This window comes from Canis lupus, chromosome 26, assembly GCF_003254725.2.
Source record: "Canis lupus dingo isolate Sandy chromosome 26, ASM325472v2, whole genome shotgun sequence".
NCBI lineage: Eukaryota > Metazoa > Chordata > Mammalia > Carnivora > Canidae > Canis > Canis lupus.
In genome coordinates, this window is record NC_064268.1 from 15,433,317 (window position 1) to 15,677,109 (window position 243,793).

Consider the following 243,793-nt stretch of genomic DNA (forward strand, 5'->3'; position numbering starts at 1 on the left):
CCTACAGACGTGTGCAAAGTACCAGCTTCACCTCCGTCTGCACCATCTCTCCTCTGTGTGTAATTCAGCACGGTGGAGACAGTGGTTGTTAAGACCTCAAGCAGTTTCTAATTTTGTTTCATTATGAGTATGAATGCAGCCCTCAGGACCCATCCCTATGGCCTTAACTAAACTTGGTCTTTCAAGCTAGGAATTGACAAGATAAAGATCTGAATGGAGACTCCAGTTGGCGGAGGGCTGGGCTGACTCAGCCCCGATAAACCTGCAGTCAAGAAATCAATAGAGCTTTTTCAGACTTGCCATTATCCAACAAGGAAAAAAATTTCAAAAATAAATTGCGGCCTGGCATAAAATCAGATTAAGCAGATAACGGGTTTTGCTGACTTCGGGCCGTGTTGGGGATGGCACAGGAGGGAGTGAATTAGCGATTTAATGAGCTGGAGTTCTCTGCCGGCTTGTGCTATGCAAGTGTTTACTCTGAACAGGAGAGGGAGGACAAAGGTGAGAAAACAAATTCCAGCTGCTGTTTGAATTTCACCCCAAAGCTGACCCAGCCCTGCAATCTAGGGCTCGCTCACCAGTTTTGGTGGTGGACTTGCAGAGCGGTTAACAGCTGCAGCCTTGAAGTGATGAGTTTTAGCCAGGCTTCGCCATGCGCTATGGCCTTGGGCTAGTTGGTTCACCTGCTCACGAGCCTTGGTCTACTTGACTTGAACTGGGCTGCCCACGGGTTGAGGCTGGGGCAGAGATGTTCCACCAGGGAAATTGTTATGATGCTCAGGAAACAGAGAATGGAGGTTGGTTAGGAACAAACCTCAAGGGGGCACCAGTTACAAATCCAACTCTTTCTGTCTCAACACTGGCATTTCCAGGACCCTTAAAAATGGCCCCGCAGAGGTCCTCTGGGGGTAAAGTTAAGGTAGGTACACCCAGAGCCAGGTGGCCTCATCGAGGCAGGAGAACAAAGATAGGAGCTTATCCTCAGGGGGTACTCACCTGCCTCTCTGCTCCTTCAGGCTCTACTCTCTACCTGCTTTCAGAGCCAGGTGCTTCTTCCTACCTGTCTTAAGTCACCTCTTTGGACTTCTTATACTGCCATTATTTCCCAGACCCACCTGCCTGTCCCCTCACTTCTGGTTAGTCCAGTCTTGTTAATGGTATTCTAATTGTTGGCCAAGATATGGCTGCCCTCCCAATCAATATAGGATGGGAATCTAAGATATGCTCCTCCTTGTCACCAGCTGAAGATCTTGTGGGTAGGTGTGGCTGCTTTTCATGGAGGGCCCCACTCAGTGGGACACCATTCACATCATAATCCCTGTGAATATCACACTCTAGAATTGTGCAGTGCACAACCCCACTGACCACATGCAGTGGCTCTGCCTTTAGCAGCTGAGAATGAAGAAGCTGCTTTTTACAATCTTTGTCAGTCATGGTGAGACATTTCCAAATACAAGGAGTCCTGAGGGCAAGTCTTGTCCAATTCTGGTGTTTTATAAATGCAAGAACCCTTCACTACTGTGGTGGCTTTGTAAAGTGTTAACTTGGCCAAGCTGAACCACATTTCCCAGAATGCCCTCCCCACTGTTTTCAGAGCCACAAGTGAGATTTATGTGAGGAATTTGAAAGGTGGTAGTGAGGCTGTAGCCATTTTGTGTTTTGTTCTGTAGGGCAGGTAACGCACTTTGTAGCTCACACCTATAGTCTTGGGTTCACATCGTTGATATGGGGCTATGCTTCTATGGGTCCTCCTTCAGCTTCTTTAACACCTGGGCCAGGTGTATGTTTGGTGCCTTGATGAAGGGTGCCAACTTTTCTTTGAAGACATGCATACCATCAAAGTCAAAGGCAGAAAAAACTGGCATGGGCTCAAGTCTGTGTCCTTGTGGATTCCAGCGTGTGCTCGTGGATCCCAGCTTGTCTTTGCTCTTCCCCACTTCACATTTTCTACCCTTCTGGACTGCCTGACCTGCACATTTCAAACTTGAGCATTGAAGGCAAAGATCACAACCTTACAGAGACTGTTTAATCAATCCTCGCTGAGTAAGGGCATGTGCCTGGGACAAATTCTTTAATGCACATATACTTCCCAGGGGGCTGCTGCTTTGATTGAACCTTGACTGGTGGTACAGCTGCCATGGAAATTACATTCCTGAAAGATAAATAGGCTTGGGGTCTTACTTGAGATTCCCCTGCAAATCAAAACTCAAAGTACCTGGGGGTAGATAGTTTATTTGGGAACTGATCCCAGGAAACACAAGTAAAAAAGCAGGAGGAGTGAAACCAGGAACCAGTGAAAAACCTATAGGCAGTCGGGCTCAACTCCCGTATGGCATCTGAGAAGCGTGCAGATGGCCTACCAGAAGTCTCTGTGCAAAGCATGGGAGTGCAGGAAATCTGAGGTGGTTATCTATTGGCTCTGTCACGCATTCGAGGGTTGCCTGAGGGTGTGAGCTACCCCATGCTTTTGGGATTCACCTGCCTGAAGTTGAGCAGGTTCTTACAGCATCAGAGGAAACGTTGAGGCAGAGAAGGTTCTGGGGTCCGGGGCAGGTGCTTAAAGCTGAATGGTGTTAAGGTGCTTGGGCTGCTCAGGCCACCATCAAGGATGAGCTATTGTACTGTGGCTTGGGCACCAGAAGCATCTTTTGTTGCTGGCAGAGCCACTGTCTGAGTGATCAAGTCTCCTAGATGTTACTGGGTCGGGAGGAAATGATTAAAATGTCATTAAAGGTATATTTAAAAGCCAAAATAAAAGCCCTAGAGCTTTCTAATGTTAAACACCTGTTATGAGAACACACACACGCTTCCTCAACTCTTACTCTACTACCTCTTTACCTCCTAAATTATTTTCTTCTCTTGTCAGGGGGAAAAATTGTTTTTCGGTAGCCCTGTTCTCTGCTGAAGTGGATGCTTTGCAAGCTTTCCAAGAAGCCCTTACTAGCAACCCAAGTGAGGCCTATAAAAGAGCTCATCCACAGCTCTTTTAAAATGAAAATAAAGGGTGGCAGGGCACTGAGGGGGCACTTGACAGGATGAGTTGGACTATATGTTGGCAAATCGAACTCCAATGAGAAATATTTTAAAAATAAATAAATAAAAATAAAATAAAATAAAATAAAATAAAATAAAATAAAATAAAAATAAATTTAGGGTGCCTGGCCAGCTCAGCCAGTAGAGCAGCTGACACTTGATCTTAGGGTCATGAGTTCAAGCTCTACATTGGGCATGGAGCCTATTTTTAAAAAATAAATAAAATAAAAATAATAAGAAAATAACCCTTTGTGTTTAAAGAAAATTAAAAACTTGGTATACACAAGTGAAAATATGTTAGCTTAGCACTGGGGGGCCATTTTGTGACCAGCAAAGGGTTATTGAGGGTCTTCATGGGGATGGGTCAGAGGCCTGATGGTTTGGGTCATGCCTGCTATTTAATGCCTACACCTGGCTATCACCAAGTCAACTGCAATACCTCATTTTCATTTTCCCACCCCTTTGGGCTCCACATTTGCTGTCTACTGCAGCATCAGTGACACTCAAAGATTCTGTTCTCATCACAGCTCGAAACTGCGATGCCCATCTGTGTCAGGATTGCACTGCCTGCTAGGCATGACGGCATTCCCTGTGGGGAAGACGCAAGGAGGGATAACTTCTTAGTCACACAGACTTTCCATTTTCCAAATGACTTGGATATCCAAATGGTTATCGGTGAATATCACTGGATACTCAGAACCTCCCTCCTACATACATCAGCACTAACCCTGCAGCAGGTGGATGAAAAGCTGAGACCCTGAGAGAAGAAACAAATTACCCAAATCCCAACAAAGAGTTCATGGCCTGGCACATGGTAGGCTCTTGAAAATCATATGGTTATTGTGAGAGGTAGTTAAGCATGGTGGTTAAGCACACAGGCATCTCAGTCAGACAGATGGGGTCCCACCCTGACTCTGCTGTTCACTGGGTCAGTGCTGTCAGGCAGGTGACTTCACCTCTCTGAGCCTCCTGTTCCTGACTGTAAAATGGGAATAATAGCAGCATTCATGTGTCTGTTGTTGAGAGGATGCACTAAGACAATGAGTCATGGAGAAGCTTTGGCAGATAATAGAAGTAACTGACGATGATGAAGTGGCCCAACTTGGGCACCTGTGAGCTTAGGTCATTCTTCAGCTACCTGATTTCTGACAGTTTAGTGACTTTCTTACCCACTGGCGCATAGACAGGAGCAGAGGGCTTCCAATGCTGTTTTTCTGGCTTGCTGATAATTGTTTCTTATACAAGCCAGAGTTGTATTGATTCACCATTGATCTTTGCATGGGGCCAGGGAAATTCTCAGGCCATGAAGACAGAAGCAGCCTTTTCCAGCCCAGGGGTCCCTGGTGAGTGTCAGGGGCACCACCTGCGGGCTTGAATGACTGGCCTCTGCCCTGTTTGGGACAACATCTTAATCAGAGCCAGCCCCCTCCCCCTGCCCGTGCCCCTTGATTGCTTCCATCTGCCCTCCCCCACTGGCTCCATTTGACCTTTAATAAAGCGGTGAGTCTGTGCAGAGCTGTGGATGACTTACGGCTGCCTGAGCAGCTCCCCAAGGCAGGCTACCTCCCCAGCCCCTGGCCTCACCGCAGCTTGTAAGGGGAAATTACATTTTGATCTACATTCCCCATTTTCATTCTCTGTCACCTGGCTTCAGAGACAAAAGGAAGAAAACAATGTTTTCACCACCACCCACCCGCACCCTCACCCTCGTCTCCTCCTAGATCATGCCTGTGTGTCCCCGATTCTGTTCTAATAGTCGGCGGGGGAGGATAAATAAGCCAGACCAGGAGTGCTCTCCGAGGTCATCCACCTCTGGACCCATGAGTCATCAAAGCCCCAGAGGTCAGGGCAAGGTAGCACCTGAAAGTCAGCAGATGGGGTTCAAGAACAATGAAAGAAAGCCATTCTTCCTCAAGCCTTCCATGACTGTTCCAGACATGGCAAGGCCCTCCTAAAAATTCTTCTCACCACGTGCTGTACCTCTTCTTTCTCCTCTCCCTTTTTCAATTGAGATAAAATTCACATAGCAGGAAACTCATTCTTTTTACCATTTTAAAAGTATGCAATTCAGTGGTTTTTAGGATATTTGCAATGTTGTGTAACCATTTTCAGTATCCAGTTCCAGAACATTCTCATGACCCCAAAAAGAAACTGTGCCCAGTAACCAGTCACTACCCATTCTCTTCTCCTCTTTGGCAAACACTGTTCTACTTTCTGTCTCTATGGATCCTGGCATTTCATGTAAATGGAATCATGTTCTATATGGTCTTTTGAAACTGACTTCTTTCATTTAGCATAATGTTTTCGAGGTTCACCCACATTGTAACAAGTGTCAGCACTTTATTCTTTTTTATGGCCAAATAATATTCCGTTGTATGGAAATACCACATTTTGTTTATCCATTCATCCACTGATGGACATTTGGGTTGTTTTCACTTTTAGGAAAATATTAATCGTGCTGCTGTGGACATTTGTATACACACTTTAGTTTGAATGCATGTTTTTCAGTTTTCTTGGGTATAAAGCTAGGAACGGAATTGCTGAGTCATATGGTAGTTCTTTAACTTTTAAGGAATAGCCAAATTGTGTTCTATAATGGCTGCACCATCTTACATTCTCATCAGCAATGTACAGGGTGCCAGTTTTTCTACTTCCTTTCCAATACTTGATAATTTCCATTTTTTTATATCCTAGTGGTATCTCTTCTGGTTTTGATTTGCATTTTTCCCAAAAGACTAATGATGCTGAGCATTTTTTCATGTGCTTATTGGCCAGTTGTATATATTCTTTGGAGAAATGTCTAAGTGATTCCTCTGGTCACTTTTAAATTGGTGCTTTTGTTTTTGTTGGTATTGTTGAGTTGTAGAAGTTCTTTATATATTTAGATACTAGACCCTTATGAGATTTGCAGATGATCATTTGCAGATATTTTCTACCATTCTATGGGTTTTGGTCACTGTAACTTGTTGGTAAGTTTTGAAATCAAGAAGTGGGAAGCCTTCAACTTTGTTCTTCTTTTTCCAGATTGTTTTTACCAATCTTTGTTCCAAAGTCTCCCGTTGGGCTTATAGAGATTTGTTAGATCTGTGCTGGAATCTAATGACTCTTCCTGCCCAATCTAGCTTCCAACTTTCCCCTTCATCTGTGAACTCTCCAGTAACCTGTTTGCATTCTTTACTTTGTGTCTGATTCCTGGGGAACCCCACTTGCAGAAACTCCTAGTGTCTGGGACATTGGTCAGCACATTGTTGGAGTCCTAGGAACATTTCCAAACAAATGAGGAAAAGAAACACATTCTTGATTTGGGGACACAAGGAGATTCCAATCTTATTGTTGCCATCAAGGTATAACTTCTTATCACTAGTCCATGTAGCATAATGGCTAAGGAGAAATTAATGAGGCATCATCCTTTTAAGAAGTTTAGGTCAAATGGAACCTGTTGATAGTGGGTCATTCAGAGTGGTATAAGAGCCTAGAATTATGTTGTCTTCAGAGAAAGAATGTTACTTTGGAGAATAGAACTCCACAGGGTGGACCAGAATGGCCGGAGAAGTGTGAGAAAATAGGTACGTAATAGGAAGTGAGGTCAGAGAGCTGGCTTCAAATATTTGAAAAGTACAAACCTTTTCTCTGCTGTTCTTCCAGGAAAAACTAGAAGGCTAACTCCTTCTCATCCTCTAGGTCTCAGCTTAAATGTCACTTTTTTCAGGAAGCCTTGTCTGAACCTCCTCCACTTTACCTCCGAGAATGGATAAAGTCATCACATATTCTGGGCTCACTGTGCCCTTCTCCTTTAGAACCTTTTGTGGAGGCACATTCTGGTCTGATTCAGTTCCTGTCGTCTCCTCAGCACCAAAAAGAGCTGCAGGGTCATGGGAGGTGCCTGGTATACTTTTGCTGAATCAAAGAGGAAACAAATGAGCCAGTAGGTAGAAGTTTAAGAAAGAGATGTGGATTCCATTAAATCATTACATACTATTGAACCATGTCCAGCAGGGCTGGCTTCACAGATTAGGGACACAAATCCAAGTCCTTTGCCGTGAATTTTCATGACACCAAAGCTTTCTTGAGCCTAGGACTTCAACACTCCTGCATTCCTTTTGCTTCTTTCTGGATATTCCTCTACTAAAAGGGACTTGACTTGTTCTCTGAAGGGGAACATCACAGAGTAGAACTGGTCTTCCATCTGCTATGAAAACAAATACAAGTTGGAATATTTTGGAGACACCCAGAAGAATAATAGATTTTTGGCTCCTCTCAAGTGCTCAGGTATCTGTCAACTTATTAACACTTACCATTTCTTGATCACATACTAAGCACATGACGCTGGATTACACACATGGCGTATAAATTGCAAATTCTCAAAACAACTCTAGCTAGATGAGAATTGTTATCTCTCAAACATGAAAACTCCCTAGTTTTCTCAACCACCTTGGAATTCAGAGCTACTATCCAGCTTCTAAGGGAGTCAATCTAGGCATATAACCAGTTTGGTGCAGGTGGAATCAGCAGACTGACCCCAGACAAAAAAGCTGAGTATCTTCTCACATCAGTCATGGTGACACAAATGATTCTGATAAACAGCCCAAGAAACCAGATGTGACATTTATGTTTGACTTAGTCCTGCAACCATGTAATACCTGGAAATCTCCAACAAGCAAAGGTAAGGGTTTAATTTTATTATCCAGATTTTTTTAGTGGTCTTGAATAAAGGGGAGTGGCATTCAGAAGTACCTTCTAAATCATTGGAGAGAGATTCAATTATGTTTGCTGTCATTTGTGTTAACTGTACTTTGAAGAATGCTAATTTTCAAAAAATTAGTTACCTATGATTTAAAAAAAAAAAGTCTCCTTAATAAAGCAAGCATTAGTTCCCTGCAAGTTTAAGTGGTGGGAAAATTCAAGCCCTTGAAGTTTAGGATCTTTTCTGGGAAATTGGGTTATGTTGTCACAAGTATCAGGTCACAAGTGAAAGTGTGGGAGTTCTGGTAAAATTTCTTTTACATAAAATTAAGCAAAGGTGGCATCTAAATAGGGAAACCATCATGGACAGGGTATGCATATTAAATTTTGATAATGGATTAAATATAATTAATCTTCATGCATCCTCCTTAGCTCCTTGAAAAATGTGTGAACCCACCTTTTCAAATTTCCAGGCAATCGATCAGAATGATGGGCATGTGCATTGTTCTTAAGGAAATCCAATTCCTGGCCAGAGGGACATTTAAATCACAGGTAAGGCCAGGGGCTTCAGTTAGGTTCCCTTTGGAGTCAAGAGAAACCTACTCCAGACAACTCAGGGGCAACTGTGGCTTTGCAGTAAGATGCAGAAAGGTCTCATGGGATTCGAGAGAAAGCAGCCCAGTGGGGCCTCAGGAAAGGCAAGAAGAATATGAACAACTAAGAGGATGATGGTGGTGAACAGATTTCTCCAGTTGCTTGCTGGAGATGGTCGGCTGAGTGACTTCTCTTCTCTCTGCCTCAGTCTTAACAGGGGCTGAAGCTGCCTGTAGGTCTGTGCCAAGTATTCAATGGGTTAATGATTGTGCCAGGCTTAGCACATGCTCTCTGCTCAAGAACTGTTAGCTCTTGTTATTGTTACCATTATTAATATGTTATTATTGTATTTTTTACATTGCTTTTGTGCAACTCTGCCATCTTCCTTTTGTTGCCATATGGCTTCAGTCTTTTTTCTTTTTTTCAGATTTTATTTGAGAGAGACAGAAAGAGAAGAGTGAGTGCACAAGTTGGGGGGAAGGGCAGGAAGAGAGGAAGAAGCAGACTTCCCGCTGATCAGGGAGCCTGAATGACCTGGGGCCCAGGACTCTGAGATAATGACCTGAACCACCCAGGTGCTCTTGGCTTCAGTCTTCACAGTGGCCCATGAGTCACCATGATTTTCTAAGTTCTAGTGCCCGCAACTCCCTAGAAACTATCTTCTTCTCTTGGTTCAAATTGCTAAGAGGGAGAATCTGATTGTCTAATCCCACTCACATCATTTCACATGTGAAAGGCTGTCTCCTGCCAGCCCATGGCTGGGATCCGTCTGGGACATTTAAAATCTGAGACTTTAAGAGTAACAGCTAGATTAGGGGATGGTGCCAGTCGCTGCAACATTGGGTGTCTTGGGCACCTGGGGGAACGGAGCCATCCCAGTATGAGGTAGAGGAAGAGATTTTAGCAGGGTGTCGGGCTGGGGCAAAGTGTGCTCCCTTGGCTCAGAAGGAATTAGCTGTTTGCAAACTACACAGTGGCTAAGAGAGGGAAGGAGACCCCAGGCTGCAGAGAGCTGGAGGAATGGACACTGGATTTGGGGCCCGTGTCCCTGAGCTGGACGGAGGAGGTGTGGAGGGTGTGGGCACAGGGGCACATACTTGGGTGGGCCCCCAGGCATAATTGGACCGGGTTCCACTGGCATCTAAACATGCCAGTGCTGTTATAATCTGAAGCTTCTTATCCTCCCACCGATGCCTCAGCGTCCTTCATAGTAAGTTTGGTAAATGTTTGTTTAAGTCACAGATGGATAGATGGACATGTGGGGGCGAATGGATTCAATGGATGAATAGAAGCATGAACTATGAGAGAATGAGAAAATCACTGAAAAATGAAGAAATAAATGGATGAATATTTATTTCCCCCCACCTTTATTGAGATATAGTTGACATAATATTGGCATCACAGTGTGATGATTTGATACATCAATATATTATAAAATGATCATCACAATAAGGTTAGCACATCCTTCATTTTATATTATTACCTTTTGTTGTTGTTGTTGTTGTGATGGTGATGAGGACATTTAAGATGTACTCTCTTAGCAACTTTCAAGTATATAATATATCACTCGTTACAATCAGCATGCTGTGCATTGGATTCCCTAGAACTTACATACCTTATAGTTGGAAGTTTGTATCCTTTGACCAACGTCTCCCCATTTTCTCCACCCCCAACTCCTGGCAACTATCAATCTGGTCTTTGTTTCTGCCTTCGGCTTGCTTAGATTCACATAAAAGTGACATCATCTTGTATTTGTCTTTTTCTGTCTGACTTATGTCACTTAGTATAATGCCCTCAAGATCCATCCATTGTTATGAATGGCTGGATTTCCTTTTTTTGTGGCTGAATAATTTTCCATCCTATATTTATACTACATTTTCTTCTTTCTTTCTTTCTTTCTTTCTTTCTTTCTTTCTTTCTTTCTTTCTTTCTTTCTTTCTTTCTTTCGGAAGAGGGAAATTGAGCAGGGGAGTAGGGTAGGGGCAGAGGTAAAAGAACAGAGAAAACCTCAAGCAGTCTCCACACCCAGTGTGGAGCCCATAACGGGCCCAATCCCATGATCCTGGGATCATGGTCTGAGCCAAAATCAAGGGTCAGATGCTCAACCATCTGACCCACCTGAGCCCCCCAGGCACCCCTACATTTTCTTTATCCATTTATCCATCAACAGACCTGTAGAGAGTTTCCATATCTTGGCTGTTATGAATAATGCTGGAGTGAACATGAGGGGTACAGATATCTCTTCAAGATTTATTTCCTTGAGATAGATATCCAGAAATGGGATTGCTAGAACATACGGTAGTTCTATTTTTAATTTTTCGAGGAACCTCCATATTGTTTTCCCCAGTGGCTGAACCAATTTCCATTGCCACCAACAGTGCACAAGGGTTCCCTTTTCTCTAATTCTTGCCAGCATTTGTTATCTCTTGTCTTTTTGATAATAATAGCCGTTGTAACAGGTGTGAAGTGACATCTCATTGTAGTTTTGATTTCTATTTCCCTGAATGATTAGTGGTGTTGAGCACATTTTCATGTACTTGTTGGACATTTGTATGTCTTTTTTGTATAAATGTCTATCCAGGTCATCTGCCCATTTTAATCAGATTATTATTATTATTATTATTATTATTATTTGCCATTGAGTCATATGAGTTCCTTATATATTTTGGATATTAACCCCTTAACAGATCTATGGTTTGCAAATATTTTCTTCCATTCTGAAAGTTGCCTTTTCATTTTGTTGGTTATTGTTCTTGCTGTGAGAATCTTTTAAGTTTGATGTGTCCCACTTACTGATTTTTGCTTTTGTTGCTGTGCTTTTGGTGTCCTATCCAAAAAAACTCTTGCCAAGACTAATGTCAAAGGATTTTTCTCTTATGTTTTCTCCTGAGAGTTTTATGATTCCAATTCCTTTACATTTAAGTCCTTAATCCATTTTGAGTTAATTTTTTGTTAGTGGTTTAGCTTAGGGGTCCAGTTCCATTCTTTTGCATGTGAATATGCAATTTTCCCAGCACCATTTACTGAAGAGACTATCCTTTCCTCACTGAGTATTTTTGGCTCCCTTGTCAAATATTAGTTAACTGTGTTGGTTTATTTCTGGGCTCTTCATTCTGTTCCATTGGCTTATGTCTGTTTTTATGCCAGTACCATGCTGTTTTGATTACTATACCTTTGTAATTACAGTTTGAAATCAGGAAATGTGAAGCTTTGTTCTTTTTCAAGATTGTTTTGCCTATTTGGAGTCTGCTGTGGTTCTGTATAAATTTTAGGATTGTTTTTTTCTGCATCTGTGAAAAAAATGCTATTGGAATTTTCCATAGGAGTTGCATTGAATCTATAGATGGCTTTTGGTAGATGGACATTTTCATAATATTAGCTCTGTAGGTGAATATTTGAATGAATAGATGACTGAAAGACCTAAGAGAGAGAATGACTTAATGAATTAATTGATGAATAATAAGAAACAACTTTCCTTGAGGGCTTAAGTACCAGACACTCTGCTAAGCAACTTACTTACACTTAATTCTAATATGATTCTTACAGCAACCTATAAGGTCAGTGTCACAGTCATTTTCATTTTATATATGAGAGATTGAGGCATACAGAGGTCATATAATTTCCCCAAGGTCCCAAAGCCAAGAAGTGATGTATGTAGCCAGCATACCAACAAATGCTTCAATCTCTGCCTTTAACTATTCTGGTATATTGAGGACCAGAAATGTGTCAACTTATTTTACTTTATAGACAATGTTGGTCCCGGGACCTTAAGCCAGTTTAGACATTCATTCATTCATTCTAAAGATAAATAATGAGCACCAACTCTGTTGCAGGCACTGTTCTAGACACCAGGAATACTTAATGAACAAGAAGCCCCTGCTCCACCATACATAGCTTATGCTTCAGTAGGAAAGACTGACAATAAACAAAAGCATGTATACTTCCATGTAGAATGAAATATAGAAGAAAACAGAACATGAAAGGGGTTTTAGAGTGATGGAGTGGTGGTGGTACAGAGGGGAGCTCTTTGAGATGGGGTGGACAGGGAAGACCTTTCAGAGGAGGGTACAGTGACCTTCCTCATGAATAGTGTATTATGCAAAGATCTGGGGGAGAGTATTCCAGGCAGAAGCAACAGCAAGTGCAAAGATCCTCAGGCAGGATTGAGCATTGCAATTTTGAAGACTAGCAAGGAACCCAGCATGGTCAGACTAGCGTGAGCAAAGGGGGGAGAGTGATAAGAGAGATAATCAGAGGAGACAGACGCCAGGTTTTCATCCTGGACTTTGGAGGTGAAGATAAAGGGAATGGATTTGTTTTAAGGGAGAAAGTATGTCTGAGTTATATTTTACAGGATCACTCTAGCTGCTGTGGGCTGTTCCATCACTCTTTGTCTCCAATCCAGTGAAACAATTAGGTCAGTTAGTGTAAAAATGAGAAAGAGTTGTTTGTCCTCCTTTGAATGGTCCCACCTGTCCTCCCCACTTCTCCTCTTCCTTCCTTCTTGGGAACTCACGTGTCATTGGCACTGCCACCGTTGGCAGCAGGACATTTTCTGGAAGTATACATTCTTCTTGTGCTCTCTTTTCTCCTGGGGACCCTTGCATGGCTACTTATCCCCAAACCCCACCCAACAGAAAAGAAAAATAACAACAGTGTATATGTCCAACAGTAGGGGATTGGGTAAACAAATCCATTCACTTTAACACTTTTGGCCATCAGACATGATGTTGGGTAGAAGTACTTGCTGATGTTATACCAATAATAATGATAGCAAGTCAAACATCTATTATGCAACAGGCTCGGTGTTAATAACTTACATATTTTACTTGATTTAATTTTCTCGACACAGAGATCTATTCCACTCCCCACCCCCAGTTTGTAAATGAGGAAATTAAGGTTTAAGCATTTTGCCAAAAGAACAAAATACTATGTGGTTCAGCAAGAGTAAAATGCGGGTCTCTCTGATTACAAAGTCTATGTTTTTAACCAATGCCATCTGCCTCCCATTGGAATATAATCGTGTTGCATTGCTAAGTGAAGAAGGCTGGCTATTAAATATAAGTGCAGCCTCCAGCCCATCTTTCAGTACCAAAAGGGCATGCAGCTAAATATTAAAAGTTGTTATCTCTGGGTGGTTAATTATGGGAGATTTTTGCATGTGTTTATGATTTTTGTAATTGGAGTTAAACAAAAGCAATAAAAGGTCTCCATGTGTTTTTCTCCCCTACTCAGCTCCTCCCCTCCTCCCCTGTGGTTTCCAGACCTGCTCTGGATTCTCCATAGATATAAAGTGAGCATGGCCTCTTCCCCTTGGCCCCTTCTCCTTGGCCTCCCACTTGCAATTTCAGCACAATTCTCTAGATTGCTTCAAATTTTGCTAGCTGAGTTAGTTGCAATTTTTTTCACCTTAGCTAGAGGCTTAAATAATACATTTGCAAAAGATCCAGGTCTCTAATGTCTTCGCCATTTATGGTGTGGACTTGGTAATGACCTCAACTGGTAGGGTGATCTTTGGTAATCCAAAGGATATTAATCTGCACAGTGAGGGGCTGGACCTGGAGAAGGCAATGAGTGAGGCTCTGCTGCCAACACTGAGACTGGAAATCATCCATGGGTCCTCAAACACCATCTCAGGGGATGGAGATGTCTGTTTGTCTTGTGTTTGGAAGTAATTGCAGTAGGAGATAACTCCCGGGCTCTGCTATTCATGTGTGCATGCATTCACTCATAAAGCCAATATTTATTGAGCACTGACTCCTGAAGTGTGCTAAATGCTGGGAACTCTGATGTCAGGATCAGAGACCATCCCCGCCTTGGTGGAGTTCACGAAGTGGAGTCTACAAGGAAGACAAACACTGAACAAATGTTCAAATGTTTACATGTGGCAGAAGGTGGAAAGACAGGATGCTATGGAGAAATGTAGGAAAGGAAGCTAGCTGAGCCTGAGAATTCAGGAAAGGCCACCCCAGGAAGTAATGTGCAAGCTGAGAGGGGAAGCATGCCCAGAAACTAACCCGTCAAGGAAGGAGGAAGGAAAAGGGGTTTCAGGATGAGAGGGTGCATATAGAAAGAACCGAAAGTGGGGGGAAGCAGACACTACTGTCCCCCTAAAGAATGTATGATATGCAAATGCATGACAGAAAGGGGCACTGGATGGTCCAGAGTGGGGAGCTTGGCCAAAACCACCTCACAACATTTATGTGTTATTCTAGGGATGATGAGAAAAAAAAAGCTTTTGAGAATTTTAACTAGAAACAAAGGTTTTATTTTTAAGTGATATCACCAAGCAAAGGCAGTTAGAACTGAGAGTGAAGTTGCTCCTCAGAGTTAGAGGACACTTTTGTGCCAACATATTGTTCTTTGACCCAACAATTATGCAGTGCCTACAGTGTGGCAGGCACAACCCTGGATTTTGGGAAATGGAGAACAAAGGTGTCTAGCCTCGTAGAGCTTATAGTCTAGTGGAGAGAGAAAGGCAATAAACAAAAGAACAAATAGGGAGATAGTATTATATTGGGTATCACTGAGTCATGAAAAAAGACAAAGGCAAAGGAAAGGAAGGAGGTGTAGAAGCCCAGGAAGGAAGGATGAGGCCATGCCATTCCCAGTGGGTGGTGAGAGAAGTCCTTCAAAAGTTGACATGAGATCAGGGAGTAAGAGGAAAAGAGGGAGCAGGCTGGACTTCCGAATCACCAAATCTGAGGAGGTCTCCCCTCCATGGATTTTTCGGGTGGCTAGATAGGGTTGGAAGGCAAGTGAGGCTTTCAAACAGTAAGGAAGGTTGGCTCCCTTGGTCAGTTGGACCCATGGCCTTGGACCTTTGACCTCAGATGTTTTAACCTTCCCTGTCTAGCTGACCTAAATGAAATGCCCAGCTGCACAGTTTACATTCCAGTGCTGAGCTAAACACCAATAATTATGTAACATTTGCTTTAACTTCATCTTCCCATCTCTGATTTCTTTACTGGATGCATGTACTTTTTGACCTTTTTATTTAAAAACAGAGATGAGGCTGATCAAATGCAGGGCTGCCTGAGCACACTGTAGCATTGTGTTGCTGAGATGGAAATCTCCTGGTGATATAACAGGCATCTATTAGGAAGCAGGGTCCAGTGCTTTGCTCATTAATCAGAGCCTCCTGATAAAGTCTGCTGCAGCCAGAGTGGTGGTGTGTTCTCTCATTCTTTTAAGAGATATAAAACAGTATCATTGTCTTTATCGATCTCTACTACTATTATTATCAGAATAAAGTCACTTCCTATAGCCACCTGCCACACACCTTGTCCTGTAGTCTTGCATTCAAAGGGGCTGTGGCTAATGGTGGGTAAGACTGAAGGTTCAATGTCTTACGTTCTGTGTTTGAATTGTAACTCTTTGACCTATGGGCTGAGTGACATCAGGCAAGTCACATCACCTCCCTGAACCTCAATATCCCTAGTTATAAATTGAAAATTTAACCTACCTGTTTTTATAGTTGAGAGGATGAAATGAAATGGTGAGCTTGGTGCTTCTGGAAATTGTTTCCAAAATGTAGCTCATAAGAATAACATAGAGAGTCTGTTAGAATTTAGATTCCTCATTCTTACCAACAGAGATCCTGAAGCAGTAGGCTAGGGATGGTGATTCCCAGGTGGTTTTGTGTAAATGGTTCCTTAGGATACATTTGGAGAAACACTTCTCTTTATTTGTGTTTTGCTGAAATTTTTCTCTTGTTGTTTCTTCAGACTGGATTTTGCAATGTCCTGGCAGTCTAGATTCTGGCTTTGCTTTAAGACTGTGTTAGATGTCTCCTCTTTCATAAATCCTTCCTAATTTCCCCAGGTCTGAAGGCATTTCTCTGTCTTCTTATTGCCCATACAATGTTATCTCCTCTGCATTATGGTATCTAGTGCATAGATTATAGACTAAATAATACAGATGAAATGTTGTCTTCTAGAACCATGGAAGTAATGCAGATCAGATACACAACATGTAAATTATATACTGTTTCTTTCTTGACAATGAAGGTAACATGTTACATCCTAATAGAGATAGGTAATATGCTTTATAGATGTCTTCATTCATCCACTCAACTATATTTTGAGTATCCTCCATGTGCCAAGCACTGTGCTAGCTAGTGGAGATAGTCAGTGAGAAAGACCAACAGGACCTCTAGGTGCTGAGCCTAGATTCTTTTTATCTCCCCTTCTAAAGACTAAACCAGCCCCACAATAATCCTGCCACCCCTGAGAAGAATGACATCAAGGTTTCTGAAGCACAAAGGCCATCCTCACCATCTCTGCATGATCCAACTTATACCTGTGGCTGATTATCAAACACTTTCTCCTTGAAACTGAGCTAAGTCTGTGGATTTCCTTCTCTGGCATCCAAGTCATTACGCCCTCCCCCTGGGTTTGTGCATTTGTCACATTTGCAACAGCTGGACTAACATCTTTGGGGTTTTGCCATATATTATCTCTTCTAGCTAATTTCCTTTGCGTTTGATTGCTTTTTGAAAATTCAGTTTCCCAAAGAGGAAGCATCATGGATTTGCAGTATACAGACTTCCATTAATCCATCCATTCATTCATCCAACAATAATTTATTTCACCTACTCATGCACTAGGAGATATGCTGGCTTAAGCTTCATCCCTGTAGGTGCTCAATAAATGTTGGTGGAATTGGTGTTGTATTGGCATATACTCTCTATTTCTGGTTCTGGGACTTTTCTCTGTCCTTGCTGGGTAGTGGGTGTCTGAGTGTCGTTAATCCAGTCATTTCTGTCATCCAAGTCGATGCCAGTGGTGCATTGACTGGCTTTGATGCAGAGCCATCAAGCACATTAGAGCTCTATTATCATCAGTGCTCCAGGACGTGTTGTGCAAGACCAAAACATTGATGTGCCAAAGCAGGAAGAAAGGAATGCAGATTTTTATATTTGCAGTAAAACTCCCATCAATCACACCACCAAGACTCGGAGCAACTGAACTAATATCTGAGCTGTAGGATTGCACTTTCTCTGACTTTCCTGTCAATAGGAAATGTTTGTGCATAGCAAATTACCAGCTGATAAAAATACTAAAAGACAAGGGGGAAGGAACATAAACAGGGACACAGAAACACCCTGTCAGCCTGCCCAAAGGATGCTAATTATGTTTAAGTCAGTATTGGATATTAGATATATACTGGGTCCATATCCATTCTTCATCTTGTTTGGACTATTTCCCAGGCAATCAACACTCTCCAAGAATGGAACAGGTGAAGTATCATTGTATCATTTATGATGCCATCTTCAATGTGATCATTATCCTTATCATCATAGCAAGCACTCATATAGGTCTACCATATACCTCAAAAACTGTATATGTATATTTTTTTCTTTAATTCTTTACAGCTACCCTGTAGAGGAGGTGCTATTATTATCCCCATGTTATAGATGAAAAACTGAAACATAAAAGATAAGTAACTTTGCCAAATAAGTTACAGCACTGAGATTTGATACCCATTCTATTCTTGGATACCTAAGGCAGATGAACTGCCAGTGGGGTCATATGCTCACTAGAAAATATACAAGCTGATGGAGTCAAGGGCCATTTGCTTCAGTAAATTGAATTGGTGAGACCAAAGCTGGTAATTGATGGATCTGGGGATGCTGGTCTGAACCAAACTGGTGGTGAGATCCTCTCTTGTTGCTTAGCTCTAGGGAAGCTGACCCATGAGTGTGGGCCTGACTCATAGGTTAACATTTCCATAAGTTCTGAGGACCAGCAAATACTGATGTGAATAAGACATGACCCATGCCCTCAAGAAGCTCATAGACTGATAGTGAGGAGAGGGAATAGAAAAAGACTGTGGGGTCTGCCTCTACCCTCCACAAGGTCTGTGGGGGATAGAGGAGGAACCTCAAACCTATTCTTAGCAGGATTAAAAAAATCTATGCTAGGGGTAAACTTACTCAACTGGTTGGATTACCTGTCTTCTTGTCAGTTGTCATTCACTAGTTGCTTCTTTTTATTAAGCAGTCAGGGAAAGCTTCACAACTCCAAGAAAAAGAAATCAACCAGTACAACCTTTTCCCCCCCAAGAAATGTCTTTACTGTCTACTCAAGGTACCATAAAGAAATAATCGGATTTTACCCCATTGGTTTTTCAACTCTCTGCTCATGAGGCTCTTCCTTAGTGATTTCAAAGATCTAACTGAAACGAAAGCACGTCCATCTCCCTTCTCCTGCCTCAGTCTTAGGGAAAGAGGACAGAACAAGATTCATCCTTGACTACTGCCTGGTCACTACTTCATTATTCCTTCCTTAGGAGGAGTGACCTGCCCTCCACTGTGTAGCCAGAGCGATTGACAGTGATGACATCCAATTATAATTTTTATTTACATTTGGTCACTGAGGAACAGGCTTCCTATATACTGTGATAGTAAGCATATAATTTATTTTATGACCTAAAGCAAGATGAATTTAAGGGTCATGGTTTTGTTTCTTCCCTTGTTGTAACTCATAGAAATTATGTCATGGGCATGAAATGGCCCAAGCCTTATGGTACTATGATCCCCAAGTGACAATTTATCCAGTTTTGTGTCTTCAAGGAAAGGAAGCAATGGCGCATATAAAATGCCCAGGAATTCTCCACCTGCTGAAACATGACCACCTAAGGGTCCCTTGACACAAGTTCTAGGAGAAGAGAACATCTCAGCTGAGACATGAAGGATGAGGAGGAGTTATCTAGGAAGGATGAGTAAAAGAATTAGTTATCTAAGAAGACAGAAGGAACAAGAAGGTCCCAGATCGAGACAAGGTATCTGTACGAACCCAGAGAGAGGAATTAACCCACTTCACCATGGTGGAATAATGGCTGGAAGGTAAGGTGTAGAAAGGGAGTATTAGGAAACAGGGTTGGTGAGAGTAAGCAGGGGCCAAAATATGGAGAAATGGCCTTGTAATAATAATTCTGACAATGTTAAGAGTTGGGGAATTAGAGGTGGATTTGAGGAGAAAAGATTTATGTTTAGGGATACAATTTTAGCATTTTCCCTTATGTTTTCAGATCCCCATTTTATGATCAGTTTATGACTGATAATCTTCATGTCAAAGACAGCCCTATCTCAGACACTCTTGTTACATCCTAGTTTTCCATGGGAATACTAAAAAAATGCAGTTTCATCTACAACTCCAAGCCTTCTACATCGCTGATGCCCTTTCCATCTTTCCTATCATTAGTGTCATGTCATCAGTAGCCCATTCTACTTTAGTTTCTTTTGAGTCAAGAACTTCTCATACACTCCTTTCCTTATCCTTCCACGGAATCTCAGTCATGTTTGTCCTCTGGGAGAGACATTTCCTCAATGGAGGAAATGGAGTTGGAGCAGGTGTGGAAGGGGTATATTAAAAGCATATATGCCATTAGGAGAACATGTGGATCCTACTCTCAAACTACCATTTATACTCTTATGTGCTGGAGCCCATGTGGATAATTTCCTTCCCCATTCTAGACCAGCATAGAGAGCCTTTCCTCTGGGTTTCACTTTCATTCTCCCTTGGATTCCAAGGGGATGTGGGAAGTGTCCCTCCTTAAGAAGGAGAAAGTAGTATCTTCTCTCCAATTTCATGAAAAAAAAAAAGAGTGGGTGGAAGGGCAGCTTGCTAATGTTGGCCTGGCTAATCCAGATCAACCCTCCCCATCTTTGGTGATCAAGTGAGGGAAAGGAAAGCTTGGAGAATGGTGAACATGACTAAAATATACTTTTTGTTCTTTCTCTTATTACCCCAAATTTCTTATCAATCAACCATATTACAATCACTGCGAGAAGAAACCAGTTTAGTAAATTGTGCCTTGACTGAGATAATAGGAGCCCCATGGATCGTGCTCAGGTGGCTTTGGTGGGACAAGGGCTTATCTCTTTATTGGTCCCTGAGTAACTGAAAACTTTAGCTTGTTTAAGAAAGAATTGCTGTTGTCTGAGCCCAGAGGGAGGGCTTTTCACATTAACCAAGGTTCTTACCATATTCTACAAACAACAACACCCTTTTCAATTTTGGGGCCTGATTAGTTCAAATTACTTCTGGAGCAGTTGGGGAGACACATGTTATGAAGATGATCATGGCATGTCACAACACATATGGACTTCATATCAGTTAGTTTTACTGCACAACAAACCACCTCAAAGATCAGTGACTTCAAATGATAAATATTTATTTTTGCTAGTCTGTGGGTCAGCTGGGCAGTTCTACTGATCTAGGACAAGAAACGTTGATCTCAGCTGGGTTTATTCATCAATCTGTGACTGGATGGTGTTTGGCTGTAGGCTTACTAGTTGGTCTAGGATGGCCTTATTCACATATCTAGAAGTTAGCTGGTTATTGGATGGAGTGACTGATGGGTGGTACCTGGGTCATGTATCTTGAATCACCCAGTAGAGTAACCTAAACTTGTTACAAGAGAGAAAATGAAGTGTGCAAGATCTCTTGAGCTCTAACCTTGGAACCAGTACATGCTAATTTCTGTTGCATTCAGTTAGCCAAAGCAAGTCACAAGACCATGCCATATCAAAGTTTGGGAAGAATCTCTGCCTCTCAGTGAGAGGAATTGCAAAGCCATATTGCAAAGGGGCATGGATTCAGGGAGGGGTGAAGAATTGTGGGTGATTTTGCAATTGATCTACCACATAGAGACCTTAAGGAAGCAAGAGGTTTCTGAGAGATATAAAAGCTGTGAAGTGAGTTTTATAACCTGTGTAACTGACCTCATGGATTTTTGACAGATCTATCACATTTCTGAAAGTTGCAAGAGATTTTTTCACCTCGGAGAAGGCAGAGTAGGAGAGTAGAGCATGTACTCCCTCCCTACCTCTTCCACCTTCCCAATGCCATGGTAATACCCATCCCTGCCCCAAACATATTTAATCCCTGATTAGCTATACCTCTGTGTGTGTGTGTGTGTATTTAATTTTCCTTGGAAATTTATTTGTGAGTCTTCACCGAAGCCTAGGATGAAGGCAGTTTTTCTAGTTGGAATTTTCACTGGCTTCTAGCATGTGCTGGGGGTGGGGGACTTAGAACACAAGTAGCTGTACCTGTGTTTGACTAGCCAATGGGATGAAGTCAACCAGATAGAAGAAGATGTGTGGATGTGTGTAAGGCAGCAGAGAAAAAACCCAGACTCTTCCTCTGCTTCCTGATGCTGCCAGCTGCTCACCACCCCCTCCCCCCCAGATGGATGAATCAAAGCCTTTTCAGAGAGCTCAGCTCAGGCCTGCCATTGCCACGCAGGTATTTAATATGGGAAAATTTTAATCACGTTTGTTTTCCCATGTTTCGCCCTAACGACAAATCATTTTTAATGGGAGACTAGGGGGCGGAAAAAAAGATGTAGCAAATCTTGGCTGACGGTTTTATCACCAGTCTCAGATCTCTGGTCCCAGGGCTGAATTTGCCACCAACTGCAAATCATGCTGAGTGAGTGAGATGCACAGGAAATGGGGAGAGGGATGGATCTAAGGTTCTTCTGGAGGGCCAGTAGTCCTCCCTGCCTCCTATTTGGCCACCACCCCCCAGTTAGAATTTGGAGCTGTCTACCATGTTTCAGATGTTTCCACATTTCAATCTACTCCATAACCCTGCAGGGTAAGGAATTGATCTTCTATTTTGGAATATATAGAGATTGACTCAGAAGCTCCCCATAACTTGTCAAAGTTCACCTAGCTAGTAGTCATGGAGCAGGGGACTGACTTACTCAAGTCACTGCCTTTTTTTACAAATAACAAAACATCAGATTTCTTGATAGTTATAATTTCTAAGCTTTGAGAAATCCAAACTTGATTTCCCTTGGGAAAGTCTATTTTTCTAAAGTATGTTTACGTATATGGTAAGACTCACCTTGGCATGGATCAATATGCCATTCAGGGTCCTACAAATGGATCCTGGCAGGGTCAAACGTTGAACTCAGGTCTCCTGGCAACATGTTCATGTTACATGTTTCCTCTATCAGAACATACACACCATGACCCCTTGTCCCCCTTATGTAAGGCAGAAAACACTATGAACCTTTGGTCAGACCAAGACCATCACCTGAAGTATGTTGATCTTTGTGGTAAGAAAGACCTTTGGTTTTAGGACTCCAAAGGGGTCTTCATAAAATGGAATCATGGTGGTGAATCATATAACTATTTTATTTTTTATTTATACTTACCTCTTTAATTACACTAATAATATTTGATTACATCTATAGTATTTTATTTTTTAAAAGATTTTATTTATTTATTCATGAGAGACGTAGAGAGAGGCAGAAACACAGGCAGAGGGAGAAGCAGGCTCCTCGCAGGGAGCCCTATGCAGGACTCAATCCCAGACCGAGATCATGCCCTGAGCTGAAGGCAGAGACTCTCAACTGCTGACCACCCAGGCATCCCACATATGTAGTATTTTAAAGCAGTTCCAAGATAGGACATTATTTCACTCAAAAGTACTTTACTGTCTCCAACAGATGAAGACTTGTTCATGATCACATGGCTTATTGTATGTTTAGTTTATTCATCTGTGAAATGGCATGAAAACCCCTGAAATTCACTAAAGGATAATAAATGAAAAATCACAGCCAATGTTGTAAGTGACGAGCCGGGAAATGTTACCGTAAAAATCAAGGAATAGGAGATTTTCAAGCAGAAGGCAGGTAGTTCAACAGCATCAAATATTGCTGAGGTGTCAAATAGAACAAAAGCTAAACACTGACCACTGAACTTGGCATTGGGAGGTCTCCAAGGCTCTCTAGAGCTATCTTGGTGGAACTGTAGGAATGGCAGCTAGATGGTAAAGGAATTAAGGTGTGAGGAATAGAAAGAGTGTGTAGGCTATATTTTCTAGAAGCTTGACTGAACAGTAGAAACTTATGGGAAGGTTCTACCCTTGGGAAAAGCTAGGTTTGAATGAAGGTGCTCTTTAGGATGGGGAATTTCTTATAAGCAAGGATCTAGTTAAGAGGGTGAGCTTGAATATATACAAGAAAGAAGAAACAATTGATAAACAAGATCTTGCTGAAGTAGCAAGCATTAGGATTGACAGCATGAGGGGAGGGGTTGGCATTAGAAAGAAAGGAGAGCTCTTCAATCACCCGACACATATTTATTGAGTTCTTCTTGTGTGCCAGACATTGTACAGGATCCTGAAGGATGTAGTGGGAAACAAGGCCTCATCTTCTCTTTGAGGTTTTTCCAGTCTACTGATTGCTAAGATCCAACTAAGCAGGCTGTTATGGGTATTGTGATACCTGATCTCTAAGCAAGTTGTTTAGAGAGGGTCAGAGAATAATTCTCAAAGGAAAAACTGAGCAAAGATGTGGAAACTGAATACAAGGTAGCTGGATGAAGGGGATGGGGACAGTGTATTCTTGGAAGAAGGAACAATGTGTGCAAAAGTCTGGAAGCCAAAGCAAATGTGCCTAACTTTTATCCACTGGAGGATGGACATAGGTAAGGATGGGGTAAAGATGCAGGCAAGTTTGGAAGCAGAAGTCAGAGTTGCCTAAATGTGTATTGAAGGGTTTGCTTTCATGAAATCTGGGAATGAAAGTGGTGGAGTCATTGAGCAAAGGCTATGAGACAGGAGATGAGATAAGCTGATTTATTATGTGTTTGAAGGGCAGGCATTGACTTCTACCCTGTAGAAGGTGTGTCTGCTTTGCACCTCCACTGTCCTCACTGAGTCTAGGTTATCCTTCCCTTTCCCCTGGACCACAGACACAGCCCCTTCCTTGGTCTCTGCCCATCCACTCTTGTTTCCCCATTCCCTTCTTTGTGCATCAGCCTTTTGAATGGATCATATAATGTCTCTGCTTAAGCATGCTGGTAGCTTCCTATTGCACGTAGAAAAAGAAGTCTAGGTCCTTTGGTGACATCTTACAAAGTCCTGTGTGACTTTTCTAAAGGCTCATCTTGAGTCTCCTCCCCTCTCTGCTCGAGCTGCTCTCCCTTCCTTCAACCCCTTCCTCAGATATGTCATGCTTCCTCTTCCTCCCAGCCTTTGTATGGCCTCCTGTGACTGGATCATTATTCTCTCTGTCCTTGCTCCCAACTCCTCTATCTGCCCCCAGCCTAGTGAACCCCACATGACTCACTCTTTAGACCTCACTCTTTAGCTCAATCATCACCACCTCCAGGAAGCTCTCTCAGACCTCATGGAATAGGTCGCATTTCCCTCTTTGTAGCACTCAGAACATTGTAAGCTTCTTAATGTAGGCACTTAATATGGGAGCAGTTTTACTTTTAATTGCCTAATTTTTTGATTGACATTCTGCTTAACCATTACCGTAAGCTCCGTGAGAGCAGAAAAGGTGTCTGTTTCTCCCCCTCACCATTATGACCCCAGGATCCAGCACAGGGTCTGACATACCATAGGCACGCAATAAGTACTTTATGAATGAATGAATGAATGAATGAATACATGGATATTAGTGCTCCTTAAAAAACCATTGCACCTGAACAAATCCTTATAGAGCTGTTGACTCAATCCAGTTTCATCTGAGCATGAACAACCTTTTCATCATGTCCATATGATTATTTTCATCTTTTTTACAACGTCAACTCCCTGCATGCTCACGCATGTATATTGGTGTGCGCAACCTCAGTAAACACAGCATTTAGACAAGAGACAGCAAACACGCTGTCATCAAATCCATGCCTGTGACCAGGAGGTGAAGCAACCCTCATCGCTTTAGCACACATGTTTATTGATGATGCAGATTAAACTTTAATCATATTGCACAGTTTCAATTTCCAATTGAAATTGAAAGTCTGAGCCACGTATGGGTTTTTATTACTTTCCACTTACACTGCTGATGGAAGCGATCGGAGGGGAGCCATCTTCTCAGGCCTCGGGTGGGGTGTCTGGGCCATAAATCAAATTAATGCTGCAATGTAGTGGAAGTGGTAATGCACAATAGAAGATGACAAGGGTTAGGAGCAATTTAGCAGGTCTGGGGTTCATCATTAGAGCTGAATGGTACCTGATGTGAGGGGGCTCCAAAATTGAGAGAGGGGCTTCTGCTTCCTGTTATCTTTCTAGCATGTGCCAGAGGCAGGTGTGTTTATAAGCAATGGAAACGCTATTCAACTATGCTACTAAAAACAGCCACTGTAGCAAAAGCTCCTCTTGAGTAAGGATATGGCTTTTGCACGTGAGTGTTTTAACATGTGAATCCCTAAGGGCAGCAGACACTGCGGAAAGGGATGACAGTCAGCATTTATCTCACATTAGACCAGAAGGAATTTTTGTAAATGTATTTAGAATTGCTGTAATAACACCTGTTGCTAAGAATGTGGGTCCCAATATCCTCACAAGTGCAGAACACTAATGCCCATGATTTGTGGTTGAGCTTTTATTCTCTACTGGAAAGATCATCCACCTATTTGGGATAGATGGCAGTGGCTGGGAAGTTGTCTTAGGTATGAGGCTTAAACAAGTCTTCAAGCCCCAGTGGGAGAGTAATAACAGCAATAAGTAGCATTTATTGAGCAAATGACTGTGTGCTGCTCTCTATGCTGAGCACTGACCTAGTTTGCATATCAGCTGTATGAAGTAGGTACCATTGATAATGAATATGTGTAAAGTACTCATTCAGCACATGGCATATGGTAAGTACCCAATATATATTAGCTATTTGTTATTATTCCTTTGTACACTTGGGGAAATGAAAATCCAGAGACCTGAAATGACATAGCCAAGGTCACAGAGCTAAGAAGTGGCACAGCTGTGATTTAACATTGAGATGTCTGACTTTGGTGCCTGGATTATTAGCCTCTATGTACAGCTACCCCTCATCTACATGCCCCTCTCTGAAGAACAGATCTGTGGAAAAACCCACCTGTGTTGTGTGTGGTTGGGGTTGGGAGTCCAAGTTTGAGTCCATAACTGGGGAATTTCGTGTATGTGAAATCAGTTGAAGAATTTCAGAGCTCACAAGAAAGCAGAGGGCTGGGTAAATAGCTGGCTGGCCGGATCAACGATTTGATAACTATTTATGACATGTGCTTAGTGGTAGCTTTTGAGATGCAAGAATGAAAAGATGTAGCCCTGTCCTCCAGAGTCTTAGCCTATAGGAAAATACACTGTTTCAGTTGAGTTTTGCCTGGCACCAAAGCTTGCTCCACTACAAACCCTTGGCTTACTCAGATTTCTTTCCCAACAGGGGAACTTCCATGAGGAAGGCATCCTGGCTTCCTGAAATGTGTCCTTTGTTCTATATAGCTTCAGTTTTGCTCAGCTGCATGAAAAACATTGTGGGGGAGGCTGCCTGAGTTCCGTCTCGCACATCTTTAAAGACCTTGGCTCTCTTCCTTCACCTAAGATAAATGCTTAACAACTCAGTACTGGATGATCCCCATACCACTAGCAGGTAGAGGAGGGAAAATCTGAGCTAAACTATCTAAAATACCAACAGGATAAAAAGAGATAATAGCTCCACTGACTTGCATTATTGAGATCATAGCTCCTATTGTGTGCTGGGTACTTCACTGGGTACATCACATGTAGTAAGTACCACAACAACCCTTCAAAGGAAGTGGTATAATGCCCTGTTACAGGAAGAAAAAAAAACCGGCTCTGAGAGGTTAAGACACCTACCCATAATCACACAGCTAGAATCTCTAGGCACAGATACACATGTTTGATTCCAAATTGTATGCTGTTCTAACTCTGCAACATTTCCCCCCAATCCCGTTATTACTGATTTTAATTTCTTCTCCAAAGGTGCAGCAGTGTACAGAGCAAAGCTCCTTTCCACCTCTGTCTCCTGGTCCCAAAATTTGACAGTGAACATTCCCCAGAGAGGAAGAGATGAGAGGTCCATGGACCTTGCCCTTAAGGAATTCCCAGGCAAGCAGAGTGGTGGAAAGACAGCTCAGATGCAAACCTACTGGACAAAGCAAAACAGCGGGAGAACGGCTGGAATATTTCCAGGTACTAGAAAGAAAAAAATATTGGACGCCTGCATGGGTGAGGTGGTATTTGACCTGTGGTGTATTTGATTTGCCATTTGATGTATGGGGTGTAAGAGAATAGAGATTATAGAGGGAGATTTGGGGAAAATGTCATCAAGTTTATGGGTTTTCTGCCCCAGGGTCTTCCCAAAGGCTATTCTAAGTTCCTGGAACATGATTCCCCTCTTCTCCAAGCAGTTCCTTTTTATCCTTTAAGTTCCAGTTGGTCTGTCACAACCTTAAGGAAACTTTTCTTGGTAAGCCATACTTAGGTTAGACAGCCCTCTTACTTGGATGTCCATCCTCCTCCAGACCGGATGTCCAATGTTGGCAGGGACTGTGTCTGTCTTGGTCAATGCTGCATCTCAAAGCACACAGATGAAAATTAGTGAATATAGTCTGGATTCAGTCCTTACTTTGGCCCTCACTAGCTGAATGACTTTGGGCAGGTGACTTAAACTCCCAGTGTTATAGTTATTCTTTATAATAATACCCAACATTTCTATATGCCATGCTTCAATCTAAGAGCTTTTGCAAGTAATAACTCATCTAATATACATAACAGCCTTACCAAGTAGGTACTAGTGTCCCCATTTTACAGTTGAAGATATTGAGACCAGTCTAGAAGGCCAACTTCTAAGGTAGCCTTCGGTGATCCCGATCTCCTGGATTTCATGCCTTTGTGTTATTCCCCTCCCCCTGAGAGCGGACTAGATTAATGACTTGCGTATAACTAGTAGAATATGGCAAAGATGATGGGATGCCTTTTCCCTGGTTGCGTTACAAAAAATTGAGACTTCAGTTTGCTAGAAGACTGCTCCAATTGCCTTCTCAGTTTGCAGGCTTTGGTGAAGCAAGCTGTCATATTAAAACTGAGACCAACAGTCCAACAAGCACTCAAGGAATTGAATCTTGCCAGGCTTGAATGAATTTGGAAGCAGATAGTGCCCCAGTCATAACTGAGATGACCGAAGCCCTGGCTGACACTTTGATTATAGCCTAGTAAGAGACCCTGACTAAGAAGACCCAGTTAGGCCATGCCCCAAACTGTGCGATCATAAATGAGTATTGTTTTAAGCCAATAAGTAGTGGGGTTATTTGTTATGCAGCAATAGATGACTTACACAACCAGAAAGTTTGTCACTTGCCCAAGATTACACAGCTAGTAAGTAGAGGACCTGGATCTGAACTCAGGAAATCAGGTTCCGGAGTTCATGCTCTTTAAGCACCATAATCTACTGCCTTACTATAATATGAGGATACTTCTTATCCTACTTCAAAAGTGTTCTTGAGATTAAATGCTACCATTGACTGTAAAATGCTTAGTTGAGCACATGGCACACAGTAAGGGCTTAATAAATGTCAGATATAATTATCTTTATTGTTATTTGGTACCTTCCAGACATGAGCAAGGAAAAGGGTCAGTCCCATAAACATGAAGCTTGAAAAGATGCTCATAGTAGCCTTAAAGAGAGTAGCTCTTTGCCTTCATTAAGAACTATTCCAAGGAGGGTATTTAATAAAACATTCATGAGCCACCACTGCTGGGGAGCTTGAAATGGCAGCCCCCAGGTGACCCACGACTACAGGTAGAGCAAAAACGAAGCCATTGTTATAGTTGGACAGGAACAGCTTTGAGAATTCTAAACAACAGTTCCAGGAAACCATTTTCCTCAGGAGTCAGGACACTGTGGGCAGAATTTGTCTGAGCTTTGAAAGGAAGCTACCCTCCTCATTTTTCAGGGAGCCACAGGGCAGAAGATATTTTCTGGAGGCTTCATCCTGAGCAAGCAGCCACCATCATTCCATGCCCTTCAGCCCCTCCTACAGTTCAGGGAATTGCGTGGGCTTATATAGAAGATAAGGGCATAATGTGCTGATATCCATGACTTGGGGACCCAGCAGAAGTGGAGAGGATATGTGTCTAATTCAGAAGTCTGTCTTTCATCCCCCTAATCATTGTGGACTCTGTTAATAGAAAAGTTTTAACATTCTCAACAAGAAGGCTTAATATTCAAACAATTGGAATGCATTCTTCGGAAAGGCAGAAAAATGTGAAATAAATTCTGGCTTTCTCTTTATCTACCTCACCAGCAATTTGTATAAAACTAAATTGTCTATATTTACACAACAGCCTTTATGAGCTTTCCTCAGTTAATTTTTAGCATATCTATCATCTCTGATTCTGTATTTTTGCTTCTTCTGATACAGACGGAGTTTTCTTCTTGGTATGTATATATACTCTAAATAATTTAAGATTCTTGATATGTGACTACTGGCCTTTAGAAAAACACAAATACATTTACTATAGCATGTGGATCCAAGAAATTCAGGATATTTGAAGACACTGATGACTAGTCTGTTAGTAGCATAACTTGAAATGTCAAAACTTATATCCAAAAAAGTCAAAGCCTGAATTCATTCTCCCTTATTTGTTATTGCTTCCACTTTTTCATTATAGAATGTGGGTTGTTATGGTGATGGGCAGCTGGGATGTTGAGAGGCTCTTGGAGAAAATATATTACCTATGTGAAATGATCCATTTCTAAGTCGGGTTAGGGATGGCAAATTATCTCCTCCTGTGGTCCAATCAGTCAAGCATCATAAGGTTAATAAAATATCTAAATGTTACTTGACTCACACAGCTTTGTCTTCTTTAAGCTCTTGGGACTCTTAACAAGTCATAGCTATGGGAGGTGAAGGGGTCTTCAAGCACACAGGATTTAGTAGGGGTTGGCAGACTATGGCCCACAGGCCAAACCCAGTCAACCACTTTCCTTGTAAATAAAGTTTTATTGGAACACAGTCATGCCTGTTTTTGTGTGGAGTGCCTAAGGTTGCTCTTGTGCTTTAACAGCACAGTTGAGTAGTCATAATAGAGACCGAACATGACTGACAAAGCCTAAAATACTTACTCTCTGGCTCTTGAAGGAAAAGTTTGCCAACCCTTTGTGGGGTCATGAGAGTGAGAGAAACAGGATCCTATTGCAATAGAAGTCTAGAGAGATGATGATTTCAGGAGACCTAAGCTAATATCTCATCCCCTTGACTAACTAGCTGGGTGAACTTGAATACACCTACCCCCTAACTTGGTCTGTCTCCTCCTTTGTAAGTTGCGGATATCTCTGTCCACAGCTGGCATCCTCATGTAGGGCAGGGGCCTTCATTCTTTGGCCTTTCTTTCCTTTCTCCATTCACTCCCAGAAGAGTGCTGGTGATATATGCAGCAGGAGCTAAACAAATGTTTGTTGAATGAATGTGTGTCCAACATTATTATCTCAGAGAGTTGTCATAAGGCTCAAATGGGATAATAGTGCACACAGTCTGAGAAATATAACATGCTCCAGACACAAGACATTATTTTAGACAGATCCATTTCTGGCTATATAGCTTGGGCCAGAGAAAATTAGAATTGGCTCATGTGTTCTTCACCTCTGTCTTTGTGTACTGGATTCCCTTTGTTTCAGTTTGGTTCTTTCAGTTGCAGGAAACAGACTACTCTGAGTTACCTCCAAAACAGAGGTATATTGTTAGGATAGCCTTGAACCGTAATTAGAACCAGAAAGCTGTCAGGATCCGTGGCTGTTCTAGGAACTAGTCTCTCTGATTTTCTCTCTCTCTTTCTTCCTCTCTCTGTTCTCTGATCATTTGTTCAGTCTCCTTTCTCTCCATTTGCTAGCTTCTTCACACCCTTCATCTTTTCTGCTCACGCAGAAGTTTGGATTATTGATGGTTTGTCTTTTGTATCTCAAGGTGTATTTTCATCCTCAAACGCTGTGCCGTCTTAGTCTTCCCAGCTTTATAATTTTCAACATTTTAGAGCAATCTGATTGGCGAGATGTATCTTTTTATCCCAGGCCATGGGTATCATGAATCATTTACCATATTTTGGATCCATTGTTCTTGGGTCTTAGAGCACACATGAGCCAATTAGCTGGCAGGTGAGAGGAGGTCAATGGAAGGAAATGATGGAGGATGTGGGGGCAGACACTGAATGACATTCAAATGTGACCCTCTTTTTGCTTTTCCTTCCTTGTAGAGACTCTACCTAATACTCAATTCTATAATATAACTTAATACACTCTTGTGGCACATGACTGGTAGCAGTTAAAGGAGGAAGCCAATTTCACAAGTCTCTAGTTTTTTACTGACATATGGACTGCTGGAAAGCTATGCTATTTTCAGATATGGTGTCCCCACAATGTATATTCTTGAGATTTTCCTTCTGTAAAGCCTGTGAAGTTGGACCATTATGTGGAGATAAGGTGAGGATCCCATGGCTGAATACCTGGACCCTCTGGGAAATGAGACTGAGAAACTGGGATCAAGGAGGTCTTAAATCAGGAAAGCCTTTTGAGTCATCCAGAATCCCCATCTCCCTACCTGAGGCTAAATTGATTAGGATCTGTTAATTTGGGATGCCTGAGTGGCTCAGTGGTTGAGCATCTGCCTTTAGTGCAGGTTGTGATCCCTGGGTCCTGGGATTGAGTCCCACATCAGGCTTTCCAAGGGAAACCTGCTTCTCCCTCTGCCTATGTTTCTGCCTCTGTCTCTCTCTCTCTCTCGAATAAATAAATACAATCTTAAAAAAAAAAAAGGATCTGTTAATTTACCAAGGATTGAAGCCAAACACAATAGGAAAAAAAAAAAAACCAAACCAAAACAAAACAAAACAAAAGATTGTCTTAGAAGACTTCTCCTATTGGCTTCTTACCACCACTAGGACTTGTTATCCTCATGATTCTACCCCATTATATCTCCTCCTCTTTTCTTTCACTAGACATTGAATTCATTAGGGTTATTTTCCTTGGAAGAAGCTAACTAATAAATGTGATAAATTATCTGTAACCAGAAGAGTGCGTGTAACTGGATGAAAGCCCTCATCTGAGCTTCCTCTTACCCTCAGCACTTGTTCTTCAGCCCAAAAATGCTAGTTAGAGATCTTGGATTATAAGATATTAAAACAGACTCAGGCTAATTTAAGCAGAAAACAAATTTATTAAGACTGTTGGATCCCAGAATCAATGAGAAGGCTGAAGAACTTAGTTCAGAAAGGGAAAGGAATGCCTTGGTATTTGGGTGGGATGAAGTGGACGACAGACCTGAAAATGTGTCACTCTGGAAGAAGTGATGTCATCTACTTTGTCTCTTTATGGCTTTCTACTCAAGGTTTAAAGTAGTAGCAGGAAAGGGCTGCTTTGCCATAGTTGAGTCATATACCCTTGGGTGGGAGGTAAAGTGCCTTGGCTTTTGGTGTCATTGACTACACACAATGAGTGAGAGGAAAATATCCCAGAGGATAATAAGGAGCTCTTAATGCTACAGGGAATAGATCCTGGGCTACCAAAAGCCCACAAATGTCCTTTACTCCAAAGCAGAGACTATGACAGTGGGGATCTTTAAAAATGGAGGGGAGGAGGACCCTCTGGGCAGGAGGCTGCCTCATTCAGCTCACATCTTATCAGAATCAGATCGTATTTTGTCAGACACTTCACACATTGTGAGAACAGAGTGGTGTTCTTTGCTCCTAAGACAGTTTCTGTTCACTGAAGCCAGACCAGCATGTAATCAGAGCAAATAGACATCTACAAGCTGCAATTTGATGAGTTCTTGGAAGCTTCCCCTCCCAACACTATCCCTTTAGCCCCTAGCCACTTCTTGATGTCTGAAATCATACCAAGTTTGAGCTTTCTCTTTGGATTCAGGATCACTATCTCCAATCCCCCTATTCATCAGGCAAACAGCTCTAGAAAGGGCAGCATTTTGAATCCTTAACATCTGAGATTGAACAAATTTTTCGTTCATTAACACTAAATCCATTCGACAACAAATGCTGAGCACCTGTTGTATGAAGACAGAAGCAATCACTAAACTCATGCACCTTACGGACCATGGGGAAGGACAGATACATAAAAATTCAATGACAAAGTGATTTTGAGAGCAGTAAGGCTCCAGAGGAAGAGGAGGAAACAGGTATGGAACAAGGAGGGTGTGGGAAGAAAAGGTGAGCTTCTTTGACTTGTGATTTCTTTGGAGTATGGACAGTTCTTCCCGGATCCATCTTCTGCTGTTGGCTCTCCAGGTCATGTGGGCTGCTTTTCACCTTCCCCGTCTGTCAAAGCTAAGTGCAGAAATCCCAAAAGAGAGTGTGGACCTAAGACCTGCAATTAGCACTCCTGGCAGATCCACGTGTTTGAAAACAAGGTAAGAAAATCCTTGGTCTCTCCTGAGGCCACCAACCACACAGGGTGAGATGACCCAGACTACTTTGCCAAGCTGTTTGCTCCATATATATTACAATAAAATATTATGTTAGTGTTCTTTGCCTTTCTACCAGGTCATTAATTCTCATTACTTTGTCATCTAAACATTTTTGCATGAATATCAAACAACTGAGTTTTGGGGCGAGTAGCTTCAAAGAATGAATCTGTCAAGACTGTGATATATGAGTTTAAATCTTTTATTGCCTGTAATTTTCCTTTTATTTTAAAGGGTCTACTTCCCTTTTTTATATTCCTCCAAGTATGATGCTAATGTGGTTACAATAACGAAATTAGCTCATCACTTACTAACTGTTAATTTAATTTTTAATTGTCCATTAAATCAGGCGCTGGGCTGTTTATATTTTAATTTTTAATGTCAGAGAGTTAAATTGCTTTCCAAATGAAGGTTAACAAGGGAGGGCTTTTCCTAACTCTGGAAACAAGCGAAATCATGTGGCATCACAAACATGATGCTGCTGTGTGGAGTATGGACAGAACCTGAAAAATTGAGATAGTTATAAGTATTTATTGAGTACTCCCTATGTGCTAGACTCTGTGCTAAGTGGTTAGGTGCATTGTTTCACTGATTCCATGAAAAATTCTATGGTGTGGTTCTATTCTTACTTCCATTTTACCTCTGACAGAGTTGAGGCTCAGAGAGGGCAAGACATGAGTTTAAGCCTCCATAGCTTGTAAGTGGCTGAGCCTAGGATTGAACCAAAGTCCCCTCTAGCATCATCCTAGCACTCTGAACAGAAATGCTACACTGCCTTGTTTGACGATGTTGCTCCAAGGAAGTAATAGGGAAAGATGTGAGAGTAGAAAGACAGTGTAGTATAATGAAAAGGGTCAGGCCATGGAGGGACATACTAACAGATCCCCAAAATTAAGATTCAGAATTCTCAGACAGGGTGATGTAACAGGTCCCTCTAGACTCTTGCATTCTCAGATGTTGTGACATTTCACAGCTAGTTGCTATTAGTAGCTAAGATTCTCATGGCCAGAAAAGAGGTTGGAGCTCTGGACATTCCTTCTGCCAAAAGCATGGAGATGTCAGAGTGATGCCCCTTCTTGGGTCCTTTCTCTGTTCTTTATAGACAGGAAAGAATAATAGAGTATGAAGTCCCATGTCTTAGCTAGTTGGGTAAACAGTGTTCTGTTGGTGTGTGTGTGCGAATGCATGCATGTACATGTGTGTAGTGTATGCATGCATGTAGTTGTATGTGTACGTACATGTGTATTGCATTGATGAGTATGAGTGTGCATCCATGTACGTGTGTGTAGAATGGTATACATGTGTGTACAGTGCTTTGTGAGTATGTATGCATGTATTTGTGTGTGTACGTGTGTATGCATATACTTGTGTGTGCATGCATATACATGTGTGCATGTATGTATATACTCATGTGTTTGTATGTGTACATGTATATGTGTGTGCATGCATGTGCTTGTGTGCATATGTTGTTCAGCAGTAACTAAGGGATCTGGAAAGCCAGGGAGAATATACTGCAGAAGAAAGAACCAGAGGGGACACAAGTCATGGCAATTGCTGAAATTACTTATTTTGAGAATATCTCTAAACATCCATCTCAGGAGCGACACTTGAGGCTCTCCCCAGCTAACTGGTAACTGGAGATAAGATGATAGGTAACTGAGAACTAAATAGTTTCCTCCCTCCCTTCCTGTCCCCCTCCGCACTTCCTCCCTTCCCTCTGATAAATACTTACTGGCATTCTCTGATTCAGACACTGCATTAGGTGCTATGGAGACAGTACTACAAAGAGTGGCTCTCTTCCTGCATATTGAGAGTTCATAGTTAGAAATTTCCCAGGGACATGAAATATGAAGAAAGTGTCTTTTTTAAAAAAAATTTTATTTATTTATTCATGAGAGACAGAGAGACGCAGAGACACAGGCAGAGACAGGAGCAGGCTCCACGCAGGGAGCCCGACGTGGGACTTGATCCTGGGTCTCCAGGATCACCCCCCAGGCCAAAGGCAGCGTTAAACCACTGAGCCACCAGGGCTGCCCTGGAGAAAGTGTCTTGCATTCACCTTCTACCTTGGAAAGTGAGATCTCCCCCATCTCATTCTGAGTGCAAACTGGAAGAGAAACTATGGCATTGCCAGAGTTTGAATTCATTTCAATGTGTGCCAGAGTCTACTTCTTCCATGACACCTGGAAGCATCATCACATAGAGGTAAAGAGTATGGACTCTGGAGGCAGACTTCTGGGTCCAAATCCTGCCTTCTCTGCATCTAGTTTCTAGACCTTGGATAAATCACCTAACCCCTGTATGCCTCAGTCTCCTCATCTTTAAAATAGGGATAATAAGAGTTTCTACCTCAGAGAGAATTGTTGCCAGCATTAAATAAGAATATTTACAAAGTGCTTAGGAAAGTGTTCGGCCTATAGTAAGTGCTAGGTAAAGGTTTGTTTGTTATGTAGATGAAACTTCCAATGCATATTGCTACATAGCTCCTGGACTAATAACCAGGCCCATACTTAGCTGATTTCCTCTTGGGCTTTGTTGTATATGATCCTGGGGCTCTAATAGTAAGGTAGAGAAACATCCAAGTTAACTGCAACCTTTCTCTCCTCCCTCCTCATGAGCAGATTCCAGGTACCGCCAACCTTTACTTTGTATCAGGAGGGTCCAAGGACATTTGTTTTGTAGAATTCTTGGAAACCTTGCTAGATAGTCAGGTTGCCTGGGTGACATGGACAATTTCTTTATATGCTTGATACCTCTAGCCCAGATTTTAACTCTTGAGAATGAAATGTTTATGCACTGAACTGTGTCCCCTAAGGAACAAATTGTATGTGTATAGAATGTACATGTTTAGAAATATTAGCCTGGTAGTAAGCCGGCCTGGGTCCCCAGATATCCTTCTCTTTCCTAAGAAGAATATCAGGCAAGATCCCAAAGAATGAAAGGCCTAAGTAAAGCTAACCTTCTGATCCTGTGCCCCCAGAGCACTTCCAGATCCATCTAAGAGCTTCTGAAAAACAATTGAGTCCTAAAAAGAAACAAGAGGAACAGTCAATGGGGCTTGGTGGTACTGGATCAATTCCCACTGTGATTAAATTTCATATTTTACCCTGGACTGGGATCATGTCCAGAGAGCAGTTTATGAAAACAGCTATATGGAGCCAACTCTGTTTTCCTAAATAACTGTGAAATTTAGAACCCTTTTCTGACTTGGCAGGGGCTCAGAGAGGAAAGGGCTCTCATCAGTGAAAGACATACCAGCTTGGAGTCTGGTACTACCCAGTTTCCCAGATTACTCTAGGAGATGTGCAGAAGCAGACATTGTTTTTAAACAGAATGATATAGTAGAATGACATGGTTTGGGGAGTGAGACATCCTGAGATTTAGTCTTGGTTCTGCTACTTATTAGGTGAGTGCCTTAGGAAAAGGCACAGATCTTATTAAGACTTAGATTCTTCATCTGTGAAATGGGTGTGTTAGTTATGCTGTGGTAGCAAATAGTCCCCCAAATCTTGGTGACTTACAGCAACAGAGGTTTATTTTTCATTCATATTTCTGTTTTGGCCAGCTCTCAGCTATAGTTCTGTGGATCCTCTCCATATAGATTTTTCATTCTGAGATCAAAATGAAGAACCATCCACTTCCTATCTTGGTTTGGTACCTAAGGGATAGAGAGTGATGATATAGAGTAATGGAATTTCTCCTAAGTTTTTGCTCAGATGTCCTCTATATTCACAATTTTTTAAAAAAAGATTTTATTTATTTACTTGATAGAGAAAGAGCACGAGCAGGAGGAGGGGCAGTGGGAGAGGGAAAAGCAGACTCCCCACTGAGCAGGGAGCTTGATGCAGGGCTCAATCCCACAGCCCTGAGATAATGATGTAAGTTAAACGCAGATGCTTAACCAACTGAGCCACCCAGACACCCTCCCCCCCCCAAATTCACTTTTGTTCTCACATTTCATTTGCCATGGGGGCATGATGTTATACTTCTCCCACAGAGAGGCAGTGCAAACCACATAATGGTTAGCAGGGTCATATAACCCTCTTACAGGCAGGACAGCAAATAATTTGGAACCAGAATAGCCTGGGATAATAATATTCTCTTCTTCATAGGGTAGTTAGGAAGCCCAAATGAAATTATACAAATGAAAGTTTATTACAAACTATTAAGTTCTGTGTTCATGCTAATTATTACTCTTTAATGTCAAATTCTCTATGGGTCTCATAGAGGTTGAGTGGAGACATATTTTGTGCATATCTCTATTTGTTTGGAAATCTATTTGCCTTCAGATGTATTCCCCATGTTCTTTGAGGGCTATCCTGATGATTTCAATATCAATTTCTCTCCATCAGCCCTTCTTATGGAACCCCAGAATCCGAAGAGTTTAGTTAGTTTTATGTGCACATGAATGTCCAGCCCAATATTTTGGAAACTCATGATAAAGAATTGTGGCATTACCTCACTCTGTGTCACTAGGAATGATAGATTCTCCTGAATGGAGCTGGGCTTTGTCAGATGAGATATGACCCTTCATTGTCAACTACTCATTGATTGACTCTGTTCTTACTGCTGGAGAAGACATTTACAGAATCACATCAGAGACTGGCAACAATCTCCATGGGCAATTGATTAGGTAACTGGAGACCTGGAATCTTGAGAAGGGAATTGAGAAACATGAAAATGCCATGAAAAAAGCTCTTTTAGACTTATCAGAAGCCTTCCCTAGTTAATTAATTTACTCAATAAATTATATTGAGTGCCTACTATATGCTAAGCACTTGGTTTCAAATAATTTGCTCATTCATTTGTTTATTCATTTATTTGATGACTATTCATTGGACATCTACTACATGCCACACACTGTTTTAGTCACTAGGAATATATATTTGAGAACAGAACACTTAAAAGTCCTTTTCAATAAGGAGCTTATCTTTTAGGGATGGGGATCTACTCAGGAGACACATAATAAATTAAATAAGCAAGTAAAATAGATGGTATAATGGTACAGAATTAAGAAAATAAATAAAGAGGATAGAGAGTGTTGAAGAAGGGGGATATTTTAAACAGGGTATCTGGGAAGGCCTGATTGAGATAGTGACATCAGAGAAAAGACCGGAATGTGGGTGAGGGAGCAAAACTTGTGCAAAAATAGTCCAGGCAGAGGAATAATAAATGTATGCTCCATGAGGCGGAAGCATGGCTGGTGTGCTTGACGGATTGCAAGAAGACCACTTGGAGCTGATGTGGCATGAGGTGGGAGGAAAATAATCTAAGATGATGTCAGATAGGAACAGAGACCAAATCATGTAGGATCTTGTAAGCCATTGTAGGGATTTAATTTTTTTTCTAAGTGAATGAGAAGTTTAATTTAAGGTTTTAAGCAGAGGACCAAGAGGAACTGAGTGATAGTTGTTCAAGGTTCATTGTGACTGCAGTCTTGACAATGGACAACCACCTATAAGGTGGTTAGGACAGAATTAAGGAAGACCGGTAGATAGAAGGCTTATGTAATAATGATGCATTATGTAACATGTAAATGAGAAATGGTAAGGGCTCAGACCTAGGTAGTATTTGGTAGTGATAACAGATGATTGGATTTAGAATATATTAATATATTTTAAAGGTAGAGCTGACAATATTTGCATATGATTTGGATATGAGATATGAGAGAAAGAAGAAGACCAGACCCTTTGCTCTCCTGGGATAACAGACACCCAAGCATACAATTATAAAGCCGATAGAACTGTGGTGATAGGGGTACACAAGAGTCCTTCTAGGATACCTGGCATAGAAGTAATGAGATATCTTAGTTGAATTTTAAAGGATGGATGGTATTTTTGAAGAACAAAAAGAGGCTCTAAAAATGCTATACTCTGAGAAAGAGAAGCTATCCAATGTTGATAGAGGGCAAATTATGAGGAGTGGTGAGAGATGAGACTGGAACCTTGTCAGGAATCAAGCTTTGGAGGATCTTGCAGGTTAACTTGAGGAAGTGGAGCCTTTTAATTTTTTCCCCATCGATACACCTTGGTTTCTGTAACAAGTGACACTGTCAGATATGAGCTCATCCATGCAGGGTACTGCATGCAGTGTGAAGAGTACATTAGAGGTGGAGGCCGACTTGGAGTCAGGTATTTAAGTTAGATAGATCTTGAAAGGAGAGGGGGAGGAGGTGCAATTCATGGAAGCAGAATTAGGTTGACAGACTCTGACCTCCATATCATGATCACAGTCCTGAGAAGCATGATATTTATTCAGCATTGCTCCTAAGACTACCTAGTGGCTATACCACTTCTTTCCGTATGGTAAAGACTTTCTCCCCTTTTCCAGAACCTACAGGGAGGTTTTGCAGCATTTCAGTAAATTTGGAGAAAAGTGACCATTTTTGAAGACAAGGGACAGAAATCCAATTTAAGTTGCAAATGCATGTAGCATAGAAGAATACTGGGGCAACCCTAGATTTATATTTTCCCCTGGTTACCCACAGTAGGAAAAAAAAAAAATCAACCATCTTTAAATATGTCGCTCCAAAAAACAAGATACAACATGACTGGCTGTATCTGGGTCACATGACCACTCCTAGGCCAATCACAGTGAACAGATAATACAAAACCTGATTGGCTCAGCCTGGTTCATATGAAAACCCCTGAGGACCTGAGAAAGTGGTTGAGGAACTTCACTGAGCAGACGCAGAGCAACAGTATTCATCTTCCATTGTTTTATGCAGAAAACTCTCTGGAGAAGTGTTGGAAAAGAGATGGCATGCAAGTCAGCACTCCAACCTAGCACCAGTGTTCTTCAACTCCATCTCTTGCCTGACCAAAGGGGCTGTTTTTGAATTACACAACTATCATTTGCTTCCAGATTAAGCCATGTGCTCTCAAGCAGAAGAATTTTCTTGGGCAGTTCTCAGTGTCAGGATAACCTGACCTTCTCAAACTTGGCCTCTTCCCAAACTCAACATGAAAGTCTCCTATCTCCTCCTCTGTGAAGTGTTTTTGTCATGACCAAGGAAGAATGATCCAGCCTCTCTGTGTTCCTGTGGCAGTTTATTCATGCCTCTGTTATAATATCTAGAATATTGCCCAGTTCTTACTGTCTGCCTCAGATCTTTGTTTGCCTGACTGTGAACTTCCGGAAGACAATGACAGGATCTCATTCATCTTTGTATCCAAATTTCCTGAACAGTAACAGGCACATAATTGATACCCAAAAATAGTATCCCAAAATGGTAATTTCTTTTTCCTCTGATGAGACTGAGTTTGTCAGCATTTCTTAAAAAATACTAGCCCAGTAAGGTGAAATGCTAAATATTCAGAGTGGATATATCATCTTTGACTTTATTGCAACTCTTCTTTTGGGAAAATGCTTTTCCCCTCTCCCATGCTTAGTTTATTTCCACCTGTCCATTCAGACTACTTCATACCCCAGGTCATGGCAACAGAATAAGACGTGGGTCCTGACCCAAGAAAGGCAGACTGTGGAAAAATATTTTTTTCCTCTGTAAGTTTGAGACTTCCATGGAGCAATATTGATATCATATGCAAAAGACTAAGAATGAAACCAAACAGAGAAGAAAAGTTCAAATCGATAAACAGAAAATATAGGAGAAAGAAAAAGGGAGAAAGGAACTGAAGGAGGGAGGAGGGGGGAAGATAAAGGGCAGAGAGAGGGAGAGAGAGGGAGAGGGAGATTAAGTGGCGTAATTTGAACCCCTGGATCCAGTTATCCTAAAGTATATACAATCCTAATATTTAGAGTTATATGAACCAATAAATTCTCTTTGTACTTAAGCTAAATTCATTGGGCCTCTACCATTTGCAGCCCAAACTGTCAAGATTAATACAGTATTATATCTGCCTTTTAGAAAGACACAAATCCCTTTGGAACACAAAAGACTCTGACAAGTCCTGCAGGAAAGAAATGTTTGCCTTTGTTTAACTAAGTTCCCAATCTTATTTGATCCTTATTTCTAGGAACAAATATTAATATCGGTATGCCTACTGTTTTCTACACTTTGTGAAATATAGGACTGAAACATTTGCTAATTAAGCTAAGAGAGCATACATTTAATAAGGCAAAATGAATTAATTAGTGTTCACAGGGATTGGATCCATGACTTAGGTCAGACTCATAGGGAGAAAGCTAATACACTGAGTTGGCGGATTTCTCTGGCCCCAGAAGTCTTTGCAGTACTTGAGTTAGTAATACTAGAAGTAGAATAATAGTAGTATTAGCACTACTATTACTAGTGATTAAGACAACTAATTTTGGTCAAGCACTTACCGTGTGCCAGGAACATTGTAGAAGCTCAGAGAAGTTGAATTAACTGATCCATGGTAACAAAGCCAGGAGGTAGAAGGATCAGTATTTGAACCCAGGTCTGGCTGACATTGAGACCCATGCTCTTTGCCACTAAATGTTCATCTTTGAAGACCTGAAAATAAATCATCTAACTAGATCCACTGGATATTGCTGATAACTACTAGCATATTTACATTTCACCAAGGAATCCCGTCAAAGAACCTTCTCACGTTTTAACAAGCACATTTTCCCCTACACCTTGGCTGCAGCCACTCATGTGGATTATAAATATGGGCTATTATCATTATATTGTCATTTGTCTCAGTGCTCTTTTAATGGGCCCAGTGTTTGCAATTCCATAGAGGTATAGTCCAAACTAGAAATTTTGAAAAAAAATCTAGTACCATCTGTATACTGCTATTTGGAAGGTATGATGATGTGAACACAGGAACAGATAGAGCTGCATTTCTTGTCTTAGGTGAATGCTGACCATTTTAACCCAACTTGGAGCAACTCTGGAGGGCCATTCTAGCTTCAGAGCACCCCATGGGATTAGCCATGACCATCTTAGGGTATGTCTCACCCAATCCTGCTTTGGTTTCCCCCTTCCCTAAGTGTTGATCCCCAGGTGCCCCTAAAAAGCATCCTGCACATGGATATCTATCTCTCTTAGAGTTGGCTTCCCAGAGAACCTAACCTGTGACATACACTAATGCATTTTAAATATCAAAATCTCAGATTTAGATCTTCAATCTCCCCTAGAAAGGCTTGACTGACTACCTCACACCATCATATTATACCCACTCTGCTCCCTTGAGTTCTTGTATATAACTCAGAGCATGTGTCACATTGTATTAGATTATGTACTTTTTTGTTTGTCTGTCTTTCACTAGACTGTGGGCAGCTTAAGGGCAAGGATGTGTTTTATTTATATTTATTCCTCCAGCCCCATTCATAGTTCAGGGTCTGGCACATAATAGTTGCACAGTAAATGTTTGCTAGGTGATTCAGACCTCTTAAACTATATAAATGCTTTAATAGAAGGGGTTTTTTTTAAATGACTGAAACCAGCTTAAGGGGATAAAAAATGTATTAACTCACAGAAATTAAAAATTTAGGTGAAAAGAACTCTAAGAATGTCTGGATCGAGAAGTCCAAGTGAAATATGTACTCAGTTTTTCCATCCCTCAGTCCTGTCTTGCCCTCTGTTGTCTTCTTTCTCAGCTGAGCTCTCCAAGATGGCTGCTCCAAGTGTACCTCCCACCAGATAAGCAAACCCAAGGGAAAGAAAATGAATTTCCCTTGCTGTTCTCAGTAAAATCCCAAGGCTGAATCTCACTGGACCAGCCTTTCTCATGTGCCCACGTCTGAACCAATTATCGTGGCCTGAAGACTCACGACACATGTGTCTTGTGTTCATCCTTTTCCCCCACCAGATTCCTTATCCAGGAACATGACACTAAATTCCTTTGCAATCCCACTGCAGCCTCATTAAATTCCTATCTCCTTTCAATCATCCTTTCAATCTCAGGCCACTGGGGCTTCCATTTTTTGTACTTTTCATGCCTGTTCTTGCCTCCAGGCTTTTGCACTGGCAGTCTCCTCTGCCTGAAGTACCCTCCTCTGCAGCCTCTTATATGGCATCCAATTGTCTACTGTTTGTTAGGCTCTCCTCCCCAACACTGGGTCCTATTTGCCAAATTATAGTTGTGTTTTGGAAGTCACAGCTATTGGGAAGAGAAGAAGAATATCAAGCTCTATGCGTGTGTGCGTGCGTTATGTGTGTGTGTTGAGAGGGTCAGTGTTTGGGACAGTGGTAGGGAAGTCCAATTGTAGAAAGGTCATGGAGGAGATGTTCATGGGGTCCTCCTCTGTGGTCTGGGGACCCACTGAAACAGCTTGGAAAAGCAAGGAGCTATAAGGAGAATGAGCAGGGAGCTTTGGAGAACTCAGGTCTTATTCCTCTTTTGCCACTACTTGGATCTGTGATTTTGGGTGAATTGCTTTCCTCTCTGTGCCTCAGTTTCTTCCTCACTAAAATGAGAGGATTGGGATAGATTGACTTATTGTTCCCATATCTCTCCAATCACTGGAGTCACATGAAAAGCTGGTTAAAAACATTTTTCTGGACTCCAGTCCCTGGAGAAAGGTTTACAGCTTTGGGTGATGCCTAGGAATATGAATTTTAGCAAGCTTATCCAAGTGTGGGAAACACTGGCCTAGATTATTTCTAGACCTTTTTCCAAAACAAAGGATTGATAATATTCTACCCTTCTTGGAATAGTGAAAGTCTCTCTCCACACCCTCCCTACCTCTGTGGTTCTGATGAGCTGTCAATCTCAGGACTCCATCCAAGACTCAGGTCTATCTAATCATAGGACCACAGCCATCAGGTCACTGAGAAGGACCTGTGGAAGTCATGTGACCAAGCCAAGCCAATCAGAGCTCTTTCCTAGGACATTTTGCTTAGAGCTGGGGGAGAAATAGCCTATTCTCTTGGGTCATGGAACTTGGAAGGACCTTTCCATGACTGTGAGGTTGTGAGGTGCCATATGCTCTGCCCTATAGAGAAGACCTGTCTGTTACAGGATAGTGTGATGCTGGTCAGAAAAAAAGCTGGAGTGAGATGGACAGAGTCAGACAATGCCACTGGCTTCCAATTTCTGAGGTTTCAGAAGCTGCCCTCATTACCTCTGTTTCTTCTCTGAACTAACCCATCCTCCCTCTGTGAACCAAGCAATACCCCTTTGGCATAAGCCCACTGAAGTCGGTCTTTGTCACTTTCAACTGAGAGAATCCTATATGGTAAATTCAGGATTCAAACCTAGGTCTGTCTCCAGAGTCTGTGTTTCTTCTAACCTCTGTTCAACCTTGTCTTCTTCAATGTGGAGCAAACATAGCTTTTTTTCATTAGTGCTCCTCTGCTCCCTGCAGAAAATCCCTGCTCCCCCACCAGCTCTAGCAGTTTTTAAAGCTTAACCCTCCTGAATGAATGCAACATGAGTCTCACTCTGCTATTTTCTTCCTCTTTTCTGTTCTGGTGCTTCTTTTTGCACAACTCATTTACTATTGATCATTTATTGCCATGGACCATAATTTTTCATATCTGTGTTAAGCCTCTGTAACTTTTTTGTTCCATCTCCTCAATTAAATTATAAGCTCCTGGAGGGCAGAGGACATAGGTCATATTTTTCAACACAGATTCTTCACCACTATGGGCATGGGGGTGATCAAGGAGCAACTCCAGTCTTGTTAATATGTAAGTAGAGGAACTAGGATTCGAACCCAGGAAAGGTGGCAGAAGCCATGCTTTTAGGTACTATGTCATCCAAAGCCACAGATGTGATGGACTAGAACTCCAAGGAGAGGACACTCAGAGGAACCTGCCTGTTCATTTGGGTTGATTTGGAGGAAGTCCCTTCCCTCTGCAAAAGCAGCCACATCTGCCCAGTAGCAGGCAGGATTCCCAAAGAAAACAGAAGCTTCCTTTGTAAATCTAGCAGACATGATGTAAGTGTAAATCATTAACCTTGATTCCTTTGCCTCACTTACTTAGAATGCTGGGAATGATGGAAGCTGTCCTCCCAAAAATCCAGAGCTCAGACTCCCAAGTGATGTGAAAGACTCAGAGCTCTCCAGAGCCACTGCCTGGGGAAAATCATTCAGCCTCTGACCTAACTATGGATGATCCCTCACCCTAAGGGGCTATACCTCCTGCAGGGAGAGTCAGAAACAGAAACCCATGGGAAATGTAGGACCTGGTTCCTGCCCCCTGGTTCCTGACCTCAGAGAGTCTGGAATTGATTTGAGGACACGGCTCACATTCACACATGAAAACCAGTTTGGAATATTTATGAGACTGTCCAGCATTCTGTGTAAACAAACAGTGCATGCTGAGCACTGATGAAGACAGGCTGTCTGGGAACAGGAAGGGACCTTGCAAATTATCTAGTCCAGGGGTCACTGAACGGTGGCTCATGAGCTGAACTGGCTTGTAGGTATGTGTGCTTGACTCAGACAATGTTTTGTGTACTTTTATTTCATTGGAGCTAACTTTTAAACTTGGGGATAATTCATATGAAATACAGGTCTGGGCTTCTCTTCAAGAAATAGGTGATCTGGAGCCCTGGACTTTTATTCCTACGTGGCAACACACCTGGATAGAGCTAAGGAAAAGACCCTCTCAAGAATGGACATATGGTTTTCATTTTGTCAGAGTCCTTCCCAGGTCCCGTGGCCCCCACTCCAAGCATGTGTGCTCTTGTTTTCCTTGTAGTGGAAAATTCACTCTTTATTGACTTGTTCTTCTCATTTAAATAATCCGGCCTTGTACATTAAGCTTCTGAACATGTGATTTCTGGTTTCTTCCAAACTCTACATTTAATGAAATGGAGACTCAGAGAGAAGAAAAGATTGAAGACTGGCAGCACAGAACCATCACTGGGCTTAGTCCTAGGGAGGACTGGGGGCCTGGGTCTCAAACCCATCACTAGCACCTGTTAACTATATATTCCTTGGAAGGTTGTGTCTTCTGAGCCTCAGTTGGCCCATCCTTAAAATAGATACAAGAATAACCATCCTGTGGGCTTATTGCAAGCTTGAAAAGAGATAACTCCAGCACTTTGTAGACTTTATAAGTGCAGGAAACTATAATAACATGTCTGTTTATACAGTACTCTGAACATTCCAGCCTTCATAGTTTGTATTTAATCTTCATAGTTTGTATTTCCTGGGCATTACAGCCCCTGCCGTTAGCTTACTTAAATCTTTGCAATGCTGGAAAGAACCTTCAGCCCTTTAGACTTTTATTTCCCCCATCTCTACCCCCCTGTTTAGCTTGGGTAACAGAAAGATTATTTTCTTTTTCTTTCTTTCTTTCTTTCTTTCTTTCTTTCTTTCTTTCTTTCTTTCTTTCTTTTTCTTTCTTTCTTTCTTCTTTAATTCTTTCTTCTTTAATTCTTTCTTTCTTTCTTTCTTTCTTCTTTAATTCTTTCTTCTTTAATTCTTTCTTTCTTTCTTTCTTTCTTTCTTTCTTTCTTCTTTCTTTTTTTTTTTTAAGAGAGAGAGATTGAGAGCACACAGGCAGTCAGGGAGGGGCAGAGGAAGAAGGAGAGAGATAGAATCCCAAGCAGGCTCCATGCCTAGCACAGAGCCCAACACAGGGCTCGATTCCATGACCCTGAGATCATGACCTGAGCCAAAGAGTTGGATTCTTAACCAACTGAGCCACCCAGGTGCCCCAAAAGGTTATATTCTTGGCCCTGGATCATCTGTGCTTTAAGTAATTTATTGATATATCTTCCAGTACATATTTTTACATACATAACCCCCTGAGTCTGAATCAGAGCAAAGAGCAAATAATTCTTTTTATGGCCAAAAATAGCAAGAACAAGTGATATTTCCTGAGCTATAATTTTGGGCCAGGCACTGTGCGAGGCAGATCTTTCACATGCATTTAAAGTTCATAGGGGCCCACTCTAAGGTGAGTATACTGGGTGTCCATTGCTGTGTAACAAACCACCCCAAAACTTTACATCTCAAAATAGCAGTAAACATTTGCTACCTCATGCATTGCATCCAATGTCAGGAATTTGAGAGTGATTTAGCTTAGTGGTTCCAGTTCAAGGTGTCCCATTAGGTTGCAGTCTTATTTGAAGATTTGATTGGGGCAGAGGATCCTCTGCAAAAGTGTTTCACTCACATGGCTGGTAAGTTTGTGCTGGTTACTGGCAGGAAGCCTTGTTCCTTACCATGAGGACCTCTGTTCATACAGCTGCTTGAATATCCTTGAGACCTGATGGCTGACTTCCCCCAGACTGGCTGATCCAAGAAAGAGCAAGTCTCCGAGGCAGAGGCTGAAGTGTCCTTTATGTATGCCATCATCTCAGCGATAACTTATTGGTTGCATGGATCAGCCGTATTAATATTCAGTGGGGGCTATATATGAACTTAAATATCAGAAGCAAGGATGATTGGAAGCCATCTTGGAGGCTGGCTAGCACAGCAAGGAGTCTTATCGTCCTCATAATTAAAAACAGCAACCAAGGCTTAGAAGAATGCACAACTTGTCTAAGATTTACATGGACAGTATTGGCAGATCTGGGATTCATACTGAGATTTGTTTATTTATAAATATGCAAAAATATATTCTGAACCAACAGCCATACTTCATCCCAAGTATTTTCAAACTGCAAAGCTCTCTGCAAACTCATTCTATTAGCTGATAGGTTGTTCCAGGAATAGGTATAATTTTGCTGATGAGAAAGAGATCGTTCATTCATCTATTCATTCGTTCATTTATCTATTTAATAAATATCTGTGGAATATTTGCCGGATTGCTTCATGGATGTCTGTTAAATAGATAATGAATAACTTGGCCAAAATCACACAGCTAATAAATGCAGAGCAGGATACAAACCCAGATCTGTATGACTCTTAGTGCAGTGATCTTTCCACCATCTGTAAGGTTGTTTTGAATTTATTCTGTGTGTCTTCAGAGCATCTTGATGAGGCCCAGAGAAATGACGTGACTTTCCACAGCTGGAGAAGGCACCAGCTTCCTCCTCTCTAAATAGCTCTGAGCCTTGCAGCAGAGAAGCATTCAGGCCTGCAAGAAAGATTCAGCTGGAGTCATGATGTATATTTTACAGTTTGTAATTATGGGCATCAGGTCTCCACCCCCAACATGTTCCAGGCACTAATCAAAAATATTGCTGTAGATGGCCAACAAGCATATGAAAAGATGCTCAACATCACTCATCACTAGGAAAATCTAAGTCAAAAATCACAATGAGATACCACTTCACATCCGTTGGGATAGCTACTATAAGAAACCAAAATAACAAGTGTTGATGAAGATGTAGGGAAATTGGAACCCTTGTGCACTATTTATGGGAATATGAAATAGTGCAGCTGCTAATGAGAACAGTAAGGCAGTTCCTCAAAAAAATAAAAAATAAAATTACCATGCGATTCAGCAATTCTACTCCTAGATATATACTTCAAAGAATTGAAAACAGAACTCAAAGAGCTATTTGTACAACCATGTTCATAGCATTATTTGTAAGAGTTAAAATGGAGAAGAAACCCAAGTGTCAATCAATGGATGAATGTATAAACAAATGTGTGGTGAATACATACAATTTACATTGTATGTATTACTCAGCCTTGAAGATGAAGGAAATTCTGGTACCAGCTACAAGATAATAAAACTGACAGACATTATTCTAAGTGAAATAAGCCTATCACAAAAGGATACATACTGTATGACTCCACTTATATGAAGTGCCTACTTCATAGTCAAATTTGTAGAGACAAGTTAGAGTGGTGGTTAAAGGGTAGCAGGGAGTTGTTTAATGGGGACAGAGTTTCAGGTGTGCAAAGAGAAAAGAATTCTGGAGAGGGTTGGTGTGATGGTTGTACCACACCGTGAATATTGGGCACCTGGGTGGCTCAGTGGTTGAGCATCTGCCTTTGGCTCAGGTTGTGATCCTGGGGTCCTGGGATTGAGTCCTGCATTGGGCTCCCTGCAGGGAACCTGCTTCTCCCTCTGCCTGTGTACCTGCCTCTCCCTCTGTGTCTCTCATGAATAAATAGAAAAAAAAAATCTTAAAAAAAAAAACAGTGTGAATGTATGTAATGCCACTGAACAGTACATTTAAAAATGGTTATGCTGATGAATCTTATGTTATATATTTATTTTACTACAATTTTTAAAATATTGTCCTGTTATGTAGTTACACCTTGAAGACAACCCTAATGACAGCTCATCTTATGGAAGAAAAAACAGAGATTCCAAGATGCTCAGTCACTCGCTCAGAATCACATAGCTGAGAAGAGACAGAACTGGAGGATTTCAACCCAAATCCTTTCCATTAAAATACTCAGCCTCTTTTTTTTTTTCCTACTCCTGGATTTGCTGCCCTAGGGAGGTCTGGTAACCATTTCTACGTTGCTGGGCAGCAATTTGTCAGTCAGTGAGTGCCTTGGGCAGGCAGTTGGCTTTCATGGTCTGATATCAGGCTGGAGAGAATTAAGAGGCACTGGGTGCCTTGACTGGGGACAACTGGAATCAGAGCAGTGCTTCTGCTATGAGCTCGTTCCTTCAAAACATTTTGAGTGGGCCTTGGCTGCACAGCTGGGATAATTGGCTAGCCCAGGAATACCATGAAAGACATTTACAGGTCCAACTGCTGTCATTGGATATTTTCCTGCACCAGCTGGACTCAATACCCTCAGTTTTTGAAAATCTTCAACATACTGGGATTTGTTTTTTGTTTAACTTGCAGGTGGGAGGGGCTGCTGAGCATCACTGTGGCTCGAAGAAAGGGAGTAGAAACTAACTGGGCGCTGTCCCCTCTTCCCTCTCTTGCCTTCCAAGCTTTGGGCTTATATTTTCCACCTGAAGCTCCTTGCTGGGGAAAGTGACACTTTGATTCAGAACAAGTGAAAAGGAGGCTACGCTTGGCTTAATGAGAAGTGACCTGGGAACACGCTGGATTAACCAAGGGAGACTGTAAAGTGCTGTGTAAATATCAGCTGCTGGACCGCTGAGGTGGGAAGGCATTTGAGCCAGTCTGGAAACAGCCACAGCTCCCAGAGGTGAGGCTAAGTGAGCAGCTTTGCAACCCACTGAAACATGGGACTTGCTGGGTGCTCTGAGAAAGGCATGCGAGTTCTGAAAAGAGCTTCCAGGCCTTTCTGGGCCTGGCAAGAGTTTCTTAATGGTTACAATTCTGACACCAATTCCAACATGTAGGTTTTTCCATCACCACACCAAGCAATTCTCTGACACCATCTGGGTGACTGAGAATTCAACTCAATTCTGGCACTTTCTCCCTGGAGATAGCACCAGACCCCAAGGGTTAAGGGCTCAGTAATATAAGACTGTCCCCACCACCAACCTCAGATTCCAGTTGCAAGTCTAGGTTGTCACCTGTGTTTCTTTCTGGCCAACTGGCTATAGATGGGAAGTTCCAAGGACCCCCTTCCTCGTGTTCAATTAAATTGCTAGAGCAGATCACAGAACTCAGAGAAACATTTTACTTACTGTATTACCAGTTTATTATCAGAGGACATAACTCCAGAACAGCCAGATGGAAGAGATGCATATGAGTTTCCATGTTTCCTCTTAGGCAAGCCACTCTTCCCCAAATCCATATGTTCACCAACCTGGAAGCTCCTAGAACCTGTCCTTTTGGGTTTTCATGGAGGCCTCATTACATAGGCATAATTGATGAACTCATTAGCCACTGGTGATTGGACTCAGCCCCCATCCCCTGCACCCTCCCCAGAGGTCATGGAGGTGGGACTGGAAGTTTCAACCCTCCAACCGCATGGTTTGCTCTCCTGGCCACTAGTCCCTATCCTTGGGTTAGCTAGGGCCTTTCCAAACATTCCCAAAATGTTTCCTCATTAACATAACCAGACACCATCATCCTCTCATAGCTTAGGCAATTCCAAGGGTTTTACGAGCTCTGTGCCAGGAATGGGGACAAAGACCAAATATATTTATTTTTTATTATAAATCCCAATATCTTACTCATCATCTCTTATCATCAGGGAAATACAAATCAAAACTACAATGAGGTTATCACCTCATACCTGTCAGAATGACTAAAATCAACAGTATGAGAAATAGTAGGTAATGGTGAAGATATGGAGAAAAAGGAACCGTGGTGCACTGTTGGTGGGAACGCAAACTGGTGTAGCCACTGTGGAAAACAGTATGGAGTGTCCTCAAAATGTTAAACAGAACTACCTTATGATCCAGCAATCACACAACTGGGTATTTACCCAAAGACACTAACAACAGCACTAATTCAAAGGGATACATGTACCCCTATGTTTATAGCAGCATCATTTGCAATAGCCAAGATTTGGCAGCAGCCCAAGTGTCCATTGACTGACGAATGGATAAAGATGATGTGGTCTATAGATACAATGGAATATTATCCAGCCATGAAAGAGAATGAAATCTTGCCATTTGCAATGCATGGACAGAGCTCGAGAGTATAATGTTAAGTGAAATAAGTCATTCAGAGGAAGATGAATACCATATGATTTCAATCATACAAAGAATTTAAGAAACAACACAAGCAATGGGGGAAAAATAAGATATAGAAAAAGCAAGAAACAGACTCTCATTTATAGAGAACAAACTGATGTTTACCAGAGGGGTGGGTGAGGAATGGGTTAAATAAGTGATGGGGATGAAGGAGTGCACTTGTCATGATGAGCATTGGGTAATATATGGAACTGTTTTATTACTATATTGTACACCTGAAACTAATGTAGCACAATATGTTAACTACCCGGAATTAAAAACCTTTTAAAAAATCCTGGTATCACACTGGTTTACAAGGGTGGGAGCCCTGGTCAAGGAAGAAAAAAAAAGGAAAACTTTATGGTAAACATATCAGAGTTTTCTGACTCAGCAGAGCCAGGACTCATGCTGAGTGATTTCACATGCAGGTGGCTAAAAGCACTGGAGCTGTACATGTCCACCTTCAGACCCTGCTTCTGTCTCTTGATAGCTAATTGAACTTGCATTTGCCTCTTGACCTTTCTGAGCTTCATGTTCATCATGTATAAAAGAGATTAATGATACCTATCTGATGGGTTTGTTGGGGGAACTGGAGAGGATTAGGCCTGTGTCTGGCACACAGTCAGCACCCAGTTCATGGATTCGTTAATGTCATTGCTGCTACAGCCATCTCCAGGGATAATCATCCCAATGTTTATGAGGAACAATCAATCACTGATGGATCTAGAGAGAAGCACAAAGGGTGGGTAACTTTTAGTACTGGTTATCTTTCTTTCCTTCTACAGCAGGGGCCCCCCACATTTTTTCTATAAAGGGCCACATAGTAAATATTTTTTGCTTTGCCAGCCAGGTAGTCTCTGTAGCAACTGCTTAACTCAAAAGCATCCACAGTCACTGTATCAATAAGTGGGCATGACTATATGCCATAGGCTGGATTTGGACCCTCGCCATAGTTTGCCAACTCCTGTGTGACAACACTTTACTCTTCTTTATGAATCAATCACTTTTCATCTTGTGTAAAATAGCTCGTAGTGAATGTGCTTGATCTTTCCATCTGAATGTAAGCTCCTTGAAGTCAAGATGCATATAAGAATTGCTCTTGTATATCCTCAATCTCTTTGAAATGGGGAACTCATTGAATAAGCGTCATGGGCTGCTTATCCTGGCATGCAGTGCAGTGGTTAAGAGCACATTGTTCAAAATCATAAATGCCTGGGTTCAAATTCTGATGACTTTAGTCGAATGATTTCACTTCTCTGAATCTCAGTTTAGCAACTGTAAAAATAGAGGTATGCAGAGTGCCCATTTCATTAAGTTGCTTAGAAGGATTGAATAATGACAGTGCCTGGCAGGTAGAAAACACCGAATAAATGTTGGCAGAAGGGTCAGATCCCTTACCTAGAACCAAGATATACCAGGTACTCAATGAATATTTGTACCTGAATGCATGAATGCCATTCATGAAGCCTGAGGGAAAATAAAAATCTCTTTCTCTGGGCCTCAGTTTCCTTATCGGCATAATGGCAATAAGAAGATGTGTTTCAGGGACCTCATGAAGTTCCAGTGCACGGTGTGGTTGAGAAACCCTTGGTTAAATCACGCAGTTTCTCTAATAATCAAGCTGTTTTTTACAAGTTGCATCTTAAATATGCTTCTTCTTCTTATCTCTCTAGTAACCCCCAGCTCTCAACTCTTCTTCCTCTAATCCTTTCAGACGAGGGTTTATCAACTTTGGCACTACTGGCATTTAGTTATGCCTCTGTTATGAGGGGCTTGTCCTGCGCATTCCAGGGTGTTTAGTAGCATCCCTGGCTCCTACCCATTTGATGCCAGATGCTCCCCTCACCCCCCAACAGTTGTGACAACCCAAAATGCCTAGAGACAGTGTCACATGTCCCCTGGGGGGCAAAGTTGCCCCCTGATTAAAAGCCATTGCATTGGAATAAGCCTAACACATTGCATTGGAACAAGCCTAACACATATAGCAAGGCAAAATTTGGGATGAGAATGAAGTCTTTGACAGTGACTAGGGCATTCTGTGCTGAGGGAGGTGCATGGGGAAATGATTACTCCCTCTGCAGAGATTCCAGCATCATGAAGTGTGACCTTGGATGAGTGACTTAGCCTCTATGAATCTCTGTTTCCTCCTAAGCAAGGTTAAAATTCCTACACCCCCCAGGATTGCAGGGAAGACTCAATGGAGTAATATAAACAAATTACTAAGCACACAGTAAGCACTAAACAAATCATAACTATTCTTTTTACTGTGTTTTTTTTGTGGTAATTGATAATATATTAAAATTCCCTTCTGCCTGTGGAATTTCGAGTTTCTCTTCAACAATCATAGCACAGTTTGCAAACTGGAACCAATAGGCTAGATCTGATCTTCAGACATGTTCTATTAGACCTGCAATGTGATTTAAAAATGTTCGAGCGAAAAAAAAATGTTTGAACACATAGCTTACAGGTAAATGTCAGGAGATTTCACCTCAAGTTCCAGATTTGGGACTTTTCCTAGAGAAGTGGATAATCACCTGGGGCCGGAGGCCCATGTGGCAGCCAGTAGTTGGAGCTGGTGGCCACTGCCCCCCTCAGGTGTGGAGCATACTCTTCTGTCTCCCTAACATATTGCCAAGCTCATTTCCACTTACTTAATGGTATTTTCCTCTTGGTACCTGCAGGTGTTTGAGTTTGCAACTCCTATATCTGGAATTCTTTTTCAAAGCCATAGGAGTTGATGATTCGTATCCAGGTGTTTCAATTCCTTACTTAACACCCAGTCTCCTTCCAACCTGAGAGGGTGAGCCATTTACGACTCACCCCGTCTAATCTCACTGTCCCTTTGACTGTCTCACTCTTGACAAGGAGTCAGGCAGGACTGTCTCCAAACTGTCATCTCACTTTGGGGTGCTGTGTGGGTCTGAGGCTCCAGGACCCCCATCCTGTCATCTTTTCCCATTCCTCTGACCCATGTCCTCCCCGAGTCCAATCTCCCCCAGCGAAACCAGAACTGGCAGCTTCTCGACAACCATTTATCAGAAGCGAGGAAATAACAGCTTTTAAACACAGTTCTTATGCTTGAAGACTGTGATCAGATTCCGAACCATTTCCAGAAGTGCCCCTTGGGGCCCAGGGGAAGACGTGGTTTCCATGATAACAACTCCTTGCTGGCTCCTGTCCCTAGTCCCTCAGAAGGGAAGGCGGATCTTACCTCCCAATGGCTCTGGAGGAAAATTTAAATTAAAAAAAAAACCCCACCAGGAATGACATCTGTAGAAACACCAATACCTCCTTAATGGGGATGTGTAATCAAATGTGTTGGTGGTGAATGCAGCTATAACTGAGAGCCTTGGGGCCCTGTCACCTCCAGATGCCCCTTCCGGTTTGCCCAGGCCAGGGGGCCAATTGAAGAGACAGGGGGAGCTATGAATGAGGAGAAAGAGACAGTGCTTTCCTGACAGAGTATAAGCCTCTGCCTCAGACTATCTTGGGCCTTAAGTGCTTTCCTGGAAGTGATAAAACACTAAGTAGACAAAAGAGAAACCAGAAAATTAAACTAGGAAAGGCTGGGGTGGTGGGGAAGATGCTTCATAGATATACAATTATAATAAATGCAAATTACTTAGAGTTCTCTGGTATCAAGAAAGCACTCCATATTAGTGATAATATTTATTATTATCTGATTGGCTCTGCTTCAGAGGCAGCAGTGATAAAGCTGAAGCAAACATCTATGGAGTACTTATTCTGATTTATGTCCATGCTCTTAATTCTCACAACAACCTTATTGCCTTTTAGAGATAAACTGAGGCTCTGACCAGTTAAATAGTTTGCCCCAGGCCACACAGCCCACTAATGGTAGAGTGTGGACCCAAACCCAGATCTGTCTGACTCCACAATCTGTGATCGTATCTACCACACAACACTGCATTCCCTTATTTGAATCTGGGTAGAGAACAGTGTTTAGGTCTCTAGGGAGGGGCATAGGAACTGTGAACTTCTAGAGTGTGGCTGCTACTACTTGTCTCCATCTGTATGTTTTCAGGTGAGGTCTTCCGATTTCTCAAGAGAAGCTGGAAATCCAAATCTTGATATAGCTACCTTATCTATCATTTTATTCCCAGTGTCTAGTGTAGCCCCAGAAATTTAGTAGGCACTCAACAAATATTTGTTGGACTAATGAGAGAGCAAAGATTAATGCAAATGGATATATATCGGTAGACTTCTGGGCAAAGCAAAGAGGTATGTTTGTATTATAATTGTTTAATTTTCCTTCTCTGTCTCTGAATTCTGAGCACCTACTTATATGATGGTGTCTGTGTTAGTTTGCCAGAGTTGCTGTAGCAGAATACCACAGACTGGGTGGCTTACACAACAGAACATTTTTTTCCCAGTTCTGGAGGCTTGGTCTGAGACCAAGGTCAGCAAGTTTGGTTTCTTCTAAGGCCTTTCTCTTTGGCTTGCAGGAGACCACCGTCTCATACTGTATCCACATGGTCATCTCTCTGTGCGTGTATGTCATAATTTCCTCTTCTTATAAGGATACCAGTCATATTGGATTAGGGCCTGCCCAAATGACCCCATTGTATCCTAATCTCCTTTCTAAAAGTGCCATCTCTAAATACAGTGGCATTCTGAGGCCCTGGGGGTTAGAATTTCAATATACGAATTTGAAAGAAGACATAATTCATTCCATAACGGTGTCTGTTTTGTTTATTTTCATTATCTGCAGAACTTCACGGGAGGTCTAGCACATAGCTAAGTAGATTGGATAAATGAAGGAAGGAAAGAATAGAATATGGAAGGATGGGTAATGGGATGGATAGGTGGATGAAGGGATGCATGATGGTTTAGTGGATGACTAAATGCATGGATGGATAGATGGAGGATGGATGGATGGATGGATGGATGGATGGATGGATGGATGGAATGAGTAGGTGGTTGGCTAAATGGGTGGTTGAGTGAGTGGGTGGATGAATGATGCATGGGTGGATGGCTAAATGGGTGTATAGGTGGATGGATGGGTGGTTGATGGGTGGGTAGATGGCTAAATAGGTGTATAGGTGGATAGATGGGTGTGTGATGGGTGGATATATGGCTAAATGGGTGGATGGATGAATGGATGGATGGATAAATCTGGGGTGTGATGCTTTACTATGATGGAAGGCCTCCTGCCAATATCTGATCACTAGACAGGGACTCATGCCTGTATAATATAACCTCACATCCAAATTTGTTTTTTTTATAATTTAAAAAAATTTTTTTTAATTTATTTTTTATTGGTGTTCAATTTACCAACATACAGAATAATCCCCAGTGCCCGTCACCCATTCACTCCCACCCCCCGCCCTCCTCCCCTTCTACCACCCCTAGTTCGTTTCCCAGAGTTAGCAGTCTTTACGTTCTGTCTCCCTTTCTGATATTTCCCACACATTTCTTCTCCCTTCCCTTATATTCCCTTTCACTATTATTTATATTCCCCAAATGAATGAGAACATATAATGTTTGTCCTTCTCCGACTGACTTACTTCACTCAGCTTACATCCAAATTTGAATCATGTTTCTACCAAAGGTCTCTGCTTTGCTTCTCTCCTCAGTACTTATCACCATCTTACAAGCTAAGTATTTTGCTTATACATTTTGTTTATTGCCTGCCTCTCCTAACTAGACCCATGAGAACAGAATGCTTTCTCTGTCTTGTTTACTGCTCTGTTCTTGGCACCGAGAACAAAACTGGCACATGGTAGGTGTTCAGGAAACATGTGTTGAATGAATAAATAAATGAGTGAATCTCGTCCCTTGGCTTCTGTCTAGATACCTTAAGATCCAGTAGAAGGCCAGCTCTCTTCCTCTGAGAAACCTTCCCTGACCATTCAATTTTTCAGTGATCTTCATGCTTCGCTAGAGGTGGGAGGTGTGTTGGGCTATTCTCACCAGCTGCAAACCATGCTTCCTAGTATTAATATGCCTTGATTAAGAGAATCATAGAAAGTAAATGAGCTTGTAGCTCTAATGAAATATGGATTCCCTAGCCCCACCCCCAAATGAACTGAATTCAAGGGTCTGGGTGTGTGGCCCAGGAATCAGCATTTCAGCAACCCTCATCCAGCATATTCTGAATTGCAATGGTCCTTGAATCAACTTTGAGAAACTGGGCAAAGTTAAACACTAGGAACCTGAGGTCATAACTGCTTGGGAATGTAGTCCAGTGCTCTACTTTTCTTCATTTCTTGCAGACAGCTAGCTGTACATTTTCCCTCCATCTGTCTTCAAGGGGCTTGCTTTTATTCTGACAGATGTGTACAAACTATGCCACATGGAGACCTTTTCTGATTATAGATGCTGGACATAGGGGAGGGACATGAACTCCAGCAAGTGTGATGAAACCGAACCCTTTGGTGTTTCTGTCACAAGGTCCTGAGTGTTCCCAAGAAGTGGGCAGGAGAACTGGTTCTCAGGGCAAAGGTGGCAGATCCAAGGGCAAAGGTCCCAGCGGCCAACTGATTTATTTCCTTGCTTTTATTCACACATCCCTTCTTAACCTCTCAACTCCCACCCTGTGTCCATGGGTTTGCAAAGTGGGTGGTCATGGTATTATGTTGGAGGGAAGCTAAAGCTATAGGGAGTTAAGGAAAGAGGTCTCCCCCCACCCCTTGTTAGGTCTTAGATGTGTTTGGAAACTGACTAGGACCTCTTATCTCCCTCCTGCCCCTCCTCCTTCCTCTCTTTCTCTTCTGTCTCCTCTTCCTCCATTTCCCCATCTTTCCCCATTTCCTTCCAACAGCTACCATCTATTGGGCACTTACTGTAAGCCTGATATCAAGAGTCTTTTTTTTTTAAGGTGTTATTTGTTTATTCATGAGAGACACACAGAGAGAGGCAGAGACATAGGCAGAGGGAGAAGCAGGCTTCTCGATGTGGGACTTGATCCCAGGACCTTAAGATCACAACCTGAGTTGAAGGCAGACACTCAACCACTGAGCCACCCAGGTGCCCCCTATATCAAGAGTCTTAACAAGTATTGTTCTACTGAGTCCTTACCACAACACTCTGGGGCCCATTCTATTACCTTCTCTACATAGGAGGAAACTGAGGCTCTCAGAGGTAAAGTCACTTGCTCAAGGTCACACAGCTTGTTACAAGGCAGACATGGGATTCAAACTCAGGTTGTCTGATGCCGTACAAAGCCCATGCCTAGAACCATGACACAAGGACAAACAAACCCAAATGCCTGCCTGGGATGTTTAGACCATAGAGAATAGTGGGAGTTTGGCAAATTGAAAAGCCCTTGTGCTGAATAAAGGAGGCTGCTGCTACTCATCTCCATCTGAATGTTGTCAGGTGAGGTCTTCCAATTTCTCAAGAGAAGCTGGAAATCCAAATCTTGATGTGAAATCTTTTGATTTTTAAATGTCAGCAACTAATTAGTTTTTTTAAGATTTTTTTTATTTATTTGAGGGAGAATGAACAAAAGAGAGAGAGAGAGAGCACATACAAGTAGGGGGAGAGGCAAAGAGAGAGAGAGAGAGAGAGGCAGACTCCCCACTGAGCAGGGAGCCCAACATGGGGCTCGATCTCAGGACCCTGAGATCATGACCTGAGCCAAAGGCAGACGCTTAACCTACTGGGCCACCCAGGTGCCCCAGCAACTAATTATTTTTAATTGTGTGAGTGAAACATGCCTTCAGGTTGACTTTAACCTGTAGATCACCAACCTGTGACCTCTGTTTGAAACATCTACTAGAGTGTAGCTCCTGTGGACATGGAGCATTATGACATCCATTCACTGACCCTGGATACTGAGTCAGATGGATCTTTGTCTTCTTGTGTATTATTCCATGATTTCAAGGAACTATGGCTACTATGAAAGGGGAAGTTCTAGATAACCCCAAATGCCATGATATTCAGTCTAGTAGCCACAAGTCATGTGTGGCTGTTTAGATTGATTTTTTTTTAGATTATTTATTTATTTGAGACAGAATGAACAAGAGAGAGTGAGTATGAGTGGGGGAAGGAACAGAGGGAGAGAGAGAAGCAGACTCTCTGCAAAGCAGGGAGCCTGACTTGGGGATCCCAGGATCATGACTTGAGCTGAAGGCAGACACTTAACTGACTGGGCCACCCAGGTGCCCCTGTGGCTGTTTATATTTAATTTATTAAAGTTAGATAAACTTAAAAATTCAGTTCCCCGTCACAGGGGCCACATTTTATAGAAGTTTGATAGCTACTATATCAGAGAGCACAGATATAGAACATTCCATCATCACAGAGCATTCTACAGGACAGCACTACTAATAATCAAACTCTGAGCCTGCCTTTTTTCTCTGTCCCCTTCCTCTTTCGGTTCCCTAATCCCTTTAGGGAAATTCCCACTGGTGATAAGAGAGCCTCTGGACAGAGAAAAGAAAATCATTTTGTACTTGTTAATGGGAGAAAGCTATTTGATCAGCTCACCTTCCTCTCAATAAACATGTACATTATTAATGTCCTTCTAGAAACTTTTGCCTACCTCTGATTAGTTCAGAAAAAGTGATTCTTGGAAAGTATTTCAGAATAGACAGAGAGCAGCAAGCCCCGGGAAGAGATATTTTGAGGACTCACAGTGCCAGCAGTCTATAGCTGGGAACCCCCTCTGCCCCCATCCTGATTCAGTCTGCTGCTGCTTCTGTGGGGACATTATTGGAACATGTTAGTCCAAACTAGTCCTCGCTCAGTAATGGGAAAGAAAATTAAATGGGGGCTTTCAAATGGATCAAGGAGGAAGGAGTTCTCGGTGGGAATATAGGACAGCTAATAAAAGAAGACAAGCTTGAAATTAATGATGATTCAAAAATGCCAGAGTTACCAAGCTTTTTTTTTAAGGATTCAATGAGAAAGACAAAGTAGAGAAATTGAAACATTTACCAGACATGAAGGGATTGCTAGAATAGTTATCAGCCAAGGAGTAATTAGAAAAGACTTGGATATGTCTAAGCATCTGCAGGGTTGGCAGAGGGGAAGGCATGGATATAAAGTGAATCTGCCAAATTGCTCCATGATTCAGGACCTGGGTGAGTGGGGAACGAGAATATCAGTGAGAAGAAAGCCAAAGCAAGAGTTGTCTTTGCAGAAAGGATAGCCATCTGGAATTGTGACAAGGAAACTTAATGAAGGATTGGAATAAGTAACATCAGGAGAGAGGAGTGAACATTTTCAAGGTGGTATCAGACTAATTGCAAGAGACAGGGAAGAGTCAGTGCCAGCTTTATTACTGACTTTAAAAACTCTTGGGAGAACATCGCTTACTAATACTCTTTTGAATTGAACTTACCCCCAACCCTAACATAAGACAAACTCATAGAACAAAGCCTGTTCTGCTAAGTTCAGAATGTATTTTCTGTAGGTAAGCAGATCCCAAAAGAGAATACTGAGCTAAGCATGCACCAGTCAGGTGGGGCAGGAGCCCGGAGTGTTACTTTACTAGAGGTCCCCCTATAGGAAAACATGAAAAGTAGGGAATACATGTTCCCTCTTCCATACCCCCAACAATATCAATTGTCTGAAGAAATGAAGAAAATGGCATATTGGTTTTAAGGAGATAAGATACTCAGCATTGCAAAGTTATCAAAATCTGAGCAAAATATATACGGCCACCTGGCTCTCTCCCACTCAATTTTTCAGGTCCTTCATTACTGGATTTTTACACGGAGAGATTTACTAAGAACTGTCAACTTCATTGAATCCTTTCTCCTTCACCGTTTCTGCTTTCCATGGGTTATCACATTGATTCTATGAAGGAGGTGCTATTATCATCTCTCCATTTTACTAAAGTGAAAACTGATTCTCAGAGGTTGTTCAATACCATGCCCAAGGTCACTTAGCTAGTAGGTGGGGAAGCCAGGGTTTGGACCTAGGCCTGTGCCTTTACCCACTGCCCTCCATGACTATCCCAGTTTTTTCTCTTTGTTTGCATCCCAGGCTGTGAGAGGAGTGTGTGGGTCCACAGGCATTTAGAGACTTGTCCTATCCAGCAGAAACTGAAGCCTCTCCCTCTTGAGGCGCCTGTTAGAAATGTGACACAGGCAATGGATGGTCTCTAGAGTCAGGCACATCAGCATCAAATCCACTGACTTGCTTCTTGACCTTGAGCAACACACTAATACTCTCTGAGCCTCAGTTTCCTCACATGTCAATGGACATTTTCCATTTCATAGACTGTGACAAGAATTCAATGAGATACTGAGTGTTAAAACTAACAGAGTGAACACTGAATAAAGGTATATTGTTCTTTTTGTTATAGAGGCATCAAAATAGGAAATGCTGAACTTCTCATTTTTTTTTACCCACCATGACAAGCTCCCTCAATTTGGTGACCTCCCACTTGTGCTCCATGACCTGGCTCAACATTCACCTTTTTGGAGCCTTCTCAGATTTAAGCAGAATGAGCTGCTGACTCTACAAATCTCTACTAAATCTCTACTTCCTTTCTCTATTAGAACTCTTAAAAATGATATGATATGACTATTCTGATGACTGTCTCTCTCCCCAACTCCCAGCAAGGATAGAGATTTTTAAAACTAGAGAACCATTCCTGAGTCATCAAAATGTCCCCTCATTTAACAAGAATATCATATTAAATGTCCAACAAATGTTGGAGCAAATGAATAGTTAGTATATTTGTTATCTATTGCTGCTTAACAATTCACCCTCTTGAAACAACTTACTCTCTCACAGTTTCTGTGGATCAGGAGTCTGGGCATGGTTTAGCTGGGTCTTCTGGCCCTGGGTCTATCACAGGGCTGCAATCAAGGTATGGCCCAGGGCTGCAGTTATCTCAAGGCTCAGCTGGGAAGGATTCACCTCCAAGATTGCTCATATTGTTGTTGGCAGGATTCAGTTCCTTGTGGATTGTTGGACCTCACTTCTTTATGAACTGTTGGCTAGAGACCTTCTTTGATTCTCTGCCATATGGGCCTCTCCATAAAGCATCTCACAACATGGAACTGCCTTTATCTGAGTGAGCAAGAGAGAGGACAAGAAAGAATGCCAGCAAGAGAGCACTAACAAGAGATAGTCGGAGTCCCCTGTAATCTAATCATAGAAGTGACATACCATTGCCCTTGCTGTGTGGTGTTCATTAGAAGGAAGTCACTAGGCACAGCCCACACCAAGGAGAGGGAATTACAAAAGGCTGTGGATATCAGAAGGCAGAGATCATTGGGAGCCATGTCAGCAGCTGCTTACCACACTTAAAAATGCAGAGAGGATGCGGGGGGGGCGGGGGGGGGGGGTACAAAAGGGAGGAAATGCCAAAACAGAGAATGAGGAGGAGATAGGAAAGAATGAATAAGAAGAGAAAGGAAAAGGAGAGAAGGGGATCAGTCATCAAACACTGATTGGACATTTACTTGTTCCCAGTAAGGTAATACAAAAGGCATGTGTGCCGTAACATGGTACACCCTGTGGGTGTCGGTCAAACTGGCAAGATGAAACTCCTATGTGAGGGATGAATAGCTAGCAACTTGGCATCATCTGTGGCATGAGCTGTATTATGCAGCAGACCCCAGGTGTTAAGAGATTGAGATGAAGGTGAGCTCACTGGGTCTGGTGTCCTGGGAAAGGTGACATTGGATGTGGGCTTGCAATATGGTGGATTCGGGAAGAGGAAATAGCACACTATGGGGTGAGGAACAGTATGGGGGGATAGGCTCAGAGGTGGGAGACTTTTTAAGTAAAAGGAACTCCAAAATTCTGGGAGGGCCTTAGCAGGAGATGAGGTTGTAGAAACAGACGATGACCAGGCATTAGAAGGTCCTGAGAGCCCACAGGAACATTTTGGGTCCCATCTGGTGAACCACTAGAAGTCCCTGAAGTTGGTTGGGTGGAGGCAGTATTATGTAAAGTTACACACAGAAGTCTGAAACCAGAAACACTGGCTTTCCAGTTCCTCTTTACCAGCTGGGAGACACTCCTTGGGTAAATGATTTAAGTTCTCAGAGCCTCAGTTTCTTCATCTGTAACATGACTCTATTTAAATGGAATAACACTAGAAAGTACTCAGCACAATTCCTGTCATTGGATGAGCTTTCAACAAGTAGTTAAATAGTTGCTATTATTATTATTATTATTATTATTATTATTATTATTTCTAAGTTGGGTTGGGGGACACGATGGCCCTGAGAAATGGAGGAATTAAAAGTGTCAAAGTCTTCCTTTTAGTGGCAGAACATTCCTCTGGCCTTTTCCCTTGTACTTCCTGGTTGTGGAGCATGACAGATGAGCAATGGGGACTTAAAAGTGACAGATGTGTCCATCTAGGATAAGACAAAAAGGGGAGGGATGGGGGGAGGCAGGACTGAGAAGTGACCTAACAATGCCTGGAATCATGGTCAATGGCGCTAAGAGATTTAAGGAACTATCTTTGCAGAAACGTAACTCTGAGGCCAAGGCAAGGGCAAGTTCCCAGAGTTTGCCTGGGGCACTGGCACAGCTGGTCTCTTTTAGAGGGAGGGGTCAAACTCGGGGTCCAAAGACAGGAGGGTCCTTGGAGGTCAATGGGATGGACATCCTTCCTTGTTGTCATTCTTCAAAGGAGTTTGCTGACTTGAGCAATTGGGGGAGGGGTGATTGGGAGGCCTCCGACTCAAATTCATGAAGATCTTGAACTCTGGGATGGTGGGGTTTTGTCCTAGGGAAGTAGGGGAAGTTTGTTTGCTTCTTTTTTCCCCACCTGTCATATTCCTCTCCCAGACTCTGTAACATTTTTATTCAGATAAAATGCACCTCCCTGGCCATCTCCTGCTACAGTCTTTCTTTTCCCACTTCTTCCCATCAAAGCTCACCAGTCATGAGTTGCAGTCCTTCGAGTTCCTTTTACTCTCTTATCTCATTGAAGTGGTGGTACTCAGAATTTGAATTCCAAGTACTAGTACATTTTCAGTGTTGAAACTTCCTTGTTGAGATAGAGATCCAGATAGAGATCCAGAGATATGAACGTATCTCACCATGGAAGTTGCTAACTCTCTATTTTGTCAAATACCTTTTAAAACTTATTTTATAAATGACAAGTCGTGGGGGTTTTTTTCTCCAAAGGAGAAAAGATAGCCTCAACTAAAAGGCAGTTCCTAAATGGAATCATTTTAGCTTTTTGAGAAAATCCCCTCTACTGATTTTGTGTATGTGTCTGTGCATGTACTATATTACCATTTGTAAACTGAAGTCATAGGCAATTTATGCTAAGATGTTAATGGTTTGATAACATGTTCATTCAGGAAGTATCAAGTTCCTCCTATATGTTAAGCCCTGTACTAAATGCTAGACCTGCGGAGATGAAGAAAACTTGGTATCTGAGCCAGAAAATTCAATCTTGATGAGGAGAACATTTGTGAACAGTGAAGATGATTCCAATATAATATCTCAGAACAACAGGGACATTTCTAGAAGCTTAGACAAAATATGGGTGTGCTAAGGAGAAATATGGAGAAAGTTTCCCAAGGGAGGAGGGAATGGAGGAAAGTCATTCCAGGCAGAAGGAACTGCTGCTGAGGAGAGGTAGAAAGGCAAGATGGTAAGAGCTGCATTTATGGATCTACAGGGGGCTAGGTGCTTTACTGTCACCTCATTTTAATCTCCACAATTTGTATGGTGGATATTATATTCGCATTTTGCCTTAAAGAAAAGAGGCTCAGTTGGGAAAGTCACTTGCCAGAGATCACTTAAGAGTCAGGCATAGGGTTTGAATCAAGCCCTGCCTGACTCTAAACCCATGGATATAACCACCCTAGAAACTTCCTCAGGAAGCCTTCACTGTCTCCCTGCTCTTGTCCATATTCCCGATACCACTTATAAGGAAATGAAACAGGAAATGCCTGCTGGGGTTACCTTGTCAATAGGCGAGCTAGCCAAATAAAATACAAGATGCCCTGTTATATTTGAATTTCAAATAGACAGAGAAAATTTTTTAGTATAAGTATGTCCCCAACATTACATGGGACATACTTATACTAAAATAATTCATTGTTCATTTGAAATTCAAATTTCACTAGGTGTTCTGTATTTTTATTTGTACATCTGTCCACCTTATCAACAAACCAACACTTTCCCATTTATCTTCCAACTAGAACTTTGAGTTCTCTAAGAGTGATTTGAGTAAATAGTTCTTGCCTCTCGTGAAAACTCAAGTTCTCCCATTGCCACATTGAAATTGGATTTCGGTGAAGCAAGATGGATTTAGGTTAGCTCTCTTCAACCCCCAGATCTTTCCTGACAGTCTATTTATTTCACTCAAGGATATGATTTGTTGTATGGAGATGTCCTGGAATAGACTGGTTTCAAATGATGTGATGTCCCTAAAAAGAAAGCAGGAGCAGAAGAGTTCTAGACCTTTCAATTTGAGGAATCCACAATCCTATGGGGGCTTTATAGGGCCTCCCACCCCATCCTCATTTTCTCTCCTATTCTAGGCAACCGCTTTTGCCTCATCTCAAGAATCTCTTTGTAGGCTTTGGTGCGCCTAACTGGTGGGAGCTGGGAGGGGAGTACACTTTCAGAGCACTTAACAGCAACAAGAGCTTTCCTTTCTTCTCTTCTCCCTGCTATTTGACAAACAAGAGGGTTGTTTAATCACAGAAAGCAGACTGAAGTGGAGTTTTTATCTTGAGCCATTCACTAAAGGGATCAAATTTGGGTTGCCTTTGAAGAAATGAAAAAAGAGTGGCTTCTTTCCCTTCTTCTTTTCCTGTTCCATCAACTTAAAAAAAAAAAAAAAAAAAAGACAGAAGGGAAATGCTTACTACATGGAAAAGGCAGAGAAAGTTCCTTGTTGGTTAAAGATGCATAATCAAACCTTTTGGGCTAATGAAACCTAATGCTGTCCTACAGAGTTTCTTTCTTTTTTGTCTTTTACCATTTATCTTCAAACACTCTGACCTAGAACTTCACATTTTTGCCCTCTGTAATGTTAGGGCTGTGTAGAATTTAGAGTCTGATAGTTACATTAATCCTAAGATTGGTAGGAAGTAGGGGTTGGTATATGGGGAGAAGGCAATATAGAGGCAAACACTTTGCATACATTATCTCATTTAATGCTCCCAACCATCCTATCAGATAAATACTGTTCTGTCCACTTTACAGATATGGAAACTGAGACTCATGGAAGCTCTGACTAGATGATACAAGATGAAGGTTTGGGGAGTCATGGTCATCGGGTAGGAGTTAGAACATAGAGGTTCATGCTGCTAATCTGACACCCACTGAAAAACTTTGTTGACTCACCTTCATTTCTCTTTGCCTTCAGGATTACTCACCCAAATTAATATTAAACCCAAAGCTGCTATTGTAATGTAGGTATTTTTCTTCTCCTCTTCTCTTCACATGGGATGATGTAGAACAAGTGAAAGCCTTCCCACCTTCCTGAAAACTCATAAGGGATAAGCCAAATAAGGGCAACTTGCTCATTAGGAAACAGATACAGGATTTTCCAAATACAGGCATGAGTGACATGTTGGTGCTAGTCAATGATGGCGTTTGCCTGACCACTTTGGAAAGGTCTCTGGATTCTAGCCCATAGACTACATCTGTTCACTAAGTGATTAAAAGCATCTATATGAAGCCACTAGGGCAAGCTTCAGGAATCTGGCTGGTTTGGTCAATTCCCTGCTACAATATTTTCCCACCAAGTAACATGCAGTGATCTGGTTCTCAAGGGTCAGAGCTTAAAATGCACAGTGCAGAGTTGGAGGGGGGTTAGTGTTAGGGCTGAGAAGGGAAAGAATTCAGGCAGTAATCATCAGGCAAGTCAATCCACTCATTCACTCATTCAAATATTTATGCCATCATTCAGTAATATTTATTGAGTCCCCACTATGTGCCAAGACCTGTTGAGAGTGTTGACATTATAGCTGTGAACACAACAGGTAATATCTTCCAACAAAAGTGTGTATTTTAGTAGATGGGAGGGATGCAGACAGCTTTGAGTGATGAATTACATTATTCATTATGTAACTAAACATGTGGCAACTGTTTCAAAGGAATTATGAGTGTGTATTATGGGAGGGGGCTGACCTCATGGGGGAAGTCAAGCTAGTCTTGTCCAAAAAGGGGAGATTTCAAGTTCAAATCTGAAGGATAAATAAGAATTAACAAGGTGAGCTGTGGGTGGCAGCAGAGGTGAGAAAGAGTGTCCCAGGCAGAGAGAGTTGATGTGCAAAGACTAAAGTGGGAAAAAAAGGACAGGGTGGTAGGCTCTTCCTCTATCACCAAATTCTCCATCCCAGGGTTTGTGACATTCCCTTGCCTGCACAGAGCAAGCACTAACCAACAGGATGTTTAGATCCCATCTACAGCTCCTAGGATTTTTACCTATCTGGGGATCTGGAATCCATTGGACAGTCTGATGGAAACCCAATAGTTTTATCCTAGGTAATATACACAGACACATAAACACAAACTTTGCAGAGAGCTTCAGGGGCTTCATTGACCTCATAGATCTCTGACTTCAGAAAGAAGTACACATACCTTAGTGTGACATTCAAGTCTTCTCTATAGCTCTAGGCTTTTCTCTGGCTGCATCCTCAGCCCCAGTATCCATAAACTGAGCTACTTCTGGGAAGAGGCTCTGTTCTCCCCTATCCACCTGCTTTAGCCTAGGCTCTCCCCTCTGCCTGGGACCATCTCTGCTCCCACCTCCTCTCCTGGATAACTCTTATTTATCTTTCACAACTCAGCCATTGCTTCCTTTAGGAATCTTTCTGTAACTCCCTTGGGCTGAGCCAAGGATCCCTCTCAAAATTTCTCCAATGGAATGTCAGTCATTCTGAATTTTGGAGTTGTTTGGTTAGTGGTTTGGCCTCCTCCTACTGGATTGTGAGCTCCTTGAGGTCAGGAACTGTGGTTATAGTTAGACCCCCCAGTGCCTACTACAGTACTGTGCATTAGTAGATGCTCAGTAAATATTTCCTGAATAAAGTACTGGAGTACTCTAACTTGTCCCCGAAATTTCACTTCCTTGCCTTGTAGCTTTGATTCCTGCTTGACCTGAATCTCCATGCATAAACATAGACTCCAGCCTGACTTCCAGGCAAGATTCACAATTATCATGACACTCAGGACTTCCAACTCCCATCTCCATAAGCAACAGAAGCCACTCTAAAGATTTACTTACTTCAAATAAACTCCACACTGAAGCTTCTTCTAGGAGACTTCAGATTTGCTGAAGTCCCCATAACTCCCCATAACTCTAGAACCCACTAAATATCATTATTACTTCTGAGCTGACACATACTAAAGTACTTACTGTGGGTGAGGCCAGGACTAGACTAAGCATTTTTTAAAAAAAGATTTTATTTATTTATTCACGACAGACTTGGGGGGGGGGGTGTGGGACAGAGACACAGACAGAGGGAGAAACAGGCTCCAAGCAGAGAGCCTGATGTGGGACTCGATCCCAGGTCTCCAGGATCACACACCAGGCTGAAGGCAGACTAAACCACTGGGCCACCAGGGCTGCCCTAGACTAGGCATTTTTAAATCTTGCTAGTCAAAGGTCTGTAGACCAGCATCCATGACATCACTGGGGGCTGGTTAGAAATGCAGTATCTCTGGACCTACCTCAGACCTACTAAATAAAAACCTGAATTTTAATAATATTCCTAGGTGATTCTTGAAAAGCACTGGATCCAGCCCACCATTCTTAAATTTTGGATTAGAATCATCTGGGGAGCTTAAAATAAAAAGGACTGGACATCATCATAGATTAATTGAATCAGAATCTTTGGGAGTGGGGCCCAAGCATCAGGAATTTTAAGAAATATCTTAGGTGATTCTAATTGCAGCCAGGGTCCACCATCACTCGGGTTAGAGTCATCATAACAATTTCCTATGAAGTAGGTACTATTATCACCCCTACTCTATAGACATATAAACTGAGGCTTAGAAAGGGGTTATCTCTTACAGAAGTCACAAAGTTGATAAGTGGAAGAGCCAGGAATTTATATCCAGGTCTTTAGGCTCTTTCCCCAACCTGTATTCAACAAAGAAGTTTTTCTTTTTCTTGCTGTACTAATGTGTGAGTTTGTCTCATGGGTGGGGATATTTTCCACCCAAATTTGACTTTTAATTTAGGAGTGAACCTTTCTTCTATAGAACTAGCCTAGAGTTCTAAAGCCAAAATGTTTTCCCATCAATTCTCTTTGCTTCCTAACTCTTCCTAAAATGTAGGAACTTTCCCCTGAGCACTTGAGCAAAACTGTTTTGAATTTTTCTTCATTCTTGCCCTTCTTTTTTACATAACGTACTGCTTACTCAGCCTCTTCGGCTTATAGTTGTAGATGCTTGACTGTATGTGCCTTTGGCCCAGTAACAGAAAAACAGACTGCCAATGGGTGAACTCTTCTGTCCAGGAGACGCCCAACCCCTGTCAGTCTCTTTGATGTTGGCCCTGCGGTTTTTCCCCTGCCTTGGCTTATGCCCAGTATCTGGGGTTGGTAGAGAGTTTGGGAGTCTAGTTACTACTCTTAACACCTCCTCAATGCTATATGTCCTTAGGCAGATCCTGAACCCATTCTAGCCTTCAGTTGCTTGACATATAAAATGAGGGGGTAGGTCCTTAAAAAAAATCAAACGTAGAATCACCATATGATCTTAGCAGTCCCAGCAACTCCCTGGACTCTGTTTCTAGGCATATACCCAAAATAACTCAAACAGGGTTTTAGCAGATGTGTGTATACCAACATTCATAGTGGCATCATTCACGGTAGCCAAAAGGTAGAAACAACCCAAGCATCCATTGACCAGTGAATTGATAAACAAAAGCTAATCTATACATACAATGGAATATTATTCTGTCTTAAATGAATTCTGACACATGCTACCACATGGATGAACTTCAAAAATATTATGCTAAGTGAAATAAGCCAGGCAGAAAAAGAAATAGTGTATAATTCCACTTATATGAGGTACCGAGAATAGGCAAATTCATACAGACAGAATGGAGAAAATAGGTTATCAGGGGCTGGGTGAATGGGAGAGAGGGAGGTAGTGTTTAATGGGTACAGAATTTCTGTTCAGGATGATGAAAATGTTCTGGAGATGGCTATTGGTGATGATTATACAACATTGTGAATGTACTTAATGCCACTGAGTTGTATACACCAAAATGATTAAAATGGTAAATTTGGAGTTATTTATATTTTATCACAATACAAAATGCAAAAAAACAAAAGTGGGAGAAGGGGGATTGGACAGAGGGATCCGTAAGGTTAATGATTCAATGAACTTGACTTTGAGTTTCCAAGCTGGGTAAGAAGCCACTGTTTTTACTATTTATTTTAAATATACACATTTAATCCACATTCCAACCTCCTTTGGGGCTAGCTGTATTGCATCTAGGGCAGTGTTCTGGGTACTTAATCCTGGTCAGATGTGGGTCTTTTCCACCAGTCTGGCAAAAAAAGTAAAAAAAAAAAAACTACTATGGATGATATTCTGTGTTTTTCAACAAGTGAGATTTATCAATTTAGGAGTAAATTCTTTATTCTGAGATCATGTTTTCCTCTCTCCTGCATTTTGGGTGTAAAGTATACTTGATTTCGTGAAATGATCATAATTATTTACACCTAACAAAAAAACTTGGCACCCTCTACTTTATTTATATTTTAAAAGTTGTATTTGTTTGCAGAAACTCAACATCTAGAAACACTCACTTCTAACCTAGAAGAGGTCAGTAGTCTGGGTGGGATGGATGGACAGAGGGACAGATGGCTCCATGATGCCTCGAGCAGTGGTTGAAAAGGGATGCTGATCTGTGGTCTTAGAGTTCATGAGGATCCCCTCCATCCCTCACCCCTGCCTTCGGGCTCCCACCCACCTTCTTCATCACTCCCCTTCTCTGCTTTTTTCTAGCACACTTAACCCACCTGGGCTCCTTGCCTTCAACTGGCTTCTTTTGGCTTCTGACTTCATTCTGGGTTTTTCTTCTATATTGCTTCCTTGCTTCTCCTCTTTACCATACCTTAGGGTCCTGAAGAAAATTAAAAGCCCCGCCTCTTTCTGGAAGCTGTCTCAGTCGAATCCAGTGTTCCTCTCTTCTGAGCTCCCTCAGTGTCTGTATATTTTAATGACCATTGGGGGAATTTCACTGTGGGAGTTGTTTTGGGCTTCCTGTGTCTTTCATTCTCTGAGTTTATTATTTTTTTAAAATTTCATATGTGTATTTTTTATTGAAGTTCGATTTGCCAACATATAGCATAACACCCAGTACTCATCCTGTCAAGTGCCCCCCTCAGTGCCTGTCACCCGGTCACCCCATCCCCCTGCCCGCCTCCCCTTCCACTACCCCTTGTTTGTTTCCCAGTTAGGAGTCTCTCATGTTTTGTCATTCTTTCTGATTTTTTCATTCTCCAAGTTTAGTTATTGAAAACACCTGCTGTGTGCTGGGTACCACCTGCCCTGGGTGTGTGTGTGTGTGTGTGTGTGTGTGTGCAGGGATCATAGGAGTGAGCAAGGCAGACTGGTTTCCTCCTTTATGGAACTATGTTTTAGTAGAGGGAGACAGGGGAAAAAAACACATCATAAACAAGATGATTGCAGGTGGAGATAAGAGCTGTAAGAAAATAAAACAAGCTGATTGGGGAAATGAGAACAGGAGAACTGTTTACTGTGTGGTCAGAGGAAACTAGCATTCGAACTGAGATCTGAATAAGGAGTTAGTTATTTCAAAAAACCTTGGGGTAGAATGTTCCAGGCAAATGGAACAGCAAATGCAATGGCTTAGAACCAGATCAGTTTTGAGGAACACTTAGGAAGGTAAAGTCATATCCTGCTTTTCTTAAAGTTTCTCAAAAGCTCCTTATTACCCACAAGATAAAACCTCAATCATACAAGACTTCTTGGGACCTGGCCTCACCCTCCTCTCCAGGCATACTCTGATCACTCTTGAGCAAAAATTCCAGTCTCAGTGTTTCTCAAAGGTGAACTTGAATCAGTCACTTGAGGGGCTTGTCAAAACATAGCTCTCTGGGTCCTACTTCTTAGGATGTGAAATTCAGTAAGATTAAGGCAGGGCCCAAGAATTTGCATTTCTATCAAGTTCCCAGGAAATGCCACTGCTGCTGGTCTGCACTTCACTTTGAGAACCACTGCTATACTCTAAGCTCTGTCTGGTTTCTGAGTCTTCCTATGGAAGAGCTCTCTCCCTGGAGCGCTCTTTTTGTCTCCCTGCCTCCTTGGTCTGGATATCTCAAACTTCAGGTCTCATTTTGCCCTGATTGCCCCAACACAGAGAAGAGGGCTCCTTCTCTGCATCTTCAGACCTCTGAGTCTAGCCTGAAATATCACTGATCACACCACAAAGTCACAGCCAGTTTACTAGTCTATCCCCAACCTGGGATTGCGAACCTATCAAAGGCAGAGATTTTCTTACTTCTTGTTGACCTCAGCATTTGGTACAATCTCTGGCACGTAGCCTGTGCCCAATAAGTTTTATAAATGTGTGATAACAATTAGAAGGGTCACATGACTTGAATCACTTTGCAGAGAGTCAGCCACACTCTCCGTGGTTTGGAGCCAGAGCTGCATTAAATGGTCCATTTAATATTAACTCTGGCTTCCTTCAGCTCGTGTAGAAACCCACAGAACTGGTCAATACCATCTCCCTTCCTTATTTCTAGGTTTCTGAAAGCAGGGAGTCTGGCTTTTGTTTCTGAGTTTCCCCACCTCCCCATCTCTCAGGAGACCCTGTCCACCCCTAAAATCACCTGGCATTGGTCTGGTCAGCACTGTGTTCTTTGTGTCTCTTGAACACTGGCTCTACAGATTCCTCAGGGCCTCTGACTCAGCAAGACATTAGCGAGCGAAATGGTTAGGAGCAGTCCTGTCATTCAGCCAGAAAGCACATTTACAGCCACATCAGACATTTAATATTGAAGTATGTTTATTCACCTCAATAGAGGCTTCTCCTCTGATCCCTCTCCAGGGCCCCCTGTCTGCACTGTCCTGGTCACCAGAGGCATATTTTTGGTACCCAGGCTGCCCTGAACCTAACATCCATCTGATTAGTCAGCCCCTGCTGTACCAGTAAAGTGTATTGAAGATCACCCCTGGTTAAGAGCATGAGCTTTGGGGATTACAAAAACCTAGATCTAAATCCCAGCCCTTCTACTTACCATCACCTGTGTATCCTTTCGAGCCTTACTTCCATACACAAAAGGTGGATTGCAACAATAGCTTCTCTCTTGGATTGCTATGAGGAGAGAATGAGATGATGTATAAATTAATTGATTAATTAATTAATGCTTAATCCCCAGCAAGGCAGATAGTAATTGCTCAATAAATGCTAATTCTGCTGTTATTAAAATTATTGTTATGAATAGTCTAAGAAAAAAAAACATAAAGAGACTATAGGAGGCCACCCCTCAGGGGTGGAGGGGGGTGCTGCACTGAACATCTCAAGCCCAGGAGCTTCCACAGAGTTCTAGTGGAAATGTGTGTGCATAAAGAAGACTGGATGAGATGCAATTAGGAGCGGTGGGATCTGGGGCAAAAAATGAGCACATTTGCCTTTGACCTGTAGTTATTCAAACTCTATTTCTACATGCCTTGTGGATATCAAAGAGAACACAGACTCATTCTGTGGGCTGCCAGTTTGAGACCTCCAAGAGCCCAACCCCTAAACTTCACAGATGGGAGAGATGAGGCTGGAATTAGGCATAGAGATGCTCAGGTTCAGGGAGGCCAGGCATCCTGGCCCTCCAAGCCCTCTGTGGCTTGCCCAACCTCACATAAAGATCCCTTGAAGGATATGAAAGGGGCTGGGAGTGATAAGCCTGTCCCCAAATAATAAACCTAGGGAATTCTCCAGGAAGTCTAGTTGGGAGGGATTTAAAAATATATAGCAGCATTTATCAGTTTTCTAAAAACAAAATTCTAGGACATGTCCATTTAATCAGCCTCCCTTCCCCCCAGAAAAAGAGTAAAAGAGAAATGTACCATCGCCATTCTGGCTATGGACTCTCAGACCAGTCCCATCGCTTCCTACAGAGCCTGCTTCAGAGTGTCACTGCAAGAGGTAAATGTGAAAATGTTCATACAGTGCTTGTCCAGGGAGAAAAGATTAAATAGTCCAGAAGTTATTCTGGGCTTTTGGGTTGTCAGGAGCTTGTGTAGAATCTGGCCTGCCTGTAAGGCAAACTAAGTTTTCAGGAGGAAAATGATGCATTAGCAACTGTGATCACATCACTACACTAACTATCGATTTGTCTGGTAATTATTTCTGCAACATCCAATCCAGGGGCAAAGTGGGAGGCAGGGTGCTGCTGCAGAGAGGTATCCCCAAAGCCCCTGGCTGCAGAAGATGCCTGGCTTCGGCTCTGCCTCCAGATCTGCAGTGTACAGGGGCGTATGAACAGACTTACTTTTCTCTTTCTTGTTCTGTCTTTTTTCCCCCAAACTAAAGGTCAGTTGCCTTTGTCTTCTGCTTCAAAACATTCCAAGAGAGAATTCTGTATTCCTTTCAGGAGAAAAGAAGTAACAGACAAAACAAAGTGAGCCACATTTAGAAGTTGCATCCTATCATTTAAAAGCAGAAAGCACTAGAAGCAATATAACATACCACACACACACACACACACACACACACACACACACACACACACTAAGGTGAGCCATGGCAGATGGAAGGCTGCTTTTAGATGCAAAACTGGATTCTCTTAGGCAAGTTCTCTTTTTTAGCTCTCTGTTTAGAAGAGCATGGATTTATATGTCCACGTACGTATCTAAATATTATACCAGCTTAGTGTAGTAGATGTGAGGCCTGTATTGTGTACATGACAAATACATGTTGCTTTTAAGTAAAGGAGCTATGCTACACATTTGTGCACAAAAGGCTGCTGAATCCCACCCTGGCAGCGTCCCTGGCCTGGCCTGGAAAAGTCAGGGTCATGCTGTTGCACAGAGAAATAATACAACATCCCCTGAATGTTAGCAATTTAAATACAGCTTTAGAATATCTGTAGCAACTTTGCCTCACCTATGCTCTTACTATTTGCACTATTTGAAATGAAATGACTTTGATTGAGAAATACTATCTTTAGTGGAAGGATAAAGCATAAAATGTTTTAAAATTATATATGGAGAGGGAGAAGAGGGGGGTACATAGGACAGAGTGTCTAGACTTGTCTAAATATATCATTTGGGCACTTTTGACTTTAGAACCAGGTAAATATTTGACATATTTTTTTAAAAATGAAGTTATATTAAGAAGTAATCCATAAAAATCAGAAGTAGGGATCCCTGGGTGGCGCAGCAGTTTGGCGCCTGCCTTTGGCCCAGGGCGCGATCCTGGAAACCCAGGATCGAATCCCACATCGGGGTCCTGGTGCATGGAGCCTGCTTCTCCCTCTGCCTGTGTCTCTGCCTCTCTCTCTCTCTCTCTCTCTCTCTCTCTCTCTGTGACTATCATAAATAAAAAATAAAAAATAAAAAAAAATCAAAAGTAAAAGTAAATATATAAAAATTAATGTGATTTTATTCCAATTAGTTTTAATATTCAGTAAGTTGAGGTTAAAAAAAATCTTAAACTGATTTCAGTAATCCTATTATAGGTGGTAGTATAAGTCTGGGTGTTCTGAAATAGGCACGTGTGGTATTGTGGGATAAAGGAAATGAGTAATGTTGGTGTTGCTAAACTTGGATTTTTGGCATGTCAACAAGAAAATACAAATGTAAGATTTATGATTTATAAGAAAAACCTTCAGCTCTTATTTGAGCTAGAAATGTCAGTAGAACCTTAATATATTTTTTGTCTAAAAATAAAATTTCCTAGGGCACTATGCTAAAAAGTCCTAGAAACAGTGACTGACTAACCCAGTAAGGCTGAGTAACTCTGGTATCTACCAAAGGAACCAGTTCTATTTGGAGAAATGGATAATTCTAGGTCTGCACAGTTTAGCTTGAAACATCTTAATGTATCAGAAAGCAACAAAGCTATCAAAGGCTTCTAGGATCATAACAAAGAACTCTCCTGACTAAAGGTGGGACAATTATAGCATCATTAAGGATAATAATAGCAACTAATTGAAACATACTAACTATATTTAAATCTTAAGTTCATCTTCAGGATTAAAAAAAAATCACTCAGTAATACCTTGTAAAGATGTTAGTACACCAACCCATTATTTTTGAACTAGTAAACAAAGAAAAAGGATCAAGTATTTATTATGCCTTTCCTATACAATGGTATCCTGAGTTGTCCAACTAGTTAATGAGGGGATACTTCTCTATAGAACTATTTTATAGCTAATACATGAAAAATAAATGCTAGAACCACCACCATTTTGCAACGTCTAATAAATTAATAAATTAGGCAAAGATCTTTAGTGTCGGCATGACAAGAAAAGAAGAAATCGCACAGTAGTAACCTGGTGGAATTTCTTTTTTACATAAATCTGATTAAACTTCTAGGTCTTACCATCACCTAAAAGGAAATAGAGGGCACAGAGAAATGCTATCAGTGCTACAGGTATGCAATCAGGAACATACAGATTATAAGAAAGTTTGCTAGACAAAGACCCAAGTTTCTTATCAAAAATAAAGAAGAAAAGCTGATGGGATGGGATTGGATTTACAGGTGAAAGGATACTTAGGGAGGACACATCAACTAACCACAATGAATGGGCCTTATTTGAATCTCAATTTCAACAAAGCAATAAACAAACACTGAAGGATGATTGTGGGGAGGGGGGGAGTGGACATTGACTGGATATTTGCAAAATTAAGGAATTATTGTTAATTTTGTCTAATGTGATGATGATATTACAATTATGCTTTTAAAAAAAGACAGTTTCTATCTTTTAGAAATACATCCTGTAGTAGTTCCAACTGGAATAATATAATGTCTTGGATTTGCTTCAAAATGATTTAGAAGTGTGGAAAGTGGGTCAGAGTAAGATAAAAAAATATCAACTATGTACTGATAATCTTTGAAATTAGAAATGGATACAGGGGCTAATTATGGCTAGCATCTTTACTTTTGTATATGTTTGAAGTTTTTCTATAATGAAAGTTTTTTTTGAAAAGTGACTTACCTCTCTACCTAACAAATTTACTTAAAAAGGACATTTTAGAAAATGAAAAACCAGTATCACATGTTCACAGTAGAAAATAACTATAAAATAAATTCAATGAAAGCAAAGCTATTAATAAATTCTCATTGTCCAAGCTTCTGTATCTGGTCATTTTTTTCAATGTTGAAGAGTATGAACTCAGAGATGTGTTCAAGACATTTCAAGAAAATCAAGGTATGGAGCTTTACTTCTGGAAGTAACCTAATGGCTAGGAAGAAAAGTGATAAAAAGGGAATACTTTCTCACCGTATATGACCACACACTCCAATGTTATTTAATGTTCTCTCTGCCTGGGTGCCAGGGTGCCACCTAAAACACTTTGGACAGTACCACCGGGGTTCCAAGAAACACCACTTTAAGAAATAACAGTATAATATCATTGGCTTTTAAAACTGGGCAGAATAATTGCATAGAGCACACTCTCCCATCACTAATTATGTTCTCTGGTCTTTGGCCTCTTCCTTGAATATACTCAACTCTTTTTCAATGTGAAGTCATTGCATATACCGAGAATCCTCTCACCATTTTAAGATTCAGTTTCCAAATCTGCAAAATTCAGACTATGGTTCGTTGCTCATAGAGTTTTGCAAGGATTAAATGAGATAATGTATATCGAAGGTTTAGTACAAGTGGCATCTAACATCAAGCATATACATGATAAGCACAACTGTTATTAGTATCAGAGACAGCAATGAGTGTATTCATCTTATAGATTCTTGGGAACTACATTGCCAGGGAAAAAGGATTCCTGGTTTATCTGTGTTAGTTCAGGGGCTATGGAAGCAGCGTATATCTATGTACCAGAAGAGAGACAAACAATTAACATCTAAAGGGAGGATTCAGATTAGACTTTCTTTCAAGGGGTGAAGATTAGTGAACCCTAGTAGTGCAATCATTTTTTCCTCCCCAAAAGTCTATATGAAGAAATACAGAATATTGTAATTTGAATAGTTTAGCACAAAGTCTAAAGGCACAAGGATGGATGAATTGGTCTCATTATCACATTCCCCATTACCAGAAATTATTTGAGTCATTCACTGTTCACTGGACATCTGGAAATGGGTACAGACTGTCAAGTACCCTTATGCCCCTTGATACTGGGGGATAATGATTAGTTTCATTATACTCAGAGAAGTCATGGGCACAGAGAGAATAACGATTTTACCCAACGTAACACAGTAACATCAGTGAGGTGGGATTTGAACTGCTTTAGGGTGAGGGGTAACTATTTCTCTGAGCTGGAGGTGCAGCCTCCTTGGATCACTAAAAGGAAGGATGCATAAGAATCTCTTTAGCTCATGCTCTAGAGTGCCTGGATTTGCAACTCTCCCTGGTCTCTCCTTTTTCTAATGAAAGAACAATATTAATCAAGTAAAGAAGCACCCTCTAGATGTGGATGGCAAATTGATTTTATCTGGAATACCAACTTCAGCCAATTAGGGAAAGCTCTTTAAAGAATGTGTTGAGAAAGAGTCTGAGGTCTCGTCCCAGAGAGAGTGCTGCGATGCACTAATGGACGGCTGTGGATGTCTGCCACCAGCTGACCACAGAGGATAGGCAGCAATTGTGCCACATATTTGTATTCACTAACCAGCATATTGATAGGTCTCAATTTATGAGGTGGACTTCCTGCCCCTGGGAAAACAGACAATTCCCCGAGGGAATGAGAACAAGCTGGTTATATTTTGCTAAACTGATAGAAGAACTGAGGTTTATGTTATATCGGAGAAGCCAGACCTACAGTCTAAGTCACACGTGGCATAATCACTGCCTATCTCTGTAGTGGCAAATATCACTAATCCATCATAGCACTCTTTCTGGGACATGACTTCAGAATCTTTCTCAACACATTCTTTAGATAGCTACTAATTGGTTGGTGTTGGCATTCCAGACTTGATAAGGTGGAAAGGGGACAAATATTAGGCAATGGGTTCCCAGAAGGTGAATTAGACCGTGTACTCCATCAGGGAAGGGCCCATGCCCTGTGTATCATTGAACCCTCCGTGCCTAGGATTGTATCTAACTAAGTTTAGGCATTGATGAATGCTCATTGAACCAAATGAGGACTTACAATGCCAGTAGGGGATGATTCCAACGGCAGCAGCAACAACACCTAGCATTTAATGGGCATTTGCTATAAATCAGACACCAAGCTAAATTCTTTACAGGAAATATTTCATCTAATCTTCACAACTACCATGAAATGTTCATTAATATCGTCATTTTGCAGATGGGGAAACTGAGGCAGAGATTTGTAACTAGCCTAAGGCCATCCAGCTGAAAAGTGGCAGTGCCGGGATTTGAACCCAAGTAGTCTGACTTTGATTCCTGGAATTTATCACCCAAGACTTCCCATTTAGAAGCCTCACCAGGGATCCCTGGGTGGCGCAGCAGTTTAGCGCCTGCCTTTGGCTCAGGGCGCGATCCTGGAGACCCGGGATCGAATCCCACGTCGGGCTCCCGGTGCATGGAGCCTGCTTCTCCCTCTGCCTATGTTTCTGCCTTTCTCTCTCTCTCTCTGTGACTATCATAAAAAATTAAAAAAAAAAAAAAAAAAAAAAAGAAGAAGCCTCACCACCATGACTCTATACATAGTTTTTTGCTGTCTGATCTTTTTTACCCAGTTCTACTCAGGATTGCCTGGTGTCCCAAGGACAGCCCTCCACCCCCAGCAAAAACAGAAACTAGTTTTCTTCGCAGACATCCTTTGATCCCTACAGCACCACCTTGGGTAAGTCACTTGACCATCCCACACATCACCTTCCTCACCTTTAAAAGGGAATAAGAGCAACTACCGCCCCCCCGCCCCCCCCCCACACACACCTCTTGCTACAGTTCCCAGGTCAAAAGAGGCAATGTGATGCAAATGGAACTTTATCAACACTCTGGGAACTTAGAACAGGAACAGGCTGAGAAATGTTGATTGCTCTTGTGGGGGTAGGATTCCAGCTACATCTCCCCTGCAAGTGACTCAGTTCAGACCCTAAATGTCATGACTAAAGATGCTTTTAAATATCCCAGGCTACTTAAGGGGCCAGCTTTCAATGGCATTTAAAATTTCGGTCAACTTCAGGGTGGGCATTTGGACCTGAGAGTGAGAGCAGAGGAATTTGGGCTGGAGGGTGGGCAGGAGACACGTAGAACCTCCCCTCCACTTCCCTCCTCCTCTGAGCTCCCAGCCCCAACCCCACCTCCCGGCTGCTGCAGCCCACTTCCAGAAGCCGGCAAATGCATCTCTAGTTGTCAACCAGAAGGGGTCGCTGCAGAGCGAGCAGTGCTTTCAGTCACCCTCCAGAGCGGGCGCACAAATACCCAAATGCGTATCCAAAGCTACGAACGTTTCTGGATCCATACTCTGTATCTCCAGGGTTCTTTCTGCCCCCCCCCCATCTTATTTCTTTGCCTTACTTCTCCCCCTTTCTCTCCCATCCCCCCACCGACACACACCTTCCTTTTGCAAGAATTTCTGAAGTTCATATTGGTGCCTAAGTCTCTTGGTCCCTGTCCCTATCAGCATCAGCAAGAAGCAAGGGTTTATTCTGGCTGTAGCCCAGACCTGGTGCTTGGAGGCCTTTAAGAGTTGGCAAGGCCTCCTTCCAGGAATTTACAATCTGGGGAGTGGGAGTAGTAACTGGAGATGCAAGGGCCCTGAGGGAGAGATGCTGGGTGGGGTCCTGCTACTGTCTCTTTTTCTTAATGAAAACCCTGGGGGTGAAACTAGAGAAATTCTCCCCAGACCCTCTGCCTCTAAGGATTTATTTGTGATTCTGAACTCTCACTTTCTGGGATTAGGGTTCAAGTGGGGGTGGGGGGGAGAGGGAAGAAGTTGGGAAGAGATCTAAAAGTAACTTATTCCTCCTGGAATCCTAACACCCCCCCCCCGGCTCCCCCCAAAATCCCTCTCCCTAAGCACTTTACTTTTCTGAAAGGGACTCCACTCCTGAGACAAGCTGTTAATTTCTTAACCACTTTTCAGTGGTTGCGCCTGAATTCCCCAGGAGTGGATGGGATGGGCTGGGGTGGGGTGGGGTGGGGTGGGAGCACTCTTTTCCTTTGGACGAGTTTGGCAGCGGGGACATCAGGCTGGCTGACTGTGAGGCACAAAAGAAATCTTCCTTAGAGCGCCGCATGCACAGATGTAATGCTGCGCCCCTCCGCGGGCGGGGACCTGGCTTGGCAGATGGCGAAAAGCCGAATTGGTGATGGATTGTCCATCAAATGGCACTTTCTGGGTGGTGGGGATCTCGCGGCGCCCAGGCGCAAAGAGAAATGCAAGGGACCCCCTTTGCTGGCCTAGGCGGTCCCTCCCAGAAGTGAGGGGGTCAGATTGACTTGGGCGGGTAGGTTAAGTATTTTTTTACTCTCCCCCCAACCCCCCAGAAGATCCGCTACAAGACTTGCAAACGGGCTGAGAAGGGAGGTGGCGGGGCCCAGGGGGCACGCCAGAAGCGATGGGGGCAGGGGGAAGGCCTGCCATGGCTGGGAAGGAGAACAGTGTGGGAAGCAGGATCTCCTGCCCGGTTCAGTTCGGGGTGCCGGGATTGCTCCTCGGAGGGGTCAGCGCTGCAACTCCGTCGCCGCGGGGCCCTGGTGACAGGCACTCGCCCCGCCCTTTCTCCTCCCAAGACCTGCGGGCTTTTGTTATGCAGATGGCGGCAGGAGGCTGTGCCGGAGGAGGAGGGAGTTGGTGGGGAGGAGGAGAGACGGAGCGGGGGGAGGAAAGTGCAGCTCGCGCGACCAGCCTCCTCTTCCAACGTCACATTGTGCGAGAGACAAAACCCGGGCGCGCCTGAGCTCACACGCGCACGCACACACAGACGACCCCGTCGCCTCCTCTCTCCTGGCGCTGCCGAGGAAGCCAGCCCTCCCTCCCTTCCTGGGGCGCGGAGGCTCAGCAAGCTCAGAGCTCAGCCCAGAGGCAACACGGAAGGCGAAGAAAGACGGTAGAGCAACCTCTTGTCTCCCCTGCCTGCCCGGGCTGAGGCGCCCCATCCCCCGCCCTGAACCCCGATCTCTTCCACCCCACCCCTCTGGGTTTCACGCGGACCGAGCCCGCAGCCGGGTGTGCCCCCATTGGAATCCACGTTTCAGCACTTCGGACAGCGCCCGGGAGCCCCGGCCCCCTTGGGTTGGCTATGGCGAGCGTTCAGCAAGGCGAGAAGCAGCTTTTCGAGAAGTTCTGGCGAGGAACCTTTAAAGCTGTGGCCACCCCGCGTCCCGAGAGCATCATTGTCGCCAGTATCACGGCCCGCAAGCCGCTGCCAAGGTAATGACCTCCTTCTTCACAGGGGAGAGAGCCTGATGGTCCTTCTTTCCTGGCCTGTGTGCCCCAGAGCCCTGAGGGGTGAATGCAGGCAGCTGGGCCAGGGCGCTTGTCTTTTCCCGTCACTACTCGGTGTCTCCCGCTGGAACATGGGAACTAATTGCCTGTGCGAGGTGGAAGCTGGTGAGAAGGGACAGGGATTCTTTAGGGGGAGCAGCACTCAATGGCCTGCTGACCTGGCAGCTGCTATTTGAGAGATTTTGCTTTCTTTAGGGTGGGCGGTGTAGGTGAGCTAGGACTTAACTAAGAAACTTTTCTTGGTATCAGAGCTCAGAGGACGGGGAGGGGGGGTGCCAAAGGAATGGTGGATTTGGGGTGGTTGGGGCTGTTGTACAAGAAGAGAAGATGAGGGTTGAACCAGCTCAAGCAGCGTTCAGAGGTAACGGCACATTTCTATACTCAGCTCAAAAACTAGCGAGCTCTGAACATTTTGACAAAAGCCCCATATGCTGTTCCTTCAAATACACCCTAAACAGCACCCTCCTCCACGCCTTTCTGGCTGCCACTGCTGCTGAATTCTCTCCTCTCCAGCATCCAAAACCAGTACTCTGAGCTCAAGAGTCAGGGAGGAGCCTTCCAAGATCGTGAAGATGATCTTGGAAGAGTTTTATTTGGGCTTTCAAATAGGATCTGATTGCTTTGAACTCAAGGAGAACAGACCTGTAGATGGTGAAAATAGTGTGATGGGGAGGACTAAGGGAAGAAAAGAAAGAAAGGCAGAAAGAAGGAGAGAAGAGGATGTGGGGTAAAATGGAGAGGAGGTTGGGGAGAACATTCCAAGACCGAGAAAACCCAATTCTTTTCATAAAGCATTCAATTTAGAGGAGTTTGAAATGAAAGGAAGGCGGCTCTGCCCTCTTTCAGGGAAAATCAAGGCAATATGAAAACTCATCTTTTGCTGGTGTTGGATGAGTGGTTCAGTGGGAGAAAAAGAAAGAAGTGGACTAGAGGAGACCACTTGGAGGATTTATTAATCCTGGCTGGCTACATCAGAGAGTGGATTGAAAACATGTCTGTGAAAGTGCTTCAGACCAGAAAGCCTTTTCTGGCACAACTGGTTCTGAACTTTCCAGTGGGTATGGGGTGGGTGATGGGGAATCCTATCTAAAGAATCAAACTCAGGCTGGACAACTTTTCATAGTCTGATAGGAACCTCGCTCACACAAGTCTTTAGAAAAATGGGTTCCCCATGTTGGGAATGTGTGGACTAGAAGCAAGATGTGGTAGGCTGCAAGCAGCAGCAGCCACCAGTATTTGCAGATGGGAGGGAGGGGACATCTTGTGACACAGTCTGGAGAAGGGGAATCAGAACACCAAATGCCGTCCGAAACTGATGTCTGTCTGCTTGGAAAAAGGTTCTTTGTAGAGAGTTTTGACGTCAGCAGTTTTATCTTCCTGGGTTTCAGCCATCCATTCCACCTTTGGAGTGCACCTCCTGTTGGCAAATCAGGTGCTGGGTTGGCCAAAGAATATGCCCTTGTAGAAGAAACTAAAGACAATTTCATTGAAAACTACTAGTGTGACATTTGGTCCAGAGTCTGCCATATATTTCAGGGCTACAGGAAGAGAAGAGCGGATTCCTGATGATATTTTAATACAGAAAATGCCTAAGTCCACCTGACTTGGTACCTTCACCGCTTGCCTGTCTGTTACTGTCATGCCCTTTTCTTAGTCATATTCTCAATCATATGAATTGCCCAAAGTCACCTAACCCTCATGCTTTCTGTAGCACTGTACAAATCTCAACATAATGCATCTGAGACTCTTAACAATAGCCAGCCCTCCTCCCCCTGTTGTCATTTCCCTCTAGGTGTCTTTTAACGTCCTGGGTCTCCTTTCTCTTGGAAACCACTCCTGGGGTGAAAGTCTGAGTCATAAGCTCCTAATTTATGTCATATGGGAAGGACCCTCTTCAGTACTTCTGTAACAGGTGTAGCCTCTCTGTAGGATAGATTCCAGTTTTATAGCTGGATAGGATAGATTCCAGTTTTATAGTTTGGGTGGGAAGTGAGTGGGGAACATTTGTATTCAAGTCTTTAGGGAAGGGTGGGTTTGAGTCGTCTTTCAACAGACTGTCTATAAAACCCAAATCATCCCCATCCTCATCCAAGCCACATCCAGTGAGGTCAGTTTCCACCTCCCTTCTAATGTTGTATGTTTACTTAACAGTGAAAGTACCACCATGTTTCCAAAGCTGAGTTCTCAGGAAGGAAAGAGACAGAGACACTGGTATAACATCAGCTAAGCCCCAGTGGCTTCCTCTGGAGGCAGTCTAGGGACCTGATCTCATCAGAAATGTCATTTAGTTCCATGAGTCAAGACCAGCATACAGGCAGCAGATCTGTAGGAAGATGGGGGAGGGGTTGGATGAAACACCAACCAGTTCCCTTGGTTACACATTTAATATGTGTTTATAGACGAGGGCTACCCCTCATCTGAATGAACTTCCCCAGGATATTTTAAGTCTATCTCTGAAGATAATTTAGTACCAGGATAGAAGCTTCCATTCAATTGGTTGATTTCTTAGCACTATGCATATATCATACAATCACACTCCAAGGAAAACCTCCCATAGTACCCCCCCCGCCTTCCTCTCCCCCTCCATGAGGCATACTTGATGAGGCAATAGCTTTATGTGTATCAAATTGCAAGCAGATGTCTGACTCAAATGTCAGAACAGTATAGCAGAGTGGGAGGCAGTATATCATAGTGGTTAAGAGCTCAGACTTGAGTTTCAGACAAAGCTGGATTCCTGCTCCAGTTCTACCATTTAGCTGAGTGTCCTAGACAAGAAGCTTTACCTTGCTGAACCTGTTTTGTCATCTTGAAATAGAAATAATAATCGTAGCCATCTCAGGCATTGAATTATGAGGACTGAGTCAGGTAAAACACCTCCTACATTGTGTGGCGCATAGTGATTGCTTAATAGACATTGCTTCTAAAACAAACAGCTCAGTTTATAATGGCCAAAGGAAATCCACATTTCCTTCCAGTATTGTGTTCTTTGTGCCTACCCATTGCTCTCCCAAATGATGCTGGCAGTAAACATTGTGGGATTTCAGCTCCTGACAGGCAATGCATTGAGATGGAATTAATACACAGGAGGTGGGGTGGGAGTGGTCCCATAATTTTCTTCCCTGAGGGAAGGTTAGCTGCTTTCTGATGTGACTTTTTTAGTGAGGAGGTGTAGAGCTGGTGAAGAATTACCTAGATTCAGAATGTATTGATATAACAGCCTCGTGGAGTATTCGTTTCATTTGTGTAGAGATGACCAGGTACTGCCAGTCCAAAGAAGGCTCAAACTCCTTGAAAATTACTTTGAATCCCTAGTTCCATCAAATCTAGAGTGACTATATAATTTATTATTCCTATCAAGAGTGACAGGATTGCTGTGATTAGTTATTCCAGGTTGGAAGATCTAACGGGAACCCATCTCAGGCAAACGAGGGTGTAGGGTGGCCATACTGAAGCCTCGCCCTATATGGGCTGGAAGACAGTCAGCATGAATCCGGAAGATAGGTAGTTGGAGAGTAAGAGATCCTTCTTTTGTCCCCATCAAAGATATACAGTCATTTTTCCTGACATTAATTAATTTTATCTTTTGTTTGCTCCAGAAAGTTTGTACCCAAAAAGTTTATGCTCAAAGTGGAAAACTTAAGTGTCTGAGGCTAGACCTAAGTATAATAATCATATCACCGAATAGTAGTAGCTAAAGACCTAATGAACATGTAAAAGCCATTTGAAATTAGCATATCAATTGTTTGTGGATGCAGGAGTGTTTGTAAAGGTCTAGAAAGGCAGCCCTCTTAAATAGAATAAGCAATTGCCTTTACAATTCTTTTGGCAAGCTATTAATTTTCTTCGAAAATCCTTTCTATGCAGAATAGTCCAGAAGCAGACTTCGGCCCCAGGTCTGTCCAAAGGATCATAAATTCCAAACTATTGGGAGATTTTACTGCATAAAGGGAAAGATGGCCAAATTGTAAGGCAGGAAAAATGCCTTTGAATCATTTAATTCCAGACTCCGCTTTGTGCCAAGGGATCAGTTAGCACATTTGTGCTGACTCTGTCCTCGGGAGCAGAGTGAGGGGCAGCTGGGAGGTGATTTCTTGACAGCCTGTGGTTAAAAACCAAGGTACGGAGGGGTCATGGAGAATGCTTGCCCTGGCGATGAATGATCGTTTTTGGTTTTTGTTTTTGTTTTTTGTTTTTTTTCCCCCCGCAGGAAAGAGAGAGTTATTGTTAGGGGCAAACCTTTCTCCTTCTGAAAGGTGAAATTTGCTGAATGGTGTACAGGGGTCAGTGGGGGGCATTATTTCTGACACGGCTGTTTTCACTTGGCAACCGTGCTGTCTTAGAGACTCTCGGGCTGCAGCAGACACTGAATGAAAGTTGGATGCATTAATTGAATGAGTACACGCGGTCCAAATCCAGTATCAGATTCGCTCTCTCCCAGCCCCACCTCCATTCCTGACAGGCTGGGGATTCTGCTCAACACAGCCTAAGAGACACACACTCTGCAGAGAGATTTAAGTCGCACCCGTGTCAGAATGAAGCTGTCTGGGTATAGATGTCCGTCTGGCTGGGCGAGTAGACACGTCAGCTGGTATGGATACAGGAGGTTGGACCAAATGCCACCTGGAAGTGCTTTCCAGGCCTGTGCGAGCCTCTATGAACTCTACCCCCACTCCTGAAAAAAAAAATGCCGGGGGCTGGGGAACACCCCTAAAAGCCTAACTCCTGTGATGCAGAAGGAAGCCTGGGTCACCCGCCTCCTGCTCTTGTGAGCACCTCAGGCATGCTGCAGGGGCACAATAAATTTTTAAAAATATCCTTTCTTCCCGATTGGCTGGCTTTACCTTCCTGTGAGGTAGAAGTGCTTGCAGGGGCTTAGCAAAATCAGAGTTGTTTAATTGCTTGTTACTAAGATTTCTCTGAGGTGTGAGGGCACACTTTTGAGGGGGAGAGAGTGGAATGGCGAAGAACCTAGGCTCTGAAGTCAGATCGGCTCAGGTCAGGTGAAATCCTGCTGTGCTACTTCTTGCCTCTGGACTCTGCTAATCCCTTTGCCTCTCCATGCCTCAGTTTGCCTACCTGTGAGACACTGATGTCACAGGATTGCAGTGAGGAGTGGACCAGATCGTTCATAGAAAGAACATGGCACAGTGCCTGGCACAGAGGGAGATGTCCATAAACAGTGCTCCTGTTACCACGACCTGATGAGATCCCTGGAGAGAGTGCCACGCCCCTCGGCACCGGGACTGGACGGGTTGCTTGGTGGTGATGGTTGGGGTTCCTTGGCCTCCCCACTTGACCACTCCAGTGCTCTGTATTCATTTCTAAGCGTGGTTTTGGCATTCCCTAAAGAGCCACCGAGATGTGGAGATCTGTTGAAAAAAATCTGACGGACCCTGAAGGCACACTAATCAAAATACATGTTTCCTTTTACTATTTCCAGACACTTCACCATTTGCAGATGTGGTGTGACTTTTGGCAAGAACTTGACCTTCTCCATCTTGGTTTCTTCATCCATAAAATGGGGCTGATAGTAGCAGCCCCCTCCAAGAGCTGTTGAGAATACTGAATGGGCTAATTTATAGAAAGTGCTGTTTGGCACAGAGCAAGGGCTCCATCAATGTTAGCTCTTACTATTAATAAAAAATTATAGTTTTTATTATTACTACATGCCAGGCCCATCAAGGAGAAAAGGGTGAATGAAATGCAGTCTCTCCCTGGGAGGGCTGCAGAATTTAGTGGCAAAGGTGGGCACAGACACCAGTACCAACAACATGAGGCAGACTGTCTTAAGTACTATAATGTGGGTGGGAATAGGGAAAAGGGGATGTGGAAAACCAGAGGAGGGAGGCACCCTCCATGAGGCTTGGAGTCCCTTGCTTATAGTCACATAGTTCTCCTTAGTGGTCTGATCTGTGAAATGGGAATGATTCATTTATTTCATCAATTTTACCTACAAATGCAAGGAATGAGCAGAATGAATAAGGCCTTTGTTGCTAGTAGAGTCTCAAAAGACACTTTTTTTTTCTCTCCAGAAGAAAAAGCAATTTAAACTTTCAGGAGGGGCGGTCACCTATTGGGGAGTCAGAGTGAGTGCTAATAAAGGGCGATTGTGGAAAGGAACTGCCTTTCTTGTATAAAATTTCCAACTCCTCTGTCATTGGCTCAAGGATGCAGACTCTGGTGTGGACCATTAGGTTTCTCGTCCTTCATGGTCCAGCTCTGGCTAGAACAAAATCCAGTTTGCATTCCTTGAGCAGCCACCAATTGGGGGATTAGAGTGAGCCCACAGGTCAAACAGAAAATAAACTACTGGGAATGAATCACAAAAAGGAAGGAGCCACATGTGGCTAAAAAATAAAATTATGCTTTCATTCATTGAACAATTTTATTGAGCTCCTACTTGATATAGCAGTGAATGACACTAAGCCCCTGCTCTCGTGAGGGAGAAAGGTGATAAATGAAGACATCATATACAGTCAGGTTATAGTAAGTGTTATAAAGAAGAATAAAGCAGGGGGAACGTGATAAAGGATGAGGATGGGGGCTTCTTTGTTGGATGGAGTGGTCAGGGACCTGGATGTAAGGAGGGAAAAAGCCATGAGGATCACCAAGGGGGAAAGGTTTTTGAGACAGAGCGAATAGCAAGTGCAAAGGCCCTGAGGTGGAAGCCACCTCAGGGCCTTTGGTGTATTAAAAGATTAAAAGATGGCAGGGAAGTCAGTATGGTTGGAGCAGAGTGAGTGAGGGGAAGACTAACAGGGGTGATTCCCTAGATGTAGGCAGGAAACATTTCAAGCAATTAACATCCTAAGCCTGTTAAGGACTTCCCAGGTCCTTGACTCCTAGGCTGGGAGCAGGAAGGGGGATCACAGGGGGGCTCCTTCCCTCTCAGTCAGGGTCCTGTGTCTGATCTGCTTCTATTTGGCTCTTCTGTCTGACTCAAATACAGCCAGGATGACTTCGAATAGCAGTGTTAGAAGCTTAGCTTGGTCCCTGCATGTGTTATGGACAAGCATGAAATTTACAATCTCTCTGATTGTGATCAATCAGATTAGGAAATTGAAAAACACACTGTTTAGACTTCCAAATAGCAGTGGAAAATCTTGTTCCCATGACGGTGCGGGTTTGGTCTATCTCATATCCATGCGTGCAAATCTAGACTATCCCTCTCACCCAGCCGCCCCCCTTCACTGCACACCTTTGAAGCTACAGTCTGCTTACTCTTGGTGTCCCTCTCTCTCTCCCTACCCCCCCTTCCCCCCATCTTCATTTGAGATTTTGCTGAGGGAGTTCCCATATGCCACAGCCTGTGTGCGCAGCTCCGTGAAATAAAACACGAATTAAGATGTCATAGAGACAAAGCCAAACCAAATACAGAACAATGCCGAACCCTAAAACAGTCATTAAGTAATTCACGTCTACATGTGTCTGTTCAAAACAAATATTAAGATCCTCTGGACGCAAATGCTTCTCACATCGGGAGAATCCCCTCGTTGCCGGATTCCCTGGGCTTACCTCCCGCTGACAGCTTCGCTGAGCAGAAACACCAGTGGATCACTGTTCTCTGGCTTCATTAAAAGTTAAGCTTATGCAAGTGAGCTGGAATTTTACAAGACAAGTCACCACTCCTCTGAGGTGAGAGGTGCCATCTGGGCCTGAAGAGTGTGGATTCATGGTGTGTGTGCACACTCGCTCACAGTAGAAAGTGGATGCCAAGCTCCTTATGTCATTATATGCCCAGCCCTGTGCTAATAAGCAATCATGTTTTATCTGTTGCCTGATTCCATCTTCACAGTAACTCTGGGAGAGAAGTATTTTAAAGGTTGTTTTATAGGTGAGAAACCGAGGCTCAGAGAGCAGAAGTAACCTGCTCAAGGACCGCTGGCTGGTAAGAGTCAGAGTTGGGATAAGAACCCAGAGCTCTCAACTGATGTGTGTATAGTCTAGTCCACTTTGCAGAGGAGGAACAGCTGAGACCAGGGAGGTGGTGGGGTGCGTCATGTCCAAGGTCACCCAGTTTGTAAGAGGTGAAGCTAGGATCTAAACTCGGGTCTGCGTGATTGCAACTACATTCTTCTCTACCTCTTGTCACTATGGTTTAGCTTTTAAGTTTGTGGGTGTATTTGTTTCATTTTACTCATCTTATTTTATGCCCAACCCACTTAGGCAATAGCTATTGTTATAATCCCAACTCACACCATTCTCTGTAATGTTGTCTTTCTCTGTCCTGACCCTCCTTACCCATTCTCCCCATCAAACCAGAAGAACCTTTTTGAAAGGCAAGTCAGACCATACACACACCCTCCACTCATCTAAAACCCTCCATCACTGTCCTTTGGTTTGTAGAATACAGAGCTACCCCCGCTCCTAAGGCCTAAAGACTCTCTAGTTCAGCATCTGTCTGCCTACCCCCCAATATTGTTTCTGAAGTGTTGCCCCCCTCTCCCTCCCTCTGTTTGGCCACACCCCTGTCCTTTCAGTCACTCAAATTTTCCATTCCCTTTCTGCCACCGGACCTTTGCACATGATGCCAGGAAGGCTCTCCCTCTCTCCTGGTGCCTAATTTATACCTACTGCACTTTCAGATCTCAGCTCAAATGTCATTTCATTAGGGATTCCTTCCACAGTGCTCTAGACTACATCATACCTTGAATTACAGACTTTCTTATGGCAGTACCTCTCTTGGTTCTCAACATGCTTGTGATTTTATATTGATTTGTGAGATCATTATTAAAGTGTACCTCTAAGAGACTGAAAGCATCATGGGGATGGAGACTATGTCTGTGTGCTCACTGGTGAATCTCTTTCACCTGATACACAGCAGGGGGCCAAACAAGTGTTGGCTGGATGCATGAATTGTAACACTTTCCCCCGTCAAGTCACTTGCACACCTAATAGTCTAAAGCATATGGAAATGCCAATATTAAAAGACAGCAATGTTAATTCCTTTGATTTGCAAGAGAAACATTTGAACTGCTGGCAGGGGTAGGGTGGGGAACCATGTCTGTCTTGTTCCTTATTCTATCTCAACACCTGGGACAGTGGTCCATGGTTGAGGATCTTTACATGTTTGTTGAATGAATAAATAATGAGGGTATGTAGTAATACGAGCATAGTACTGATGAGGAAACTAGGAGACTTATGGAGGTACAGCATTAGAATCTTAGAGCTCAAGGGGTTTTCGAGATCATCCAATTTCATTGTACATGTAGAGGTCTGAGGGATATGTTTTATACTATGCATAATATATTGGAACCACAGTGTGTATGTGTAATTCACAAATAAATACACATATATGTGGGTTTCATTTTCAAAATTTCTTACTTAGAGAGACATAAGATTGAAAGATCTTTAGGATGCACTGCTGTAATTCAGATCCCCATTTTGCAGAGGGGGAGACTGAGACTTACAAAGGAGGAGGGATTTGCCCAAATTCATAGACTGAGTCAGCCTGGGTCAGCTCTGGGTTCAGTGAAGTGGTGTTTGCCCAATGTCATGTTTGTGTTTGAACTTCCCTGCTGTGATCAGGTGACCAGACGTGGCTCTCTCTGGCCACCCTACCCCCTGCAGTAAGATATGGCATCCTGCCCCATAGAGACCTCCTGTGGCATATGCTGCCTGAAGCCTGGTCTGGGGATCCTGATGAGATGTCCATCTGTACCCAGCCTGTGCCTAGCAGAACAGGTGAGCAGCTCTGGCTGTTTCTGGGATCATGTTTCAGAGCTTCCAGCTGATAAGGAGGCTTTTGTTTAGCCAGCCTCCCTCCCACAGCCAGGTGGCAGGTGATTCTGGGGCTCAGCCCACTTCCATAAGGGTAGGTATCTGGGCAGTGGTGCAAGGATGGGCTCAGGGCCGTTGTTAATCATGTGGATAGTTGTCTCCCGCAGGAACCCATCATTGTAAGAGCACCTTCCATTGGTCAGCTCCTTACAAACCAGCATCACCTCACTGGGACGTTTGGCCTGCAGTCAGGATGGGAGGGCGAGAGGGGACCTTTGAAGAACTCATATTCAGCCTTTCATTTTATAGTGGGGAGACACTAAGGCACAGAAAAAGCAAAGGACACTCCATGCAGTATCAGGAGGCTAATGCCAGAGTGATAGCTGAAATGTGGGCCCACTTGACACCTAGTCTTCAAATACCACACTACTCAGAGTTCTTTGGGGGTAGAAGGCAGGATAACTAATGTATCCCCATTTATCAAACAGGATGAGTGAGTCTCAGATGTGAAATGACTTGCCTGAAGTCACAGCATGAAATAATGTTACATCGTCATCCTTGTTTATTCTCATTTGGTCCTCACAACTGCAAGTGGCAGTTTTGTGTCCATCTGGCAGATGAAGAAACCGAGGCTCAAGGTCTTATAAAGATACAGAATAAACCCCGGGTCTCTTGACACCATCCCACAGTGGGAAAACTTCTCTGACCTCAAGAACTTGTGCTAACATGGATCTAAATTCATTCCTATCAGAAACAAAGAACCACAATTGCCAGGACCCCTTTTTGAATCTGTGCAAAGGGATTTTATATTTCCTTTTTGATCGTTCATTCATACCTTCATTTAGCACAGAACTTCTACTATAGGCAAAGCATAATAATGAATGCAATTTTCTCTTACTGTCAAGTTGTTTACATTTTAGCAGGGGAGACATGTCTATAAATAACCAGCAATTAGCAGGCAGGGCAGGAGTTAATATCATCAAAAAATGAATCAGAGTCTGAACAAGCGACTTGCCCAAGGTCATACAAGTTAGTTGTGATGCCTTGCAGTTTTAGATCTCTCTGCCTATTTATAAATCAAGCTCTATGCTAGGCAGTTTGTAGATATTATTCACTATATCCTCACCCCAACCCTATGTAGGAGATACATATCCATTGTCCCCATTTTGTAGGTGGTAGAAGTAAGGCTCAGAGGATTTAAGCAACTCAGAGTTAGGATGACAGCCCAGGTATGCTGCTCCAGACTTCTCTCTTACCCAACACTTTCTTCCCCAGAGGCAAGATACGCAGCACAAAATGTCACTGGTGAGGCCTAGCTATTCTCCTACTTTTAAATTTCTAGATGATGACTCCACACTAGGCTTACTCCAAGACTGGGCTCAGGTAGAGGGGGGAGGGACTGCGCAGCAGTGAGGCCAACCTCACCTCATGGGGCTCTGGGCTCAGTGAGGGCTTGCCCTGGGGTATTGATGGTCTCCTCCCACACTGGGCAATCACTCAGAAGGAGAATCAGCCAGCGGGAAGTGCCTTTCATGCTAGAAGTGCTCTTCCCAGCAAGAGGATTATCGAACCATCCATGAAGAGGGATAACCCTTCAAGACAAAGAGACAAGAGATATTGGTAGTTAACCATATGTTTTCTTGACCAGAGCTAAACTCAGAGATGGCAATGCAGAGGACCACAAGCTGAATCACTGGTGTTGAGGAAGAGTAGAATAATAGTTATTTGTTAAGCACCAATTTTATACTTTTTTGCCCTAACTTGGAGAGTGATTAAAAACAGCCTTCCAGAGAGGTTATTTTACTTGTCCACATTTGCCCAGCTTGGCAGAGCTCAGACCATTGGCCGTCAGTTCACGCGTGTTACCATGGAGACATCCAACCTTCCTGCATCTTTCTGGTCTTGTGGATACCCCCCCCACACACACACTGTCTCTCTATCCCTAGCCTGGGGGCAATCTCTTTCTACTCTGGAGAAATCTTTCTTCCTTTGTGTTTCTTCAAGACTCTCTCCTAAACCCATAAATCCCCTTCCCCTGCAGGCTTTGACTTTTCCAAAATGCAAAAGCTGAAAACACTCATATTCTTCCTGTTTTTAGCCCTGACACATGCCTCCCCTGAGGTGATGAGGGTAGAACCCATGATCTGCTTAAATGGTAAAAACAAAAACAAAAACAAAACAAAACAAAAAACACAAGGGGAATATCCAGGGAGGGAAAAAAACCACATGGGTCAATATCTCAAACTATTACCCCACTTCACATCTCCTTAAACCCCATAAGTTTTTGAGATGGTACTATTAGTATCTCCAATTAATAAGTAAGAAAGCTAAAGTTCAGGAGGATAATGTGACTTCTCCAAGGTAACATAGCCAGAAAGTAGATCCAGGATTCAAACACCAGATTATAAGCCTCCCATAGTCAGGATCTTAACCAACATGTCCTACTAACACACTACCTGTGAGAGAAAAAAAAAATGCATACATCAAGATTGTCCGGAGACGAAGAGTAATTTCCCCAAGATCATGCAGCAAGTGAGCAGAATGGGAACTCAACTGGCTAACTGCAGGCACATCAATGTGTACCTACATTTAGTGAGCAACCCTTGCACACATATGACCTGTGCTCATGCTCTTCAGTCTCTAAGGAGGTTATACTCAACTGAACCCAGAATAAAGTTCCAGAGAGGAAAGAGACATTTCTTAGAGGAAAAAGATATTCCTCCAAACTATAGACCTATACACCTGAGTCGGTAAGGACAGGATGGTGGAAAAGGTTCCATAGGAAATGTCAACAGCTTCAACTAATTGGAAATAGCTGCCTGAAGCACTGTGTTGAGATGGCTTCTGGGGATGTATCTGAGATCAGTAGCAAAGAGTGTTTCCATCGATTAGTGGTGTCTGTCATTGGTGCAGGAGAGGGAGGTGGCAATATGCCTGCTATGTATTTATCTTTCCCAGGATGGGAATGCTACAGCTCTTGGAAGGAGCAAAACAGGCACCAACCATTGAACACTTGCTATGCTGTTGGTGCAGTGCTTTTTGCATTCATTGTTTCAATTACTGTTGATCGCAGGACTCTGCCTCACCCCCATTTTACAAATGAGAAAAGAGAACCTCAGAAAGGTCAGGTCAGTTTCCCAAGGTTCAAAAAGCTAGTCAGTGGCTAACCAGCTCTGATAACTACTGGTAAATACATAAACCATTAGGTTGATGAATAGAATATCAATAGATGGGCAATCCCAGAATGTGTTAATTAGCGTGTAAATGTATATATTTGACCAGAGGGCTTTGTCTTGTTTATCTCCATACACTCAGCATCTAGCATGGGGCCCAGGTCACAGCTGACACCTAGTGCATATTTACCTGGAACTATGAACAGTGCCTGTGCTAGACACCCTAAGAGGGGTAGTTCGGAGAGGAAAGAGATTTGGCCGTACATATAATGACAGGGAAGACAGGCTTCCCTGCCCACTGCTGATTTTCAAGATGCCAAGCTAAGCAGACACATTTCATGATGTCCCCAGGCAAGTCAGGGAGCTGAAGCAGGACGAGGAGGAGGACACGGGTGTCCTGCACCAAGGGAGTTATTTCTGGCTTTGTGTTCACCAGCAGGAGACTGGGAGGCTGCAGGATCCGGATCTGCTGCTGGGGCTTACTCAGAGTCAGGACAATGCCAGCTTCATCTTGCCTGGAGCACCTGAATGCCCTGCAGGAGGGGGAAGGCAGTGGGAAGGGGTGTCCTCATGGAGCCCAGTCTTCTCCTGCCACACCTTTTCTCAGCTTTGTCCAGCCTCTGTTAAATTTGGGGTTGACTTATCTTATCTGCAGAGTTGGCATGCTTCCCATTATGAAAGCGTCGTGAGATGGGTAGAATGATTTCTGTTTCACAGATAAGAAAACTAAGTCTAATCGAGTTATTTGTAATAATTGCAGTAACAACTGTAACAATCTAAGTCAGACGTTAGGCTAAGCATTTCATATGTGCTAACTCACTAAAGCTTCATGATGGCCTATGAGATGGGGACTCTTCATGTCTCTGTTTTGCAGATGAAGAGACTTGTGGTTCAGAGGGGTCCTAAGTTCGTCAGACCCCGTCCCATATGATTCCAGAGCCTGTGCACTTATCTCCATGCTCTACTGCCTGCCTCTGGATCAACTCACTCACTTATTAGTTAAACTTGCATTTATATAGTTTTATGTTTTCCAAATCCTCTATGGCTATTCGTGCTTTTGTAGAAGAGGTATTCTTTCTGCTTCCCATCCTTTGACACGTCAGAAATGGTGCCAGGGTTGGAAAGGTGCTTCGGCTCTGCTCTGTACCATGCTTTGTACAGTACATATGGCATAGATGATACTTTGAATAGTACAACAAAGTAACCCCTGCACTGCACTGCATGTCTCTTCCCCGAGCCTCCGTTTTATCATCTCTAAAATGGGGGAAAAAACTTTCTTCCAAGGTTACTGTGACCATTGGAGCTGGTAAACTGGGAGAGCCTAACATACCTGGCACATCAAAGAAGATGTACCACTTCCATCATGGAGCCCACCATTTTATCAGAGTGAGCAAATACTTCCTTTGCTGGTTCTCTTTAAGGACGGGGATGAACAAGTACAAAGTGACTGGCCAGAGTTAGCCTAGTCATCTGTAACTGAGAAGTCATGCCATGTTTATTCTTAGCATCTTCTTCTCTTCCCTGTATAACTGGTCACTGGAAAGAAAGGGACTCCGACCCAGGAGCCATGAAATCTCTATTCTATTTAACCCTGGTGGACCCTGCATTTCTGGTGACAGGTCCCGTATTCAAGACCTTGGTGGTAGTGGTTTCCACTTGGGAAAAGCCAGACCACAGCTTTAGTCAGCATTGGGTTAAACTGTTTCTAGGTGTAAGAGGCATCTCTGAAAAAGTAAAGGCAAAAAGAACACAGAAAATGTATTTACCATTGGAACATAGATTTTGTGATTACAAGTCATCTAGCCGTGCACAGCCCTATCCTTGGGCTGTAATTATGCTTGTTCTGAGTTTTCTCAAGAAACAGCTAGAGATGGAGGCATTTCACCAGAGCCTAACCTAAGTGAAAGCTTAGCACTGTCTGCATTTGTGGGATTGTTTGACCATTGGAACCTAGGAGGCAGTGTCACTGGAGAGATGGGGACTTCCGTCAACACACTCCCCTTCTTTCTTATGAATCCCTCACACCACTGCAATCAATTCCTAGCACTCCTTTTTCCAAAGAACATATTCTCTGATGAGGAGATAATATATACTGGCTGCTGATACTACTTGAACTCAAAGAATAAGCAGAATAGATGTCACCTTGGATGTTTCAAGGTCATTAAATGAGAAAAATATAGTTAGGGTAGGCAAGAATGACAGCTATAACAGATAAATCCTAGGATCTCAGTGGCTTAATATGATCCAGTCATGTCCTGCTCATATCTTAGTCCCATGTAGGCTGAAGAAGGACTTTGCTTCATGTAGTTATACAGGGACCCACCTCCATGACATGGCTTCAAGGTTATATGGCATGAGAGATGAAGAAAATGAACCAAGGTAAAGAAGTCCCAACTTGCTCTTGACTGCTTCAACCTGGAAGTGACCCAATACATCTATTTACATTCCATTGCTGAAAGCTAGTTACAGGATCCCATCTAGGTGCCAAGAGAACTGGGAAGTATAACCTAGTAGCATCTGGGTAGAAAGGAAGGGGGGTCTGGTGCCATCCTCTCCCATATATTGCAATTGCCTATAATTCCTAGAATCACACTTCTAGTGTGAGCATCGAGGACTATCTGCAAAGGGTTTTTTTCTCCATACGAGAGGAAGAGGGAAGGAAAAATAAATTACTGTTCAACGATCATTTACTATGGTCCAGGCACTATGCTAAACTCTTCATATGCATTAGCATGTTTAACGTATTAACTCTGTCAAGTATATATTGTTCTCATTTTATAGACAAAGAGAGCCCCCAAAGAAAGAAAGTAATTGTTTATGATCACACAGCTAGAAACTTCTGGTGCTAGGATTTGAATATAGTTCTTTTTTTTTTTTTAAAGATTTTATTTATTTATTCATGATAGTCACAGAGAGAGAGAGAGAGAGAGAGAGAGAGGCAGAGACACAGGCAGAGGGAGAAGCGGGCTCCATGCAGGGAGCCCAATGTGGGACTCGATCCCGGGTCTCCAGGATCGCGCCCTGGGCCAAAGGCAGGCGCCAAACCGCTGCGCCACCCAGGGATCCCCGAATATAGTTCTTAACCATCAGACTGAACTGCCTATGTGAAGTGCAATATTCAAAGAGTTTTGGGGAGAGGATTTGACGTGATGATAGATAAAGCGATGAACCGGGGCATGGCACACCATTAACATTTATTTAACATTGGTTACAAAAAAGAAAACAGGAAAATAACTTAGTTGCCAGAAAGTTCCTCTTTGATCTTCAGGAAGTAATCTCCCCTGATAGTTTTTCCTTTTGCAAATTAGCCTCCCATTTATTCACTCAAACATTCAGTAACTTATTAAGTATATTTTATGTGACTGACCTGGTGCTGGATGCTTGGGAAGTGACAATGAAGTAAACAGGGTCTCTGCTCTCAAGGAGCAGAGCTGGGGGTTGGGATGGAATACAAGGGTGGGGACTCTCACTGGGCTCTGGCGGTGAGAAAGGCCGAGCTGGACAGGAGTAGTTAATAGTAACATTCAGCACTTATTGTTTACTCCAGTGCCAGGTACTGTGCCAAGCATTGTATATGAACTATGTTACTTATTCCTCAAAAATACCTCATAAAGTGAATATGTTTTCATTCTCCTTTTACAGTTGAGAAGCCTGGAGCTCAGAGAAGTGAAGGCACTCATTCAGGGTCACACAGCTAATAACTGATAAGAAATGAAGTAGGGTTTTGAGCCCCAGGCCCTGTGCTCATAACCACTATACCATATTGCTGCATTATTTCTGTGTAGTTATATTTGGGCCCTAGGGAGGAAGGGCATGTGGGAAAGCTTTGTTAGGCTTGGGGTGCAGCCTAGTCAAGGAGCAGGGGTAAGTGGATTGAACCCATTCACTGGGGCTGCACTTCCCTACCTCCCCTTATTCCCAGGAACAGTGTCATCCAATCAAATCACTGAAACACAGGGCTCTTTACCCTCATTGTCTCCAGCTGTCTTGAGCCCTGGTCCCCGGGGTTCTGTGGCATCCTTGACTCCCGAAGGTCTCAGGGACATGCTGCAAAAGATTGAAGTCAGCAATTGTGTAGATCACAGACTATCAAAAATGAGAGCAATTTTATATACATTTTCGGTTCCTATTTCCTCTACTTGCTTTCTCCCAAGGGTTCGAGATTGTTAAGCAGGAGAGCTGGTAGAGGTTATGAGGGGAGGTCACCAACTAGAAGTGAGGTATCTTCAGTGCATAGATATCTAGATGAGACTAAGACACCACTCCCAGCATGGCTCTGGAAGGAAGTCCTTTTAATGGGCAGGAGAAAGATCAGAGGGACACAGGAAGGTACCTGTCCTCCCATATCTCAGTGGGACCTTTGGACCTTATCACCCACATACCCCAAAGTCCTCCTAAACAAGCCATCCTGGAAAAAAATGCAGAATTATTTTTCTATTCTCTCTATAAATGACAGTATTACAAACCTGGCATATGAAGAGGCGATCAGAATATATAGTCCAAAAAGTCTAAGGAATAAAATATGGTAGAGGTATTTCAGAATATTAATTAATAAAAAATTGTGTTATATTCTGGATTGAGGATGTTGGTGGGTTTTCCTGGCTTTTAAATTTTTGTCATATGTTCTCCTCTCATTCCAAATAAATATTCGCTTGAGGACCTAACTTTATTTTTCAGATTTCATATTCTTTTTCTTAAAAAGGAGCTCCCAAACTGTGTAAGCTTCAAGTCCCGCACATCTGATTATGCCCCTGGTTCTAAGATTCCAAAACCATGATTTTTATGCTCCACGGATCTGCCGTTTGTCACCAGCTGAGCTGGTGGGGTTATTTCTGCCTCCTAGGAGACAGAGTCCTGTAGGACCTTTGATTCCTACACTTCACCATCCTCAAAGTCCCCCCTCCCCATGTGCCTCAGATATTTGCAGACCAGGCTGGTGAGTTCAGGGGGTTCAGCAAAGCACTGCAGTTTCAAGGGCAGCTGCTCTTGGTGGAGGAGGGGCAAATGAGCAGAGAGCTCTCTCAGGAGGCCTGCTTTTCTTTGAATTTCTATATTCATTAGGGTTTCTCTATTTTCCATCCTGCGGCTGACAGATCTGTCGAGAGAACTAGGTAGGTCAGGGTCAGGAGGGGCTCCAGCCGCCTCATTTACAGGCCAGGAAATGGGCCGGAGCATGGCAGTCTACTCAGAAGTCAGCCAACAGTCAGGACTTGAACCTAGGGAAGAGATTCCTTCTCTCCACACTCTGCTTCCCCAGACTCTGAAAGGAGAACAAATGTAGAGAAGGCTCCTTTGCTTCCTGCTGGGGAAGAAGTGGAGACAATTTCCAGAGCCTGGACAATCGGAGCATCCCGGTTCCCACCAAGCCACAGGCTCTTCTTGGGAAGTTCTTTCCTTTGTTCCGTTGGCAGCACCCCGGATCCTCCTTCCATTATGATTTCACTGTATTTCGGGGGCATCTAACTGGTTTGCCCAGAGAAGACAGCGAAGCAGCCTCACAGTCCCTGTGGTTGCAGATTCCAGCATCTGCTGCGGCACAAAAGCCTAACTTGAGATAAACAGAATAAAAGCTATACAGCAGGCTTGGTTCTGGGTGCAGACTCCCCAAACCCTAGCTGACTGAGGGAGAGGGAAGGGACAGCTGGGATCAGTCTGCCTTCTGGAGCTTTCAGCACAAAGCTCAGAGCGTGCAGGGGGGGTGGACAGGGGGGATGTTTGATGCTTTCCTGGACTGAGCCTAGAGAGGCTGCATCCTAGTCTCTCAAAGCTGAGGGGGCTCCATTGTACAGATGCAGAAAGAGAGGCACTCGGGAGCCCTTGTGAGATGAGATGTGGAATAATCCCTAGGAGACTGTAGTACGGTGGTTGCCAAACTTGGCAGCATAATGGAATCCTCTGGGGCTCTTTTTTTTTTTCTTTAAGATTTTATTTATTTATTTGACTGAGAGAGTGAGTACAAGCAGTGGGGAGGTACAGAGGGAGCGGGAGAGGCAGATTCCCCACTGAGCTGGGAGCCCAATGTGGGGCTGGATCCTAGGACCCCAGGGTCATGACCTGAGCTGAAGGCAATTGGTTAACCGAGTCACCCAGGCACACCCCCCCTCCCCCCGCCCCTTTAAAGATTTTATTTATTTATTTGGCAAAGAGAAAGAGCGCAAGCAGGGGGCAGGGACAGAGGGAAAGGAAGAAGCAGACTCCCCACTGAGCAGGGAGCCTGTCCTGGGGCTCTTTAAAAAGTATGGACGCCTGGGCCCCATGTCCAGAGTTTCTGATTTAATTGATTCTAGGTGATATCTGGGCATCAGGAATTTTTTTTTTTTTTTTTTTTTTTTTTTTTTTTTTTTATGATAGTCACACAAAGAGAGAGAGAGAGAGGCAGAGACACAGGCAGAGGGAGAAGCAGGCTCCATGCACCGGGAGCCTGATGTGGGATTCGATCCCGGGTCTCCAGGATCGCGCCCTGGGCCAAAGGCAGGCGCCAAACCGCTGCGCCACCCAGGGATCCCGGCATCAGGAATTTTTAAACAGCCTTTAGGGGATTCTAATATGCAATGATGATTGGGACCTGCCAGTGCAGTTGTGAAGGAGCAGAGAGATCTATATTTGAATCTTAGCTCCATTATTTTACACTTGTGTCCTTGAGCAAGTGATTTCACTCATGTGCACCTAAGTGTCCGTTATCTGTGAATTGGAGCTAATAGTAATATCTACCCCGTATAGGGTCAGAGTGGGAATTAAATAAGGTAAGATACACTAAGTGCTTAATGCATTGCCAATCACATTGTAAGTGATCAATACTTGTTGGTTTTATTATTGTCATTATTGTTGGGATTGTATTACTAATATATCTCATCATTCGAAGCCCCCACATTGGGAAATGGAAGATTGGATTGCTAGTCCATTGATGGATAAATTGGAATTCAAGAGACCTGATTCTCTTGTTCTGACAGCAAATGAGCTGTGTGACCTTGGACAGATCTCTTAACCTCTCTGAGTTTAGTTGCCTCATCTTGCCAGATGGATCTCACAGCCCCTGGCCATCTACTGTCCAGAGGAGTTGTGAGATTCCAATAAGATAATGGATTTGAATGAGCTTTGGAAACAGGAATGCACCAGAGGAATTTGAGATATTATGATTATGACGGCCATTTCATCCCCCTCGTGCCCTGGCTGGCCCATCTGTTCTGGGAGCTTTTGGGTCTCTCTCTGCCTCCTTTGGCCGCCAGTCCTGAACTGCTCAGTCTGACATTTGGGCAGGTTCCAGGGAGGCTTCTGTCCCTCCTCCATCTGCCCCTCAAGTTAACTCTTTTCTCTCCCCTCTTCTGGTCTATGAGGCCCAACATCTGACTCCAGAGTGTGTGGTGATGGTGTGTGAAGAGAGGTGCTCGTCTTAGTCCCTCCTCAGGGCTAGGAAATAGCCAGAGATCTTGGGTTTCATCCAGCGGAGGAGTTGGAAGGTCCCTGAGACCATCTAGATGGAGCAGCAGATGAGGCAGACTGGAGAGGTAGAGCAGGGATTCAAATCCAGTGTCCTGGCCCCCCACCTAGAGCTCTTCTCCCCCACCATCCTCACCTCCCTGAGCTCTTGGTGACAGGCTTTGGAACACAGGCCTCATCTAGTCCCTGGACTTCTCTTGGAAGAGTTAGCACCTGTGAGAGAATATCAGATCAGGGGGGTTTGCTGCTCACCCCTGGAGGCCTGTGCTGGCTCCCAAAGAGAATTCATGATCTTGGCCAAGTCATTTAACTCCTCTGAGACTCAGAGTCCTTAGCTAGGCAATGGGAAAACCAACGCTTCATTATCTTGGTCACTAGGTCAAATGAGACCACAAGTGAGAAATTTTGTAACCTCTGTCACCTCCAATGCTAGTGCTACTGTTGGGGATGAGGGAGTTGTGACAGGCCAGATCCCCTGGCTGGAGAACAGGGCCCAGGCAGAGGCATGGGGGCTGCTCCGAGCTGTGTGGGCTGGGAGGAGCCTGGAAGAAGGCAGAGCCTGCTTGGGATTGGCAGCTGCAGGCCTACTGGCAGATGGTCTCCTAAGTGGGCCACCCCAGGGTCAGCTTTATGGATTTGCACATTAACCCTTCCCTCTCCAGTGGCCCTCAGACATGGTTCGTTTTGACTTTGACCTGACCCACGGAAGTTGCCAGGTCTCTAACTGAGCTGTAAACTAGACCTTGGCCCATATCTTACCACTGTCCTCCCCAGCCCAAGAGACAAACCATTTCTTGTGTGGGGGGGCACTTAACAGTATGCAGAGCCAGACTCTGGATTCTCATAATCCTCAGAACTGACCAAGACTGATGATTGAACATACTAGTTTTTTAAAAAGATTTTATTTATTTATTCATGAGACACACACACACACAGAGAGAGAGAGAGAGAGAGAAAAAGAGAGAGAGAGGCAGAGACACAGGCAGAGGGAGAAGCAGACTCCATGCAGGGAGCCTGACGTGGGACTCGATCTCAGGACTCTGGGACCACGCCCTGAGCCAAAGGCAGATGCTCAACCACGGAGCCACTCAGGCATCCCTCAACATACTTTTAATATTTGTCACTTGTATGACTACTAATTTTTGGAAACATTAAGGTACAGAAAAGAAAATACAACTGCATAGGATAACTACCATGAATATTTTGGAGTTTGGCCTTCTAGACTCTTACTCTTTTTCTCTCTCATTTTCTTTTTTTTTTTTTTAAGATTTTATTTATTTATTCATGAGAGACACAGAGAGAGAGAGGCAGAGATGTAGGCAGAGGAAGAAGCAGATTCCATGCTGGGGCCCCTATGTGGGACTCAATCCTGGGACGACTGGATCATGCCCTGAGTCAAGGGCAGGTACTCAACCGCTGAGCCACCCAGGTGTCCCTATCTCTCATTTTCTTATCTTACCACTTCTTTTGCTATGTCTTAATCAGTATGTAATAATAATAGGTTGTTTTTTTTGTTTGTTTGTTTGTTTTTTTTACTTCGGGTTTTTTCCTAATTTAACAATATAGTCTGGGTATCCTCCTATGCCAGGAAATATCCATCCACCTCATCATTTTTAATGCCTACATAGTGTTCCACGGCATACATTTATCAAAAGCAATTTACTCATCTTCTGTTGGTGGGTAATGTCATAGGATAGAAGAGGAAACAAATTCAGAGAGGCTCAGTAACTTGCCCAAGTTCACACAGCTTGTAAATAAGATCTTGAACTTGAATTTCAGTCTTGGGACTTAAAATACAGTCATCTTTTTTAGGGTATAAGAAGTGAGGGTTTAAGAGTGCTAATACTCTACACCAGCATGGACCCAGTCACACTCCAAGACAGAGTCCAGAGAAGCCTTGTTTATTAATTTTTTGGTTTGCTCAACTCTGGGTTAGAATCCCAGCCCCATCTTTGACTGTGTGACTGTGTGACTTTGGGCAGCCTCACTCCCCTCTCTGAGCATCAATTTCTTCATCCATAAAATAAGACCATTAAGATCTAGCTTATTAGGCCATGGGGGGGTTAAAATAGATAAGAAATTGTCTGCCAAGTATGTGGCACATAGTGGGTACCTGACAGTGAGGCTAATACTATTCCATTGCTGCTAGAATTTTTGGTATTCTAACTTACAAGAATATGAATAATAACATTATTATCTAATATCTATTAGCTTTTTCTAATATTATCTCATGCCATGTAATATCTGATAATAGAGCTCCAATTGCAGTATTAGCCCCAGTCCAGGGGCTGTTAAGACTTCCAACAAGTCCTTTTGCCTCCTCTGGCCTCAGTTTACCCATCTGGAAGCAGGATGCTGCCTTGAAGATTTCTGAGGGTGATTCCATTCTCACTCCCAGCTCCCTGTGAGGATGCACATTAACCCCTGCAGGCCTGGTTTTGGCTCCCCTCCTCTTTCAGTGCTTTTTCTCCCCTCCCCCACCTGCCAGAGCCAACGGGCTACCCCTCCCCCATCAGCTCTCCGGCCTTTGACACTAATTGATACGGAGTATTCCCTCTAATCCTGCCTCTGCCTCAGGGGCCCTTGTTCCTAGGGCATCTGCTTGGTGAGAGGAGGGGGAGGCAGGCCCGACCGCCACCCGCCTGTCTGCCATCTGGTCCCCTTCCCCTCCCTCTTCTCAGAGCCACCAAGAAAAATCTGTAATGAATCTGTGGCCCCCGCCCAAGGGGGTGGGGTGAGACCAGACGCATGCTGGCCTTGTACACGAGTGTGAGCGCGCACGCGCGCGCGCGCACACACACACACATGCAGCTTGTAGACACAATTATTAGCAAAGCTTTTGTGCAGCTCTCCCTGGCCTGCTCCGACTGAACAGCTGCTAGGAGGGCTCAGGAGCAAGATGCTAACAGGAGGGGAACTTTAATTATCCTACCGAATGGCATCTTTGGCAGCCCCTAGGGACTGGACGAAATGGGGAAGAGGGAGGGCAGGGGAGAGAAAGACAATTAAATAAGAGAATCCATTCCGGGGCAAGAAAGGGTGGAATGCATTAGCGAAAGGAGAGGAGTGACGGGAGATTCACGTGGCTCCCAGGCTCAAAGAGCCAAACCTTCTCAAATCCAAGGGTTGAAGAAAAGATCTGGAAAAGTTGCAAGTTTTCCTCTTTTCCTGGGTCCTGTACCCTACATGACTTCCTCTCACTTAAGCAGTGGGACCGCCTTCCAGAGCTTGGTGTCAAGGGCAGGACTTTGGACTCTACATCTGGGTTCTAATTCACTGCTGCTCCTTGCTGGCTGTGCGATCTTGAGCCAACTACTTCATGTCTCTGAGCCTTGGGGTGTAAAATGGAGAAAACACGAATACCTACTCAGGGTTGTCAATCAGATAAGATCATTCATTCAAAGGGTAAATGTTTATTGAGGGCCCGCTGTATATCCGGCCCTATGCTAGGAGTCAGAGATACTGAGAGAGAACATAAGACAGATTGGGGTGGAGAGAGGTGAAAACAGTGAACAAGGAAACCAACTAGTAAAAAATAAATAAATTGTGAATAGGGCCCCAATGCCAATTGCTTCAAGCAACTTTCCCACATGCTTTCTCTTCCACTGGTGTCAGTCAGAACAATTTTCTCCCATTTCTTTTTGAGTTCCTGAGCTGGTGTGTGGCACTACCATAAGTAGATGCTCTAATATTTCATGACTATTTGCCAATGGGAATATAGTCTCCCTGTATGGAACAGCTTCAAGCTCAGGGCCCAGCACATAGCAGGTGCTCAGAAAATGTTTTCAGACACCCTGTGTATATTAAGTGGTTGGGGGTGAAAAGGACCAGCCCTTACATGGGAGGCCAAGAGGGGATTAACCACTTCAAAAATTCTCTTTGTTCTTCTAGAGTTAAAAACTAGACATTTTTCACCCTACAGACTGATACAAACTAAAATGTGTGATAATAGCATATTTTGATGAAGACGTGGGAACACAGGTACACCTGTACATTGCTGGTGGGAGTATAAACTTGTAGATAGTTTAGCATCTGTCAAAGAAAAAATTTGAAAAAGGTTGCTGACTCCGTGTCCAGCTTTTGATATCATTTCTAGAGGAAAAATGAAGTGAATTCGAGAGTGTTCATTGCAGCTGGGTTCATTGTGGAAGAAAGACTATCAATAGCCCAAATACCCTTCAGCGGGGGAAATGGTAAAATAAACTATGCATCACTGCAGAATAGAAACCAACAACTGAAAAGAATGTGGGAGATCCAAGTGTATTAACATAAATTGCAAAGAGATTGTGAGAGAAAAAATCAATTTGCAGGATGATGATAACATCTTATGTGGTATGCATACACCAAAGCATTCTGGGTGTCTGTACAAATAACATACAAAAGAACGTCATATACTGTATATAAATATGTATGTATAGAAAAATGTCTCAAAGGATGTACACCAAATGGCAGATGATGATGTTGCTGCCGCAGAAGGGAGGCTGAGCAGATATTTAGCTTTATCTCTGTGGCTTATGTATTTAATGAGAATGTTTTCATAAATGACAAGATTTTTCTTTGTTTTAGTTATGTACACAAACATTAATTTTAAAAAAGAATAGGTAGAGGACACATAAATAGCAAAAAAAAAAACCCAAATTAACAAAAAGTCCTATAAAAAAGCTTGGGATTTTCATAGGTTTTTTCAGCGCTGGTACTATTGACATTTGAGGCCAGATCATTCTTTGTTGTGGGGACTGTCCCCACCGGATCCTTGGTCTCTACCCACTAGATGTCAGTAGAATCTCTCCCTGCCTCCTAGAGTGACAACTAGAAATATCTCCAGAGATTCTCAAATGTCCCCTGAGGGCCAAAATTGCCACTGGTTGACACCCACTGACCCAGTCCTGGAAGCCCAAATTGGCTGGACAGTCAGGACTTTAAGACAGCTTATTTACAAATCAAGAGATGTCTGAAAGTTTTGGAAACTAAAAACAAAACCACACACTGAGTGGTCTCCAGCCTCCCTTTGGGATCATGGAGAAACAGTTGCTTAGTGGAAGGAGCCTGATTGGAATCTGAAAGTCTGGATGTCAGCTCCCTGGGTGACTGTCTTCACATTTATAAAACGGAGACTGGCATCTCCTCCATGTGGGCCACTGCAGGTCTCGGGCATCTTGATACAAATGGCTTGGGCAGAAATAAACATATCTAGTTTCAAATTCCAACTGGGTAACCTTGGGCAGGCCACTCCACCGTCCTAAGTCTTTCCTCATCTGGGGGGGTGGAGGGGAATGATGACGTAATCCATCTTGGAGGTTGGGTTTGAGAATTACATGAGACAATGTCTGCAAGCACTTAGCAGTGTCCTGATACGGTTGAGTACTCAGTAAATGGTAGCCATGATGCTGTGGGGCAATGTTTGTAAATTGAATATTAGCCAATGTCCTGATAGAAGCCAGTAATATTTCCAGGGAGAAGGGTATCAGAGTTTCTTTTGCTCCTCCCCAAGAGGCCAGATGTCTGCCCCAAAGTAAATGGGCATCGTTCATTCTTTGTGCAGTAAGAGTTTACCATATGCTCACTATGGGCCACTTCCTTTGCACAGAGATGAATCCGACACAGAGTCCTGCCCATGAGGAGCTCCAACACTCCATTATAACCTAGCATCTGAGCTGGGACCCACGTGGGTATCTTTCTAGTCAAAGTTCCCATGACATCTAATCAAGGTTCCCAGGAGGACATCCTCTGACTTAGCAATATTGCTTGGAGACAAAACTTTCTGTGAAACATTCTCTGCCACACATCTTCCCTGCCTCCATAGTCAGCCTGTTCCACCTGTCTTCTTTCCTCACTTTGGAACTGGGGCAAATTGATAACAATCTCAAGAATACAATTTTCTCTGATTTTTCCTGTTCTTTGACCTGTTCCCCTCCCCACTCTTTTCTCAATCAACCAGTGAACTCCCCCAAGATGGTCTTTGTCTGCCACAGTGGCCCTACCTCTTGTTTCAACTGCACTCTTGCTTACTCAACCAATTTCTTCCTTCGATCCCATGTGGCCATCTTTGCTCTTTAAAACATGATTTTTTGCCATTTTTCTGCAAAGACCCTGCACATTTCTTTTATTATTTTGTCAGTTACCCCCCCTTACCTAAGCATCACTAGTTTTCCTGTCCCTATTGATAATATCTCCCCTGCTTAGTGCTTTCTCTGTCAACATTTCTTATGTCTCTGTTTGCTCCTATCCAAGACAGTCTGACCCAATTACCTTCTCAACTTCAGGGAAGGCAGGAGAGAAAAATCTCACCAGGTGTTTTACATCAACCTGGGAGGTAATGCTATTTACTCCCAGCATGCACTAGGTTACAGGTGGAATTAACAGAAGGATAGGTGAAAATTGGATCACCCTCTAACATCTCCAGATATGCCTTCACGGTGGGGAAGCATCATTATTATTTCTTTAACTAAGTGACGTGATCTCCAAGAATATCAGATCGATGTTTGCACATGAGTAACAAACAAAACAATTTTTGAAGCCAAACAATTAAGCTGCTTACTTGTCTGTACCAGTGTATCCCTCCGGCAGCATAAAGAAGAACATCAACAATGACAACACCACCAACAAACTCCTAGCATCTCCAGTTCAGTGAACAGAAAATCAGGCCCAGAGAGGTTGAGCAATTAACTCAATATAACACAGGTCTAAATAGAACATGAACTGATGAATAGAACACGAATAGAACATGAACTCAGAAACACTGATTTCAAGCACAGTCCTGAACCATCAGCTTTCTGCTAAATATTTTTTAAATAAGTTTAATCATAAAAGTAACACATGGTAATAGTTTATTGAAAGCAAAACAGAAGTATACAAAAGTGAAAGGCCTTTCACTGCTGCTATCTGCTAGAGGCAGTTACTATTGTGCTTTCTTATATATTTTTCCAGAAATGTTTCCTTTAAGAATACTATATATTGTACTAGAAAACTTGTCTCTTCTTAACTTATTTCTTGGGATTTTTGTTGGCTTGGTTTTTTTTTTAGAGAGAGAATGAGAGAGAGAGAGAGAGTATGTGTGTGTGCACGAATGGGAAAGGGTAGAGGGAGAAGGAGAGAATCTCAAGCAGGCTCCACACTCAGCACCGAGTCCGACATGGGGCTTGATCTCATGGTCCTGAGATCGTGACCTGAGCCGAAATCAAGAATGGAACACTTAACTGACTGAGCCACTCAGATGTCCTTGTATCTTGGGTTTTAAAATATATTGCTACATTTGGAGCTTCTCTGTTCTTTGTTAGTAGTAGCTGTATTGTATTCTATTGTATAGATGTGCCATTTTTTATTTAATCAGTGTCCTGTGACTCACAATCAGGACTGTTTTCAGAATTTTTGCAACAACAAAAAATATTACAGTGAGCATTTTGGTACATCTTTATCCACTTTGGGGTGTGTATATATGCCATATATTCATAGAAAAGGGATTATTAGAAATTCCTAGGAGATATTGCCCAATTGCTCTACCCAAAGTCTGCATCCTCCCCTCCCAAGAGGAAAAAGAGTCTTTTTCCTAGACCTTTGCAAGATGAGATTATCAAGCTCCTTCTTCCACACCCTTCTGCGAGTTCGAAGTAGTGTCTGCCTGCTTAAGTTCTCATACTTTAATAATGAATATTTCCATATTTGTTGGCCATTTTATAATTTTCTATGATTGCTTTACCTCTTTGTGTCCTTCATCTACTTAATGGAATTGAGTTGGGTTTTTTCTTCTTTAATTTGTAAGAGCTCTTTGCATATTAAGGAAATTATTCTTCTGTCATGTGTGTTGCCTCAAATTTTATTTTGTTGCTGATGAGGACAGAGATTCAGAACAGACCAAAAAAATCATAGGTAGCTTTCAGAGAAAGGATAGAGAATGAAGCTGGATTCTGTCTCCCTCCATGAGTCAGAACAGGTATGAGGGTTAAATCTCCTCTTCTCCTGCTGGACCTGGGTTCAAATGAAGGCCTATATTAGGAGAAAAAAGAAATGTGTGCAAAAAGAACCCTACTATTTCCCAGATCCAAACTATAGTTGGCAGCCTGGTCCCCATTGCCAAAATGCCACTCGATGTTTTTAAAGACCAGACATAAGGTAGCATATGGCCTACAGAAACTCCATAGTTTTTAATTTTAGGGAGGCATAGGAATTAGAGGGTTCCTCTGGGACTATTTGGCTTCAGAAGGTGGGGAAGAGATGGGCTTTCTCTGTTCAGTGAGTTCAATAGCTACCAAACCCATGTGTATGTATTTTGGCAAAAACCTAAATCCCATTAGAATGAGAGAATTCTACCACCCAGCTATACCCCTTCTAGCCTACACCCTCAGACAGGTGTCCAAATTCTGCTCAAGAAATTGGTTGAAGACATGAGTGATTGGGCTAATGTTTTTTTTTTTATTATATTATTGATGTAACTGTGGGAAACTAGAAACAACCTAAGTGTCCAACAAGAGGAGAATTTAGAAATTATAAATTGCGATCTACTCAGGCTATGGAATACAATGAAGCAGTTAAAAGGACTGGAGCTGAAATCTAAGTTTGGGCATGGAAAGAGGACCAAGGTGTTTGTTGAGTGAAAAATGCCAGCTGCAGGTGGACAGATGTATGGTACAATAATTAGGACCACAGGATCATCCTTTGCTTCCCTAACATAAAATTGATTCATTGGCAAGTCTATCAGTTACACATATAGCCTGAATCCCTTCTTCTCCATCCCCGCAGCTACTGAACTAGTTAGAGTTGCCATCATCTCTCACCTGGACTCACAGGGACAGTCTTCCAAATCTCTGTGGCTGTTTACACTGTTTTCTCCCTCCAAGCCATGCTGCATGCAGCCACCAGAGTGATCATTTAGAAGCCAAACCAGTTCACATCACTCCTCTCCTCAAAACCTGTACTCCTGTGCTATAATAAAATCCCAAGCTCCTGGAAAATGGCCTCAGTCCCTTTCTGCCCTTCCTCCCTGCCCCCAGTTGCCCCCAACTTCCCTCCTTCCCATGCTGCTACAGCCACAGGGATCTCTTTGCTGGTCCTCCTACACACCACATTCATCCCACACTTAGAACCTTCACAATTTACCTTGGACTGTTCCTCCTTCCCCCAGATTTGTGCATGGCCAGAGCCTCCTCATTCTTTAGAGCTTAGCAAAAACATTATTTGCTCAGGGAAGCCCTCTCTGACTGTCTGTTGTAGGCTGAAAAATGTCTCCCCCCAAGTTCATGTCTACCCAGAACCTCCGAGTGTCACATTTTTTGGGGAAATAGTTATTGCAATTGTGATTTAAGATCATACTAGAGGTCATACTAGAATAGGGTTGACCCTTAATTCAACATGACTGGTGTCCTTATAAGAATAGAAGAGTCACAGACATACAGGGGAGAACCATATGAAGACAGAGGCAGAGATTGGAGTGATGTGGCCATAAGCCAGGGAACACCCAGGCCACTAGAAGCTGGAAGAGGCAAGGAAAGACTCTCCCCCAGAGTCTTTGGAGGGAGCATGGTTCTGACAACACCTTGATTTTGGACTTCTGGCCTCCAGAACTGTGACAGAATACACACTTATGGTTTTAAGCCACCCAATTCATGGTACATTGTTAAGGCAGCCCTAGGAAATGAATACATCCCTCCCCCAAATAACCTCCACATTGCTCTATCAGAGGATCCTTCAGAGAGATGCATAGGATGTGGTCTTTGCTCTCAAGAATTCAGGGGTCAGTAATATATGACTTTTCTTGTGTATTTTTTTATTTGGAGTTCGATTTGCCAACATATAGTTGGCAACACCCAGGGCTCATTCCGTCAAGTGCCCCCCTCAGTGCCCATCAAGAAAAAATAAACAGACTATTGCACTTCTCCAAAAGAACTAGTTTTCTAATCAAGAATTATGAAAATACTGGAACTCAGACTTTGTAATTTTTCTCTTTGTCTGCCAGGAGACTCATACCCCAATTGTGGTCGAACACTCATGACCCTAGGCAAGATGATACCTTGCAACTCCATGTTTTGTTTTCCCCTTCATCACACTTGACTTCTGAGTGTCATTTATTTTTCTGAATTCTGATTTTTGCATTCTTTATTTGTATGTTTTACCTGTGGTTTGAAGAGCATGTTGGTAGGTTTTCTCTTTGTTTTTACAACATCATGCCATGAAAGTGCTTGGGAAAGGCAAGGAGGCATAATGCAGCCAGGCAGCCCGAGCCTGAATCCCAGCTCCACCTCTTACCAGCTGGGTGGGCTTTGCCTTTGTATCTCAATTTTCTCATCTGCAAAATGGGTATAAAATAGTACCTACCTTATAAGGCTGTGGTGAGGACTGATTGAGATTATAATTGTAAATACTAGGAGGTATAGAACATGGTAAATACTCTTATGCTTGTTATATAACCAACTTTAATATCTTCATGAAATAAAGCATCCTCTAAGATGGGAGCTATACCATCAAGATGGACTATAAGCTCCTTGAGGTTGTTTTATTCCATTTTGCATTTCTAGTTCCTATGTCTGGTGCATGATAGCTACTTGAGAAATCTTGGATAGATGGATAGATGGATGAAACTAACCTAGTTCTGCCACCCATTAGGTGCATGATGGTAGATAAGTCATTCTCCTCTTCTGGACTTCACTTTCTTTATCCTGAAACTATACACCTTTTAGGTTTCTTCCAGTTTTAAGGTTTCCTTGATTCTGTGTCTGAAATGGACATTAACACCCCACGTTCTTGGGTGAGACATTGCTCTGGATACTTTCTTCTAGAGGAGAACACTTCAGACTCTGGACCTTAGTGTCTGGGCTGCAGATTCAACACCTGCTCAGTGGACAGGCAGCTGCTGGAGAAGCCAGGAGGGAAGCAGGAGGAGGTGAGGGTGGCAGGAATGGAAGGGTCTTGAGAAGCAGGGGCAGAGACATGCATGGGGGAGTGTGACCATGCGGAGGACACTGGGAGACTAGAATCTTGGGGACTTAGAGATTCTTAAAAGCAGCCAAAAACAAGTGGCATCCATTGAAGGGGGTGAAGAGTGAGTGAAAGAGATCTAAAGTGAGGGTTTCCAGCATCTTCCAGGGAGGGGTCCATCTCATCTTCAGTCTAGCATAGACCCTCCTTCAACCCCCTCTTTCCTGCTTTCAACAAGCTCAGCTCTCTCTAACTCCTCCCAGCTCTCTGCTCCCACCTGCTAGCTCCTCTCTGTCTCATCCTCTGGACTCAGGCTGCCCTGCCTGAGTCCTGCCTCTGCCACTTAGCAGTTGTGTGACATGCAAGTTTCTCAACCCATGGGAACCTCAGTTTCCTAATCATTGACACAGGGGAGAATAACCTAGCAGGGTTGCTGTGAGTGTTAGTTGAAATAATGTCAACAAAAGGCTCAACACAGCATTAGGACATAGTATGTATGAGCCCACAACATAATAGGCGTTGTAATTGTCGGAAGAAAAAGAAAAACAGAGAGAGAGATGGGTAGGGAGGTGCATTTGTTTAGGCACCTGAAGAAGGAGAACTGGAATGAATGGGTTTAATTGAAAATACTGGATAGGGGCGCCTGGGTGGGTCAGTCAGCAAAGCATCTGACTCTTGATTTCGGCTCAGGTCATGATCTCAGGGTCGTGGGATTGAGCACTGGCTGGGCATGGAGCCTGCTTAAGATTCTCTCTTTCCCTCTCCCCCTCCCTCCTCTCTAAAAATAAATAAATACATCTTTAAACAAAAACAATTACTCTATCCAATATGCTTTCTTGTAAATTGGAATTTTATATCTAGGGTTTATTTAAAGTGGGGCATAACCCGCTCCCAAGCCCCCTAGGAGACATGAGGACCCCCCTGAAGACTCTAGAGCATCCATCCTATCATCACCCCCAGTGGTGGCTGAAGTTTGTGTCTCCTTTAGGATGGTTTGGTTGCAAGAATCCCAGACTCGCTCAATGACCCTCAGGTGGAAAGGGGTTTATCACAGAGAAATTACTCCAGAATGCAACTGCTTCAGATTGCTAGATTCAGCCTTTGGCTCTATATAACCTTCCAGGTCTGCTCCCCACAACAGGCAGACTGAGTCTCCTTGTCCCCAGTTCCACATTCTCTGAAAAGAGGACCTGATTGGCAAAGGTGATGTGCAAAGCAATTTGACGTAAATCAAATCCTAATTTAAATGCTCGAGAGACCAGTTCCTTAAATATTTAATAGAGGCTTAAAAAAAGAAAGTTGAATACAAAATCCTTTGTGCAATTTGAATGATCAAGCCCTAATCCAAGACATGTCAACCATCCCTGGGTTGAAGTCACAGACTTTCTGCAGGTGGGGGCTACCTGCAGATCCAAGCCTGCTGTCTCCTTTCCCGCAGAAGGCATGGGTAAAACAGAGATGTCAGGCAGTCCCTGAAGATTCCTGTTCCCCCAGGCATTTTCCCACCACCCACCCATCTCAGCCACATTTGTTTTATTTTTTTTACTCAGCCTGAAACCCCAAACAAGAGCAGCTTCTTTGCTTCACTGACAGCAGCTGTCTCTTCACCCTGTTACCCCACCTCCACCCCAGATAACAGGTTATTCATCTTTTTACCTCACACTTCATAAATGTCCCTTCCTCTCTCCATGGACATCCTGCCTCAGTCTCCCTGGAGTATTGCCTCCTATGGAAGGGGAAGCAAGGGGTTCAAGAGACTATGCAAACTAATGGTTTGGAATCCTTCAGACTAGGATGCTTTGAGAAGCTGGAAAGGCATTTTTTTTTTTTTTCCGCAGAAAAATCACACACATATCACAGCACCAGAGTTGCTGCTTAGCCACAAGTCACCTTTGGGAATTAGGAAAAGGAACTCCTTTCTATAGGTGGGCTTCAGCCTCCACTTACCCCTCGAACAGGGTATCCCTGAGCATTATGCCACTTGCACGATTGAGGGTGGTGGCCCCCTGTGGACTTTCTGCTAGATCATTCCCTCTCCAATTTCATGCACATTTTACTGATGGAACCTTGAGGCTTGGGGTGGGGAAGTGACATTCTCAAGGTCACACATTGAGTCTTGACTCCCAGTCTTTATTTTATCCCCCACACCCTGGATACACAGACCTTCCCACCTACGTCCTGATTAAATAGTCAATTGATTATCCTCACTCTACTCTGAGGCAAAGCCACCAGTGTGGCAGATAAAAATCTGTTGTCTAAATATCTAAATTAAATCCTTGTAGAAGATGCTTACATTGAAGTGTTGGTAAACCCAGTGGCCCCGGGCAGGGAAGAGCTATTCGTCTTATCAGTACAGTCTGGGTTGAATGATCCATTTCCAACAGTGCAAGGAATGAAATCATGAAAAGGATAAGAGTCGGGATGGAGGGGGCGTGAGTCTGGGCTGGTGGCATTGAAAAGGTGCCACTCAGAGGGGGGAGGCTGTCCTGAAGAGGATTGTTCAGGTGTGTTAAAGACAGGCCCAGTGTGAAGGCGCAAATGAATCGCCCAAAATAGATGAGATTTCTCTCAGTGGTAATTGCGGAGCTGGCGAAAGGTTTTGTATCAAGAGCACAGGAAGGAAAGAGCTGGGGAAATAAAGAGGATCTTATTTTGGAGCCAAGAATGAGGAAGGGATTTTTCTTTCTTTTTTTATTTATTTTATTTTTTTTCTTTCTTTTTTTAAACAGGGGTGAAGGTGGTCTTTTCTAAAGACAAAGTGGTCCTGTAGGGTGGAAGGGAAAAGGAGAGGGTGATCACCCCACAGAGGGGCACTATAGTGGCAGCAGGTAAGGGACTCCAAGGCAGTGCAGAGGAGCCATTGGTTGTCTGGCTGACCTTGCTTGCACTTGCTCCTCGGCCTGTGTGTCCTCATCTGTACAATGGGCAGGAGTGAATTACTCTTCTAGGCAGCAACAGATACAAACTTAGTGTTGAACCAAGGAAACCAGGTGCAAAGAGTACCTACTGTGTGATTCCATTTACATTTAGTGCAAAAACAGGCAAAACTCATCTAGAAGTTAGAAAAGTCAGGAAAGAGAGATGAGAGAGTGACCAGAAGTGAGCATGGCGGGGGGTGGGGGGTGCTTCTGGGTGTTGGGAATATTCTGTTTCTTATCCTGGTGGAATTCATTGAGTTCTACCTTGATGATTTGGGGACTCTTCTGTAAGTCTGTTATGGTTTTCTTAAACGTTTACCTAGGGCAGCCCGGGGGGCTCAGTAGTTTAGCGCTGCCTTCAGCCCAGGGCATGATCCTGGAGACCCGGGATAGAGTCCTATGTCAGGCTCCCTGTGTGCAGCCTGCTTCTCCTTCTGCCTGAGTCTCTGCCTCTCTCTCTCTGTGTCTCTCATGAATACATAAATAAAATATTTAAAACAAAACAAAAACGTTTACCTAAACAAAGAAAATGAACTGACCATGGATGGTCTTTCAAGGAGATGGAATCTAAAGAGTTATGGAAAAGAGGAAAAATGACAGTCAGGAGAGATCCACTGATTTATATCTAGGGCAGTGTGTGCTTTCATGAGAGAAAAAGGATTCTTAGGACACCTTGGGTCACCTAGGCAGGCAGGAGCCTGGGTGGATCAGAACTTCCCAAAGACCAGAGACCCATGAGGGAATGTGTGAATTACTGCCCCCACAGTGCCCACTGAGGCCAGAATCCCTCTCCTCTAGGGCTGAAAATTCCAGCTTTTGTCCAATCCCACTGGGGCCCCATGCCTGAACTGAAGTTAGTAGATAAGGATGCATTTGTGTCTCAGCTGGAAGAGGAGAATGCTTGTTTTCTTTCCCTAACAGAGAAACCTCCACTCTACCCTCTGATGAAGACTTCATGTTTATGTAAAAGAAACCCACTTTTTCAATACCCATTCTGTGCTGGACACTGGTCTAGATGCCAGGGATCCAGCCATAATCAAGGCGATCACCCCATGGGGCCAAGATTTGAGGTGGTGGTTTAAGGCAAAGAGAAGATCTCCACAGGCTTTCCTTCACGGGGAATAAGTCCCTAAAGCAGCAGCAAAAATTTAAGCCAGATGCTAACCAGAACTTCCTGACTGCAACTCAGTTGAACGTTTCCTTGATGTGAAGGAGGGAGGCTTTACTGGACATAGATTTCATATATCATGGAGCTGAATTGCTAGCCATAGCCTACCCCATGTTAGCAGAGGGATTGTGAAATTTGTAAATCATTGTTATATACACCTCAAACTGAAGCCCAGAGAGCCTGCACCAGTTATAGGGTTTTCAGTCATAGGGCCCAGAAAACATAATGGAAAATGACTGAAATAATGAGGGAAATGTAGGAAGCTGGGAGGGAAAGTCGGTTAGTTTAGCAACTCAACTGGACCTCAGATTTGGTTCCGCCATTCTCGGAGATGTTAAGGATGTTTCTCCTCACCACTGCAAGAGGGCTGTAGCACCTCCATGCATTATGTGCAGCACAATGAGACAGAGCATCCTTTTTCATGTCCTCTTTATGGAACAAAGAAAATCTTCCCCTGGCCTTCCAGAATTATATCCCATGCTTGTACCTAAGCCAGGTACTGCTAAGGAAAAGGGCATCTGTGATTGGCTTCAGTCAATCAGGATTCATTCTCTGGTGCTGTGGGAGGGCTGAGCCTCCCCTAATGAGGCATGTTGTCTTCCCCCAGTCCAAATGCCTGAACAGAATCCAGATTCTGGTGAACAAGGACTCATCCCTGGATCGCAAAATGGAAAGCAACTTTGCAAAGGGATGAGCACTGTGAACAGCTTACCACTTGAGTGGTGGGGTATCTTTATTCTTCCTTCAGTCCTTCGAGACCAGGGGTTCCCCTAAGGTTGGAGGGATATGACAAAGGAAGAGGCCACAGGTCTCAGGTTTCAGGTTACATGGCCAAGGGCTGCTTGTTGTGTCTTGGGGGAGCAGAGCTAGGTGTGTCCTTAACATCATCCCAATAGCAGCCCACAGGCCATGAGCCCATAGTACATGCCAGACTCTGGTCTCCTGAAAGCACCCAGTGGGCTCTCACATGCAGATGGGATTGTGTCATGAAGCTGCTTAAGACCTTCCAACATCTTTTTTATTATCCCCAAAAGAAAACTCCAAACCCTTACATTACTCTCCAAGGTGCAAAATGATTTGGCTTTTTCTTCCACCTTCCACATAAATTCATTCCATTTTGTCTCTCCACCCTTTGCTGGACATTTTTTTCCCCTTTCTTCATTACTCCAAACCCAACACATACTAGGTGCTTAAAGAATATTTGTCGTGTGGATAATTACTGTTCTTTAACCAAAAGTCCTACCTCCTTTCCTCCACATTCTAGTGAACTCCTTTTTATTTATGCTTCTTCCTTGATGATTTCTTCTCTTCTTGCAAATGGAACCCTTGCTGTAATTCTGTCTCACAGAACTTGTGAGTGGAGGCTTGTCTCCACTGTGCTTATCATAATTGTTTGGATGTATTTATATGGTTATTTGTTTAATGTCTGTTTTCTCCTTCTATTTGTGCATTTCAAGAGGACTGTTTAATCTTTCTGCCTTTCTCATATTCCCAGTGCCTGGCACATCACAGGCTTAAAAATAGTAGCGGAAGCCCCGGGAAGGGGGTGGTCTGGCATCATCCAGCATATTAGGGGCTGATAAGGGCCAGAACCCAACTCTGCTGGCTTCCAGCCCCGAGTTCTTTCCTGGAGTCTGGCCCCTCCTCACTAAGGGAAGATGATAGTGCATCTCTGTGTGGTTGCCAAGGGTGCCCTCTCTGGGTGGTTGTGTTCTGGCTGATGCAGCCTGACAACATGGCACACAGGGTGGTGGAGAGAATGTGGGCTGGCTTCAGCCCCTACCAGCCCTTAGGCTGGACCAGCCTTTGTGCAACTCATCAATTGCACACATACACAGAGAAGTCCTGCTCTTCACAAGCCCCTGCTTTGTGTGTATTCTACTCCAAACATTTCGTGGTATGTCCTAGCTGGCCCCCTCCTCCAACAGGCAGCTTGTCAGCTTTGATCTTTTAATCCAGGATTCGCTAGAGCATGATTGATGTGCTTTTAAACTGAGCCTCCCTGGGGCTGAGACCTGCTCCTGTGGAAGCACAAGGACAGACAGGCTAGCCACATCTCTAAGCTGGATCTGGGGGCCTTGGGATATTTTCTGGTCCTTCTACATCCAAACCAGACCAATGTTGGAGATATAACATACATGTCTTTCAGGGCTCTATCAGGGACTCTGTGTGTCTTTCCAGCCTTGTATTAGGGCTATAAGAGAAGGGGACCATCAACTGATAAGTACCTATTGTGTGTTGGTACTGTTCTGGGTACTGGGCAAATAGGAAAAATGAGAGAACATAATTCTGCCCCACACAAGGCTTGCATTGTATGTGGGGAGGAACCTGAATCAAAAAAAAAAAAAATACAACATAGGGGCACCTGGGTGGTACAGTTGTCTGAGCGTCTGACTCTTGGTTTTTGGCTCAGGTTGTGATCTCAGGGTTTGGGATCGAGCCCTGCATTAGGTTCCACACTCAGTGTGAAATCTGCTTGAGTTTCTCTCTCTTTCTCGTCTGCCCCTCTGCTCCCCCCCCCCAGTACTTGCTTTCCTTGTCTCTCTCAAATTATAATAAATGATTTTTTAAAAATGATAGACTAAGGAGTGCCTTGATGAGGGTCTGGGAAGAGTGTTCTGCAGTATCCAGAGCAAAGACTGGAACCCTGGTGTGTATGTGTGTGATTAGACAGAAGATAAAGATCTCCAGAAGCAATAACACTTGTACTGAGATGTTAGCCAAACAGGGAGTGTAGGAGTAGGGTGGCGTTGGGGCAGAGGAACCGCATAAGCAAAGACCAGGAAGTAAGGGGGAGCTATCTGTATTTCAGGGTGGTGATCTAGTGTGAGGAATAAGTGGTAAGATTTGAGGCTGGACAGGTAAACAGAGTCCAGATCATGGAGGTGTTAGCTCTGTGAGTTCAAGTCCTCCCAGAAGCAGTTGCCAAGATAGGACTGCACAGATAAAGATTTTACTAGGGGAACTGCCTGAGAGATAAATGGGCATAAGAAGAGGGAAATAGAGAAGGTTGGAAGGGAATCAGATCTTGAGCAAAGGACAAAGAGGAGGAAGAAAGCTTGAGTGAAAGCATCCTAGCCAGCTGTACAGTCTGTGAAAGTTATGGCAAGGCTCTTGGGGAGCCCTCAAGCCAAAGTTGGCCATAAGGGAGTCATATGTGTCCAAGCATTAGTATCCTGGCCACCCAGCCACTGACTAGAAGCAGCCAGTGGGAAGTATGATCTTCACTCCCACAGTTGTCAGCACTGGGGGTTTTGGGTCTGTTATGCTCCCTGTAGTAGTAGGAAATCTGGGATATACATGCTCATGACTGCCTCATCTGTGTTTGATTGTATTCTAGGGAGAATGGGAAGCCACAGAAAGTTTTAAGCAATGTATGTTATTTTTTAAAAAATCACTCTAGCTGCTATGAAGAGGATAGGTAGGGAAAGATCAATCATAGAATGAGTTAAACAACAACAACAACTGTGGGGATGGAGTGGTTGCAGAATTTCAGGAAAAGGGATTTGGGGGCTGATGGGGTCAGTCATATACAGAGATGGATAAATTGAATTTCTATTAAGGAGAAATAATTAGAACTTGGTGGTTGTATGTGAGAGGTGAGATCAAGGACTCAAAGAGGAAGAGACAGAGAATGAAGGGAATATCCATCAGGTGTCATTGGTGTGCTAAATATAGCATATGGTACAATGATTTCATTTAATTGCCACAACAATCCAGTAAATGTGGTTCTAGGGAGCAGCATTGGTGCATCCCAATCCATCCCCACCAGGCCAGATGATCAACCTAAGCTAATTGTGGGCATCCCATTCTCTTACCTGTAGTTGTTTTAAGAATGAGTGTGTGACCCAATTTATGCCAATAAGACATAAAGAGAAGTCTGCTAGGGGTCTCTTTTGAAAGATCTCTCCTTAGGAAGTCACATGTCTTTCTCTGGACATTCTGGTACTTGTGTATGATGTCTGGGACTATAAGCCAGCTTAAAATCATGGCAGAGCAGCCTGAGAGCACAGCCCTCACGTCAAGGGTGGGAGAGCAAAAAGATAGAAGGAACCTGGGCTCTCAGTGACATTACTGAGTCACTCAATAAACCTAACCCTGTAGCCCACCCAAGCACCGGACTTTTTGGAATTAAGATCACATATTTCCTTATAGTTTGCAGCAATTTGAGCCAATGTTCTGTATAATCCCATTTTATAGATAAAGAAATGAAATCTTTTTAGTATATGTGCTGCCGAAGCGAGCACAAGAAATGAAATCTTAAAGTCACATGGCTGATAGATGTCAGACTAGGGACACAATCCCAGATCCTCCTACAAGATCGCTTAACTTTGGCAATGACAGCTTTCCTCTTTGATGTCAACTCAGACCAACAAAAAATGATAAACCAAGGGCTCTTGCCCTGTATGGTATTAAAATACAGGACAATGAGAGTCAGATCTACAAGTACTAATTGTACCCTTGCTGTATACTCCATGATGCAAATCATTGTGGAGTATGTAAGTGACCTAGTTATTAGCCCTGCTAATAAGAGTCTTTGATATAACTGAGTAGAAATTAACATAATTGGAGACTAAAATGATAGATCATTTTTAAAGGGCACATATTATGTGCTAGACAATGGAATAAGTATTCAACATAGCTTATCACAATTTATTCCTCACAACAGCATATTTATTATTACTATTGTCTCCATATCACAGATAGAGAGGCACAGAGATGCTACTAAGTCACTCAAGATCACAAAACTGGTATAAGTGGAATGTAAGACAGCCTGACTCCAGAGCCTCTACTCTTAACCACTATGCTATACTGCTTCTCATAACAAATTGATTAATGCAAGAGAGCATCAAGCCAAGTGGTATATGTACAGGATAATAATAGCTAAGTTTCTTAAACCCATAGATACAGGTACTTTGCACATGTTGTTGCTGATCCTTAATGGTTTTCAAGCTTAAGCATGCATTAGAAACACTTAAAAGGCTTATCAAAGCATAACTTGACCCCATCCCCAGTTTCTAATTCAGCAGATATGAGAAAGGAAGGGGAGCCATAGGATTAACATTTCTAACAAGTTTCCAGGTGATACTGAATGCACTGTGAAAGCCACCACCTTAGAATAACTATGTAAAGGAGGAATTACTACCCCCATTTTGTAAGTGGGGAAACTGGCTTATAGTAGATAAATCATCTGCCCCTACCTTGTAGTGAGTAAGTGCCAGACCCGGAATTTGAACCTGGAAAAGCCTGGCTCCAAAGTTCATGTTCTATCTGCATGATAGACTGCACCAGGCTACAGAAATGCATCACAAATTTGGGAGAGAAGACTGTGGGCTGCTCAGGGAAGGCTTCTTGGAGGAGGAGGAAACCATGAAGGAAAATGATCTTAAATTAGTCACTCCAGACTATAGACATGACCAAAGAAACACTTATCATGCCACATTATAGCTACGTAAGCACTCTTGCCTTGGATTTCTACATGGTGGGAGGTATTGTGGTGAGGATATGCAGTCAGAGTTGCTCCATAAAGGGAGGTTTAGGCAGATTACATACCCTGGAACAGGACGATAGCAGAGGCAGGCAGGGACTGATTAAGGAAACCACTTAAAAGGTAGGCAGGGGGGAAAGTACTATGCCCCATACCCAATGGTGAGGAGTATAGCTTACAGTATCTTTTTTTCATGAGAGGGGATGGGTAGACATCCCCATTCATTCCCTCAAGTGAGAATGAAGAACATGGCTTGGATATGTGCCCACAAGAACCTGCTCCCTTATTCCCATTCTAATTTCCTCAATCAAAGCCAAGGACAAGGACAGTGATTTTTCCTTTGTCACTGAGTGAAAAGTGATAATATTCTGTGACTGAAGGCACTGCAATTGTTAAGCCTCAAGGAAACAATCAATGAAGACAGAGACACAAGAGTGAGCAAACATTTCGAAAACTATACGCAGCACAGAGAAGGTTTATTCTGTGTGGTTATCAGGATTAGAAATTGGGCCAATAAGTAGAAATTCCAAACCTAAAGCGTGTTAATAATTCTTGATATCATTTATTAATCCAGTCACCTAGCCTTTCACCAGCCAGCCATCAGGAGCCCACTATGTGCCAGAAACGGTCCTAAGAACTTGGTGAATCAAAGAGAGGTGGTTCTTGTCTTCATGATTGGTCTAAGTCCACCTTGCTGTAACTTACATGTAGTTTTGAAGTTAAAGTATCTTAAGTCCTTTCTCAGTGAGAGGAAATGTGTACAGTCACAACTAACCCTTGTCCCACACCCCCGTTTCTTCCTGCAGTGATAACACATGCTTTGGTTGTAATGAAATTCGCTGAATATGCCAAAAATCACATCACTCATAGCCCTTTCTCCTCCAGGGAGTGGGGGCCTTGGATTAAATGCAGACATGACATGGTCAGGGACACATTTGGGAGTCTGCACCACATAAACGTGATAGGAGTGCATTCTGATGTAAGGGAATGTGTTTCTTCATGAGGATGACTTCCCAGATAATGGCCCATCCCTCAGGGACCTGCACAGCAGTCCCAAGGCATTTCTGGGGTCTGAGAGAAAATCCATCAGCCATTCACGATGAAGCTGGGGAGCGCTTCAGCTTTCTAATAGGGTCATTAGCTGGATAACAGATGAATCTGAACAGCGACAGAAGGGTGGAAGTATGAAACATGGGAGAAAAAATACACCGTGAGCTTCCACATTTTCTCAGAACACATGTTGTCTTCAGAATTCCCTCTACTGCCCAGCATCATGAAATGTCAGAAACCAAGGGATTTGTAAAGAGCAAATCAAAGAACCTGGGGTATGCTGTGGGATGAGAAAGAACCTAACCACTAGGGAGGGATGACAGTTTTCCAGAAAACAGCAAGATAATCCGGCAGAGCTGTTGATGATATCATAGGGCACTTATAAATGCACTCTTAGCGATTCCATAAGCCCAGGAAATCAAGCAGAATGATTTGTGAGAAACCAGGGACCATGTTCTAGGCAGAAAGTTTAGTTCTGGCTTAGGAATCTGTTCCATTGTTGACTTGTATTAATTAAGCTTGCTTTCTGACTATAAAAATATAATACGTGTTCACTCAGGAAGGTACAGCAAAAAAAGAAAATAAAAATCACCCCGAATCCCATACTTTAAAGATAAATACTGTTAACTTTTTATCAATATCCCTGTAGTCTGTTGTCTCTGCATATACATACATCTCTCTGTTTTTGCAAAATTAAAATATTTTCCGTTTTACAAAACTATTTTTCTCACTTAACAATATATCATGAAATTTTCATGAGGCTCCCCCCCCACATTGAAAACTATTTCCCATGAATACTATTTTAATGCCTATATTGTATGAATACATCAGGTTGAGATGTATATAATTAGCGATATTCAACCTGTTTTAACCTACAAAAATGACAATTTCATACGGTTCACTGGTATTATAATTGATTTCTCTAGCCTGATATTCATTGACATTTAGACTGTTCCCAAATGTTCTCAATTATAAAAATTTTGCAGTGAACTTCATGTGTCCACATCTTTGCACACATGCATGATCATTTCCTTCTGGTAAATCCTATGCACTAGTTATATACTGCTGTGTAACAAATTAACTCTCTGCATACTAGCACCTTAAACCACACACATTTTTAGCTCAGTTTCCATGCAGCAGTATTAGCCAGGTCTTCTGCCTCACGATCTCTCACAAGGCTGAAATCTAGGGACAGGCCAGAGCTGAGGTCTCATCTGAAGGCTCAGCTGGGTTAGGATCTGGTTCCAGGTTTATTTAGCTGACTGTGGGCAGGATTCAGTTCCTTGTTAGCTGTTGACTTGAGACCTTCAGTTACTTGCCATGTGACTTCCCCATAGAAGAGCTCACAATGTGGCAGCTGTCTTCATTAAAGCCGGTAAGGGAAAGAATCTGCTAGGAAGATGGAAGTTGCAATCTTAATGTAACCCAGCCACAGACAGGACAGCCCATCACTTTTGCCATATTCTTTTGCTTAGAAGCAAATCACAGATCTCAAAGGGGAGGAGATTACATAAGGGTGTGAACACCAAGAGGTGGAGATTTCTAGGGGGATCATCTTAGAGTCTGTTCATCACATTCCAGAAGTGACTGCTAGATAAAATGATATGAATAATTTTCAGAGTTTTGAGTTTTATGGAGGAATTACCCCCGCCATAGTTGCATGAATTTCCTTCCCACTAGCAGTAAACAAGAGGTCCAACCCATCTGCAGTCTCACCAATGCTGCCTATTGTTAATTTTTTAATCCTTTCAATTTTTTAAGGAAAAGGTGATGTCCTGTTTTTCTTTTTATTTTTTCAATAACTTTTTTATTTTAATTTTATTAACTGGTCATTTCACCTGGATGGCTCAACAGTTGAGTATCTGCCTTTGGCTCAGGTGTGATCCCAGGATCTAGGATTGAGTCCCACATCAGGCTCCCTGCAGAGTCTGCTTCTCCCTCTGCCTGTGTCTCTGCCTCTCTCTGTGTGTTTCTCATGAATAAATGAGTAAAATAAAATCTTTTTATTAACTGGTCATTGTATTTCTTCTTTTGTAAATTACCAATTCATGTCCTTGTCCTTTTTTTTTTTAAAGGCTGTTCACTGTTCTAATATAATAAGGATTTCAATAACCATTTGTCTGTCATGCATGTTTTAGAAATTCTTCAGGTTTTGTCATTTGTTTTAAAATCTTGGTTAAGAAATTTACAAAAATAATATCTTACGTGGTCAAATCTGACAGTTATGTGCTTTGTTGTTTCTTCTTTTATTATTTCCACCCCCACATCGGATAGGTTAGCATCTAAACTTTATTTTTAAAAGTCATTTCATAGTTGCCTTATTTATTTTTAATTCTTCAAACCAGTGGTTCATCTTTTCTCAACTGTCTCACCTGAGTGATGGTGTGACTGCACCTCTTTCATTCGGACTTCTGACTGGGAACAAGGGGCCCCAAGCAGGGTGTTAGAATCTCTCTCAGTTGCATGAAGGGGAAAGATGGAGGGTGGAGACATTGGTTCTGTTATTTCAGGTTTTTGTTTTTGTGGGTTTTTTTTTTTCTTTCCTGCATTGATTAGAACCTTCGAGGGAAATTGTAAAATAAAAGAGATAGTAGCAGGTGTCTTTGTCAAGAATGTTCCTAGTGTTTCATCATTAAGCATGATGTTCTTTTGTTCTTTTGCAATTGATATTCTGATCAAATTTATTCCTAGTTCAGGAACATTTCAAATTTATCTTTCATGAGTCTTGGGTTTTTAAGGGGGCGTTAATTTAAACAACCCTCGTGTTTTTTTCATATTTGACTTGTTAGGATAAATCTCATGGGTTGTAGCACATTTATTTCAATAAACTTGAGGTTTTCATTTGCTAATATTCAATGTAGGATTTATATTTATGGTGAGATAATTGGTCATTATCATCATCATCATCATTACTATTTTGGTATTAGGGTTATATTAATCTTATTAAATACTTGGGAAACTTTTTCCTTTTTCGGTCATGTTACCTTATAGGTATGGGATTGCTGGTTTTTGGAGGTTTGAAAGATCCTTCTCTAGAGTCATCTGGGTCCAAGGCTCCTTTTTTTTTTTTTTTTTTTTGGGTGGGTCCGAGGCTCTTAACAGAGTAATTATGTAACAAATGTTCAGATTCTCTGCCATCACTGGTCTAGTCCATTTTTCTGCCTCTTGTGCTAATATTATAATTTATATTTCCCATACAAATTGGCCATTTCATTGAAAGTGTTTAAAATGTATTAGCTAAAAGTTATAATTATAGTCCTGTCATATTTAAACCTAAATTTTGATCTGTAGTTATATTCTAATTATATATATTCATTTGTTCTCTCTTTTAACCTTGATTAGATATGATGAATCATCTATTTTATTGTTGATTTTTCCAAGAATGAATTTTTGTATTTATACATCAATTCTATTAGCTTTCAGTTTTTTTTCGAATTAATTAATCTTTATTTATTTTTATTCCTTTCTTCTCTTTTTTGCTATTTTATTACAAAAATGTTCAAACACACTCAAAATTAATAGTATAAGGTATCCTTATGTACCTATCGCCATGTACAGCAATATCAAGATTTTGCTCCCTTGGCATCATCTTTCCCTTTTCTCTTTTTCCTTTGTTTTATTTGCTGAAATATTTTTTGAAGACCCTAGAAATTATGTTATTTCATCACTGCATACTTCAGAATGCATCTCTTAAAAAATATTTTTCTAATTTTCTCAGATATGTTTTGTGGTTCCTTTTTCACCTTTTTGGATTGATTTTTCTTAATTTTTTAATTCTTATATAGTATGAAAAGCATTTAAAACTATGAATTTGCTTTTGAGTACATAACTAGTAGCACATATTAATAAGTTTGATATGTAGGGACACCTGGGTGGCTCAGCAGTTGGGTGCCTGCCATCAACCCAGGGCATGATCCTGGAAGCCTGGGATCATGTCCTGCGGGCTTCCTGCATGGAGTCTGCTTCTCTCTCTGCCTGTGTCTCTGCCTCTCTCTCTCTGTGTCTCTCATGAGTAAATAAATAAAATCTTTAAAAAAAACTGTTTATAAATAAATACATAAATAAATAAATAAATTTGATATGTAATATATTTTTTTAATTTTTTATTGGTGTTCAATTTACTAACATACAGAATAACCCCCAGTGCCCGTCACCCATTCACTCCCACCCCCCGCCCTCCTCCCCTTCTACCACCCCTAGTTCGTTTCCCAGAGTTAGCAGTCTTTACGTTCTGTCTCCCTTTCTGATATTTCCCACACATTTCTTCTCCCTTCCCTTATATTCCCTTTCACTATTATTTATATTCCCCAAATGAATGAGAACATATAATGTTTGTCCTTCTCCGACTGACTTATTTTCAAAGTTAGCTACAAATTAAACTTTTGATTCTTGATCTAATAACTATATGAAATTAATACATATGTTCATATATGTCACTCTGGCTTTCTTGTTTAAATATTTTAGAAGCAATTCTAGTTATATTGCAGTATGTTCTGTCTTAAAGGTTGCTTTCCCTGGGAAGCAGTTTCTGAGATAAAGATTACCTTGCAAGGGATTTATGGCAAGTGATCTTGGGGTCAGGTGACACCTACAAAAGGAAAGGGAAGGGAAGGAAGGACTGGGCAGAGGAACAAGTTGAGCTGCAAAGGAGTCTCAGTGGAAGCCTCAGCTAACCCCACAAAGAGCTCTGAAGTTGGGAGGTTCCTTCAGAGTTATCTGGAGTTGGGGGTGAGAGGATACCTTCATTGCCTACATCAATCACTGAATGCAGGCTGCCCCTGGAAGGGGAAGAGCTTTGGACTCTTGCAAGAGAGGTAGTCCCTGAAGGGTCGGTCTGACAACTGAGTGCTCTTTGCTGACAGGACTCCCAGGGGCTGGAAGAATGGATACACTCTTCATTACTGAAAGTGAATCTGGGCAGGATAGCCCAGCCTCCACTACAGCTGCAGAATTTCTAAGTTTGGGGATTTAGTTTTTATAAATGATCTGCCAATGTTGAAGAATCCTATTTATTCTTAGGAAGGTTAAATATCTAACATATATATGTGTATATATTATATATACACACACATAGAGAGAGAACATATATATCTAACATATATGTATATATTTCAAACTTACTAATTTTTACCTCTTTGTTTTGTTGAGGAGTGGTAACGTATTCTAAAGTAATTATGATTTGGCTGTTTCTTCTTGTATTTTTTACCTTTTTGGTTTTTTACAGCTTTCACTTTATGCCTTTTGAAGTTATGCCGTTCAATACATTAATATCCACAATATTGTGTCTTCATTATGGCATGAACCTCTTGCCCACGTAAAACCCTTTCTTTGAAAATTTTCTTTGGTTTGAATTCTATATTCATTGATACTTTCACCCCTGGTTTCCTTTGGTTTGTCTGATATATCTTTGGCCATACCTTTATTTCCAAGCATTTTCTGTTATTTTCAAGGTGTGTCCCTTGCAAAAAAGCATATAGTAAATTTTAATTTTTGATACACAACTAAAAGTACTGGTGTTTTGATAGTGGAATTTAATTCCTTTATTTATAGTCATAACCAATATAGCATCTTATTTTATGTCTTATTTTATTATTTGCTTCATTTTCTGTCTACTGTATAAGCTATATAATTCATTGTTTTGATTAGTTTCTGACTTGGATGCACTGTATTTTTATTTTTTTTATTTTTTTTTTTAAAGATTTTATTTATTTATTCATGATAGTCACAGAGAGAGAGAGAGAGAGAGGCAGAGACACAGGCAGAGGGAGAAGCGGGCTCCATGCACCGGGAGCCCGACGTGGGATTCGATCCCGGGTCTCCAGGATCGCGCCCTGGGCCAAAGGCAGGTGCCAAACCGCTGCGCCACCCAGGGATCCGTGCACTGTATTTTTAAATTTTGTTTCAGAGTATATAAATTATAGCATTTAATCTTTACATTTTTTAAATGTAGACTTTTTACTCTTCAATTGATACATTACCTACATTAAGTATGTAATACTTGGTTCATGGTATTTCCCTTCAAAACTGTATTGTTCATTATATTTCATGGTATAGAAGTTTGAGGACTGCTTGATTTTTGTTTCTTAATATTAACTTTTCTCCCTGCTTTGCTGGTAAAATTGCTTCATTACCATTGAAATTGAAAAAATTTCACCAAGATATCTAGGTGTTTGTCTTTCCTCATTTTTTTTTTTCCTGGAACTTGCTAAGTCTGTTTGATCTACAGATAAGAGTAATTATTCAGCTCAGCAAAGTTTTCTTTATTATTTCTTAGTGTTCTTGCCTCTCTCATTCTACAATGAGATATTGTGGACCTGTTCTCTATGTCTTTTATTTTCCTTTTTTCCTTTACATGTTTCTGAATTGGGGGAGGTTTTCTTGAGCTTATCTATACATTTTTCTTTTAATGCTCCATAATATGCAACCTACTGTTTAGTGCTTCTATTGTAATTTTATATTTAATTCAGCCAACATGATTTTCATTGCCCTACATTTTCCAGATTTCATAGGTACCCCTCTCTGATTATCTATGCTAGCTATATAAAAGCAGTGCCCTCTTTCATCAAGAAATTCCTAAACTTTTCTCCTTGTATTTCATCTATATCACTGAGTCTTCTTTATTCCCTTCTTCTGAACTTTGAGTCTTTTCATATGGCCAGACATTGTTCTCTGTTTGCCCATGCTTACTGAGCAAAGTCCAAGCTTATCATTAATTGGAAGCCGGCATGGGTTCTAAGAGGGATTTAATAGATCTTTGGTTGGATATTTCAGGCCAGATGGAGAGAAAAGGGAAACATTTAGATTTATTGTAATTTTCCTTTTCCTTTTCATAGATTCAGCTGCTTGGAGAGATAAGAGAGGTAGCCAGAGCCAAAGATATCTTTGGCAAGGAGCTTTGCCTGTGCAAAAAATTTTCTTTTTCTTGTTTGTAGGGATGCCAGAAGTGGCCCCAATTTTGGTCAGCAGGATCCCAAAAGTGCCCTGACTTTCTTCATGTTCCAAGTATGAATCAGTGCCACAGTAAATTCCATTTGGTGAGGCTATTGGCTTCATTTCACTTTCCAGAGATATTGATGGGTTCCAGAATTGTCCCTTGATGAGTTCATAGCCCACCCTGCCTTCTAGCCAGATGTTTATAAGGTTCAGGCAGCATCTCTTCCATTTATTTCCAGGCCCTTTGTTCTGAACACACAGTGGCTTGACACTGAACTTGGGCCTTCCTCTGTGTTTACCCTGTCAACCCTATACCTTGCTGAATCCTTGGATGTTCTCCTGGCTTGTGAGAGTTACCCTTCCTCAGCTTCTAGCATAAACAGAGCGTCTCATGGTTGAATACAGGAGCAACACTATGTTTATAGTCTATCGGTCATTTCAAATGGTATTTTGAAGACCACAAAGGAAGTAAGTTGGGTAACAGACCTGGGGAATTCTTGAGTGACAGTGATTATGAGTAGTGCCCAAGGGAATAACTGTCCAAGTTTAAGGGAGAAAGAAACAGGAAAAAATAAATTGAATGCAGAAAGGCAAGGAAGAGCGTGGCAAAAAAAGAAGATACAGGACAGAAAAAAGAATGAGCCTTTGAGATGGTCTGTGATGCCCACTTGTACCTTATGAAACCTCCTACTGCTCTAGCCAAGTATGTCCAGGGTTCCTGGGATGGCCCCAGATCTTCTGGTGGTATTTGAGGAGAATTATGCTAAGGGTTCTGTTCTGAGTAAACTCCTTGCCAGTCTTCTTCACTTTTACCACCTGCTGCTCTGGGGGAAAAGGGCACCAAGAGGAATTTTTTTGTCTTATTTCCAAAATGTCTTAGAAATAGGTTGTGATGGGAGCCACAAGGGATTCTGGAGGTAAGGCATATGTCCACACCCTCTGCAGATAAAAGCAGGAGGTAACTCCACCTCTTCATTGGCTGTGCTAGCTATCTTTTTTCTTCCAGTTCTGGGGTAGATCACTGGTTTGGCCTCTCTTGCTCAGATGGATATGGAAGGAGGATGGAGGCAGAGGGGAAGGGGAGGGAAGGAAGCAGAGTGAGAGAGCTCTCAGAATGAATGACACCCAGACTGCAAAGTGCCATGCCATGTAAGGAGGAAAATGCCCTAGGAGTTAAGGACCATTATTAGAAAACAGATTTTGCTATTCAGAATGCAAGCAGAGAGCCAGGCCTTGTGGTTGGGGCTGGAGGGGAGACTGGGGGACCAGAAGAGAGATAGGGCACCACTAACCCTTCAGAATAAGGATTGGCCTTCTCTTGAATTTTTTATAGATGTCTGTGTGCCTCCCCATCACATTACAGTCTGGGTGAAAAATTATCCCAGGCCTATCAAGAAAAATAGATCTGCGTGAATCAAGGTTTTGTTGCCAAGGGCCACGTTATCACATGGAATTGCTTTATGGGTCAACATGGCTGATTTATTTATATGTGTACCCTGTGGGTGTCTATTAGGCCTCCCAGACTGTGATCACCGCAGGGACAGCTGGCTTATATATGTGTTGCTTGAGCATGTGGTAAAATCCCTGTAACACATTTGCTAAAGATAAGGAGAAGAGAAGGCATGAGAATGTATCTGGGCTGCTTCTGAGCAGTTAAGGCTTGAGTCCAGGGCTGCCAACTGAGACACCTGGGTTCTCATCCAGGCTCTCTCAACTTCTGAATACATAAATACATCACCTGGCTGAATCTCAGTTTTCTCAACTGTAAAATGGGGGTAGTAATATTCCCTGCTGGTCCAGCACATCAGTGAGGTTTGATTGTGGCTGAAATACTATAGGAATGACTAACCATAAATACTATAGGAATGGGCAGGAAGTAATAATACTATTATGTCCATTCAGCAAACATTTGTTGAGCAACTATTATGGGTTCCGCCCTTTGGTAGGTGCTGGGGACACAACTGTGATCAAGGTGGGCACCATCACAGTCTTCACAGCCCGGTGGCTGAACACATAACGAATGTTTCTTCCCTACAGTGCTTGTAGACTTGCTTCTTTATCTTTGAAAGTTGAAATCTTTGCCAAGATTTCTAGGTGTTTGTCTTTTCTCATTATTTGTTCCCAGAACTTAAGTGTATTTGATTTGCCAACAGAAGTCGTTCTTTAGCTCAGCAAAGTTTTTCTCATTAATTTTGTCTGATCTTTTATCTCCTTCTTATTAGACAACATGGAATGTCCTGCATTCATGCTCCCCCATCTCTTTTTTTATCCTCTTCTTTTCCACATCTTCATGGAAAGCTACAAGGGTGTGGCATCCCCAGGAACTTGCTACTGAGTACTCCCACTGCCCAGTTAGACCCAGGTATTATCAGCTCTCCCTGGAAAGTTTAGGATTCTCACTCACTGCCCCTCACCTCCGATGAAGGCAGGAGCCAAGGGGGTAGAAAAGAGCTGGATTGGCCTCTTTATGTCCAGCTGTTGTCTTGATATCTGGCACCACTTACTGAGAGCAGATTGATCCACCTCAGTCCTTTATCTCAATACTGTCTAAATACAAGAGCACTGCACAGGAAGCCACAGAAATTAAGGAAGTTAGGGATGGGATTTGGCTCAAACACAACAGGCATCATCTTAGCTTTATTTTTCAGAACACTCTAATAGTTGAATCAAATGAGTTCTCACTGCCAACCGACACCCCATGTTCTTCTGTAGAGCTTTCTGGTGCTCCCCTTGGTAACATGACTAGTGATGCCGTGGTTGGTATTGACATAGTGCACAGTGCCAAGAAGCCAGTTTATGCTATAGTCCATGTAGAGGGCATGTCCTTGAATACACAGGGATGTCTCCTGGCAGGCCTGGCTGAGTAGTCCCCACATGATAGGATTATGGATGACTTCAGTTCCTTCCTTTTTCTCCTCCTTCTTTTTTTGTTGCATGTTTCATATGTTCTATAGTTTTCATGTTTTAGCGCTAGTATCACTACTATTTTTATTATTTGTTTAGGGAACTTAGCATACTACTCATCACTTCAAAGTTTGGACCAATGTGCAGAGTGGCCAATTTGTCCCGATTTGCTCATGACTTTCCTGGTTTTAGCACTTACAGTCCCTTCTCTCAGGAGTGCCCCTTAGTCCTGGACAAACCAAGGTGGCTGGACATCTTACCAATGTGATATATGAACAAAGTGGCAGATGAATAACCAAATGAAAGATAAAATACTGACATGCATATCCAATGCTGAACTTAATAAGGCTGCAAAAGAAATTGTGACCTGAGTCTGAGGCGGAATTAGGACATTTGCCTTTGATACCTGAACAAAATTCCCAGAACTTGACATCCACATTTTCAGAAGCAGCTGGAAGGCGAGAAAGCTTTCCTCACCTACCTAGATGGAGAGAGAGGAGACAGTGTGTAGAGCATGTGCATTGCCTTTGTATGCAGTGACCCCACACACTGATCAAACATGACCTAGTTATTTCCATACTCTGACCAGTTGGACCAACAACATTCACATGGAAGGGAGTGAATATGGGGAGGAGAGGATGCCAGAAATTCTCCTTATAACTTTCCCACAGTAAAGAGAGAGTGGGTGGAGGTCACCTCCTCTAAGAGGCAAAGTATAAATGTGAGGGAAGGAGAAAAAAGTCACCTGTCCCAGCATCAGTGGCAACACAAACAACGGTAGTAATGGAGGCTGTCCTTTAATGATTGTTTATTGTGATCCAGGCATTATATTAAGCTTCTTACTTATATTAGCTTATTTGATCTTCATAATAATCCTTACTATATGAGAGGTATTCCTATTACCCCCATCATTCAAAAGAGGAAACTGAGACACAGACAGGTGAAGCCATTTGCCTAAGACACCCAGCTAATAAGTGCACAGCTGGGATTCAAATCCAGTTCTCTCTGGACCTAATTAGTCAATCTGGTCATGAATCTATAGACCACAGGAGTTAGGAATGACCTTGGAAATTACATAGCCCAATGCCGTCAACTGACAAAGGACCTCAGAAAGACTCTGGGACTTTCCCAAGAACATAAAGCCAATTAGTGGCAGAGCCGAAAACCAGAAACCAAGCCTTCTGACTCCTAGGTCAGTGCTCTTTTCATCTGACCAATGCTCTGTAATGTAGTTTGAATCCAAGGTTGGGGAAACAGGTTATGTAGTGGGGTGAGTGGGTGAAGGGGAGCTGCAGGCAGACTTTGTGGGAGAAGGAACTAGAAAGAGGCTGAGGATGGAGGAGAAAGAAAGGGCCAGGAAGGAAAGGGGAGGGAAGAAGGGATATGGGGGAAGGAACAGGAGACGGCACCATGTTAGATAAATAAGATTTGCAATAAATATGAGGGATGCTACAGAAATTACTTTTTGAATGGCATTTAATTGGTTTATTAGTGTAATTCAGTTGCAGTTTGATTTGATTCAAACCTCTGATGTGCGTGATCTACCGCCCACCAAGGACACTGCCAGGCTTCACAAACAGCAACAAACCTGAAAAGAAGAGGCGGTGGGGATGATGAGAGATGGGAGAGAGGGAAAGTAGGGGACTGGGAGAGAGAGGATGTATGAAGGTGAGGGAAGGGGATAGAGAGAGAGAAGAAGGGGTCAGGATGGGAAAGACAAGAAAGATGAAGGAAAAGAAGCAGAGAGGAATTCAGGACGGCCTGGGAGACCAAGGGAGTCAGATGGCTACAGAGTAGAGATGCTCAGAGACAAAGAGGCATCAAAGCGAAGAAAGGGCAAACAAGAGAGAGGATGCCTGGAAGGAAGAAAAAAGTTCAGGCACTTCTCAGAGATATTGTGGGTTTGGTTCCAGATCATCACAATAAGCCAGTCAAATGAACTTTCTGGTTTCCCAGTGCATATAAAAGTTATATTTACACTATACTATAGTCTATTAAGTATGCAATAACATTATGTCTCAAAAAAAAAAAAAGCCAATGTCCATGCCTTAATTTAAAAATATTGTTAAGAGGTCTTAACTATCATCTGAGCTTTCAGCCAGTCATAATCACTGATTACAGATCACGATAACAAATATAATAATAGTTAAAAAGTTTAAAATATTGTGAGAATTACCAAAATGTGACACAGAGACACAAAGTGAGCAAATCCTGTTGGGAAAAATGGTGCCCATAGACCTGCTCAGCACAGGGTTGCCACAAACCTTCAATTTGTAGAAAATATAGTCTCTGCCAGGGTCAATAAAATGAATTGCAATAAAACTAGATATGCCTGTTTAAGGGAATGATGAGTTGCAAACACACACACACACACACACACACACACACACACACACACACAGCTATGTCCCAGGCATCTCCTGAGGACTGGGTGGCCAGACATTCTCTGGACTTCTGATCCTAGGTTGGAACCAGAAATCTGCCAAGCTCTAGGCTACTTTCCAGTCTCCTGAGAAGGAAGCTCTTCTTTGTCATTGGTGCTCTGTCCATCTAAATGATGGCTGAGAGCATAGATGAGTAGCCCCCTTTGGGTACCTCAGGAGACAAGGAGATCCAGCTGGGTAGTATCTCAGAGCTGCTAAGACACAGTCTCTTTCACAGATGGGGAGATGAGTGCCCAAAAAAGGAGAACAGAGTCAGAAGTGAAATTTCCAAAGTGCTCATCCTGCCTCCCAGATCAGAGTTGGAGCCCGACAACAGGTTGTTGGGATAGTGTCACACAGTGGTTGTGGGCACAGGCTTTGGACCCAAACAGACCCAGCTATGCAGCCTTGCCCAGGTCCATTTACCTCTCTGAGTTGCACTTTCTGCCAAATGTAGATCAAGATACCCCCTGTGTCTCAAGGTTGCTGAGAGGCACAACAGAGATAAAAATATATCAGAAATATCTGGAAAAGCCTGGCACATACAAGGGACTTGATATATTATGATTTTCATTATTAATAAAAGAGGACACTGAGACACCCAGCCAAGTCAGGCAGATTCTCCTTAGCAAGGACTTGAAAGGGCTATATGGCATTATGGTTATGAATATGAATCCTATAAACCAGAATGGCTGTGTTTAGATTCCAGTTCTGCTATTGAGTGACCTTGGGCAAGTTAGTAACATCGCTGTGCCTCCATTTCTTCATCTGTGACACAGAAATGACACTAGTTCCTACCTCATTGGATTGTTCACGTTCAAATGAGTAATACAGAGTAAATGCTTAGAATAGAGTCTGATTCCTAGTAGGTTTAAGTATATATTAGCTGTCATTATTAGTATCATTGAGGGTCCGCTATATGGATGTGGGGACAAAGGACCAAAAGGTGGACACACCCAAAGTCACATGCAGTTGTTACAGAGCTGGAATTTGAACCCAGACCTGACTGTTGGTTTAGGACTTCCCAAGATTCCAGAATTCCTGTTCAAGAGTCTCTCCATGTTGTCACACTTCCCACAGGTGATGATCCTTCATTCCAACACATCCGCATTGCCAATATCATGTAGCTTGTTCCTTCTGAATTAAGCCTTAGTCACATCTTTGATGCAGATGCCTCATTTGGAGAGAGAGCAGAGTATTGCGACCCAGACTTTGGAACTCCTAGGTCTTTGTCACTATCCCTCACACACACACATGCATAGACCTCCAGACACACACCCATCCCCAAGTATAATTACAGAAGCTAAGTCAACAGGGCTGATAGTAATGGTCTGTGAACATGGCTGGCTTTGCCTCCATTGCTGATTCCAGGGACCAGTAATCCTCATCTTCATCTGTGAAATGGGGATGATATGACTTTTTATGGAACAGAAAAATGCATGAGCAGCTAATGAACTGTAATTTAGAAGAGCTCCTGTCTTGATTGGAATTAATTATTTTTATAAAGAAAATAATTAACAATCTCAATGACTCATTGATGGAGAAAAGAGGTCTGCTTAGGGCACCATTAATAATCCCAGAGCTGGTTTTCAGGACCCCTTTATCTCTTCTTAGCCTAGCCTGGACAGTCTGAGAGGCAAGCAGAGATCCTGTTTATAAAGAGCCACAGCCCCTGGTGGAGGAGGAGTAAAGCAGGTGTGACCCCTTAGCCAGAGCAAGGCAATCTCTTGGCTCCCGTCCACAATGAAGCTCACCCAGGGAATCTTGGAGCTGGAAGGGACCCTGAAACCAGGGTTAAGTTTGGAGGTCTGGATTTAAATTCCAGCTGTGTGGCCTTTAACAAGTTACTCAAATTTTTTGAGTCTCAGATTGTACGGATTAATTAAGAAAACCTCTGAAACATCATGGAGCTTAATGGACATTTTATAATTATTTTCATAAAGGATTCAGAATTCAGCCTCATTGTTGTACAGTTAAGGCCAGAGAAGTGAGGGAATTTGGCCAAGGATACACAGTCAGTTTGTGGCAAAACTGGGATCAAAATCCAGGTTTCTTTTGAACCTGTTGTTACTATCTTTCATTTGTTTGTGTTTAATTTCACCATGGTACCTGAGCTGTTCATTATCCAATCTCTCTTGAAATATCCAGAACACTGATATGGCATTGCTTCAGCCTGAATTATCTGAATACAATTTGGCTTCTATTTCCCAGGTGTAAGAAAGCATAGCTTGGAATATAAAATGTGGTGATTGTATACTCACAAAGTTCAATGTTTTATGGCTTGGCTATTCTATTTCCTTACTGGATAGCTTAAGCAAACCTCTAAAACTGTTCTTATTTCCTTATCTTTAAAATGGAGGTAGTCATTGAATCTATCACATATTTCACAATAATGTCCATAAAGTAACATTTAGCAAATACGTTTATCAATTAGCTATTACCACAATAGTGCTGTATAACAAATCACCCCAGGATGTCTTAAAACATTAATCATTTATTCTTATTCTGGCATCTGCAGGTCAACTGGGAATCAGCTTATTTAGATTGTGTCTAGCTGGACTTGGGTTTAGATCTGCATCACATGCATTCATTTCCTTGGGTCAGGTGACTGCCCAGGACAAGTTCTCATGTAATGGGAGAAGTGCAAGAGAGATAATTAGAAATATCATGGCTCTTAAGGTCCAAATTTGGAACTTAGACTGTCACTTCCACCCACACTCCATTGGCCAAAGCAAGTCATGTGGCAAACCCGACACTAATGGGGTAGAGAAATAAACCTCCTCCAAAGTCACATGACAAAGGGTGTGGACACAAGGAAGCGGGAAGAACAGAATAATAATACAACCTACCATAATATATAGTAAATGCTAGCAGTTCTCTTTTTTAAGATTTTATTTATTTATATAAGAGAGAGACAGAGATAGTGAGAGGGAGCACAAGTGTGGAGAAGAGAGAGAAGCAGGTTCCCCGCTGAACAGGGAGCCAGACATAGAGCTCCATCCCAGGATCCCGGGATCAGGACCTGAGCCAAAGGCAGATGCGCAACTGACTGAGCCACCAGGCACCCCCAAATGCTAGCAGTTCTTAAAAGAGACAAATGTTTGAACTTGGTAATTTGAGAACCAATACTGCTTCTGTGTTTGTGTGCATAACAGCTTATAGTTTTTAAAGTTTCCCTTTCTCAAATGCTCTTGCATATTACCTTCACCACTACATAAGAATTAGAATACCCATTTTACAGTTAGGGAAACTAGGTCTCAGAATAGTAATGGAGCTCACCCCCAGATCGTACAGCTGGAGAATGTGGTAAAGCAGGGTCTGAATGCAGGTCCCTCTACCTTAGCCCCAAATCAGGGTTCAATCCACAATCTCATATGAAAGGAGATAGTTCCCAGTGTCCCTTACCTTCCTTCTTCTTTCTAGAATCAAATCATCAAGACATATTCAGCCTGCCCATGTGATAGGGGAGAAGGAGCAAGACAGAGCAGCAAGGATAAGCATAAATTGTATGCTGTGGGTTTATTCTAACTATCTTCCCACAGTGGAGTTCTCCAAATGCCTTCTGGTGTTGAAGGGCATGGGAACTTCAGGAAAAGAGAACTGGGTTCACATACTATATCTAGCTCTTATTTGGAATCTGATCTTAAGTGTGTTAATTGACCTCTTTGAGCCTCAGTTTCCTTCCTCTGAAATGAGGATAGCAATAGCTATTTCATAAGGAGGTCTTGAGGATCCATCCATTCATTCATTTATTCATTCATTCAAGAAATAGTTATTGAGTACCTACCATGTGCCAGATACCATTCTAGATGTTAGAAGTGTAGCCATAAATAAAAGAAAGACTTGGCCCTCGTGGAGCCTAAATTTTAATAGAAAGAAAGAGGCCATAGGCAGATGTACAAGAAAATACACAGCATGATGGATGTGGTAAATGCTAAGGAGAATGATGAATCAGGGTAAGGGGGCTAAGGGAAAGTCTGGAATTGGGCAGGGGTCCCAGGTACCTTCTACATCATATTTAAGAAAGGCTTCACTGATGAAGTGACATTTGAGCAAAGATTTGAAGGAAGTGTGGGAACAGTCCAGGTGACATCTGGGAAGAAAGCATTCCAGGCAGGAGGATGTGCAAATGCCAAAGCCTTGAAGTGGGAACATACTTGACCAGGATGGCTGGAGGAACTAGAGAGAAGTGGAGAATGATAAGATTGGAGAGTCAACAGTGGGGTAGTTGGGGCAATGATTTCGGGTGGTTATAAGGACTTTGATCTATACTATCTATATTGGAGTGAGATGGTCAGCCTGGGTTTGAGAAAAGGAGGGACACAGTCTGACTTCTATTAGAAAGAGAATAGACTTAGGGGGACCAGGGCAAGAATTTAATGAGGTACTGCATGTGGATCTCTTAACACAGAGCCTGGTATGTTTTAAATGATCAGTAGCATGTAAGTCCTCTCAAGCTGCCATAACAAGATACCACAGACCAGGTGGCTTAAACTCTAGTTTATTTCCTCCCCGTTCTGGAGCCTGGAAGGCTAAAACCAAGGTGTTGGCAGGTTTGGTCTCTTCTGAGGCCTCTTTCAAGATGGCTGCCTTTTCACTATGTCCTCACATGGTCCTCCTTCGGTCTCTGAGTTATCTGTGTCCCAATCTCTGCTTTTTTAAAAAGATTTTATTTATTTATTCATAAGAGACACAGAGAGAGAAGCAGAGACATAAGCAGAGGGAGAAGCAGGCTCCCTGTGGGGAGTCCGGTGCGGAACTCGATCCCAGGACCCTGGGATCATGACCCGAACCAAAGGCAGATGCTCAACCACTGAGCTACCCAGGTGCCTTCAATCTCTGCTTCTTGAAAGGACACCAGTCACAATGGACTAAGGCACATCCATATGACCTCATTTTACCTGAATTACCTCTTTAAAGGCCCTATCTCAAAATACAGTTACATTCTGAGGTACTGGGGAGTTAGGACTTTAGCTTATGAATTTGAGGAGAGACACAATGAAATCAGTTCATAACAAATAGTAATAATAAAAGTAAGAGTAAATTATTGTTACTATCCTTATGCCCCATTTAGGACCTCTCTTGTCAAGGCCAGTTACATTCTTCATATCTGAACAATACCTCCCAGGGACTGACACAGGCTTTGAGACTTTCCTCGCTCCCTTCCCCACACTCCTTAGTCAACAAATATTTATTAAGCACATACTCTGTGTCAGGTATTGAGATACTATACTAAGCAAGTACTCCCTGGTCATTCAGTTGTTCTTGACATGGCATGGTCTTGAGAACTTTCACCATATATGACAGATTGTTCTGGATCTGTTCCTGTATCTCTTTTCAAGAAGCGCTTGCTGATCACTTACATGTGCCAGACACTGTGCCAGGCTCTGGTGATGATAATGATGAGCAAGATAGGGCTCTGCTTTCAGGAAGCTCTTTGGGATTTGTTCAGTGTACTAATTACATAAACAAACTCATCTTGATACATCAGTGGGTACTAATAAATTTTCCTCATTTGGAAACCTTGCAGTTCAATGGAACCTGAAGCACATGTTGTATTCCAGGTTACTTGCTGGTGTCTAGCAGTTGATGAGAACAGGTGTCATGTCTGTCATTTTTCACTACATATTCAGTATGTGGCATCATGATTGGCATACAGTAGGTGCTCAACAAATACTCGGATGCTCGACCACTAATAGGCAGACCTATATGGTAACCACCACCTGTGGCTCTATATGTTTAAATTAAAAATTAAATAAAATTAGTTTCATTATTAACTATATTATTTATTTAATATGAAATTTATTATTAAAACTAAAAATCCATTTTCTCAGTCACCCTGGCTGTGTTTCAAGTGTTTAACAGCCACATGTGTTAGAGTTACCATAATGGATGGCACAGATACAAGATACAGAGTGTCTCTGTCATTACAGAAAGATTGCTGATCTAGAACAGTGGTTCTCAACTGGGAGCAATCTTCTGTCCCAAGAGACAGTTGGCCATGCTTGGAGATGTTTCTGGTTGCCATAACTGAGGGGTTGCTACTGGTATCTAGTGGATAGAAGCCAGCGATGCTGCTCGACGTCCTTTATCCACGGGACAGCCCCCTACAACAATAGTATTGAGGTTAAGAAGCCCTGTTCTGAATTAGCCATCTCCATGAGGGCTAGTTCACAGGGCGCCTACCTGAGGCAGTTTGTATTTACATGAGATTGTGATGCTACTGTACGGATGACAGCTCTACAACAGTCAACAGTTTACAAAGTTGAATTGTCTTATGTAATTTTCTCAACTCTGGGGGATAATTAGGGCTAGGATCACCCCCACTTTATGGGACTAAGAAGGCAAGACTCAGAGATGTTATGTCTCAGACGGGAGTAGAAATGAAACTCAAGAGTACAAGTTAAAAGGAGGCTGAGTTTTTTCAGTTAAGGAAGAATTTTCTAGCCAGCCGGATTTTCTTCAAGCAGGACTTTCCCCTCATTGAAGGTATTCTGGCTGAGATTTCTCCATGGAGCTGTGTTGCCCAAAATATTCTATGGAATATATGCTCACTAGATTACCAAAACAAAGGCTCTGTGACCACAGATTTTTGAGAAAGGCTGCATAATAACGCATTCCCTTCTGGGCTTTTACATTGCAGTTAACACGGAACAAGCTCTGATAACTCATGTAGCAACAAAACCTGATTCTTTGTGTTTCTCAATCCCATTTAAGTAGACAGCCCCATCCTCATGCCATGTAGGGGAGCAAGCAATCATTAGTGTAGAGCCAATGTTCCATGCAATGAATTTTGGTAAATGCAGCTTTATAGCTTAGTCAGGCATGGAATGAATTATCAGACAATCCCTCCGTCCTTGGGTCTCTGTATGCTTCTATTACTGTCTATGTGACCACAGGCAAGTCTTGGTGTTTGGGGAGTCATCTAAGTGTGTCTGGATCTGGGCTAAATGACTCACCCAAGGCCACACAACTAGAGTATACATTTCTGAGCTTGGCAGTCATTTATTTATCATTTTCCTCTCTCTGACTCTTGGGAGCATATTAGATTCAATGTGAAGTCTTTCTGCTCAAGAGCTGGGATCAGATGCAATGTGTCCCAATCATGTCTCTGATGCCACATTCCCAAAGAGAATTACATCACCTGCCTTGTTTAAAATATATCTCCGTGGCAACAGTGGTTGTTCTTGTGTGGATGTCGATGGCTCCCATGTAGCAGGAGATGTGGGTGGGTGCTGGTTCCTCCAAAAAAGAGGGCTAGGGCAGTGAGTGTCAGCTAATAAGGACCATGTGTGTCTGCCAGGTGGCAGTTGGGTGGCTATATGCGTCAGCATATGATACAATGTTTGCAAGACTCACCTGGGGAGAGACCCTTGGGTAGTGAAGACTTTGTTTTTAGTTTAGCTTAATTCCAAGTTCCAGCATAGAGATATTCTAGGGTGCCCAAATGATGAAAGACAGAGAGAGAAAGAGAGAGAGAAGATATGGTGGAGTATAGAAAGGGAGAGCCCTTAGAGGATACATAAATTGGAGTTTGGGGTGCTGTATTTTCCAGAGTTTGAGCACCCATATTATTTTTTGTCTGAGATATTTTAGGTGGGCCCATGGATATAGCTTGAAATAACATGTAATAACAAGGTGGGAAAGCGATTGTCTTCTTGCTGTCCTTCCTATTGTCAAAGAATTGTCTCAGTTTGGGACTACTATGTTTTTAACATCTCTCAATACTTGCTAATCTTCCTTTCTTAACAAAAGAGGGAGCAGGTGTCGGGCTCCGAGCCTGGGGCAGGTAGCAGTAGATAGCTAGGATTTAATAATATTCCTGTGTTTCCATCATTTATTTTTAAGGCTATTTTCTGTTTTTCTGACCAGGACACTCATTTAACATTTCCAGATGTGATGGGAGGTTTCTTTTGTAACTAAATGTATTAAGTCAGAAAACAAGTAAATTTCAAGACTAATATCAAACAAATACGAGTATAAGAAACACGTGCATAAATGGACAAAAATCATAACTGGTCTTGGGTGAGAAACTGAGGTTTAGGAAATGTTTTGAGGGATACATGGCTTTGGAGAAAGCAAGTCTGGGTTATGGGCCAGCTCCATCACATACCAACCGTGTTGTCTTGAACAAGGTTTTGAGTCTCAGTTTTATAGTCAATTAAGTGAGGATAGAAGGTTACCCATTTTATATGATTGATGTGGAATAATCATATATGTTATATAGTAAGGGCTCAGAAAGGGGCAACCCCCACTATCATATTTTGTGACTAACATCAATTTGTATATATAGTGCCTGTAAAGGTCCCGGGTTTGGGATAAAACCACCTTCTTTTTGATCAACATCCTAGTAATAGTAATATTTATTGGGTAATAACTCCATGTTCATCCCTGTCCTAAGCATTAGACATGTATTATATTATTTAATGATCCCAGTGATTCAGCAAGGTTAAGGGATATTAGTATCTCACTTTACAGATAAGGCATAGGTAGGTAAAGGAACTTACCAAAAGTCACACAGCTAGAAGACAGCAAAGGCAGGCCTCAAAACCAGGCAGACTGATTGTAGCATGCATGCTCCTAACTACTACTCTTGTGGATACCAGAAGCTCCTATATTTTGTAGATGCACAGTATTTCGTTGTTGTTGTTGTTGATGATGATGAGAGCGATTGTATTAGGAAGCCTTGGTTACAAGAGAGGCATAAACCACACCAAGGTAGCTCCAGTAATGAAGAGGATGTATTGATTCTCATAACCAAAAAGACCAGCTTCAGATCTAGCTGGATCCAGGAACTTAAATGTTGTCACCCTATTCATTTCTTAGGCAGTCTTGCCTCTTGGGATTATAAGAAGGCTGCCAGTAACCCTAAGCTTTCATCTTATCCTTTTAAACAACTCCTAGCAAAAGAGGGTCCCTTCCCAATGGTTTCAGTAAAAGTCCCAGAATTGAATCTTACTGGCTCTCATTGGCCTGGCTGAGATAGGTGCCTCCCCATGAGCCAATCACTAAGCCCTGGAGCTGGCATATAGACACCTGTGCCTGAGTCCGTTGGTAGTCCCTCAAAGAAGAGTCCGCCACTTATATCGTAACCTCAGCAAATGGATGTTCAGCAGGGGAAACTATGCTGCCTGTAAAATCTTACTGACAGTCTTCATTCAGACGATTCATGGGCTGGGGGCCTGCCTCAGGAAGGAGCAGACTGGGGTCCCATCACCTTTCTTCCACCGGTTCGCTCTGTGACCTTGGACAACTCCATAAGTCCTAGGGTTCTCTGTGTCTTCAGTTCAGTGGCTTCTTGTCATCATGCCTTGCAAGATTATTTTAAAGAGCACATGCAATAGTGTTATTTATAAATGTAATTAACATTGCAGCTTTTCTTCCTCCATGGTTTCTATAAAAAAACACACTTTAGTTCAGGTTTTTGGGGGTTGCTTTTTTTTCCCAAATGGCTAGTAAACCTCTCACCATCCCCATTTAGCCAAGCCCTGATGTATTTTTAAGACTTGCCTTTATCAAGAATAAAGTGCCACAAGAAATGAAGGGCCATAACATTTGGTATGCACTTTGAAATAAGCAGTTTCAAAGAGCACAAGTGAAATCCAGGAACATCTTACTAAGATGTCTACATGCCAAAATACTACATGGCAAAAGCTGTGCTGAGTATTTTGCAAGTACCACCTCCTTTCGTTGTCCTGACAACTGTTTTGTCATGGGTAATAAGAGGCAGGATGAATAACCCAGGAGAGCTGAGTTCAAATAACACAAGTTCAAATAATACAAATAATGCTGGAGAGGTGAGTTCAGATTTGTCTCTAAAATAGCAGCAGGACCTCAGCAAGCCTGAGCTTCAGTTTCCTCATCTGTAAAATGGGAACAACACAGAACATATTGTGTGGGAGGACACAATAAGCTGTAGAACATAAAGTGCTTGACAACATGCCTAGTACCATGTGGATACGCTCCCAAGGTCACACAGTGAGCACTAATTCTAGCCCTGTCTGCCTCCAGGACTCATGCCGAAATGCCTTACAACAAGGGTACATCTCTTTTGGGATCATCTAGGGATGTCCTTTAGCTTCTAGTAGTTCAGGGTCTCTGGCCCCTCCAGTCTATCCAGATTTGCTCCGTATACTCAGGCTACCAATTGCCTGATGCAATGTCCTGAAATAACTCTGCTCTTCCGGCCAGGCCCCCTCCCAGCCTCCCTCCCACCAGGCCCAGAATAGCCACATACATCATGGCTGCAAAACACTCTGCAGGATGCTTCCTCCCCTTTGGTAATAGCTCAGCCCTGTCTAAATGCTGGCATAACCAGAGATGTAGGCACAATTAGGCTTAGGTATACTATGCCATCAGGTAGAGATGTCACTTGGTTTCACTTGCGAGGAGATGTCATACCCATTGTTATACCTGGATGGGGGTGGTGGCTGGATGATATTATCTCACTGCCTTGATGGAAAAACTAAAAAGCTAGTTATAGGTCCATAGACATGGTCTTATGTGGCTTTACCATTTATTAAGAAAGCCAAAATCCCTGTCTCATTTATCATGTCTATGCTATGGCTTGTAAGGTTTTGCCAGACCTGATTTTAATGACCCCACCTTCCTGACCTGATCTTACTCCTCTATTCCCCTTTTTCTTTTTTTTTTTTTTTTTATTCCCCTTTTTCATTTTGCTCATGTCCTACTCACCACTTTTCAGTTCTTTGACTCCCTAAGTACTCTCTCCTGCCTCAGAGCCTTTGTTCATGCTGCCACCTCTGCTCGGGATGCTCTTACCAAGCCCTATTTTGAATGGCCATTTTCTTTCCTACAGTTCAAATTTCAAGCAAGTCTTTCCTGGTCTTTCCCGTTACAAACTATAATTGTATTTTTTCCAGAACATTTATTTCTTTAATGTCTGTCTCCCAATTGTGAGTTTCATTATGGAAGAGACCTTACCTGTCTTGTTGACTAAGTTTTCTCCAGAGCACAGTGTCTTGCCTGACCCATAAGAGGAGCTCCATAAATATTGCTGAAGGAGAGATATGTTGACAATGTTATATGGTTGCTTCCCCCCATTCAATAGATGACAAGACAGAGGCACAGAGTATCAAGGAATTTTCCAAGGTCATTTTCAAGGCTAGGAATGGAACAGAAATGAAAACTGAAATCCTCAGACTTTCAATCCAGGATCCTTACTACCCCTCACAGCTGCTTTTAGGACAGTGATGCCACTGTGATTTCCCCCAACTGATGCCAGGAAGGTTCCCTTCTAGAAAATAGATTCTGAGCTAAATCTTGGTTTATGGATAGTTGATCACTAAAAAAAAAAAAAAAAAAAAAAAAAAAAAAAAAAAAAAAGAAGGGGGAAGGGTGGTCCAATCAGAGGGAACAGGAAGTGCAAGGCATGTAAGTGTCTCATAGCAAGCACCGAACATATAACAAATGTTTCCTTAATTTATTCATCCATCCATTCATTTATTTATGCCATATTTCCTCAAGATCTACTATATGCCAGATATTTGGGGGAGGCATCAGAAATAAATATGTAAATAGTAACACAAGACATTAATAATACTAGTTAATCTTTGAGCCCATATTGTAGCATAGACATTGTATGAAGTGCCTTATGTGGACTGTCTCATTTTTAAGCATCATAACAATAAGATATACTCTCTGAGTCTGGTATGAGAGTTGTGCCCATTTTACAGACATTAAGTAACTTTCTCAGGTCACCCAAGTATGTAGAAAAACTGGAATTGGAATCTAGGCAGCATAAATCAAACACTCATACCCAGTGGTCATCTTGCCCCTCCTGTAATTCTTCTTTGGAAGAGGGTCCATCATGATACAGAAGATTTCCAGAAATAACGGCATGAGCATTCTTGAGAAGTATGAGCTGCTTGAAAAATCCCCCTCCACCTCTTCTGATACTTCCTGCCATTGGAGACTAGCCAGCCACTGTGTCTTCTCTGGAACACACCCTCAGGCCCCATTCCTCTGTTCCTGCCCCCACTCCCTTCTACCCTTTTTTTCCCCCAGACTTGTCCCCTTAACACCCTTCACCTTCTCTCTCTGGTTGTCCTTGCCCATGGCAACCAAATTCAGTACCATCACCTCACCTGCCACTGTCACTGATACTTGGCAGACTCTCCAGTTGAGAGGTCTGTGATCACGTATTCCCTTGAGCAGAGCCAGACATAGAAAAAAGTTGCCTTCAGATCCTGCAATTACCTCTCCCTGGATTGCAGCTATTTAGCTAGAGACACCTCCGCCCAACCCTCCTGCGTGCCCAGCAAGCAGAAGGCCTGTGAATAACAGAGCAGCATTTCAGGGCTTCTATGGCATTCTCAGGCCTGAAATCACTTCTGTATGGGTCTTGGCTGAAGAAACATTGATTCTACCAATTAAGTGCCCCCTCCCCACCCCAGTCCCCGGGGCTTCTACTTCACCCCCAGTCCCTTGCCTACTCTGTTGAAGAGACTCAGAGTGGTGTTTGTTAGTTCATTCATTCATTCATTCATTCATCCATCTATTATGAAAGATACTGAACTAGACTCTGGGGATACAACACTGAGCCACTAGATAGGGATACAACATTGAACCAACCAGATGCAGACACCAGATAAGAACTTAACCTGTTTAACTTGCTTTGGGTTCTGCGGTAACAGAAGAGGAACATTTATAAAGGACTTAGGTAACCAGGGACAGCTTCTGGAGGAGGTAATGACTAGGACAAATAGGATAATGGATGACTAGGATATAAACAGGACAAAACTTGAGATATAAACTAGAACTGACCAGGGAAGAGGAGAGAAGTAATGGAAGATGACCTCAACATATGCAGACTGAGGTGGAAAAGGTCCTGGCTCACCTAGGGAAATACCACCTTGGCTAGAATATAGAGTGGTAGTTGGGAGTTGAAAGAGAAGGAGCTGGGGAGTATAAGAAGGGGTTGGATCCTCCTGAGCATCACAGGAGCAGGATCTTACCTTAAACGCAACGGGGGCCATGGAAAGCTTGAGGCATTTGCATCTTCTGTGTGTTTCATGTCGGTGCTAACCTGGTTCTTGACCTCTCTGTTGTATCTTTCTCCCAGAAGATCTTTATCCAGGTTCCAGGTCAGATCCTGGTAGCCCACAGTAGTCCCGATTCCAATATTGAAGTATTCAGCAAATCTGGGGAAAGGACAGAGGATGGCCAGTCCCTTTTGGGAGGCATCAGATGGAGGTTTGAGCTGATTGCCTCATAAATCAGTCCTCTACTTAATGCAAATGCAATCCCTTAGAAACATGACTAGTAAAGAAGTAGCCTTAAGGAATTAAGTCCAGGAACAGACCTTGATTGCTCTGTGGCTTTGTGTAGATTTAACTTACTTTTCTAGACCTCAGTTTTCCCATTTATAAAATGAAATGATTGGAGGAACCTTGCAGCTTTGACATTCCATGAGTATAATGGGAATCAAAGGAGAATAAAATTATGTTTGAGACAACTGGGACCCTGAAAATATCTCATATGTGAGTCCATGATCAAAACCCCCCTTTTAAAACCACTTTGGTGGCAGATGGACAAAACAGCAAAACAAAACAAAAACAAAATTAAGGAGAACCATGGTTCCAAAGGAGAAATGGCTATTGATGTGGCACTCCTATCCCATACTGTTACACTCTTGGACATTTCCATATGTGTTCATACAAGCATTTCCACATACATGACATGAATGAATACGTGTGTGTGCTCATAGATGCACACTCATATACACCCTCATCCGTTTACCTAAACTCCCTGAGCATCTCAAATATTCTTTACAGGGGTCAGGTCTCTGTAAATGCTCTGCAGTTGTGTCTGAGTTGGGTACACACGAACACACATACAGCAGAATCAGTTTTTGCATTTTTAGAGCCTACATAAATCAGGATATCCCTCGTCCTAAGGTATTCAACCAAATTTCAGTGGAGACTAAGGAGATGAGGTCTGATACAGCTGATTGGGAACTAGTTGACCCCTCCATGCACTGTTAGTAATGTTTTTGACAAGAATCTCTCCCAATTATGGTCCAGAGTAGTGTAAGAATAAGGACAGGGTCTTCAGCTCCATAATACTCAACTTCCCATTCCACCTAAGCCTTGGAGAACCTCTCTCATATGCTGGATCCTACATACCTCAAATTCCAAGTCTTTCAACTTCCTGAAGGACATAATGACCTTCAAAAATAGGCTTCTGGGATGAGATGGGCTCACTCCTGTACTTATCAAACATCTTATCAACCTTAGATCATAGTCTGAGATGGGAGGAAGGAGAATAATCACCACCTGCCAACCAAATCCGGGTCACTGGCTAGTTTACTTCAATAATGAAGTCCTATATTCCATCACTTCACTCCCTCACGTCCTTCTTTAGGATACCCTACTTCCTGGTCTCCCTGCCACACTACATGCCTATTGTGCTTCCCCAGTTGTGACAACCTGGTCTGACTTGCCTGCCCGCTCCCTGCCTCTCTTAATGTGGACTCCGTGTTTGTGTGTATGTGTGTGTGTACATGCATCAGCATGTGTGGCGGGGCTGTGTGCTCAGTGGCAGAAGAGTCCTTGAAGGTTGAAAGAATGAATAATGGAAGGGAAACAATTGCCACCTTGTCAAGACCCAGACCAAAAATTCTTCAAGATGGACTCAAAAATAGCAATGTTTCCTGCATGTTAATTAGCTTGCTCAAAAGGTGGGGACAATGTCCTTGAGATCAGCGGCTAGGAAAGGAAAAAGGTGTAGCCCTGTGTGTGCACTTGGCGTGTGAGCAGAACTTCTACTGAAACCCAGGGGCTTTGCTGATTCATGTCCCTGAGAGCCTGACTGGTTCAGCACCGAGGACAGCAGTCGTTGATTAAACAATTTAAGGCTGCAGTGCATCCAACCATGAAACATTTACCTGGCTGCAACTCCAGCCATCCTTACCTATTGAACCTACTAGTTACATCACCTTTCAGGTGTCTCTCACTATATAAGAAATTTGTGCTCCTGAAAAATTCTATGTAAGTCTATTTTATAATGTGATCAATTCAGAAACACAATTATATATTTCAAATAAATATTCCAGGAGGACAGTGTAGGAATTTTGAAGCTTTGGTCTCCCTGATTTCTGAAAAGATAGATGTGTCCAGAGGCAGTATAACATAATTGTTAAGAGCATAATAGGAATATATCAAGGTTTGTTGTTACTGTTGGCATTTTGGCCTACATAATTTTTTTGTCTGGGGAACTGCCCTGTGCATTGTAGGATGTTTGCAGCATCTGCAGCCTGTACACACTACATGCCTATTGTGCTTCCCCAGTTGTGACAACCAGAAGGATCTCCAGACATTGTCAAATGCCCCCTGAGGGCAAAATCTCTCACATTTATTGAGAATCTGTGGAATAGCTGTATCAGATCTAAATCTTAGTTCTGCCACTTACTCATGGCCTTGGGCAATTGGTTTTCATGCTCCATGATTCTTCTTTCTCATATGCAAAATGAAGACAACATTTATATTTACCTTATGGGGTTACTGTAAGGACTGAATTAGATATTGCTTGCCAACTTATTTAGCATAGTGCTAAGGCACACACTAAGCCTTCAGTAGATGCTGGTATCATCAATAAAGTGGTTGCCATAATCATCATTATCATCTCTGCCATTTAACTCCAGAGATTGTGCTGTCATATTTCTAAATCATTCATTCAGAAAGCATTACTGGTATCCATTAAATGGTTGGCACTCTGGTAGGCAATGGATGTTCAAAGATGAACAAGCTACAGCCTCTTTTCCCAAAGATTCAGAAGTCCCAGATTTGATCTCCTGGTCATAAATGCATGTGACTCCCATGGTAAGTATGCATGAGACTTTATCCTGCATGTGTCACTAAGGATAGGCTTAGTTGTCCTGCAGTAGCAACTAAGCCCCAAATGTCAGGCTTAAAACAACAAAGGTTTCTTTTTGTGCTCACACTACATGTCCGTCATGGGTTTACAGGAACCTCTGCTCCAGAGTCCTCTGTCAAGAGCCCAAACTCAATGAATCTCTACCATCTGGAGTGTCTGTAGTTACTAGGGAAGAGGGAAAGGGAAAATGGTGAACTGCACACCTGCCTTTAAAGGCCTCTATCCTGAAGTTATACACATTAATTCCTTTCGCACTTCATTAATCAAAGCAAGCCATGGCATCATACCTAAAGTCAAGGAGGAGGTTAAGTGCAATCCTACTATGTGCCTGAAAGAAGAACTGAGATATTGATTAACAGTCCTAATAACTACTACACAACCATTTCACAAATGCTAATCATTGGCTTGTAGGGGAGTATTGTGAGCAAGAGTGAAACAACTCAATAGTTCCATCCTTCTGGTAATGAGTAAGAAGCAACACCGCACACAAAATATGGCATCATGTTCCCTTGAGCATTAGAGGAGAAAGCAGACAAGAGAAAAAGAGGGAGAAAGAATGGAGAGACAGAGAAAGAGAGAGAAATTAGTGGAAGCCATGGATCTGGCCTCTCATCTTTGTTCCTAAGCTATAACATCAGATCCCTAGGATTTAACACGCAATGATATTAGACTACATGCTTAAAACATCATAAAAGAGCTCATGCATTTCAGAAGAAAACAGGAGGCAAAACAATACCTCCACATCTGGTTGTTCTTATTATCTTCCGAAAATAATTAACAAGGAAATTTTAATGGGGGTAGGGTGAGACCAACTCCATTGATTTACAGCTCAAATAGGGATAATCCACATGAAGATTCCATTGGCCATTTCATTTTGGCTTCCAGAGGCTCCATTATTAATTCATTTCTAAAGTGATCTCTCTCCCTCCCAAGGGGTATATCCCAGTAACTACGTGCTTACAATACTCTATTTGATTAAAATTTAACAAGCTATGTTATTGGCAAATAAACTATTTATTTCAGTGCTGTTGCCAATGCCAAAAGGAATGTTTCAAACAAAGAATTGGAATTGACACACTAAAGAGATTGTCATTAATAATTCACAATCGCCAAAAATGCACACATATACATATTTTTTTTCAGTGATGGCATTAGAGTATAAAAGACCAGAGGAGTCAGCCAAAGTCCTCTGGTTTCCTATTTATTAAAAAGGGAAAAACCAAGAAATTGAACTTAAGTTGTTATGTGGTATAGTGGAAAGAATGTTTAGGAAAACTAGGCATAACCCTGCTATTAACTTGCTGTGTGACCATGGGCAGGCCACTTAACCTCCCTAGGCTTGTTTCCTTCTTTTCAAAGTGAGACTAAGAAAACTTTATTTAAAGCTTGGGGTTTTATCAGGACAAAATGAGAGAAAAAGATATAAACATGCTTTGGAAATGCAGAAAGTGCTTTATAAAAACCAGAATTCTATTGACAAGGGCCTCTCTTCCTTGTTTCTTGAATCAGACACTGATTTATCTGGCAGAAATTTGTGTAAAAGGACAGGCGACCCGTTTTGCTTGTCCCTTTGGGAATTTATACACAGTCTCAGGGAAAACCCCAAGCAAAGTTTGGCTTCTGCTGATAATGGAGACATTGATCTGAGCAAATTGCCCCATAAACCCCATGTCCCCTACTCCACTGCTAACAATAATAGTTAGGATTTGTTTAGCATTTAATTAATATGCACCAGGAAATCATGCCAACCTCTTTATATATATTATGTGTTATCTCAGAACCGCCCCCCCCCCCATGATATGGGTACTGTTAGCACTCCCGTTTTCTAAAGAAGAAAATTAGTGCTCACAAATTTCCAAACTTACTAGACTGCAAAAGGGTAAGGAATCAAGAATCTACCTTGGATCTGTCTCTGGGACCTCAATTCTTAACCATTTCTCTCCTTTAGTTTTCATGTTGGTTGAGGACACACTACTCTTTGTTGCCCCCTGCCTGCCTCTGCCAGGTTGTAGTCTGTTCTGGGTGAGTCAGATCTTCTGGATGAAATATGGAAATATGAGCCAGTTGGAATGGAATGCCAGAAGGGCACAAATGGTAGATCCACTTGATTGAGGGTTTTCCCATTGAACTTCATAGTAACAAGGACAGTATTTTGTCTAAAGTAGGGGTTTAGAAAAGTCTATGGATGAGTAGTTGGATGGTTGGATAATGGATGAATGGATGGATGGATGGATAGAAAAATGGATAAATGAAGGAAAGAAGGGATTTTACAATTAATAGATGGATAAATAGTTAGACAAGCTGATTTAGCAGCCATGAAAAAATAGCCTTTGTTTCCTGTTTGCCTTTGAAGTCTTGCTTAACAAAGAGTAATCTGTATGTATTACCAAATTGTTGTTCCTATTCACCAGTATTAGCTACCTGGTGCTTTCATGCCCCAAGGTTTTGGGTTTTTTTTTTTTAATTTGTTTCTTTTGAAGTTCAATTTGCCAATATATAGTATAGCACCCAGTGCTCATCCCATCAGGTGCCCTCCTCAGTGCCTGTCCCCCAGTTACCCCAACCCCCCTCCCGCCTCCCCTTCCACAACCCGTTGTTTGTTTCTCAGATTAGGAGTCTCTCATGGTTTGTCTTCCCTTATAATTCCTTTCACTATCTCTTATATTCCCCCTATGAGTAAAACCATATGATGATTGTCCTTCTCCAATTGACTTATTTCACTCAGCATAATACCCTCCAGTTCCATCCACATCGAAGCAAACGGTGGGTATTTGTTCTTTCTGATGGCTGAGTAATATTCCTATATATGCATATATATGTAATATATATGTTACATACACACACACACACACACACACACACACACACTACATCTTCTTTATCCATTCATCTGTTGAAAGACATCATGGCTCCTTCCACAATTTGGCTATTGCGGACATTGCTGCTATAAACATTGGGGTGTAGGTGTCTCAGCTTTTCATTACATCTGTATCTTTAGGGTAAATTCCCAGTAGTGCATTTGCTGGGTCATAGGGTAGCTCTATTCTTAACTCTTTGAGGAACCTCCACACAGTTTTCCAGAGTGGCTGCACCAGTTCCCATTCCCACCAAGAGTGCAAGAGTGTTCCCCTTTCTCCACATCCTCTCCAACATTTGTTGTTTTCTGTCTTGTTAATTTTCGCCATTCTCACTGGTGTGAGGTGGTATCTCATTGTGGTTTTGATTTGTAGTTCCCTGATGGCCAGTGATGCGGAGCATGTTCTCATGTGCTTGTTGGCCATGTGTATGTCTTCTTTGGTGAAATTTCTGTTCATGTCTTTTGCCCATTTCATGATTCGATTTTTTGTTTCTTGGGTGTTGAGTTTAATAAGTTCTTTATAGATCTTGGATACTAGCCCTTTATCTGAGAGGTCATTTGCAAATATCTTCTCCCATTCTGTAGGTTGTCTTTTAGTTTTGTTGACTGTTTCTTTTGCTGTACAGAAGTTTTTATCATGATTAAGCTCCAATAGTTCATTTTTGCTTTTGTTTCCCTTGCCTTCATAGATGTATCTTGCAAGAAGTTACTGTGGGCCAAGTTCAAAAAGGTTGTTGCCTGTGTTCTCCTCTAGGATTTTGATGGATTCTTGTCTCATATTTAGATCTTTCAACCATTTTGAGTTTATCTTTGTGTGTGGTGTAAGAGAATGGTCTAGTTTCATTCTTCTGCACATGGCTATCCAATTTTCCCAACACAATTTATTGAAGAGACTGTCCTTTTTCCAGTGGCTATTCTTTCCTGCTTTGTCGAATATTAGTTGACCATAGAGTTGAGGGCCCATTTCTGGGTTCTCTATTCTGTTCCATTAATCTATGTGTCTGTTTTTGTAACAGTACCACACTGTCTTGATGATCACAGCTTTGTAGTACAGCTTGAAATCCGGCTTGTGATGCCCCCGGCATTGATTTTCTTTTTCAATATTCCTCTGGCTATTCAGGGTCTTTTCTGATTTCATACAAATCTTAATATTATTTGTTCCAACTCTGTGAAGAAAGTCCATGGTATTTTGATAAGGATTGCATCCAATGTGTAAATTGCCCTGGGTAACATAGACATTTTCACAGTATTTATTCTTCCAATCTGTGAGCATGGAATGTTTTTCCATCTCTTTGTGTCTTCCTCAATTTCTTTCAGAAGTGTTCTGTAGTTTTTAGGGTATAGATCCTTTACCTCTTTGGTTAGGTTTATTCCTAGGTATCTTACAGTTTTGGGTGCAACTGTAAATGGGATTGATTCCTTAATTTCTCTTTCTTCAGTCTCATTGTGAGTGTATAGAAATGCCACTGATTTCTGGGCATTGATTTTGTATCCTGCCACACTGCCGAATTGCTGTATGAGTTCTAGCAATCTTGGGGTGGAGTCTTTTAGGTTTTCTATATATAGTATCATGTCATCTGCAAAGGGGGAGAGTTTGACTTCTTCTTTGCCTATTTGAATGCCTTTTATTTCTTTTTGTTGCCTGATTTCTGAGGCTAGGACTTCTAGTACTATGTTGAATAGCAGTGGTGAGAGTGGACATCCCTGTTGTGTTCCTGATCTTAAGGGAAAGGCTCTCAGTTTTTCCCATTGAGAATGATATTCACTGTGGGCTTTTTCATAAATGTCATGCCCCAAGTTTTGAGTGCTCACTGAAGATACCATTTTGTAGTCCCAGTCCTGGTATGTCATTGGTCAAGGGCTGATTTAAACTTATGCCGTGAGTAATAACAATGGCTATTATTTATTGAGACTTCTTTATGTGCCAAGTACTGTAATAAGCCTTTTACTTGATTTACTATAAATATTACAACAAACCCACAATGTTGATATTACTGGCCCCATCTTACAGATGAAAAAAACAGGTTGTTGGATGTCAGTCCAGGTCCACTCGGATTAAACAGCAGCAGAAATTGAATTCAACTCTGAGTGTAGCCACAAAGTGGGTGCTTTTTACTCTACACTCCTGGTTCTCAAAATGTGGTCCCCACATCAACAAAAGCAGCATCACCTGGGGCTTGTTAGAAATGCCAAATCTTGGGACCCAGCCCAGATCTACCAAATCAGAGACTCCAGGAGGGGGCCCCCAGCAATTTGTGCTACAATAAACTCTTCAAGTGTTTCTGATACATGTTCCAGCTTGAGAAACACTGCTGTAACTCAGAAATGTTGTTTCCTTACATTTCAGGGATGCATTTATATTGAATTATCCACACCCCTTCACCTGATGTTGCCTGTGACCAGCAGCACCAACTGGATTTAGGGAAGGAATTTGTGCTGGGGAACAAGTTACATAAACCACCTCCTCTTTCCTCAACCTACCATCATCTCGTCAGAATCCCTGCAAGGGCCTCCTGCCTACCTTCCTACCACAGGCTCTGGCCATGTTCCACTATTCATATGTGCATACATCCATACACATTCATAATAACATACATATGCTGAAGCTGGAGGGTCTTTCCAAAGAGTGGAACTGGCCATGTCACTCTCCTGACCAATAACCATCAATAGCTCCCCACTGCTCTCAGGATAAAGTCCAAACAGTACCATGGCCAGCCAGGCTCTGCAAAGTTGGCTCCTGCCTGCTCTTCCAGTCTTATTTCACCTCTTGCTCCCTCCTTCTGCTTCACCCAGCCCTACTATATGTCTACCCAGTACTGTCCACTTCTCTTCATAGTTCTTCAGTTTACTTACATACCTTTGGCATCTTTCACGGAACTGTAATCTCCATGAGGGGAGGAATAATATCTGTTTTTCTCAACATCCTATCCCCAGAGCCTAGTACCATGCCTGACACATAACAGGTCTCAAGAATTTATACAAACAAGACCTGGGAGCCCTGTATTTTCAATCACAACTTACCATATTGTAACTACCCTAGTATGATTTGTTACATTTTTGTGAATCTGTTAGGTCAGAGCTTGGGCTTTAGAAGCTGGCAGGTCTAGATTTGAATCCTAGTTCCTCCTCCCACACCCTCTGTGATCCAGGGCATGTGATTTAAACTCTTTGAGCCTCAGTTTCCTTACTTGTAAAATGAGGATAACAGAGTGGTTGGGGAGATCCAATGAAGTGGTGCATATAAAACTCTTAGCCTAGCAGACTAGGGCTAACAATTTGTTTTTATTAAACTGGGCCTTTCCAGCTACATTGCAAGTTCCTCATATAGTGGTAGCATAACCCTACTCTGCAGATGTTCATGAAATGTAAGTCAACTGGGGATGTCTAAGTAGGGACAGAGCCTAGGACCATAGCCACATAACCTGGTGCTTCAGTGTCAGGCTCCAGATTCAGACTGGGAAGTGCCTGGCTCCTTCACCTCCCAGCTGCATGAGCTTGGGCAAGTTTCAGAGCTTCCCATGCCTTGGTTTTTCATATGTGATCCAGCAATGGTAACATAGGGCATATGTCATAGCTGTTGCAAGGATCCAATGCAAATAGGGCACGCAGAATAGTGCCCTGCTTGAGCCAGCACATGGCAAAGCACTGAATTACCTGCTGGCTGTCATCATCATCATAACCACCATCATCACTATTGTGACCCAGCCTGGGAGCTGGAGGACAAAAAGGGAGAAAAAGCAGGCTTTGTGCAGACTGCTTACCCCACAGCCAAATCCTCTGTTCTGCCTCTTTCTCCTTCCTGTCCCTTCCCTCCGTAAACTGCCCTCTCCAACCAGCAAAGAGAAAGGCAGGGTAGCTGCAGTGGGGGTGGGGGCTTCATCTGTACTCCACTTTCTTTTCCTTTTGTGTGTGTGCAAAATCACCTTGAAGAGCCGCTGTTTCCATGGCTTTGGGAGTTTCAGATATTTATCTCCCATCCACGGTGGACCCCTGGGCACGGTAATCCACACTCCGCATGCCACCGATCTTCTATCGCTCTCGCTCAGAACTGACTTCTTCCAAGTACCCGCCATGGAGGTGTCGGGAACAGCTGATGGATTTCGAAAGCCTACAGATAAAATGGCACTCGTTCCCATTAATTGATCCTAAAAAGAAGGCAAGGCTTAGAAATGGAGAGGACAGGGATGAGAAGGAACAAGGAGTCTGGGAGAAATCCCCATGGCAGGCTTCGGATGGGAGTAAGGCAGTGTCTCTCCTTACAGATACTATTCTGGGGTGTCCTTTCTTCCCCGCTTGTGTAGCACTGTGAAACTGGGCATTTGGGGGACTGAGCTAAGCCCAAAGGATATAATTCAACTGGCTGAGGGAGAAAATGAGGGAAAGAACCATCGGGCTTAGGGAGATATCCTTGAGGGAAGTTCAAGGTGAGGCAAAATAGAAACAGGAAAGCCCCACATAGTACAGTCAACATTTAAAGAGATGGAAAGCAAAGCAGGTAGAACAAAGTGAGTGGTTTGGCCTGTTATCTGTGGTCCTCCCCCGTGGGCTGGGCCCTAGATTCACCTGCCTGGAGAGTTTTCTATAGATATAGAAACTAGAGTCCACCTCTCCCCCACCATGACCTATTAGAATCCCCACAGGCGGGGCCCAAGAACGTGCGTTTACAGAAAGTGCCTTCCATGATTCTGAAGAAGCCCAATCAGCACGGGCTGTGGACACACATTTGGGAACCATGGATTTTGATAATTAAAATATAATCCCAGCAGCTAGAGACCACAGTGTCAGCTTCATGGCACTCTCCAAACCTGATCGGGGCTGAGCCTGCATTTTGGAACCTGGGAGAAAGAATCCTGTGAGAGAAGGGAGCATGTGGGTGGCTGGTTGTGTATTTCCTACAAGGGGAATGAAAGCACAGGTGCTGAGCTAGGTGGGCAGCTCCTGGTGCTCTCTTAGCCAATGAGATGTACATCTGCCCTCTTGTTCCTGGCTGGATGAGAAAAAGAATGGGCCTCTGTTTTCTGGCCCAGCCTTATAGGTACCAGTTCATTTCTTAAAAAGTGCCTGGAATCACCCCAGGTTACCAACTATCACCTAAGTTAAGGCTGCTTGGCAAGGCCAGACTCAGGGTGGCCAGATCTGTGCACTCCCCATGCTTTCGAGGATAAGAGGCAGGGACTAAGATGATTTGGGGAGCCACTGCCACCTTGATCTGGCCAATGGCTCCCCCAGGAGAGGAATGTAGGTCCCTTGTCCCCAATCATGATCTAAAACTAAAATGTGTGCACGAAATCCCTGATTTGGAAATGTTTGCAATAACTTTGAATGTTTGAAAAGTACTAATGCAGCCAAGCAAAACATGTTCATGAGCTTATTCGTTGCAGGAGCTTCTTCACACAGGGGAGAAATTAAAAAATGCACCTGACCACTTTTTACCCAGCCACTAAATGAACAGACTTTCAAATCACCTGTCTTTTCAACATCTGTTTTTGGTGGTGGTGGTGGAACAGGCACTGTTCTAGGCACAGAGGATTCAATTATGAATGAGACAGACCAGAGCCCTCTGAGCCACAGATCTGTCATATTTTAGAGCTGGAAATCTTAGAGTCCACCTCTGTCTGCTGCTTCCAAACTGCATTGTGTGGCACTATCCCTGGGCTTGCCTTGAAGCCTGAGGAGAAGGTTGAGTGGTTGGGTATCCAGATTACTACCCCTGCTTCAAACAGAAGAGCTCTATTTTTATCTGTTTTATGGAGGGGAAGATTTTAGCTGCCTATCAAGTGTATAAACAGAAAGACTAGGAAATCACACAGAAGAAGTCAGCCACCAAACCAGCAAGAAAAGCCTCACTTCCTGGCTTTACAAGGGCCAAATTCTCTTTACTGAGAATTGGCTTTAATTCCTATTCCTGTTGTCCTTTTATTCTGGTCCAGAGACTACCCTCCTCCTAACCCCCTGGAGTCTGGCGAGGCACAATCCAAACCTCAGTTTTTCCATCTGCATAATGGGGACTAAGCACCTGCTTCATCAGCTTGTTGTGAGACAAGAAAGGTAATGTCTTTGCAGGCATATTAGTAAGAATTTAATCAAAAGCAAGTATGTTATTACTGTTCTGTCCAGCCATCTTTTACAAAACAGTGGGGCAACAACAACAACAACAACAACCAACCAACCAACAACAACAACAACAACAACAACAAAACCAGTAGGGCTTCCCCCCTCCCCACTTATTCAGTCCAAACTCAAGCAGGAACCTTACAAGGGGGAAGGGGAAAGAGTAGCAGCTGTCACAGAACCAGAGAGGCAAGTGACTTGAAGAAAGGTCCCTCCTCTCTCCTTCCTTCCCACCTGCTCCCCAGGCAGCCCTTCCCAGGCGTTCTTGGTCCCCCATCTCACATCTGAGGGAAACATGAACAAGGGAGGCAGAGGGAAGACGTGTTTTCTCCCCAAGGCTGTTGAGGAAGGGAGGGCGAAGCTGCCCTCTCTGAGTTGATTGATGTCGCGCTTGGGGATCTGAATTCTCTGATGTAATTACACTGTGTGCTCCGTGCGATAAGGAGATTAATCAGTCCATTACGCAGGGGCTGTTTTACCCACAGATGGAGGTAATTGAACGGAGACGTCGGACATCTCCGGGTCCCAGCCAGCCAGTCTGCTCCAGTTACGGGCAGGTGGCCGACCCCTGGGCAGCTAGACCATCTTCCCCAAAGAGGAACGGTAACTACCATGACTACCAGTGACTAGCTTGTTTTGGGCCTCCACTTAGATTCAGGCACTTTGCATACATTATCCTCACAGTCACCCAGCGGACTGGCCACTCTCCCTAGCCCCATTGTACAGAAGGAATAACTGAGGCCTCAGCTGCTTTAAGACATTTGCCCAAAAGTCACTGAGCTGACTCTAGCTCAGGTGGATTCACAAGTACCCGCAATCACTATTGCCTCTGAAAGTAAACAACTAAATGAGATAGGTCCAACGCCTAACAGCCAACTTGTCCATGGTCTGGTGATGCGAGTGAGCAGCTGAGACAAGAGGCCTGTGTCATCTCAGCTGGACACATAACAAAGGAAAGAATGTGACACTCCAAGGAAAGAACAAAATCCAGGAGCTAGTTTGCAGAATGAATGGTCTGTCTGAAAACGAGGAGTGAGGAATATGGGAGAGGGTTTGACTCTGGCATTACTACTTCACTGCGCCACTTTGGACAAGTTACAGAACCTTTTGGAGCTTTTTTTCTCATCTGAAAACCAATGTCATACTACCTATTTTATAGGATCATCATTGGCATAAAGGAACCATATATGTAAAATGTTTTGTTTTATTCTTTTTTAAAAGATTTTGTTAATTTATTTGAGAAAGAGAGCACAAGCAGGGGGAAGGGCAGAGGGGCAGAGAGAAGCAGGCTCCCCATGGAGCAGGGAGCCCAATACAGGACTGGAGCTCAGCACCCCAGGATCATCACCTGAGCTGAAGGCAGACACTTCACTGACTGAGCCACCCAGGTGCCCCTGTTTTATTCTTTTTAAAGAGCCTGCACAGAGTTTGGTCTCATTAATGATGCTGTGGCTGATGGTGACATTGTTGGTGGCGTGGCGTGGCCACATCAGGTAGTGGGTACACTGCCCCTAAACACTGCTTCGTACCTTCCTTCCCTCTGGCTGCTTTCCATGGCACTTTACTAAAAGGAAGAGAGAAGAAAAAATCACATTTTGTGGGCATTTCTGATGTTCCTGGCTCCATCTAGGTCACTTCACCAATATCGTCTCACTGACGGCTCACCATAAAGATAATAGATGTTATCTTCACCCCCAGTGTAGAGATGGGGAAACTGAGACTCAGAGGTCACAGAGATCAGAAATACCACCTTCATGAATCAGCAAGGGTCATGGTGTTTTGTATAAAAGATTATCACCGGGATCCCTGGGTGGCGCAGCTGTTTGGCGCCTGCCTTTGGCCCAGGGCACGATCCTGGAGACCCGGGATCAAATCCCACGTCGGGCTCCCGGTGCATGGAGCCTGCTTCTCCCTCTGCCTGTGTCTCTGCCTCTCTCTCTCTCTCTCTCTCTCTCATAAATAAATAAAAAAAAATTAAAAAAAAAAAGATTATCATCACTTAATTCACTACACATTAAGTGCTTAGGTAAGGCTACAGGTGCAAAGACAAACAAGATCCATTCCCATTGAGCACCCAGCCAGGCGGGCTAGAAAATCATATATGTAAATTATTTAAAGAGTCCAAAGCAGTCATTATCACCTCTAGCTCTATACAAGAATAAACTTCTGGGAGGAAAGGGGTGCTTTTAAAAAACACAAATGCCCAGGCCCCTGCCCTAGAGATTCTGTTAAATTGATGGGTGGTGGGCCTAGACAATGGCATATTTAGAAAACTTCCCTGGTGACTCTTATGTGCCGCCACAGTTCTAGAGGGGAGAGGTCCTAGATGGGCAATAGCCGACTACAAATAAGCCGATGAGTTCCCCCATCCAGCATGTGTGGCACACCCATACAAGGACAGTTGCCATACTTGTCCTTAGGTTATCTCAGACATGGAGAGTAATCAGCTCAGAATGGGAGTAATCAGCTCCCATATGGGATGGAAGAGAAAGTTTTTTTGAAGACCAAAAGCAATGTGGGTGAAGCTTAGAGGAAGTGGGATGGAGGAAAATCTGAAGAGGAGGGAAGATCTGAGTGAGTCTTTCTTGAAGGAGGAACAGTGACAGAAGCCAGTGTCCTTTCTGTTGTGTGAAGTTAGCCAGTGGTCATCATCTCTCAACTCCAGTTAAAATAAACGTTAAGCTTGTCAAAACCCTGAGGTTAGTAATTTTGGATTTTCCCATTCATTCCTAAAACATCCCACTGATTTTTTTTTAATTTTATTTAAATTCAGTTTGCCAACATATAGTGTAGAGCCAGTGCTCATCACATCAGGTACCCTCCTAATGCCCGTCACCCAGCTACCCCATCCCCCCACTCTCCTCCTTTTTTGCAACCCTTTGTTTCCCAGAGTTGAAGAGTCTCTCATGGTTTGTCTTCCTCTCTAATTTTTCCCCATTTAGTTTCCTTCACTTCCCTATGGACTCTCACTATTTCTTATATTCCACCTATGAGTGAAACCATATGATAATTGTCTTTCTCTGATTGACTTATTTCAGTCAGCATAATACTCTCCAGTTCCATCCATGTTGATGTAAATGGCAGATATTCATCCTTTCTGATGGCTGAGTAATATTCCATTGTATATATTTATACCAAATCTTCTTTATCCATTCATCTGTCGAAGGACATAGTGGCTCCTTCCAGTTTGGCTATTGTGGACGTTGCTACTATGAACAGTGGGGTACAAATGCTTCAGATCACTACACCTGTGTCTGTGGGGTAAATACCCAGTAGTGCAATTGCTAAAGGGTAGCTCTATTTTTAATGTCTTGAGGAACCTCCACACTGTTTTCTAAACATCCCACCGATTTTTACTGAACATTTTTATGTTGGTGACCAGGCATTGTTTCTTCTTATTTAAAAAAAAAAAAAGCGAGCAGGATAAAAAAAAATCAAAAAAGAATTGCATCAATACATTAGCATGTGTTCTGGGCCGCATGACGATGAAGAGGATGATGGTGATAGGCTGCCGTTTATTGAGGGTTTACTATGTACCAGCCACTGTTCCTAACACTTTGCATGGATTATCTGATTCAATCTTTACAACGGCCCTTTGAGGTAGTATTTTTACTTTCCTCCTCTTACAGATGAGAAAACTCAGAGAGGTTTAGGAACCTACAGTTATAAGCTAGCTTATATAACTAGCTTATAACTGTATATAAGCTAGTATGAGTGAAGATCAGAATACCAGGAGAAGCAGCCTGGTCTGATCAGAAGACCCTTGCAAGGGCTTGGAGGTAGGATGCTCAGGTTTGGAACCAGCCCCACCACTCGTGTGCTTTGTCAATTCAGAAGTGTTACTCTTCTCTCCTCTCTATGCCTCAGTTTCTCTCATGTGTGAATTACGTCTTTGAACCTCTCGAGTCTTAAAATTTTATGATTCAAAGATGTAAAGTACAAAAACAGAATAAGAGAGATTGGGGAAAGGAAGTGGGGGCTGGGTCCGCTGGATGGAAAGATTTATTTTGGGAAGTTGTTGAGGTCTGGTATTCACCCGCCCCAAGGAAGTCGAAGAGTACAGCTGGCACTTTGCTGATTCAGAGGAACGGCTGGCGAGGAGGTGGGAGCCAAATACACTGAGAATCTGTGTAATCAGAGGAAATGTCTCTGTGATTTGCCATTATAATTCTCGATAACAAACTCTGGGACTCCAGCATCAATACTAATAACTAGTTGAAGAAGGTTAGGAATGAATTAAAAAAAAAAATTTTTTTTAGCTGTTTTATGGTAAAGCAGTGGAAAATGTTCTGGGCTCCTAAATTTAAAGGGGGTATTTTTAGCACCTGTAATCAAACCGACTTGCGTAAACACATCTGCTGGAGTATTGGCATCAAAATGTCTTTGCCGTCTTCATTTTATATCTCTTGCAGCCCTCCTGGGATCCAGGGAGCATTTCACTGATTTTTTCCCCCTTTCATTATGTTTTTCCAAAGCAACTGAGTGAGAAAGTCAAATGGAATATCCTCTTCTCTGCTGAAAGCTGCTGGGTCTATACCTATAGGATGGCAACAAAACTCCCAGGCTTTTGCGAGTGTAGAAATTGCCGGGGAACTTTGTATAAAATGCTGATTCCTGGGCCTTGCTGTCAGATTCTGGAGATCTGTGGGGCCCAGGATTCTGCGTTTCACACAGACGTCCCCAGTGATTCTGAGGTAGGTGATCTTGGGACCATACTGAGAAATACTGGACAGGGCAGTCAAGCAGAGCTAAGTAAGGTAAGATTTTGGCTCCGTCATATAGCAGCTACTATATCTCTGGGCAAGTTACCTCACCTTTTCTAATACCAATCACCTGGTCTGTAAAATGGGCTGTTCCTGGTACCTACCCTGTAACTCCCTTGTGAGGATTGAATTCAACATAATAGCTTAGTACCCTGCCAGCCATGTCATAAATGATCTGCAAATGTTAACTATTATCATTATTGTTCATTATAACTACCTGGAAAGTTATTTTCCTTTCTGACCCCAGGTTCCACATATGCAAAGTGGGAACAATTATAATGCTACCTTAAAATCAGCTTTAACTCTAGGGTTGTGTATTAAATGAGAAAATGTCTGCAAAGCTCTTAGCACACTGCCTGGCTCATAACAGATACCACATACGATTCAACGATCTGTTGAATGAATGAATGAGTGAATGGTTGGAGGAATGAATTCAGTGAGAGGTTCAGTGCTTATCTTCCACAAACAATAGACAACGAGAGTGACTTTAGGAGACTGTCCCCTCTCCAACACTGTAAGGAACAGGCACTCAATGCAAGGGCTCTTGGCCTCTAGACCGTCACTTCTTGGGGTTACTATGTCTGTTGCAACACTAGTCCTAAGGTCACCCTAAATCCCACCTGCTCCACCTGCAACCTTATCCATCTGAGGAATGACTCTACTGAATCTGGCTTACTTGGTAGCTCTTTAGATCCCCCCTGTCTCAAGGAGACATGGGGATTGAGGGGAGGCAGGTGGGATGAATGTTATTCACATACTTGCTGGGTATCGTATTTGTGATCCCAGAAAAGCCACAGCACATCTCTGTGCCTCAGTCCCTTGCTCTGTAAAAGGGGCTCTACAGGGGTCTGTCCATCCCTTATGTCCTGCTTGGTGTGAGCATTTGCACACCTGTTGTGCATGAGCTGTGAGCTATTGCACCTTGGTCAGCTTTCTGAAGTTTGGGTGCCCAGCTCAATGCTGGGCAACTGCAGATGTATCATAAATGGGGTCTAGTTGACTGCATGACTGAGTAACTCAATCAATGATGTCCCTAAGAGCTCTGGTCACTGCTGCCCACACTCTAAGAGGGCCAAAGAACAAGCAAACTTTAAGCCTTATCATACTCACTCATAGTCAAAAAGACAAGAAAGCATCCTGGATGAGAGATGGTGGTTTTGATACTTTACTTTGCAAGGAGGCAGCAAATCCCCCACATTGTCACAGCCGTCATTGTGAAGTCTACGCCCACTCATTCAACAATGTCTTTAAGCAGGGCTGTACTCTGTCCTAGGTTCTGGGGACAAAAATGAATGAACAGCCCTAAGACCCTGCCCCTCACTGAGCTTACAATTACTATTTCAGGTAATAGGAGATGCCATCATGGCTACTCTTGCCATCATAGGAAGTGGCATCATGGCTGCTCTGACAGCATCAAAGAGGGGCTGCAAACCCAGCCAGTCACTGAGGAAGTGGTTCAGGAGGACATGATGTCAGGACTTAGTCAGGTGGGGGAGGGAGGGAAGGGTGTTTCAGGAAAAGGGAACTGCACATGCAAAGGCATGAATTCACGAACCCATGAAAGGTTTGTGGAAACTCCACTAGGTTGGTGGAGGATACAGGAGAGGAACAAAGGATACAGGAGAGGGAAACGAGGACTGGAGATATGATGGCCTGGGATCAGGTCATGTCTGGTCTCCTGAGCCATGGTAGGGACATCAAGACTCCAGTGACAGATTTTCATCAAGGAAGTAACTTAATGAGATGTGCTCTACAAAGATGCCCCTAGCTTCAGAGGAGATTGGAAGAGAGAGAGATTGGAGAGGCCTGAGAAGGGAGACCAATTAGAAGGCTACAATCCAGGATCTCAACTGCAGAGATACTTGTCAGAGTAATTTCTTTGAGGCATTTGGTCACTGATTGCTGGCGATCCTCCCTGGCCCCGTGTGTTTGCAACAACTCCACACAGTGCAGAGAAAAGCCATGTAATCACGCTCACCTGCTGCATTGCACGCTCAGCCCTGCCCAGCGGCCACATTCTTTGTCGGGAGCATTGCGAGTGGTACTGCTAGGAAAGGGGACCTTGGGGTCAGCTACCCCTCCATAAACTCCAAAGCATCCTGTGTTGCCACTTCCTCTAGAAGCCCTGGCTGTTGTGCCTGATAATGTCCACCCTGAAACTGTCAGGATTGCCTAGTCAATTACTAGTCAAGTGGGGTAATGTGCATTTCATTAGAAGCCTCTCATTTCAGATACACAAGGCCATATATGAAATGAAACGTTCTGGAGTTATTTTTTTTCCAGCCAGTGATTAGGTGCTGTAATTAAGAAGGCATTGTGCCTGATTTCCAATCTTTTTTCTTTATTTAAATTTAATTGATTTTCTCCTTGATTTAATCAACCCGAATTCAGCTACCTGGTGCCCCTCACCACTCAGAGGCTCAGGAGAACTCAAGTGCTTAAAGATGTAGGGCCGTGCCTGGAAAATGGGGGGTGTCGATTTGGGAGCCCCAGCCTTGGTTTTCTGGTGTGAGAGGTGTCAGGATGCTAAGGAGCCAGGTGGTTCAGGGAGGGCTGGTTTTAGATCTTGAAACCTGGCTCTTCTGTGTGATGTTGGGTGAATTATTTAACCACTCTGTGCCTCAGTTTCCTTAGCTTCAAAATAGGAGGAATAATAATGTCATCCTCATAGCCTTGTGATGAGGATTAAACGAGTTATACATAAAAGACTTAGAACAGTGACTGGAATAGAAGTGCTAAAAATATTACTTAGCTGTTATTATTTCTGTATCATTGTCCGGTTACTCATTTACTCCTCTATATTGCTGTGGGATCGGATTATTCCCATTCAAGGTATAGAAACGGAGCTCACAGCTCCTGAGTGGCTGAGCCAAGATTCAAGCCCCCATCTCAATTCCAAAGCTGACATCCACGTATGCTGCCCCTCCTACTCGGTGGCTTCTTTCCTCCCCTATTGAACCTGAGCCTCTATTTATAGAGCCTCCTTAGTCAAGGTCACTCAGCTAATAGTTGCGGAACTGGGACCCGAGCCAAAGTGCTCTGGGCGCAGTGACGATCCCCTCGTTCCTCAGCTATCTCTCAGAGAGAGCAGGCAACTTCTTCAACATCACACAGCACTTAAGGCCTATACCATGCCCTAAATCTGCTCATTGATCCTGTTGTTCTCAACTTTTTTCCCCAGCAGCCCAGACATGTGACAGATGATGTTCACCTACATATCACATGCACCCGCATAAACCTAGCATCACATATAATGATAACAATCTCAGCCCACCAACTTAATTCCACACCTTTCTTTCCAGCTCAGGGAAGCATAGCAGAATACAACTCAGGGTAAAGGATTCTATTGTAGGAGGAGTCTAGAATCCATTCACTTGTTCATTTAATGAATATCAACAAGGCTCTGAATGTTGTCCGGGCACTCTCCAAGAGTCTGGGGGAAACAGGTATGAACACAAGAGATGAAAAAAAATCCCTGCCCTCATGAAACTTAGATTCTACTGGTGGGGGGGCAGGAGTGGGTGATGCATACATTAAACAAAATAAACATGGAAATGGTTATGTCACAATACAAAGTGTACAGTGCTATAGGGGGAAATAAAGCAGGAAGAGGTAAGCATACAATGGGGAGGAGTTGTGATTTTAAATAGGGTTTATGTAGGGGTGTCAGGGAAGAAATGTCACTGAGAAGGTGACATCTGAGCAAAGACTTGAAGGAGGTGAGGGAGGAAGACATGGATATTTGGAGGAAGGATGTTTCAGGCAGTCAGATGTCTCCAGAAGGAGCATGTGCAAAGGTCCTGAGGCAGGACTATAATTGGCATGTCAAAAAAGCAACCAGGAGGCCAGTGGGGCAGAAGAAAAGAGTAGGAAGTGAGGCCAGAGTGACAACAGGAGCCAGACTGGGCCTTGTAGTTAGACTGGCTTTGGGGAAGCCATTGGAGTGTTTTGAAGGGAGGAGTACCCGGATCTAGCTTGAGTTTCAGCAGGATCCCTCCAGCTGCCTTCTGGGGAGTAGATTGCAGGAGGACAAGGATGGAAGGAAGGAGTTCCATTATGAGGCTCTTGAAAAAACACAGGTGAGAGATGATGGGGGCTTGGACCAGGTGGCAGCCACCCAGGAGGAAAGAAGTGATTGGATTCTGGGTGTATTTTGAAGGTAGCATCTAGATTTGCTGATAGGTCAGACCTGGGTCTTGGGAAAGAGAGATCAAGGACAACATCAAGGTTCCCTCCTGAAAGGAACTGCCATAAACTGAGATGATGAAGATTCATATATTTACGCATCTGTTTTAATTGGAAACTCCTCCCCAATTTTTTGCCTTAATAATCCTTAGTAACAAACCCATGACAGAGTGTACAGTTGATCGTGACGGATCCACATGTCATGCTGTGCCTGATAAGCACTGAGTCGTTCTGCAGGGAGACACTTCTCCCCCGGGGTTGGTAGCTTCCCTGGCTCTGGCTATGGGTCTCAGGATCAGCTTCCTATTCCACAAGAGCGATTGAAAGTGGGCTGAACTCCCAGTGGGGGTCTCTGCGGGGCTCTGCAGCTCTTCCTAACAGGAGCCGAGACTCTCCACAAAGAGAAGGAGTCCTACCTGCTGTCCAGTCTCTGTCCCCGCTCCTCCTGCCCTCCCTTAGGTGTGAAGACAGACAGTGGAGCCCCTCCCCCGCTCCCCCGGGGATGATTCCACCACCAGCCCCCTTACCCCTGCTTCCCAGCCCCTTCCTCCGTGTCTCTCATCTTCCTTTCAGCTGAGCTGATGTAATTTGGGAAAATGTGGACCTGTACAGGCTTTGGCTGAAAACATTTGATTGATCTTCTCAAATGGGCCGTTCTCTGGCGAGAGGGAAGGATGTGTTTGTGGCTCCCCCCCCCTTCTTTTAAATTGCAACAAAAGGCAAAATCCTATTTTCTTCCTGAGACTGTTCCAGTACATAAGGATGCGTTTGAAATGCTGAGCCACGCAGGCCTGGCGGAGGCGGGAGGAAGGCTCCGCAAGCTGCCAGCCCCGCGCTGGGCAGCCCAGCCTGACCTCGGCCTTGCGCCAGCCCAGCCCCCTCCAGCCAAAGGAAGCTACGGGCAGGACGGGCAGGGATGCGGCCTCCAGGAAGAGCACCACGGAGGGGCCTGAAGCCTAGCATGTCAGGGGACCTGGTATCTGCCACTCCCTGGGGCAGGCCAGATCCCCTCGCTGAGCTGGTTTCGGAAGAAGGGTTTGGACAGGGAGACTTGAGCATCCTGTCCAATCTTTGCACCCTAAAAATGCTTGTGAGAGCAGAAGCTCGAGAATATCTGGGGAAGGAGAACGAAGGTGGAAAAGAAAAGGGAGCAGGAGTGGGGGATCTGACAAGGGGAATGAAGTCTGCCTTTTCCCAGAATTCAGGGCCCCCTTGTGAAAGTCCAGAGAGGTTAGATAATTGCCTGGTGGCTGGCTTTCTTCAGGACATGCCCCACGCAATGTGCAGGTGTGCAGGCATGGCTGCAGATGGGGTGCTGGTGTTGCCCTGCCCCTGTGCCCTTGATGCCCACAGTTCCTGAGCGTGCCAGCCTGACTTCCAACCAACAGGATCTGGGCCTCTCTGGCCACCAAGCCCACTCTGCCGGGACACAGGGCAGGAATTAATGCCCCTTGGCAGCAGCCTTCAACCATGACTGCTAAGAGTTGAAGAATAAAGACTCGAGGTGCCTTGGGTAAAGTAACATGGGATCGTGTGGTCTGCTGGTTCCAGGGTTCCCCGGCGGGATGATGCCCCAGGCACCCGCAGTGGAGGCTGGCTAGACAACATACCCGTTAGTGGCTCCTTCCTCCCTGATCTAGCCTCCTCGCCTGCCTACCAGAGCTTCCTGGCATCACATCACAAATACATGACCCTTAGTCCTTCTCTCTAAGGCTGGTTGTTAAGAGAATGGTCCCATTCCCAAGATGGCCCAGGGACATTTGCTGGCCAACTGGTGCTTCAGAAAAGAGCTCAAACCCACTGTGTTTAGACAGAGCCAAGTTGACAATGCAGACGCCCAGATCTTGCCAGGTGTCTCCTGCAGCCTTGGATCTTCACTAGAGAATATAAGAGCAGCTGGGGCATCCAGACACACAGAGAAATGCACCCTGTAGGACATGGCTGTGTAGGGACATGGGGAGAGGGCTTCGGAAGTGGGCAGCACAGCGTGAACAAGACATGGAATTTGGAATCATTGTTTTTAAAGTCTTGAAAAGCGCTGTGGCACTCTTGCCATGTACTGGGCACATCACAAAATGTGTGACCTCACCACAGCCCTGTGATGTAGGCACTATTACACATTCCATTTTATAGATGGGGAAACCAGGAACAGAGATGAATGTGTTTTCCCAAGGCCCTATAACTAGTATGTGGCAAAGCTGGGATTCAAACCCTGGCCTCTGAGTTCAGAAAGGCTGACTGGGTGGGAGGGGAGGGGACACCTGGAGGACAGCAGAGGGAGGTCAGTACAGGTGGGGACTCCTGGACACCAAGCTCTGGGATTCAGTTTTTCCTCTTTACCCTGGAGCGGAGGGGCTCATTTTTGGAAGGTGGAACGGATGGACATCTGCAGCAGGAAACCAGGGGGAGAGCCACATGCCATTTCTGTGTGCAGTGTCCTCAGGGGAAACCTGGCTGCCTTTCTGTACCTGCCTATCCTGGAGAGACATCTGTTACAAATATCGGCGTCCTGGGACTCAGAAACTCTCCCAAGAAGGCTGTCTGTAGCCACTGCTTGATTAGGCTATTTATCCATTCAGTTCTCCCATCCAACCCAATATTTATTGAAGATACACCATGGGCCTGGCACTCGCCTAGGTGCTGAGGATACAATGCAGTAAAAGGCTTGGGCTCTGCCTCAAAGGACTCACAGTCTGGTCAGGGCAGGGGGACAGAGAATTAAATAGATGATCGCAGTGGAAGGGTATTATGAACATAGAGAAGGAACACAACACGCTTAGCAGTCTGGGAAGGCTTCCCAGAGGAGGTGACATTCTAAGCTGAAATCTGAAAAATGGACAGGAGGCCCTCAACATAAAGTAGGCAAGATAAGAGGGCTCATTTCTTAGTAAACACAGAGCACTTACTGTGTGTGCCAAGCACTGTTCCAAGAGCTTTACATATATGCACTGTTAATCCATGACATAACCCAATAGTATAGTACCTATACTATCACTATCCACATCTTACAGATGAAGAAGGAAGGCCCAGAGAAGGGAAGTCAATTGTCCAAGCTCACAGAGTGGCAAGACCAGGGTTTGAACCAGCGGTCTGGCGCCAGGCTACGCCCTTAGTTGCATCTGGCAGACAGATCACCAGGAGGCAGGGACCCTACAAGGACTTCAGGAGGCTTAAGCACAGTGGCCGAGAAGCCTCAGACAATGACATACCTGGAGAGCACCGCCCTGGGCCTTGAAGGCAACCAGAACCACATCGAGAGGGAGGGCTTGCTTCTCAGGGCTCCGCAGAAGGGAGCTACGTGTTCAAGCCTGTGTCTGGAAAATGACCCTGCCTGCCGCATGGAGAGTGGGCTGGACAGGGCCAGAGTGACAGAAGATGCAGCCACTGTTGTCTGGGCGAGAGATGAAGAGGCCTTGGACCCCTGCGCGGGGTGGGTGCCAGAGCAGGTGGAGAGAAGATGGGTACCGAGGCCCCCTGGAGTGAGAAGGGTCAGATGTGAGGAGTGTCCGTGGTGATGGCTAGGTCAGTGCTTGGATGAGAAGCTGGAAGGGGGAGCTGGGGGAGGATGGACGGGGTAGTGAGGTTTGCACAGGTTAGGTTTGAGGTGCCAGAGGCCCTTCGGGAGGAGACGTGGAGGAGGCAGTTGTCACTCAAGACTCATGATCAGAAACAGGAGATGGCTAGGATGACCATACACCCTCTGAGACACTTACCGTCAGCGCCCCTTTTAATCCCCAGGGTCCTGGTTTGGACAATGAGTTACATGGCCACTCTAGACATAATTGACCCTGCCACATGATGCATCTTGATACAGAGAACATCTTGGTCCAGGCTTCACCCTGCCTTATACACACACACACACACACACACACACACACACACGCATACACACACACACATCTGGACCCATTTTATGTGTTCCTGGGTGCAAGTAAAAATGTGACCACGAATATGCACTTCCTAGGGAGGCAGCATCATTATGTCTGAGGAGTGTTGGATTGGTCTTAAGATCTGTGCTTCAGTCCTGCAGGCTACACTTGTCTCTGGCCTCAGGTCCCACCACCAGGGGCTGAGAGATTTGTTCAGGGAACCAAGGCTCAGTCTATACCAGCTCAATGGGTAATTGGTAGGATCAAAACATTTCAATGATTTTTTTTAATAGTATATCTTTCTTTCCCACTCAAACCATATTCCCAAAGCAATCTGAGTGACCAATGTCTCCCTCCATGAAAAAGGAGGATGCCCTACTGCAAATCTACAAAGGCAGATCCACTCTGGGCTTATGTGAAAGGAGGCCACAGGACCTTTGCACAAGGAAGGTCTGAGTGGGACAGTGCATAGCTTTCTGGTTGTGTGTTTCTCATCTCTACCACCGGCATATAGAAAAATATCTATAGGAAGAAACCAGAGCTCTGGGTCAGTGGTGCGTCCCCAAGGGCAACCAACACTCTCAAACAGGATTTTGAACCTTCTCAGACTTTTGCCACCAGTTTCTTTTGAAGGCTGTGTGTCTTTCAGGACTGCTCCTGGTGGTGGAGTGAGGAGGCAGCTTTTCCACGACTGCTGACCCTGGATGTTGACATCCATCATGCAGCTGTAGGACACAGAGCTATCTTGTCTCATTGCATAATGCTTTCAGAAACCCAAAGCAGGAGGCACTTTGGGGTTCACGGGGTTCACAGATGGCCCCCACAGTGCCCGGTCCCAAAGGCACTATGTTTTATTTAAGGGTTAAGACCATGGATTCTGGAAGTAGACTGTCTGGGTTCAAATTCCCTCTCTCCCACCTTTTAGTGGATTCTCCTCTTGCCTTAGTTTCTTTGTACCAACCCCAAGGAATTAAGGTGAATATTTGGCAGAGTAAACAAATGCAAAGCACCTAGCACAGTGCCTGGCACATAGCTGGTGCTCCATGAATAGCCACTGTTATTATTGGTAATGGTAGCATTTATAATGGTGCTGTCAGTTAGAATCCAACATAAAAATGGATACTGATGGAAGAAATCAGGAGCAAGAACAAAAGGGAGGAAGTGGCAAAAAGGGCCTTTTGGCTGCTGGGACCTTGCTCAAAACCCCCCAGGGGTTCCTGTGATGACATTTCATTCAGACTGTTTTTTACCGGAATGAGAAATGCAGGTTCTGTGTCAGAAATCATTGCAAATTCCAAATTAGTGAGGTTTCATGGTCCGCGGAAAGGCGCTGGAGGGGAAATTGGTCGACGGGGTGTTTTTTAGCTGTTGGAGCAAGCTGGCTGATTGATTGAGTGTCTCGGTCAATAGACTGCAGACAGCAGCCGAGGAACCGGGTGCAGGCGAGGAAATAGGAGGACAGAACACCAGTCAGCATAGGAGAGGCAAAGACACGGTCAGCAGAAGAAAGGGACATGGTTACCCCCAAAGCTGGGTAAACACGTAGCCATACTCAGTCCGGAGACCAGGGACACCCAGCCACAGTTCCTTGAGAACTCTGGGTTCCCTCACTTGCTTGCTTTGTGTCCTTAGACAAGCCGCTAGGCCTCTCTGAACTTCTGTTTTCTCATCTAAAACCAACCCTTACAATAACCACCCCAAAGTTTTATTGTAGGACTTAAATGAAATAGTGAGTTTTAAAAGCCTGATGAAGTGCCTGACACATCATAGGTGCTCAATAAATGTGAGATCCCATGTCTTTAAACACAGTGACTTAGAGAAGTCAGCATGCCCAGGCTTCCGCTTAGGCACCGAGAAGATGTGTTTGTAGGTGACAACTCTCATCCTTAAATTGGGGGCTAACGGGTCATGTTAGTGGGTTCAGAGCCCTACTGTCCCATCCCCAGTGTGTTCAGAAAAAGGTCAGAAGCTAGGGACAATTTAGACCCAAGAAAGATTCTGATTTACAAAAATCTTGTAATTGGACAGGTTCTGTAGAGGTCACTGGAGCTGGCCTTCAGGGTCCCAAGCTATTCCCGGCAGATTAGAAGCTATGCACTCCTCAAAAATGAGAGGGAAAGGATTAAGCCATAAGGCTCCTCGCCGAGCAGAAATTGTTTTTCATACTGGAGCTACCAAATCTCTTTCAGTAATAGTTGCAACAATAGTTAGCAATAATCTGACACTCTGCTTAGTCTAATATTCATTCATATATTTTCCACAACCACCTCAATAGATGAGGTTTTATCCCCATTTTTAAAAAAGGGAAAACCAAGGCTCAAAGAGAGGGGAGGCTTTGCTCAAGGTCATGCTGTAATATCTTGGAGGGATTTACCAAGAGTTCCTGAAACATGGTGAAGTAAAGAATGTGCTCCCTCAGGAGGATGGGCAGTAAGGGTCAGAAAACGAGGGTGAGCTCATTGAGCTGAACCTGGAAGGATGGGTGGGTTTCTTTTTATAGAGAAAGGAGGAGAGGGCACTGCGGGTAGAGGGATCAGCTGGAGCAAAGACAGAGATTCAGGCATCTGTGTCCCAAAGTCTATTTACAATGAATAATTACAATTACAGTGACAGCTAACATTGATTAAGTGCTTACTCTGCACCAGGAATGGTGTTACGCACTTTACGTGCATCATGTCTACGAGCTGGACGGTATCATTAACCCTGTTCTGCAGAAGTGAAATGAAGTGACTTGTCCTAGATCACAGCTTGAAAATGGCAGAACCAGCTTCCGAGCTCCGGGCCACCCGATTCCAAAGCTCTGGGTGGCTCCTGGTTGGTCCGTCGCTGCCCATGGACCATGAGCCCTGAGCTAAACCTCGGAGCTTAGAAAGATCTCTGCCGGTGTGCTAGGGAGGGGCTGTCCCAAGATCCCCTGGTACCTCCTGAGATGTGTCCCTGCCACAACCCACCCCTGCGCCCAAGCCCTCCCGGAGCTGAGAGGAACCCATCAGAGTTGGAGGGCAATCATCACAAAACTGACTGCCTAATAAAGATAAAGCTCCCTAATAAACCCGCAATCCTGCAGTAATGGGTTTGACTTTTAAAAAGCAGATAAAAGTCCCAGTGGAGGGACAGACCTTTCCCATCAACTCTTTAATCAGAATTACTGTGGAGGAGCCATTTCCTACAGGTGGGACAGCGGGATGCCTGAGCTGGCATTGAGAAATGGCCACTTCTGTGTAAAGCCAGACGTCTGCTCCCTCCAGAGGTCCCTCCCTCCCACAGGGAATCCTTTGTCAGAGAAGAACCATGATGGCAAAGGATGGGGCCTCTGGGACAAGCCTAAAGGAGGGGGCCCTGGTGGATGGAAGGGTGTGGATTGAGAACCCACTGGCCATTGGTGCTGAAGCTGCAGGGGCGGAGTCTTCTGAGAGCTTTCTGCTGCTTGATGGGGTTCTCAGGGACCAACCTCGCCCTTGGGGCTCCATCCTCATCATCACCATCTTCATCATCGTCGTCATCATCAAATAACATATCCTGAGCATTTCTTATGTATCTGGGAAACGTGCTAAGCATTTTACACCCACCTTATGAGGCAGGTACTATGAACAACCCCCATTAACATTTGCCATCCTCAGATGGGAAAACTAAGGCCTGATGATAGTAAATTTAACTTCCTGTGGGTCACACACCCCGGAAGTAGCAAAGCAGAGATTCAAACCCATGTCCATCTGAAAAATACAGTACTTCCCCGACCATTGCTTTTGCATACCGTAGTTTGATAGAGGAAAAACTTGGTCTGGGTCTGAGTCTTTGATGGAATTCACAAGAGACAAAGCCCGAGACAGAGGGTGGGGTGCATGTGACCTACTGAGGGTATGCTCTCACGAGAAAGGAGGAGAGGCAGTGGGTTAAGGCAGGAGCAGAAAGCAGAGGGAAAGTGTGGTTTCACCCGAGTGTAGCCTCAGCCTGCTCCCAGGGGGGGCTCCGGAGTGTGGATCGCAGCCTAGAGTTGGTGCTACCTTGAGGCAAGGGGGCAGGTCTCTGGGACTTCTAGGTCACTTAGTCATCAGCTGTGGACTGCCTTCCTACCCTCCCACCCCGGGGGGGGTGGGGTTGGCATAACCTGCAAAGGGCTGCCTGTGAGGCATCTGCAGCCAATATTCCCATCCACCTCGTAGGTGGCCAAGAGCATCCGGCACAGCAGCAAAGGAACCGAGTGGTGGGCCCTGCTCAGCTGCTCATTTGTCAAGGGTCTCTGAGTGTAGCACCCAGCCTCCCCAGACCCCCACTTCTCCAGGCTTGGGCTCAAAGTCCTCCAAGGCCTGGCCTACGTCTGACAAGCTCTGACTGTGATCTGGCCGCACAGCCCCCGCCCCGGCTGGCAGTCTGCGTTTCTGTAACCCAGGAGGAGAGATGGGGCCCCTCGGGTGGTTCCAACAGTGTGAGGCGAGGTGTCTGACAGCTTCCCCCACTGAAGCCCTTTATCTCACTGCTCTGCTGTGTTATTTTAAAACTAACGAGCCCAGACCTCAGGAGCTCACCGCCTGCTCGCCGCCTGCCATCGAGATTTGTGGCTTGTCTGTTCTGTCCTCTCTGCAGATTTCAGTGGCAGCTTTACTCTCTGCTTGTTAGGAATTTTCTTCCAAACCTCAGCCCGGAGAAGGAGGCGTGTGTGCACACGTGTGAGTGTGTGTGTGTGTGTGTGTGTGTGCAGGAACACAGAGTCCTAATTGCACCAAACTCTCAGAAGCCCCATGCCCCCCGCCCCCAACTGTAGTTCTAGCTGATGAAAGACTCCAGTGGGTGGCTCTGGGACAACAAGGAGAGACAAAGTCATCCCTGGGCTGTTGAGAGAGAAAGATGCCTGGACATAGCATGGAATGGGCTATCGCTGGGTTCTGAAGTAGCCACTTCGCTTGACGGTAGAGAGGCAAGGTCCCAGTGTAGGGAGGAACTCCTGAGATGCTCAAGGGCACGCCAACCTCTCTGTCCTTCCTCTTCCCAGAATCCTTTGCCTTTGGCCATCTGGGGACAGGGGATCAGAATCAGCAGTGAGGCTGGAGAACAACGTGACCTGCCCTGGAAAGTGTGGCTGGTATTTAAAGGACCGCCATGGAAGCACCGAGCATACATCATGCCATTTTATTCTCGTGACAGCCCCCTGAGGTGCATACAGTTTGTGTTTCACCAGAGAGGTGAAGAGATTTGCTCAAGGTCACCCAGCTGGGGAGCGGCCAGGAGAGTCTGTTTGATGAATCTGATCACCATGCTCTACCAACCCTCCCTAGACCGGTCACCCTGCCCGCTCCCTGCAGATGTTCTCCAACCTTGCCCTCGCTCTCCTTAGGACTTCTTCCCTTCTTCCCTGGGTCACTCTGGCTCCTGAGAGTTTCTCATGAACCCGACCCACGTCTTCCTCTGGACTCTGAGGAAGGCCTCCTTGGGGGAAGGAGCATGTCTGGAGCATTTCGAAATGACCCTCTACCAGAAGTAAAATGATGCTTAGCAGATGAATGAATTAATGAATAGCTGAGGAATGAATGAACAGGAGGAGTCAGACACGTTATAAGCACAGCAGACCTGTGAACAACCCAGGTTTGAACTGCACAGGATCCACATCTATGTGGATTCTTTTCAATAAATACAGCATAGTACCGTAAGTGTATTGTCCTTATGTTCTTTTTTTTTTTTAAGATTTTATTTATCTATTTGAGAGAGAGAGAGAGAGAGAGCAAGAGAGAGAATGTGAGCAGGGGAGAGGCAGGGGGAGAGGAAGAAGCAGGCGCTCCCCTGAGCAGGGAGCCCAATGTGGGGCTCAATCCCGGGACTCTGCATCATGACCCGAGCTGAAGGCAGATGCTTAACCAGCTGTCACCCAGATACCTCCCCTCCCCATGATGTTCTTAATAACATTCTCTTTTCTCTAGCTTACTCTGTTATAAGACTATGGTGTCTAATACATATGACATACAAGACATGTGTTACCTGACTATGTTATCCGTAGCAGCAGGCTGCTAGTAGTTAAGTTTGGGGAGAGTCAAAAGTGATACATGAATTTTCGACTGCACGGGGCTGGCACCCCCAATCCGTGTGTTGCTCAGTAGTCAATTGTGTATTTTAAGAGCCAGTCCACAAGCCTGGGACAGTCCTATTGAGCCATCCTGTTATTCTAAAACCTCACTGGCGCAGAGCTTACCTACTTCCTCAGCTTCTTGCCTCACTCTAGTGAGGTACTCCATGTTACCCCCAAGAAGATCTGATCACACGGCCTTAAATGCCATCTAAATGCCAACATCTCTTAGAGGCACCTCCCCAGCACTAATGTTTTCTTTGAACTCTAGTCTTGGGCATTAAACTGCTACCTGTCATTTCCACGTGGGTGTCTAATTGGCATCCCAAACACCCGTCTTCACCTTCTTAGTAGCCAGCAGCTCCATCCTCTCTATTGCTCAGAGCCAAACCTTGGAGTCACTCTAGACCCCTTTATTTCTCACTTCCACATCCAATCCATGAGCAAACTCTGCTGAGTCCAACTTCAGTCTGTGTCCAGAATCTGACCACTTGGCATTATGGCAGTGACAACACTGACCCCAGCCACTATCTTCTCTTCAGGTGGATGGTTGCAACAATCTCAGCTGGTCCTCCTACATTTATCCCGGCTCCCTTGTGCACTGCATTCATCAAGCCCCCAGAGAGACCCTGTAAAGCCTACATCAGATCTCATCATTCTTCTTCTTGGAACCCTCCAATGGCTTCTCATTTCACTAAGAGAAAAAGTCAGATTCTTGCAGTAGTCCACCAGCCTGTCCGTGATCTGGTCCCTTGTTACCTCTCTGATGCCTTCCCCTCTCAGATTTTGTTCCCCTTACTCACTCAGCTCTAGTTTCAGTGCATTTAAAATTCCAGCCCTCTCCCAGTAGCATCCCCACTTTTCTTTATCCTCCATTTCTCTTCTCTTTGCAACTTCCAACAGCCTCTGTATTCACCACTGAGTTATGCGTGTTTTCTGCTCCCCCTCCCTCTGCCCATCCCAGTAGAATGCAAGCTCCGCCAAACGGATTGTTTCTGCCTTGTTCTCTGTTACATGTTCCGTGCTGAGAACATGGCCTACACATAGTAGGTGCTCAGTAAATATTTATTGAATCAGTGACTGAATGAAGAATAAGTGAGTAGTCCCTGGTGGCCCTTCTTGGGACCAGTCTTTACTGCTCTTGCCTCTTGAATCCAAGGCTCCTCCTACCATGAGCTGGAGCCTTCTGTCCTGTTCCCAGCAGGTCTTGCTTGCTTGGTGCCTCCTCCAGCAGTGGCTATAATGACGCCCAAAGGGATTCACCTAGCAATGTCCCTCCCCTGGCAAGAAAATATAGTCAGCCGCTCATGCTCCATGGAGAAGTCTAAACCCTGTCTGCAGGGAAAGCTTGTAGAAAGGTTCTGAGGGGGCCCTGGGCTGGAGCCAGAGAGGTTACTCTTGTCTCAAGTGACCCAGCTGGGTGGGATCAGGGCTTGAACCCAGGTCAGTAGGATCCCAGGACCTGTGCACTTTCTCAGCATCACCTAATTACTTTTTGCAGCCCATTCAAGTGGAAAACCACAGCATTTTGGAATTTGGCCATTTCCCAAGTTGGGGAAAGCCTGCATTCCAGGCAGTCCCAAGAATCAAATGTCCCCCTCTCAGCCGCTTGCCTTTTCACTAGGCAAATCGGCAATCGGCAGGCCAGCCTGAGGAGGGAGAGATGACTGGATGAATTTGGGGTTGATGGGAGGGCAGAGGATGGATGTGTTCAGTGATGAGAGTCCACAACCCAGGCATGTTGGGTGCCTGACCCGCTTGACTGAGCTGGGTAAGAAGTGCTGAGCTGATTTTTCTCCATATGGTTCTTTCGTCCCTTGACCTGAACTTGGGACCTGGACAATTTTTGATATACAGGAGTGTTTACCACACACACACACACACACACACACACACATGCTCACACACTCACACACTCTCAGCCCTGAGAGCTGAACTCAAGCATCGTCGTCCTGCTGGAAGAGAGAGTGTGCTAGAGGGCTGTGCTTGTCTGTGTAGGCCACCCTGCAGGGGCGGGTCTGAATCCTTTATAAAATCTGCAATCTGGTTATTCAAAGTGCAGTTCCCGGAGCCGCAGCAGCACCTGCACATCGGTTAGAAGCACAGAAGCATAGGCCCTACCCCAGACCTGCTGAGTCAGCACCTCCAGCCTAATAAGATCCCCAGGGGATTCAGGAGCAAGGAAGGGGTGGGAAGCACCTGTCTCTCTTCCACATGACCCTGAAGGACCCCGGCCCTGGCCTCCTCCCCAGTCTCAGCTTCTTTTCTCCTGTACCCCATATGCTTTGTAGCATCACTGACAATAGCCAGGACATGGTAATACCATCAGTGTCCATCAGTGGGTGGGTGGGTAAAGAGAATGTTTTATATGTACACAATGGACTACTACCCAGCCACAAAAAAAGAAGGAAACCCCGCCATTGTGGCAACCTGGATGGACTTTATGGGCATTTTGCTTGGTGAAATCAACCAGTTTCCACTCTTGCTTCCCCCCTCCAGCCCCTCTGTCTTATCCGGATAACTGCCATGACCTCTTTCTAAATGCTACTTACTCCACTCTTCTGACCAGTTTCCATACATTTTCTAGGAAACCTTCCATGGCCATCCGCCCACATTCCCCAGGCTGGATTAGGTGCTCTCTCTGTGGTTCCATGGCCCTCTGAAATCACTGTACTGTACTGTAATTCCCAGTAGAGGGATCTATCTTGCCTTTCAGGCTGAGAGCAGAAGCCAGTCTTAGTTACTTCACAGTCCTTGAAATCTGATACTAAGTAGGTGCTCAGCAAACAGCTGTTGCATAAATGAATGACATAATGAGAGACATGCCAAGCTTCCATAAAAAATCTTATTTCTTATTCTGTTCCTACTAGGATGAACACAAATGACCCTGATTCCAGGGCCATCTCCCTCAGAGGCTCTCAGGAATCCCCAGTCTTCTCCCAAGCTCCAATACTTTTCCTAGCCATGACAGCAAAGCTTAAAGAACCACAGCCTCCACAGATTACCCACCCCTCACCAGGCTTTATTAACCTTAAAAAGGACTTGGCACCTAGACCTTAGGCGAGGACTGAAGCCCTAAGAACCAAGGCACAAATTAGCCAAATCCATCTTGTTTGTGGGCTGACTCAGCCCCATGATAAGCCTTGAGCTTTCTGGTGGACTCTTGAGCCGAAGGTGTGAGCCTTCACTCTCTCCTGAAACAGGCAGGTTACAGGTGTCTGGCCAAGTATGGGGGACAAGGATGAATCATTCATAGGCCTAAATGCAGGCACAGGACAAGAAGCTGGGGCATGAGCCTTGGAAGGAAAGCAAGACTCTTTGTCTCTCCATGTCTCAGTGCCTTCATCTGTGTAATGGGGAGGAGTTCACTAACCTGGGTGACTTACAGAGAGTTGTCAGCATCAGCTGAGACGCTGGATTAGTACTCAACACCCTGGAGAAGCTAGCTGTGGGATGGAGGCAATAAGTGTCCCCAGTCTAATGACCAAATGCCCTTCCTATTTGTGGAATATAACATTCAAGCCAAACTTGAGATATAGCCCCTCCTCCAAACACATAAGGCAAATCCCTGTCTTGCGATGAAATTACCAAGTTTCACCCTATCCTCCCACTTAATACTTCCTTACATTTTCAAAGTGTTTTCCAGATCTCTCTCCTTTTTCTTCAGTTGATGCTTTCATAAACAAGCAGAGCAGCTAGTGTTCTTGCCACTTTACTGTCCCTGGGTCTGTTCCTCTCCTACCTGTACAGTAGGGATGACCAGGCCTATTCCTAGCTTTCTGTGGAAGCTTAAACGAGATGGTGCTCGGACCGTCCTTGTGTCTGGCACAGAGCAGGTGCTTGATACATGCTGGCTGCTGCTACAATTACATGACATGGAAAGAGCTCTGATGGAGTCACTCATCGTGTGGCTTTGGGCAAGTCCCCTTGCCTATTGAAGACCTCAGTTTCCCTACTCTATACAGAGGAGAGCCAGGGCTGGGGACGCTTCCTATTCCTCCAACACTGTTTTTGTCTCGGATTCCCCAATTGGTCTTTAACTCAATCTAGTGCTTGGGGCATGAGAATCTGTATCCAACCCAGGGCTGACTGAGCACTTTGCTGAGAGCAGGGTGCTTTGATGCGAGAAGCAGGGAAGCAGCTAGGGAGCCAGGCATCTTGGAGAGTTTTGTAGAAAGTTCAGGCCTGACTTTTATCAGAGGCTGGGAATCTGCTGGTTGCCATGACTACGGAGAGCAGCATCTAAGCTCCAGGTCGCTGATTAGCAGGAACGGAGCTGGAAGGCCTTGAGGAATTCAGCACGCATGGCCCCCTCCCTCCTTGTGTGAAGTGGAGTGTGCGGCCCTTGACTTCACTGTTTTAGCTGTCCCCTGAAGATCTTGCCTCCTTTTAAGTGCTTTTTTATGCAACATCGAAGGGCCGTGTGGTAAAAACGAGGCAGCTGCCAGGACTCCTCAGCAAAGATAGAACATAAAATTTTTCTTAAAGCCCTGTAAGGATGCAGATCGGGAGGTGGGGAGAGAAGAGAGAATGGGGCTATGAGGGAGGAGGGGGTGCCATGGCTGAGGTCTGAGTTCACTGAAATGCTGAGTGACATCAGATGGGCCCTTTTCCCTGAACTACTGCTTCTTTATACATAGGAGAGATGTTGACTCTGATCTATGGTTCCCACATGGGATCAGTCATCATCCATCCATCCATCCATCCATCCAGTCGTTCATTCAACAATTGTTTATTGAGCAAAAAGGCACACTATGCCAGGCACTATGTCCCTGGGGATTCATTGGCAAGAAAAGAGGTGAGTTTCCACTCTCATGAAGCTCACATCTGAGTCCAGAAGACCAATGGTTAGCAAATAAACATATAAAACAGTAATTTCAAATAGTAACGAATGTCCAGGGGTAAGGCACAGCAGACAACTGTGATGGAGACAGTGAACACAGGGGCAAAATCACAGAGCAGGTCAGAGAGAGCCTCTCTGAGAAGGTGACATTTGAATGAAGTGGCCATGCACAGAACTCTAAGAGCAGCATACCAAGTGGAGGGAACAAAGGGCAAAGGCTCTGAGCAAAGGCCCTGTTCCATGTGAGGGACAGCAAGGAAGCCATGTGGCTGGAGCAGAGTAAGGGACAGAGAGAAGGGTAGGAGATGGGTGCAGAGGCCAGATCATGCAGAGCCTTTTATCGGGTACCTGGTACAGATTACCTGGTAATCAGTTTGGATTTACTCTTAATCCAGAGGAAGCAAGATCACCAGGGACGTTTCTTCAAGACGTGCATTTCCTGGTTTCACCCTGTTGAGACTTGTATTTATTACGGCTGGGATGGGACTGAGAAGTCTATATTTTTAACAGCTTCTTGGGAGCCTTTGATAGTGTGCCAGGTTTTAGAAACCTGGGCCTACATGGCCTCTGAGTCGTTCACTTTTAAGAAAGCAGAGAAGCAAAGTGTCAGACCGTCTTGAAAAAGGATCTTAAAAGTTCTATGATATTATGGAGAATTCCTTTCTTCCTTCCCTCACAACTCCCTATCTGCCTGGTAAGAATTAATTCTGGTTTTGTTCAGGTTTTTTTGTTTGTTTTATTACAAAATCTGGGATGTGGTCTGTATAGCCAGGATGGTGTAGCCAGGGCTACAGAAAATGAGAACACGTCAGGTGTGTCAGCTTATAAATGCAGCAACCACATTGTACCTTTTCCTCATCAAACCATCATCAGGATTTGCTCATCCCTGATGCTGGCAATGATGGATGAGGCGCTGTCCTCATCCCAAGCCCTGTCCCCCAGCGCCCGGCAAGAGCATCCCCCATCTGTCCCTGCCCTGCCGATAACCCATGCCTCCACTCCCTCCATTAGCGGAAGTCACTGAGACCTTCCACACAATGCCAGCACTTACTCATCATGTATTCATTCACTGCCAAATTGCTCACATCAGTTTGTTTTTCTTTCTCTTTTTTTTTCTTTTTTTCTTTTTCCTATTGAGGGCTTGCCTTTGATACAGATTTGTGTGATGGTTTCCTATCATGCCCCAGAGTCCAAAATTCTGTTCTTGTGTATGTCTAGTTCAACACTCTTCTGGGCAATGCACATACATTGATAAGTTCACTGGTCACTTTTCTAAGAGAAATACGGGGTAGAAGAGAAAATGTATTGACTGAGCTGAGTTGACCAAGACATTGGCTGATTTATCTCCATCAACTCTAACATGAACGGATTAGCTCAAAGCATCGCAAAAGCCCTTTCTAACTTGTTGAAACAGATGCATGTTCTCTTTAGCCAAAGCGTGTGCTCTTTCATTTATTCATTAAACAAATGTTGAGTGTTTACCACACAGCGGGCTCTGGGACAGTAAGACGTGGTCCTACCCCCAGGGAGCTCATAGTCTAGCATGAGAGAAGACAATCAGATGTCAACAGCGTGTATTAGGAGTCATAGTAGCAACGGGACTGTCACATCCTGGAACAGGGCTTAGGCCGCCCCAGAACTCTGCTCCCGACATCACTGTCTCCACCTCTTCAGTGGAGATTCCTCCCTGCTGGTGGCTCAGGCTCAAAACCAGGGAGTCATCCTTGACCCTTCCCATGCCCTATTCTCTCCCATCCCACATTTAACCAGCAGCAAATGATACGAGTTCTACTTTCGAATATCAGAACCTGACCACATCTTGTCATCTTCATCCCTGACCCACTGATCAGAGCCTGGACAGTTACACTAGTGTCCCTGTCCCTGTCATCCCTCCCTTCTGTCCTCTGTTCAAGCGACTGGAGTGATGCTTCCAAATGTAAGCTGGACCATGTCACTCCTCTGTTCCAAAGGCTTCCCATCTCAGCCACAGACCTACAAGACCTACAAGACCTGAACCCTGGTCCGTGGTCTCCCCTCTATCCACTTTAGCCCTGCTTGCCTTTTCTTGTATATATTATATATATAAGCCAAGGGTCTCTGAACCTGCCATTTCTTCAGCCTAGAGCACATTTCCCACTTCCTGCAGGTTGACCTATGCAAACTTCTACATTACCTGACAACAAATTTACCCCCCAAATCCTTGTGGCTTAGGACAACAACAAATAATGTCTCACAGTTTCTGTGAGTCAGGAATTTGGCCAGGCGACTCTGGCTGACCATCTCACATTGAGACAGTGGTCAGATGTCATCCAGGACGGTAGTGTCATCTCACGCTTCACTGGGACTGGAGGATCTACTTCCGAGGTGACATGCCCATGTTGGTGCTGACTGTTGGCAGGAAGCCTCAGCTGTTCTTCACAAGAGCTTCTCCACGGGGCTGCCTGAGTGTCCTCACATCATGGTGACAGCTTCCCTCGAGTGATCAATCCAAACAGAGAGAGGCAGAGGCTGCCTTTGTGACCTAGTCTTGGAAGTCACACGCTATCACTTCTACTGCCTTCTAGTCATTAAAAGTGAATCACTAAGCCCAGCCAGTACTGAAGGGGAGAGAAATTAGGTTTCATCTTTTGATGGCAGGGCTGTCAAAGAATCTGTGAACACATTTTAAAACCACCACAAACTGTAAGGTTAGTCCTTAATCCTTTAAACCTCCATCCCATTACTTCCTCAGTGGTCTTCCCTGACACTCTCTACGAAAGAACAGTCACCCCTTCCCATTACACTGGCTTATTTTCTCCATAATTTATTACCATCCAGTAAGTCATATTATTACTTGTGTATGTCCTTATACCTCCATCTCGAATGTAAATTCCATTATCACAGAGGACACTCCCCCTTATTCTCTGCAGCCCCACACTTAGAACTGACCTGGACACAGGTTAGCCCAGGCCAGGTCAACCATGGGAAGAGGCAAGCTTTGCTGGGGACCAGGCAGACATTGCAAGCTCTAAGTGGTTTGAAGATCCAGGGCAGCATTCCGCATGAATAGACTGGAGGCATGGAAATGGAACCCTCACAGTAAGAGAAGCAGGGCAGAGAGGTGTATGGAAGATTGAAGTTCAGGAAGCCTAGAGTTGGTGGTGAGGAGGTCTGGACAAGAATCCCCATCCCTCCTGGGCTTGCAGCATCTCTCACCTCTGCTTCTAAAGATGCACTGATCAGCAGCTGACAGAGATGGATGTGTTTTGCTGCCCTTCCTTCAATATTGACTGGGTTTGGCCTGCTCTCTAGGCAGCCCTAAGGAGCAGGAGGCTTATCAGATGCATTCATCCTGAGTCATAAAACCAGTCTTGAGGCACTGGCTGCAGGTGCTTGGTGGAGGAGAAATCCTAATGCCTTTGATCAGTGCTTGATCTGGATTCTGCAGAGTGAGGAGGGAGGCGAGTTTACTGGATGGTGCCAAATCCACCTGCGCCTCTCAAACTCCTGACTCTTCTTGGTTGGGGGCCCAGAGGTATGAGTGACAGTGTTTTCAAAGACAGAGTACCCACGGCACCTCCTTCCTCTTTTCAGGACTCAAAGAAGGAGGTGGGACTCAGGTAATTTCCTAGAGTTGCCTGGGACTCTTCTCAGAGGCAGAGGAGGGCACTTCAGGCCTTTATGCAAAATACATGCATCCCAAGTAGGTGGCTTATACCTGCTAAGGACACCAGAGTGTGGAGGTTTGGTTCACAGGGAGGTAAAGGGAAATGGAAAGGCCTTTTGTTTGCTTCGTGTTATCTCATTTTGTCTTCATGACCATTCAACAACATAAGGACTAATGTTATTCCCTGTCTTACCATTGAGGAAACTGTAAAACAGAGAAACTGAGTCCTCTATCTACTAAATGGTGAAAATAGTATTTGAGTCCAGGGATATCCATCCCATACAGAGATAAGGCAGGGAAATGGGACGGAACTGGTGAAGGGAGTTGAAACTAATCCTATCATGCTTTGGCCTCCTCTTCTGCTTTGAACAAGGAAGTGAAACGCTGGTTTCCAGCCTCTCCCTGTGGTTCTGTCAGGATAGGCCAGGCAATGCCACAGTAACAAATAAGCCCCTAAATCTCAGTGGCTTAACCTGACAAAGGCTTATTTCTAACATACATAGTCTGATGTGGCTTAGGTATCTCCTCCAGCAAGTAAGCTTCACTTTTCGGGGTATGTGGCCTCCGAGGTCACTGCAAAGAAGGGAGAGAGAGCTGAAGAAAGCACACAAACCTTACTGCCTCAAGCCAGACGTGACTCATGTCACTCTCACCCAGAGACCAGTGGCCAGATATAATCTCTTATGGCCCCAACCTAAGTGCAAAGGAAGTTGGGAAATATTAGGATGTGTGTGAATGTTTGATGAACATTAAGAATTTGTCACATCCTAGGGCGCCTGGGTGGCTCAGTTGGTTAAGGGTCTTACTCTTGATTTCAGCTCAAGTCATAATCTCAGGGTCATTAAAATTCTGAGTTAAAATTCTCTTTCTCCCTCTGTTTCTGCCCCTCCCCACCCCCACTCACATGCGCGCGCGCGCACACACACACACACACACACACTCTCTCTCTCTCTCTCTCTCTCTCTCCCTTAAAGAAAAAAAAAATCTATCATATCCTAATATTTCCATCTCCTTATTTGTTCCCCTGTAGGACAGAACCCCAAAGCAGCCCTCTGGTTCCAGCTCAGGATGGACCCTCGGAGAAGCTGAGCCAGCATCTGGCCACCGAGGCCTTGGGCACCAACAGCTGGGAGAGAGACAAGGCCTGCCGGGAGCTCAGTCCTGCCAGAGCACGCAGGTGAGATGCCACCCCCACCCTCTCTTTGGTCCAATGAGGAAGTTCAAGTTAAGGATGAAGAAATGAAGTTTGTCTTTCTGGTCACTCTTCATACCCACTTCTCCTTTCCAAGTTCCTCTTTCAGACGCTTAAATCCAATAAAAAATGAGCGAACTGGGGCACCTGGGTGGCTTAGTGGTTGAGCGTCTGCCTTTGGCTCAGGTGGTGAACCCAGGGTCCTGGGATCGAGTCCCGCATTGGGCTCCCAGCAGGGATCCTGCTTCTCCCTCTGCCTATGTCTCTGCCTCTCTCTGTGTGTCTCTCATGAATAAATAAAATCTTTTCAAAAAAAGAAAAAGCAGATTTTTTTCTGTAGAGTACCAGATAGCAAATAATTTAAGTTTGAGGGCCAGATGGTCTCTGCCACAACTACTCACGCCTGCCATCATAGCACCGAAACAGCCACAGACCATATGTAAACAAAGGGGCATAGATGTGTTTCAAGAAAACTTTATTTATGAAAACAGGCTAGATTCAGCCTGGGGGCCACAATTTGTGGCCCCTGTCTCAAATGAGAGAGCTAGTTCCTGTCCATTTTAATGACTCTATGAGCCACTGATTCCCAAGTCATGATTTCAGCCCACATCTGTCTCCTAAGATCCAGATCTTTGCATTCATTCCTTAAATTCAGTTATTCGGCCAAGATGGCTTTAGCACCCAATAGTGACAGGCACTGTGCTGCCATCTGAAGACACAACATTTTACTGAGGCTCGGAGAGGTAATGTGACTTGCCCAAAATATAGCAACCAGTAAGTGGCAGAGTGAATTTTGAACTACGGTCTCTCTGATCTTAAATCCTAGACTAACATCTACCACATTATACATCGATGCTAATGAAAAAGCCAATCTATCCCCTGACTTCTATTTTTAAATTTTGCACCGTGCATACATAAAGCCTAGTCTGTCTTTGGCCTCTAGAGAATCAATTTTGTTGGCAGCACTGTCTTTATAATCTGGCTTCACCAGCTGGTTGGAGGCTTTATTCCTAGTCCTCAAACTAACTTGCCCCTCTCGTGCTACCCTGGGCTTGTATCTACCCCATCAGGGACAGGAGGAAAATGAACATAGTGTGCTTGCCAGCAGAGAGCCCCAGATACAATCCCTGCCTCTTCCTGTTGAATCAGAGGGTGTCGAGCCATTTTACAGATAGGGAAACTGAAAAACATAGGTGGCAGGGTCAAGATTAGCCTGAAGACCCCTAATCTGGTCCAGATTCTTTCCTTGTATCCTGGAGTTCTTGGTTTCCTAAGGCAGAGGTTCTAAACCATATTAGGCACCCATTTGAGAATTACATGGAAGCTAGGAGTGCTGCCCCCAGAGAAAGTGTACATACTCCAGAAATACTCCCCCAATTCCACGTACCATTTCAGAGAATTCATAGACTTCTGGGGCCAATGAACAAGGTTGTCTAGTTAAGAACCTGAATTCTGAAGAAGTGGTTTGGGAAGCCAGCGTGGTTCTCACAGATGAAGTCTGATCCTCCACCCAGGCTACCATCTTGGCTGCAGGCTTTATTTAGGCTCTGATTTCAACAGGGAAGAAACAGTGAAGTCCTGTCAGCTTAGAGAAGTGAAGGTCATTATCAGATCTGGAGAATGGTCTCCAGGAAACAAAAGAAAGTGGTTTTCATGTGAGGCTGAGGGAGATGGAGAGAGAGGGGAGAATTCGTACTTTGAAAACATTACCCATTTCGTACTTTGAAAACATAAGAGACACATCACGTACCAACTGGGCAACATTGAGCAAGTTGGTTTCCTGAGCCTCACTTTTCACAACTATGAAATGGGAATATTGAGCTCTAATTCTCATAAGGATTAAATTAGATCACATAAGTACGGATCCTGACAGTGAGCCTAGAATATGGGAGGTGCTTTTTTTTTTTTTTTTTTTTTTGGAGAGAGAGAGAGAGAGTGCACACATGCAAGGGGCAGGAATGCAGGGCAGGGGCAGGGGTAGACATAAGGAGAGAGAAAATCTTAAACAGGATCTATGCCCAGCACAGAGCCAGATGCGGGGCTCAATCTCAAGACCCTGAGATCACAACCTGAACCAAAATCAAGAGTTGACACTTAACCAACTGAGCCACCCAGGTGCCCCAAGAGGTGCTTTAAATGCTGGCTAGGGCCTCACGGAGCCAGAAGAGCAGGTTCTGGGCATGAAAATCTGAAAAATGATGCCATGTTGTCAGTTTGATCGTGGAGTGTCCCTTTGGTTGTGGAATTGCCTTGCTCCCTTCTCTTATCTGAGACCCACTCTCCGACGTGATAAAAAACACAATAATGGTGATAATGTTAAAGGTGATAATAAAAAGTCACTTGGCATATAATAAATAAATATATAGTAGTTGTGTTATTATGCATAATTATAATAATAGAAAGGGCGTTTACATGAACCTGCTCTGTGCCAGACCAGGGCACGTTACCTGAGTGAGGTCCTCATTTCTTGTGACAAACTTAGGACACAGGTCTCCTGTTTTATTTCCATGTCACAGATGATGAAAGTGATACTCAGAGAGGTCGCTGAGCTAAGAGGTAATGGAGCAGGAATGTAAGTGCAGGTGTGTCAGCTTCTAAAGCCAGCATTCTTTATTGTTGCCTACTCTGTATGTTTGACCACCGTGTACTGAACCACTCTATGTCTGCACAGACTTAACTTCTGCATATTTCACTGCTGCTTATATAACTGTGGTGTACTGTTATAAACACTATTCTGGCCCCTCCAGCCCTGCTGGGAGGGCACACCAAGGCACACAGGGACAGGAAGAAGAAAAAAGGTAGAGGCACTGGAGACCTACCTAGATAAAGGCATTTGGGATTTGTTGAAGGGATTGATTTTCCCCCTTCTCACAGACCTCAAATCTATCCAAATTCAAGGTCTTTCTCCATCTTACTCCATCACTCACATGTGAGTGGAAGACAGTGGTTTCCAAATCTGCTTCCCTGAAACCCTGGGGTTCCTGAAAGAAGTAAGAATAATTGTTTGAAACAATGAGATCTGTCTCTATTTTATAAGACACAGTTTTAAGGTTTTTTTTTTTTCCCCTGAGTGTTTTGTTTTCCTCTCAAATTCCTGGCAACAGTTACCCTGGGAAGTGTTTATATAAAACAAGATAATTTAACAAGAGGCTAAATTATTTCATCCATTCATCTCTCATTTGGTCACCCAACAAATATTTATTAAGCTTTTACTCTGTGTCAAGAACTTGTTGCCGGAAAAATCTGGAAATGGTCTACCACATTTACACAAGCAGCCTGTTTACTTCCTGGATATGTGTATCATGCTTTGTGCTTTATAACATATAAGTGTAGTTGAGTAGCTAGGTACTTAATCCCTGTGGTATTTTATTTTAAATTGCTTAAAGTGACTCTCTTAAAAATGTTCTACATATAGCTATATGACTTCTACCCTTTGGCAATGCAAAGACCTTCACATATAGTCTAGTCACTTGGGCATTTTTTCCACCAACCATAATGATCCAGATTCTTAGAATGGAATTCAATATGGCAGCATTTCATGATGGTCTCTAAAAAACCAGGTGATTTCCAGAAGAATGTCTACATAAACAACTTTAAGAAGGCAGTTGGTTATGTGGGAAAGCTCTCAGGATGGAAATCACAATAAGTAAATAAATAAATAAATAAATAAATAAATAAATAAATAAATAAAAAGGATGGGAATCACAGAGGCCTTGACTCAAATCTCGGCTCAGTTGCTTCCTAACCATGCACCCATGCACAAGCCAATTCATGATTCCATACCTGTTATGTTCTTCACCACCTGTAAAATTAGACCCTAAGAATCATACCACCCTCAAAGTGTTTTTGTGAGTATAAAAGAATGGAAAATGCTTGGCACATCATAAGCGAATTAGCTGTGGTGGTGTTATCGCTGATAATGACAATAGTATTCTTATTAATATTACATTTTCTCAGTCAAGTTCAACTGGGTGGGCATGTTTCAATTCCCAAGCAGTTTTTCATCCCAAACCCATCTCTTTTTGCCATGGGATAGTGTTTTAAAAAATCCCTGGAGCCTGCCCCAATTATAGAAGGAGATAAGTTGACTTCATTTAACTGCAGCCCGAGCATTTGAATTTAATTGAATGGGAAATAATTATTCCTGAAGAGCAGAGGTTTTTGAGGTTCTGTGAAGCGATATAAGATATGTATCTCATTACATTAGACCTCGGCAAATATACTTTTAATAATCAGCTGCTACTTAACATAACTTCCTCCTCCTATTAAATTTCCAGCAGGAACTATGGACATGAAGTATTGGGGAAAGAGGGGGGCTGAACTGCCGATTAATTATTTAAAAAGTGATTTATTTACCAAGGTGAGCTATTTGCAAATTCAATAATAAATCTATTAAGGAGCAGTTAACCTCTATAACTCTGTTTTAAATAATCAATTGGTGTATGGGTAACGATAGAGCCTCTGTCTCATTAGGTTGGCATTAACTCCTTATTTGAAGCACTTAATCTGAAATAGGACTGAATCAGCCATGAGGGGGTGATTAGGCATTCGCCATGGGTCCTTCTTCCTCCAAAGAATGGAGTCCTTCTTCCTGGCTGCAACAGCCCGGGTTGGGGGTGAGGGGACATCCTGGGTCATCTAATACCCAACTCTGTGTTCCCCACAGTGCCTCCCGAGACAAAGACTTGACGCCACCACCTTCCTCCAGGGGGAAGAAGAAAAAGAAGAAATCTACCCGGAAGAAGAGAAGGAGGTAAGCGTCCTGAGGGGAGATGAAAGCTTGAAGATGGAGCAAAGGACAAAATAGGGTCAAGTGGGCTTCAGAGTCAAACAGTGACTCCCCCTGGGTTTGAGTCCTCTCTCTGCCTCTTAGGCTGTGTGACCTTAAGCAAAACACTTCACCTCTCTGTGCCTGTTTCCACTTGTATAAAATAGTGATACTATTTTATCGCCAGCGTTCGCTGAGAATCAGACGGAGAAAAATGGATGTGGAAGGCGCTGTCACAAGTGTCTGGTACATCTTAAGTGACCAGTGGATCAGCATAATCATGACCACGAATACTGATTTTTTGTTTGTTTGTTTGTTTGTTTGTTTGTTTGTTTGAAAACTTACTGTGTGGGCAGTACCCCGTGGATTTTTCCCTATGTACTATTTCTTTTCTTTTTTTTTTTTTTAATTTAAAGGTATTTCCAGATTTTCTTCTAGGCTGCCTGCCGCTCACTAGACTAAAATCACGTCCAGTGTTCCAGACCCAGAGGGGTGGGTTGAAGATCACGGGGAAGCTCGGAGGCAGTGTTTGGATAAACCTGCAGGGGGCAGCAGAGAGCAGTGTCTGGCGGACTCGGGCCCCAACAACTGCTTTTCCAGCTTCTTGCCGCCTCCACACCCCTTTAGCCTAGTTCTAAGAGGACAGCCCCAAAGAAGACCCAGAAGGGAATGTGAATGCAGACCCTATGTTGTAGGGTGACAGTAGGAATTGGGGCAAGGGGCTTGAGGTCCCTGATTTAAGGGGTGGGCAAAACATTTGGAAGAAGGAAGTCAGGCTTCACTAATTCAATTGTTCATTCAATAAATGTCCACTGGGCACTTGTTTGAGGACAGGTGCTGTGGTTCCCTAATAGTCAGGTGGTTCTCAGCCCTAGTTTCGCCTGTGGATTTTTTCTGTTTGACCACAAGGTGTTCTTTTGTCATTTTAATTGGTGGCCAACATTCAAAAACCAGGGGATTTCACATGAAGATGTGTTTTGCTGGTGACTTCTATTTAAAAGGCAGGTGTTCCAGAAGCTTGGGGCTGCATTTCCACATGAGAGCTTCGGCTGATCTGAGAGGCCAATGGTCTCTGGTTCACCACGGTCCCCACCGCTCCCTATTGTCTTGCACCCAGCCTGCTCTCTGAGAGGCCCCTGTTGACCTCCTTCTCTGTATCAATCTTTTGATATTGGTATTTTGTCACCGGGGACATAAGAGACCCAGAGAAAGCGGTGACATGCCCAAGGTAACTTCATGAGTTAGGGGTATAGTCAAGATTGGAACTCGAGTCGCTTGAACCTCAGTCTTTAGTCATAGTCATAGTCATAATCATGGTCCTGGGTGCTCTGTTTCTTTGGGAACCTCTGATAGCACCATCCATGCTAACTACAGCCTGAGGAGGTCTCCTCCCGGGGCTCAATCTTAGCAGGGAGCCAGGGTAAGGAAAGAGGAGAGACTAAAGTATCTGAGAGGAGGGGTATAGCTGGAGGGAGAACGAGAGACACAAAATATTTGGCCTAACCAGGGGATGATAAAAGGATTGAGAACAAGGCCCCTGCCATCAGTGAGGCTTCCATTTGAATCCCAGCTTATCCACTTCCTAGCAGTGTGTCTTTGGGCAAGTTGCTTTACCTCTCTGAACCTCACTTTCCTTGTCTGTAAAAGGAAGGTAGCAGTCGTACCTGCCTAAGACACAGTTAGGAAAGACGGAGTGAGGGAATGCATATAAAATACACGGTGATGTTGAAAGCAAATGCGAATCTGATTATATCAAATAAGTAAATGCAAGTACTGATAATATCAGTATTGGTATTATCCGTGTGTGTGAGACAATGTGTGGGGGCTGGAGAAGGGTCTCTGAAGCCAATCCTAGTTCTTAAGGAGCTCCCTCTGAAGATGTCTCCTTCCCTGGCAGGTCCCCATCATATAGTCCATCGCCTGTCAAGAAAAAGAAGAAGAAAGGCTCCAAAAAGCATAAGCGACACAGGTATTGTCCTTTCGCCTTGACAACCAGGGATGCCCCGGGGGTGCTGGGGGTTGGGATGAGAGTAGGTGGCCCCAAAAGTTCACTGGGAAGCTTCTCATTTCACTTACATAAAATATTCATCTATGTGTTATTATTTCCTTTTTCTTGTATAACTTGGGACTCACAGAAGACAAACCATGAGAGACTCCTGACTCTGGGAAACAAAGGGTTGCAGAAAGGGAGAGGGGTGGAGGATGGGGTAGCCAGGTGATGGGCACTGAGGAGGGAGCACGATGAGATGAGCCCTGGGTGTTATACAGTATGTTGGCAAATTGAATTTAAATTAAATTTAAATAAATAAATAAATACATACATACATACATACATACATACAACTTGGAACTCTAGTTGCAAGGACCCAGGGCCCACTAACACTAACTCTGAGCAAAAGGGGGTTTGTTTGATAATAAGGAGACAGGAATGCCTTGGGGACCAGCCAGGCCTCGTGAGGATCTAGAACCAAGGAGTGGAAAACGTGGCACCCCAAGCAAGATACACAGTTCCTATTCTACCTGGGGAGACAGGGTCGCACCCTGCTCCCATCCCCCCCGTGTGGCCAGCCCCGCCACAAGAAGACACTGAAGCCCTCTGTCATGTTTCTCATTCCAAATTCCCAAGGAAAGGCCTCTCTGGTTGGTCCCACCCATCCTAGAGGACGGGACTGTGTAAAACATGGCTTCTGGGATTGTCCACCCTTACGGATGGTAGTTAAGGGACTTTGTGAGCTGGACACACATTCCAAAAGGTGCCCACTCCATGCATGCACACCCAGACACACACACACACGCACGCACGCACGGGGGGAGGGGGGAATAACTGAAAGTGTACACCAGAGGACTCAAATCTGTGGTTCATGGGCCAACTCAACATTTTATAATCAGGAGATTGTGCAATGAAAAACCCCAAGTTTTCCAGTTCCTCTGTAAAATCAGCAGCTCTGTATTCATTGGACCAATTTTCCCACAGGAAGCCATTGACTAGGCTCAGGGGTTGCTGTGCATTTAGACAGAGCGTAGGTGCTCTGCTTTGCTACAGGCCCCACGGAGCCCCCCTCATTTACGAAGCCCGCTTGACCCCCTGGGGGCAGGGAGTGTGAAACTCCCTGTATAAGTTATTTGCTGTGTTTGGCTGTGGATGAGTGGGAAAGAGTGATGTGTATCCTCTTTTTTGCTTATCCGCATCAGTAGTGGGTTACTTGTGCCATTAGACAAGCACAGTAGAATAAAAGGTTAGAGTTCATTTGGTTTTCCTCCCCCCTCTCATTCCTTGTTCAAATTTGCCTCAAAGTGGCTTTTCCCAAGCCAAGAGTGTGGTCATGTCTCAGCCCTCATGGCCAGAATGGTCTCAGCCCAGTTTGGTTTTTCACTAGCTATGTCCACTGCCTGCCCAGACATCTCCACTGATGCTGAGTCTCACTTAACACAAGACGTGGGCAAGCCAATAAGTGAAAGGTTGTTAATTTGGTGTTAGAAAACCTTCCCAACATGAGGTCTCCTGTGGAGGCAATGCCCTGCCCCTGACTGAGACTGCCATCCTGTCACCTTCCTACGCTGACCATTCGGTCCCAATTTGGGAGACCTTTCCATATCCAGATCTTGGAAATCAAGTGGCTTCTCACTCATTGGTTTCTACTCATGAAAAAGAAACCATGCCAGAAGGCAGGCTTTTTCTGCCAGCCACAGCCAGCCCAGGAGGGGAGGTGGGGAGTGAAGGAGGCCCATCACTGAGAGATTAGGAGAGGGAGATACTGTTGGTGATCCTTTCCAAAGCACCTACCGAGCACCAGCCTACTTCTGGCCCAGCTTCTCCAAGCTCTTGAGATGTTGGATTAATGATAGTTGACTTTTTTGGAAATAGGAGCTTAGGAGCAGGGGAATGCTTGGAGATTTTTCTGTTTCTCCTCTCAATCAGCATGGCTTCAGGGCTAAAAAAAAAAAAAAAAAAAACATTTTTCACATACATTTATTGAATACCCAGTATGTTTCATGAATGAGGAATCTAGGTCCTGAGAACAGTCAGTGACCAAGATCCAGCCCTTGGCCTGGAGTTGCTCACATTCTAATCTGGGAGATGCATAATTATAATGTGCAGAGGTCTGTATTATAAGGCTAAGCTCAGAAGCTTACCCAAGCTTACAGGAGTGGAGGGTTGGCACCGACCAGCCTGATGGCATCAGAAAATGCTACAAGAAGGTGATATCTGAGTGGAACTCTGAAGAATGAGCAGGGTGAAGCTTTGTGACCTTGGGCAGCTTAACCAACTTCTCTGAGCTTCAGTGTCTGTAAAATGATATTAGTAGAACTTCGCAGGGTTTGGGTGAAGATTGAGTGGGACTGTGTGTGAGAGATGCTTAGCACAAAGCCTGGCACCCATTAAGAGCTCCATGTACAGGAGCTGGTTGTCCTTGATGAGGAGGAAGATGGTGATGAAGAATCCCCCACTAGGGAGAGAAAGGTGAAGGTGAGATGGGGATCGAGGAGGAAGCAGAGGATGCTCGTATGTCCCCTCACCCACCCCCATCTGAGATAGACATGAACCCTTTAGGGTGAGATTTGAAGCACTGGATGTTTTGACTGGAAATTCAAAATGGTCTTATGAAATCTGTGAGAGGAGGAGGATTTGCCAGTGTCCTGACCCCCTGCCGCATGATCACAAATACACGAGACGTTTGTCCCAGGAAGACGTTTGTCCCAGGAAGACGAGCCTCAGCTCACCTCTATTTATTGTCTTTTCTTCCTCCCTCCCTCCCTCCCTCCCTCCCTCCATCCCTGTCTTCCTTCCTCCTCACTCCCTTTGCCTCCCTCCCTGCCTCTCTTCCTTTTGGTTCCTTTCATCAGGTCATTCTCCAAGAAGAGAAGGCACAGGTAAGAATCTTTTCGCCTTTTTGCCTCTGGCTGCTTGCTCTCTTTCCTGCTTTCATAGCAAGGCAGCTTCTGGGGTCAGTTCTCTGTCTCTGTCTCTGTCTCTGTGCTCTTGGGCACGCCCCCTTCATCTTCCTGGGCCTCAGTTTCCTCCAAAATGAAAGCCTGGGGCTGGTTTCCATCTGGGCAGATGGTCGCTTCTTGACCAGCCCCCACCGATGCCCCTGCCTGGAACATCTCACTGCACTGGTCCACTTGTTGAAATCACTGGCTGAAATCCTGGATTGGGGCATATAGGGAAACATCAGCCCCACCGGCCTGCCAGAGCCTCCCCAGATTGTAGCCAAGCGACAGAGGCCAAGTCCACTGTACTGGAGACACGAAGTCAGCACAAAGAGAGCTGTCACTGACAGGGTAGTCGCTATAAACTGGATCCTGCACCAAGCCTCTGCCCTGTGTGTGCGGGTTTAGTCTCTACTGGTCTCCATCATAACCCAGTACAGTGGATATGTTTATTATTCCCATTTTACACATGAAGGAACTGAGATTCAGGCAGGAGATGGGACAGGCATGTCCACACACAGTCAGGAGGCACAGGCAAAATTCAAACCCAGATCTGTCCGACAGAGGACCAGGACACCCTACCATGGTGTCTGAAGTAACATCCACATCTAGAGCAGTTGGCAGAGTGCAAAGTCCTTTTGTTTATCCAGTTAACAGGTAGAGAGTGGTTACCAATGTCATCCATCCCCTCAGCCCAGCAGCCTGAGCAATGGCCCCACTCCACGGTCAAGGAAACCGGGTCTTCCAGAGGACAGGTAACTTGCCTGATGTCACACAGCAAGTAGGCAGCAGAGCTGGGGCATGAACCTGGATCTTTCAGCGAGGCCCTGGGCTCTTCCACTGCCCAGGCTGAGTCTCAAACGTGGAGAGAAACCACACAGCTCTAACCTCAAGGTGCAATTTCAGTTGGATGAGTTGGATGAGGTTTTTTCCCCTTCTCCAGGACCTAGACCAGTCGTGCCCTCTTGGTGACTCTCCAAAGCCAGTCTGGCTTGAGCTACCAAATAGCATTCACCCCCTGGGGCCTCCACTGGAGGATGCTGGGAACCTTCCCACTCATCACGGTCCATTGGACGCATACCCCAGCCCTCTGACTTAAAAAACAAATACAGATACTTAAATATCCATGCCCAGAACGTTTGTGACTCTGCCAAGCTTTGTGAAGCTTCAGAGTATCTCCCTGAACATTCCATCCTTCTCTCTTATAAATTAATTGAACATCAGTCTGTTGAGCATGGGCTCTGGGGGTCCACGGTCTGGGGCCACATCCCAGCTCCCCTGTGTGATCCTGGCCAAGCTTCTTCTCCTAGCTGAGGCTGTTTCCACATCTGTAAAATAAGTCCGTGTTAAACATGCCTCTCCCCGTGGGTTGCAGGGAGAATAAGACTGCTGACAAAAAGGATTTAGCAGACTGTTCACTCTACTAAGTCCTCCAAAAATGGCAGGTATCCCCTTTATTCACCATTGCTCTTACTAAGCTACCACAGCTGGTCATGCCCCCCCCCCCCCCGCACCCCATTCTCGGTCAGTGTTCGAGTCTGTGCCTGTGGCTGAACCTGCCGGTCAAAGTCAGCAGCAGTGACTGCTCTGGTCTCGGAAGTGATTCGCGTCTGTTCCCAAACTGCCTGGATCTGGTGGTCACTGTGTGTTAAGCATTTTAGCCGCTCGTTTCTTTTTATCTGTAACTGGAATTTTGCATCTGTCAATTAATTGGCCATTTCTCCTTTAGCTCCTCAAGCCCAAAAAGCAAAAGGAGAGATGAGAAGAGGCACAAAAAACAGTAAGTAGAGACCACCTGGAACATTCTCTCCAGTTTGGGGAGGGAGGGGAACCTGGCCTCATAACAGCTGGAGTGTTGGAGTTGCCAAATAAACAGGGAGACGGAGGCAGTGAGGAGGGTGAGAGGCACAGGAGCAGGGAAAGGACAGGGCCTGGGATGCACTGCCCTTGTGGGTTTGGGTATATGCACAAGGGCGTGTATATGATGTGTGCGTACATGTGTTGTGTGTGCATGAAAGTGAATGTTGCACATCTGTGTGCCCGGCGGCCACCGTGTATACATCTTTATGAAGGACACCTACGTGTAGTGTGCACACTGTTTGTAGATCTCTGTACATCTTTCCATCCTGCAAACGTTTGTGTGCCCGTGTGTACCAACATATGCAGTGGGGTCAGTGTGTGTGTGGTATATATTTGTGTTCACACGAATGCATTCTGGGTGCTCCTGCCTATATGCAAGCGTGAAGGCAGACAATGTGCCAATAGGTGCACTGTCTCCTTCCGTGTGCTAATTCTCTGCACTCTGCGTGTGCACTGCTTATTTACCTGTGTGCACCATGCACGTGGAGGGTGCGGGGTGGCGTCTCCCTGTGCACACAGGTGGGCCATGTGTGCATGAGTGGTGATGGGGGCGTGATCACGTGCGAGCACAGGTGTGAGTGTGTGTGTCAGTCTGAGCCTTGGCTGCTGGGCTTACATCATGGAGATAGCAGTGAGGCTCCTACCCCTGGTCTCGGGGCCCCAGCTGGTTCACGGTTTATGGCTGGTAGTAGAAATTCAAATCAGCTAGTGCTGCCTGCGGAGTTCCGTTCCCAGACAAATTAAAAGTAAATGTGGTTACAACCCACCTACTTTATACCCTGCAAATGTTTAGTGTGTGTGTTTTCCAATCAACTAATATTTTATCTCCCGCCAAGGAGCTTCTAAAGTGAGGATCAAAGGCAATAGGATGAAAGGCAGTTGGCTGTTGGGGAGGGAAGAGAGGAGGGAGGGATGCAGAGGCGGGGCACCCTGCTTTGCTGCCCAAAGGGTCACTTCATCCAAGGTCAGTGCAAAGGAGGACATTTGAGCCATTCCCACAGGGGGCCTAGGGAATGCTCCAGAAGGAAGCAGTAGAGCTGAGGAAACAACTTCCGGATCATCAGGCTTGCTCAATTCAAGTCAAAAGGCAATCATCGGTCACATGTATTGAGTTTGCATTCATGCTAAGCGCAGACAAGACTGAGTGCCTATTCTCAGAGGCTGTGGCATCACTTGCCCAGTGGGGCTGCAGTATAAACAGAGCCAGGGGTTGCACTCCGACTCTAAGAGCACTGGCAGGAGCAACGAGGGGATCATCACTGAGGCAGGGACTGCCCGCTTGAGGGCAGCAAGGTGGCCACCCTCCCTGGTACCAAGAGCTGGATGAGTCCAGAAATTGCTAGGTTACACAAGATTTTTAAAAAAGAGTCAGGGCAGCCCGGGTGGCTCAGCGGTTTAGCGCCGCCTTCGGCCCAGGGTGTGATTCTGGAGAACTGGGATCAAGTCCCATGTCCGGCTCCCTGCGTGGAGCCCGCTTCTCCCTGTGCCTGTGTCTCTGCTTCTCTCTCTGTGTGTGTCTCTCATGAATAAATAGAATCTTAAAAAAAATTTTTTTTAAATAAAAATAAAAATAGAGAGTCAGGAGAGGGAAAAGCAAGAAAACAAGACACCACTAAGATAAAAGATGGCTCTTCTTGCCCAGGCCCATGGCCAGGGCTGCTTCTAAACAAGCGACCACTGGAGAGACCCAGCCTCCTTGGATTCAGCATCCCTTAGTAAGGATCTAAACCATGGCAGGCCCCGGGCTAGGCCCAAGGACAGAAATTAGCCAATGTCTCCAGCCTCAGGGTTCCCAGCAAAACACAGGAGCCAGACACGGGGCAGGTCACGGCGAGAAGGCTTGGTGGTGAGCAGGGGCGTCCCACAGGAGGAAGTATCTAGATTGAGGCTAAGGATGGAGTTAACTGTTCCAGCCTGCAGGTTAGGCAAGTGGTTTCTTCATCTGGGAAAAAAAAAAAAAAGAACCTATTTCATAGGTTGCTGTGAGGAAGAGATGGGTCCATTTAAGGAAAACATATAGACTGTGGTGCCTGGCAGGCGGTATGCGCTGGGGTGCGGGCTACCTGTCATCATCACCATCGCGAGGACATCGTGAACTGAGACATAAGTGAGCCAGAATACAGGAGTTGGGACTAGCTCGAGTCTGCCCAGCCAGGGCAGGCGATGTCACCCAAGGAAGCTAGAGAGCTTTGCAGGGGCTGACTCCTCAAGATCCTTGGGGCTCAAGATCAGAGTGTGGACTTGACATGAGGGCAATAAAAAGATTTAAAGCAGGGAAGGAATATGGTCTGATTGTCACATTAACAAGAGCTGAGTCCTTTGTTGGGGATAACCAGGCTGCCTCCCGATAGAGCCCTCTCTAACTCCCACTGGCTTCCTGCCTTGGCCCAGACTATTGACATTCCTTGTACATCCTCAGTGACCACTGCCTCTGCTGCTAGTACTTCTGAGCCCTTATTATCATTCAGGAGGAACTGATGCAACCTGTAATAATATTCTTATTCGTGGTCGTGGTGGTTGTTAATCGTTGTTATAATTTTTGTTGTCAGTGATGTTTGTAACCCTGAAAATAGGCTTTTGACTCCACGTGAAGAATCTGGACTTAATTTTCCAGGTCTGAGGTTATAAATTGGCAGCCCAAAGGCCTAATTTACTCTGCAAATGTGTTTTTCCTTGCCCCCAAAACAGTGTCTTTTTTAAAAATGAGCTTCCATTTTAAATAGAGATATTTTACATAAAAATCTGTGTTTCTCCATTCACTTGAAAAATTAGAAGATCCACTACCACACCAATATTCTGGAAGCACAGCCACTTCTTTCTTTAGCTCTTGCCTGACTGATTCACACATGATGGTAGCTGACGAGACTGAGACTCCTGCCTTAAGTGGGAGAGAGGTGATGAGTGGAGGTGACACTCCTGTCCAGATGTGGGCTGCCTCAGGGCTGCCTCGGCAGGCTGGGAGTCTGAGTCACCCACGCTGGCTCCTCCAGAGGAACCCTTGCCACTCACTTGTGTTCAACACAGCTGGTTGGAGACCCCCAAACGCCCAGGCAAAAAGCTGTGGTGATGCAGGAGTGGGGGGGGGGGCAGGAGTGGGGGGGGCAGGAGGAAATGCCTAACTTTGGAGGGACAGTGACTTGGGTACAGAGGATGACATGTGTCACAAGATCAAAATCTCTCTCTTCCTCTCTCCCCTCTTCTCCCTCTCCTTCTCCCCTCCCCCCTCTCTCTTCCCTTCATTCCTCCCTCTGACTCGCTCCCTGTCACCCCCTATCCCCAAGATCACGAAGCCGGCCCCGAAAATCTCACCGCCACCGTCATCACCATTATCCCTCGAGGTCCCAGAGCTCGGAGTCCCGCTCCTCAAGCTGTGAGAGCAGGTAACCGCTTCTCCCCAGGGAGTTCCCCCCCACCCACCCAGCTACTGCCCAAGGGGACAGCCCCTGCCTGGCACCATCAACACCTCCCTGTAGAGAAAATGACCCCCTCTACTACCCTATGAAGTAGTTACTGTTTCTCTTCCCCATTTTTAAGAGGAGGACACTGAGGCACAGAGAGGATAAGAACCTGTCACTCGCTTAGCTACTGAGTGACAGAGCTAGGATGGAGCTGGGGAGGCTGGCTCTGGACTTGGCCTTCTCTCTCAGGCTTGCTCTATGCACAGAGAAGCTGAGCAACCTGGGAAAGGCCACACAGCACAAAGTACCTTGTTCTGAGGCCCTTCCAAGTCAGGTGACTCCTAACCTGGACCCTCTCTGTGCTGACACACTGGCCATCCCAGCCTGAGAAGGGGAAGTAGGGCTCCCACAGGGGAGAAGAACGAAGCATGGGGGTGTGTTAATGCTGATGTTTGAAACCGCTGACATCCAGTGGACACATCCAGGCCAGCTTCTGGATGCCAGAAGCTGCTTTGTCCTTTAGTACGTGCTTCCCACACACTTAATTTGGACTTAAGTTTCTTAATTTGGGGCTATGCATTAGTGTCACCCAAGGAGATTTAAAAACGTCACTGCCCTGGTCCCACAGCATCCCAGTTAAATCAAAGTCTGGAGGAAGAAGCAGAAGGAGGGGGAGGGGGAATATTGGTCTAAGTCCTACTCGGGACTAGAGTTTCAAATACATTTCCTCTCTACATCATCCCATTAACACCATGAACCAGACCAGGGCTCCTCCACTTTGGCTGCACTCTGCTGTCACCTTGGAAAAAATTTTAAAATACCAATTCCTGGATCCCACCCTCTAGGTGTCCTGATCTAGTTGGGATGAGGCGGGGCTGGGGCAGCGAGATTTTTAAATCTTCCCCCCCCCCCCCGCAATGCAAATGTGGAGCCCAGCGTGAGAAGCGTTGGAGGAAGAGAAAAATAGCCCCTGAGGTGTGGGCTGCTATCACTGGGACACCTTGGTGTGCCCACTGAACACCGGCAAATGTAAAGAGTGTTGACATCAAGCAAGGTGGCTCTGCGACCCTGAGTGATAAAGACAAGAGGAAGATCCCTCTGTAGTCAGGTCAGAGCCGAAATGGAATAGGAACAAAACACAAAAGTGACCCAGCATCTCTCTATCCTGGCTCACACGGGAGACTGCTCTTTCTTTACCAGTTGGGGCTTTAGCCTTGGTCTAGGCTCCAAGATTTATGAAGAGTATCATAATCAGAGTATCACCCCCACTTAAGGACAGCATCCAATCCTGGACAAAGCCCCAGTGCCTTCCATGCTCCTTAAAGTGGGGCACCAGCCACCTGCCCATGATAGGCTCTTTCTGACACTCTTGTACAGGGACATTCTCCACTTCCTGCGGAGTGTGCTCCCCACCACCGCAGCGAGCAGTGAACACGCTTATTCAGCCACCAAGCTCCTGGTGGCCTCTGTCTGGAGGGCATTGGCTCACTGAGCTCCATTGCATTACTGATGCGGTACAGCTGACAAAACTGCATCTTGGTGAGCAAAGATGTCTATCTGAGCAAGGTCATGGTGACTGACAGTGTTGGGACAGAGACTCAGGTCCAGGTGACTCAGCCGGAGCCCTTCACCTCCAGCCGGGGGCCAAATCGCTTTCAGCAGCTAAGCCCTGCTGGCCTAGGTCAGAGGATGGTGCGGAGAGCTTGGTGCTCGCAGTCTATCTTACCTCTTCGGGAAGTGCCTACCTCTGCAGACCACAGCCTTAGTCCTCTTCCACGGTCACCTTTTCTGGTGGTGCTGCTGCCTGAGCTCTCCAGTGCCTGATGGGCCGGAGGGACACTCCAGCAGGCATCAAAGCAACTGAGAGCTGGCCCTGGGGGCACGCACACCCAGTTGAAATGATCCGGAGGTCCCAGAGCACAGAGGGACATTCCACACTGAGAGGCTCAGTTCCTCCTGGCTCAGAAAACCCTACCCCAGTCCTACTTCTGCCACTTTGCAAAGCTTTGTGACTTCAGGTGGGTCCCCAAACAACTCTGAGCCTCAGCTGCCTCATCTGTAAAATGGGAACCACCTGCCTTGTTTGTGTTGCATCTTCAAGTTGGAGAGAGGACTGAGAACTACCCTCAGAAGGGATTGCAAATCAATGAGGTGTTACTTTTCTTTCTACCATGGCCCAGAGCTGCCAGGCCAACAGAGTCTAACTATACCATTTGTAAAGAGTCAGAGACTCCTTTGCTTTCTCCTGCAGACAGGGCAGCCCGGGTCTGACCAGCTTATAGGGTCTGACCACCCTTGTCATTTTTCCAGCTACTCTTTTCCCAAAAGTTTTGGGTGACAGTCGCTGGGATGCATCTGTTTTACAGATGGCGAAGTCACATATGCAAAGACATACAGATACGCACAGTCATATTTATAGACAAACACAGATGGACACACACCCAGACATACACACACAGTCACGTACAAACATACTGATAGACCGTCACACATACAGCAAGGACATGAAACCGAATGAGGCTGGGATGTTTTTTGTCTTCCCAGCTGCATTCCCAGGCCCCCAAACAGAGTCAGGTACATGAATAAACCTTTGTGGAAGGAACAAATGAGAGAACAAGCTACTGAATGAAAGAGCAGGTGGGAGTGGCGGGGGGGCAGATAGAGGGATAGATGGAAGCACACATAGTTCATATAAACATCCCCAAACACATTCCATAGTCCTCAGGTCCTACTGGCCCTACAGCCAGCCCTGTGCCACACTCCCCTTCCGAAGACCCTCTCCTCTCTCCCCGGCCCCCAGGCACCGCGGCAGGTCCCCCGAGGAAGGGCGGAAGTCCCGCCGAAGGCACTCCCACCGCTGCTCCAGGACCCTCGGCAAGGCCAGCCCGGAGGCCCGCTCCAGCCACCCGCCCAGCCAGCCCCTCCAGATGCTCAGCCTCCTGTCGGCCAGGGGTGTAGTAAGTATTCCACACGGCCTCCTCGGCCAGTCTTGGCCATGACACTTGGGGGAGATGGAAGCACAAGTTCAGGGCAGTGTACGTCACATTTTAATTCAGCTTCGGGCAAACATGCCACTGGCTTTCAGCCCTCATTATTGATTAACCAAATGGTCATTCACCAGCCTTTGGCAGCACTCGGTTGGGGTGGGGGAGAAGTAAAGCTAAATACCCAGGCTTTCTATCGGGGAAACATTGAAAACTGCACGCTGGTCTCCAGAGTGACATCTGCAGGAATGCATGTGTGAGACACCCATAGGAGGTTTCTTTGGGGAGGAAGGAAAAGAGGGGGTCTTTGATGTATCCGAGGCATTCCGAGCTTTTCAGTGAAGTCTGTATCTTTGATGCCAGCTAGCCTGCAGCATTGATTAGCAGCTGGGATTTGATTTCACCTATATAAACACGGCCTTGAATGTATATGAGGATTTTCCTTCAAGGAGCTCATAGCACTTGATCTGGGTCCTCTCATGCATCCACACAAGGTCTCAGGGAATCGAGGGCATGGCTGCTCTCATTGGTCCCTTCCACAGGTGGGACAGAAAAAGCAAGGCTCAGAGAGGTTACTGTCTGGGGTGAAGCCACAGAGCAAAGCAAGAGTGAATCTGATTTAGCAACCCACCATTGAATGGAATCATGTGATGCTTTCTCAGGTCAACAAAGAGGAGCCGGAATGTGACTTCAGATGCCAGGAAGTTTCCTGAGCAAGGGATGTAGGGTTGGAGCTGAACTCAGGTCCTAGCTTTGCTACTCCCTGGTTGTGTGGCTTTGGGAAAGTCACTTCACTTCTTTGAAACCCAGTGTTCTCATTGGTAAACATGAAATAATACCATTTTCATATGGGATTGTCGGGATTTCCAGTAAGATAAAGTATGCAAAGGCCTTTTGTTGATGCTAAAAGGACAGATACACAAAAGAGAGGAGACACAATATTGACATAGCCTACAATCGCAGTTGGCAGCTGGAAGGGACCTATCTCCTCTAGCTATGAGTAAATCTGAAATTTTCGGATGAGGTGAAAATGAGGAGAAGCTTGGGGTGCTTGCAGGAAGGTCAGAAAGGGAAGGTGATGATAAACACTAGTTGGTACTATCTGATGCAAGTTATCACCTGCAGTGCATTCTGAGAAGCTCTTCTTTACCAGTTGAGGCACCCTGTGCCTCATTTTGCTCAAATCCTTTGCCCAACTAGAACCATTTGCAACATTCCCAGGCGCCCCCTTTGTAGAGCTGTCTTGTGGTTGCTGGATATTTTGCATTTCCTCCTCTGCTGATGTCCTATTAAAGGTCTTTTCAAGATGGCAGAGAGTCTAGAGGTATGGGTGGGAGTCTTGGCTTGGCTGGACAATTCCTTCTACCCCTCCCGGCCCCAACTTCCTCACCTGGAAAATGAGCATGACAATCTCATTTGTCTCTCAGAGGAATTGTTGTGAAGTTAGAAATCAATTCAAAATAAAAGCAATTTAAAAATAAATAAAAATAAAAGCAATAAGAGGTAGAGAATTTAAGTGAGTCAAAATCACCCAGTCATTCTGGTCCTGGTATTTGTGGCAATCCACTTGGTGGCCCCAACTGGCCCTCGCTAAAAAGTGCCATTGGGAGCAGCTGGCTTGTTTGATCACCTGCCTGAGATGGTTTCCTAATAGGCTAGGTCTGTCAAGATGTTGCAAAAGGCTGGACGTTCCTTAAAAAAAAAAAAAAAAGAAAATGTGTGGTCCTCCCATACCAGCTGGTGAGGAACCAGATTGGCTGTTGGTTCTTGAAGACTCAATGTTTCCCATGGGCCCAACCCCTATCAGAAGAGCTGAAAGCTCACCCATATCTAGAAATGCCTGGCATTAAAGAGCTCACCTAGCACAATGCCCTGATTCCAAAAAGGGAAACTGGAAACCTGAGACTCAGAGAAGAGAATTACTTCCATGGGCTATCACAAGTCAAAGTCATTCAAAACACAGTGCTATGATGATGCCATCAAATACTGGCTCTGAGCTAGGGAGAGTTACTTAAACCTTTTTGAGTTACTGTTTCCTCATCTGTTAAAAAAATGCAGAGAATAAGTCTCTTCAAAAAACCCTGTTGTTAGGACAAAAGCAAAGTAATATTGTGAAGTATTGGGGTCTGGTGCTTGACACAGGGGAAAAACTCAGAAAATACCTGTGGGTGTTACAACTACAGCATTCCGGGTACTTACCAACCGTGGGACCTTGAGCAAGTTCCATAAACTTCCTGTGCTTCAGTTTTCTCTAAATCTGCAAAATGAGGCAAACAATGAGACCTGCCTCGGAAGAGGCATAGTGTGGAGATTCAGTGACTTAATGTAAGTAAATGTTTTAGATTGCAACAGGCAAGTGGGGAAATGCTTCATAGTCACTGCCGATAATAGTAGTGGCAGCAGTAAGAGTAGCCATGGAAATAGTAGTGGGGCAGTGACAATAGTTAGCAGCACTGGTAGTAGTAGGAGTAGTCATAGTAATCATAGTATGGCTCCAGGCCCGGGCTAGTCAGTGCATGACTTGGGACCAGGGCCAGGGCCCCCGCTGCCTCTGCTTTCAGCTTCCTCCATCCCAAATAGCAGCTGCAGCCCTAATGGCTAGCCCCACGCTACTCATAGTTGCCTGACTTCTGGGGGCATCAGATACCCCCAAGTCTAGCCCTCCAAGTGCCCTCCATGCTAGACTCTTTCTCCTCTTCTCTCCTGCAAAAGGCAGAGATGGATGAAGATGCCAGGTTGGACCAGGTTTTCTGAGAGTCCTGGCCCCAGGATTTTCCTGAGCTCCCTGGTAAAGAGAACAGCAAAGTCACTGCCCCTGAAAAACCCACCCAATCATTCATTCAAATCTGCCAGTTATCTCCCAAAACATCTATCAAGGGTTAAGCTCTGCCATGGCTCTCAGGATCTGGTGAATATAGAAGGGCCTGTGCCTTCTTAGGAGAGAGACAAAGTAAAAACTACAAAAGACAATGCACCACAATTAATGCAGAGATGCTGAGATGGGATAGGAGGAAGCAGGCAGGGAAGGGATACCAGGGTTAGTATTATGTTAAGGCAGAGAAGGCAACCACTGAGAAACTAGTGATGAAAAAGAATCAGGCAAAGGAAGCAGGAAACGGAGACTGGAGTCTGGGATGGAGGTGGAATTCCAGAGCAAGAGATGGGGTTCTGGAGTCTGGGATGGAGGTGGAATTCCAGAGCAAGAGATGGGGTTCTGGGGATAAACAGGAGCCTTAGCACAGAGGGTCTCCTACACCCTGGTTCCTGACATACTCCGCTGCAGGTATTTCAAATGCACGGCTCTTTAAAAAAATCAAAGACAGGCACATTACATCAAGGGGCATATTTGCATATATGAATATGCAAATTCAGGTTGTGTCTTATTGAAATCCTAGTTGGTAAGCTAAAGATAACCTGAAGCCCTCTTGCTCAGTCAGAGCCCAAATCCAAATGGAGGGTCCTAAGGAGATGATTTAGGGACCCTTCACAGCCCCATTCATGTTCTTTATCTCCACTCAACCATCTCTGTTCAAGGCATCAGGGAGACAGAGATGAATAAAACACTCTTCCTCAACCCCAGAGCTCAGTCTGGTAGTCAACAGAAGGCTGCACTACAGTGAGATAAGTAACTAGGGCTGAGATTGAGTCAGTGAGCACCAGTTCCTTCCCGGTTGTCAGAATATTCCAAAACTTGTGCGCTAGTTGGCTAATAGACACCACCCTACCCTCCAAGTCACCACCCTACCCTCCCTACCCTCCAAGTCAACAAAGCTACTCCCTCCCTCCCCTGGTACCTCGGGACTTCCTCACAGTTCAGCAACTAGAAAGTGCTACCTGACAGCCTTCAGTACCAAGGCCAGCTACCTTCGGATGGGGCAATGTCCATCCTCCCCAGTTGCTGAATACCCAGGCTATCCACCCTGGTGGTGATGGAAGTAAGTACAATGTAGAGAAGGGACAAGACAATGCTGTCTCCATGCCTGGGAGGGCATTACAAATAAGGGAACATTAGAGCTGGGCTTTGAAGGATGAGATGAAATGGAGATGACTAATGAATAAAAGGAGAGGGAGATACCTCTGTGTACCGGTACTTTTGTTAGAACAAAGGGACAAAAGTAAAGTAACATTAGAAACTGTCCCATACTTTACGCAGTTGTTGTTGTTGCTATTTGATCCACAGAGCAGTTCTTTGAGATAGATACAATTATTACCACCATTTTCAGACAGGAAAACAGGCTCACAGAGCTGAAGTAACTTCAGTAGGTGGCCCAGTTGGGAGGAAGGAGAGCTGGTGTGAATCGTGGCTTGTGTCTCAGAAGCTTCCTCTGATAGCCAGAGGACCAACTGGAGGACAGAGGGGTTAGTGGTGCCAAGGTTTGGCCAAGGCCTGGCCAAGTCCTTTCCCTGTTGTCACAGGGCACGGAGCTCTCTGTCAAGTGTGCCCTTACGGGAGAGGGAATCTGGAAGAGGGCTGATCACAATGGAAGCTAGACCAAGGAGAAGTGCGGGCTCCTTTTCTCCTCCTTCCACCTCCAGCTTGGGCCAGTAGTTGCCATGTGTACCTTCCCAACAAAAACCTGCAGATCCCATGACAAGAGAAGAAGGAGGAGGACGAGGAAGAGAAGAATGAGAGGAAGAGAAGGAAGAAGGAAAAAGGAAGGAGAAACAAGAGGAAGAGGAGGGAGAAAGAGAAAAGGAAGGAGAAAAAGAAGAGAAAGGAGAAAGAGAAGAGGAAGAAGAAGAGAAACAAGAGGAAGAGGGAGGAGAAAGAAAAGATGATGGAGAAAGAGAAAAGGGAGAGGGAGAAGAAGAGGAAGAAGAGAAACAAGAGGAGGAGGAAGGAGGAGAAGAGGAAAAAAGAGAAAAGGAAGAAGAACAGGAAAGACAGCAGAAAGAACCTGGGGTCCATAAAAAAGAGCCTTGTGAAACCTGTCAACAGGGGGAGGCTGTAGAGGGCACTGAGGAAGTCATGGGCTTTGAGGCAGATCTGTAGACTCTGGGGTTCTTGATCTTGCCTCCCTGGGCGACCCTGGGTAACAACAACAACCAAGACCAATTGAGCACCTACCATGTGCCAGGTGCTAGGCTGAATTCTTCACCTGTGCCACCTCATCGATTTCTTATAATAGCTCTTCAAGGGAACTTCTACTAATATGTCCATTTTACATTGAGGAAGCCATGGCCTAGAACAACTCAGTGGAAGGCAGCTAAATGAAATGGAGAAATTAGGATCCAAACACGAAAGTGTGCCCTCAGAATCCATGTGCTTAACGACATGACTTCCCTTGTGTCATTTCACTTCCCTGGGCCTCGGCATCCCCATCTATACTTCGGGCTAATAATCATACCTATTTCATAGGGTGGTTGTGAGGATGGAGTGAGTTGAGGTATCCATTCATTTAAAAAAAAATTGCATTCAGCACCTACTGTGTGCCAGACACTGTTCCAAGTGCTAGGTGAGCAGCAGTAAACAAGACAGACAAGGATCCTAGCCTCATTCAATTTCAGTTCTGTGTGAGCAGTTTCGCCCAATGCACAGGACATAACTAGCACTCAATATGCAGTCGTTGCTAGCGTTATTATTTGTCATCGCAGTGGTTATATTAAGCTTACTCCTAATCATCCTAGCTGTGATGTTTTTGAAGTATCTCTGGGTTCAAAAAGCTTAATCATATCTACAATCTGAGGTGAATTTCAGAATAAGCCTAGGAGAAAGATAGGATGAAAGGATGCATCCCATTTTGCAGACAGGGAAAAGGAGGCTAAGGGAGACCATGTGGTAGCCCCAGCCTTCGGACCCCGATCCAGGCTCTCACACATTCTGCAAAAGCCTTCGAGCTACTCAGCCAAGAGACTCCACGTGCCACACCATTCACTGCAGTTGCGAGCAGAGAGGGACCAGAAGAATGCGGAGGAAGGGCGGTATGAGACGGGCACTTGGACCTGTTGTGGTGGTGGTTATTTTTTAATGGAAAGTGGCATAGCATTGTTAACTTTTACTTTTACCATGTCAGTTCAGAATAAAAGAAAAGCACCATTTTCTATCACGAAAGTGACATCTTACCACCAGAAGAGGTGGTACTGACATGGCCTCCGACGCAAGGATGAGCCCTTAAATCAAATGCATTTAGCTGGATGAAAAACTCATTACATTGAACTTAACTTGTCTCCATTTCAATTTGGCCTGGTGCAAAATTTGTCTGAGTGGATCCATATAGAGATTGAGAACCCGTAGGCTGGGGGCAGCAGGGAGGATTTCAGGGGAATGTTAGCCCCAGAGCTGCCATCTCCCCTCAACTTCCCGCCTGGGCTGGGGACGGGGTGGTGGTGGCAGAGACGGAGGAAGCCAGGCCACAAACATGGGCCCAAAGTCAATTGCAGTTGCACTGCCCCATGGGATCGCCCCAGCCCTGAAGGACTCCCATCATCTTCTTGTCCCCGCATCCCGCCTCCTCTCACACGGACTCACAAAGGTCAAGGAACCCATTCTTTTTCTGTCTTCCTAATTAGTGTACAAAGGAAGATGAACAACAGCAAGGAAAATAAACTTAATGTTTTTGTGAAACAAAAGGATTTTTTTTTTTTTAAGGAATAACCAGAACCCTCTAGCAAAAAGCTCTGCCATGCAGCTCTATATTCACATGAGAATTTCCAGTCCCCCATATGGCAGGGAGGGGAAAAAAATTTATAGCCATCTCTCTCCATGGGGCCATTTGAAGCTCAGTAAATGGACTTGTTCAGTTTAATTGGAATTCTCTTCTTGATTGTATTTTTGTAACCTATTAGGCCGTGCTGCCTCTTGATCTCAGAATTCAGCTGAAATTAAATTTTGAAGTGTAAGTGAGAGGTTGCCTTTTTTCCCTGTTCTTGATTAAATAATGATTTGAAACAAAAACAATAAATAACAGTGCCAGCTTCCCTGGAGGGCTGAGAGAGACTCCCAGTGAAATGCCAGGAGCTGGGGTTGGTGGTGGGGGGGATTTAATTACTTATTAGAAAAACCCACGTGTTAACATTGAGTATATTAAGGAACAAGGAGATGAGTCAAGCTTATGGTTTCAAGAGGAAAAAAAAAATCAGAGCTTCACATTGGAGGGGGCCAAGGGAGTAAAAGGAAAATGCTTGTTTGCTTTCTTCCAATGGCCATGAGTTTGTGAAATACAGTTTGTCCTTAGGGAGGAAAAAAATCTGAGATTAGCGATCCTGATCCAGAAGGGAGGATCTTGTCAGGGTCTGGCTTTGGTCTTCTGGTTCCTTCCATTGGCAAGAGCCTAAGAGGGATGAAATGAAAAGGATTGAGATGGAGAGGATGGAGCAATCCATTTCATAGTTCTGGAAGGGAGAGATGGAGCATACAGGATTCACTGTGTTTGTGGTGCTTTTGGAGTGGTCAGGGTGGCAGCAGACACTAAGAACAGAGGGTCACAAACTCAGATGTCTCAGGGGCCAGCCTTAATAAATATAAGCATCTGGGATCACAGAGGGCTGGGGGCCAAAAAAGTTTACGCCCCGCCTAAAACGGGCAGCTGCATTCTCTCAAGCTGATTCTTAGCGAGCAGAAATGTGAACCAAGCATTGTCAGATCCTATTCTTCAGCACAAACTAGAAATAGAGCTGTTATGTGAAACTACCCCATTCTACAATGTTGGCAACTAATTCAAATTTACTGTCAAGCAGGCTATGTATCTAAGTACATATATACTAAGTGGGCTAAAGAAAACGTGGCTAAAGCAAAACATAGCTTGGCCTGTTGGTTTTCCGATGGTGATTTGGGATGTTGAAGCAGACACTGTTCATTTACATCCCTTCACACTCTCCACTTCAGGGCACAAGGCCAGCTCCCGCTCCTGGAAGATGCTCTGTGGCCACCAAAGACTACTTTGCTTGGTCGTGCAGCAGTAGGAGCACACTAGAGAAATGACACCCACTGGGTGCAGCCTTCAGTCTATGAGTGGTGGAGAACTGGTGTATAAATATCCCAGCTCCCTCCTTGGTTGGGTTAGTTCCTCACTGGCTTCCAGAGTGTCCTCCGACTGCCTTCCATGATAGCTGGTTTGATAACCTATCTTTCATTGGCTCTTCTCCCTCATCTCATTTCCCCACTCCCCTACAGAAGTTCCTTATCCTCTCAAATAAACTACTAGCATTCAAATTCCTGTCTTGATTTTGGGGATAATCCACATTAAGACAGATTTTTTTTCATCTTGTAATTAAACAGATCTTACAGTGGCTGAGCTTTTATGCCAAGCCCCACAGGTAGGCCTTTGTGAAGACAGAAAAAGGACAAGGCTGATATGGAGGAAGGGGTCAGAGTAGACCAAAGAGGAGTGCCCTGGATGAGGGCTCCAGGTCTTAAACCAGGGCCCCATGTACCCTGAGGGCATTGTTCCTGGACAACTGTGGGTATAGAATGACTCCTCCTAGCAAGTATCTTGAGCATCGTTTTTGCAGCCTAACCGGGAGGACAGGGGCCAAGGTCAATTAATGCCCAACAGATGAAGATCTCTTCAAAAATGAATTTTGAGAGGGCTGTTATCTAAATGAGGAGCAAGGAGGAGCCATCTTCTCATGTCAATATCGAGTGAACAACTATTGACATCTTATGTGAGTGAGTACTTGTCTAGGAAGGAGCAGAGACAAGAACACAGAGGCCTCCATTGTCTGCCTATCATGAAGGTCTTCTGTGCATTATCATGGCTGTCACACACCCCAACACACACACACACACACACACACACACACGCATTCTATCTCTGGCTCCCCTCAATATCTTTCCTCATCTTTGCATGGAGTGAATAGAGAGCTCTGGAGAAGGTGGAGTCTAAAACTAAGAAGCCATTAAACTATCCAGATGAGTCTGGCCAAGGGAGCATTGTTTTCTAACGCCTGACCCAGAAGGAGCACCTTTTTATAATCTGAACAAAGTATGAGCTAACAGCCCTATTATGTGCAAGTGGCCAGATCCAGCCACTTTTCTAAGCTTACCTCCTAGAGTAGTAAAGAGTGGAAGGGAAGTAAGGAGACCAAGCATAGTTTGTTTCATCTGGAAGTCTTCTCAGAACTGGAGCTTTTCATCTCAGCCTGGAACTTAGGCTTTTGAGAATGCACTAGGACTCAGTTCTAAAGTTATCTCTTGATCACACAGCCAACCCTGAGCTGGTCTTGAGACACCAGCCTTCAGCTAATAATCCACCTCGTTTTTTTAGAACTATTTTGAATATGATGGGGGTCAGTCCCTCCTTTAAAAAGCCATCAAATTCCCAAGTTGGCAGTTACCCAGTTGGACCTCCCCAGGGTCTGATGACAGCCATTTCACCACTGAATTAAGTTAGGATGGGCCCAGGCTCCCAAGTTCAGTCTTGTAAGGGGCTATGGAGCAGCTTTACTCATTTAGCCAAATATAGTGAGCACTTACTTACTCTGTGCCAGGCACTGGTGGTTACTTGGGTATAGTACCAAACTGGTCATGCATGGCATCTGTCTTCAACAAACTCCCACTCAGATGGAGAGACAGGCAATAAAACAAGCAATGTTACCCCACTGAGTAACAGTGCTGTGGCACACAGAAGCAACTCATTTTTGAAAGAGTGAACGAATGAAAGGTCAAATGAATGAATGAACTATGGAGTGTTGTGCCATCCTGATCTGGGGGATTAGAGAAGGCATTCTGGAGGAGGTGATATATAATATGGAGGATGTATAAATTTAGTCGATATGAAATGGACTAATGGGGAAGAGTATTCTAGGCAGAGGAAATGGCATGTGCAAATGGCCTGGGGTTGGGAGAGCAAGACATCGCAAAACCAAGAAAATTCTAACCGATTGGCTTAGGTTGTAGAGGCCACTGTGGGGGTATGTGGAAGAGATGAGGTCTGTGATCTGAGTTGGGTTGTAAAGGATATTGTCACCCATGTTGAAGAATTTATATTCATCAAAAGAAATGAGACTTTTAAACAAGCAGGAGATGTTGGTATTTTCAGGCACTAGGGTTAACCCAATGAGAACATTCCAGAGGACCTTTATCTCTATTTTCTCTGTATAAAGCATCATGCTTTATACAGTTCTCAGTTATAATTACACAGGTTACACGTGGATAATGGTCATGGTCAGGTGGAGACATGCTGAAAGTGTATAAGTGAGCTCAGGGTATAGGGATGAGAAGGTGAACAGGGCAAAGTTCCCTTCTGTTTCCATCAGCCTGGAGGGGCCTCACACTCAGGAACTCCTTGCCCATGGGGACCCACGATGCACCAGGACAAATGCTTTGAAAATTGGCAGTCAGGGCTGGGAACAAGTATCCGGGGAGAGGAAGGCCAGTCTGGATGCCCCCAAGTAGCAAGTCAGTTATCATGGATAGAAAATGGAGGCCATTATACTCACAGGCCCCTGGTTCCCTCCAAAAATGGCTTGCCTGATTCACTTGTGATATTCTGACCACCAAACATTCACCATTTCCGAGGCAAAGATTATCTGTACCCATCCTTGGACCAAGGCCCAGTCCAAGAGCCCATCAGACCCCATGACGCTTTCTCATTCCTGACAGAGGTGGTAGAAATACACGTGTTGCCTTTGAACTCCCGGAGATGGGGAAGATCAGCTTCCCTACTGCAAATAGGAAGACAAATGGAGGCACTGAATGGGAACAGGGCCTTTTGCGGTCCCTTGTCTCAGACCAAAGCTCCCCAGATCACCAAGCACATAAAGTGGCCGCTGTGCTAGGTAGAACTAGGTAGAGCTGGACCATCACTTTGTCTGTGTGCAAAGCCTATGGGAGAATCCACAAAGGAAGTTCCACCTCCCCAGCCCAAAAGCTGACATCCTGAGCCACCAGAGTTTGCTGTTACCCTCATAGTTCTGGTGTCTCTGTCTCACCCTCATGACCAGTTGCTGAGAAGGCAGAAATGGTTCTCTAAGAAAGTCCAAAAGTCCCACTCCTTTAGGCACAAGGCACAAGGAATAAGGGGTATGAAGGAAGCAGGCTCTTGATGGTCAGGCTTCACTAATATTCATGGGGCCCAGCGCAAGAGTAGAGAAGGAGGCCCACATACTAGATATCTGAATGTTTATAAGTCAAGCCAGCAAACAAACACAATATGTTCTCCTATCTTGGCAAACATACCTTTAAAATGATCCGGAAAGTCCGGGTTGATTTTAGAATCTCAGCCCCCTCAGAGTGGCTGGCAATAGCATGGCAGTGTGTTGTGGGGGACCCTGCCTCAAGGCCCTGGTCCCTCCCTTTCTCCTCCTACCGCTCCCACCAACCTACACCATGGGCCTCCCACACATGCACGTGGACACCTCAGCCTGAACATTAAAGCTCTGTCCAAATGGCCACCCTTGGACCTAAGAGTGTGCAAACCTGAAGCAAGGTGTGTCCCCAGGAGAAGAGATCCATAGATGAGCCTGCAGAGTCCCTGGCAGGGGGCTCAGAGGCCATTTAAACAGAGAATTCTGGGGTCTCAGCTACCCATAAGGTAGTATCAGGGGAAGTGGTTTCCAGGTAGTACCCTCCCAGCTCCACAGATTTCTTGCCTCATAAGGATGGTAATTGCTGGAGGAGACCCAAGGCAGGAGTCCGACTTGCCCATGGCTAAATAAGCATAGTACTGTTGGCAGGGGCCAGACCAGACCCCCTGTGTCATCACAGCTGTGACACTGGTCTGAATATCTAAAGAAAACCATCCACTGCCTTCCCAAGGGCTGGTTCCACCCCCTTTCCTCCTCCATCTGTCCCAGATTAGATCCAAACAGGACTCTGGGACCCCCCCAATTCCCATTCACCCCAAAGCCAAATGTCCAAGTGCCCCCCCCCATCCCAAAGCGCTTTGTCACAAGCACACACCCTCTGGATCTTGACACATAGATGGAGGCAAATCCTAGCACTCCCACACACACACACTGCGTCTTCAGCAAGGGTTTCTTGATCCAACTTGGGTACCAAGGGACGAACAAGGTTACCGTTGATGGCTTGAGGTCCCCTTGCTGAGAAAACCAAATTGAAGTGATGCCTCAACCTCTTAGGAACACTGCAAAAAACCAAAACTCAAAGCTCAGAGCCAAGTGTGAGGGTGTGCAGAAAGGTGTGTGTTTTTTCTTGTCAATTTCGACTCTAATGATGGACTGACGTTGCCCGCTCTTCCCTTTCTCTTACACCTTACCTACGTACTAAAGGAGGAGCTCTTGCTTGGTAAGTGGATAAAATCCGCAAAGACATGAGAGAATTTATTAGAAGCCACTCGAGAGCCTTAGCTACCTTCTCCAGGGGGAAAAGGACACACACAGATATCTGTAGAGAGCTTTTGTTTTCGTTTGTTTTCAGTCAGACTATTTGACTTCCATTTTTTTTGTCCCCCTTTCTTTTCCCCTTTAGTTGAAAAAGACCAAAATGTCATTTTGTGACCTTGACTTTATATTAAAAAAAAAAAAAAAACTCTCTTTATTTCATTTCTTTTCCCCATGCGATATTTGTGTAGGGTTCTATGCAGGGAACTTTTTATTTAAAAAAAAAAAAAAAGTCAAATTCGTTTGAGGATTTGGTTGAAGTTTAAGATTTTGGCTTTATCTCTCTCTTTTGTTTTTAAGTTAAAAGATACATGTTTTTCATGCCCATGGTCCCATTTCTTTTCCCCCTTCCCCTTCCTTTATTTTTATTATTGTTTTAGGTTAAGGGTGTTACACACACCCCCCTTTCGATTGAGTTGTCACTTTTGTTTGAGTTAATTCATTAGAAATTAAATTTTGTATAATTTCCTTTTTCTTTGGTTTAATCTGGATCGCATGCTTTTTCTCTGCATGATACCTAAATCTTCCAGTTATTCTAGCAGGGGGTAAAAAAAAAATCTCCTTTCTGTGGAATTCTTTCAGGAATTTGTGCTTTTGTTTTTTTTGGCGTCTCTCTTTCCTCTTCTCTCTCTTTCCTTTCGTTACAGTGCATCATGACGGTAAACATTTCTTGGTTATTTAGACACAACACACAGGCCCAGTGATCAGCAGTGTCCAACGGGTGTTTTTGCTTTCAGATCACTGGGTCGGGGTCTGCAGCTGACCTCTTTACCAAAACAGCCAGCCCGCTCACCACCTCCCGAGGACGCTCCCAGGAGTATGACTCAGGCAATGACACCTCTTCACCACCCTCCACGCAAATCAGCTCAGCCAGGTCGCGGGGTCAAGAGAAGGGGAGCCCCAGTGGGGGCCTAAACAAAAGCCGGGAGCTCAACTGTGGCAACACATCGGATTCAGGGAACTCCTTCACCACCTCCTCACCCCAGAACAAGGGGGCCACTTTGGAGAATCTCTCCCCTACCAGCAGGGGCAGAGAGTCAAGGTCAGTGTCACTGAGGTGGAGAACGGGTGGGGGAGGGGCGATATGCCTTATCTCCACTATCTCAGTCTTTCACCTTAGCCCTATACCCACCTACTTCCCACCCCTAACCCAGGAGCCTTTGATTTGCAAGAGAGAAAAGACTCAAACTGGCAAAAAATTTTGGGGGTGGGGGGCATGAGGTGGGGACAAGGACATCAGCTTCAGGTACACCTTGATCCAGGGACTCAAAAATACATCATTGAGAATCTGTCTTTCCCATTACATGTCTCATCTCTGCTTCCTTCTCTATTGGGTTCATTCTCAAGCAGATCCTCCTAAAGCATGGGCACATGTGCCAAGCAGCATTCACATATGCCAACCATTCTATCGGTTTAGCCAGCCAGTGGAAGGAGAACACTCCTTTCCCCAAAATTTAGCAAAATACCAGGGAAGATTCTCATTGTTTCGTCCATGTTGGGTCATTTGCCCACCCTTGGACCAATCACTGTGGCCCAGGAGATGCTGTGCTCTTGGCAAGAATTTGTCACATGCCACCATCAGAGTTCGTGAGAAGTCTTCCCACATACACAAAACATAGGGGATGTCTGGTTCTCTGAAGGAAAAGTCAGGATACTGATATCAGGGAGGATGGAGGCTGGGCAGGCAAAAAGTTTTACCAGTAATCTCAGGAGAAAGCCTAACATTAAATTCATTTAAAGTCCCTGCTATTTAAAAACATTCAAATGCACTGAAAACTTGTGTCAATGCAGAAACCTGTTCCTGGATGTTTATAGCAGCTTTATTCATACTTGCCCAAACTTGGTATCAACTAAGACATCCATCAGTAGGTGAATAAGCTGTAGTACATCCACACAATGGAATATTACTCAGCACTAAAGAGAAATGAGCTATCAAGCCATGAAAAGACATGGAGGAAATTTAAATGAGTGGAAGAAACCAATCTGAAGGCTACATATGGTATGATTCCAACTCTATGATATTCTGGAAAAGGCAAAAAAAAAAAACTATGGAGACAGTAAGCAGATCAGTGGGTAGAGAGAGGTAGAGAGGGCAGGTGGTAGGGAGGGATGAACAGGTGCAGTACGGATTCTGTACGACACTGCAATGGTGAATACATATTCTACATTTGTCAAAACCCATTAAGTTCACAAGAGTGAATGCTAATGGAAACTGTGGACTTTGGGGTGGTGGAGTGTCAGCGGAGGTTCACTGTAACAAATGTATCGCTCTTGTGTGGGATGTTGATAGTAGGATGGGTTGTAGATGCACAGAGTACAGAGAGTTCCCATAGACCTGCAACCTGTGTGTGAGCGTGTGTGCATGTGCACATGCGCGCACACACCCATGTATAGTGTGTGTCTCTTAGTGCACTTGCTAGATGCAGTTTTCCTGCAGAGAACCCTTCCGTGCAGTTGCTTATGAGCCAGTTATAATTCTACTTCATTACCCCTTACCCTCTCATTCAAGAAATCACAGCAAAATGCTAATCACTGAGGATAATGTCACAATAATAGCTAGTAAAAATCGCTGATCATTTACTCTAGATCATTCATGCAGTTACTTATCCCTCTCCTGGTTATCAGGTACCTCCGATAAGCCAACCACTCAGCTTGGTGCTGGAGAAATAAAAATAGCATGATCCTTTTTCTCTGGAGCATATAATTAATGAGGTAGATGCAAGAGGAGTGGAAAAGGTTTGCTGGTACATTCTGCAAGGCTAACAGTGGGGTCTTCTTTCTTCTGGGGGTGGGAGCCTGCTTTTGTTTGGAGTGGCCAAGATGTCAGGATGATAGCCCCAAAGCCTTAGCAGTGAAGCAGTTAAAGGCTGCTTTAAGGACAGAGCGCCCTTTCTTCCCAACACGTAGCCCACTTCAGTTCTGGACAAACAGCTTGGCTTCCACATGTAGCCTCTGGTTTGCCTGCCCTAGGACATCCCTGGCCTCAGTTCACACCCAAGCTTGCCTGGGAGCTGGAGCTGGGTCAAACCAAACATCAATGTCTCCAAGAAGAGACAGTGAAATTCCCGGATGAGAGAGGGAGGACGAGTGTCTACTTTTATACTCCATAGCAGAAAAGAAAGAAAAAGAACCAGAATAGCAATAGTAATAACAACTGATAATAACAATGACTGCTAATATGTGTCGAGCCCTGATTATATGCAAGGGTCCACACTGAGTGCTTGCCATGGATAATCTTCCTTAACTCCTCATAGAACCTTTATGGGATAAGTATTAGCATTGACCTCTTTTAGCTGGTGGGGAAACTGAGACTCAGAGTAGTTAAGAAACTCAGTTAATAAGGGACAGCACTGGGATTCAAACACAGATCTGTCATAGCACTGAAGCTAAAGTCTAAGTGGCATCTAGCTGTTACCTGCTTCTTTTAATCTACATGGACAGCCAAGTTAAATAATTTAAACTCAGCCTTTCATTTTGAAATACAAATGATCTCTAAATTCATGATTATTTATGTCATGTCAGCAATGAGCAGAAGGCTGAATGGAAGAGACATTATCAGCTTTAAATCCATGGAACCTTGGAGAGTAAAGGTTGGGGACTGGTGAGGTGACAGGGACAGGGGCTTTGAAGCTGGACAGATGAGAGCTTGAGACTCTGGGTAGCCTTGAGGAAGTAACTAACCCTTCTGAGTCTTCTCTTTAAATTGGAGAGGCTAGCACCAATTTCTTGAGGTGGTTGGGAGGGCATCCATGACAATATGTTTCTTCACAACTATTTATTCATGACCTTGGACAGATGTGAGATGCTGGGATACAGTATCTAGAATCGAGTCCTCTCCCCCAAGGAGTTCAATAGCCAAGGGGGAGGAAAAGAAAAATGTAAGACCAAGTGAGTTCTTCCAGGGACAGGGGATGCATAGAGGCTAGGGGCTGCGGTAACATATGGAAAGCCACCCAACTAGATGCAGGGAGATGTCAAGGAAAGCCTCCCAGAAAAGGTGTGGTCAAACTGAAGTCTGAACCATGAATAGTTATTGTCAGGTGAGGAGGGGAAGGAAGAGGGTTCCAGGCAGTGGGAATGTTCTAAAGCCTGGAGACAGGGAAAGAACAGGCATATTCCAGGACAAACAAGTAGTCTATCATGGCTGGAGTCAAGAGAGGAAAGTGCCAAGAGGTGAAACTGGAGGGGTAAGCGGGGCCAGATAATGATGAGCCTGGAAACCATATTAACATGATTGGAACTTGACTCTTGGCTCAAACCAAATGAACAGGTCCTTACTGAGAACTCAACGTGAGCTTCACATGGCTCTAAGCAGGGTGGGAATACAGAGGACAGGATCCTGTCATTGGGTGATTTTGAACAACCGTTCACTCTTTTTGGGTCCCAATTCCCCCATCTGCAAAATGGGCTACATCAAAGCTTCCCAAACTTGAACCACCTGTATGGCCCCTTGTTGATTTTAATCACATCCCTATACTACTGATATTATTTTAATAAACTCACTTTTTTATATAAGGAAACTTACATTACTACCTTACATAGAAAATTTGTAGCACTTGTCCTAAATAGAAAGCATTTGCAAAATACATGATTTATATATGAAAATACATAAAGACAGTGTATTTAATTCTAGTTAGCAACAGTTGCCTTCCCAAGGCTCTGAGCACCATGTCTGGGTGACTGCCAGTATTACAGAGATAGTGGAAAACCCACTACTACCCAACCCATTCTCATTAATGTAACCAGGATTAAAAAAGACTCCAAAGGAAATAAATGTCTATGTGATTTGGTGTTATTTACCATTATGCCCACTGACCTAAAATCCTCTGAAGTGCCCTTGTGGAATGTGTTCCCCTCTGTTCCTATTCCTCTAACATCTGTGCTCTGGAAAGTCTTTCCAGAGGCAGTAAGATGGGAATAGGTGGAAAGGGGTTTCTGAGAGTACCACAGCCTAGGCAAAGGTAGGCAGAGGAGTATCAGCAGATGCCTCCAGATCGGCAGGCAAGCCAGTGCTGACAGGAGTTCTCCCCACATCTGCAGAGGATTTCAGTCGCCATGCCTGGAATGTGCAGAGGTGAAGAAGTCTGGTTTGGTCCCATCCACAGCCCGGAGCTCCCCTATGAGAGGTTGCTCCCGCAGCCCTTCTTATGCCAGCACCCGCTCTTCCAGCCACTCCTCCCGATCCCCAAACCCCAGAGTCTCCCCCAGGTACACCCGAAGCCGATCCACCTCCTCTGGAAAAAGGTGAGTGCAGTTTTGGCCTCTGATCTGCAGAGCTTTCCTCCTTAGGGAGCTAGTTATGGTAACTGGAAATGTCCTTTGGCCCTGGTGGGGGGCGGGGGGGGAGGTCAGACATGAGTTTGAATGCCCACTGTACCCATTCCTAGCTGGTGGCTCAGATAACCTCTCTGAGCCTCAGTTTCCTTATCTGCAAAATGAAAACATTCACCTCTCAGTGTCTTTGTTTCCCAATCTGTGGAATGAGATTGATAATAGTACCTCGCCCTACAATGTGTTGAGGATTCAATGAGATAATGCACACAAAGCATTAATTCAATGAAATACCTAACAGCCTAACAGTCATAGCTAACCTTTCCTGTGTGCTGCCTATGTGAGGTATGTAAGTGATTTACTCATTGAATTTACAACTGTATAGGGAAAGTATGATTATTTATCCCCATTTTATAGATGAGAAAACAGAGGCTCAGAGAGGTGAGATCACCTGTCCAAAGTCACATAACTAGTAAGTGGCCTTAGATGGTAAGAACTCAGTAAGGAGGAGTTACCAATATTATTATTAGTCGCCCAAAAGAGAGGGAATTTCATTCTCAGGAAAGGGCCAGATTCCTGGGTCTGGCGTCCAGAAAGTCAAAGTCGCCCTCGGGGGACCAGCCGCATACAACCCTACCCCTGCGGGACGACCCCGGCACGGCCCCGGCGAAGCCCAGCAGGCCCTCGGGGACTGTTTACCGTGTCCCGCAGGTCCTACTCGCGCTCTTCCAGCTACTCCTCCAAGTCTGGCAAGAGGAGCCCGCCGAGCAGAAGCTCGCGATCGCGCCGCAGCCCCAGCTACTCGCGGTACAGCCCCGGCAGGTACAGCCCCGCCCCCAAGCCCGGGCTCCGCCTTCGCGGCCCCTCCCCCCGGCCTCTGCGCAGCGTCACCCAAGCCCCGCCCCAGCTCCCCCTTTGTCCAGCCTTGAGGGAGTAGGGATGGGGAGACCACCCAGCATCCTCGTAGTTTCTTTGGTCTCGGCTGGAGTGGAGACGTGTAACATATCCTGGGGTTCTAACGGCCCCCCTGGAAAGTACAGCCAGCCACACCCCAGAATTCGCATCCCCGGCCCTCAGCCTCTTCACGCACCTAATATTACCCTTGATCCCCGTTATTCAGAGCCGCAGTTGTTACGCATGCACCAGGGCCCTCTGGACCGCCACATCCTAACCCCGCAGCACCTAGGCCCCTGTAACGCCCACCCTCGAAGGCCGACACCCGCGCCCACGCCTGGTCTCCCCACAATACTGAACCAGAGCCCTGTCCTACTCCCCACCGCGTTCCCTGGGGCCCCGGGAGGAACCCAGCACCTGCTGCAATGAGGTGCGGGGCGCAGGGAAGAGGAAGTGAGTGCCCCTGGCTCATGCGGAAAAGCCAGCCCCGGCTCCCCAGTGACCCCCGCACCCCTTCAGGGAGCGGGACCCCAAGTACAATGAGAAGGACTCGCAGCAGCGGGAGCGCGAGCGAGCACGTCGGAGACGGCGGTCCTACTCGCCCATGCGCAAGCGCCGGAGAGACTCCCCGAGCCACCTGGAGGCGCGGAGGATAACCAGGTGAGGCCAGGAGGGCCGGGGTGCCCACCTTCACCCTCACTCCCACCCCTCCCACCCGTCGGGGCCTCGGGATCTCCCCTGCACCCCGTGGAGCTGGATTTCAGGATTGTGGGAGCTCAGGCAATTTGCGAGGCCTGACAGGAGAGGTCAGGGCCTCGGGGCGGGGCTAGGATGGGTGCCCCGGGACAGGGGTGGGGACAGCCTGAGGAGGGGGTGTGGCCGGGGTCTGCGGAGAGGGCTGCGAGGTCGCATCCCGGGCGAAGGGGGCAAAGCAGCGGGACCGGTCTTTTCCTGGGGGTGGAGCCGGCCAGCGAAGACGGATCACGGTCAGACCACATGCCAGGCTTTAATAGGCCCTGATCATAGCTGGCACCAAGTGTGGAGAGGGCAAGAAGGATCTTTAGGTGCCAAAGGAATTTAGAGGGAGCCTCGGTGGGCCAGGGGGAGAGCACTGGATCTGGAGTGGAACCTGGCTGTGCCACTTTCCTGGTAAGCTGGAGAAGTCTCTTCACCTCCCAGATTCTCAGTTCTCATCCATGAATATTTCCTTCAGGAGTGTGTATCATGAAGATGAAAAAAAAAGGGGGGCAAAGAGATGGGAACACACTTTGTAAACTGAAATGCAAAACACTAGAACCCTCGCTGTGTCATTGTTACAGATTGAATGGTCAGATTAGGTGGATCAGGTTGCCTCTAACAGTTAAGGTCTTAGATAAGAAAAGCCCTACAAAAAAAACCTGAGGTCTGAATGGACACGTAGTTTTAGGCCTTGAAAGCAGGAAGAATGGCTGAGTGCTGTCCTGAAATTGGCTCCGGACAATCAGTTCCTCCTGGCCCTCCAAGGGTCAGCCATTCCATCCAGGGACTCACAGGAATGGAGCTTCGATGTCCTGGCTGCCCTGGGCCTCCTCCCTAGAGATGACCTGGAGGAGGGAAAAGCACTTGTGACTCCAAACAATAAGAATGGGGGCAATGGCATCACCTTCTCGGATATCCCATAGAACAGCACGGCACACAGGAAGGGAGTCCTACTCCCACAGCATGGACCACAGGTGCCATTGGGGTGGACTTAGAAGAAGGCTGAGATAAACTGGCATTTTTAAAAGGCTCTCGTCTCCTGAGTCAACCTCAGATAATCCATCCTGATGAGCCATTCAGTGTTTCCCAAACTTTAGGCATCCAGCGGCATCCGAGCACTTTGCACTTACCTGTTTAGTAAGCTACTGTTGTTGACCTTTCTTTACACAGATATGTTCTTTCTTAGAGGTCCATACATTTAATGCAAAAGGAATGCACCACAGTATACCATAGCAAATGGAAGATCAGCCTCTCTTACCATAAATAGAAGGTTCCAGTAAAAGTAAAAAGAGATAAACAAAACGTGCAATTAAAGTCTAGATGTAGATTCGGTTGCCAGCTGGAGACTCCCAGCCTCAGGCTTGCTTGGCTCGCAAGTGAGAGCTGTCACTTCTCGAGACACCAGCACTAGATGGTCTCAGGACAGCAGGAGGAGCGCGCAAAAGGGTGTTTTCCCCAAGAGCCTGGGATGGAGGAAGGAGTCCGCTTCCCCTGGGGACGGCGGGCGCGCTCGGGGGGAGGCTGGGCGGTCTGGTCGTCCAGCGCGCTCCCTCTGGTCTCCGCAGTGCCCGGAAACGCCCCATCCCCTACTACCGGCCCAGCCCCTCATCATCCAGCAGCCTCAGCAGCACCTCCTCCTGGTACAGCAGCAGCAGCAGCCGCTCTGCCAGCCGCAGCTACACCCGGAGCCGCAGCCGGAGCCGCAGCCGCAGCCGCAGCCGCAGCCGGAGCCGCAGCCGCAGCCGCAGCCGGAGCAGGACCCGCGCTAGCAGCAGCTCCGGCTCCCGCAGCCCCAGCCTGGGCTCCCGGAGCCGGAGCCGGAGCTACAGCTCCGCAGACAGCTACTCCAGCACGAGGCGCTAAACACGGGCCCTCCTTGAGCCAGCTGCCTGCAGGGGGCCCCTTTCACTCTGCCAGCCTCCCCCACCCCTCCCTGCCCACCCTGCCTTCTCCTCGGTGACGGACATTGAGGGCTCCTGGACCCTGTCTTTCCTGCTCTCCTGGGGAGGAGGAGGAGGGTACCGGGGGCCTTCAGCCTCCATGTCAAGCTGCTAGGAGCCTCCACCAGCACCACCCTGGGGCTCAGTTCAGGCCTGGGCATATGGAGAGAACCACCCTCTGTTGGCACAAAAAAACCACAGGGTTTTGTAAGAAGCAATGGGTCCGTGACTCAAACGTTTGAGCCTGGCCGGGAAAACAAAGTTCCGCCAACCTACTGCTCACAGGGTGCACGAGGAAGGCTAGCAGTGCTTCATCCCCCTGCCCTCATCCTCACCTGTCTCACCACGCGAGTGTGTGGACCCTCGTAGGATGGGAGCAGAGGAGAGGAAACCAGGTGCAGTCAGGCCCAGGGGCGCGTGTCAGGCCTTCCACCTCCCCAAACAGGCTGGAACAAAGGCCAGAAGGCTGAGTGGGGAGAGAAGGGGACCTAATCTGAGTAGGGAGCACGGATATTTCGATTGGTACAAAGTGTCAGGAGCTAGGAAATGGGTTCTCTGGTTGTGAGTACAGACATGAAAGGGCAGGGGGTCATTCTGCTGCCCCCTCCCCCATTATCTTGGTGGGGTCAGGAAAAGCAGTCCAGTAGGTTCTAGCAGTGGAAAGGCCACCTCATGGCTTAGACAGCCCTTTGGCTGTTCACAGGGCCTCTGAACCTCACTGAGAAAGGACACAGTGGACAGTCAGGACAGCTTGGTCCACAGCCCCAGATCCTAAATTTGCCTCAGCCCCCACTAGCTGGCACTGACTTAATTCCACGAGACCATCTGCTGAACATTCCCCAGTGCCATGGCCCGCTGCCAGTCCCCAGCGCCGGCCAGTCTGGCCCTACCCTCGGGTTGGTGCCTGCCTGTGCCCTCCCCCACTTCCCAGACTGCCACACCCTGGAGCCCACCCCGTGCAGCCGAGCATCTACTCACCCACCCTCGGCCTCAGCCACCCCCTTTGCCTCTCAGGAATTTTGCCAGGACGGGGCACAGCAGCTCAGGTTTGGGGGGAAAGACCCAAATCCCGAGAGTGTGAGGGGACAGGGCCTTGGATCTTCCATAGCTTGGGATTCTGCTGGCTTCTGAGGCTTCCTGTGAGCTCAAGCCTGCCCTTCATTTCGGCCCTCACCCTGTCTTCCCCCTGCCCAGGGCTGGGCAGCATGGGTAAGCTGATCTCCAACACGCAAATACCACCAGTTGCTTCATCTACAGCAGGCACCGCAAACAGGGGTGTGAGGGGGAAGATCCTTAAAATAAACTCTTGGGCATCCCCCTCACCAGCTGACCGGCTTTCCGGAGCCTTGTGGGTGAGTTTCAAGTTTGCAGTGGCAACTGCGGCAGGACAGGGCCTGGAGGGAGACAGTGAGGGGGCACGGCTTCTGGCTCTGGATACTGGGGCCAGCAATGGGGAGCCAAACACTCTTTATCCTTCACACCCCAGGGAAAACATTTGAAAAAAAAATCCTTTTTTCTTGAAAAAGGTGACCGTCTCCCCCAGCCCCCAATCCTTCCCATTACATCAGCCCATGGGACCAGAAACTGCCCCCCAACCACCCACAGGAGCGAGGTGCCCCAGACAGCACTGGACAAGCTGGCCTTCCCATGATGCCCTCTGGCTCAGCCCTGGGCCCCACCCACCCAGACTGATGGATGCCAATGCTGTCACCACAGAAGGCCGGATGGCAGGTGCCTGGGACAGGGGCAGGTGCCCTGGGAGGGCATGTACAGCAACTGTAAATAACCCTCTTCCCTGCCCAGGAACCCAAACTGGGATCCAGTCTCCCATCATGGAGACCAAGGCTCTCCGAGCCACGGAACCTCTTTAGCAGGACAGCAGTGAGAGAGGCCCCAGAGCCTCCCATCAGACTGCCTTCAGACAACTCTAGGGGACCATTTTGCCTGGGGCTCCTAGCAAACCTATTATTTATTTTATTTATTTATGTTTATTTATTTATTTATGTGATGTCTGTCTGTCTGTCTCTCTCTCTCTCGGTTGCCATTAGCAGTATTCAACTATTTATTTATTTATATGGAAAGGTGTGTGTGTGTGTGTGTGTGTGTGTGTGTGTGTGTGTGTGTGTGTGTGTGTTTGGGGAGGGGGGCTTCTATTTTTGTGCATCTTTTTTCCCTCGCATCTTTGTGGATGAAATCTGAGAGGTGGGATGTGAGTAGGGATGTTGGCTTTGTCCCTTCAGGTGACACCCACAAGCTCTAAGTCCAAACATCCTGGAGTTGGCCTGAGGGGGTGGGGGAGTGTTTCAGACCCAAGGTTCCTTATGTCGGTGAGCTTCAGGCTTGTGCCCCAGCTCCCTGCCCACCAGCTGCCTCACTGAGGTATTGGAAGGATGAACAACAGCCACGAGGCTTGTGAGCTAAGGCCCTGAAATGATATAGTGGAGTCACAGCTCACGTGGGGATTGAGTCTAAAGTTAGCATAACCTAACTAAGGCACAACTTGCAGAGTCAGGAATTGTGGGGTGAGCACTTTAGGGAGACACCTGCTGGGAGACAGCTATACTGTCCTTTGGCTCACCAAGGAGGCGTTGTTCAGTATTTACTGATGTAGCTGTCTTGAGCTTGGGGGGCCACAGTGGTTGAAGTGACATCTGGCTTAGCGCTGGGATCAAACTTGGAGTTGACATGGAGAGAATATGGCAAGAATGGAGCTGACTGAGGGGAGAGGAGATGCACCTGTGGTCTCACCCTTACTCCAGGGCGGCAGGTAGTGGGCAGGATCACTCGCTAGCTTTTCTGAGCATGCCTGGTGGGTTTTGTGTAAATTACAAATACTTCCACCTCCACTGAAGCTAATTTCTCCCCATCCCCTGAGGTTTTTCCAGGCTGCTCTCTTCCTTCTGCCCATGGACACACACCGCTTCTGGAAGCAGGGTCCACCCTCCTAAGAGAGATACACAGACCCAGAGCTAAAGCCTTTTACTGTGATCTCTTGCTTTCCATCAGACGAGAGCACAATGCTATTTCCAGAAATTAGGGACGGGCGGGGCGGGGGTGGGGAGACAAGATGAAAGGAGCAGCCAAAGGTCCCCGCAAGAAGGTCATCTCGGATCCCATGGAGCCAGGATCTAGAGGCCTTTACCAGTCCTGCCTCTCTGACTGGCACTGTCTACTTGCTGCTTCCCAGAGAGGGCCCTACTCTTTCCAAAGTCACCATTCAACTGCCTTGAAATTGCTGGCTCCTGTGGTCCAGCTTTGAGTTTAGTGAGACTTTTGCAATATCCCTGGTTGTTTCCCTGGCAATGTGACTATCCAGCTCTAACTCCCAGCCAGGGGAAAGTTTGCAAGAGGCTGCTTAAATGCCTCCTGGTGTGGGGGTGGGGATCTCTGTCCCCCCACCTCCTGCCAAATAGCCTTCTCTAATTTCCCTTACATTTCCTTTCTTATGCATCCAAATATAAATGCTTTTTGGGGCGCTGGTAACCTTGTTGTGGCCCAATTCCTGGCATCACTGTTCCTCTGCCTACTTCGCCCACATTACCTTCTGTTTCTAGGGAGTGAGACAAATCACCTGCAACCCGCACGTGGCATGTGCTTATTTTACAAGCCAGCATTGGGGGATGTGGCTTGAGGCCCAGTAAACATGCAGCCCAAGACCTGCTGCCTGCCTAGATGAATGACCCTGGACAGATTGCTCCCCTTTTCCGGGCCAAAGATTACAATCCCTTTGAGAAGTGGGGGAGTTTCTGAGATAGAATCCAGAATGTTGACCTGAGGCCTAGAAAACTGTCTAAAGACAGAATGAGTTCACCAGGATTGAAAAAGAAAAAGAACCTAAATATTTTTCGGAGGTTCTCAGTCATTAGAGTAAAACTTGAAAACAATATGTGAACTCCCTTCGGTTAAATTAAGAAACGCTAACTCCCTCAAAACCCTCATCCAGGAACATTCTAGTTCCTCAAGATTCCACTGCATTCCTAGCTCTGTTTCTTCCCTTCCTTGAAGGAAAGGCAATCTTTCAGAAGCAAAACACAATTAAGATGCTTGCGAGACACAAGGGTCTCTGTCTCAGAGAGTCCCTATCATGCATTAGCTCAGAAGCATCCTTTTTGCCAAAGGCTTTGCTTGAAGATGGCTGACATTTGGGTGTTCCCGAAGGTTCTCAAGCACTTTTTTTTTAAGTCCCACTCCCATCATTTCTTCCATTGTATTCTTTTCCACAAATATTCAAAATAATCTCACAAGCGTGTGTCTTGCCTTGCTTGCTCTCCAGCTAAATAGAAGAGTGTGATTAAAAAACAAACCAGAATTCCTCAAAACGCTCCCTCCTCCATTAGCCAGCTGCATCCAGCTAAGGAGCTTATGCTGGATCCAGTATCATCCCGCAATGCTTTACTGCAGCCTCTTCCTCCTCACTTCTGCACCAATGAGCGAGTGATACGAATAGACTTGGCATCTCCCCTCTGTCTGTGGCTGTTGTTTTGGTTGTTTTTTTTTTTTTTAATTTATTGAGGAGTTTTTTGGGGGGATGATTGTTTTGCATTGTAAATATCATGATGGGGGCCCCTCATCAGAACCTGGCTTATTTAATAATTTATTCCCTATTTATTGAGTGATATCGGGAGAGGAGAGGGACCACCTCTTCCCCTGAATTGCTATTGGAAATCGGTCCATCTCTCAGCTCTGGGTGCGGCTGTCTGCAGCAGGGGCATTTTCACTCAGGTAATGAGTGCTAGAATCACCCAGCAAATTGGAATTGGCAGAAACGGAGTCTTCGGTCATACAAATTAAGCTCAAATGGAACTAAAACACTGGTTATCTCCGGGAAAAACCTCATTTTGATGGAAATTAATCGAGGAATAAAATGCTTGTGCACGAACCAACTTCTATTAAAAAGTCACAACTCTTTGAAAAAAAGAGAGAGAGAGAGAGAGAGAGACCAAATTGTAATTCCTTTTCTCTGGCCAAGAAAAGATATGCCTCATCTAACAAGTTGAGCCAAAGAGACTGGAACAACATTCTTTTGTGATTCTCTGGCCTGTGTGTGTCTGTCTGGATGAAAGGGAGGTGGGTGTCAGGCCTCAGTGTTATCATCTGTAAAATGGGATTTGGCCTAAGCATTCTTGGCACGGTGGAGGGTGGGGTTTCCAACTCCGATGCTGTGAGCTCCGAACCGTCAGATATTCAGTCCCTTGTGTCTTCTGCCAACTGTAGGTTGAAGGATGTCTCCCAAGGAAGGGACATAAAAACCCAGGGCATGGACCTCAGTTGCAAGGTGAGGTTGTAGTAGCTGAGTCCTGCAGTCAAAAATGGGAGGCCTCCGGGTGCTGCCACCTGATACAACTCTTGTAGCCCAGGTCAAAGAAGCCCCCTCTATTAGCCTGACCTTCTCTCCAAGCCCAGCCATCCAGAGTGATCAAAGGAGAGACCAAGAAGACTTCATTGTTCTCTGGAGTTCACCGCTGTTTATTGTGTCAGGGCTGTATTTTGTACAGTTGTTTGAACAAGCTAGTGACATAGGTCACGGTGCCATTTTGCAGATGAGAAAACTGAGGCCTGGGAAGGGGGAACTGGTATGCCTGAACTCCCTTGAGCTCAGACCCACCTGGCTCCATGCCCCCCTCGCTTGGTAGCTCTTTCATGCCAGGTCCCTGTTGTGAGGACTTTGGGCAGATTCTTTTCTCTCCCAATTCTTGGCTGCTCCCTCAAGCAGTCATAGGCCAAGGACCTCACAGAATCCACCATATCAGCCCAGCAGACTTGGTGCACCCCAAGGCCATTTCTCCACACCGGGGGCTGGAATTCCCATCTGGAAAACCCCAAGCTAGGGGACCCACCACCAGCCCAGCTCAGCCTGAGCAGCCAGCCTCTTCCTGGAACATCCACATCGGAGGGGGAGAAGCTCCTGTGTCCTCCAGCATCCTGGGACCCTGTCCTCTACCCTGTGACACAGCGGCCGTGGCTTGTTTGATTTCTGGTGTCCACAGCTAAGCATAACCTTCCCGGGGTTTCCGATTTTTCAGCCTGTACAAAACATGTCTCTGTTCTAATAAAAGGTTCCATGGTATGGTGTTCTCATCTGTGGCCCAGGATCCTCTGTCTATGTGGGGTGCCCAGAAGCAGGGAAGGAAGAGGGGCGGCAGGGAGACCGGGACAGAGAACACCTGGGCAATACCTGCTGTGTGCACACGTGGTCGCATTGCTCATCTCATTTCTTCAGTCTTCAAAGCAAACCTGTAGACACTTTGGTTTTGCATAGACATTCTTAGCATCCACGGAGTGCCATGGGAAACCTTTCCCTAAGCATTTTATGTGCATTATCTCAGTCTTTACCACAACCCTGCGAGGTAGGCATTAGAATCTCCTTCCTATGTAGAAGGAAACTAAAGCCCTGAAAAGCAAAACTCACTTGCCCAAGGCCATGGAGCCAATGATAGGATCCAGATAGGCTGACTCCAGCCCTCAGACTCTGCATTGCTCTGCTCCACAACACTTTGGTTGCTGCAGAGAGTAATCAGTTCTCTTTGGTAGAATGGTTTCTCTCCCAGGCCTTAATAAGCAGGAGGAAGTTCAGTGTGTAGAGCACAGACTTGGGAGTCCAAAGATCTGAATTCTGAGATAGGCCCTGCCATTACTAGCTGTGTGGCACCGAGCAAGGATGACACCCCGTTGGGACTTGGCTTGCTCATCCTTAAAATGGAGACAGCAACAGCTCCCTCCCTGGGCTGCTGTGGGAACCAAATGGAATGGTGATGCATGGGAAGCCCTCAGTGAATGTTAGGGAGCATGACTACTATTCCCTAAACCGAGACAGAGCTAAGGAAGCAGGGCTCATGGAGACAGCCATAAGCTACCTGGGAACAGCGGGGTTCCTGCAAGGTCCTGTGGAGGCCTCCAGAAATGCCCTCAGTGCCCAACTTCAGAATTTCCTGCTGTAGGAAACAGGGGTAGAAAACCCCCACAGGGGCAGGCAGGTGAGGGAAGCGGGCAGGGTTAGGACTGTGGGGATCGGGAATTCCAGTACACCACTGCCAGGTGTGTGCTAGCTCAGCTCAGTGTTGCCAGATTTCCCCACTTCTCAAGAGAGTGAATTTTCAGATAAAATTTCCTGTTTTTTAAAATGTGTGTCCTTCCTTTTTTCAAACACTATGCAAGTCAAAAAAAATTTATACAAACACATGCATGGATAATGTATGTCATCCCAGGGGCCAGACAACAATCCCCCTCCCATCCCCAGAGCCCTTCAGCCCTTTCCTTGTCTGCAGTACAGCCCAGTCTATGCCTCACAAGGTTATCAGCTAGGAGAGAAAGAGCAAACAAGATAGCTTACCACTGTCACCTCCCCTTGTATCTCGCCCCTCTGGAAATCTCTCTTAAAATTGTCATTTGAATGAGACAAACTCCCTGGAGTAGAGCCACTGCTATCTACTGGGACTGGGACTACTGAGGCCCAGCAGCCGCAGCCACCACCACCACCACCACATGCTGATTTATTTCTTCTCAAACAGGCAGCAACCAGTGTCCCCTTATGAGGCTTCGTCAATGCATAATAATAGAAGTAATAATAAAAGTTACCTTTTGTAGATCAATGATCATGTACCAAGCCCTTTTCATGCATTAACTTACTTCCTTTTCATGACAACCCCATTCAACAGAGGAGGAAGTTGAGGGCCACAGAGGGATTACCACATAGCTAGAGGGTATTTGAATCTTGGTCTCTGGGCTCCAGGTCCATTTCTGCTCTAACTCTTTACCTCTGAAGGTGAGAGCCCCAAAACTCAGAGCTAGCCCTTTGTAAGGATCCCCAATGACTTTTTCTGGAAAATGTGGTTGCCAGGCGATTGTCCCTGTGATGCCAGCCATCCCTCAGTGACTCATAAAAGAGGCATCTGCCTTTCTACCTCCTGCTCTGGCTCCCAGTTACAGGAGTTGGGTGTTCTTCTGGCTCTTGGTCTGAAGAAGCACCCCACCCCCTCCCAGCCTCCTCTGTCCTGGCCACAGGAGAGGGAGAGCTGCTTTGGGAGATGGCTCTCTTTCAGGCCAGATTAGCAGCTGCCCAGAGATGGAGCCGAGGCAGCATGCAGCCAGCCCCTTTACTTCTGCAATCCCAGGGACACACACAGCCTCTCCTCAGGGTGAAGGCAGTCAGAGAAGCAGGGGAGTCAGGAGGACATCTGAAGCCAAGACTCCTGCCCCTAGTTCACCTTGTGACCTAAACAAATTAAGCCCCTCTGGGTCCTAGTTATTTTACCTGTTAAAAGAAGTGGGGTCAGGCCAGTGGTTCTGAATGCCGGCTACATATTAGAATGAACTGTGCACTTTACAAAGCCACACACACTTGAGTCCCACCCAGCCCCAATAATAAGGATGGCTGAGGGTCGGTCTCAGATAGTGATGTGTTGTTTTTTTTTTTTAAGATTTTATTTATTTATTAGTGAGAGACACACAGAGAGAGGCAGAGACACAAGCAGACTCCACGCAGGAAGCCCAACGTGGGACTCGATCCCAGGTCTCCAGGATCACACCCTGGGCTGAAGGCAACACCAAACCACTGAGCCACCCAGGCTGCCCAGTAGTGGTGTTTTTAAAAGCATCTTAGGTCATTCACATATGAAACCAGGATTGGGAACCACTGAATTACATGAATTATACATATTGTGTGCTGCTCAGGTGTGATAACATAGGTGTGCAGCTAGCTGCCACAATGGTAATGACAGCACCAGCAACAACACTCAACACTCACATAAGACCCACTATGTGCTGGACACGATCCCAAGCCCTTGATGTATATTAACATAAATTACATTATTTCATCCTTGCAACATCCTTATGAGGCAGGTACTATTTCTATGCTGATTTTACAGATGCAGAAACTGAGCCACAGACTGGTTGCCCTACCTACATAGCTAGTAAGTGGCACAACTGGACACCAGGATGTGGCTAAGTCCAAAGGGACACCTAAGGCAGCCTAGGAGGTTCAAGGAAGACATCACAGAAAAACAGACATCTTGGCTGATGCGAGGGAAGTGAGCAGAGTGGATCAGGCCAGGAGAAGGAGCTCAGGAAAGAGGAGGGAGGACTGGGGATCCCGGGCAGGGGCGATTGCGTGTGTACAGGACCAGAGCAATGACTTCCACCTGCCAAAAGTAGGCTCTTGGTCCCCTGCCTACCCTGTGCATTCCTTCCATAGTGCTATTACTGTCTGTAACTGGCTTATTTGTTTACTTGTTTATAGCCCATCTCCAAGAGGAGAGAAGCCTTTGTCTGCCTCATTCATCCCCCATCCCTGTGTGCCCACAGGGAGTGCCATGCCCAGCACTGGTGGCTGTAAAGCGATTAAATCTGCCTGGAGTTGCCAGATCTTCTTCCTTCCAAGTCCCATGCATTTTTGAACTGGTTAATCTCTACTTTGGGTAGACGGTGGGGAGTATGGCTAGGAAAACTGTGGCAAAACAGTGGCGTGTCCCACACAGGGACCCTAAGGATGTCTCATGCACACATTCTATCAATGAGGGGCTGTGTCCTTCCCTGGGTGTGAGAGAAGGCAGCATGGGGATGAGGCAGACAGATGTGAGCACCCACTATTCATCCAGCACTGTGCCTGGCTCAGGGGTATAGTCCCTAGGATTAGAAACTGCTGTGCTCTTTAAAAGGCAGTGGCTGATAGCAAGGACTTGGGAATCAGAAGACCTGAGTTCGAGCCTGACCGATACCTCCTAGCTATGCACCTATGTGTAAGTGGCTTGATCTCTCTGAGCTTCAGGTTCCCCAGCTTTCCAATGGGAATACTAAAAGGATTAATCTCATAAGGGTGCCATGAAGTGTGATACGTGTAAAGCACTTGGCCCAGCACCTGACTTAGTATCATTTTTACTGATATCAAAAAAAGTGGGGGTAAGTTCATTTGCCTAGATAAGCTCTTGTCAAGTTTCTGGGCGGGTTCCAGGTCACCTTGGCCAAGATCCAACATTCTCTCTTCTCACCTTTCATCACCTAGAATACCAAATTCTCAAGAGAGGCACTCCGGGCTGCCTCCCTCCAATCAGAGGAATCTAGAGTCTCCCAAGACCTTGGCGATTTCCCCAGGTCCATCTCCACCCTGGTATTTCATCAACATTTTCAACCACAGTAGTTCTAACGTCAATCTGCTAGAATGACATGGGGCCCTGTTCAGGCATTTCTACCCACAGCCACAGCATTTCCACTGCCTCTGAATGCTTACTCCAAAGCAACCTACAGCTATGGCCAACCCATGATGAGATGACTCATGGCAGTTTTTCTTTCTGTCTTTTTTTTTTTTTCCCATTGCCAGTGAAACTATCTAATACTTTCTCAAGGTATAACACTGTGTACCTTTGACAATCTACTCTCAAATCTAAATCTAAAACAAACAACACCAACCACATCATGTTGCCAAATCAACAAGGGTTGGAACAGGTGTACACACACACGCACACAGTTTGGTTTTCTTCCCTCAGTCTCCCTCACCTTGAACCCTATTTCTAGATCAAGAATCCATGGCCCCCTATGCTTGGGCTTCAGAGAATCTGTGGATCCTTTGAAATCCCAGGCAAACATTTTTGTGTATGAAAATATCAGCATGTTGGTGCAGAGAACTACATACTCCCCACTAGTTTTCCAAAGGAACCCAACTTGAAGCCTTTAGGATACTTTACTCTTTCACAATGCTGCAGAGTTTCTAGTTGCCTCCCAACAGCCAGTGCCCTTTCATCCTAGTTATAATTTTAACTAGGTTCATTGCCACCCAGAATAAAGAATGTTATTTTCCAGCATTCCTTGCAGCTAGGTGTGGCCATGTGACTAACTTTGGCCAATGAAATATAGGGAGCATTTTCCACAGTAGATTCCAGACATTTCTATAAAAGTGATTTGTCCTGTGCATTTCCCCTTCTTCTTCATCTCTTTTTTCTTCCTGCTGGCTGGAATGCAGGCATGATGGCTGGCACTCAAGTGGCTCCCTGGTCCATGAGGTGGCTTTGGAAATTGAGCCCAAACAAACAGAGCAAGAAGATGGAAAAGCCTCAGTCTCTGAGGGCTTTTCAAAGCAGGAGTACCATGCCAGCAATGAGACAGAGTGTCTCTGGACTTTAATATTAAGAAGAAATAATGTTCCCTTTTCTCTCAGTTACTGTTATTTAGACTGTCTATTGCTCACAACTAAAATTACCCTAATTCATATTCAGGGTGAAAGTAAGACAGTCCCCAGGATATACCTTGTTTATAGCTTTTCTGGTCTATCTCTATGCAGCCTCCTCAGCAACTGCAACCTTCCTCCTCTCCCAGCACAAACCATGAAAACCTTCTCAGGCCAAACCCTCCTAAGAGCTGTCACTCCCAGACCCAAACAAAAACAAAAACAAAACTTTCCAAAGCAGCTGCCTGGTGTCATGGTCACCAACTGGTCAAACCAGCTCCTACTCTGATCTCAGAGGTATCTGGAGAAGGGGGGTTGGGGCTCAAGATTACAGACTCTCCAGCTCTCCCTCCCTCCAAAGATCTCAGAACCACCCCTCTGCAGGAGTGCCTCCAATGGCCCTCTACCTAAATGTCCCAAGCTGAGAGGAATAGATACCACTTTCAGGCTGGCACGTTGGGCAGAGAAGCAGATAGACTAGTTTATTAGAATGATAATAACATTGAAGAATTTCCTTTGAAACAATACAACAACCACAAAAGGACAGAATTTGGAAGCCTAGCTATCAGAATCATCTGTGTTATGATGGAGCCATGGACAAATCCCGAATTTCAGAATCTTAAGAGAATAAGGGTTCATTTTTCACCCATTCCCCCTGGGAGCCAGTGGTGACATTCTATTCATCAGTGATGTTGTGCAGAAGGAAGAAAAATCACCTAAGGGTCCTCTCTTTGTGGAGCTGAGGTCTCCCATGGGCTACTCACATGCTATGAACTGACAGTGACAGACCTTATTCCCTGTACACAACTCACTGGCCACAGCTAGTTATGTGGCTCTGACCAACCACAATGGCAACAGGAAGTACGTTGCTTCCTATCTTGTGCCTTGAATTTTACTAAATCCCAACTATGTGCTAGTTATTTGTCCTAGATGCTGATGACACAGCCTTAAACAATCAGACCAAAGTTCCCACCCTCAGCCCCCAAGGAGCTTACGTTCTAATGGAAGAGACGGGTAACAAAAAATAACGGAGACATAAAGTATAAATGTCAGTTAGTAACTGGAGTTATGAAGAAAAATCAGCTAATGTAAGAGAAGCTGATTGTAGGGATGCCTGGGTGGCTCTGTGGTTGAGCATCTGCCTTTGGATCAGGGCGTGATCCCGGAGCCCCGGGATCAAGTCCTACGTTGGGCTCCCTGCGTGGAGCCTGCCTCTCCCTCTGCCTATGTCTCTTCCTCTCTCTCTCTCTCTGTCTGGATCTCTCATGAATAAATAAATAAAATCCTTTAAAAAAAGAGAGAGAGAGAAGCTGGTTGTCGATCAAATGTTGGAGAAAGTTCCTCTGAGTAGGTGAAATTTAAGTAGAGACACAAATGAAGTAAGAGACCAGTCTCAGAGAGATCTGAGGGAACAGTGTCATAGGCATTGGGAACAGCAGGAGGGAAGTCCTCAGGCAGAAATATGTGTGACTTTTCTGTCCGAAGGATAGAAAGGAGGCCACAAGACTCAAGTAAAGGGTGATGATAGCAGGGAATCAGATCAGAAAGGCAGCTGAGAGCCTTAATTTTCTTCATGAAACTTCTCAATTTCTAAAATTGTTTTTTTTTTCAAAGATTGTATTTATTTATTCATGAGAGACACACACACAGAGAGAGGCAGAGACATAGGCAGAGGGAGGAGCAGGCTCCCTGCAGGGAACCTGATGTGGGACTCCATCTCAGGACCCCAGGATCATGCCCTGAACCAAAGGCAGGTGCTCAACCACTGAGCCATCCAGGTGCCCCCCTAAAATTGTTTTAATTGTTGATTTGACTACTTGTTTGATAGACATGAGAACAGAGACTTTTGTCTCATCTCTAGCCCTTAGGCTAGTGTTTTGCACATAAGAACTTAATAAATATGTGATGGATGAATAATGAAGGGAGTCTCCCCACTCCCCACATCGCTTCTCTGCGTATGTTCATTGACGGACACCACCACCCACCGGATGCCCACATCTAAACACTGGGCGTGCATCCGATGTTCCCTTTCCTCTCCTCCAGGCCAATCCCTCAGTCAAAATACTTCTGCTTCTTAAATAGATCATGGATTATATGCACCCTTTCTCTCTTCTTAGCCAACAACACAACCCAAGCTGCCATCTTCCCTGGACCCTAAGACAGTCTTACCCTCCAGTGTCCTCTCCACAAGTGGTCAGTGATTTTCCTAGAACTCAGATCTCATCACTCCTTTTTCCTTTCTCCAAACAGTTCAATGGTTCCTCAAAGTGCCCAAGACAAAGCCTAGCTTGTCAATGCAGTCCACAAGGCCCTACATACCTAGCCCACACCCACCTCCACAACCATTTCCCACCTCACGATCCATGACAATTACCCGGTGAGATAGGTACTGCTGTCATCCCCCTTTAACAGATGACAAGGCAGAGGTTCAGAGAGGCTAGGCCACTGACCCAGCGTAGCACAGCCAGGTCTGTTCAAGTTCTTATCCACAAGGCCTTACTGTCTTTCTTAAGCTTTAAGTGCCAACACTGTCACTTCTTTAAAAATCAGGCTAGTGGAAATATTATTTACCAGGCTGCAGAATAATTATTCAGGCTATGAAACGGGATTTTGGAAGCCCTAATAAAAGCATGGGAGTAAGTAGAGGGGCCCCTGAGAGCCCTTGGCTGGAGGCACCCCTCTTTGAAGATGGATGGAGGGGATGGAATGAGCCTCTCTGTCCACA

The 243,793-nt window shown here is 44.5% G+C and overlaps 1 protein-coding gene and 1 long non-coding RNA gene across 3 annotated transcripts; one reads left to right on the forward strand and one right to left on the reverse strand.

Annotated features, from left to right (window-relative positions):
• Nucleotides 1-82,645: 82,645 nt before the first annotated feature.
• SRRM4 (serine/arginine repetitive matrix 4) lies at nt 82,646-235,991 on the forward strand. The gene is made up of 13 exons (XM_025474134.3): nt 82,646-83,231; nt 190,685-190,831; nt 195,513-195,599; nt 197,512-197,583; nt 200,460-200,486; nt 202,276-202,326; nt 205,688-205,786; nt 208,605-208,761; nt 221,808-222,112; nt 226,111-226,314; nt 227,053-227,163; nt 227,755-227,895; nt 229,539-235,991. The coding sequence occupies exons 1-13, from the start codon at nt 83,101-83,103 to the stop codon at nt 229,834-229,836; spliced, it is 1,830 nt and encodes a 609-aa protein (XP_025329919.1). The 5' UTR covers nt 82,646-83,100; the 3' UTR covers nt 229,837-235,991.
• On the reverse strand, nt 197,340-237,720 carry LOC112676644 (uncharacterized). 2 transcript variants are annotated; one of them, XR_003146644.3, is made up of 4 exons: nt 237,489-237,720; nt 210,988-211,045; nt 199,399-199,546; nt 197,340-197,534 (listed from the first exon to the last, which is right to left on the reverse strand). It is a non-coding gene; the product is annotated as an uncharacterized LOC112676644 (long non-coding RNA). The 2 variants fall into 2 exon arrangements; XR_007406097.1 differs by having other exon boundaries at nt 197,375-197,534; nt 199,395-199,546.
• Nucleotides 237,721-243,793: the final 6,073 nt, after the last annotated feature.

What these genes read in the sequence shown, in the direction of transcription:
- SRRM4 (XM_025474134.3), top strand. Translation starts at nt 83,101, where the DNA reads ATGGCGAGCGTTCAGCAAGGCGAGAAGCAGCTTTTCGAGAAGTTCTGG. An exon ending in TCCTCAAGCTGTGAGAGCAG is followed by an intron (nt 205,787 to 208,604) that starts GTAACCGCTTCT and finishes CCCGGCCCCCAG; the next exon opens with GCACCGCGGCAGGTCCCCCG. An exon ending in TCCACCTCCTCTGGAAAAAG is followed by an intron (nt 226,315 to 227,052) that starts GTGAGTGCAGTT and finishes CGTGTCCCGCAG; the next exon opens with GTCCTACTCGCGCTCTTCCA.